The sequence below is a fragment of the Alligator mississippiensis genome, chromosome 5 (genome assembly GCF_030867095.1).
Source record: "Alligator mississippiensis isolate rAllMis1 chromosome 5, rAllMis1, whole genome shotgun sequence".
In the NCBI taxonomy this organism is placed as follows: domain Eukaryota; kingdom Metazoa; phylum Chordata; order Crocodylia; family Alligatoridae; genus Alligator; species Alligator mississippiensis.
Genome location: NC_081828.1, coordinates 208,182,478 through 208,470,835, shown reverse-complemented (window position 1 = coordinate 208,470,835; position 288,358 = coordinate 208,182,478). Strand labels below are relative to the sequence as shown.

Here is a 288,358-nt window from a genome sequence, read left to right as displayed (position 1 = left end):
GCAGATAATATCATACCCACATGAATGAGTGGCAGATGGGCGTACAGCTATCAACTGTGGTGCTTACCTGATGAGGCTGGAAAACACTGTTTTTTACCACTAAGGTCCTGATCTTTAGTTATAGAATCATAGAAATTAGGTTGGAAGGGACCTCAGGAGGTCACATCTAGTCTAATCCCCTGCGCAAAGCAGGACCATCCCCAGCTAAATCATCCCAGCCAACATTTTGTCTAGCCAAGTCTTAAAAACCTCCAAGGATGGAGATTGCACCACCTCTTGGGGTAACCTGTTCCAGTGCTTTACTACCCTCCTAGAAAGTTTTTCCTAATATCTAACCTAAACTTCCCCCCCCCCCCCAGTCAAAGTGTAATTTGAACCCTGGTCCCTAACCTGTTCTTTTGCTACTGTTGGCTGCTCACCTCCTCCCCAAACTATGCTGCCCGGTGCAGTAGTCTGGGAGCTGACCTTGCCTGTGAAGACTAAGATAAAGGCATTGAGCACTTCAGCCTTTTTTGCATCCTCTGTCACTAGGTTGCCTACCTCATTTAGTAAAAGCTCCCGCACTTCCTGATCTTTCTCTCGTTGCAGACACGCTTGTAGAAACCCTTCTTGTTACCTCAACATCCCTTGGTAGCTACAACTCCAATTCTGCTTTGGTCTTCCTGATTTGATCCCTACATTCCCAAGCAATACACCTATTTATGCACATGCCTTACCTTTTTCACAGAAATAGCTCCATTGGCTTTAACTGAGCTACTCGTGTGAACAAAGTTAAGTATGCAAGTGTTTGCACGTCTGTGCTAAATCTCTAAGAGCAAGTGTATGCTAAATCTCTAAGAGTAAGGCATCTTGCCACTTCCTATTTATTTATCTAGACCAGGAGCCCTTATTTCAGGCATGATGCTTCCCAGACCCTTTGTCTACACACTGGTAAGTGGACAACCTTAAAGCCTCATAATCTCCCAAAATGTGATTTAAAGCATTGTTAGCGAAGCACCAATATTTAAAAATAAAAATGCAATGTGCAAGCATAAACTACTGCCCTCCTCCAGCTCTTGGTGTTTTCTAGTAAATGTATTCTTCAGGCTGACAAGTAAGATTCAATGGAGTTTACGAGTCTGATGCATAGCAGTTTGCGCATCCTAGAGTACCTTCCAAATTTGCAAAATAGACCGTCTGTTGTACATGGAAGAGCGGTGTTAAAAAAAAAAAATCTGCTCTGATATGCAAAAATAAGAAAGTAAATATGCACAAGGGTGTTATTACCTGAGAGTAGATCATGTTTATCTCTGGAATTAAAGCTCAGCAGAATGCTAACCTCTGCTTTCATTATTCTCAAGCCATCATGTGTAAAGTTGGGTTGAGCCTTCCTAAGGACATGTCTGTACTCCTCAGTCACATATAACCTTTGCACCCAGTACCATAGCAAGGAGGGGTGAGCGGGGCAACCACTTGAGGCGCCAAAGTGAAGGGGCACCAACAGGGGCGGCCCAGCCGGGGCAGGGTGCAGCACGGAGCCACGATCAGCTCACCTGGAGGGACCCAGGGACGGGGAAAGGGTGGCTTCCACCACTGTATGCACTCCTGGGCAAGCATGGGGGGCATGTGCCCTCCAGATCTGTGCATGGGGCGAGGGTGGGTTGCCCCTGTGGGCTTTGCCCCGGGCACCAAACTTCATGGCTACGGTACTGTTTGCACCCATTTTAAATGGTTTCTGGCCCAGTTCAGCTCTTTCTTCCAAATGGCTTTTGGGATTTTCCCTAAGATTTCTCCATCTCTTGAACTTGTTAGTGGTGGCAGCATAGGAATTTGACAGATATTTTGTGCCTCAATTTCTTGACAGGTCCCTTTCGAATTTTCTAAAGCTGTCAGCTTCCTTTTGGAGGATGATTTACTTTGGTAGAAGAAAGCCCAATATCTTTGTTGTTTTTGTAGAAGAAACAGGTAGTGTGCTATGCCAACCTGATGTCCCATGCCATAGAGTATTAATGGAAGACTACCTGCCACTCTTCTTCACACTTGGGTTTATCCTGTTCCATCGGAGCCATGACTGTCCAGGACTGCATCCTGGGCAGTAGTGGTGCCTCGTATGGGATCAGCGACCAAAGGTTTGCTGCTATTGGATGAAGGGGACTGCCACCTCCTATTTTTGCTGCTGACATATGTTCATCTGGTATTTAAATATTGATTTTTGGCAGCAAAAAAAGGGTGATGACATCTTTCCCTGCAGCAGCAAACCTCAGCCTCCTGGTCCTATGCATTGCACTGCTGCTGCTAGTGTTCCCCTCTCTGCTACGGTGGGAGTTGGGGGAATGGGAATGGGGATAGGAGAGCAAGGCATCCCCTAGCTCCATTCTGGCATCCCTGCCTAGTAGGCAGCACCCAGGGCTTGTGGCCTGCTCTCCCACCCATCATCACACTACTGTATTCCACAAATACTCCCACTAATTTCAGTAGGCTAGATTTGCCTTTCAGAATCCACAGATGCTTGTAGTGAGCTTTTCCCTACGTCTTCTCCATCTCTTGAGTTTATCAGTGATGCAGTATAGCAAATGCGTAGGTCCTGAACCTGTGCGTTGACTGAGTCTGCTCTGGTGAGTAGTTCCTTGCATGAAAAGATTATTAAAATTATTGGGATAGTTTCAGAGTAAGGTACCTCCAATTACGGATTTATCCACACATTTGTGAACACTATTAGTCCAGGTTTCACAACACGGCTCCAAAAGAATGCATTGATTTGCAAGTGATTGCAGTCTGGCTTGTACTTGCATTTGACTATGGTACAGCCTTGAAACGCTGCCTTTTTTGCTATGCCTACAATACACACACTCACCAAGTGAGTGTCTAGAAGGACCTTAAATTGCTGTGTTGTGGTTGATTTTTTTACAAAAAAACCTCTCTGAATTATTAATTGTATCAAGGAGATGTAATTAAATTTGAAAGGTTAAGGCTGCCAGTGCTATGGATTATGATAAATACACAGTAAAAAAAAAAATCTTCCTCAGGGGAGATCTTGCTTATCAGTATAGATAAACTACCCATCTGCCTCTGTATCAGTCTGAGACAAGTCCATCTCGGTGAAATGCAGGTTGTGGTTTAGCGGGTGCTAGTTAAAACCAGCATGGTAAGAATTATGGGCAGGTGGGAACGTCGCTGGACACCAGGGGAAGGATTAAAAATGTGCACATCACATTGGTTTCCCCCTCGCACGTTCCAGCTTTTTGGTTTAAAGAGACTTTTAAGAAATTGCCTATCAGAGTTATGATGGCTCAAAGAAATCTGTCCTCCATATGTGTGTGATTTTGCCAGCAATCATCGTGCCTGTAAGTTTGTTCCCTCAGATTCATTCTGGCATCACCCAAACTAAAAAAATAGTAATAATAGCACGTGTGCATGCGCACACCTCAGCACAAAGGTAGTGGGCTATGGCCAAATATCTGGACAGGTGCAGTGGGTAATGATCAAACTTAGGATCTTCAGTAGCGGAAACTCAGATGCAGCTAGCAGGCGTGGGGGCTGGGCCTGCCATAGAGTCTGTGCCTATCGTGTAGTGGCAAAATGCTCTCAGCACCCTGAGATCATGGAAAGTATTGCACTCTTCTCTTCCTATTGCATTTCTGCTTTGATTGGCATTAAGAATTACTGACTTCTATAGATCACTTACGCAGGATATCAGATGAGATCGGGGTGTCGCGTGTCAGGCCCAGGGAACACATCTGTAGTCCATGCAACGGTCAGATTTTCCAGGACCTAAATGTTTATTAAATACAAATTTCTATCCCACGCGGCTGCCAGGCACCCTCACATTGTGAACTGCTGCAGCAGTGTCTGCCTGAATCTATCGCTAGCCCACAGCAATGAATCGATGAACCCCGCTGTGTCTCCTACTAATCTGCTTGGAGCACCGGCTTTAAAACTCGGTGATGACACTGCAGTGTCGATATTAACCTTATAATCGCTGATTGTTTTACTGGGTGGAATGATGCAAAGGATGGGGACCCGAAGCAACTTGAGTTAGAAATTGGGAATTGGTGCCAGGGAGAAAACAGAGGAAAAAAGAACAGACTCTCGGAGAAGGAGTGGAAAGGGAAACAAAATCACGACCGCCTTATGAGAATCGCAGAAGGGCTTTGAAGAACTACCTCGCTGTTACTACATAAAGGTGCTATTCTCCAACCAATCTCTGTGCAAACCACATAGTGTTTTCAGTGGCTATTTTCTTCTGCATTGCAAGAAGAGTTGTGAATTTATAAACTTGACCCACAGACCATCGTTAAATATAACATTTGATGCTTTCCCCCAGACGCTTCCAGGCCATGTGGTGGTTCTGATCCTAAAAAATGATGATAATCTGTCTGCATTAAAAGCCCAGCTCTGTTTCAGAAGACTACAGATATTTTGGATCCTTCTGCCAGCCCAAACCTTGCCCCCCTTTCTGATCTGCCTCAGTGCTTGCTACCACCACAGCACAAACTGGAGCCTTTTCTCCCCTGGTTGTGTGCATGTCGCTCCTAGATGAGTTCTGCGGGCATGCTGATGGGAGAGCAGACCTCTATTAGGAAAGGTGGCAGCACAGAACAACACAGTGATTAAATGCAAAATTGAAATCATAATGAAAATTGTGGCGCTGAAAAGAAATTTTAATTAAGTAAGCAACTGCAAATCAAACAAATGTATTCATTATTTAATCAAATAGGGAGTACAAAAATCTCTACTAATCAGAAAAGTCTCAGGGAGCAGATAAAGAAACAAATCAAGGAACCAATTTAAAAGCCATAAGAAAATAGTGTGTATCCCCGCTCTAAAAGTGCATTGTCTGGGAAGCAGAGTGTAAGGATTTTTCTGACAAACACCCTATCTCTTATTGTTGTTGGTCTTGTATTGTATCCAAAAAATCATGTGCTGAACTTGTGTGATCCTGTGCCTGGCATTTGCTTTTTAACCACTGATTCACTGAAGGAATCTACTGAAAGTGTTTGTTGTTTTTTCCCCCTATGTCTCTGCTTTCTTGCCCACCATACACCCCCTTTTGGGGTACAAGAAGAATCCAGATCCTGGGGAAGAAATCTGCACAAAGCAAAGACATTTTAGCAGCAGGCAGACTTGTACATTGAGGGGTTTCTGCAAACTGGGACAAAAGAGGGTTTGTGTACATAGTCATCTGCATGCCCTCCAGCCTGCCCTGCCATGGTACTCTCACCTTCTGCCACATGGGACTCATGATGAGGTTCACCCTGACCTTGTGGGTTTTCTATCCCTTTTCCATGGATTGGACTACCTGAAAGGAATTTGAATCTGGTTAAGGTTCCTGGTGACCAATGCAAACAGAAGTAAGGTTACCGAGAGAGAGTGCATTGTCTACCCCTTGTGTAACAGGCTACAGGGGTTCTGGGAGCAACATGGCTGCAAAACACCTCGTTGATTGAAATGGGACTGTTTGCAGCACGGAGCACCTCTCACTATGAGTATGGCTGGTAGATCCAGCTGCACCATTGCAAACTCGCAAATCTGGCTTGATCTTGCATGATGCATATCTGTATTGTCATAGATTCATAGATGTTAGGGTCGGAAGGGACCTCAATAGATCGAGTCCGACCCCCTGCATAGGCAGGAAAGAGTGCTGGGTTCAGATGACCCCAGCGAGATGCCTATGTAACCTCGTCTTGAAGACCCCCAGGGCAGGGGAGAGCACCACCTCCCTTGGGAGCCCGTTCCAGACCCTGGCCACTCGAACTGTGAAGAAGTTCTTCCTAATGTCCAGTCATGTGGACAAGCACAAGGTACAAAATAACGGGTGAGCAGGCACAGCAAAAGATGTGGCTTCATTATTAGTGAGCTCACTGCTGTGAAGCAGCCAAGGTACCATTGCGTAAGGCCTAGGAAGGGATGGAGAACTAAGTACCTCGTGCATGATGAGGCTTTCCCTGAAGCTTGCTCTCTTAAGATGTGTTTCCCACCAACAAGCTATCTCTTCTGCCTGATGCATTTGTGCACGAGGGAACTCATGTGTAAGTAACTCCAGTGACGTTTTGGAGCTGCTTGCAAGGTAAAGTCACAACTCAATACGGGCAAAGATCATGGAGTCTAGCTCTCAGTGTTTCCTTTTAAAACTCTAAGGTATTGCAGAGTAACAAAATGAATCGCAAGCGGCAAGCAAATTACTTTTCTAGCCTTTCTTAGATATGAATTCGTATCTGCTTACAAAACCACAAACTCCAAAGAGAATTGTACATCATATTTTGCAAGCGTAGGCTTGTTTTCAGCTCAGTTGCCCGGGTATGGGTAGAATAAAAAAGTTAAGGAATATTACAAGCAAGTAATTTACTGTACAGACTAAGTACAGCGTGTCTAGAGCCTAATAAAAATCACATATTTAATTAGTAGCTTAATTTAGCATTGTGTGAATAGTGACTCATTGTATTGAGCAAAAGGAGATGGCTAGCCAAATAAGCCTCACACAAGCTGTGCGTGGAAGAGGGAAATGTTTTAGGCAAATAAAAAGGATCACCAGCACAAAACTGCAAAATGGAGATGTGCTGGGTGACGGCATATTTTTTTTAAATGGAAGTCTAAGAAACTCATCTATAGAATAGATAATAATTAATTGTGTCTTTACATGGTAGAGGAAGGACTCTGATTGAGCGTCTTTGGGTCAGGAAACTAGGAATTGGGATTTTTGGATTCTACTGTATTTGCTCACATACATCATGGACCCTTGCCCAAAAAATCAGCCCCCCAAAATTGAGGTCAATCTTTTAAGGAGAAGCTGTTTTCTTTGTTGGGAAGTCAGCCCTCCTGGAGATGCTGCGCATGCCATGCAGCTGCCAAGAGTGCTGCCACTTGTGTCTGCTCAGCAGACTGAAGCTCTAGAGTCGTGTGTTAACCCTCTCACAGCCATAGCTGTTGGCTGACCACTGCAGCTTGCATCCAAAGCAGCATGTGAGCTGCTGGTAGTATCTTGATGAGGCTTTTGATGTGGAAACAATGCTTTGCTTACAGAAACTTATATAAAAAACTACTTACAGTAAGCAAGTACCAGTCTTGCTAGCGCCCATTGTAGGAGTTTGTGGCATGGACTAAGTCCTCCTGGGAATGTAAGGTGTCCAGGAAGTATGGCGGTGCAGAATATAGTTGCCCAAACTGGAAGTTCCTGATGCCATACTTCATGGCCACTGTTTCTATGAGGATTTCCTCTGTCACAGTTGTCCATGACTCTGGAAAACCTTGTTTTCTACAATCTACCTTTCCAAAAGAAGGTGTGTGTTTATTTGAGGGTGCATTGTATGTAAGAAATATGGTATTTCCTGTTCTACCATTGGTCTGCTGTGGGACCTTCAGCAAGTCACTTCTGTGCCAACCTGTACTTCAGGATATTTAAAATACTTATCCACACATACAGCACTACCCCTCAGACAGCAGCAATGCACAGATCCTTCATTTTAAGTCTTTCAACAGATGTCTTATACCGTGACACTGCCTGCTCACCGACAAGGTAGGTCAGAGCGACACCTCCAAGACGAACTGTTTCGGAGGCGTTGGCTTTCATAGGCAGCAACCTACTTTGTCAGATGCTTGTCCAGTTCATTCATAGCATCGAACAAAATAGGTTGTCGCCTACAAAAGCTCACGCCTCTCTAAATCAGTTAGTTTCTAAGGTGCCATCCTGCCCTACTTTTGCCTGGCACCTCCCTGCTATCTATGATCAACCCTATACTGAAGGATCATAGAATCGGGGCTGGATGGGAGCTCAGGAGATCATCTAGTTCCAGCCCCCTGCAGGGCAGGATCTTCCCTGTCTAAACCATCCCAGACAAAGTTTTGTCTAAGCTGCACTTAAAACTTTACATGATGGAGATCATAAAATGTCTGTAGGTAATATATTTCAGTAGTTCAGCACCTCATATTTGAACTGTCCTTCCTAACATCCAACTTAAGCCTCCCTTGTTGCAATGTAAGACAGTTACTACTTGTCCTGTCCTCTGTAGACGTAGGAAACAATTGAATTGCCATCTTCTTTATAGCAACCTTTTTGTGGTCAAAGACTGACAGGGGATTTGGCAACTGTCTTCTCTTTTCTAAACGAAATCATCCTGAATCTTCCAGCCTTTATTCATGTATCGTGCTTTCTTGTCATTTTTGTTGCTCTTCTCTGAACAGTTTCCAATCTCTCCGTGTCTTTCCTGAAATGTGGCGTCCAAAACTAGACCCACTACCCCAAGTGAGGTCTCACAGTCCTGAATACAGTGGAAGAATCAATACATCCTAGCATGCTAATTAGCTTATTTTGCAACAGTATTCAATTGTAGACTTATATTCAGCTTGTGATCGACAATATCTTGTAGGTCTTTTTGTGCCATACTGGAGAACCATAGGCTTCCTTGCTCTAACACCAGCATTGTTGTGAATTCACTATATTGATATTATTGCTCCAAACCAATGATTCTCAAGCAGGACGCCATGGCACTTTGACATCCTTTCAAGGGGTCTGTGGGGTGCTGCACAGTGTTAGCATTGTTAGTTGTGCAAACATGATTCACAAGATGAACCCAGAGTTTGCTCATAGGAAACCATAATGTTAAAAACAGTCTGACCTGTTGTGGTCTTTCTGAGTTTTGCAACAAAAGACTTCTGTAGTCAAAATACAAGTTAAGACAGAGTTGGCATTTTCCGAGGGGTCGTCTTTGGCAGTCCCTTGCAGTCAAGGATCGTTATCTTCCATATTTGTCTTATCTGTGGGTCTGAAGATGGCTGATGAGGCCAATCCAGGATTGATAGAAGCTGCTGGAATTCAGGCACGTGTTTCTGTGCAGGATGGGTGGCTCCAGATCCTTGATTTGGTCCACGATATGTCGCTCCTTCTGTTCCTACTTTTCCATTTCCTGTTGTCATCGTGAGGTTTCAAAGTCCTGAGATCCTTGCAGGAGACTCTTCCACCATCTGGAGCGATCCTGGGTCCCACGAGTTGGGTCAATATTGCATTTTTTCAAGTTGGCCTTGAGGATGTCCTTGAAGCGCCTTCTCTGCCCTCCTTGTGAGACTGTGTCTTGACTGAGCTGGGAGAATAAGATTGCTTCGGAGCCTGGAGTTGGACATCCAAGTGACATGGCTTGTCCAGCAAAATTGATCTCAGATGATCATCCCCTCAATGTTCATGGTGTTTGGTTGCAAGAGGATGCTAACGTTTTCCCACTGGATTCAAAGGATCTTCCACAGGTAATACTGATGGTACTTTCCCAGAGACTTGTGTTTCCTTTACATTGTCCACGTCTCATGCAGAAAGGTGCAGATCAAAGCTCCTTGAAAAACCATGATCTTGGTTTCGGATCTGATGTCACAATCTTCAGACACCCGTTTCCTCAAGTGTCCAAAAGCAGCATTTGGACATTTGAGACGACGTTGGATTCCTTCACTGATGTCAGCCTTCTGCGAAAGAAGGTACAGGAAATACTCAGTGTTCCCCAGAGTCACGTCATGAATCTGAATTTGATGGGGGCTCAAGTTGAAAAAAGGTTGAGAACCACTGCTCTGAACGACACAGGGGTTTCTCTTCGGAAGGACTCAGGGTTTCTTGTGTGCTCTGGTGATAGCATTGAATATGTCATCTCTGAAAGTCCCTCTGTCTTCTCTCTCATTCTAATAACATTAGCAGGAGGTAATGAGGATGATGTGACAGAAAGGAAATGGTAAATTTGATTGTCCTTTGCTAGCAGCCCTAGCATACTCTCAGCAGGTACGTGCACGCACACATCCACAAACTGGCCTGCCCTCAAATGAACTTCAGGAATCCCATTCTTTATTAACTGGCTTGGTTTTGATCCCTGCTGCTTAAGACAGCTATAGGAGCTATATGTAAACAGCATATCAGCTGGAGACGAGTTGAGTTAGACTAATTTTAAGGAAGGTAAGGTCAGTGTGATGGGTGCCTAGCAATACTAACTTGACTATCAGAGCAAATTTTAGGTAAGCAATTTGATGAAGGAGCCTGGAAACCCCTTTTAACAATATTGTTTTCTGAACCGTTTTGACTCATAAGGAAAACCATTGTCATCTTCAGCAAAATCCTCTTCAAAGCCCACGGTTATATTTGGAACTGAAAATTAGAACTGTGCTTTTTAAGGGGAAATCCTGCTCAATACTCATTTCATTATGTTGCTGTCTTTCAGATCCCACATGTCACAGCTGCTAACAAAAGAATAACGTTGGGTAGAGGGATCGATTTGCACTCTGTAATTGTGCAAAGTCATAAATCAGTCTGAGCGCTTAATGAACTGAACTTTCTAAGACCTGTTAAGTGTTCAGAAGGCATTACGCAAGCTCAGAGCATAGGAGAATGACAGGGCTTTGCCACGGTGTTAATTTTGTGCGGTCGAAGAGAGCAAGAGAACAGGACAGGATGAAAAGGTAGAACAGGAAAGAAAACTGGGAGACTTCCAAACAGCGCTTTACTCAAGTGCTGTGGTTTTCCTCATATTACTTTCTTAAGGGCAAGCCTTTGTTCCTTGCTGCACTGGTGTAAATCCAGGGTTAACTGTTGACCTCAGTAGAATTGCTCTGGATTTACTATATAGTGAAACTATATAGAACTGGCTCAGTAATATGCCTGGTTAATAGCCATTTAAGTTATAACAGAATTATAGGTTGTCTCATTCAGTTTAGTTGCTGCATAACTTGTGGGTCATCTTGATTTCAAATGGAGCACTGACAAGACGCATAATAATAAATGAATTGCAAGTCCCTTCTGGGAGCCGTGTTATTGTATTACTTGTAAAGCACCATTGCACGTTCGGAAGCCAAAGCCTAGCAATGAGTGGTGGCCGGCAGGCAGGATGGGAGTTTGAAGGGCAGTGTTGGCTTGTTTGTGCATGTGGAGGGAGTTGGGGGAAGAGAGGAAAGGGAGTTAAAGCAAAGACGAAGAAGAAAAGATGATGGCAACACCAAAGCTGTTGTGAATTCACATATTGATAGACTTTGGAAAAGACATTGAAACAAATAGAAAAAATGTTTTTTGTATGCAGAAAGAGAACAGAAAAAACAGAGGTGGGAATGATATCTAGTGAGGGCTGCAGACCTTAAAGGTAATCTAGTTATTGCCAAACAAATAAATTAATGCTTTGCCTTGATTTTCTATAAGGAAGATGATGGTAGATAGGGCCACAGGCAAGCTGATAATGAAAATGAGGACATGGAAATAAACGTAACCGCAGCGCAAGCAACTCAAAGAGCTTAAGGCGTTTAAATTGAGAGGACTAAATAATCCCCAATCCAGAATGCTGAGAGATCTGGCACATGAAATCACAGGCCTGGCAGCAAGTATGCTTTTAAGAAATTCAGGCAATTTGGTTGATCCAGAGAAGGAGCTGAAGTATCCTAAAGAAACACCCTGAGGAGTGAAGTAATAGAAATTGGATGAAATTCAACAGTAGAAAATGTGAGGGCAAGCACTTCCGGACTAATAACCAGGGTCCTGGTTTTCTCTGTTTTAAAATCACAACTTCTCTGATTTTAAAAATACAAAATCCACCTTTTTTTGCAATTAAAATGAAACTCCACTATATATATATATATATATATATATATATATATATATGTGTGTGTATATGTATATCCGTGTATGTGTGTATATTTTTATCAATTGAACACAAAGGTTTTTTTATATATTTACAATTTTTAAGCAATTTGGAAGCCTGCCAGTGCCTCAATTGCTTAAAAAAATAATTCTAAATACCTATATATTTTGGTGTTTGATTTTGGGTTTTTTATCATGGAAAATCAAAGTTCCCCCTGCCCCCTTTGCTCACCAGGATGTGCGTCACTGTAGCTGCCCCCCTTCCCCCCGCCCCTCTTCATGGTGCTAAGCAGCCCTGATGTGCTGGTGCCCTACCTATGCCATTACCCCTAACCCATAGCACCCCATTCTTCCAGTGCCCCTCACTCCCAGCCCATAGCCTCTAGCCCTGCCGGTGCCCCTCACTCTCCAACCACAGCCCCCTTGGCCCTGCCAATACCTCTCACTCCCAACCCACAGCCCCCACCTCCGGCCCTGCTGGTGCCCCTCACTCCCCACTCACAGCCCTCAACTACATCCAGGATAGGGATGATCCTGTTTCAGGCCGGGGATTGAACTAGGTGATCTCTGGAGATCCCTTCCAGCCCTCCTCCTCTATGATTCTTTGAAGAACATATAGGTATAAATTGGCCATGAATAATTTGAGACTGGAAAGTAGAAGGCATCTGCTCACTAAAGAGTGAGGTTCTGAAGCAACCACCCCACCACCATGAGGAGCAAAAAAATGAAATACCAAAAAACATCTGGATAAGTTTATGAAGGGGACAAAATGTATTGGCACAAGCCAGGACTCTAGCCCAGGAGGTCTCTTCCCATCCCATGTTCCTAATCCTGCTAGTTTCCACTACTGTGAATAAGGAACTAGCTTCATTGACTTCCAAAGAGCAGCTCTATAGTTACACTATTTGCATATTGGCATGTATTGTTTTTCATCTGTGTTTATGCCTTCCTGTGTCACATAATGTCATTTATGGACAAAAGCTGGCACTTGGGTGAGGCTTAGTGCAAGGAGCATTTGACCACTGGACCTGAAGGCACAATCTTGTGTAAAATGCTGTGAAAATAGCAGAGTCACAATATCCTCTCCAGAAGAATGCTTTCAAGCAATTGTGCTTCTCCTGAGTAGTTATATACCTCTTCAATCAAGTAGTCTCAACAACAACAATAGCTGGGTTCATTCAGCAAGGGATCTCTCTTTAAGGAAAAAGCAGCAGCTCAAGCCTTTACCCAAAATTTAGAGTCATTAAATATCACCCCTACTGAGCACCCTTAGCAGTCTATGCATCTCTGCCTGAAAGCGCTGTCTTTATGCAACAAGAGAGATTTCACTACGGGAGAAGGGAATATAGCATCGGCTCGAGAAAGTACAGCAATAGCCAATCTGTCAGAATGAGCAGACAGATGCTTCCCTTGATAACTTTGCCTGGAGTTTGATAGGTAGGTAAATGTCCCTTTACCATGTCATTTGTCCCTTCTGTATCACGAAACTTGACTCATCGCTTGGTGCCAACAAGCAGTGTACTTCCAAATCTCAGGCTGCACTCGGGCAAGCCAGTGCCCTGGGGAAGTGCTATCTGGTCCTATCCAGAGGCTGTACCACATAACCCAGATGTAGCAATTTCAGCTTTATTTAATGGTTGGTTAGAAGGGGCCTCACTGGAGTTGATTGAATTCTCTGTAACTGGACTTCCTCCTATTAAACCATAGATAAGGACAAAGCACTCTGTCCACTTTGGAGCATCTCTCCAGCTGGGATTCTAGATTAATAGTTTAAGCAAATGAAATGAAGCAACTTACCTGTGCCCTTTTTCCCCCTGTTCACCAGTAAATGAGAGCAGGGAGCTTTAGAACATGAAACTGTAATAGCTACATCATAACAGCTCATACCTCGATACCAGTGTAATTATTATGTTGGTCCATCCCTGGAGAGAGCTTTTGCAGTTGAGCGCTGTCTGGAAAAGGGCACGGTAACACATGCTCCTGAAAGTACTACATCACTTCTTGACAGGGATCAGGAGCAGTCAGCATGGATTCACCAAGGGCAAGTCATGCCTGACCAACCTGATTGCCTTCTTTGATAAGATAACTGGCTCTATGGATGAGGGAAAAGCAGTAGATGTGATATATCTTGACTTTAGCAAGGCTTTTGATATGGTCTCCCACAGCATTCTTGCAAGCAAGCTAAGGAAATATGGGTTGGATGAATGGACTGTAAGGTGAATAGAAAACTGGCTGGATTGTCAGGGTCAATGGGTAGTAATCAAGGGCCCGGGGTCTAGTTGGCAGCCAGTATCAAGTGAAGTGCCCCAGGGGTTGGTCCTGGGGCTAGTTTTATTCAATATCTTTATTAACGATCTGGAAGATGGGATGGATTGCACCCTCAGCAAGTTTGCAGATTATACGAAGCTGGGTGGAGTAGTAGCTACACTGGAGGGTAGGGCTAGGATTCAAAGTGACCTGGACAAATTGGAGGATTAGACCAAAAGAAACCTCATGGGATTCAACAAGGACAAGTGCAAAGTTCTGCATTTAGGATGAAATAATCCCATGCACCAGTACAGGCTGGGGGCTGACTGGCTGGGCAGCAGCTCTGCAGAAAAGGACCTGGGGGTGACAGTGGACAATAAGATGGATATGAGTCAGCAGTGTGCCCTTGCTGTCTGCTGCATTAGTCGGAGAATTGCCAGCGCATCATTGGAAGTGATTATGCCACTCTATTCTGCACTGATGAGGCCACAAACTGTGTCCAGGCCCCGTTCCCCCCCCCCCCCACTATAGAAAGGATGTGGATAAGTTGGACAGAGTCCAATGGAAGGCAACAAAAATAGTTGAGAGGCTGGGACACATAACTTCTGAGGGGAGGCTGAAGGAACTGGGCTTATTTAGCTTGGAGAAGACAACTGAGGGGGGCTTAAATAGCAGCCTTCAACTGCCTGAAGGGGAATTCAAAAGAGGATGGAGCTGGACTGTTCTCAGTGGTGACAGATGACAGAACAAGGAGCAAATGGTCTCAAGTTGCAATAAGGGAGGGTTAGGTAGGATATTAGGAAAAAACTTTCTCACTAGGAAAGTGGTGAAGCACTGAAACAGGTGACCCAGAGAGATTGTGGGATCTCCATCCTTGGAGATTTTTAAGGCCTGACTCAACAAAGCTCTGGCTAGATTTATCTAGCTGGAGATGTTCCTGCTTTGGCTGGACTAGGTGGCCTCTTGAAGTCCCTTCCAACCCTAATTTTCTATGATATGTCTAAAAATTCTGCATTGTAATTATTGCATTCAAACACCTGGTAGGGTATCTGACTAAAATTGCAAAAATTCCTTTTGAATTGTCTTTAAACTTAGAGTTCACATGCAACTGCTTTATTCTGAGTTTCTGAAAACTCATCAAAACTTCCTGGTGAAATGAAGCCCTGGCATAGTTCTGATGTTGTCAATGAAACTACAAAAAAGTTGAATTTAAGCACAGGGTGGCTTAAATCAGCCGTATAGAAGAGGCAAAGTCATTCTGTCTTTCCTGTGATATGAAATACAGTTGTTGCCACAGACAAAGGTTGCACCAGCACTGGACTGGTGTACTATATGAGGGGGCTGCAAAGAAAAGTTTTATGGACTTGAAGCTCTGTTGAACCCAAGCCAAATGGAGTTCTTCAGGGTACATGTTAGCACCCTGCTAGGATGTTATCAAATCTGTTTGTAGGGAATGGACTTCAGGTTTGCAATGCTTTTCATGTTGGAATTTACAAGGATGGTGGATAATTACCAGTTTCCTGAGCAGTCGTTCTCAAACTTTTTGATCCAGTGGCCCGTCTCCAGCCCCTGCACAACCTTTCCCCCCTTCTCCCATGTCACAGCCCACCCTTCTAAGCCTCAAGCAAAGACCCACAACCTATAACCTAGAGCGGGGGGAGGGCGCTGGACCCGATGATCTGTGAGGTCCCTTCCAGCCCCTAACAATCTATGAATATGAATCTGTCTCCAGCACCTAGCCCCCATCCCACTTGCTGTCCTATAGCCAGCCTCCCCCCACCCAATCCCATTACCAGCCACACAACCTATTGATCTTGTGGTCCTCTTGCCAGACATGCTGCAGACATATCCAACCTAGTTCTGCACACCCTGATGTAGGACAGAAACAGTGTAGCCACAAAAACACAATGTTGCTCATGTGTGTCTGCTTCTCTGCTTTGCTGCTTCCTGTTCATGCATGTTCAGAGTAGCCCAATGCCGTAAGTGTTGCACACAGTTTTGGCTTCCACATTTTAAAAATAATGTGGAAAAGTTAGAGAGGGTCCGGAGGCAGGCAACAAAAATGAAAAAGGGCTTGGAAAGCGAGTCATATGAGGGAGAGGCTAAAGGAGCTAGGCATGTTCAGCTTAGAAAAAAGGTGCCAGGAAGGGACATGAGAACAGCCTTCAATACTTGAATGCAAGGTGGCCATCATAGAGGACAGCCCAGTTGTCCTCTGTCCTCTATTAATACAAAACCAGATACCTTTAAAGCACTGGGTTTTGTATCGATGGAGGACGAGTAGCAGAAAACCGGAACATCCTCTATGATGGCCATCCTACTTGAAGGGCTGCTGTAAAGAAGAGGGAAAACACCTTTTCTCTGTTGCTACAGGACATGGACCAATGTCTTTAAGTTGCAGCAAAGTAGGTTTAGATTGCATATCAGGAAAAAATTCTTCACTGTTAAAAGAGTGAGGCAGTGGAATAGATTGCCTAGGGAAGTTGTGGACTCTTCATCACTGGAGGTGTTTAAGAGGCTGGATAAGCATTGGTCAAGGATTATTTAGGCATAGCTATGTTCCACTGTGGGTATTTCCAATGTGTCTGGGCTTTGCTGCACATGGGGTTGGGAGGGAATTTCTTCTCTCTACCAGTCTCCTTGCTGCAACTTGTATTAGGGCTTTTTTAAAGTGTTCCTCAGGCATTGAGTGTTGGCTGCAGCCAAGGCTGGGGATTTTGACTGCAATGTGCCAGTGCTCCTGCTGGGAACCTAAAGCCAGAGGTTCCTCACTAGAGGGTCTTGTCCCTCTACTCAGGGTTAGACCAATTGCCTTATTTGGGGTCAGGAAGGAATTCTACCCCATGGTCAGATTGTCATGGACTGTGAAGATTTTTGTCTTCCTCTGTAGCAGGGGCATGACCCTCTTCCTGGGAATTCTTGAGTGTATATTAACATCCTTTACAGAAGCAGGACATTAACCACAGTGGTCCCCCTGCTTTACCTGTGGCAGGTTAGGGTGTTATGTCTGGGTTGTGTTGTATCAGGCTTGATGGTAGTTTTATGAAGAGTTTAGATTATGGGTTTATATAGGATGGTTTGGATAGGGATGGTCCTGCCTCAGGCAGGGGGTTGGACAATGTAGAAGATCTTCTTATGGTCATATATTGCAGTCAATCTGCCAGGACCCGATGGTCCCCCTTTCTGGAACCCGCCTGCCATGCCTTATTGTTAAAAGAAACCAGAAAGGAAGTTGTAAAACTAGGGAAGTAGATCAGCTGGATCTTACTGCAACTTAGCCAGCCCTTTGGCCTCTTCACAGGGCTCCTCCATCCCCATCCCCTGCCCTTTACCACTCCAGATGTTCCGGTTGCAGTCCTCATCAAGAACTTTATTTATGCACTTAGTCTAACTCTCTAGTTCAGTGTCTTTTGCCTGAAGCATCAAGCTTGCCCAACAAAAGGGCATACCCTCTCAAGGCTTCCACAGTCTGGTTAGCCACAAAATTACTTAGTCCCCAGTTTCCCATAGTACCCCAGGTTCATCATAGGCAGATAGTTCACGAACAAACTCGGGGGCAGTTAGTCTCTCAGGGTATCAGCCAGCACCATCAGTCATTTATCATAATCCATCTTGCTTCATCAGCTCCTTCTTGGTAGAGAATCCCCTTGTTGCAGGGTTGACCCTTATCCATTCCCCTCTGCTTTCTTCCCTCCGTCAGGTGATTCTCCCAGAGCGCCCTCACTCACTGCTAAGATCCTTGTTGGACTGCAAGGGACACTCCCACATCAAGTCTCACATCAGGTAAGACTGTTATCTGTACTCTCCCTCATCACCAGCTCAGTCAGGTCAGGTAAACGCTACACCTCCGTGCGGTTGCAGGAGACTTCCCTTCTCCGGGGGCAGCCCAAGCCTGTCTGACCCAAGCTGCTTTTTCTCCCCCCTGCAGCTGGTGCCGATAATTAGTGTTCTGGGCCTCCAGCCCCACCCTGGTAATTATCTTATCACACGGAGATTTCCCGCTCCGTGGCAGCTGCTTGCCTTTTTGTAGTTCATGGCAGGGCCTAACTGGTGCCCTATCACAGACAAGATGACCTCTGGAGGCCCCTTCCAGCCCTACTTCTTTGACTCTGGTTCAGAGCAGAACACTGCACCACAGGAATATTCAGAGGCACTGACTGCTTCCCATGACCTCCCCATATTTACCTTTGTAGCCCACCCAGGGCTGCCCATATCAACTGCCTGCTGGCTGAGACCCACTACTTGAAGCATGTGTAAATAAAGACTGAATTTCTGAAAAGCTGCTCAGAAACTAGCATTAGGTTTCTAACGTGTTCATCCAAGGGCCAGCTTCTCTGATTCAGGCATTGAGAGAGGCAGAGTCTTTTCCAGCTTAGCAGTTGTGCCTCTCATCACAGAAGAGGAGGCTCTTTATTGCTTTGGCAATACATATTCAGACGGGCTAGCCAACACTCACCAGGGAACAGCAGAGAGCCAGAGAGTCACAGGAAGCAGTGTTGCTGATAAACTGGTGGGGGTCAGTGAGCATATTGATTTCAGACATACAGATTACTGGAGAAGAAATGACTCAAAGGCTGTAAGTGCACTGTTACATGCTATTAGCTGGTGTCATTTCCCAGAACTCAGACTCACTTGTATGCAGTAGTTTCCTCTTACTAATCCTCAAGGAGTATTACAACAGTCTGGGCTTGTTTGTGGGGGGGAAGAGTGGAGGAGAGAAAAGAAAATCTATTATCTAGAGAAAAGGCAAGACGGTGCCTTATATGCATACATGCCGGGGATTTTACATATGCTGATTTTTTTTTTCCCTCCTCTCTCTAGGGCAGAAGGGAACTGGAGCAATGGGCTGCGTATACAGCATGAACAAAGGGATCTGTACTGGACAGGGAAGAGAGAACACACATTGTTCCCCAACAGCCCCATGGAGATTGCCTGGGGACGTAGGTATCTCTCCTCATTGGGGTCTCCGTTTTAAGGGATGCCTGGGGGACACTCGCAATCCAGGAACGCCCAGTAAAGCCACGCTGCCAGGGCGTGCTCCAGATACGGTGAGAAGGAACAGAACCCCTATGTCTCCTCTAAATCCCTGACGAGCTCTGGGGCTAATGAGCTGGGCCTGCACTCATTGGCAGCGGGCAGTGCTCCCATACGGATGTCAGGGAATCGCTCTGGAGGGGACGCTTTCCAACGGTCCTAGCGTAGCAGGAAGGGATCCAGCCTAGACTTTGCTGTTTGGAAATGTACCTGGTGCTCACACAGGAGACACTTTTCATGCTGCCACTATAGTGGTATCCAAAACCACAGGTGATGATAGCCAATAGGGCACAGGCCAGGTGTGCTCCGGGAGTTTCATGTCTCCTCCTGAATAGCATTGATGATTTTGTGGATCCATCAGTATCTGGCCCCAAAACCATCTTTGCCTCCATTCACTTGCCAGGTCCTTTCTGCCTCCGTCGTGGTACTGAAACACACTGGCCTGAATTCTTCGCTGGTGTATCTGCAAAGAGGTCAGTGGAGAAACATCAGGGATGAACTTGACTCTCTGTTTTGTAAGACCGTTGTGTGTGTAAACAGTGCCCTCTGCCTTCTAGAGATGGAAACTTCTTGGTTTTGGACTCCTTCCTCTAAAGCAAGATGATTGACTCTGCTTTGCAGCTCAGGGGTTATATTACAGGACCACCTGAGGGTCCTAGCTGCGACAGGAGCCCCACAGCACCAGGTTCTCTTGTTGCCATTGCCAACCCTCATTTTGAATGTTAATTTTTGGCTCTTGGTTTCTAAGGTTATTGAGTCTTTTGGGGTTCACCTTTTCATGCTTTTCCCTACAACCATGAATACTAGAAACATCCATCATCATCATCATTGCTGATGTAGTTGTTTTAAAGGAAAGCTGACCCTCTCGTGTGTGTCACCGGGCTCTAGAAGTGAGGACCTTAAGCTAAACATCATTTAGCATGAGCATTGATATAAAACTGTGCCTTGTGATATCTAGCAACTCTGCTTTCCAAAAGCCTGGTGAGAAATAGTCCCAGTCCAGAGATCTTATGCTCTGAATAGGCAGGACGAAACAATGGGGGAGCAGAGAAGTAGGAGCAAAGCGATGCAAAATTTACTTCTTGGATGTGGCAGTGACAGGACCAGTGCGAGTTGGTGATGTTGCATCCTATTATTGTTAGGGCAGTCCCATCCCGAGCGTCTGTCTCGGGCATCATGCTGTTTTGGTCAAATGAATGCTTTTGTCCTGTTTTCAGAAACTTTCATTCAGAAGCCTCCAGCCAAGGAGTGTGATAGGGGATTGTCAATCCTCAGGCATCCTGCAGTATGCTCCCACTCCATATCCCACCTCTTGCTCCGTCATGCTTAGGAAATATTGGAAATATTTAAATTTGTGAGAAATATGATCACCTTAAGTATCGGGGCCTGCTCACTCAACCAGGAGGAGTTGCTCTTCTTCAGGCAGAGTTGGGTCCTCCTTACCATATGGGAAGAGCCCTGCTGACCTCAGTAGGACAATACCTGGGCCAGCTGAGCAGTATTAAGTCCAGCATGGTGAGCAGATGCTGGACTGCCAAGCCTATGGACTGAAGTGATTCTCTTAAAGGATGTCAGTCATTTAAGAGATGGAGTAATTTCTGGTGATCCCATAGTGGAAGATTTACAAAGGTACAGAGTGCAGGTATTGACTTTTAACAGCCTCATTTATGCCTTAGAAAATCACCTTTGCCTTTATCTGGGGAGGTCCATGCATGGTTGCCACATTGCAATATATGGCTCAGAAAGAGTAAGTGAAGAGGGGAGGCAGTGATACAAATAATAGAAAAAATGTGCGAGTCCAAACCTTCCTGAGTATAGTAACCTGGGCAGGATTTTTTCTATGTAGCAGCTACCCCATATTTGATTTCAGGGACTTCCTGTTGCCTGGCAATTCAACAGGAAGTGTCTCATCCATACTACTTGGAAGCTTCTACTGTGGTCTCAGGCATGTGGAGGAAAAACATTTCAGAAATGCCATTCAAATAGTAATGCAATTCAAAAGTTTTGTCCTCTCCATAAAGCTCCAGTCTGAGTTTAGAAAGAAGGTTCAGGTCAGCTCTCATTTTTATCAAACTAGTTTGCCTCTGTACACCAAAGAACAGAATTTTAAAACCAAATCCATTTTCCTTAGGGTTAGAAATGGTGATAATAATTAATCCCCAAATATGGCCTGTAGCACCTTTCAAATGCTGTTGTTCGATGAGGAAAAATCTTCAAATGGAGACGAGGGGGAGGAGAAACAGCATTTGTTCTGCCCAGAAGTAAAAAAAGGATAACATGACATAACCATTGCTTTTGCGAAAACAAAGATAATTTAGAGCATTCTTGTGCAGCAGTAACTGGAGTGGAAATCACAGCCAGCGCAGAATTTAGTACCTTGATATTTCTGTTGATCAAATGTTGTCGCCAGCTAGAAAGTACCAAGCAAAAAACTGATTTGAAGCATTTTTGCAGCTTTAAATATCAAAACTACTGCTTCACATTTAACTCTATGCACAGCAGATATGGGAAAGGGATAGGAAATAAGATGGCATATCTCACTTAAACTCCCAAAAACCATAGAAAATAGCTAGAGTTCTACTTTAAGAGGGTTGTTGCTAATAAAGAAGAAATCTCATAGAAATAGAAAAAGTACGCATTACGGTTTGGATTAGTAGGGTAGACTCAAGACTTTCAAAGTGTATAGGGTTTTCTGAGTTGATGTTTGGTTCAGAGACATAACCCAGGCCTGGGCTTAAAGTTTGAATCAACGTCCAACCTTGAGCCTAACCAAAATCTGAAGAAGGATATTTGAAGATAGATACAGTTTCAAGTCAGGAACCTCTTCTTAGAACTTATTAAAATTAAACCACTCCGGGGACTGACAAAAACTGGCTGCCTGTGGAGGTGGTCTGTTAATCCTGCTCCACTTTGACTGTAGTTGGTATATTTGGGGCAGCATTTTGAGACAAGGACAGTCATCTGTATAGGTTTCTCGCTGCGCACGGAATGAAAATAGAGCTGAGAAGAATGTTTCTAAAGGAAATCACAACTGTATGACATTTAAATCTCGATCCACGAAGTTAAGTAAGAAGAATCTTGAGATCTGCAAATCTTTCATACAAGCTTATGGAAGCCGTCTGGATGGAAACGGAAGGAATGGAGGCCTGTTGCATTATTCCCAGCACGTGTTATGTGAAACAGTGACAGATTGTGTCTAATGAGACCCCTAGCAAAGAAGAAGTATGTCCCAGCCTTGCTGGAGGAACAGCATGGGTTGCAGAAAGGAAGAGTTTGGAAAGGAAAGCCAGGCTGGGTGATGTAGGTGACTAAGAATGTGAATTGCAATTGGAGCAGTTCTGTAACAGCTGCTCTGATATAGCAGCAAGGAAGGCTGGTTGTTGGGTGTTTTCAGTCAAAACTGTTTTTCCACAGAAAGTAGGGGTTTTGACTGAACAACGTTTTCATTCAGATGTCTGCTTCCCCTGGAAATCCTTGCTTGCATGGGAAAATGATACCATCTTTTTCATTTCAGCTGAAAAAATCACAAAGATTCATTTGGAAATATCATTATAACGCCTCATGGGAGCTATTATTTTGGGTGCCTGGTAAACCTTGGCAGAAGTACATCTTCCCTGATGCCACATGATTGCTGAGCCATAGGGGAGATCATAGTATACTTTGGTCAGAATTATGTTGTCTTTGGCTGCTGCTTTTTTTCTTTGTTTTTTTTTTTTTTTTGCCAAAAGAGTTAAAGTTTTTGTCCAAGCCAAGAAAATTTCATGCCAGCCAACATAACAAATGAGCTGAGTTAACTAAGAATGAAGTCTTCTCATATTATTGCCCAGCATCCAATACATGGAAAAAACATGGGTCCAGTTTCATAGATTCATAGATGTTAGGGTCAGAAGGGACATCGAGTTCGACCCCCTGCCCTGGGCAGCAAAGAGCGCTGGGGTCAGATGGCCCCAGCTAGGTGCTTGTCCAGTCTCCTCTTAAAGATCCCAAGGTAGGGGAGAGCACCACCTCACTTGGACGCCCATTCCAGATTCTGGCAGTCCTTACTGTGAAGAAGCATTTTCTAATGTCCAACCTAAATCTGCTCTACATCAATTTGTGGCCATTGTTCCTAGTTACTCCAGGGGTGCCCTAGTAAATAGAGCATCTCCTATTCCCTGCTGCCTTCCCCTGATGAATTTATAGGCAGCCACAAGATCACCTCTCAGTTTTCTCTTGCGAATGCTGAAGAGACCTAGGTCCCTCAGTCTCTCCTCATAGGCCCTTGCCTGCAGGCTTCTGACCATACGATTGGCCCTCCTCTGAACCCTCTCAAGTTTCTCTGCATCCCTCTTGAAGTGCAGCACCCAAAACTGGACACAGTACTCCAACTACAGCCTGACCAGTGTCACATAGAGGGGAAGCATCACCTCCCAGGACCTGTTCATCATGCATCTGTTAATGCATGATAAAGTGCGGTTAGCCTTGCTGATCACTTCATCACACTGACAACTCATGTTCATCTTGGAGTCAGCTATGACTCAAAAATCCCTTTCCGCTGCTGTGTTGCTGAGAAGGTCATCCCGCAGCCTGTAAGCGTGTTCGTGGGTCTTTTTGCCCAAGTGCAGCACTTTGCACTTGTCTTTGTTGAGCTGCATCCTATTTCATTCTGCCCGTTTTTCCAACCTGTCCAGATCCGCCTGGATCTGTTCCCTACCCTCTGATGTGTTAACTTTGCCCCATAATTTGGTATCATCTGTGAACTTGGACAGGGTGCTCTCCACTCCCTCATCCAGGTCACTGATGAAGACACTGAATAGCACCAGTCCAAGGACCGAGCCTGGCAGGACCCCACTGCCCACATCTTTCCAGGTTGATATTGACCCATCCACCACCACACTCTGGGTGCGATCCCTAAGCCAATTTGCCACCCACCTGACCATGTCATCATTTACATCATAGCCTGTCAGTTTATTTATAAGAACACAATACAATACCATATCAAAGGCCTTCTTAAAGTCTATGTAGATGACATATACCTTGACCCCTGTGTTTAAGCATTTTGTGACCTGGTCAAAAAAGAAACAAGATTAGTCAGGCAGGATCTACCTGCAATGGACCCATGCTGATTTCCTTTCAGCATTGTTTCCCCTGCTGGGCTCCCACAAATGTGATCCTGAATGATTTTTTCCAGAGTTTTCCCAAGGATAGAGGTGAGACTAACTGGCCTATAGTTTCCCGGTTCCTCCCTCCTCCCAGTCTTGAAAATAGGGGCCACATTAACCCTTTTCCAGTCCTCTGGGACCTGACCGGAGCACCATGAGTGCTCAAACAGCCGTGCCAGTGGCTCTGCTGTGACACCAGCCAATTCCTTCAGCACCCTTGGATGAAGTTCATCCAGGCCCACTGATCTGAACACATTCAGCCCTTCCAAGTGCCCCTTCACTAAGTCTGTGCTAACAGTTGGTGGGCTGGTGTCCCTCCTTGTCTGTCTATGATCAAATTGGGAGATTTGTCTTGGTCTGTGTCTAGGAATACAGATGCGAAGAGCTCAGCTTTGTCCCCCCCTCTCTGTCACCATGCCCTAGTTTTTCCTGGAGGGGTCCTATGTTACCCTGTACCTTCCTTTTGCTCCCTATATATCCGAAGAAGGACTTTTTGTTGTCCTTAATTTTTGTCACCAGCCTAAGTTCTAATCCTGCTTTGGCCTTCCTGATTCCCTGCAAGTGCTAGCCAGAGAGGTATATTCCTCCTTGGTAGCTACCCCCTGTTTCCACAGCCTGTATACCTCTTTCTTTGCCCTTAGGCTTTCCTGGACTTCCCTGTTCAGCCAAGAGGGCTTCTTGGCCCCTCTGCCCCCTTTTATTCACAATGGGATTGTCTCCTTCTGCACCCATAGGATCGCTCCCTTGAGGAACAACCACCCTTCCTAGACCCCCATTTCACCAATGCTCTTGAGTTTTATTGCCTCACTAACTAATCTCCTGCCTCAGTAACTAATCTCCTGTTCTGATAGACTCTTAGCAGATTTTAGCTTCCAGATTAAACTGGATAAAAATGGTCTGTTTCAGGTTGTGTCTGGATGACTGTATTACTTCACTGCCTAGGAGCCCAGGTCAAGGAGTATGATTACGGACCTACTTAAACTTGCAATTTTGTGGAAACCGCAACATTGAGCATTGTTTGCAAGTTCAAAATAACCCAACCCCTTACTAAAAAATAATAATGCTGGCTCCCCAGGGGAAGCCAGCAATCCTCGAGGCTGCTGCAGCCCAGTCTTGCAGCAGGGCCCCACCCCTCATCCCCAATCAGCTGCAAGGGGTGGGGCCACACAACGGACAGCCATCTCAGCCTATCAGCAGCAAGGGTCAGGCTCACCATAAAAAGGCATAACCAGCTCCATGTACTGCTAGTAGCCCGCAAAAAATATTTTGCTTGCCACACCTTAGGTAGATCCCCACGTATGACTACATAGTGCTACATGCTGTACTCTTGTGGAGTAAAAATATACCACCTTTAATTGCTTGTGAGTATAGGGCAAGAGATAACAACTAGATACAGGGTGCAGAAAGAAACAATGAGGCAATATTGGTGAGCCTTCTAGGCAGTGATTTTGGCACATAGGCTACCAAACTCTTGCCAAGTTTTGCAGGCATCGTGGCAAAGGAAAGTATTAAGGAGAGTTTGGAAGGCAGATGAAGATGTCACTTTGTGAATGTTCAAAGAGAGTTCCTCTCCGTGCCAAAGACAGCATCGGAAAGAGCATAAAGGTGCTTGTATCGAAAACGTAACAAGTGGATAATGGTGGCTGGTGTGATGGGCCAATCTGAGGCTGATGCTACTGAATAAGAGATGCTAGATAGGATGGGGATAGGCCACAAAGAGCACTAGAGACAGGCAGCTCACATCTGATACCAGAGTTAAGGAACAGCCAGTGAGATAAAAAGAGAAGGGTGGTCCAAATAACAGACTGAAAAAAATGATGTCTGAAGCAGTATTCTACGTGGATATTGGTACAACAAGATTGCATTTGTCAAGGTCAGAGAAACAGATGCTACAGGCACTCATGATGACAGCGTGGATGAGGTTTTCAGCTCTGTGGACAGACACAAAGGACTGCATCCTAGAAATGTCATGTAGAAAACCTGCAAGACTTGGACCTAACCTGAATTGGAGACCCAGAGAGAGATCAGAGCTGAAGACGATGCTTGGGTTATGGGCCTGAGTAACTGGAGGAACAATTAATATTGTCCATAACATGTGAGAAAGGAGCTAGTGGCTCAAAATGCAAATAAGACATCTGAGCCCATGCAACTGAAGTAAAAAGCTTGTCTAAATCCCTGAGAATTTTTACAGCTGAGCTTTAATCAGACTGTCCTAGTTACTTTTAATCATGCAGCATCCACCAGATTCGTATTTGGCCTCTTTTTTTTTCCTACCAAGTTACCTATAGTAATAATAGCAACTCTAGCTCAGCTAGGACAAGAACTGTTATAGTTATAAAGATGCTTGGAGCAGAGGTTCACATGGATTATAGACACACAGAGAAAACGTCCCACTGACAACTGCAACTGTGACACCGATGGGTGATGAGGAAAGATGCCATTCAACATAGCCGCGTCATTCACATGGTGTTCTTGATGGCCATTTCACAAGGCAACGTTGGTGTCAGCTTTTCCGCTTGCACAACAGGAGTAAAGTGTTTCTATAGTACTTCAAAAGGACCTGTTAAAGTAGTGTTACAGCAGTCACCAAACAAGCCACTAAACTCTATCTTTAGGGATAAGATAAAACATCAAAGTGATTGATTCCTGGCTCTTTATGTCATAGCTGAGCAACTGGAGTATATGAATCTCCCCATCCCACCTTTCAGCCAAGTGTGAGCGTGAGCGTGTGTGGGGGGATGGATTGCCAAACTCTCAATGCCCTTTTTTAGTCAACTTTTTGTCCTAAATATTTGGAGAAGCCAGAGGGGTGGTTTTTTTAAATTATTTACCTTTGAAACAAAAAAGAATAGATGCCCACAAAAAAAGTCTTGGTGCCCTGACAATTAGACTGACAATGGTAAATGGTGATACGTACATAAAATAAAGTCTATTAAACAGCTCTTTTACTATCTGCCAGTGACATCCCCTCAGCCCTTCCCTAAAATCCTCTTGAATAAATAAATGTCTTATAGAAACTTGTGTTTTTTTTACCACAAGGCCTGTCTCCCATCTAGTGTGAAAATGCCAAAAAACCAGGACTGAATGCAACTCTGCCCTGCTATATTTTGCATCAGCGAGCAGATTGCTGGTGATTGTCTACTTGAGGAGCTGTTGCCAAGTTATTTTCCCCTCCCCGTTCGCTTTCTCCATTGCCTAATATGTATCGCATCATATGCTCCTCACCAGGACTGTGAGGAACAGTATGTCACATTGTGAACTCATAGAAAATAAGAGCATCTCTTATCAGAGCCCAGCCTACTGTGGAGAAGGTGCTGGCTGACAGGAGATATGAGCAGGCTTGCCTGAGAGACTTCAGAAAGCTATTTGCTGACTATTGGTAGGTGCTCGGTTGGGGGCTTCCTCCTCTCCAGTTGGATGATTCAAGTACTAGTTTTTTTTGAATAACTTTCTGACCCTATGTGATATTTTTAAGCAGCCAGAAAAAATAAAAAAGTATTGCTTCCTAAGGCCACATGTACCGTATCCTAAGCCAGACTCTGAGCCTGGCGTAAACCAGCCACCCTTCACTTACTTCTGTGGAGCTGTATTGATTTCTACAGCTTGAGGACCTCACTTTCCATGCTGAGACAGGACTCCACGAAAATCCTTCTGATTTTTGTCAGCTACATGGAGGACGAAGATCGCAGTTTTAAAAGGCAATCTTGAAGTTTGGACATCTCCAGTTCTAGATGCCAAACTAGACAACTAGAATGCCACTCAAATCAAAAGCCATTTAGTAAAAAAGGGGGCCCTAATGAAACCCCCTAGGTCAGTGGTCACCAACCAGTGGATCTTGATCCACCGGTAGATCTTGGAGCCTCTTGGAGTCGATCCGAGGTTGGGGTGGGGAGCTGAGTGCCCGCGTGCATGCACGCGTGTGCCCCAGCCCAGCAGGTCAGTTCGTGGGGGAGGGCAGGGGGTGGATCGAGGCCCCCATGGTGGGGGACAGTGCCACAGAGGCAAGAGCAGGGGTAAGTTGAGTGGGGCCCCGGCTGAGTGGGACTTGCCTACTGGGGAGGCGCACCCCCAAATAATTTTTTCTCCCTCTGCCTCAATCTGCACCCCCTCCTTTCCCACCCCACAGACTTACCTGTTGGGTGAGAGGAGAGGCCCAAGGGCAGGGGTCGCAGTGGTGCGTGGTAGATCTTGGGTTGCTTTTAAATGCCAAAAGTGATCTCCTACTTAAAAAGGTTGGAGACCACTGCTCTAGGTAATGTTCAAAGCAGCAGGTCTAGGAAGTTGCCAGTACACAAAAATAAACCTCTTGGTTTTTGGTGATTTCAACTGTGTTACCAGTAGAGTGGTGGATGGTTTACTAGCCATGAAGCAAAGGCATGTGCTGCATTACTTGCTAAGATCAATTCTCCATTAGCTACTGCTGGACAAAATGCATGACACAAAAGAAGAGATAGATTACTGAGTGTAATGGGCTGACACAGAAAGGGAAATGTGCAGGTCAGTTATGTAGTGGAATTATTTTCCAACGCAGGGTTCAGGAAGCAACATTAGAGATGTTGCAAAGCAGCCTGGATGAGGTACTGATGGGTTTAGTGCAGAGGATGATCTTCCATTAGAGAAGGGGAGTAGCTTAGCTGGACTCGGAAGGTCATTTCCAACCTGACCTCCTTCCCTCGCGTCACAAAGGCCAACTAAAAACGAGGGCACAATTTTGTGCTTGAATTTGAATATGAATGACGGAAAGCTGTAAACAGAGCGTGGAGGAAAAACATGATGCGAGGAATGTTGATTCTTGTCTGCCTATTTAGGGTGAGTAGTAACGATGGTGAATGCTGGATGATTAAAAGGAACAGAACAGACAGGGTGGTATTTGCCTCTCATTCGTGGGGATGATGGATGTTTGTTCCACCTGAGTTGGGAATCTCAATGCAATTACAAGGAGGCTGCTGAAAATTACCAAGATGGCTGGTGGTCATTATCAGTTGCAGCAGAGAAGCCAGGACTCTTATTTAAAGGTGGTCCTATTATAGCAGGGTTGCTTTACATTGGCCAGTAGTCCCCTTCCATACCTTTTTTTACAGCAAAACAGAAAGACTTCAGCTCTTAGTGTTGCCATTCAGATAATTTTTCACCAACACAAAATTCTCTGTAATGAAAAATTAAAACACAACAAATGCTGACATGACGGAGAAGACGGCCTTATAGTTAAGAAGATAGCCTGAGCCATGGGAGATCTCGGGTCAGTTCTCAGCTCAGCCCCAGACTCCTTATGTTGCTCTGAATAAACTGCTTAATTTTGAGTGGTCCAATTCCCCAGCTGTAACAAGAAAATAATAACTATACCCTATAGCCTGGTGGCTAGAGCATCCCTCTGTGAACTGGGCTATGTGAGGGAAAATCCCTTCGGGAAGAGAAGGAATTTGAACGTAGGTCTCTCATCTGTCTGGGCTGTATACTGCATGCTGGGCTACTGAGGTAAGGGAAGAACAGCATTGCCATCTCCTTTGGCATCTTTTGAGGGAAAGGACTGACCCTCACATGGGTTTCAAAGAGAGGACTTGGGCACCTAAGTCCAGGTAAGGGATCCTGGCCATGAATCCTGGCAGAAGGAGGCTGTCTGAATGCTCCCTGCTCAGTGTCCTGCCATCTGCAAATCTCTTTCTCAGGCATCCAACTCATCCACTGGAAAAGAAGATTCCAGGGGAGACTTTATAGCAGTCTTTAAAAGCCTAAAAGGAGATTATAAAAAGGCTGAAAATAGCCTTTTCTCTCTGGCTGTAGGGTAGAGGACTAGAAGCAACAGCATCAAACTGCTGCAGAGGACATCTAGGTTCAAGATCAAGAAGAACTTTCTGACTATGGCAGTGGCCAAGCATTGGCGCAGGTGACTGGGAGAAGCTGTGAAATCTCCATCCGTGGAGGTTTTCAACTATAGGTTGAACAGACACTTGACTAGGATGGTGTAGGCAAGGGATGATCTTACCTTGAGCAGGAGGCTAACCTAAATGAACTTGTGGACCCTTCCAACCCTATGTTCCTATCCTCCTATAAACTCTCCCCTGGCTTTGCATAGGGGCCAAACTCAAGGTTGTGACAAAGTGCCTGAAGTGCTCAGCACTGTAATTCCTAATTCAGTCCCAACAAACCCAACACCAAGTGCTTAGCTAACCATCAGAACATAAGGAAACCCAATCAGCCCCTCTTAATATGAAGGACTATTTTCCACAATTGTTTAGATTCTCTGGTAAAGAAGAGAGACCATCACAGGAGAGATCCCAAGAAGAATGGTATTCTCATGGCGAAATGCACACATGTGACCAACTTGTTACCAGGCTTGTACCCTTCTTCCAGGAAGTCTTAGTGCTCACTGAGTGATCTGGCACACGGTCAGAGGAGGAGGACATTTGTATGAAGTATGAAGATGCTCGTGCTCTATTTGACACCTGCCATTTTGATTTAAGGAGAGACTTGCATTACTGGTACATCCATGGCACATCTAATGTCTCCAATAAACTGTAGCTTGTAACCCAGTTAATTTCATTTACAATAAATCAGTGTAGGCGTCTATTCCCTGGAGATTTTTGCACTTTATTTTGTCTTACCACAAAGTGGTCAGAAAAGCCCCCTGGTTGCTAAGCAACTAGTGGGATTAGAGCTACATCATTCACTCTCGTATTCAGGAAAACAGGCTTAAAATTTAGAATATAGATTGCTGGCAGTCTTTTTTTTTTTTTTAAAGGTTGTTTTGACATGCAAAATATTCAGCTCTCCTGGAACTGGATTATAATGATCACAGTTGTGGTTCTCAGACCAATGTTTGGATTTGTCAGATAAACTAGCCCTCGTTTCTTTCTTGTGGACTCCTGAGCTAGTAATCGCACCTGAAACATGGACCCGTGTTGTAACACTTCACCATCTCGCTATTCAATTCTGTCACTATTTCAGTCTCTCCGTAATTCACACATAGAAACAGAAGTGCATGGAACTTAAATAAAAAGCTATGTAAATTGCATTGGGTTGAAATATTCAAATGCTAAAGAGCTGTTTAGAGCCAGATTAGCAGGAAACCCTACCACCCATAATTGTAGCCAGATTTTCCAAAGAGCTCTCATGTGACTACCCAAATAAAGGTTCAGGTTTCCAGAAAACCCAATATGTGCATCACTCAGCAAAAGATTGGAGTACTCCACAAAACACAGCCCCAAAAGAGGCAGAGGAAAAGGTAACAGTGGCCTCTTTTATCAACCGTCTCCTCCTCCAAGTGCTCCTTTTGCAGCCACATTTGGAAAGAAAAAGACTGACTCCTATTCAAGTTTTTGAAAAAAAGGACCTCAGTGACAAGACTCCAGGACAGGGGCTCAGAGCTGGGAATCCTAAGTGGAGGGTACCTCCATTGCCTCCCACAGGAAAGCACCCACCTCAGCCTAGAGCAGTGGAAATTAACTTTTTTGGTTGGCGTGCCACAAATCAGCCCCACATCCTCCCCAAGTGCCCTTCCCCTTCCCCTGCCCTTTCTGCCACTCTTCCCTCTAATCTCTACCCTGTGCTCCCTGCTTTCAGCTCCTTCATCTCAGGCCCTTGTACAACTCCTTGGTCATGATTACTGGGGTTCTTGTTGCTCCTTCTCACATAACTTGCAGAGTGCTTATCTCATAATGAGCATCCAAGAAGCTCTTGAATAGCTTGTACATGACAGAACTGTCAATGAAACCCAATTTCTTCACTGCATCCTTTGATTGGACAACTCCAGTGTGCAGTGGGATGAGGCAGCACCATAACCACCATGGCCAAGTCCAGTCTGGCGGACAATGCTCACCTGGTGAAAGCCAGCACGTATAGTCCCAGGTGCCAGGTGCAGCTACACTGCCCCAGTCCCAGTTTACTGCTATATCAGAGGAGTGCATCAGGAGCTCGGTGAACAACTGTTCACTACAGGAAGACCAGGACCAATGGATACAAACTCCTGGAAGGCCGCTTCAGGCTTAATACCAGGAAAAACTCCTTCACAGTCACAGTGTCCAGACTGTGGAATAAACTCCCTCCAGAGGTAGTGCAGTCACCTACCCTGGAGGTTTTCAAGAGGAGACTAGACAGTCACCTAACCCTAGTTGTCTTCCTGCCTGGAGTGTGGGGGGCTGGACCCGATGATCTGTAAGGTGCCTCCCAGCCCCTCACAATCTATGAGTCTATGATTTTCCAGCCTGTCAAGACAACATCATTGCAGCATTTTTTAGCAGCTGACAAGCCCTTGGCATCTGTGGATAGAACTATCAAGGTGGTCCTGAGGAGGACCTGTGATATCCTGAATTGGATGCACGTTGTTTCTAGTGCTTTCTGCTGTTGTTTGGAAGCATTATAATCGGTGGTAAAAGATATTTAGCAGGTTTTGCAAAAGGACAAAACCCACCACTAGAAGGCTTCTTTTGTAATTGCTTCTTTTCAGCTGACTCTCTGGTAGTTTTCCTCATGCATATGCTGTGGTTGTCTCTATGATGTTTTATGGCTGTGAGGCATGGACACTTAATAAGACCTTAGAGAAGAGAATTGAGGCATTTGAAATGCACTGGTTTAGGAAACAGTTACATATGTCATATGCTGAGCACCAGACCAATGAGTCTGTCAAGGAGCAAATTGTTCAAGAAATAGGAACCTATGAACCGTTGTTGGATGTTGTATGACAAAGGAAGCTGCAATGGTTTGAACACATCACAAGAAGGCTCAACTCCCTTGCCAACACCATCACGTAGGGAGCTGTGGAGGGAAAGAGAAGGAGGTAGACCCAAGAAGAGCTGGGGAACCAGTATCAAGGACTGGATGGGGCTTCAACTATCAGTGCACAAAGCTAACCAAGCAGAGGCCAGAGTGGAGAAGGGTTGTTTCAGCAGCTCAGGTGCCCCAATAGTCATAGCACTTCTGGGACTGACTTGACTTGATATGCAAAAGATTCCCTAGTCTTGGCTTGGGGCACCTTTTCTATTCCAGGGATGACAGAGAACATTGGTTATGCTGAACTGTGCAATTATTTAATTGTGATGTGTAAGATGGAGCCAATAGAAATGTGTCTACTTGTGTATTGTCTCCACAGTGACATCTTGACCATCCTTCAAGAATGGCAGTTCTGGGGACAGGATAAGAAGTAAGAGGCTCATACCGAACAAGGGAAGTTTAGGCCAGATGTCAGAAAATTTTTCTTTAACTATGAGGGTGGTTAAGTACTGGAGCATATTATCTAGAGAGGTTGTAGCATCTCTCACTGGAAGTGTTTAAGTAAAAGTTAGACAGGCATTTGTCTGGGTTGATTGACAGGTAGAGCCTTACCTTGAGAGGGGGGTTTGGATTAGATAACTCCTGAAGTTCTGCCCACCCTTTCTCTCTCCCTTGTCTCGTTGATCACACCAACAGACTTCATTTGAATGCGGTCAAAATCAGGACAAAATATGCCACTGTCCTGTAGGTTGACAACAATCCCCTCTTCCTGTATACCCAGTGACCGTTGTCATATCTTGCTGCCCTAACCTAGAATTGAATTTACCTTGATTGGCACAATTGTTCGAGCTTAGTATTGCGTGGCTGTGTGATGGATCCTGGTCTCTTTCTGGTAGCCCATTCCCTACATGGTATACCTTTGCCCACCCCTGTGCCACCACCTCCACATACCGCTGCACTGTGCACAGTGAGAAAGTCGGTGTGTTGGATTTTTAAGGACCTGCCTACACGGGAATCTTGCCTAGCCCAATTGTAATTGGTAAAATTATACCACTGTAGTTCCTAAGGTAGATGCTTTCCTACAGAGAAAGAGTGCCCTTTTCCGATATTGCTTCAACACAACACAACATAATCTCTGCTTTTTAATTGGATCAACTCTTCATAGGGCAAAGAAAGAGGTGATTCTTTCCTTGAGAACCCTCCCTACCCTCACCCCGTCAGAGAGTGGAGTGAGAGGAAGAGACAAAGACCAGGCTCCAATGCACCTATTAATTATCAAAATGGACTTAGGCACTTAAGTATGACCCCATTCCACCTCATTCAAGTCCTAACAGTCCATTAATGCCTCTATGTTTCTAACACACCAGCATCTTATCCTTAAGACTGAAACATAAATAAGCAGCAAAGAGGAGGAGGATCCACCACCTACTGCATTCACTGGTTTTAGGTACTCAAACAGGGTAGACCAGAATTGCACTTAAGTGCTTCAGTCCACTTACTCCCTAATACATGAACTGGACTCTGGCACCAAATCTTCTCTGCAGCTTCTTTCAGCATCTGCTTCTGGGCCGTCCACCTGACTGCCTCATCCCCTATCACCTGGATAACAACTAGGCATGAGTGCCTGAGCTCCAGGAGACCCCTGTATAACGTGGCCTGAGCAATGGAAAGCCAGCTGCATAGCAAAGTCACATTTTTGACTTCTGAGAGTAAACTAGAAAAGCAATGATGACTCTGTGATCTCCAAGGTGAGTGGAGGAGAAAGGAGGTCTTGCATCTTTCTGCCAGATTGCTCAGGTAGGGCATTATTTTCCAAGCCCGAGGAGCAATCTGCTTGTGGCGGTTCACAAGTCGGCTTTCAAAGGTATCGCAGCTGTCTGCTATAAACACAGCTTCCAGGACATGCATCCCTGCTTCAACCCGACTAAACAAGCAGGCATTTTAACAGTCAGACCTTTGACTCAAATACCTCCTTTTGCCTCTGAAAGTGCGGTGACAATTAATGCTGAATGCTCAGGATCTCTAAGCACACCTCCATGGGCCATCATTTTCCAATCAGAGTTAAAATGCATTAAGGATAGCAACATCAAGCTATACTTCCCTTGCACTCCCCACCACCCCCATAACCTCTTTGACTTGCCAGCCAATAAAAGGAAAATAAAAAGTCTGGCATTTGACTCTAGGGTGAGCTTTTTGGGGGGCATGTATTAGTTGCTTTTCACTGAGCAAGACAAACCGTCAGTCTACATTCCCTTCTGGTATACTTGTCTAATTTGCTGCACATAATAACCTTGCCAGGCTCCCAATCTTTTCTAAACAGTGTATACACTTTAGCAGTCCATTCTCTCAGCCCTCCAGAGTAAAGAGCTATTAGAAAGAACATGATTTCCTCTAACTTTAACAAGGCTGTCTAGTACTTGGAAAGCCTCTGTTCACAATTCATCGTAGCAGATGGAGGAGATGGCGTCGGTGGGGAGGAGGGGAATCCTAGTCTGAAAAAATTCAAAAGGCAGCACCGGCACAGGTGATGGAATTCGATTAGAAACTCCCAAGGCTTAAATTAAACAGAATTATTTATTGCATCCTTGGGCCAGTACCTGGTTATTGAACCCCACCATCAGGCTCACGGCCTCCACTTCACCCCTTCCTCATGCTTCTCCTTTCTGATTGGGTGTTTGAAAGTCCAGTGAAGTATTTTAACTAAAAAAAATCAAAAACCCATCCACTATAATAACAGCAACAGCTACAATAAATCCTGATTACATTTGCAATATTTTCTGCCTTGACCATGAGTTACTAGGCAACCAAGGCTTTATTGCATCCCAGGAGGAAAAGCTGACCTGCCCACCAATCATAATCCCACGTGGGTAATTGTAAGCAGAGAGAAGTTACTTCCATTGACCTTTTCATGTCCCCCTGTGGCCCATGCAATGTGTGCAAGCCAGTTAAGCCTTGATCTGTGTTAAGTAAGTAGGAATCTCAGCGGACCGGTCTGCCAGTGGTCCTACTGCCTGGGAAATGCAGGATGATGCATACTGGACATACCACTTCCGTTGCATCCCTGGTCTCGTCTGCCACAGGAGCCTACGGCACCATCCCATGAGTGAAGAATTCCTTCCTGCCATGTGAAGACCACGGATGCTGAGCGAGCTACACTTCAGGGGCCTGGGCCTTCCTGAAACACAGGGGGAAAGCCAGTCCAGCAGGGCGTATTAAGAGCGGTGGGAAGAAATCCACTTTCACTTCTTTTGCTGATCCAAAAGGATTAGGAATACTATCCAGCAGCCTGTTTCTCATTCAGATGTGATGCACATATATATTTTGTCTAGACAGGCCCAAGTCTGAGCTCTCGGATCCCCAGTTCCAACTGACTTGAAAGGTCGGGGATAGCTAAGAGAGGTGCCTTGATCTCTGCAGCACGGGTGTAACATGCAGGAGCGGGCCTCTGTTTCCTAGCTCTGCACCCACAGGCTGGGTTAGGGTCCGAAGTCAGAGATGGTCCAAAATCATGAGTCTGGGCTCCCAGATCATGAAACATGCTTGCTTTCTGTCTGCACTGCGGGCTGGCTTCTGCGGGCCGTTAGGGCCGCCCTCCCAACAGAAGCAGCGACTGCCCTGGAGGTTATCTCCAGGCTCACCAGACCCTCCCCACTGCGGACACCGCAGGTGATGCCTTCCCACCACTGCCCATCATCCCAGCGGTGCCCAGCAAGATGGCTGAGCAGCCCAACACGCTGCTTAGGCTCCCTGTGCCCCCAAGCAGCAGTACGGGATGCCCTTTTGGCACACTGCCCCGGCAAAGGCCTCTACGTGTGGATGGTGCACACCCGGCATGCCCAGGTGCTGACCGGCTGCCCTGACACTGTGTGGCAGCGGTGCCTGGCTTGGGCCGGGACTCCAGCATGGCGCACGTACAAGATGCCCACCGCCAAGAAGACCGGCGACCTCCAATGGCGACTAGCGCACAGCATCCTGGCCACTTGCACCTTTGTGTGCCATCTGGACCCAGTAGCCTCAGCAGCCTGCCCCTTCTGCCTGGGGGTGCTGGACAAGGACATTTTCTACACTTTCCTCAACTGCCCCCGGCTGCAGCCGCTCTTTGCCACCCTGGGAGCGCTGCTTCGGACAGTGGACCAGGACTTCTCTGAGGACATCTACATCCACTCCTTCCCGTACCGGGCGGCCGAGCGGGCTGCAGTCAGCCTAGCTAACTTCCTGCTGGGTCAGGCCAAGATGGCCACCCTGAAGAGCCGATGAAACCGGCTCACCAGGACCGGGATGGTCGATGCCCTGCAGCTCTTCTGCCTGCTGGTGCGGGCCCGCCTCTAGCTTGAGTTCAAGCACACGGTCCTCTGGCGGACAGTGCCCACCTTTGAGGAACACTGATCCCTCGAGGGGGCACTGTGCCGAGTCAAGGTGGGATGCCTGCTCCTTGCCCTGTGACACCACCAGCTGCTCAAGGTGCAGAGACATGTCCAGCGGGCCGAGACCTCAAACTTTGTCCATGCGGGCCGACCCCTGATGCCCTGAGGCCCCATTGGGTGTCTGGAACTGTATATATGTAAATACTCCTTTTGTTCATTGTGGTTTTTTGTGTTTTTGTCAAGAGTGTACGGGCAGGCCTTGCAGGCCATGAGCCCAGGCCTTGTCCGTTTGGCCCAGATCTTCAGGCCAACCTGTACATACTCTCTACTGGCCCCGATTTGTCACCCTCCCTGGAATAAATGCCTCTTAAAAGTCAAGCAAGGTTCCTTGGGTGAATCTGATATCTTTTATTAGACCAACCCAAATAGTTGGAGAATAGTTATTAAGCAAGCTTTCGGGTTCAAAAACCCTTCGTCAGGCTAAGGAAGTTTCAGCAGCTGGTGTGTGCTCTGCCTGGATGGAATGAAAAGTAAAGAAGCCAGCGGCTGGGCTGGGCTGGGGAGTCAGATGTCAGGCAGGTTATAATGTGACAGAAATCCAATGTCTATATTTAGTCCATGATTTTTAGTATCCAGGAGGTTGATGAAGTGGAGTTCATAGGCTCGTCTCTAGGAAGTGTTGGGTAAGTTTCCCTTGAGGATCAGGACTGAGAGATGGGAGAGAGAGTGGTTTTCTTGTGAGAAATGTGCCCCCACCGGTAATTGGGTGTTTCTGTCTTTGATAGATTTCCGGTGTGTGTTCGTTCTGGTGCGCAGTTGTTGTCTGGTCTCTCCTACATATCTTCCATCAGGACATTTGGTGCACTGGACGAGATATATTCCATTTCTGGAGGTGCAGCTGTAAGATCCTGGGATGCTGATGGATCTGCTGTGGGGTGTAGTAATAGTGGGGGTGGTGGAGATGTGTTGGCAGGTTTTGCATTTCTTGCCCTGGCACGGTCTGGATCCTTTTGGTGTGTTCTGGGGTTGAGGAAGTTTGCTTCTGGTGATGAGGTTGGCGAGGTTTGGTGCTTGTTTGAAGGCTAGGATGGGTGGCTCTGGGAAGATCTTTTTAAGAATAGGGTCTCTGTCTGGTATGGGTTGCAATTGTTTGAGGATTTTCCGTACAGGTTCAAGGGAGGGGTGATAGGTCATAACCAGTGGTGTGCGATTTGTGGGTTATTTTCTTCTGTACTGCAGCAGTTCTTCACGTGGTATCCAGGTGGCTCTTTCAAACGTGCGATCTACCTCTCTGGAGGAGTGTCCTTGCTGGGTGAAAGCCTTTTTAAGATTGGTGAGGTGGCGATCCTGGGTGTTCTCTTCAGTATAGATGCGGTGGTATCTGAGGGCTTGGCTGTATATCACAGCTTTTTTGGTGTGTTTAGGGTGATTGCTGGTTCGGTGCAGATATGTATGTTGGTCTGTGGGTTTCTTGTATAACGTGGTCTGTATTTTATCATTCTGGATACTGATCCTTGTGTCTAAAAGGAGATGCTGGTGCTGGAGTATTCTAAAGAAAGTCGGATGGAGGGATGGCGATTGTTGAATTTCTGGTAGGACTCAATCAGAGATTGCAGGTTTTCAGTCCAAATGATGAAGATGTCATCGATATATCTTAAGTATAGCAAGGGTTTGATGGTGCAGTTCTTGAGGAAGTCTTCCTCCACGTGGCTCATAAAAAGGTTGGCATACTGTGGGGCCATTTTAGTGCCCATGGCTGTTTCCATCATCTGGAAGAAGTGTTGATTATTAAAAGTGAAATTGTTGTGTGTGAGGATGAAGCGTATAAGGTCAGTAATATCTTTGGGTCTGTATTCTGAGTTGTGATCTTGTTCCTGTAGATATGTAAGGCAGGCTTGGATGCCATCCTGGTGTGGGATGTTGGTATATAGGCTGGTAACGTCCATGGTGGCTAGGATGGTGTTGCTGGGAAGGTGTTCTATGTTTTTAAGTTTCCATAGAAAGTCTGTAGTGTCTTGGACAAAACTTGCTCTGTGGGTGACAAGCGGTTTTAGGATGGATTCAACGAAACCTGATATTTCCTCAGTTACGGTCCCATGGTTATAATCTGCCTGACAACTGACTCCCCAGCCCAGCCCCTGGCTTCTTTACTTTTCACCCCATCCAGGAAGCGCACACACCAACTGCTGACACTTCCTTAGCCTGACGAAGGGTTTTTGAACCCGAAAGCTTGCTTAATAACTATTCTCCAACTATTTGGGTTGGTCTAATAAAAGGTATCAGATTCACCCAAGGAACCTTGTCTGCCTATGTCCTTAGACCAACACGGCTACAACCTCCACCCCTCTTAAAAGTCAAAAGTCTTTCTATCTTTCTTTCTTTTTTTTTGTTTTGTTTTGTTTTGGTTTTTTGTTTTTGTCAAAACCAATAACTATAGGCTCCTTGCGTTCTAGTTTTTGAGTCTTCCTGCCGGAGCCAGGTCGAAGTGTCAAGCTTGCCTCTATATGTGTGAGGACCAGAAAGAGTCCTTATGGAACGAACGCTGAGATTCTCTTTCTGCGTCCAGTAAAGCATCAGTGTGGTGAAACTTGTGGCGAAACCTCAGGAGCTGGCCGAACACTAATGATCTGAACGCGATCTGTAATAGGGATGCTAGACCGTCCGATAGTTTGGTTCAGCCTGATCATTTTCTCTTCTTTCTGGGTATTTCTAACTAACCCAAGGTAGCTGTAATATATTACTGGGACATAATGAGGCTGAGAAACATTGTATTTTGTTCATCCCGAGGCGGCTTCCTGCTTCCTTGCTAATGAACATTACTCTTATTTCAATTTTAGTTCCAATAATTTGAGATCCATTTCTCCTGTCCTTGCTGACATGGAGTAGCACTTTGGCCTACAGGGATTGCCAGTGATGTTAATAGTGTTACCTGCAAAGTAACAGATACCCCACTGAGTTAGGGTGGTAGAATTGGTCCCTTTGTAGTTTATATTTGCCATAAGTATTGAGTGAATAGCAAAGGATTCAGGTTTTTTTTCTGTGTTTATTGTCAGTTTAGCCAAATTCATTTAATCTGGATGTCTCTTTCTCTTTAGTTTAGTCTCTGGGAAGTGTCAGGGTTTCCTTCTTTCACTCGGGCCAGAAATATTGCAAAGGAAAGTCCCATTTTTGCTTCCACAGGAAAATAGGAAGCATAGAGGAAGAAAGACATTGTAAATGGGTGCTAGACAGTCATGCTGAACCTCTGAAGAGGTTCAGATCAGCGTTTAGGGAAAATGTATAATTTATTTGATAAGAGTTGGATTGCTGGTTCTTAATTTAAAGTAATGGTGGAGCTACTCATACTCGGTATCAGTCAGGAATAGGGTAAAAATTAGAAATAAAAGAACCTCTTCAGTTCTTAAAATGTACAGCTTTTGCATCCCATTAAATATTTCCTTCTGTGCATAACCCATTACAGCTAATATTTTTTAAACGTATGTCTTACTTTTTTGGAAGCCTGTGATACTGGCAATTGCATTTACAGGACACCAACCTTTGCAGTTATCTAGTGGTAATATAGAAAGTTTGGATGAGCATTGCAATTTCCAATTGCATGACCAACAAAAAAATCTTGTTTGAAAGTTTTGTATTCACCCTGCTTCTAAGACTAAGAGGAAAATGAAATATAAAATAAAACCCAGCCAAAATGTAGCAACCTGGAACTTTCCATTTGCCAAAGGCCAAACAGAACCTCATAGGTTTAGAGGTTACTTCTAAAGATAGCGCTCCTGATTTCTGAGTGGACTCTGTGTTTGGCGAAACAATTTCTCCGCCTTTTGCATTAAATCATAATCAGAAAATAAAGGGCATTTCAAATGTCACTCAGTGCATTGCTCTGACATGACCGTGTTTTGTTGAGAATCTCATCTATAGTAATATTTCTCTCAAGTGTTATACAGAACTTTTGCCATTCTCTCTGGAGCGTTTGCCCACACAGTCTTCCTTCTGACATGTCCTAACTTGTGAAAGTTTAACTTTGTCACTGTAAAGTTGCCCTTCAAGGTAGTTGCTTGCGTATAATAAATATAGAACTTGATGCTCCTCTGCTTTGCACCTTGTCTAGGCATTTACATTGGTGCAAAGTGAGTGTAAAATACTTCAGTTCAGATATATCAATAACTCACACTCACTTTGAGCACACAAAGTGCAAGGCTGCAAAATATCAAGGTCAATCAATATTAATAATGACCCCTCCATGTTGGACTGTCCCATCCTTTGCTTCTTAATTCTGTGACCATATCCTAAGATTTAATGAGTTTCAAACAACATTAAATTATTCTACTTACTTCCTATTTTCAGGATGATCTATTTTTGCAGAGCCTGTGGTGGTATTTTATTTTATGATATGAGTTAGTTACTGTGTGACCATAAAGAATTGTTGATTCCCAGTGCTATTGATTTTTTTAAAAGCCTCCTTCTCCTGCTCTTTTTAAGTTTGTCTCTCAGCATATTCTGCTTCTGAAAGTAGAAACTGGGACGAGACCATACATGGGAAATCCAGGATAGAAATGTCGCCAAATTTTCCAAGTGCCTAGGAGCCATAATGTGTCCAACTCCCATTGGCTTTCACTGTGAGTTGGGGGCATAATCGCCCTTTATGCTTTTGAAAATTTCCACTGTAAATAGACATTGAGGATCCTTTTTAAAAAAAATGCTAAATTCTTACCATTTCCATTAAAGGTGCTGAGAGCTGTGAGAGCTCAGCAACTTCTGCAGACCAAGCCATAGGACTTGCGCTAGCATCTTGGATGACAAAAATTCCCTTTGGCTTCGAAGGCATGGAGTCAGGGTCCTTAATCAGCAGACCTGCCCCCCTCAGCACTGAAGGCACAGACAGGAGCTTTCCCTCCCCTCGAGACAAATTCTGCGAGTCAGACTTGGAAAAATAGGCAGCTCGTTTTTCTTTCGAGACACCTCCGTTCTGCATTTTTTTCCCTGAAAAATCCTCTCCAAGTCTGAAGAAGGACACATGCATTAGCCCCGATTTTTGACCTGGCTGGAATCGTCTCTGTATTCTCATGTTGTCAAATTAACATTAGCATCAGTTTAATTTTTGCATGAGTCATCATTAAATGATTCAATCTCTATTTGAACAGCCTTCAGACAGAGCTGACCTTTCCTTTAAAGCTTGGGCACAGGTAGGAGCTTTGATAAAAGGAAACAAGAGCTATTCAAATGCAGACACAAGGGTCAAATGGCTTAGGTTTTTCAGCATGTAGCTCACAAAGAAAGGGGATTGCCACTACACAGAGATCACTTGAGATGTGCTTTCCGCGGGGTGCCTTGTCGTCTTCAATCAGTCTCAAAAAGGGCAACGTACGCAGAAATGTGGCAGGAAGACAACTGGGAGGCAGGGGAGATATGCACCTCTATGGACAAACTAAATAAGATCTGTATGTAGAACACAAGGTTTCATGAACCCAAGTTCACTTCATCAGATGCTTCCCGGGTGGCAGGAAAAGAACATGCATGTAAGATCTAGTGACAGAGACTGAAATTTATCCCCACACAGAGAGGGTCATCACAAGGCCTTTAGTCTAAAATGAGACTTGCTCAAAAGGAGCATAAGCTGTTTGCCATTTGATTTCTCCGTTAACGGAGCCCATGGAGGTTAAGTGTCAGTTAAGGCACATGTTTTTGGGTGGGAGGCGGAAATTGTATACAGCACGTTGATTTTTTGCACAAACTCAAAAGATGTCTCGACCATGGTTTCAAAGCAGCCTCTCTCAACTTTCACAGCTAAAAGTGTTTTATCCAGAATCCTCTCTGCACATGCAAACTGGCATTTGTATGGGGAATGGACTAACCGGGGCCAGTATGCTTGAAAATGAAGCATCTACCAGCTTAGCTAGAGCCACAAATAAGCGGTGAGATTTTCATGGGTTTGGCACACCCACAGTTCAGGTGCCTCTGGTGAGTTATGGTGCCTACCTTTGGCAATTCAAGTTTAAATATCTTGGCCTCAACGCGCAATCACTATATTTGCTGAATGCACAGAGCTGTCATAAGCTGGTCAGTGATTCATTAATAGGCACGAATCCTAAATTCTTAAATGCACCCAAAGCAAAGTGTCCCATCTGAAAGAGTTGTAGAGACAGATGCCTGGTTAAGCCCCAAAGTGTCCCATAACGCTCCTCATTTTCCTTATCTGTCCTGTCTCCTCCACATATGACAGGGCAACAAAGATGTCATACTGAGCACCTGCAATGAGCCCAGAACAAGGCCATAGACCCCTCCAGTTGCACTGGGTCAGGGCAATCTGGCCTGAGGCTGCAGGAAACAGTCTCCACCAAATGTAGCCCTTCAAGGCAAGTCCCAGACAGCACTGGGTGTCTGGACAAAGACTCCTCAGCTTACTTCTGACCCTCCACAGTTTCTTGACTCCAGTCCTGACTCCTGGCTTCCTATGACTCCACCTTTGACTCCTGGCTTCCTGTGAACCCAGTTCCTGGACTTCACCTATTATGTGACTTTCCCCAACTACCCAGGCCCTGGTCCCTAACAGCAAGCGTCTTTTTCTTCCACAGCTAGAACCCCATTAATGAGGTCTCCCCAGATCTTGCTTATGGGGATGGCATAGGGGGCCTGAAGTACATCTTCACCTGTACCACCCAGCTTTTGCTTCTGCTTAAACAATAACTAGCTTGAGCCCACCTTAGTCAGCTGACACGTGTTGGGCATCTTTCTGAAAGTGGAGTATGGGTGCCCACCCCTCAGGCCACACTCACACCCAACCCATTTGCCTCACTTTTTAGTGCTGGATGCTCCAGCTGCCCCTTTTGAAAATATCCACATGTCTATCTCCTGGATCAGACCAAAATGTGTGTGCATCATCAAGGTTTGGGCCTATGCCAGTTTGATAGACAACAAGCCACATCTGTATGCAGTCATCCAGTTCACCGGTGCTACTATGGAAATGATTACACAAAGAGAGGCACAGGTCTGTTTGAAGTCCAGACCCTAAAAAAGTGCCGCTCATCTGAAGGCAGCACAGTGGCTCTGTCCCACTCCCACCCTGCCCCACGAGCGGCGGGAGGGCATAGCACCCACTCCCAGCGCTGCTGCCACCTGCCTGGAGCACAGCCCAGTTCAGTCCTGGCCCTACCCACCCTGTGCACTAGAGTTCATAAAAGAGTCCCATAAGGGGCTTAGCATAGGGAGATGTAAGCAAAAATACACCCAAAGATTGGGCCTAAATGTTTTGAGCCAATGGATCATCTTTTGTACATCCAGGTTACTGTGGATCATATCATATAAAACTTTTTCAAGACAGCTTTGAACGCATGACATGAGTGCTAGAACCACACTGCTTATCTGTGTTTAGCTTGCATATTAACACAGCAGAGCCTGAAACCTTGGGATGTCAAGGCAGCAACCATCTAAGGGAACTTGAACCTCATGGCTGAGCACCAGAGAGCTTTTTTTGCTTGACTCGAGCGATCTAAAACAACCTGAAAGTGGACAAAAGTGAGAATTAGGCAGTAGAAACCTGGCTGAAAGCCCTTCTCGCTCCTCAGCTGTCCCTATAAAATGTTAAAGAGCATTGGAATTGAAAAACAGCCCCGATTTTTGATCTGGCTGGAATTGTCTCTGTAGTCTCATGTTGCGTGCTGTTGAATGCACAGGTAAATAAGGTGGAACCAGCAAATCAGCTCCTAATCGCTTCCAGTGCGAGTGATGTGGAGATGTGGTTTTGAGCTTTCTGGTATCTGTCAACGCTTTGGAGTCTGTCTCTCTGATTTGCAAACTGTTCTGTTTTCATTAGTCTGCCATGACTTTTAATGGCAGCCTGGCTGGTCTTGCTTCTTCCTGTATGTCACTTCCACTGTACAGTTTCCTGCCCTTCACTTGGGTATATATCATTTTCAGAAATGTAAGTGTCGCCAAACACTTCTGGAACTGAAGTTTAGTGCCTCCTTTTCTCTGTCACCTACTTAAAATGTATATGCAATAGATGAGTTCAATGCACTTAACGTAAGTGTCTCATCAGGGACTTGCAAAGGTAATTATTCAGCCATTCACCTTAATTTCAGAAACGTGACATAAAGAAGTGTTTCCTTGTTCTGGTCTCCAGAGACTGGTTTCCTCAATGATTGTTCTTTTTTTTTTTTTTTTTGCCCTTACAACTTGAAATCAGTTTTCACCAAGAACATCTCTGATGAGCTCTGTTACAACAGCCCTCCAACCCCACCCACTGGCTTCTTCGATGCTCTCTGTCACAGGCCACTTCTCATAATACAATAAAAACAGTATGGTAGAGTTTTATGCATCATTCATGCATCTGCCAACGGGGACTTTTCTAGATCAGTTGTGTTCCCACACGTTAAACATTCAGGAACAAAATAGTCTGTGAACTAATAGAACTGTGGCGGCTTGTAAAATCTCAATTGCTGAATATATAGATATAAATCTAAGTGTGGGTGTGGGTGTGTGTGTAGAAACCAGCTTCTTCAGATGATTTCCAAATTGAATTTTGACCCTCAGGTAAACTAAATATGAAAAGGGAAGTTAGTCTTGTATTCTCAGTCTCTGAGATAGTTTGTATAGACATCACAAAAAAACAGGTCCACCTTACTGCTTGCATATTTTTGGACCACCACAGCTACAACCACACTCCAGCCCTGTTACAAATGTATAGAGGCTGAAAGCAACCGGATTTTAACTCAATATTAATTAAATTTTAGATTTCTAAGTGTACGCTATTTTCCATTTCGAGTTGATAAATACTTTTAAGAAAACTGTCAAACAGCTTGAAGTAATTTTTATCATTCCCAAAAGTTTTTGAAACAGAATATTTTTTTCTTTGATTTCAAAATGTTAGACACAAACGTTTACAGAAAAATGTGAGCTTCTGGTGTGGTCTCGTAATTATTCCTTTTTTCATGTTTCATTTTTTTGGACAAGATGGGGAACAAAGAAGGAAAACCCACCCTCACAATCAGTATGGAAAAGTGAAAAAAGAACCAGTGCTGTACCTTTAAGTTAATGACCAGCTGCTTAATTGCTTAGGCACTGTTCTGCTCAGCAGTAAAATGCTTACTGCCTTGGTGGCTCTGTCCTGTAGAAATGTCAGCCCCGAGCCAGGCACCAGCAGGCCCCACACGGTTCACCTTAGCTGTCAGGAATGAAATGTCAGAGAGGTCAGGGAGTGGGAAGAGGCTTAGGCAGATGCTGATTGGGGTGGGAGGGAAGGGAGGAGGAGGGGGTACAGTGGTGCAGCTTGATTTGATTTCAAACTTTAAAGCCAACCGTCTGGGAGATCTTTATTCAGCTAGTGCTAAGAGCGTCAATTGACTTCATGGCTCATTATCATCTCCCTAATTCCTGTTAATGTCTCTCCACTTTTCAGGTGTGAGTGACCCGCTCTCCTTTTTAATGATCTTGACGTTTTACTATTCAAAATATCTTTTCTTCTGCAATGCTGCTGTCTATTATTAGCCATTTCTGGTAATAGCTCTCTTCTACTTTACAGCCCTGCACACTGTATTTAGCTCTAGCCAAAAACTTAACTTACATGTGGCAAATTAACTCAGGTGTAGAAATGACTGATGGTGAAGTATTGGAGGCACTGTCAAGATCAGGGGTGGGCAAAATATGGCCCGTGGGCCAGATCTGGCCTGCAGAGGGATTTTGTCCAGCCCACAGTGGGTGCCTCGGTCCTACCTGGCCCAGGCGCAGGGGGCAGCCCAAATCAGGGCACATGCGGCCAGTCCCACCACCCCCGGTGTGCAGCAGGGCTGGGACAGCATGGTGGCCAGACTTCATTTCCCAGCAGCCCCAGCAATGGTGGCTCCTTCTGGCTGTTGCAGCTGCCAGATCCGGCCCCACTGCCCAGGCATCCCAGACCATCTGCTCCACACGCAGTGCCAGGAGCAGGACCCACACAGGCAGGGCATGCAGCCAGGTGGCTGGGATGGGGTCATGGGCGGGCGTGGAGCAGTGTTGAGGAGCGAGATGGGTGGGTAGGGCCATGAAGACCACAGGATCTTGGGGCAGTGACAGCATGGGGCAAGGGCCGGGGTAGAGCCATGATCTACTTCCCATTTCCACATCCCACATAGGGAGTTTTGGTGAGCTGTTGTGCTGGGGAGAGGGCAAGTACTGACCCAGCCCACAATAACTCAGCAAAACTCCCTATGTGGCCCACAGGCCCAAATAATTGCTCACTCCTGGTCAAGATGCTCAAGAAAATGCTAGATTTTGCTTTATGAATCTGAATAAGAGACATACATTTAACTATAATGACTACAGGATTAATAATGCAACATCCTTTAACTATTTTTTGCTTTGTTGTGCTTTTTTTAAAAAAAAAAAATCTTTATATATTCTTTAGGAAATAAATTTGCAGGAAAGGAAACATGAGTCCACAATTTTGAATAAATGGTTCAACTGGTTCAGTCCAACCACTTGGGGCCCACTCCCTCATGGTGTGATTTTGCAATAGTCACGTGTGGCTAAACCCTCATCTCGATTACAAGAGTATTAGGAGGCACCCAAAAGCCCTTGGATGAAGGGTGGATACACTTGTATCACAAATATAGTTCCTATGGGGTCCTCAAGTGCACTGGGGACTGAGGGAAATGCAGGGCAGTATTTATTTCATTTATAGCCTGAGGTTTAAATGACAATATTTGCCACCTATTCAGACAACAGTTATTAAAATAGATGGGATGGTGACTCTTCTATTTAACTCAGGATTTATCTGTGATTCAGGCCTTTCTCTCCATTTGGTGACCAAAGGCCCAATCAAAGCTCAGTTAAGTCAGGGGACAGCCTCCTGTTGACTTGCATGGTTTTTAAATCAGTCCACTGAAGAAGAACATGGTTTCCTTGTTTCACTGCTCTGTGGAATGTGCTGTTGATGTGAAGTCAGGTTGACCTATGATGAAAAGGTCTGAGTTCTTGTGAATTTTAAACCAGATCACAACAGGAGCAACACAGCCATTTACACACGTAGTCCAGCCATCTGCTCCTTGGCTAGTAAGTGGCCAGAGAGAGCAGAGCCCGACAGGCCCAGCTTGAGGGGAGGAAGGGAGGAAGGCACAATTTATCCTGCATGCTTCACAGGTATTTGTGCCTGAGTAGAACGTGCAGATGGCTCATGCTGAAAAGACAAAAGCTAAAGAAATTGCCTTACTCAGATACTCCTCCTCCTGGGTTTCCATTTGTCCTGGGAAGTTGGTATCATCACTGTTCAGTGTGTTATTAATAGTGGTACGTGGATGAGCTGTCCATTGCTAAACAGTTCTGGATCAATTAGTTGGCAGGGAGACATGCTCTGTAGCCCATCTAATTGCATCTTTAAAAAATTATGTTACTAAGTCCTGTAATGCCCTACTTAAAAGTAATACCATTGTTCTGAAAAGCTGTTAATGGCGCTGTACCAGGTTCTGAAACAACACAGCTGTTAAAAACTCATCCGGGAGAAAAACAGTGATGTTAGGTAATGGAAGGAAAAGTGATGTATTTCCTTTGCCAGTCCTCCGTGTCTGCTGCGCTAATTGTTTAATGCACCAAAATGGTCAAGTATGTGTTGATTTTCTTTGTGCTTTGAAGGTAGAGGCAGTACGACTAAGGGAGATGATCGGGGTCATGTTCTCTGCTGGCATGACTTGGCACAGCCCTGCTGAAGTCAGTGGAGCTCTGTCCATTTGCTCCCAGAGAACGCTCTTTCTAAAGCTTCCAAAGACATAAATGCCCACGTCATATCAGGTTTCACCTCTTAGTAGATTGTATTTGATCGAACTCTTATATAAAATCGTATCACTGAAAAAGTGAAAGGAGGAGGCTTTGTCCTTTCCAGCATCACATGCAGGTTGGATGAGTGCTGTGGTGATCAGTAAAGTTCTTGTCCTAGAATTGCTAGGTAGTGCCAGGATTATCACAGAAATGTAGGTCTGGGAGGGACCTCAAGAGACCAGCTCATCCAGCCCCCTGTACTAAGGCATGATCAATCATAGAAAGGCCATTACTGGCAGGTATTTGTCTAATCCAGGATGTCAAATGTATGGCCCGCAGGCCAAATCCAGCCTATAGAATATGTTGTCTGGCTTTCGTGGCTCCTAGAAGATCTGGGAATTTGGGGGTAGGGTGAGTGGGAGCAGGGATCACCACCAAAATCCAGGGTGGAGCCCGGTTAGGAACGTTTGTTGGCAGCTGGGGACTGTCACTGCTGCCACCACATCCAGATCTGACCTGCAAGGAGCCCTGTGGCCCAGATCTGGCCCGGGGGCCAGGTGGGTTCGACATCCCTGGTGTAACCCAGGGGTGGCCAGCCTGGAGCATGAGTGCCACAAGTGGCATGGGCAGCCTCGGTGTGTGGCACCTGACCGATCAAGGAGGGGGACAGCAAGACAGCAGCAGCTGGGGCAGGGAGCAAAAAGTAGAACAGGAGATCAGGCAGGAGCATATGGCAGGAAGCAAAAAGTAGAAAAGAAGATGGGGCAAGGAGCACAATGTCGGGAACACAAAGCAGAGCAAGAGGGAGATGAAGGAGATCATAGTGGTACTTGCTGACGTGGGGGGCTAATTGGGAGCATACCTGCCAGAAAGGTTGTCCCAACTGGTCTAACCCATTTTTAGAAATCGGCAGTGAAGGAGGCTCCACAACCTACCTACAGAGTCCCCTCCAGTATTCCACCGCCCTCGCAATGAGACGCTTTGACCTAACAGCTAACCTAAATCTTGCCTGCAATTTAAGACAACATCTTGTCTTATCCCCAGAGATCAGGTTGAACAATAAAACCCCCATCCTCCTAGAATAGAAATGTGATTTCAAGCACATTTCTCTAAATGGTGGAACTTAGGCTCGGGCTTCTGCCTAGAGCAGTAATCTTCCCCTGGTTATTCACAGCACACAATAGGGCTGTGATTGCTACATCCATATTCTACTCATCATTTTCTTCAGCCACACCTCTGCCCTGCTTAATAAGCCGTTATTGAATTTGACAGCAATCAGGGGCAGATGCACAGACATGCTACTGGTCATGTGTGCTCTGCTCCATGGTAATCTGATCACGACGAGGTAATTAAAGCTTACCCCTCACTAGCATGTCAGGCTTCATGCTTTTCTTTTGTAACTGTCATAAACTAGATGCTCTCCCCCTCGCCCCCCTGCTTTGGACACAACACCATGAAATGGGCAGTGCAAGCAGTGCCAAAAAGCTGTGAAATGAGGGAGAAAGAAATGAATCCAGGGGCCAGAGGGAAAGAAAAAGAGGCACAAAAAATATGAAAGGGAAACAAAAGGGGGAACAAGCAAACAACTTGGGGGCGGAGGAAGGATGAGATATGCAACTGTAACAAATGACTTGCAAACAGTCTGGGAAGCAAAGGGCTGGAAGTGTGCTGGCTTGCACCTTGTGCTTTCATGGAGCATCTGAGAAATTAGGGCTAGAAATAGAGATTGTAAAATGACACAGCTCAGCTGTGCCAGGATGTGCCCTGGCACAGCTGATCCTCTTCACTGGGTAAAGCACACATTGCCTCTTGTCCCATGCATTGACCTAGGAGGACTACAGGTGATGTGTTCCCCACTTCCAGACACACGCCCCGACAATCTCCAGGGCACATCTCTATAAGTGGGGAAAGCCAGGCAGGCATGCCCAAGGCTTGAGGGGCCCAATCCTGCCTGGGAAGCCCTGTGGCACACAGGACCAAGCACTTGAGCCCTGTGGCAATTCCCTGACATAAAGCAAGCTGACATCTGTTACAAATAAAACAAGGTAAATTATTGCTGGTTTTATTGCAACTACAAATTTGGGCATTTGTGACGTGACAACAAATATGGACATCTGTTTGTTTTCACACTCTGCTGCCATCAATATTTTTGCAGTGGCACAAAGGTGACAAAAAGTGAAGTCTGTTTCCACTTGACATTGTTGCCTATGAAACCTCACGCCTCTGTAAGCCAGTGAGTCTCTAAGGCGTCCGACACATTGAAGTGAAGGCACAATGGGATCTGATGTGGGATCCCAACAGTTGTATTTCCTGCCATGGGACATGTGCAGGGCACTTGGGGGCATCATGGCTAATTAAATGAAATTAGCACTAGTGAGCTATGTGGAAACCTAGGACTTGTCCATGGGCACTTCAGCACTCCCAGTTTCTCTATATATGAAGTGAGAAAACCAGTTACCAGGGCTGTGCAAAGCTTTGGGTGGTGATTCGATTCGGAAGAGATTTGGCCTGATTCAGTGGCCGAATCTCTGAATCCAAATCGAATCAGGGGACCAATTAAAAGGTCCAAAATGATTCAAAGCTCTATGAATCTTCGGAAAAGATTCGGAGAGCTTTGATGATTCGGGCAGTCCCTGGTGGCTGCAGTAGGGAGTTGCAGCTGGACTCGGAGCTGGTAAGTACTAGGGGAGGGGGTGGGGGAAGGGGACCATGGGGGGGCCCCTGCCAGCCCCCATCCCCTGCCTGCTTCCCCAGCCTCCCCAACCCCTGCCCGCTCCCCCTGCCTCCCCAGGGCTGCCCCACCTGTCCCAGCTCTCGGCATTTTAAAATAAAACACCGGTGCTGCTGGGCAGGGAGGCAATCCCTGCTGCCCCCCACTGCCCCATGCTGCATGGGAGGGCTCTGCACAATCCCCATGACCCCCCACCTCACTCCCCCAGCCCCCCCATGGGTGCCCCACCTGGGCCAGCTCTGGCCATTTAAGAAAAAAAACACAAGACAAGCCCTGGGACTCACCGCTCCTGCAGTGGCCTTGGGGCTTTGGAGGGCTCATGCAGAGCCCCCCACATGGTGCAGGGCAGCGGGGATCGCCCCCCACTGACAGGAACGGCAAGTCCAGGGTTTTTTCATTTTTGAGGGGGTTTTCTTAAAGAGTCAGAACCACAGCGGGCGGGACAGACATGCAGGGGTGGGGCAGGGGGCTCATGTAGAAACCCCCATGCAGTGTGGGGCAGTGGGGGGCAGCAAGGATCGCCCCCCACCCAGCAGCACCCACTGAATCAGGGCTTTTTTTTAAACAAGTGCCAGGAGCTGGGGCGTGCGGGGCAACCATTGCTGGGCTGGGAGGATGGGCCTGGCTGATTCAGAGATTAGGAGATTCGGCAGAATCAATTCAGGTCAGTGATTCGAATCACTGAATCGAATCGCTGTCGGCCGAATCCAAAGTGAATACTTGCCGCTTCACACAGGCCAGTTACCTATGTAGGAGGCTTGCCTTTTGGAGCTTGGGTTGAGTCCCAGGCTGGAAATCTTGCTGTTTTGATTGGTGGAGCTCATCCACCAATCAGGAGGCAGCAAGAGGAGATAAGTCACACCCCTCCCTCCGGACCTGATTGTATCCAATCCCCCCGCCCAGACCTGATTGAAGACTGCAACTCTCAGGTCCAGAAGACTTCAGGGGTGGAGCCCTGGTGCGTATAAAAGGAGCTGCATGCCCAGCACGGGGGGCAGACGCGTTGGGGACAGAGAAGAGAGAAGAGCAGGGCTTAGAAGAGCTGAGGAGAGCTGCTCAGCGGGGCAAAGCAGTAGCCCAGAAGCACCCCTGAAGATTACCATCAGAGGGGAATGGCAGATGGCTCCAGCGGCTAGGTTCTTGGTGTGCAACACGGCGTCCAGACCCTGGGAGCTGCATGAGGCAGCTCAGATTTGCAACCTCTGGTGTGCGGCCGGAGACACGGTGCACAGGCCGGTGCGTGGAGTAGGACCTTTGGAGCGCTTGGGCGGCTCAGGTCCTCAACCCCCAGAACGAGGCTGGGAGCTCAGTGCAGGAGGCGCTGCACAGAGTGTCCAGGAGCGGACCAAGCCTGGTGCTGCACAAAGCAGCCCAGGCCTCCAACCCATAGCAAAAGGTTGGGTCCAGAGAGCCAGACAGTGATGGGCTACTGAGTCAGCAGACAGGGCCGAGCCAGAGGCCCCAGAAGCCCTGCATAGCAGAGCCCTGTTCCAGGGGGCAGCGATCCCTCTCCCCCCCCCAACACCCACTGCAGGTGAGAGAGCAGCCTGGCGCAGAGGACAAGGGCCACCCTCCAGGCCTGGGAGCCGTGAGTTGCAGGGAAAAGAGGATTCCCAACAGGGGAGGGGAGTCTGTCCCCCACCCGGTTAGTTAAGGGCTCCTGAAAGGGGAGATCCCACTGGGAGGGCCCCCCTAAGGTTACTAGCTTCTTTGTAGGGCTTGGGAAAAGCCCAAAGGCATTGGAGTTCCCCTCGGGATTGAGTTTATCTTTGCGGTTCTTGCACCATAAGTGGTGTGATGGCATGAAGTATATTTTGTGAACTCTCATGTTGTAAATTAGTAGATGAGTAGAGTCCTAGGGCTCTGCTTGGACCCCCTGTTGCTATTATTGCACCTGTTGTTTATTTGGATTTACCTGTGACTTACCTGTATCTGGAGCACTGGTATAAGGTTTTATGGCATTTACCCAGAGGGTATTGTTTATGTTATTTGTCTAGATATCTTGTAAATATATATATATTGTACCTAAGTTTATATCCCTGTTTCTTTCCCTTGTGATAAGTTAATGTAAATAAATGTCTATATAGTGAAGTCCCCTGAATGCCCTGGCCTGGTTTCATAGTTTCATAGCTGGCAGGGTTGGAAGGGACCTGAGCAGATCATCAAGTCCGACCCCCTGCCATGGCAGGAAAAGGTACTGGAGTCAAATGACTCCAGCTAGGTAATCGTCCAGCCTGGTAGGAGCCAGCACCACTTCGCTTGGAAGATGGTTCCAGATCCTAGCCGCCCTGGCTGTGAAGTAATGCCTCCTGATGTCTAGTCTGAACCTACCCTCTGCCAGCTTGTGACTGTTATTTCTTGTCACTCCTGGTAGTGCTCGGGGGAACAGGGACTCCCCCAATGCCTGCTGGTCCCTCCTGACTAGTTTGTAAACAGCCACCAGATCCCCCCTCAGCCTTCTCTTGTGGAGGCTGAACAGGTTCAGGTCCCGTAGCCTCTCCTTGTAGGGCCTGCCCTGCTGCCCCCAACCATGCTGGTGGCCTCCTCTGGACCCTCTCCATGCTGTCCACATCCCTCCTGAAGTGCGGCGCCCAGAACTGGATGCAGTACTCCAACTGCAGCCTGACCAGTGTCGCATAGAGGGGGAGGATCACCTCCTTGGACCTGCTTGAGATGCATCTGTGGATGCATGACAAGGTATGGTTGGCCTTCCTGACCACGTCCCCACACTGCCGGCCCATGTTCATTTTGGCATCAATGAGTCCAAGATCCTTTTCTGCCCCTGCACTGACAAGAAGGGAGTTCCCCAGCCTGTAGGTATGCTGCTGGTTCTTCCTCCCCAGGTGCAGCACCTTGCACTTGTCAGTGTTGAAACCCATCCTGTTCTCATCTGCCCACCCCTGTAACCTGTCCAGGTCCAATTGCAGCCTATTCCTCCCTTCTAGCGTGCTCACTTCCCCCCACATCTTAGTGTCGTCAGCGAATGTGAACAGAGTGCTTTTTACACCCCCGTCCAAGTCGCTGATGAAGACGTTGAACAGCACGGGTCCAAGGACCGAGTCCTGTGGGACCCCACTGCCCACATCCCTCCAGGTCGAAAATGACCCATCCACCACCACTCTCTGGGTGCGGGTCTCCAGCCAGTTAGTGACCCATTTGACTGTGTAGGTATCGATGCCACAGTCTCCTAGTTTTTTAATGAGAATGGGGTGAGAGACAGTGTCGAAGGCCTTCCTGAAGTCCAGAAAGACCACATCCACTGCTACCCCTGCGTCTAAGGCTTTTGTGACCTGGTCATAGAAGGCCACCAGGTTGGTCTGACAGGACCTGCCTCGAATGAACCCATGTTGGTTGCCCCTAAACATAACCTCCCCTGCTGGCCCCTCGTGGACATGTACCAGGATAATTCTCTCAAAAAGCTTACCCCAGGATCGAGGTAAGACTAACTGGCCTATAGTTTCCTGGGTCCTCCTTCCTCCCTTTTTTGAAAATGGGGACCACACTGGCCCTTTTCCAGTCCTCTGGCACCACACCAGAGCACCACGAGTGCTCGTAAAGCCATGCCAGGGGTCCCGCAATGACCTCTGCTAATTCCCTCAGCACTCTGGGGTGGAGGGCGTCAGGACCAAACGATTTAAATACGTCCAGCCCCTCCAGAAGTTCCCTGACTAGATCCTCACTGACCCTAGGCCTGGGTGCACCTCCCCTGGGGCCTGAGGGGGTCCCAGTGGGGTGTGGGGGGGTTGACCCAGTCCCTGCTCAGAAAAATGGAGGCAAAGAAATTGTTAAATAGGTTAACCTTGTCATCTGGTGTGACAACCAGATTTCCTAGCGTGTCCTGCAGAGGCCCCACATTACCTGGTGCCTTCTTTTTACCCCCTATGTATTTAAAAAAGGACTTCTCGTTGTCCTTGATCTGGGTCGCTAGTCCCAGTCCCATCTCCGCCTTGGCCTTCCTGACCGCCCCCCTGCACGGATGGAGGTTCTACAGGGACGGAGGGAAACTGAGCGCTCTGCAGTTCTCCCCCCACAGCACACCTGCCAGCTAACAACCCCCTTCAATTGGAGAAGGGGAGTATATACCCAAGTTGCCTGGGCTACACCTACTTGATAGGACCCGCTGTGTGGAGAAAAGGGGTCACGGCTCAGCCCCAATCCATGATTGCAGAATCCCATATCAGATCCCACTGTGCAACATGGCTGGTGCAGGGGGAGCTGGATCCCGGGCTCCCCCCACACCAGCAAGTAGCAAGCTTGGCAGCCAGCTGGGGAAGCTCGTGCTCCTGTGACTGGAAGCCCCTTGAACTGAGCAGGGGTCCCAGGCAGGGGAGGGCATCATGCACTCCTGGCAGCTGGAACCTCCACTCAGCTGAGAGGGGTGCCAGCTGCTGCACCGCACAGTGCACCCCTGGCTGGGAGCGCTCCAGAGGCTGGGCAATGGCCACAGGCTCAATTAAAGGCCTGAGAGGAACCAGCCACAAAGTAATAACACACATTTTGTGTAGTAACATTGTGATTTATTGCTCATTTTATCACGTCTTTAATTGAATGAATGTGTGGCCAGGTCACGAAGAGTTAATCACACCTGAAGCATGTGGTGGACTTACCGATACAGCCCGGCATGCCCCGGCTTGGAAAATTTTCATTGTGATTGGTGGAGCATGTCCACCAATCAGGTGATGCTGGGAAGGGACTTGCTCTGCCCCTGCCCAAGGGGTGGTGGGGATGGTGGGGGAGGGAGAGGGGGACCCCAGACCTGGTTGTGTCCTGCTCTTTGCAGGTCCAACAACACGCTGGGGAGAAGCCTCCAGAGTGAATAAAAGGAGTTGCGTGGGAGCTGCACGAGGCGGCTTGGGTCTGCAACCCCTGGCGTGAGGCCAGGGACCCAGTGCACAGGCTCATACGTGGAGCCCCAGACCCTGGGAGCTGCACAAGGTAGCTCGGGTCTGCAAACCTGGGCATGTGGCTGGAAACCTGGAGCCGGCAGTACAGTGCAGTCCAGTGGGACCCTGGCCCTGGGAGCCGCTCGAGGTGGCTCGGCTCCACCCTTTCCTGGCACGTGGCCAGGACTCCTGCGCAGCTGGTCCCAGGCAGGGGCCCAGGTCTCGGAGCCACAGAAGGCAGCCAGAGCCCCCAACCGTGAGCAGAAGGCAGAGCCCTTGGTGCACGTGATGGTGCACGGGGCCCCCTGCCCAAGGAGAGCCCGTGGCCGGGAGGTCCCACATGTAAGAAGCGCCTCGGTCGAGGGGCGAGGACCACCCATTCAGGCCCACGGAGTCATCAGTTGTTGGGGAAGGGATTCCCACAGGGGAGCAGTGCTACCCCGGCAGTGAAGCAGTTGGTCCTCGGGGAAGCTTGAGCTGAAAGGAGCTCCCAGGATCTGGAGTCACCTTAGGGAGTCCCTGGGGCCCACCGCAGGCGTGGGGAGCACCAAGGGTTTCTCCTCCTCCTGCAGGCCGGAGCGCAGCCCATGCCCCCAGGGTCAGTCTGGGCCGTGGGTAATTATAGAATTGAGGTTAACCTGTTATTGAAGTGCCTTATATTTTATAAGAGATCGCCTTATATATTGTGAACATTTCTATCTATGCATATTGATAGTTCAACAGAGTGTTAAGTATCAATTTGCAAAGGGACTCTGCTGGGACTCCTTCCCTGATGGTTATATACACTTACCTATATTTACCTGTGTATATTTGTGTTTTGACTGTTGTTTAATTGAATTTATATGTGCTCACCTGTACTTAACTGTTGTTTGCCTATTTTAAATCAACTGATTATCAACACACTGCTTGGGGCTACTTGAAGGGGTGTAATCTTTCAGCCTTTATCTGCAGGACCATAGTAGTATATGATATTTGTATATCTATGCTTATCAACATCAATTCCCTTCAATTTTGTATATATTAATAAAACTGCATATAGTCAAGTATCACTTGTCCTGGCCTGACTCTATAGAGAGCAGAGGGCTCTGGCCTGCATATTGCAGATCCCTCTCACAGCCCTCCTGCCTGGCACCCAGCCCTTCTCCCTGGGGAGGGGAGCATGTTACTTGTGTGCACCCGGGTTACAAGTGTAACATGGGTCAGGGGCCAAAGGCGCTGCCCTGCCCTGCCTTCTGCCCATCAAGCAAAAGTGATCAGACTAATCACGTAGCATGATACGTTCCCTGTGTCCTGCTATGAAGGACAATGCGAGGAGCAAGGCAGCGGTGTTTGTGGAAGCAATTCAGCAGGCAGTGTGGAATAACTAATGTGTTAAGGGAAATGTTAATGTGCTCACAAAGAATTGGGGAGTAAGTTATGTAACAGAACTTTTCCTCCTGGGTGCTAAATGAAAGGCTGATACTCTGTGAAGCACCGTGCTAATCCAGATGCCAAATGCGACAAGCCCCATGGCTATGAAGGGAGACATTAGATATTGCCAGAACAACAGCAATAGAGGCCGAGTCACCTGGGCTCCAACTGGTTCCCCAGGCTCAAAACGCTGTACCTCCAACTCCAGTCATGGGGGGATTGTGTAGCGACAGGACTAAACGTCTTTCTAAGTGCTCCTGAGAAGGAGATTACAGACAGAGCCGGAGATGGTTTTTGTTGCCTTTCTCGGACGCCTGGACTCTCCTCATTCCTACTCTCCTTTATGTTGTTTTAATTCTCTCTGTTTTTCATCCTCACGAAGGACAGTGGGAGGACTGAGCAGAAAGCAGCCATAGGGAGTATGCCAGACAAAGTGAGTTTTCGAGATGGTCCATTTAACATACATCTTTGTACGCGAATCAATGCAAAACCAAGTAGCATCTATATCTTATGTTCAAAATCAGTGGAAAGAAAATCACCAAAGGAGAATGATATGGCACTGGACCCGCAGGCAAATGATCACGCGGTGGAAGTACAGAGAGGAGCTTTGCACGTCACAGATGACAGAGCGAGTGAGCTGTTGCTTTCTTTTGACTAAAGGCACAGGTGCGCACAGTGTTTGTTGCAGGAGGAATTGCTATTATGAGAAAACACCACGGGGAAAGAAAAATACCTTTTGGAAGTAAGCAAATGCGTTTCATGGACTCATTTACTCTAAGGATGGACAGAGTTATTCCTGCCCTGTCCCAGTCAGCGGGGCAGTATTAGTACCAAATCCATACTAGTTTTAAATATCAAATTTCAATTCTTGCTACAATTATCAGGAGCTTTTATCTGTTGAATGTGCGGGGGAGGATGTTTTTGTTCCTGTCTATGACTGTTTTTGTAGGCGATGTCCAAAACACAGGGCAAATATTTGAAACGAAAAACTCTAATCATAGGGAGGCGATTATCTCTGATTGCTCAGTTGTGCGTGGCTCCTGGGTACAAGGAAGAAGTGGGTTTATGAAAGAAAGATGGTCTTGTGATTAGGGGAGCAGCTGGGACTTCCGAGCACCGGGTTTAAGGCCTCGCCATGCCGTAGGGGTCCTACGAGTGCACCTTTGGAAAGCCGATTCAGGACACGTCACGATCCCATTTGGCGCCTTAGCACACCATTCATATTCTTTAAAACTTTTGCCTACTCTGGAGGCATCTTAGGCTCCATCAGTAAAGCCCCTTTTAGTCACCTAAATTTCTGCCACTGGGCATGCACGGAAATGTCTATGCCTTCATAGCAATGAGCAGCTTGTCATCGATGTCACACCTCGGCCACAGCAGGATCCACAAACAAGGTGTCCTGCCTGTCTTGCCTGCAGGAGCTGATCCACTGGGCGCTCTCGGAGGATGCTCTTGGGTTGGGCCTTGGCACCAAATGCAAGAGAAAGTGGGGCTCTTCTTCTTCCCTCCGCCAGTCCCCAGGCTTGAATCGTGTGGTTAGGGCACTTAGCTGGGTGTTGGACACCTGGGGTCCAAATCCCTCCTGTACCTGAATGGACTGGCACCCACATTATCACTCACCTCCCTGGAGAGGGGCCCAAACACCAGGCTATTGGCAATGCTGGGGTGAGCAGTCTGAATCTGCCCTGATGATGCTTTTCTACTTCTACCTGGCTTAATCAGGTACAGTTTGTGTTAACAAATCCTTGGACAAAATATTAAAACATTTCTCAGATCAGGAGCACCTATTTTCAGGTGCTTTTTAAAACTCTGCTAGGGTAGTCATACTTGTGTGTGCAGCCCCCCCCCCCCCCAATATCCTATAGGTGGAAGCTAGCAGGGGGTTTCCTGAGGGGTGCAAGATGTGGATCGGCATCTTGTCCAGGTGAGGAAGGAAATGAATGTCATTTGTCTCTCCCATTCCCTGGGGAACTGCTCTCCCACTGGGCTAATATATCAAAGGCATATAACTCCTACCATCACCACCTCCTCTTGTGGATGTGTGTAAAACAAAGTGATGGCTACAGTTGCATTTTGTAGGGAGCCTACACCTAGTTTCTGGATCCTTATCAGGCTTAGCAAGTGGAAAAAAGAGCCAAGGCACTTGGTCTTGTCAAGAAGAGGGCAGTCCCAAGCACATATAAGAGAACACTGTTAAGTGCCCAAGGAACATTAGATGAATAAAAGGAGACATCTGTTGGTCTAATAAAAGAGATCAGATTTACCCTTGTCTGCCTAGGAGGCATCTGTGGCATTTAGGTGGCTCCAGGCTGGTGGACTAGCTGAGTGGAGGTGCTCAGCACCTAGCAGGTGTCTAAAGTCCAAGTCCTGTCGAGCCCTTTTTGTCTATGGAGCCGGATTCAATAAGGTTGATATGCACTTTAGTCACCTTGGAAGCAGCATTCACATGTTTTATAGACGGCGCCATTCAGGATAGCCCTGGTACGATTGTTTTTTTTACATTTGTGCCTGTGCTGAGCAATGCCTTTTAATAATGACACTGCAGCGTTACTAGGCTCTGATAGCCTTGACCACCACACCTGCTCATAACAGCCATCATTCTTCCAAAGACACGCATGGGCACCTATATAGTATGCTTGTGGCATCTTGATATGAGCTAACTGGGGATTTGAATGCCCGAGTCACTTGATTGGCCTGTTTTCCTATCTAAGATTGCCTGTGTGGCCTTTCTCTGTCTTTACCCTGGTGAGTGCCCTGTTTAACATGTTCCCATTGGTTCCTTTGCACTACGCCGTTCGACAGATGTGTCTATGAATAGGCATGTGGATTGTGTTGTGCCTACCAGCGATATATTGTGTTTCATACTTTGCTTCTCTAAGGGTGCCATCGGCTGAGTTCCTGTGAAGCGGTGGTAAAGTCATGGACCACCTCATGTCACTTGTGCTGTGGGACACCTGCCCTTCTCCTAAAGAGCTAATGTGGAGCCAGGTGACCCAGCCCAGCAACGGTGGTGGCCCGCCTCCCAGCCCGCTCTGCCATTATCCCCAGTCTCTCCATAGAAGCCAGGATGAACCGGACACAGTTTGAAAACCACTGCTATAAAAGCAATTCCAGCTTGGTAAACTAAGAGAATCTGTTATCTTCCCTCTGGGTAGGACTCCTGGTGAAAAGACATGTTTGGCTTACAAATCGGGTTGTATTTTTTCCCTTTATGCATTATTCCTTGTATTATGTGAACAGGAAGATGCTTCCTTGCCCTCATGTTGGAAGGGAACCAGGCTGTAGAAATGATGCACGCTCCCTGTCTCCCTTTTTGTGTGTGCAAATATTCCCTAATTCTCCAGCATTTAATTATGATGCAGGATGGTTCAGGAAAAGGCTGGTTGCATTTCTGAAAACATCCAGGGAAGAGGGCTGCACAAAACAGTCGCTTCTGAAGAATAGTTGCAGGGCAACAGTCCAGTCAAATGTGATATTTAAGTTAGTGCATGTATCCTTGTGCTATATCGACCACTCCAGTGAGTGATCTAGGGCTGTAGAGTTAGCAGTGGGCAGGCAGCTCCATGAATGGTGGTCAAGGTTGAATCCTGTAGGAGACTTTGAACAGAGCAGGGATACTTTAGACAGAGCTGGAATAAAAAGAATTGCAGAGCTGGTAGGACCAATGCACTGAAAATATGTCATGCCTATTAATAGTCTATGCACTCTGGACAGTCTTTGATTTATATATGTGTGTATACAAATGCATACAGAAAACTAACATGCTTAGGGTATAAATTCCATGTGGCCCTTTTTATTTCAACGTAGAACGAAGGAATCTTTAAGAGGAAAAATGCAATTAGCAAAATCCATGACAGTCCTGTGAATGAGTAAAATGCACCGAGAGAGGAGCTAAGAGAAAAATGCTTTTAACCATCCTCAGAGAAAAGAGAGCTCCTGACTAAGCCCCAGCTCTGTTTTTAGCAATGGCAGCAAGCAAACAATTCATAAAAGTAAATGGGGACAGCAGGCTTATGCCCAATTCCACAAGGAGCAAATTTATGGAGATTTATGGCAATGCATCCCCACCGATCAGCAAGGCCCAAGTCTGGGCTGCAAGGACCTGCATAAATCCTGCCTCACTCCATAGGTGGGGCAAGGTGCAGGCACCCCTATGCCTTGCACACTTCCTATTAGCTGGTTATGTGCCCCCTGCACAGTGCCCTGGCAGCTGTAAACCCACACCAAAATGCACAGGGGTGTCTCCAGTCAAGGTGTGGAAGCCCCGATGCATAACTCATCTTGTTTTAATTAGCCTGTGCACACATGCTTACATTTTAGACGCAGCAATGCAGTGACTAGAAGCCTTGACGAGTCAGGGGTCTTTAGACAGGTAGGGCTGAATTCATAGAAGGATTTAGGCACTTTGCCGTTCAGTTGGACCCCATTGCTAGGCACACAGCTTATGGAAAGAGGGAGTACTTGATCAAGCATGAGGTCCACAAAGGTCAGCGGGCCTCAGCCAGCCATTAGGAAATGCCGCAGAGAGGGCCGTATCTTAACTCAAAGCCCTCTCTAGGTCTCTAGTGCCTTACTCTGTGCAGCAGAGAGCTGCCTCTCCCCACTTGGCATCCATTGTCCTGAGCCCTGTCCTGCCGGCAGGCTCCCCCAGCCTTTCTTTCCACAATCAAGCAAGCATCAGGCCTTTACTTCAGTGTTGCCAGAAGAGGTGGCACCTCACCCCAGCTTTCTATCCACAACAGATGCATTTGCTTGTATTCAACAGGCCTGGATTCGAACCTTCATCACCCCCTCCCTGTGTCCTAGTGAAGCTCTCCCCTTTGGCTGGTGTAAATGCATGTTCATTGCTCCAGTTGGAGAGAGAAAGGCCGACTGCGGGTGACTCTCTAGACATTAAGGCGCTCCCGTGGCAGACGAGAGGCATGGGACCCAGTCCCTGCCCCCGTGACTAGTTAGCTATGTTATCCAGTGACTGTTTCATAGAAAAGAAATAACCCGTCTTTCAAGCGAGGACTGGAACTAGGACTTTTCTTACTGGTCCTAACCAGTAAGCCACAGTCATGTTCTGTCTCTATTTTTTTCCACCCTCTTTGGCCCAGCGGCTCGCTCTTTCTCCTATTACAACAGCTTCAGCAAGAGTAACTGAGACCCCTCCCCACAGCCAGGACCCTGTGGCCTGGGGACCCATGGGCAGATAGAAAATGGGGTTTGCACTCCGGCAGTGGATGAATTGTCATTCAGATCTCCCACATCATGGGTGAGGGCTGTAACCACCACTTCCTCCTCCGGTGGCTTTCCTCCAGGTGTGCTCGGGGGATGCCTTGGAGAGCGGGCCTGCAGGTGACCTAGGAGAGGGAAAGCCGAGCTGGGCTCTAGGCAGCAAGCTTCTCGGTTCCCTCGAGACCGAGGAGTTTCTGAGCATGACCTGAAGCAGCCCCTTAGGTGCCTGGGGAACCCAGGCAGCCCCGGTGGCTGGGCATCTGCAGAGACGGATTTGGATGACTGCTGTTTAGCACATAGGTGCCTAAAATGGTTGTTTGGCAAGGCCTAGATTTCCTAGGTCCTTTCCCAGACCTAGCGCTGAAAGACATAATGGGCTTTGGATTAGGCCTGTTCTGCACTCACGTTGGGCAGACCCGAATGACTCCACAAAGGCCGGGGCAGCAGGGGACCTGGCCCCAGGACGGCAGCACAGCCGCTGCACGATTGTTCCCTTTCCTCTAACTGGAGGGGGAAACGGCAGCACTGGCTCCCCAATTACCCAGTGCCCTTTGCATCGTGTTGTTCAGGCTCTGAGCATTCCTGCGGGTGGTTTCCTGCCAGCCGTACCTTTCAGAAAACATCCCACCTAATCCCTTCTTTGTTAACGGTTCCACTAATAGGGCTAAACTATTGTGCCGCTTGGTGTAGCCCGGCTCAAATCATAATCAGCGAGAAGCAAAGTGTGCTTTGCCCGAGATGCTTCAGCTGCGGCATGCAGGAGGCTTGCAAATGTGATTAAAGAAGGAAATGTGTAAGCGTCCTCCTTTTTAGCCCTGCTTTATTGCTGTTGAACACCAAACCCATGTCTCCAGATAATCATTTTGTGAATTTGTTTCCACGCTGTAACGTAATAAGCATATGTTTTAGAGCTTAGTTTGAATCGGAGCCACAGAACAACAAAGGTAGCTGATTGGAGCTTTGGTATGATACTTTAAACACTATACACCTATGTATATGTATATATAGTGTTTAAAGTCTCATTCATATATATATATATATATATATATATATATATATATATAGCTATATAGATATATATCTATATATATAAGCAAGTCCTGGGGAGAGGGCACTGCTATCCTATTTTGTTTCTACCTGAGGAGCTCATCTGGAGTTGTTACCAGCTGTAGCTACAGGTTCCTGGCCGGCAAAGCTGCGCTCCACTATATGAGACATGACAGCATAGTTTCTTTCCTTCCTTGGGGGCAAGACCCGGTGTGGGACATCCCATGAAAACAAGAAGCCTGATCCTAGCAGACCCTCTCCCATGCAAGTAGATGTGCATACAGACACACACGTGTGTATCTGGTGCCAAGTGCAGCTGCATGCGAGGAAGAGTGGAGCCCATCATTTCAATTAGCAAGGCTGATGGTTGTACCAACAGACTGGGCTGTTTCAAAATGCCTTGATGGAGTCTTTAGCAAGCTCTCAAATGTGACTCTTTCTTCTCTGCTTATTCCCAGTTCCCACAAATAGTTAATAGAAGAGGGAATTGAACCCTCATCTCTCACATCCTGGGTAAATGCTCTCAGTAACCAGTGAGCTAGGACAAAAAAATGGGGCCGCCATTATACCCTCCTGTTTGTGAGAAAAAGTGGGCACGGTCATCTGTCTCACTCCATAAGAAAGTACCTGGCTAGCAGCCCAGCTAGGGATGGGTACCCTCCAGAAGCTCAGCAAGAGAAGGTGAGGGTTAAGATGCACCCCTGTCCTTGGCGTTCCCCACTGGCTGGTGTTCAGCATGCTGCTTTCTGTGGATCCTGCGTTTGCCCATGCATTGTACCAGGAGCCTCTGGGTCTAACTTGGAGCCATGAATTGCACGAGGCAGCTGGCACCTCCATGCCCCTTTGAGTCTGGGCCCTTGGCCATAGCCATCACAGTTGCTCAGAATTTGTGAAGCCAAGCAGAGCACCGTCTCAGCAAATACCATGAATAAACGTGGGCCTAGCATCCCACGTGACCTGGTGCAGACGAGACACTACTTTTCCTTGGGTCTATTCTGTAGGCTGCAGGATTTGGCTGCCAGTGGCTCACTGGAGAACCCAAGCTGGCTTCAATCAGCCCCTTTTTTTAGTGATCCCAATCCAAATTCCTTATATACATTGGGACTTGCAGAGAATCCAGACCCTGGGAGGAGAGACTTATTTCATGTCATTCATCTGAGTCCCCCTTTCTGTCACTCGAGGGCCGGTACAATAAATGCATTCCCAAACCTTACTAGCTGACCACTCTTCTCCTGCCGTGGGCTCCGGCTGGTTTCGTCCCAGGTCTCACCAGCCCCCTTATTCCTCTCCTTCCTCCTTGCTAGTTCTTCCTTTTCCATTCCCAGTCCTTTGTATTCCTGCTTTCACAGCCCAGCGCTTATCTCCCCTCCAGCGGAGCCCCTCCGTCTATGTTAGTAGCTGAGCTGGCTGCAGGCTGCCTTCTCAGCCTGTCCCCACAGCTGGGCCAGCCTCTAGCTGCTTTTGCCTTTTCCAGCTGTACAAAACAATGGGGTAAAGTACCCCAGAGACCATGTTCGTGCCTAGGCCTTGATGGAGAAGGCTACACAGAAGGGGAAAGAGGGGCCTCCTTTCATGCACTCGGTATCCTTGAGTTGCTGGGGCACCCGGTGCACTCTCGACCCAAGGCATCCTGCCGGCACTTGGCGTGGGGTGCTGATAAGTATTGTAACAGCTGCCACAGAGAACCTGGCCAGGGGGGTGATCCTGCAGTGGGTGGCATACTCTCAGGGCTCAGTGAGAGTAAGACAAGTACAGCTGAGCCTATGTGGGCCCTGGACAGCCTTTCCACTGCATCCAGCAACTCCCTCTGAGCTCGGGGACCCTTACCTGCCAGCGCTGAGTGCCTCAGGGACCCTCCCACAACATTTGTCCTCCCTCCGGACAACACAGCACTCCCACCTCCCCTGTGCCAGGCTGATGTTTAGCTGCTGTTAGATTTCCATTTAAGATTTGATAATGTCCAGCTGTACTCGAGGGGGGGGAAAAATTGTTGTCTCAAAAAAAACCCCCAAAAAAGTAATTTCCTGTGAAGCACTGGCTGAAAATCATTTTCTGAACGGCTGCACAATTTTAATCAGAGGTTCATACCGTATCCAATCAAGGGAGGCTTTGTGTTGGGGAGGGGGGATGCCGCAAGGGGGGAGTTTCTCGTGTGGCATTCCCAAAGGGCCCGTAAATCCAAGCTCTGCTTCAGGACGGCAGGATGTCTTGGGCTTCACATTCTGCCCAAACCTAATTTGCACTGGAATTACACGGGCATTACTAATGTATACAGCAACTCAAATTGATTAGCTGGCTATTAGTAAGAGCAATGTGCTCACTTGGTAACCGCAGTTTCCTTTGGAGCAGGCGTGCAAAGAAGGGGCTAGACCAAAGGGAGACTTGCCTCATTTGAAAGAAGCTCATGGTAATAGAGGGCCACGTGCTGAGCAGGCGAGACAAAGGGACGCTCAAGAGGAGCTGCCAGAACCTGGGTGCCCTCGTGCACGAGCCCAAATGGTCCGTAGCTCCCCTGGTGCCAACGGTTGACTGGAAAGGCCCAAATCTGCTCTTGTTGAAAGTTTTGCTGCCAACAGCAGTGACAGCAGGATTGGACCCAGAATCATATTAATGCCTTCCTTACCATAAGGAGACAAGGTTCTTTGGGTGAATCTGATATCTTTTATTAGACCAACTTAAATACTTGGAAAACAATTATTAAGCAAGCTCATTGCCATGTTTGGCTTTTCTTTATAGAAAGAAAGTAGTCACTGATGACTTTTATGAGGGAGCTTGTCCAGTCAGGGTATGTGCTGGGTATAGTTAGGGCAGTCCTATTAGATCAGGCCCTCACACAACCTGGGCAAGAACCTGCTTAATTTCTGGCTCCCCATCAACCTTAAATTGGAGCTGGGCACTATGTGGTCCAGCCTTGCCCAGAACCAGAACTGCTCGTGTGTGCAAATGGGGCGGCAGGTCCCAGTGAGTTGAGATGGTTGCAGAGCTGGTGAAGTGTCTGCTGCCTGGGTCTACCAGGAGCGCTGCCTCACAGGCTTGGACTTGGGCACCTGGATCTTTTCTGACTCTAGCCCTTGGCTCCTCGGTTGGCCCACATGGTGCTTTTGAAAAAAGTGGGAACCGTGGGAATCAGCCCCAGTTCCACCAAACAGTGGCGGGACACCAGGCCACAGCAGCTGTGCACCCTGCAGGAGAAGCCAGGGAAAGTTGTGTGCCTAAGACATCTCAGCACCTCTTCCAGCCAGGGTGAGCAAATCCCACCTTTCCAGGCCTGTACTCCAGGCCTTCAACGGGTGTTTAAGCATGGATGAGGGAAGACAGACCAGGACCTCAGGGACCCCCGGGAGAACAGGGCAGGGTCCTGCTGTTTGTAGCGTCACATTTCTTCCATGCCAGCGACCCTGCCTGCCCAGCAACTCATGTCTCAGACACCGAGAAGCACAGGTGACTTTGCCTAGGAGAGCCCTGTCACTACATGACAAGGTTACAGCACAAACCAGGTGAGTGGTTGCTGTGCCTTAGGGGCAGCAGACAGCTTTTTTGGTTCCCGTGTGATTTCCCCTCCACTCCCCACAATCTCCAATAAAGCAAAACTAATGTAAAAATCCCCTGCATTCCTTGTAGCTATAGTATGAGGACAAAAAAATCAAGCTGCTCAGTGGATTATGCCTTCAGTCCTCAGCTCACCCGCTGTATGAAAGCCTCCCATAGCTGCGCCTTCTACATTAACAGTAACATCTGGAGCGTGGAGACCCCCAAATTGACACGAGAGAAGAATCTGGACCCCCAATGGCCGGGCTGTCCTCAAAGCTGCTCTGCCAGTCATGCGAGCTAACGGCCCACCCTCAGTGCCACACTACTGTGATTGCACTGCTCCCGGGTCGGGAGCTGGCAGGCCTGGTATGTCTAAGCATAGCCCTTTGGCACTTTGTAGACGTGCCAGGTGCTGCTGGGAAACATACCGCCGGGCTCATAAATCTCCTGGTAGGATCTGGCTGGTATTACACAGTGTTTGCACGCCACTGGCTTCCAGAAACTGCAAGCAGTGCCTACATACCCCACAGATAACAAGCCCTGCCTTGTTCTCCTGGGGTCCCTGAGGTCCTGGCTGTCTGGGAGTCGGTTCTGTCTTCCCTCATCAGTGCTTAAACACCAGTTGAGGGCCTGGAAAGGTGGGATTTGCTCGCCCTGGTTTTAAGAAGTGCTGAGATGTCTTAGGCACTGCTTTGCTGCCTGCTGCATTGCCGGGAGCTGCCAACGGGCTGTGCTGCAGCCCTCCCCAGCCTTACTCCCTCCCCACCATGGGAACATATTCCTCTCTGGTCCATTGCAAACTGGGTTTGCTTTATGCAAAGTCGATTTATACTCCATTCTCCCAGAATGCATGTACCACAGAAATTGAAGGAAACCTATATTATTATCCCTAGGTCCCTTTCAGTTGTGGTGCTAGTCAGTTTGGCGCCACCAAGCCTGTATGTTGGGGACTGTTTGTCCCCAAATGGAGCACTTTGCACTTCTCAGTGTTGAACTTCACCTGGTTCTGAGCTGCCCAACTTGCCAACCTGTCTAGGTCCGCCTGTATCTGCAGCCTATCTTCAAGCGTGACCACGCTCCCCCATAACTTGGTCTCGTCCACGAACTTTGCCAGTGAGCTGTTCATCCCCCACATCCAAACCATTGATAAAGATGTTGAAAAGCACTGGACCAAGCACCGACCCCTGAGGCACACCGCTGGCCACTTCTTGCCAGGACGACACAAATATGTTCAATAGAGCTCTCTGGGTCCTACCCCCACAGCCAGCTTCCTACCCACCTGTAGAGCAGTTAAGCCCGCAAGCCTCCAATTTTCCCGTAAGAACATCATGGGATACCGGATCAAAGTCCTTTTGGAAGTCTAGGTATACAATGTCGACCTCCTCTCTCTTATCCAGGTGGCGAGCTACCTGTTCGTAAAAGGAGTTGAGATAGGTAAATCAAGCTCTGCCCATGACAAGGCCATGCTGGCTGTCACTCAGGATCCTCCCTTCTTTAAGTGTATTGCACATAGACTCCTTGATTAATTTTTCCAGGATTTTCCCTGGGATAGAAGTTAAGCTAATTGGCCTATAGCCCCACACATCCATTTGTTTTCCTCCTGTTCCCTACATACCTAAAGGACTTCTTACTGTCCTTGATTTCTGTTACTAGTTTAAATTCAGTCGCTACCTTAGCTTTTCTAATCTGCTCCCTACAAGTGCAGGCCATTGTTATATAGTCCTCCTTGGGGACTATCTCCAGCTTCCAACTTACATACAACTTGTTTGTATGCCTCTTTCTTCTTTTTCAAGAGGACCATGATATCCCAATTAAGCCAAGACTCCCAGCTTCTCAGAGCACATGCCCCAAACACACACAGCCCACCAAACTAACGTTCAGCAAAACCAAAAGGCACAGGCAGCTGGATCACTTACCTTCCCTGGGCAGGATCGGGTGCCTGGCTTTCCTCCTTCCTCCAGCACCTGCCGGCAAACTGCGTCCCCTGTTCAAAAATGAATCTGCAAGGCACTGCTGGGATTTGAACCCAGGATCTCCTGTTTACTAGACAGGCGCTTTAACCAACTAAGCCACAGCACCTCTGTGAGCTGCTCCTGGAGGGTCCTTCCAGCCCTAGGCAACTGGTAGGGGAGGCCGGAGGGGCAGGGGGTACGTGCCCCATCCCGAGACTGGCTCCCAAAAGTGCTCCAGGCAGAGCGGTGCCCCTGGGCTGCCGCAGCCACGCTACACTGCGCAGGGAAGGGCAGCGGCACCTGCCAAAGGGGTCAGGAGGCACCAGTTGTCAATGCTTCCAGCCCTGCTGCTCTATGATGCTATGGCACTAAAGGTAACCAAAATCAGTCACTGGCTATAGCAGACACACAAACTACCCTGTGGCCCAGCACTGCAGGGAGCCAGGCACCGTTGTGTGGGTGGGGTACACGGTGGCTGGGCATCGAGCATGCGTGGCGTGAGTGGACCTGATGACAGGTAACAGGTTCAGGCCCATACTGAGCAGGATACACTTGCAGAGGGAGGACATTCACCTAAGGCCTCAAAGCTGATCAGGTAGAAGTCAGCAGCCTCACATCCAACCCACAGAACTACAGGATAGGAGAAACGGTGTCGTGAGAACACAGGCCAGGGTAGTGGCCTAGGAGGGCCAGTGGGCTGACACATACAGCACTTCCTATGGTCTCTTCCCCATGCTGGCCTTGTAGCTCAATACAGAGACTGTCTTCTGCCCCTCACTGGCTTGCTGACTGTCCACAACCCACCAGAGAGCGCTCACACCTGCAGAAGATCTTTTAGCCAGCTCTGAACCATGTTGCTTTTTTAGTCTAGGAGAACAGGGGATGGATGAGGAGTTGGGGTTTGCCTTCCTGTGCTCTAACACTACTGTGGGCTAAGCCAGGCTTTTAGCACGCTGTTTTTCCTGCTCAAGTTATGAGCTTAGTTTGCATGTTGCTGTGTTCTTGCATAGTCAGAAACCAAGCTTAAAGCTTATAGCGCCAGCTGCCGCATGCCAGTTGGGCGTATGTTTTCCCAGCCACTACGCTACACCTGTGTGAAACAGGGGACGTGCCACTGAAGACGCTGGATTTACAGCAGTTTCTTGTAGGAAGCTCCCAGTGGGCTCCTCAGAGAGACTTCGCAGGCACAGCTTGCTTCCTAAGAAAGGGAAAAGGTTTCTTTCAAAAAGACTGAGCAGAGATGTCAGTGATTTACAGAGTCACAGTTCAGGGCTGGAAGGGACCTTGAGAGGTCATCACGTCCAGCCCCCACCCCTGCTCTGGGCAGGAAAGACTGCTGGGGCCAAATAACCCCAGCAAGGTGTGTATCAAGGTCGTACAGCAAATCCGTGGCGGAGGAAATATGACTAAGTGCTAAGTGCTTCTGTGTCTCAGCCCAGCGCACCACACAGCATGTCTCCACCACTTCTGGACACTCCCGGGAATGGGGAGGCAGGATATCACTCTTGTGTACCTGTGCCAAGCCTGGAAATAAGGCAGGGATGCTGTTCTGGGTTCAAACCAGCTGCTGCACTGAGACAGAGGTAGGAATCTTAGGTAGACTTCCTCCATACCCATGTCTATATGCCCCCCTCGGGCCATAGTGACAGGGAGCAATCTTAGCTGGATTTCAGCTTTGCAGCTGGAGCACAGCTCTGATTTTACTCTGATAGAGCTGATTTTTCCCCCTCAGTTAAACTCTCTTCCTGCAGAGCATTGCTATCGCAGAGTCCTCACCTGCCAGAACCGGGCAGAACTTTCCCTGGTGATCATTGGAGCTTCCCTGGAGCTACAACCATTTAATACCAGCTGGGGACATGGATTAGTGAACTGATGTGCTTCTTACTCTCACGAAGTACAGACATGTTTTTGCAACCACGTCTGCTATGCGATCCCGGCTGTGCAGGTGTCCAGGGACAGCTTAATGCGACGGCAGGTCTGCGCTGAGCCGACCCGGCTGGCAGCTGGCGATCAGATTCCAGATGTTCGACTCCAGCTGGATGTGGCTGCACAGGCAGTGAAAGGGGCTTCAAGGTGGTGAACAGCCCTGGGAGGGGGGCAACTGGGCCCATTTAACTTGTCCCCTGCACCAGTCATGGAGCCCCAGCTGGCTGCAGTGCTTTGAGAGTTGCTAGCAGAAGTTTGCCTGAGCCTTTACTTCTCCCTGCTTTGGCAATTATTTAGTCTTCACACAGGCCTGTTCCTCCCTGCGACTGGAGAGTTATCTCCAGCCTGCTTCTTAGCTAGCATTTGAAGCATGTCGTTCCAGATCCATTTGCCACTCTCCCCCACAGCCATGGGCCTCTCCAACTAACACAAAGTTGTTTCATTCAGCTTTTTCTCTCACCACCCGCCCCCACTAAGTGATTATTTGGGGACTGTTATGTTACAACCGCTGCTAATTTTACCTCGGCAGGCAGGGAAGCGCCTTGATACAACTGGTTGAAGGGCACGATGGAAATGCCTGCTGGTGCGGCAGTGGTACCCTGCATGGAAAAGCTGGGCTCTGTTTACAGGCAGGTCTGAGTACCTGACTCAGCGCAGCCAAAGCCACTGGATGGTATTTTTAGGCAAAGACTCTGAGCCTTTATTCAGTGTTTTCCTGTGCCTTCCAGCAGGAGCAGATAGTCTGCTAATTGCATGGGCAGATGGCTATTAGGGAACGCATGTACAGGCTCCTCCAAACCTGTATACATGGGGCTGATTAGATAGACCTGAATCAGAGAAAGGAGCATTTCCTCCATCCCTGCTGATTGCTGAGCTGCTTTGCTGCGTGGTGAGAAAAGCTTCTCTTGTGCAACGGCAGAAGACAATTCCAAAATAACAGCAAAATTGCTCCTCATTTCCCCACTGAGTCAGGTCACCTGCAGAGCACTTTGGGGTTATATATAAATTTCTACACAGCTTCACTGCCAGGCAACACGCACCGGGGAAGGCAGAACTGACTCAACGTGGGATGCTATGCCTACTTACATGGGGAAAGGCAGGGCCAGCTCCAGGCAAGGACTCAAGTACATATGTCCAAAATTGTACTCCAGACCCAGGATCTCGAGCAGCATGCTCCAGTCTGCCCGGGCTGGTAAGCGCACAGGATGGGGCTAAAGCAGGCAGCACTGAGCTCAACAAAAAAGCAAAAATGCCACAACCACTTGCATTTAGAAACAGGGCTGGAGGGGGAAGGCGGTGGGGTGCACTGGAGAGGGAAACCAGGCACCTCGCTCAGAGTTTTGGATTCCACCCTGGGGTCCAGGCAGGATTACCATACATCCAGGTTTTCCCAAATACATCCTCCTTTTGGGTCCTCCAATCTCCATTCAGGTGGGTTTTTTCAAATATGAACAAATGCCTGGTCTGCTCAGCATTGCGTTTTGGTTTGCTCAACACTGCCAGGATGCAGCCAGGCAGGGTGGTAAGAGCAGCACCGGCAGCTGGATGCAGGTAAGGCTATGGGGATTGGGGGGTTGAAGGGCCAGGGCTTGGGGACTGTCTGAGGGGTGGGGGTGGCAGGGGATGGGTGTGATGGGGGTGGGCACATGCTGGCACTGGGGGAAGCTGTCCAGGCACTAATGCTGCAACAGGGAAGGGGGGATGAGGGGGGAAGGAGGCACCTGCCCCTCCAATGGGGGAAGGAGGCGGGGGCCTACAGGGGACCTGCGTGGCTGGACCAGTGGCACCAGGGCCAGCGCCCTTGCTTGCAGGGGTGGGGTGGCTGGGAGATGCTGCAGGGCTGGGGGGAGCAGGAGGCTGTGGGTTGGGAGCAAGGAGCATCAGCAGGGCTGGAGGGGCTTTGGCTTGGGAGGGGCACTGGCAGTGCCAGGGGGCTGTGGGCTGGGAGTGGGGCCAGCAGGGATGGGGGGGCTGTGGATTGGGAATGAGGGGCACCAGCATGGCCAGGGGGTATTGTAGATCGAGTGAGGGGCAGCAGCAAGGCTGCTGGGGGCTGTGGCCTGGGAGTGAGGGGCACCAGCCTGGGTGGGGGCAGGGCACCAGCATATCACTGCCCCCATCATCTTTTTTTTCAACTGGAAATATGGTAACCCCAGGTTCAAGCAACTGAAGGCAAGGCGGTAAAACCAACATCTACCTTTGCCCCTTGGCACTGGAGCCAGTCCAACAGGGCGGAAGCAATAGTGTGCTTGTAGCCCCAAGTGAACGCTCAGGCTCGTGCGCTACTGGAAACAGAGCAGCCAACTCCATCGTCCGTGTTCACTGCCCCCCAAACAGCTGAACGCCACAACTGCATCTCCCTTGTCCGCAACAAGAGGGTGGAGGGCAGCACACATGACTCGACTCCAACATTTGGCTGTCACTTGGAGTCTCATAACCTCCGCTCAGCTGCACCTCGCCTCGTAGGCACTGCAAGTCCTCACGGATCAGTGTTTGGCTGGTGAAGTGCTCAAGCTGATGAAGCAGCTGCTGGTGGGCATGTGAAGACCCACCTAAGCCCTGACCTCACTGCAGTACTTGGAGAGCTAACGCCAAGTACGCGGCCCCCCGCCCCCAGTTCTCCTGCTCGTGAGACCCGATTCAGTCATCGTCTTCTCTCATTCCCCCTCTACACATCATTAACGTGGCGGAGCCACACAACCGCTTTATGGATGAAACTTGCCAGGTCCTCACTGTGGGTGCACTGCACACGTGAGGAGGTGGTGAGCAGTCTCTGGTGCATTGCCACGCTCACATATTGCACTGTCCTTTAAGCCATCTTATAGAGTGTGGCATAAAGTGTCCAGCTCCAGAGCAAATCCTGTTTAGTTTAATCCATAAGTGGCAGGGGAGCTTGTACCCGGGTGGACAGGGTGTTGGGTTGCTTATGAAGCACTTAACACACTAACCACCTGGGTACTATTTCAACCTACTTAATTCAGTAGTGTTTCCAGAGCACACTTAATGGCTTGGGCGTTGCACAAAAGGCTTGTCAGGGCTGGCCTGGTGTTCACGTCCCATTGCTGCAGTAGCTCAGGGGCCAGGGCAGTCACCTCTGAGAGGCAAACCAGTTTTTACCTCTCCCGTTTTCTGATTCAGAGCTGCAATTTGAACCCACATATTCTAGTCCCTTAGGTGACAAGTCTAACTGCGAGTAAGTTTGTTTGGTCCGTTCGTGGAGCAGCTTGAACCCCAGTACTTGAGGTGCCCAGTCCTCTGAATGCCCAGCAGCGCTACTCTCCACCTGAGATAGGAGTTGGGTTTTGAGTACCTACTCAAAATCACACAGAGCAGGGAGCCAAAAAACCACCCTCCCAGTGACCACCCTAATCACCTGCATAAGCCGATGAGGAAACAGAGGGTTAGGGCAGCAGGGGAGGAAATCTTTGTCCTTTTTCTGTGAAAAAGGACTGGCCTAGATGGCTACCTCCAGGAGAGGCTGTCTACTCTTCTCAGCATTTGCTACTGGCTAGCTTGGCTCCCTGCTCATCCTGCTAGCTATGCATTTCCTTCTTAGGCACCACTCTCCATGCGTCAGGTACCCAACGAGACGGGGCACCTGAAAGTTAGGTGTGGCAAGTACCTTCTGCAGATCCAGCTCTTCACATCTTCCTGTTCTTTGCTTGCCTTGCCTCTTAAAGATAACGAGCTCTGCAAGGTAGGACCTGCCTGACAGCGTGTTCATGCCTGTACAGGACTCAGCAAAATAGGCCTCCAGGTGGTTCTGTAACAACTGGGATATCCTAATACGCAACCCAACTAATGGCTATACAAACAAATCAAAACCCAGTTTCAAAACATTTGCAAGTCTACAGTATTCATAAGTACAATTTAATGGTATTATAAAATATCTGCATCATTTATAGTGTGTTACATACTCAGCTGGAATTACACCCGTAAAGAAGCTGGACTTGAAGTCGGCTTAGCACAAGATCTAAAAAATGAAGAACCAACCTTGCTGGTAAATCTAATGCAGGTATGTTGCTTCATCCCTGCCATCTCAATGCCCCATCCACAAAAAAAAGTTAGGAAAGTCACTGGCTTGCATTTTGCACTACTGTCTAATACAGTAAATGTAACACTAATTCATAAAAACACGTATAGCAACATTATAAGCAGGAAAGGCAGTTTTAGGACTATGCCGCTTGTAGCCCCAAACATTCAGGCTCCTGAAGTTCATGTGGTCCTGGCTACACAGCAGCCGAGAATGTTGTAGGTTTTGACTGCCCCCAAATGGCCAAACACCAGACCTGCATTTACATTATACACAGAAGATGGTGAGTTGCAGCGTGCAAACACACACACACAGACCCCCCCCCCCCCCCCCTCCCCAACTAAGTAGAAATGCATCTACTTAAAAGGACACAAACCCTGTATATTTAACAGGTGGGATCATAGTGGTGGGAGGCAAGGCTGCTGTATTGCTGGATCCAGATTCACGTCAGTTATTATTAGAAAGTGCACTGCTTAAACCAGTAGAGAATAGCATGTAGTCCTCAGTATTTGAGCCATTGCTTACCAACTCCTATGTTCTGAATCAAATCTCGTACGAATGCTGGAGAACAGCAGAAAAAGAGAGGGGTAGAGATGTCATGATGTCACAATTCTTTTACACAGCTTTAGAGCTCAACATATGCCGACACGCACAGCACGCAGGTCCTAGCATTTGCCAGCAGTGGCTCTTACCACACTTAGGGCTTGTCTACGTTCCTGGAATAAGCAAGGAGCAGATACACACCGTACAACTCCCCACTGCTATAAATATGGTGTAAATTTACCCAAAGAAATAACAAGCATACATCCATGTGTCATATGGTCACGTCTGCAAAACAAAAGGACAGATGAGGGATGAAAACTATACAGAAAATAATACAGCTGAGGCACTAGTGCTTAATGTATGGCATGTTGAAGCAACATGTAGGTAGCTCAGAGAATATCCAGAAGTAATTTGTTTGGGGGGGGGGGAATAGATACCATTTTTTAGTGCTGTATTTTTCTGTTTCTCTTAGAAAGCCTCATTACAGCAAGAGAGGATAAATTAGTTTTGTTATAAAACAGTCTCCAAAATTATTACCTCAAACTGTGAAATCAGCACAGTAAGTGCATCTGATTATAATTGTACCTGGATGTGTTTTTCCTGGGACAAACAATGATTTTTTTTTAACCATTTGCCAAGGGCTTGATGGTTGCACCTGCTACAGTCTTGTAAGGGGAGACAAAGCAGAATGACCACACTTAAATGGAGCTGGAAAAAAAACACAGGCATATACACCACATGGCAAGGCAGTTGGGGTGAAAAATAATGCTAATCAGGCCCTATAGGAATTCAGGAGTGCATATCAGCCTAGAATAGATGCTGAACTAAGGAGCATCTGCTCAAAGATGCCTGCCTCCAAAGGAAAGGGTCATGGCTTTATGCTATTGCTTGCTGCTAAAATGTTACACTAGCAAGAGTTTTAACATAGAGCAGAGTTTCTCAACCGGTGGGTCGCGCCCCAAATGCGGGTTGCAATATTTGAAAGGGTCACGAGCAAGTCCCAGAAAACCATGCAAAAGCATAGGTTTCCCCTTCCAAGCTGGCAGTGTTCCAGCCTGCAAGGGGCTGCTTGGCATGATTGGAGACAATGGGCACGTGTGTCTGTGCATGCAGCCCCACGTGGACAGCATACAGTGAGGTTAGGTCATTGGAGCAGGTCCCACCACGGGATGCAGGTAAGTGTATGAGGAGCGGAGGCCGGAGGTCCAGGGGAACTGTCTTGGGGGGTGGGAGGTGCTGTGCGTGCATGCCGGTGCTGGGAAGTGGCCAGGAACAGGGCTGTGGCAGGGCAGGGGGAGAAGGCACCTGGCTCTTCATCAGGAAAAGGGGGCAGGGGTGGTCCTTTGCAGCTGGGAGTTGTGTGCCTGGACCCATAGTACAGGGCCAGTGCTCATACTCGCTGCTTGGCAGTTGCGACAGGGGTAGTACTCGCTGCTCGCGCTCTGGCCCAAGCAGAATGGGGGTAGCTGGGGGGACGGAGGGGCTGCAGGTCAGGAGTGAGGGACACCAGCAGAGCCAGGGGGATGTGGGTCAGGACAGACCATGGTTCTTTGCAAATAGGTCCTGGTAGGAAAAAAGATTGAGAACCACTGACTTAGAGGACAGAAAAGAGGCCCTGGGCAATGAAAGGACTCCCTGCTGCTATGTAATGTCCTGCCCGTGAGGTAGAATCTAGTTTTAACAGACCAGCGGGAAAGCAGGGGGTTAGTTTACCGGCCTCCTTGTGAAGAGTTACACTATACTCTGTCTCTCATCACTTGATGCACCTGCCTGGGAGGGGTGGATAATAACCAACTGGAATCTGGATCCAGCAAAACAGCAGCCTTGCCTCCCACCACAATGATCACCACCTGTTAGATATACAGGGTGTGTCCTTTTGCAACCAGGCAAACACAAATTGTGACCATCTGTCAAGATGGGGGGAGCCAGCTGCTTCCACCAGCTCCACACTGGGCAGTTGTGAAGTCCTTGGCTACCTGCTGATGGCAAGACCCGTCCCGCCCTGAGAAGCCACCACACTAGTGTGAGTCCATCTCTAGTCCTAGCTCCTTGCCCATGACATTTTGCAGCACACGTCCCAGGAGCCAGCCCCTCTGCTGCCTCTGTTAGCAGGAGCTGCACGATGTGGCTTGCTGTGCTCTAGCGTACTGTGCTTTTTTTCCAAACTGGAGAAGATGAAATATGACATCCTAATCCACTGGCATATTTATCGGGATTTTGCCCTTTGCTTGTGTGACGTGGGCAGTAAGGTTTACAATGACCCTCACTATCTAATAATTCCTTGCTTTTAAGTCTTGGCTCCTATAAATAATGAGGTAGGTAGGTAAATATAAGGTTGTCACGGCAACCTTAACTGCTTTTAAATAAAGCAGTCTGCTTATGAAGAGTTTGACACTGGCTGGTAAAATGCACTATCTACATGAAAGGTACTGTAAGCCAGGTGTTATTATAGCACAAGACTGAGCCTGGTTGGGGTAATATTCCTGAATCAGCTTCTCCCTGCTTTTGGTAGTCGCCTAATGCAATATGACCCAACGTGAGCGTAAAACCCATCTTTGATTAGTCCCTCAGTCTTCTCATCTGTAAACTGGAGGGAGTATTGCTAGGAATTTGTAACCCAAAGACTGTATCATTCCAAATCTAAAAACATGGTCAGTTTTGCTGTTTGCTTTCTTTGCCTTCTTAGTCCAGATACAAGAAGTTCAATTTGCAGAATTAAAAATACTGTAACATAAAAAGTAAAGATTCTATTACTTTTTAAAAATTACTGTCAACAAATAGTCATTCGATTTTAAAAGTTTCCCTGTAGATAAACAGCTCAGATTATGCTCCTCCATGAGGAGCTCCTCTACGAGGAGAGGCTAGAGAAACTGGACCTTTTCAGCCTCCACAAGAGAAGGTTGAGAGGCGACCTTGTGGCTGCCTATAAGTTTGCCTATAAGTTCATCACAGGGGCACAGAAGGGAATTGGTGAGGTTTTATTCACCAAGGCGCTCCCGGGGGTTACAAGAAACAATGGCCACAAGCTAGCAGAGAGCAGATTTAGATTGGACATTAGGAAGAACTTCTTCACAGTTCGAGTGGCCAAGGTCTGGAACGGGCTCCCAAGGGAGGTGGTGCTCTCCCCTACCCTGGGGGTCTTCAAGAGGAGGTTAGATAACCATCTAGCTGGGGTCATCTAGACCCAGCACTCTTTCCTGCCTATGCAGGGGGTCGGACTCGATGATCTATTGAGGTCCCTTCCAACCCTAGCATCTATGAATCTATGAATCAGATGTTGCAGTACTGAACAAGTGTGTTACAGTCACTAAGTGACTACAAACTCAATCAAAATGCATCATTCATGGCCCAAGCTGAATGAAATACAGCAAAACCCAAACATAATGATAGCACCGCAATCATATTTTCTTAAATTTTTTCATTTTTTGTTAACTCGTGTTGCTAACATCACTGCCACAATTTACTGCCTCTGACTTTTTTTTAATCATCTCACAATGCGTGAGAAGAGCACAACTGTAATACCAATACCACTGGATAGCTAGGATGTTAGGATTCCCTAAAACCATTGTGTTGCAAGAAAAAGCCCTTTCCAAAAGGAAACGGAACTATTGTTCTTTGTCAGGAATGCGTAATTCAGTGAAACTCATTTAAAAGTATACGAGCATGTGGAGAAGAGAGCGATTTTAAAATCCCAAATACAACTGCAGGAGGAAAACAAATGAACAGAGGTTAGGTTAGGTATCGGTTACTGGACACTTAAAAAAAACAAAAGAAAACATGCCAATAAAATCCCACACCGTTCTGTATTTCTTTCATCAACCAGCCCCCATAATAATACCATTGCTTCCACCGCATCATTTTCAAAGACATCTACAGGGTGAGTTACATTTAGACATGTTCCAGTTATACTCCCAAGGTGTCCATTGTCTATTTTTATAACGTTCCTAGAAGAGATTCCGTTCAAAACCCAAGTCTGACGTCGGCTTTAGAAAATAGTACAACACCGCCTTTTCTAGAGGTCTCTTAGCATGCTGCGAAAGGGTCATTTTCACTTCTCATAGCAAAAGTACTTTAGCAAGTCATACCTGCATCATATTACAGGAGAATGAATGAACATTATCCCCCAAAATCCATCAATTTTCATTCTCTCGCAATTGTTTTGACAATTTCTTTGAACAGCCAAGGCCCAAAATGCAAAAGGAGTGTGCACGCACAGATGTACAGCTCGGGGAGAACATATTCTCAAACGGTTTTCTGAGACAAACATTCAGCCAGTCTTCCTTTCTCTAGCTTCCCGCGGCTCTTGCTGAGCGAGTTCCTCTTCCTTCTTCTTGTAGACCCTCATTAGATATTCGTCAGGCTCAACTCCCGATTCCCTTAACTCTGACATGGCCTTTTCCAGCCTGTGCAGCGTTCTGGCACTCTGCACTTTTCGGCCAGTAAGGTACAATGTGAACTCCTTAAACCCTATTAGCTTACAGGTGTCCACATCACAGAGATTTTTAACATCCTTAGTTTTGTCTACCTGTGGAAAGAAAACCAGTCCTGACATTTTCTCCAGGTCTTCGATGTTAACTTGGTATTCAGGCAGCTGGTGACTGAAGCTTATGGGGTTGTTGGGCACCACAAAGGCTCCCAGCACAAGGGGCTCCGCTGACGTTTTGCTTCGTCGGGCAAGGATCACCTTGTAGAGGTGTGATGGCACGGCCACGTCATCTTTTCCAATTACCTGCCAACAGAGAAGTTACATTACAGGCATGATCTCATCAGGCAGCACAAAATCTGAAACTAACCCAAACGCTCCTACATCTGCAAGACCACTATCATGTGCGTATTAGGGCTGTGTGAAATTTCACAGGCTGTTTCGTTTTGACACCGTTTCGTTTTGGTTTCGCTGTTTCGAGCTCGAAATGAGTTGAAACAAAGGGCTTTGAAACAGCCTTGAAACAAAATAAGGGCAGTCGAAGCATTTCAAAAGTTTTGAGTTTCAGAGCAGCCCAGCTGAGTTCCCTTCCCCAAGTGCTACAATTGGGCTGGGGAAGGGAACTCAGCCCAGCTCAGCGATGGGGCTCAGTTTCCTTCCTCAGTTCCCTTCCTCAGCTCAATCAGGCTGGGAAAGGACGCTGAGCCCGATAGCACACCCCCGCAGCCCTCCCAGGGTTGCAGCCCCCGATCTGCCTGGCAAATGAGAGAAGCTGGCTGCTACTGCCTAGGACCGGTGGCGTGCTAGTGCAGGTCCCAGGTGGCAGCACCAGACTTCCCTCCCTCATCCGGCAGGTTGATCGGGGGCCCACAGCCCCCACGCCCCTTCTGGGGTTGTGGGCCCCTGATCTGCCTGCTGGATAAGAGAAGCTGTTTCAAGCTTCCTCATTATAGCCTATGGACGAAATGTCGAAAAAGTGTTGAAACAGCATCACTGTTTCGACAAAACGAAATGGAACAGCGGTTTCAAATCAAAATGAAATCCGAAACAAAATGCTGCTCCGTCAAAAGAGAAGTCGAAATGGAGCACTGCTGTTTCGCACAGCCTTAGTGCATATAATAAATATGTCAGCAGCAAGGTCATAAAAGCCATACTGAGCTAGACCAGGCTACCCCTGTATCAACTGCAGAACTTCTCGTTACACAACTGGTTGCCAAGCACAAACAAACTGAAGGTAGAAACCAATATCCTAAGACAGCCCTTTATCCCTGTTAATGACCAGAGAGGTAGTAACACAGCACAGACCACAGTGGAGAAAGATGCACGGATGTTTGGCTTCTGATTGACGATTTCTCCAGAACACTGTATAAGGCCCTCAAACTGTGCCACGGGTTTCTCCATTAAAAAGATAAATGCAAGAAGGTGCCTGACTTGCTGTGTGCCTGCAAGGACAGCAAATATCTAAAGAAGAAGAAGATCTCTATTCTCTTGTTTGCAGATTATTTCCTTTAATTACTGGCCAGGAAGAGTGTCTGCTTTCAAAAGCGACGTGGGAAACACCACAGATCTATTCTGCAGCACTGGCAGGTACACCAGGGCAGCAATCCAGTTCAATCAATCGAACACCAGGCGGCAAAGCAAAAGGAGAAAGGAGCATAACAAGCTTTACATTTCTGCTTCCCAGAGCTACCCTCGGGGCCATATGATGCAGGGGCTCAGCACCTTACAGTATTCAACGTATCAATCCTCACAATGTTCCTGTGGGTATGGAAGTGTTGTAACTGCCCTTTAAATATGGGGAATTGAGGCAAAGAGCAATTAATCAATAGAAGTTAAGCATCAACATATCCTTTGAGGATATCTGAAGTCTAGTTAACTTGTCCCAATCGCACAGAAAGCTGTGAATAAATCCTGGATCTCCCCAAGTCCAAAGCTAAGGCCTCAACCATCAGACCAACACTCCCGCCATGCAGACTTGCAGACTAAACTGATACAAGCCAGTAGTGCAGGCTTTGTCAGATGGCACACCCTTGAATAAATACTTGGTTGGATGGCTGTTTTCAGCAGCAGTGACTACTATAAGCTACATCTTCCTTCCTTGCTAACGAGCATCCAAATCAGTTTTCTAAATGTAATCCCCATTTGTATTGATTCTGGTATGCTGTCAGTCCACTACAATGTGTTTATGATGAAGGCACACACTGTATTTAGAAGCTGTTAACTCAATCAGCGTTTTTATGAGGGGCCTTATGTATAAAGGATGTATATTTTTCATAGTGAAGCGTTCTGAAAGGAAGAATATAGCTACACAGTGAGGTATTTCAATTATGATAAAGCGTCCTTGTTCAGTGTAGCAACTCATTACAACGACTTCTGAACCAGTGTATGATGGGGTCCCTGCTGTGTCATTCAGATCATGCTCTTGGAATTAAATTTAAGTGTTTGGAGCGGATGGTCGGGACTCTAAATTCATGCGAATCATATAACGTGCTCATACACATATATCCCCAGATTGCTGCTCTTAGCTTGGCAAGTGCCCGCCTGGCAGGATATTTCATTTGAAGATGAACTCAATGATTCCATGTCCATGAATATAATTATTCAAATAAATGATGTTAATATGCATATTTTACCAGGACTGCCTAATTCTATGAGATTTACCATCTTTATCTGCCATATGGATAGTACATGTCAGTGAGCAAAAGACAGTTAGGCCTGCAGCTAGATGATGAGTTGTCTTTTTTTATACTGGTGATACTTTTATACTGTTGATACTTTTTTATAAGTATCTTCTTAAGATATTCTTTTTTTTTTTAAACACATCTCTAACCTAAAGCTTAAAAATGGGAATGGAGAGAGAGAGAGATTTTCTGACATGAACTATGCAGATGTCTGGTTTAATGCACAAAATATAGCTGTGAAACACATATGCTAAAGACAGTGGAAATATAGTTTCATTGCTCAACGGCTTTGTTAAACAGCTGCTTTTTTCAAAATCATGTTTTAAAATTCATCTACTTCACTGCTCCAACCGATCCAATTAAGTAGATGCATTTTAAAAACTAATGTGATAGCTACAAGTCCAGTATAAAAGTCCAAAGGTTTGGCTCTTCATACAGACAGTATAATTCAATTATCATCTAATCATCATTTTATATATTTAGATAATATTTAATACCGCTACATAAGATGATGGTGCAAGAAAACCAAGCCTTGTCAATGGTTTCTGAAGTATACAAACTTCAGTGGTGTCCGATTCAGTATTTACCATATTTAGTGGAATGAGATGACAGAAGTCAGGATGACCCCTGCAATAACTAGATTGTGCACATGGAAAACTTATAAATTTGTTAGAAGTTTCCATGTGCAGAATCTAATTATTGGAGGATCGCCTTAATCCATCTCCCTCATTGGTGCAATAGGGAAAACAGTGTTGGAAGGCAGGAGGTAGCAGTGGGAGGCAGTGGTGAAGTGAAGTGGCCTGTCCTGGGCCAGACCTGAGACAGAGTAAGCAGCAGCAGGGGAGGGGGAGCTGGCAGAGGCAGGGAGCAGAGGCAGTGTCAGGACAAGAGGGGGCAGGTAGTGAGGAGCATTTTTTTTTAATGGGGTAGGGTCCCTTGGTATACATCTGGTGCCATTTATTAATCATTTTAAAGCCCAATTAGTCATAATGAAAACAAGCTGCCCTTAAATGAAAGGCTTTTCATTTTGGTGCATTAATCGCGATAACAACTTCCCTGCTGCTGTCTGTGAGAGAAGCTTTGTTTTAGTTTTCTTTCATTCTCACTATCAACGCAATCATAAAAAGCTTACCTCTCTGTGTCCGTACTGATTTCCTAATGGTGCCAGGCTGTCTCGAAATGAAAACACACTGCAATCTATGCCTCTTATCAACAAACAAACCAACCCAATGCAGCTTATACCCCAACCCTTTCCTAAAGAAAGCACTGGCAGTACACTTGGGAGTCAAGAAGACGATACCAAATAAGCAATGCACAACATAAGTACCTTATGCTGAAGCCCCCCATTCTCTTTTCATGAGGATAGATATCTTGATATTAGACAAGTCAGAGCTTTTGAACTTCAGAGCATTTGGCATATGCCATGTTCAGTGTGTGTTAAGCCTGGTTTATCCATCTCAGGGTCAAAGAAAGTAAAAATATAGGAAAACAACACCCCCCCAATCAGTGCATTTTCTGATGGATTAAGACACAACTGCAAAATTAGCAGCATTAAGGGCTTCACGTGTTCATTCCAGATTAAATTTACTTCTGTACCACAGATGACCAGCACGAGGCCTATACACCACTTTAATCGTTTTGAAAGCCTAAGATTTGAAGGTTTTTTATGCTGGTCCTCTACATCGGGGTGAATTTCACCCCCAAAAAGTAACTAAAGTTCAAACACTACTGAGAAGGTTAAAAAGCCTTGCACCCTATGGTTTTCATAGATTTCATAGACATTCGGGATGGAAGGGACCCTGAAGGATCATCCCAAGGGGCAGGAAGTCAGCAGGGATCATAGGATCCCAAAAGATAAGCATCCAAATGTGTCTTGAAGGCGTTCAAAGTGGGTGTTTGAACCGCATCGGGCGACAGTCTATTCCAAACCTTAGAGGCTCGGACAGTGAAGAAGTTCTTCCTTATGTCCAGCCTGAATCGGTCGCAGTGGAGTCTGTGACCGTTCGATCTCATCATCGCTTGGGGCGCTCTGGTGAAGAGATGTTCCCCCAGATCCTAGTGAACACCCCGATAAACTTATAGGTGGCCACCAGATCACCCCTGAGCCTGCGCTTTTCCAGGCTGAAGAGTGCCATGGCTCTCAGCCTCTCATCATAAGGTCTGTTTTCCTGACCTCTGATCATGCATGTGGCTCTCCTCTGCACTCTCTCAAGCTTCTCCACATCCTTTTTGAATTATGGAGCCCAAAACTGGATGCAGTACGCCAGCTGCAGCCTCACCAAGGCCGAGTACAACGGGAGAATGATGCCCTGGGATTTGCTTGAGAAGCATCTATGGATGCAAGCCAGCGTTTTGCTCACTTTACTAGCCACAGCATCACATCGATGGCTCACATTCATCTTGTGGTTAATCATGACCCCCAAGTACCTTCTATCCGTAGTGCTAGCCAGCGTAGCACTGGCGAGCCTATAAGCATGCAGTGGGTTTTTCTTCCCAAGATGGAGAACCTTGCATTTTTCGGTGTTAAAGACCATCAGGTTCTCATCCACCCATTTCCTGAGCCTGTCAAGATCTGCCTGGATCACCCTTCTGTCCTCAGGTGTGGATGCTTTACCCCAGAGTTTGGTGCAGTTGGCAAACTTGGCCAGCCCACTGCTGACACCAATGTCTACATCATTGATGAAGATGTTAAAAAAAATATAGGCCCAAGGACAGAGCCTTGAGGGACCCCACTGGTCACAGAGCACCACGATGATTGACTTCCATCAACCACCACTCCCTGGGTCCTGCCACGGAGCCAATTCCCCAGCCAGAGGATCATGGTGAGGTTGAGGCCTCAGTTAGCCAGTTTTGCCAAGAGGTGATCATGGGATACCAGATTGAAGGCTTCTTTAAAGTCAAAATATACAACATCAATCTCTTCCCCCTTGTCCAGGTGATAGGTCACCTGGTCGTAAAAGGAAATGAGATTGGTAAAACAAGACCTACCTGCAACAAACCCATGCTGGGTATCCCTCAGGATATTGCCGTCAGCTAGTCTGTTAAGGATGGCCTCTTTGATAATCTTTTCCAAGACCTTCCCTAGGATAGAGGTCAGGCTGATGGGCCTGTAGTTTGCCAGATCCACTTTCCTCCCTTTTTTGAACATAGGCACCACACTGGCCTTCTTCCAATCATCAGGCACTTCACCAGAGCACCCAGACTTCTCAAAGATCCATGCCAGGGGCTGAGCTATGATGCTTGCCAGGTGGTCAGAGTTGTCCAAAAGCCCTGCTGCACTACCTAAAACACATTCAAAGTTGTAACCCAGCCCCTCCGGTCTGTAAATACTTTGGTTAGGGGAAGGAGGGAAGGGGAATGCCTGTCTGTCTAAGGTCTCTGGCAGACATTCTTCCCATCAAGCATTTCTAGCAGCGCTTGATGGAAACTGTCATGCCATGGGACCTGCTTCACATTCAAAGGGCAAACCGTTCAGACAGGGAAAAAAAGCACCCTGGAAATTTGCTCTGCCAGTATGGGAAGCCGAAGAGCTGTCAACACCCCTCCTTCCAGCAGAGCAGGGAAGACCTATGCAAATGGTTACGGGAAGGGGGCCAGGAGCAGCCACATTAGCCACAGACACCTTATGACAAGGGTGGGCAAAATGGTAGATCTGGCTGGCAGCTGAACTCCATTTCCCAGCATTCCCAGACCAACCAGAAGCCGTGCGGGCAGGTATGCAGCTGGGCAGAGAGCTGCTTTGGGGCTGGGATCTTGGGGCGGTGACAGTGTGGGCATAGGGCAGAGCCGCAATCTGCTCCCTGCAGGCCCCTGCCCGCAGAACCTGTGCTGGTCACAGCGGCGTGCAGGCAACAGATAGTGGCTCTGCACTGTCCCCAGCCCTGTGCTGTCACCACCCCAAGATCCTGGGGTCTCCCCAGCCCCACCTGCCCAACTCATTCCCAGCCATGCACCCTGCCCGTGCAGGTCTTGACCCCGGTGGTGGGTACAGGGGGTCCGGGCAGCAGGACTGGATCTGACAGTGGCAGCTGAAAAATGGAGTCCACTGAAAGCGTGCCCGATCCAGCTGGTGAGCCAGACTCTGTCCAACCCTTCCGATGAGATGCTTTTATGTGCTTTTCCTCTGTCATTCCCTGTTCCCTTTCCTTCCAAACAAATTCCGTCCCTTCTATGAGATTCCTATTGTGTGCAAGTAAAACACCCTGCTAAGTGTTGGCTGTGATAGGGAAGAGGTGCTACTAGGTCCTTAATGATGAAAGCTTGAAGGCTGGTTGGGAAAAGGGAGGGCAGAGGGGTGTTATAGGGGCATGCAAAGCTTCAGTCGCCGGTTCAATTTGAAGATCTGGCCCAATTCGAAGGCCGAATCACCAAATCCAAATCTAATCAGGAGACCCAAAAAAACCTCCGAATTGATTTGGAAAAGATTCAGATTTGGAAGACACTCTTTCAGAGGAACAGAAACTGAAGGGGAGGGGGGGAGACTGACATCTGTAGCTGGCCAGTGACTGCGATCTTTCCCCGAGTCCCTTCCAATCACAGAGCTCTGGGGGAGGGACGTAAAAACAGCACATAAGCCTCTGTTTGCAGCAGTTCTGTCCCTTTTGTGAGCTGTTTCCTGCCTGAGCACGGGGAAGGCCCCCTCTCACAGGCCACCATCCCTGCTGGTTTCATCCCGCTGCGCCTTAACACACACCCAGTCACACGTCACAAGTTTTGCTCGTCAGCACCTTGAGGTGCAGTTTCCCAGAAACACCTCCACTTATCTCCTTGAAATTTGTCAGGCCTCGTGCCCTCAGAAGGGGCTACCATCCCTGCTGTTTTCATCCAAATCTGGCAAAAAGTGACAAAGTTATAGGTATTTCAGTGATTTCCCCATTATAGTCTACGGCCGAATCTCTCCGAATCAGCGCCAAATCTTCCGAAGCCGATTCAGCCGAATCAATTCGGGACAGTGATTCGAATCTCCAAATCAAATCACTGTCCTCCAAATCATCCGAATCCAATACTTCCCTATCTGCACAGGCCTACAGGGTAAGCCAGGTCCTGCTGAGGCATCTAGGGCAGCAGAGTTCAGCATGAATCATGAATGCAGGAAGAGTGGAGAGGAGGGGGAACAAGAGAGCAGCCCTCCATAGGATGCTGGAAAACCTGGCCAAACTTTATGACCCTATGCATGCCATACCATGCATATGTTCAAACAAGGTAATATCTTTGTGGTTGTATCACCATTTCTGTGGCTCATTATCAGGGATACATTGCTTGAACATGTAACGTCACAATTTATTGTTATTAATACATTAATTGTAAGATAAATGTAACATCTGCCAAGGGCCTGACAGCCATTTTAGCCAATGACTATTCAAATGCAAAAGCACCACCCTCCCCACTTCTAGAGTAGTTACCATCTGAGCCTCCCCTTGGCTTGTTCTCCTGCTGATTTTGCCGGCAAATGGGAGATACAGGTTCAAACCCCTTCTGGCTGAGATCGAGGCCTAGAATCTGGGTCTCTAGCTCTCTGGACAGGAGCCCTAACCACTAGGCTTCTAGGCAAAAAGTTGGAAGAGTCCTCCTCCTCTTCTGTCACTGCCTTTCCAGGATTTATATGGAGTTGTACCTTGCCAGGGAAAGCAGGATCTAAAAATCTACATGAATGGCCAAAAAGCCACTTATCCACCTAAAGGTGGGCTTGGATTTGGGGCCAAAGTGCAGTTCTTGAGATAGCTTGTATACCCATCTCCGTCACCAACTTGGTCTAGACAGGAACATGCAAAGTAATATACTTCTCACCTGCCTCAATATGAAAAAGGTTGCAAAAGAAGATCATGCCCAATTCCATACAGCTGCTCAACACAGGTGCAGAGCTAAACAACTGGGGTACCATGGTTCTACAGCAGGAGCACCTTTTGAAACAGGAGTAAGGTGTGCTTGGCTTTTCCTATTGCCATCTAGTAGATGTTCTTGTGGAACTGAGCAAACCACATTGCTGCACTGATCCTGGCAGTTCGACTTGACACATTTCTCTCATTGCGTTGCTAACAAAAGCAGAGAGCATATGTTTCTTCTGTAACCAAATGTAAAACCATTTACGATTATCCATGCGTACATATTGTCTTTAATTTGTGCTAGTCTGTCCAAAGGCAGAGGATGATCTTTTAATAATCACCACTTGTAACAGCAATCTGTCCTGGCTGGAACACAGCAACAGCTCTTTTAGGGTCTCTCTGACTCACTAAAACAAATCAGGAAACACTGCCTTGCTCTCAGATTCTCTTTGTCCCACATCACATTCAGATGAAAGAACTGAACAGCACGGGAGTTTCTGTATCATCTTTGAAGGTCTGTAGATCTCTGTTCCTATAAAATGTTACTTGAGAAGCTCCTGAGATGCGTTTTCTTTTATCCAGCCTCTCGTGACCAGAAATGATTGTGTGCATCAACCTAAACATGTTCCTCATCTTTTAACCTTAAAAGTAATCCATCTCCCTCACTACTGGGGATGACAATCAAGTTTCAGACTTCATCTCTCTTTCTCTGTGCCCTTCAAATTCGCTAGCAACATTAAAAAGTGTTTGGTGACACAATATGGAGCTCCACATTCTATTCATTTTTGCTCTTGTCCCCAATTCTGTTCAAGTGCTACAACTAATCTTTTGCTGATAAAGTAGTACAACTGAGCTTGTGTTATCCTACACAGCTGCATTATTAGACTTGCTTTCAGTGCAATGGGCTGCTGTTTCTATCATGCTTATTTGGGTAATCTGTCTTATGACCCACCTAATAATGGCAAGACAGTTGCCATGACTATTCTGGTTTTTAAAATGCTTGCAACTTTTGACATTTGTTCATATTAACAGAGAAAGAAATGTGCGGGTTTACAAGTGTGCAAACTTATAAAGAGCTTACAGAAGACCTGAAAAGGGTACAGGAATCAGCAGTGATGCTTCTTAGAGGAAATCACAAAAAGATTGAGCATGCCTGCTCAGATATGAAGGCTGGTCTTGAGGTTAGGTCACTGGCGTCGCTGGCTTGGGATTTGGTAGATCTAGATCGGCGATTCTCAACCATGGTGCTGCAGCAGATGGCTAACTGTATTTATCTTAGGTTTTTTAAGTTGTCTACCATTCTGCTAACTAGCGTGGCCCTTCTTCATACACTGTATCACTTAGTCACTACGTTAAAGAAAATTAAGTTTGTGGCAAAATCATCCCTAAAACTGATAATCATGGGAGAAAGAAAGAAATCTGTTCTTGCACAAGGAGGTTAAGGAAAATGAAAAAGGTATACTAAGTAGCCAAGAGGTCATTGAAGCCAAAGTAAAATCCCTCACACGCTCTTTAAATGATATTTGCTTGCAGTTTTATATACGGCACTCTAATTTTTTGCATCTAATTCAGTTAAAACTGCAAAAAGTGCCCAGTGGATGAAAGAAAAGGAAGCTATTCTTTAAAATTGCAGGAATAGATTTACAAAGAAACTGCAATGTCTGGAGAGTAGCACTATGCCATCTAGTGATTGCAAAATGCAAAACCACTGTAAGCAACATTGGTGAAGGGCACCGGGCTTGTTACAGTGAGCTCCTGCTCCGAGATGGCAATTACCAAGGACTTCAGCAGGACACGGTCTGTAAAAGTCACATTTCGTCAGGGCACCGCTGCCAGCACACATTAAACAGCCCTGCACACTTTCCCTGCTTCAGAGGCAATATTGTCAAGTACATTAAAACAATAACTCCAGAAATTCCCTCTGTACCATAATACCCTCTCCTCCCAATGCACATTTTGGAGTTCTTTCTGCATAATAACTAGAGGCTAGGAGGGAAGCCTGTAATCCCGTATTTCTTAGACCTAAGGATATTTAACTCTTAACTACTCAAGGCTACACTTCCTTCCCTGTCCAGCAATGACTAAACCAAGTACAGTTAAATTTTCTGGTCTGCAAAGCCTTCTTACCCTGAATCTTTACATACATCATCCTTTTTCCTCTAGATAAAGCCTGTGGCCGCTTTAGTCCACTGCCTCAGTAAAGGCACTTAGTTTGCTTGGCTATAACTTCAGGAACAATAATGATGAGTCTTTTACATGTCTTCAGATGACATAATTCCTATCAATATGGCTCCAAGGCTCGATTCTGTACTGCTTTATTACGATTCCTTGATCTTGATGTTTCTGAACAGCGTGTATTGTCCTCCATCTGATCTTATTACCCATTTGCATTCTTGTTGCTATTGGCTTCATTACAGAACATCAATTCTGTTACTATGGCAGTACCTCCTGTGTTTCAGAGAGGGATCCCAGACAGCATCCCAGAGCGCGAGACGTTTGAAGGCAGGTGCTTTTTAGTCTCAAGTATATTCTGCATTTATTGTTTCCGGAGGAGGGGAATGACTGGCAACATACGCAATATTCCACATGACGAATCACATGAAAAGAATGTTTTTGGGTGGCACATTCAAAAAATCAAAATTGAACATACCAATTTAATGCTGTTCAGCTAAAATTTAAATTTAACACCCTATGCATTATCTTAAATTCTTTATGCAATCAGAGACTGCTTTTCCACAGGATCCCAGCCTCATTCAGTGTTAAGCAACCCAAGTGTGATGGTTGTTCCCACTCCTCCTGTAACTCACAGGAGTCTGTATTTTAATAGTATATTATGAAATTGGAAAGTCTTATAGATATGGATACTGCTAAAGGAAAGCAACCACATGACCAGTCATGTAACCTCTGCCTTCCTTTCTGCAATTGCCCATAAATCATAATGCCCATCTACATCAGCTGAGGATTGGTCCCTTAGATCAGGGCTGTCCAACTTCAGCATAGCTGTGGGCTGCACACAGTGCTAGCATGTGGGACCTGAGCCCCCCCCCCCCAGTATTGTGGTCTGTGGAAGCAGTGTGTGGATTTCCCACTCCTCCCCACCATATGGCAGTGGGACAGGTGGCCACTGGGGCCCACGGACCACCAGTTGGACAGCCCTGTGGGATAGAAACAGTCTGTTCCCTATTTGTGCAACACTGGGAACATGTGGGTGTTACACAAATAGTAACAGTAGCAAACTGTTTCCTTCTTTATTGTAGCCTTTTTTTCTTGAAGATAGCGTATATAGTTGTCATACACATCTCATAGTAGAACTTTTGTCTCGTGTTAGGAAAATCTATGAATTCCATTAATTCAACACCTGTAAAGAAATGAAACCAGAAACAAACCTTTCTAGTAATAATTAGAAATATCAATTTAAAGAAAGCTTCAAGCAAGATGTCTGGTCCAAAATATAAACACAATCTAAATGGTATATTCTTTTGACAACTGATGCCGAATAAGATCCAATTACTATTCGGTAGGATTTCAGTGGAAGTAAAGGGTGGAGAACTGAGCTCAATACAACAAAATTACTGAAAAATTCATTTTTAAAACCAAAAATCTGCTGACAAGGGAAAAACCACTAAACCAACATTCATTGGAAAATGGTAATGTATAAAACATGACAATGTCATTTTGATTTGCTCTGGACAAAGATGAATAACCTGCATCTGCCTCTCCAATGACACAGAACAGATCCTTCCTGTTGGCATTCTATTTTACATTTTTATATTATGTGTATATATTCTGCAAATGTATCTCTCAAATACCAAGCATGGTCATCAATCTATCCTTTGCAATAAAAACCTCCACTGGAGACAGATGAACTGACAGAATGTCTCTTGGGATATGGCAGGTTCAGCCAATAGACAGAGCACCATTGGCATACACAGAGTTTAAGGTTAATTCCCTTTCTGGAACTAAGCAGCAAATGGTACCGGAGTCCAAGCAGGAACTGGGAACAATGCCATGACCAATGCTCTGTTTTAACTCTACAGTGATCTAAAAATAACGTTTTGGGACATTTGCAATGAGAAAAACACCCACCTGCACACCCACGCATCTGTATTTCACCACTTGAATAGGCAAAAATAAGGTAACAAAGACTGGAGAGAGTCCTATGTAACAGGCTAATTCAGACATTCATTTTAGTACTTCAGTAGGTTTTCTTGTTTGTTTCACACTTGGTATCTTTATTCTTCTCTAAAACTGGAGGAGCAGCTTGACTATGGTATTCCCATTGGCATGTCCTAAGTATGCATTTTAAGTTGTTACAGCAGTTATGCTATTGTACATCTCTTAAACAGCAACTTCAACAGAGTGACACTTTCCTTGACAACTTCCTCAGGCTAAACAATGAGATTAGGAGCTGGCTGTAGACTATGCAATCTCTCATTTCTAGATCAGAAGTCTGAATCCAGTTTATGTCAGCACCAAAAGATTACTGAAAAGGTACTCTTGATTTTTACTCAGGAGCAGATTCCTAGGATTCTAAAATTTACGGCTGAAATCCTGGCACACAAGGACAGGATTACATGCCAGATATTCATCTTTAATGACTCTGCCCTCCCCCGAGAGATGTTTTGGCAAATTATGTCCCCTGCCTTAGAAATACAAATCAGTACTTACTGGTCTATCAAAAAACCCCAAAAAAACACTTGCATCCCCAAGACTCTCTCCACAAGGGACAAATTCCTAGTGAGAATAGAAGACAATCTTCCACAAAGATGTAATTTTCAAAATGACAGATCAGGGAACATTTCAGTTATTTTCAGGGTGTATTTAGTCTTTAAAAAACGTGACCTAAATAACTATCTGATGTGCAAAAAAGATACATTTTCAGTTTGACATTTTCCACCAGTAGCTGGCAGTAGTAGTTTCTAAATTCATATTTGTATGGTTAGCTGCAAACAAAATATTCCCTATATCTTATTCTGGAAGAGATAATTAATAAAAAAGAGTTCATAAATATGACCCAATGGTAAGATGCAAATATGGAAACCATCATTTTGTTATTTCCTATCCCAGACCCTTGCAATCCTGAACTTCACTTCATAGTTTATATTAGGACTATAACTGATATGACATTCATGAAAGATCAGAGCTGTCATCAAACTCAGGGATGCTGCTATCTTGGCAACAAACTAGAACAAAATGATACAGTAATTAACAGGGCATGGACACACTGTGCCACCCTATTATTCAATCACAGTATGTCAGGTTCAAGTTACTTGGAATAAAGTACAGTCTGGACTTATTTTTATCCACAGACTAGCGAAACTAACATGTTAAAACTGATGATTGAGAGTCAGAGGGTGTTATTTCTTACATACAGTCTTCCTCCTCCATGAACTGGGAGGAAAAGGGCTCTATCCTGCCAAAGACACAAACTGGAAAATAATGGCATAGTGCAGTGGTGCCCAATCTTTTGGCTCCGCAGGTCAGATAAGCAATGCCAGGTCAGTCCGTGGGCCGGATCCTAGTGCACAGGGCTTAGAAATATGGCAGCAAGGGAGCAAGGACAATGTTAACTGCCATCACTCCCTTGCCACCAATTTTCTAGACCTGTGGGGAACCCCATGGACCGATGACATGGCTGGATCTGACCCATGGGCCAGCACTGCTGGATAGTGGAAACAACTGCTAGACTTGAACAATTCTTCTGTTCGCTGAAAAAGCTTCTCCAATACGACCTGGATCCCTGCTGATTGGTTTTAAAATTTTTTAATAGTTCAAAGTAATTTTTTTCAAGGATGACATACCTGTGACAGAGAGCCTGGGGTGCTCCGTCACTGAGAGAAGAGACCAGAGAGAGCCCTGCAGGACAGGAAGGGCACAGCTGGGACTGGGCTGCTATAGACAAGCTAATGACATTAATTAGCAGGCACCCACAACCAACCCAGGAGAGTCATCCGACTGGAAGGGGGCAGGGACCTGGGAGAAATAAGGCACGGCCAGAGCCAGGCTAGGCAGTTGGCCGTGGAGGCCAAGCAGGGAAGAGCTCTCTGGGGGGTGCCTGCAACTGAGAAGAAAACTGAGCGTGCTAGGCTGCAACAGCTCAGGAAACTGAGGGCTAGCAGCTGATTAAGACCCAGGTTTGGGCAGTAGTTTTGTTATAGCTAGAAGGGCATGCATTTGGTTTCAGTTTGGTTTGGTGCCAGGGGGGACCAGGAGGGCCCGGTGCCTAGTGGGGACTAGATGTTTAAAGAAGACCTGGGAGGGGGGACTGCGAGGGATGGCTTGAAGGTCCCAGAGCACGTAGCAGGGTGCAGGCCTTGCACGAGCATACCAGAGGCCCCACATGAGCACACCTAGCACACCCAGATGGGGGATCTCATACAGCCCGCAAGGGGGGATCCCACAGTGCCTGAGAGGGGCGAGACAGGCCTTGAAACAGATAGTCCTGGGGACTGGGGCCAGGGAGCCCAGAGCCCAAGAAGGGCAAGACTGGGACTTAGGGGCCAGAAGGCCCAAAGCAGGTCAAAGACAGGTCCTGGGGCCCAGATACAGAGGGACAGTGAGCCCAGGAAGGCTCAGCAGCCCAAGAGAGGGCATAATAAAGGTGTTGGAAAGCCAGACAAAAAGCTGGGAAACCTGCAGCTCAGTTTGGTCAGTGGACTAGAGTTGGAGGGCCCAGTGAGAGCAAAACGGGCAGAAGCTGAGAAGGCTGAAGCCCGACATGGGAACAGCAGCAAGCTCACTCTAGGTCCCCCAGGCAGCCTCCCTCCTTTCCAAATAATAAGATCAAAGGCCTGGTGGGCGAGTAAAGAAGGTGAGGACTCCTAGAGTGGGAGCTGGGCCAGGAACTGTGTGGCCACCGGGGGGTGTCATGGCTGGGACCCAAACCTGTCACAATACCCAAAACTGAATGATTTTGGCAATTAAAATGAAATTAGCACTAGTGGGCTATGTGGAAACCTAGGACTTGACCATGGGCACTTCAGCACTCCAAGTTTCTCAATTTATGAAATGAGGAAACCAGTTACCTACCTGATGGGACCAGCAGTGTGGAGGAAAGAGCTCAGGGCTCTGCCCCAATCCAGCTGTGGGAGGGAGTGTTGGGGGAGGCTGGCTCCAATCCAGGTGTGCAGTAGGGGGAAAGGGGTGGAGCCCAGCCCTAATCCACTGCTTGAGGTGTGGCAATTTCGCAGGAGGAGAAAGGTGACCATATTAATTGCTACCACTCCCTGCAGCAAATTTGGAGCCCTGTAGGCTGGATGCCATGGCTCCATGGGCCACACCTGGCCTGCAGGCTGGAGGTTGAGCACCATTTGATCTACAGTACTGTGTGCAGTTTTGGGCTCCACATTTTTAAAATGACAAAGTTAGAGAGGATCCAGAGGCAGATGACAAAGAAAATAAAGGGTTTATAAAGCATATCATATGAGGAGAGGCTGAAGGAGCTAGGCACATTCAGCTTGCAGAAAAGGTGCTTAAGAAAGACATGACAGCAGTCTTTAAATACCCAAAGGGCTGCCATAAAGCAGAGGGGAACGCACCACAGAGCAGGACGTGGACCAATGGCTTGAAGCTGCAGCAAAGCAGGCTTAGACTGGATATCAGGAAAAATTTCCTCACGGTTAAGAAAAGCAAGGCGGAGGAATAGACTGGCTAGAGAAGTTATGGACTCTCCATCACTGGAGGTGTTCAAGAAGAGGTTGGACAGCCACTGGTTGGGGGATGATCTAGGCATAGCTGTCTGTGCCCATGTTCTACTCTGGGTACTTCCCATGAATCTGGGCTTTGCTGGTTGCTTCTGAGAGAGGCTTAAAAACACCTTGACACGTGTAACAGAAAGGTGGGGAGGGGGCAATGAATGTTGGATGCAGCCAAAGCTGGGGATTTTAACTGGGGTGTACCAATGCTCCCACTGGAAGCAAAGCCAGAGGTTCCTGATGAGATGGTCTTGCCCCTCCACTCAAGGCCAGACTGATCGCCATATCTGGGGTCAGGAAGACAAGGGGGGAATGCCTCTTTAGTGCAGCACATGGGCCTCTACCAGGGAACTCTTGAGCATATATTAGCAACCTTTCAAAGAAGCAGGACACTTCTTTGAAAGCAGGTGGTTCCCCCCTGCTTTGCCTGTGGCAGGTTAGGGTGTTGTGTCTTCTGTTAGGATTGACAGTAGTTTTATCAAGAGGTTAGAGTATGGATTTTAATAGGATGGTTTGGATACGGATGATCCTACCTCAGGCAGGGGGTTGAACTAGACGATCTCTGGAGGTCTCGTCCTACCTTATTTCTCTATTATTCTATGACGATGAAAACTATTTTATTTATTGTTTGTATTGTGTCAATACTCAGAAGTCCCATGCAGGATTAAAACCCCATCACCAGGGATCCTGGTTTTCTCTAATTTAAAAAAAATCCCTAATTTTTGGTTAAAAAAGTAACCCCAAATCCACATTTTCTATGACTTAAATGAAAGGCCAGTAATATATAGATAGATATAGTGGTGTTTTATTTTAATCATGGAAAAATGTGGATTTGGGGTTACTTTTTTTAAGCTGAAAATTTTAAATCAGAGAAAAACAGGATCCCTGTCCATGACATACAGTAAAAGACAGCCGCTACTCTCCAGAAGTAACAATCAGAGATCAAATCCTACAAACACTTACACAATGTACTGTACTCTGAGCATGCGAGCAGGTTGTAAAGCAAAGTGAAGCCTAACACTCAACCTGAAGGCCTTTCTCTGTTTGTAACATGGAGACCATACACAGCTAATTCTCAAATTTCAGGGAAGATCCTTAGCATCAAGATTTTTGGGAAAAAAAATAAGAGGCAGAAGGACAAAAGATGCTGTGTTAAGAAAGGATTACACTGGCTTCATTCAAAGCCTGCCAAAGTCAACTGGAGTCTTTCAATTGGCTTCAGTATGTTGCAAGAGGGATTTTGGAAAACCAACTGACATTAAAATGAATAGAAACTAGTCACCTAAATCCCCTATATGGCTTTGAAAATGCCACACCATGTTTGCATCATAATGATTATGAAATATGTAAATATTAAAGAACACACACATGAATGATTGAAGAGATATATGTACACCAAACTCTGCTAACTCTCTACTTAGCTGTTATACAAGTGCTAAGTACTGTTTTATTAGAGGCTTATAAAGAGGCATTTAAATGCTCACATTACATGAACAGAATGAATGATTTAATAACAGAACACCACAGTATTTTTTCCAGAGTGTAGCCAGCGCTAATATAGTACCCTCTATTCCAGCAATTTGCCAGTACAAAAGAGTTAAAGTTTATTTGATCAAGCTAGGAGTATAAAGCTTGCTTATGTTCTATTTAAAGGTACTGTTTACAGAACTACTGAATTTAGTGCATAAAAACACAGGTACTTACCTGATAGGTAACTCTCTTCTTTCCATCATCATCTGTTTGAGGCAAGGTCAAAGGTCCTGAAACTATCCAAACATCCTCAAATCTCTTTGTCAATTCCCGACAATACATTTCCATTCTGCAAGATATTCCAGGAGAGCAAACTTCAAAATAAAAAGTTAAACAAGACATGTCTAAAACATGACATGGAGCATGACATGTTCCTAGTTTTTGCAGCATATTTTCAATAATGTGTTCATAAGCTATGCATCAAAAAAAGAGTAAATATATGCCCAATATCCAGTCCCTCTGCCATTTTGTTCCCAATTAATGACTTTACTGACAGCTGGTCCAGCATTCTCCTTGCATACTTGAGAATTTAGCCCTGCTATCATCTTATCACGTTCTCTCAGAATTCAAATTTCTGTTTTTCCTTTATTTAGAAAGGAGTTAGTTATCGAAAGTGACTAAAATAAAGACATTTTCTGAAGGCCTGGGCACACCCTTTTCATTTCCAAAGGTTCTATTGTATTCCTTTCCATTTGGCTCCTCTGTATTTTAAGGGAATAGAGATGCTGTCAGACTTTACCTCCCAAGTCAGTTGGCTTTGTGGATATCTTAAATGATAAATTAGAGAATGTCGCTCCCAGTCTACAGCCTGTTTATTGCCCTTTAATGTCAAAGTACATGAGGACAACTGATTACCAGAAGCACTGACATCAGAAAGGTACAAATGAAAGATGCTATTTTGGATTTAAAAAAACAACATTAAGTGAACCTGTCCAGTAAACAATCTGATAATCATGTGTGCTTTGCCTAAAACGTAACTGTGGCCACACTTCATGTTAACCGTATTGGTCCCAAGAGCTGCTGAAATCAAATAGTGTAGGGACCTCTACTAAAGATGCTGTCATATTTGATTGCAAAGTCACACTTTGGTCATCCTTAAAACAGTCAAGGATTGATGGGATAGATTAGAAAAGAGATGTAAGGTATTCAAAGATTTTGGGGAACCAACAAAAAAGGAGAAAGAAAAAACAGAAGGCAGCAAATAAGATCTAAAGACAGACAGATAAGGGGAAATAGAATAAAGAAGAAATAGTCACTAAGACACCAGAAGAAACAGGGTAAAGAATGGATGAAGATGGGGAGGAGTAGAAGACAACATAAATGAAATGAAAGCAAGACATGTAAGTATTTTACAACCTTAAGTTGTATCATTACAAGATGAATGACAACAGGCACTGAATAAAACACAATACACTCGTTTAGGGGTGGCCAGAGTTACTCACTCTGGGAGCCACATCTGATCCTCAACCAAAGCTCAAGACAAGAGCCGGAGAAGTGGGAGGGTGGGGGCGCTGAGTGGTCACCTCCAACCCGGAGTGGAGGTGACCATCTCCCCCCCCCCCCCCTGCACTTTGGATTTCCCCACAAGGAGCATATCCCGGGGTAAGCGGAGCAGCTGCAGCCTCCACCCCAGCAGCCTGGCACCAGAGCTGGCATTCGGCGAGAGAGGAGGGCGGGCTCAAGACGTGCTCCCTGTAGGGAAAGCCAGAGCACTGGGAAGTGCCAGGCTGCACTGTCCCCCAAAGCCACTGCAGGGAGAAACAGGTAGGGCTTCAGCCAATTTTGGGAGAGCCGCAAGTACCGTGCTGGTGAGCCACATGCTCATAAGCCATGGTTGGGCCACCGTGGCACTAGTTTTACTCCTCTGAAGTGCAGGGGGGGGGGGGGGGGGGGGGGGGGGGGGGGCATGGTACTAGGGAAAAGTGGCAACATTTTTTAAAAATGCTATTCAGTTGCTTCAGTCCTTCAGATTCTAGGTGCCAGGGAAGGAAGTCAAGCTCTCCCCTGTCTTCCTGATTAGACTACTCTGGGAAAAATAAAAAGGTGTCTCAGCTCTAAAATGGCATATGCCTAAGCCTTTGCATCAAGAAACTGTTATGCTCAAATGCCTGAGGCATTAAAACAATAGAAAAATCTCTTTAAAATGTTATAGCACATTATTTATCTATAAAATAGTATAACCTTACTCGATGCCTCATATTCTTTTATATGTATTCCTGTAAAAGCAGAGAGCAGTCTGTGGATGAATGATGATGCCTTTTTATACTACATTTTTAGTGCAATATTGTGTATAATGTAGTTCTCCTTCCCTTGAGTAAGCCTTGTAAAAGCCAACCCTTGTTCCTTCTAACCTAGTAAGCACACAATCAGAGTTGGTTTTAGTTAATTATTTTTCCATCTCAGAAGAGAAAAGAAACAATATGCAGAGGGTTAAAACAGATCTTCCAGACACTTCACCTCAAAGCTGTTATCTTGGCAGCTTTCACAAGTGATGAGCACTACGTGGATGCAAGAACTGCCAGATACATCCAAGCCCTGAAGTGTTGGTGATTCACAAGGCTGCACTATGTCCTTGAGGTCAAACATGACCCAGTGCCCAAAAACTGTCACTGGCATGCTGCTCCTGGAACTATCTTTAGCGTGAGAAATTAAACCAAGAGCTGAACAACTTGGAAAGCTGCCATGGGTCTTTTCTTAAGAACAGGGTGATTAACCTGGAGGGCCTGGCTAAGCTCAATGAGGGTAAGTAATTTTGTTTACCCAACCTAAATTTTCCCTATGATTTCTGCTGGATAAAGAATTGAAATGGCTACATATTCATTTTGTCATGGTTATGGAATAACTGCTCTTCAACTAAGGGCAAGCTGCAGTGATTCCTGCATATGTCCTATAAAGTGCCTTTTCACGCCAAAAGGGATCTTTTGGGGTGAAAAGAGATATATAAATATAGTTATTTGTTACCCCCTTGATTAACCTTTCATTCTTAGTTAATTCAACAGTGATCTCTTACCTGTTCCAAAATCCAGCATTATTCTCGTAATTCTGAGGCACAATGTTGGAGAGATAAAATGTTTCAGCCATAGCTTGCTTTATAAAGAGAAAAAAATCTTGTTATTAAAATGTTAAATTCTTCCAAACGTTTAAGAAGGTTACGAGTCAGTACCTAGATCTAGATCAAAACTTGTCTAATGTAATTATATAAAGAGCAAGTCAAGCCAGCCCCCTAAAACACATTTCCAAATATTTTAGAAGCAAGTAGAGGTGTAAAATTTGGACATAAACTTTGCAGCTTGAGTCTATCCACAGTTCTACAGAAACATTTCATGCCAGATAGTGGCACAGAATGAATGTGTTAACAGAGTATTACATTTGCAATTAGGTTAGGAATAGGTGAACAGTTTTTTTCTGAAGGAGAAGGAAATTTTTCCTAGGCATTTTACTTCCTACGCTGGCTGCAGAGTTTGCACCATGTTTTTGCTTTCCCATACCAGAAGAGGTTAGAATAAAAATGTAACACTATCATTTTAAAAATATATAGGATAGAGATGGTGGAGTGATTACCAAGACCTCAGTTCTGCAAAAATGTATATAGCTGCTTAAAAAGTCACAGATAAACAGGAATATAACCCCTTCTGTGGTTGTGGCCCAGGTAGTTTCAGCCATGATGAATTCTTGGCTTCCTTCTACCCCTAGATAACTTCAAGTACATATGAAAAACTGAAAGGAAAAATCTCAAGTACTTAGCCTGACCCTTAATAATTTTAAATGCTCTCTCAGATTTCCCCGTGTTTATAGAACGTAAAGAATTGGTTGTAATGTTTAAGACAATGCCTGCTACAGGCACTAGTCGTGCAACCTGCGACCTACTCCAGATACAGTATCTAACCTACTTTCAGTTCTGGACCTCATTTTACAGGCTATTATACACACTGAAACAACCAGAATAACATGGACAATTATCTATAAAGGATTCTTCTACTAGAAGTAAAATGACTAGTGCATTAATTCCCCACATAACAGTTCCATCACTACGCTATTCCAGAGCATGCTATATTTCAGGACAAAAATACAGATTCAGGCTGCTACTTAAATAACAATTAACCTGTACCAGGCAAATTTCACACTGGGACCAGATAAGTCCAAAGCTGTTTTCTTAGTCAGCCAGGGGTTTATTGTCAGGAGCATCAAATATACAGTCTGCAGGCAGGATCTGGCCTGCAGAATCCCATAATCTGGCACCTGCTGTGGGAGTCCTACTCCACACAGCGTCTGGGTGTGCACCGTCCACAGCGCCTGCTCGGACCAGGCCCTACACTGCACCATCCACTCGGGCCGGCATCTCAGACCAACCCAGGTGGCTGCTGCCTGTGCTCGATCAGGCAGATGGGCCAGATGAGTTTGACACAGGTGGTTCACATGCCCAACATTTTGGGACACCTCACAAATTTCTGTATCAAGTAAGTAAAGACACTTCATTGACTTTGAAAGAACTATGGCAAAGGCAAGGCAGTCATTCATTCATTTAATACTAATGATCAAAAAGGAAACAGATCTTAAGCAATCTAATCAATACCCCTGCCAATCGATCCTACTGCCCTTTGTAGCATATTTGCTTTATCTAAATCAAGTGTTAAATGTCTCAATACCTGTTGACAGGAAGATAGCGTGCTACTTGCCCTCGCTCACTTATAAACTGAGCTCTGCAAGACAGCGCTGAGGTTTGACTGGTAAGTGTTACCACTGTAATTTTACAGACACGGAAGCAGAGTCCCAGGGCATTAGAACTTCTAACTCTCTAGTTCAAGTCCCAAGCTAAAGCAGGGAGACCATAACTCCCTCTTCTTAAAGAAGTAAACAATGTAATGAATCTGAAGACCACCTTCTTCCCCCTTTTATTGACAGACACAAACTAAGAAAAATTCCTACCGTTGAAAATTTGTTATCTCCTGCTGGTGCCATATGTCCTCGTGACCATCCACTCCCTAAGTAGTCTTCATTGACAGCACTAAACATTAGAGGGATATTAGGATCTGGTTTGAATTTACAGTGCTGTCGGTCTGCAGAACCTAAGGAACAACATACTAAGTGGTTAGGTGATCAGCGAATTATCAGCATTATCAGACAAAAAGAGCTGGTCCCCACCAGGTATCCCCAAGATGCTCGTGTTTCAGGATTTCATGTATCTATCTAGTCTGAAGACTTTTCACTCTATATAAAAAATAATGGTTGCACTTAAAGCTGTGCTCCAGCCCTGAACTTATTCCTACTGCACAGGAGAAATTCTAAGATATATTGTTTAACAAAAACTGCTAAGCTTAGAGGAAAGACAGACAAATGTGACAGCCATTTTTCCTCAGCTGGAGTAAATCACCAAATATCTACTATGTGAACAAAGCCACAAAGATCTACACCAGCTGAAGACCCATTTCCATCCTGCAAGGATTCTGGCTTTTCCAAGTCGACATAAGAAATGTGATGACAGTACTTAAGCAAGTTTATAGTTAGTAAAAGAAATACTGAGAGTGGATGCAATTTGTCCTGGATGAACAGAGCAACAAGGCCATAACTTCTAAAATTCACCTAAAACAAAATTTCAGAACAATGATGTCAATTCCAAATTTTCAAGGTTCAGATATTCAGAGACGTTAGATTCATAGATGTTAGGGTCAGAAGGGACCTCATAGATGTTAGGGTCGGAAGGGACCTCAATAGATCATCGAGGTTAGTGCATTTGTCGCTGCTCCAGTAAATGCCAGTACAAGCTAAACTACTCTTGTTAAGAAAGAGACGAAAGCATATCAATGGTTTTAAAGTTAAAATTTTACCATGTCCAGTGGACAGTCCCAAACATACTTGCAAACTATGCCGTTGAATATTTCAGGTATTTTACCACACGATAAAAAAAACCAAACAAACAGATTAACTTCAAATTAAACTTTTTGAAGGGTTTGTCCAAGATACAGGGGGATTTCTACTGAATTGTTAGTTGTAGTGTTAAACGGGCATTTTCTCATCTTTTAGGGAGACAGATGCTATAAGAGCATTAAGCTAAAAAATGAGAACAAAGTACTTCAATTCATCCTGATGCAACAAAGCACGTCATTGGGTATTTAAGTTGCATTTCAACATGAACTGAAGTGCTTTGTTGAATTTTGGCCAAAGCAAACAACAGCATATTCAAAACATTTTAAACTTGATGTTCTATATTGACTATAGAAGATAGACGAAGGGCTCTTTCCTGTATCTATCAGCATTAATCACTAGAACTTTATCACCCTAAACCTCAACACTTATAAGACAGACGTGTCATTTGTTGCTTAAGCTTGAAGAACGGACTACACATTCTTGTATCCTCTATGCTTTGGTAATAACAATAAGTTGTGCTGTAATTTCAGTTGTATACATTTCTATTTTCATATTTAGATTAGCTTCTTTCCACTGTTCTTTGGAAACAAGTTTTCAAACAATTAAAAAAAAAAAATGAATGTCTACAGCACAATATTTCTAGAAATAAGAAAACTAAATGGTCTTTTCAGTTTTAACACCCCAAAGTATGCAGTTTGGATCATGTCTTGATCAAAATACCTATCCCATAAAGCACACCTACAAGTATAAGGATGTTTAACTTCAAAAGCCCAGTTAGTTTTGTTCTGATCATTTAGACAACATTATAAGGCGCTGGCTAGCTACAGGCACCGGGCAGCAATCCTAAGTCACTGCTTTCATTTAGGCTTGAAGGCAACGGGAATACTTACATTGATTATAACCATTTACAGGATTTGCCTTTAGTTTTGTAAAATAATCTCTTAGTCGCAGCCTTCATATATTTAGAGATACTGCCTATAGAAAACATTTCACAATTATGAAATTATTCATTTGCACTCTAGAGATCGGTGTAAATTCAACAAAAGTAATTTGTGACGGCTGTATATTGCCTGAATTTCATTCAGTGAAGGTCGTGAAGTCCATTTGCTTACTTTTTTAAGCACAGGCAGCTGTGGCGTGACATTCACACGCGTGGTAACAGAGCAGCGAGGTTAAGTCGCCAAACCGGCTACAACAAGCACTGCCTGGGCTCCACCTTCCCCTCGAGCGCACACGTCGGGCTGCGCGCTCCTGTTTCTGCGCCGGCGCCCATCGCCCCACGGAGCGACGGCCACGTCCGGCTCTGCCCTAGGAAGCGCTCGAGCCTTTCCCTCCAGTGAAGTGAAGCGAGGGGAGGATCCAGGCCTTCATTTCCCTGCACCTTTTGGGGGGTTTTTTTGACCCTTTGCCTCATGCATTTCACACCGCAGCACGCCCGCCCCTACCTAGGGTTTTCTGCTGGGACACGTGCTCCACCACCCATCTGGGGATCCGCTTGGCCTGGTCGTAAGACAGCGCGTGGTTCAGGTACGTCCGGCTCTCGGCTCCGGCGTCCGGCAGCCCGAACTCCTCCAGCACCGGCGGCGCCGCCCGCCCTGGGGGGGGAAGCACGGGCCGCGTCAGGGGGGATGGGATGAGACACCGCCCACCGCCCACCCGGCTCCGCGCCAGGTCAGCGCGGGGCCGACACCAACACCCCCTCCCCCACATCCGTCCTTCCCTGGCCGTGCGGAGGGCTCCCGCGGCCTGGCTCTTACCCGGCTCCGGCTCCGGCTCCGGCTCGTGGCGGTGTCGGAGCTGCAGCGCGGCCAGGCCTGAGGCGGTGGCGGCGGCGCCCAGCACGGTCCCGCACACCAGCCCGCGGAGGAAGCGGCGGGAGCCCCGTACCGCCGCCATGCGCTTGCCCCCGCGCCACAGCCGCCCCGCCCCGCCCCACCGGGGGAGGGGCGCGGCAGGCCCCGCCCCTTCCGCTACGCGCGGCCAGTTCCTGAACCTCCCCAGCCCCACCCCCGCGAGACTCCGCCCCTTCCCTATGCGCGGCGCGTTCCTGAACCTCCCCGGCCCCGCCCCCGCGAGACTCCGCCCCTTCCCTACGCGCGGCGCGTTCCTGAACCTCCCCGGCCCCGCCCCCGCGAGACTCCGCCCCTTCCCTATGTGCGGCGCGCCCCCGAACCTCCCCAGCCCCGCCCCCGCGAGACTCCGCCCCTTCCGCTACGCGCGGCGTGGCGCGTTCCAGAGCCTCCTCGGGCCACGTGCGGGATCGTTCCCGCCCGTTGGAGGTGGCTCGGGTGCAGCTGGAAAAGTGCTAAGCAGGACTTACACCACCCGTACAACGTGCGCTCAATACATCTACTGGAGACGAACAAAATCACGGAGTCAATACAGAAATGCAGGAAATAACGATACATATATAGATAGCAATTAATTTAAAAATATATGTTAGGCTAATAAAAAGTATTATTTTGGACCTGAGAGTTCTAGATTTTTGTATTTCTTGTTGCCTCAGACTGACGCGGCTACCACAATCACCTGTGGACTCAACAAAGACACTGGAGTTATGACACGTTACACCTGCCTGACCTCGGATGCACCGTGTACCTGCCGGAGTCGACCTTTTAGGGGTGCAGTTGGTAGCCGTGTTGGTCTTAGACAAAAAGAAACGCAAGCCTCTTGAACGCTTGGTTCAGAGATGATCGCTATTATTAGACCAACTAAGAAATCACACAAAAAAAATCTTTTTCTTCAATTTTCCTGTGATTTCTTAGTTGGGCTAATGAAAGGTATCGTCTCTGAACCAAGTGTTATAGGAGTTTGCGGATCTGACCTTTGACACTTCTTTTCCTGCCCTCGCCTCCTTTTCTACCCTTTGTCTTCCTAATTTCCAGCTATTTACTGTTCCACAGCCGGTCTCTTTTCTACCCTGGAAAACTACTACAGTAGAGTCTCTCTTACTTACCTTTGACTCCCCCCCACCTTGTTTTTCCTCCTCCCTTCCCTTTCCTACCTTTTGTTTTCCTAATTTCCACCTATCTACGTCCTCACTGACATCCCCTCACACTTCTAGCATCTTTCATTCCTTGGAGTCTCCGAACAGCAGAGACTTCCTATGCCTGAAGAAGGGTGATCGCACCCAGAAGTTTTTCCCCCAACTACTCAGTTGGTCTAATGAAAGGCATCACATCTACCCAAAGCAAATTACCGGACCTAAAATCAATTAGTATCAGAGAACAAACCCACATCTCTCTCCATCACAAACATGCTGTTTAATGTGCATGGAGGGGTTCAGCTCTGAATGGTTACAGTGAAGCCCTGGGACTGCCATGCCCTGCCCTCACCAGTGTGAGGAGGGGCTCGCCCCTCAGAACAGGCTCCCTTGCCTTTTTGCTCGGGCAAGCAGGCTCTGACCCGTGTCTTTACCTGTGACAGGTTTGGGTGCAAGGTCTGCATCGTGTCTGACCTGACAGCAGTCCAATGTAGAGGTTAGATTATGGTTTCAGCATCCACACCCTGCCCCTGTGTGCCTCAGGCTAGCTAATTTAGTTTAAGATGTACGCAAAAACAAATGCAACTTCATTGGAATGAGTTCAAAAGGCTGCAAGGCTGTGAAATAGGAGCCTCTTTACCAGGGGCAGCTAACAGACAGCAGAATTACAGAACGTCTGGTAGCTTGATTGGGGGAACATCAAGGCCATTAAAAAGGAGAGAGAGTCGTTAGCACCTGTGGTAGATTCCCCTGGTTCCTGGCTGCAGGGGCTGCCTGGCACAATTGCAGGCACATGGGACCGGGAGCATGGCCACCTCCCCTTGAGAGGTTTGTTCCACTTTGGAGGCTCCAGGCCACAGTCCAGAGACTGCGTGCCATCAGGGATGGTGAGCAGGAGACAGACTCCTACTGCTAGGCCCTTCACCCCCTGGAGGCCAGGGGTAGACCAAAGTCACCTTCCAGGACAAGGGAGGACTCAAGGATCTCCCACACTGCCCAGCCTGGGGGTTAGACCAAGGTAGTCAGTGGCCCCAAGGCCCACTGCACCAGGGTCCCCTCCCCTCTGGGGCTTTGCAACAGGTATGAACCTTGTGCAGGCCCAGTACAGCCTGCAGAGCTGCCAGCTCCTGCAGGCAAGGGAGGACCACTCAAGCTACCATCCCAGCTTTCCCTAAGGCCACACATAGAGTGGTTGTTGTGGGAAACTCCTTCCTGAGGGGGACTGAGGGTGCAATCTGCTGCCCCAACCCCTTAGCCCGGGAGGTCTGCTACTTCCCAGGAGCCCACATCCAGGACATAACTGAGAGGATCCCAAAGGTCATCCAGCCCACCGACCACTACCCTATGCTCCTTATCCATGTGGGCACAAATGACACGGCTTGGAACAATCCCAGCCAGGTCTACAGGAAGGCTACAGGGTTTTGGGAGTGGGACTTAAGGGGTTGGGGCACAGGTGGTGTTTTCTTCAATCCTCCTGGTTTCGGGTTATGGGCTTAGGAGGGAGAAAAAGATCAAGGTAGTCAACCAAAGACTACGGTGCTGGTGTCATCGTGAAGGCTTCAGCTTCCACGATCACAGTCTGCTCTTTGGTGAGAGAGGCAGTGGTCTGCTGGGGAGACAGCCTCCACCTCTCTCCGCTGGGGAGGAGGCTCTTCTCAGCCAGACTGGCTGACCTGCTCGACCGGGCTTTGAGCTAAGCCTGCTGGAGGATGAGGGGGGACTACCACCACAGCAAACCACTGGGCAACTTTTGCAAATCCAGCAAGCTAAGGCACTCAAGGGAACCTACCCCTACCCCAGCCCCGAAACAATGTGTAGGGAAGACTAGGGCCTCCAATGGGACACTTACGTGCCTGTACACCAATGCCAGGAGCTTGGGGAACAAACAGGAGGAACTGGTCCTCCTGCTAAACAAGAATAACTATGATCTCATAGGGATAACGGAGACCTGGTGGGACTCCGGCTATGACTGGGCCACAGGTATAGATGGCTATACCTTGTACAGGAGAGATTGTGTAGACAAAAGGGGCGGGGGTGTAGCACTCTATGTCACGGAAAGCTACACGTCCCTGCAAGCCGACATTGGCATCCAGGGTGGATGACTAGAGACCCTCTGGGTTAAAATCTGTGGTGAACGTGGCACAGGGGACACAATAGTAGGAGTCTACTACAGACCTAACCAGGATCAAGAGCTCGACCAGGAATTCACCAAGGAACTGGCTGAGGCTGTATGCTCCCGGTGCATGGTTGTCACGGGAGACTTCAACTACCCAGACATCTCCTGGGAAGAGCACTCGACCAAATCTGAACGGTTGCAAAGCTTCCTCATGTGCGCGGACGAGCTCTACCTGACTCAAGAAGTCTATGGACCGACAAGAGGCGAAGCGCTGCTCAACCTGGTCTGGCACAGGGGGATGATCTAATCAGCAACCTAACGATCGAAAAGAAGCCGGGAGACTGTGACCATGAGCTGAACACTTTCACCATCCACCGTAAAGCTGGCAAGTCAGTCAGCAACACATAAGTCCTTGACTTCAGGAAAGCTAACTCTGGAGACAAGGCTAGATGAACACCTTGCTGGGGTCATTTGACCCCAGTACTTTTTCCTGCCATGGCAGGGGGTCGGACTTGATGATCTGCTCAGGTCCCGTCCGACCCTACAAACTATGAAACTATCCTCTCAGCTATGTCCTGGATATGGGCTCCTGGGAAGCAGCAGACCTCCTGGGCTAAGGGGTCGGGGCAGCAGATTGCAACCTCGGTCCCCCTCAGGAGGGAGTTTCCCACAACGACCACTCTACGTGTGGCCTTAGGGAAAGCTGGGATGGTAGCTTGAGTGGTCCTCCCCTGCCTGCAGGAGCTGGCAGCTCTGCAGGCTCTACTGGGGCTGCAAGAGGTTCATACCTGTTGCAAAGCCCCAGAGGGGAGGGGACCCTGTTGCAGCGGGCCTTGAGGCCGTTGACTACCTTGGTCTAACCCCCAGGTTGGACAGTGTGGGAGATCCTCGAGTTGGCAAGGCCCTAAGCGACCATGACTCGAAGAGGAGGGGAGTTCAGGGTGAGTGATTGTTCCTCAAGGGAGCGATCCTAGAAGCACAAGCAATGTCGATCCCATCTCAGAGGAAAGGCAGCAAAAGGGCACAGAAGCCCCCTTGGCTCTGCAGGGAACTTGTAGACCTCCTGCGTCTTAAAAGAAAGACCTGTAAAGGATGGAAGACTAGATCCACCTCAAAGGAGGAGTATTCTGCACTGATCTGGACCTGTAGGGAGCGAACCAGGAAAGCCAAGGCTGCGACTGAACTCCAACTGGCTACATGTATCAAAGACAATAAAAAGTCCTTTTTTAGATAAGTGAGGAGTTGGAGGAAAAGCAAGGGTAACATTGGACCCCTGCTAAACTAAATGGGACAACTGACAACCAACGTCCAGGAAAAAGCCAACCTGCTTAATGGGTATTTGGCATCGGTTTTTCACCAAAATGCTATGCTAATAGATTTAAGAATGCAAATACTTCAGGCATACATTGCAAAGAAAAACATGGTTGTTGTGGTTGCACCAAAGAAAGAGAAGCTTAATATTTGTAATTTATTGTTTATTTTCATATACAAAAAGATAAACTTGAAATAATTCTTTCTAGGGTTTTTTTTCCTCCTATCAGTTGGGGTGCAGCTGCTTCACACTGAGCAAATACTACATTCATACTGGTTTATTCGGGCACCCAGTGCAAAGCTGAAGCAGCAAAACCCCAACTTGGCAGATCTAGTTTCAAACTTGAGACTCATTTCTAAAATACCACAGTAAAAAGGAACAAAGATCCACTGCAAATTTATGAACTATGATACAATGTTCTTTCCAAAATGTCTTCATTTCATAACCGCAATACAATGGATGTCTGCTTTAGGCCATTTTATATATGTATATATATATTTTTATATATATATATAATATATATAAAAAATCAGCACACTCTTCAATCCAAAAGGGGTTACAGCAACGAGCTTATCTCTTCTGTATACTCTTTTTCTTTAACAGGATACTTTAGTATAATTTTTGTTAACTCAGTAGTACAAGCTATTTCTGTTCTACATTTTTATAGCTACAAGAGTGAAATATAACCTACAACATTTACATTTCACATATCTTGGTATACAAACAGTACTTATTGAATTTGAGCCAAGGACCAAAAGTCTTTAAAAATTATTTCACCATCTGATAGAGCTTCCTGTAATTTACACTCAGTTTACTTTTGCCATCTTCTAAATCATTTACTTAATCTCATCATCTGAGTTATTACATCATTCACACTGGAAATCCTGGAGAAACAGGTTACTGCAAACTCTTATGTATACTCATATATATATACAAGTTAAGTAACACAGCGTAATAAGACTTAGCTATCCATCCTAAAACTGATATGCACATATTTCACTAAGCTAGACAAGTCTTAGGATTTTTTATTTTATTTCTTTAAATAAAGCACAAATTTAGAAGTAGCTGGTAAAACTGACAATATGATGGTTTTAAATGACACATGGTTAGGGTGAGATTTCTTTCTGCTGGTGCCAAAACATTTTCTTGTGAGTTTTGTACTATGCTGTGTTGTTTAACTGTATGCGTCTAATGTTACATGCAGAAAGCTCTTTCCACAAGAATTGACAAATTGTACTGAAGTCCACTTCACAGTATAAAATTCGTCAAACTTAAGGACAAATGTGAAAAATATTAACAGGTGAAAGATTAGGCCTTCAACTCTATCATGACAATCATGCAGAATTCATTAAGCAGATATTCTGAACAGGATGGCAGTGGCATTGTGCGGATTTTGGGTGTAGACTTGGGATCAAGAAGCATGTTAGTTTGCAGTAACCACCTTCTTTATTTGGGGCCCATTAAACATCTCTTTTTGCATCAATACATGATTCCATGGAAAAGCCATTGGCATGGAAAATATCGCCTTCTGAGAAATTTTAATACTTTTGTATATGATTTATTAAAGATTCCCTGTGACCATCAATAGCCACATAAACATTTGACAAACTAACACAGGTCCTAAAAAAAGGAGCAACTGATCTTCCTTCCTTCCGATTAGTTCATCTTTGGATAGAAAGGTTACCATTTCACATACATAAAATGTGAACTATATTGGTGCATCAGGTACCTAGCTAAAATTATAAACCGTTTAATACACAGCTCTCAAAAAGACATGGCTGGTGAGAACAGGACTATAGATTTTTCCTTCTGGAGAGACTGGTAGGCTTACAGTTCTCTCAATCAAATGCTGTTATGAAATAATCCATTAGGGTTGAAGTTCTTCATAAGACAACCCACAGGAGAAGGGGGTGGGGGAAGTAAGATCCATTTAAATTATAAAGATCTGCCAATATGCCCCCTGCTATCCAGAGAACGTTGTTTTCATCATTACACTCCATGCACAACTCCGTAAAATATCTCAATCCTGATCCCCCTAGCTATCTTCTTATATGGGCAAATGTGCGGCCAAGAAATGCTACTAACAGCTACTCAACCGGGATTTTAAAATGACTATGATGGTCACTGGGTAAAACTTTAATTTTTTAGAATGGGAGAGAAAATTGAACAAGTCATGGCCAATGCTTTCCTTTTCACAAAAAAAACAATTTTTTACAGTAATTTTCCCAGAAGGCATGGTGGTTCATTATGGTTTAACCATACCAACCTTAGCCGAATGGTCTACAGTTTTTAGCAACTGGAATTGTCCCCCCTGCCCTCTGCTTCGAAAGGGGGCAAAAATGCAGGAACAGCATTTTAATCATATAATGTGTGCCAATAAAATACTGAAAATACTAGAAAGAGAACAAAGAAAGCACTTTTCGGATAACAGCCTCTTGAATCACATCCAGCACAATGCCATTATAGAGCTTTCCAGAAGCCCTTCTGGTTTTAATGTTGGAAAACAAAAAGGTTTGCTTTTTTCCTTCAGTCCTTGGGGATCATTTGCCATTTATATATATATATTATATATATATATATATATATATATAATATAAAAACACCCATATGTAGCAGGGTTCCTGTTTGCGTATGTTACAATATTGTAGTATCAAGGAGAATCCAGATAGCAACACTGTTTAATGTGAGGTTTGAGGTAATTGGTTCTTGAAATACCTGGATCACAGAATGCATCCAGAAACAACAGCTGGGCAATGAAAAGTGTTTTCTCAGACAGAAAAAACAAGTAAAAATATAGCTTACAGCAGTTGCTTTTACATGGAAAAATAAAGGCACAACAGAATAGTGTTACATTTCGGATGGACATAACAGAAGTATGATTTTTTTCCTCTGGCAGTGTACAAGTAGAAAGGATTACTGCTTACTTCATAAGCTATAACTTTAGTTAGAGAGAGAGAAAGAACTTTGCCGTAAACCAGAAGTTTTAGAGAACAGAAGTTGAATGTAAAGAAGAGGACAGGTTCACCAGGGACATTCAGAAAGTGCATCAGGAACACGCGCATCTCCTGGCTCCGCTCATGGAAATAGCAAGCCTGCCGCTGGCTTTAATGGGGACCAAAATTTCACCTGGAAAGACTGATGTGGAAGAATGATTTCTAACTACATAAGGCAGAACCGCCTTAAGCTTTCTAAGCCCTGATTTCAAAAGGGACGTGGTCAAGTCCACTGAATGCCACAGAACTGCATTCATCTCAATGGAAACACTTTCTTGTTTGGTCTCAAGCTGTTTCCTGCAGAGTTTGCAACTCTGGCATTGTGGCATCAGGGTAGTGTATAAGAACCAGTCTCACTTTCCAGTTTTCTTTACCATCTAGTCCAATTACACTGCCCAACTTGACTTAGAAGAAAAAAAGAAGGAACAGCAGATCTACATTTTTTAAATTCTTGCAGAAACACCTAGGAGTAACAGTTTAGGAAGCTTTCTTTTCTGAAGACGATTATTAATATGGCAGTGTCCCACACGTTTATCAGGGGCCGGACCGCCCCTAACCTGCTGGCAGTGAAATCTGACTTCAGAAATGCAGAAACCCTGGAAAAGTCTGACTTGTGTAGGCTGTCAGTACGTTTAAGAGGGAAGGGACTTCTACGAATTTGTTTTATCAATATTTACTGGCAACAGCTCCTTACAGATCACATCGTCCAGGAAGCAGAAGCATTTATAGTAAATGAATGTGGCAAACAGTTAGATCAGCCCAAGTATTTGGTCTTTTTAAATTCTTAACACTGACTTCACAACCTACTACAGCACCAGAGCAAACACAAACCCATACCGCTTACCACCTGGTGTTTTACATGGATACGTGAAAAAAAATCTTCCTGGTTAAATCTGAAGATGGCCATACAAAAGCAACAAGCATCTTTTGCAGAAAGGATGAGACGCGATATAACCAATTTTAACAATATAAATAGTGCAGTCCCCAAAACATGTCCAAGTACTTCCAAACCTGCTGCTTAAATTGGTTTCATACTTGACTTTTCTATCTGCTAAATTCTGATGTACTGCAGTTAGATTCAACATTATATATAATCTATATTTTTGCTGTGTTTACACAGACCTCTCTCCCTTTTCCCTGCAGAAACATATTAGACTTTACAAAAATAATCTGTGGTATAAAAGAATTTTCACACAATGTAGAATTTGATTGTATATGCAACTAAAAATATATATTTTCCCCAAAGTAAAAAAGGTCAAACCATCCTTATTTTTCCCTATTATTATATAGCCTACTTTTTATTTACAATGCCACCAAACAATATTTTGTATGCAAAAGTGTTAGACTGGGGATGCTTCTTGCTTAACCACCTCAACTGGAGTACTACTTGAACAAGAACTACAACATTATGGTCACAGTGCTATCAAGCAGTAGCGTCTTCTGCAATTTGAGTCTCTTACTTTCCTAACAAGAATATCTTTTATCCAGAAAACAGGGTATGTTACAGTCTGCCTACGAGCCAGTGCTATAGGAATTAAACTGGTGTTTCTCAGTTTACATGCTGTGGGCTAAGAAATCAATGCATTTTTGCATCTGAGTGGGCTTCCAAGATCCCATCCTACTCCTACTGATGTGAATGACTTCAGTAGAAACAAGGTGGAGTCCACAGTACCAGGGAAAAAGGAGTTTTCTTGCTAATTACAGAATTAGGACAATGACGTTTCCTGCGTCTTGCCTCTAACACCTGTACACACCCCAGAGGTGTAGCATTTCCGCAGGTGTAATTTTTACCTACCATGTTTTATCCTGTAACAGAATTGCACTTTGAAAGCATGAGAAAGATGGGTAATAAGAGCACCAAGACATTCTGGCTCATACTTTGAAGTGACTCTGTATTCATGAAGGCCCCTCATTAAAGAAAAGCCGTGTTCAGTTTGGGGCTGTGTTCACATTCTTGTGCTTAAAACAATACTGCAACCTAGAGGATGTGAAGATGTGAACAAGTCAGTCTTTGTGTGTCCTGATCAATAATATAAAGGAAGCATCACAGGTTAACCAAACCAAATGATTAGAGGAATTCAAGTGTGGGGCGATGCCCTCGACTACAGAAAGTGCTTAAACTTGTGTATGCATTCATAACAAGAACTAGGGGCCCCGTCTTACACTCACATATTCTGACCTCAGTAGACACAGAAAGGTGGATTATGTTGAAAGTAACTATTGTGACAATATAATTCATAACAGTTTTACTATTAACTATTGCAAGACTTGAGTTTCCTTCAAATTTGTAGGGTAGGAGTTTGTAATGATTTTTTTCAAGGGCATGACAAAATGGCAGGAGGAATTAGTGACTGGTTATATCTCAAATGGATTTTAGTTTAATTTTTATTTAAAGTTAAAATGAAGTAGTATATTATTCATACCTCGACTGACAATCAATAGTGTAATCCTTTACAAGAGTGTATAACTTCAGGAATGAATGGATTCTGCCTGTATCATTACAGCAATCAACGATTTCTCACAGCATGTGCTACTAGGTTATTATAAGCTAGATTGTGATGCCTTCATTCACATCAAAAAGTACCTTACTCCAGAAGTTTTATTGTTGGGTTTTTTTTTACTGGACTTTAACATTAGGAAAAGAATTGCAAAACATCCCTACTATTCAATCCATGGCTGGCTGCTTAGCTTTCTGGCAACTGAACTCTAAAAATATTAACCGTGGCTCACTTGACTGCCTTGTAAAACATGGCTTATCTTTTGAGAATAAAATGCACAAAAGACTGTCAATAGTCTCTGTTAAGGAATTAAAATAATTAAAAAATCACTTCTGGGGTATACCGCTCCTAAGTTCACAGAACTTAGACTTCTAGGGTGCTTACAGATGTGGGGGGGGGGTCCCCAAAAAACAGCATTTTACTTTCAGCTCAGTGCTCCCCCATGCCAAGTGCAGCACATACCCAGAAAAGGAACTGTCCAGGGTCTGTACAGCTCATGTACTTCAGCGGGGCTTTTTGGTGCTTTTATCTAATAGCTGATTGGATCAGCTATTAAATAAAAGAGCCAAACCCCACCGCTGAAGTGCATAAGCTATACAGGTGCCAGGAAGCTGGGTCAAACTGATGTGATTACTCTTCCAGTAAAGTGTTGTTTTGTTTTGTTTTGTCTTTCCCCACCTGTCAGCAGCCCTGAAGAGTACCAAAACCTCTCCGCCATACTGGTGGCAAAAAAAGAAAGAACGAACAATTTACTTCCTTTACCAGGTTGTTGGAGATTATTTGATGATCCAGACCTATTTAAAACCTTTAATCAGCATGAATAAATTAACTGATGCTTATCCAAGACTAATTTACAGCCTTTCCTTCTAAAATGCACATATATTTAAAACGAGAGCACTACACTCATTTCCAAAGCCGCTGCTCTGATATTATCATGGGATTAGCGAGTCCATAGCTCTGTCACAAACAGACATTTTCTGTTCTTGGAGAAGTTCCCATCTTGGAAGAGTAGGGAAGGAGCGTTGTTGCACACATGACAGCGCAGGAAATATGCAAGGAACAAGGTTTTTGGAGGATAACTTTTACTGGCCCAACTATATCACTGGGAGAGATATGACAAGCTTTTGGCCATAAGTGCCCTTTTGCATCTTAAAGTGTGAGCTCGTACTTAACTTACCCATGAAAATGAACAAATTTAATCCATACATCCTACACAGGTCTACCGAATGTGGCACGCTACGTCCCAGGCCCATGCGGGTGGAAGGAAACAGCCACTCTGTTGGATGCAGGACAGGACCACCCAAAGCACTTGTGGGAGAACACTTTTCAAGGACGATCTCTCTGTCCTGACTTCACGGTCCGTACATTCAAGAGAAATCTACCTTCCTTTTTCATGTCCTTGTGACAAGGTATTTAGCAGAATTTGCAGATTCGTTGGAATCAGACAGGGCTGCACCACTCCTGAAAGTTAAGCACCGCTCCTGGGAACAAACACTCGCAGCTTTACTGGACGCTAAAGACCATGGACTAAACATACACTACCGTTTCCCGCCTCGTTAGAATTGAACTGCTGTTTCTGTTAACCTCTCTGCACTCCACAGATAATAAAGACCCTATTTCCCTTCTGAATGGGCTTTTCTTTTACATAATTAGCTTATCTCTTCAGCTGCACATCTCTTTTTGCAGCTCCTTGCGATAACATCTTTGCTCCAGGTTTACAACCTCTTTCCACTCTTTTTTCTTTTACACATGGAGTTAAAACACAGGCCACTTTTATCTAGTTTTTAGCTTAGGCTAGACCTGCTTCCTTCCCAACCTTGAGGAAGGGCACCTTGTGCTGGAAAGCTTGTCTAACATCTCTCCCAACTATGCAATTGGTTCAATGAAAGATATCACCAAAAAAAACCCCTTGCTTCTCATATTTCCTGGCCCATCGTGGCCACAATACCACTCCAACCCAAATCCTGATACCTTCTTGACAACTAAAATAAAGGGTAAAATCTTGGCTCTGAGGTCGAGGAAACTTCTACTATTATCATTGCCATTTAGGTTATTTCCGATTAATATTAAACTATAAATTATAAATGGAGTGACCCACTTTTGGATTCTGCAAGAGCAGAATATTTAAAGAGCATATTTTATGTAGGCTTCTATCTTTGCCTACATACATGGCAATCACTAGTACTTTACAATTAATACCTGGTTGAACCAATCTGATTTAAAAGAGTGTTGGATGAAAACTGTTGCTTATGAAAACTACAGCTGTGAATACAGCTTATTGCTAAATTGGGAAATGCCTTTACAGTACTGAACGACATTTAAGCGAATGTAATAAAATGGACAATTCCAATGACAGAATGCAGACATTAAATTATCTGCTTGGTCTTTAGAAAATTAGGCAGCTGAGACCATCAGGGATCATCTACATGAAAACGTTGTACCAATTTAACAAACACATATTTAACACGCTTAGCTGAACTGGTGCATGTCTGTAAGTAGCCAAGAGATAGATGTGCACACCCACCCGCCCCACAGTTGCCCTTAACATTTCTAACTGGACACGCATGCACTTCAGAAACTTCCTCTAACCAACTCTAGACATAATTTAGTAAAATGATCTGTAAGGAACTGTTAAGCCAGGGAAAATGCCAGTACATCTCAATCCGCATGTGATCGAAGTTTGTATGTCCTTACAGTTCCCTGCAGTAAAAGAAGCTACATGTGGTAAGAGGTTTTGCTTATGCTGTCTCGAGGAGAAGGTTGAAGACACCGTCTAATAGGCTATTAAAATCATATGGCACTTTCAATAAATACTTTAAAGCTTCTTAACGAAATCATGTTTGGAAAAAGCAACTGCTGTAACAAGCCCGTTTTAGCTTTTACACATTAATGCTGAAGGAAAAAAAATCCAAAACAGCACACAGATCAGAATAGTTAAAAGACAGTACAGCTTTTTTCTTTCTGTAACAATCTGAACCGACTCCCCTATACAGAGATCCCCCCCCAAAAAAACTAGTTTATTCAGTCTTTGCGCTAAACTCCCACCCCCCAAAGCTTAAATCACTTTTCCAAAGCATCAAACGTGTGTGTGTGTGTGTATATATATATATATATATATATATATATATATATATATATATATCTCAGTGCACAAATGTACTCAAAGGACAAAAGACAGACACTGATCCTGCAAACATAGGCATATGCTTCACTTGCAGCATGTAAATAGTGCTGTTGACATCAATGAAGCTATTTGCATGCCTATCATTCAGCGTAAGTGTGTTTGTAGCATCACTGCCAAAGTTGTTACCCCCTCTTCCCCTAACAGGGGCATGAAGTGTGCCAGAATGGTATGATTTTGCTTCTGTTTTTGTTAACATGTTCTGTACAGGATCACATTAAGAATCAGAAACTGCCACACACATGCACAAGCAAATACACTTACATGTGTGTATGTATTTATATGCACATATACATTCATTAACTTGAAAGAATAGTTTAAGACTTTATTTAAATAGACAAGTTAAGGCAATTATCTCTCTCCAAGAAAAAGGACTTTGTCCTTTTGTGGACTCTAGTGTGGTGGGGGTTTTTTTTAAAGCTACACTTTTGAGAAATAATATTCAGCGTTATACTTTATTCTTCCAATTGGTAATTTTGTTTGCTGAAAAATGACACCTACACTAACATTCCCTGTTGACAATCTGTGCGCGACAAAATGCCCAATCTGTTTCTCTAATACCAATTTGTATATTTTAACAGGGTAATTAGTTTAGGATTGTATTTTGGCATCAATGCAAACAAAAGTTTAAAAGTCCTGGCAATCAAATCAGGATAACTTTGTCAGTCTAGCAAGACACTGATGTTCATATTGATTTCATAGGCTGAGAAAAAGTAAAACACGTAATAAAAAGATGTACTGTCCTTTCACTAAAACAGACCGAACAAAATAACACAGAATGGAAACAGTCTTCACAAACAAGAGTGAATAATGCCCAGGTACCTTATATAGGCAGTTATTCTACAACTGTATACAGTTATTTACAATGGTGCTTTATAAAACAAAACCAAAAAAAAAAAAAATGGTAACACTTCCTAAAAGATTTTGGAACTTTTTTTCTTTTTTTTCTTTTTTTAAAACTCCCTTGTCATAAAAGCCAACTTACATTAAAATATACTTACTACAAGACAACACAACTAACAAAATATATAATAAAACTCATACAAGTAGAAAATTCTGAGGTATTTCTGGTTTGAGGTGGTCTGTGGTCGTGAAGTTTAATTTTTTTTTTCAGTTTAAACCTCGAAAGCCGCGTAACGTGTGTGTGTGTGTATTTTGTTGTTTGTTTTTTTTCTTCTTCTCAAACATTGCATGTTTTGCAAATTAAAAAAATATTTAAATGTTGAATCAGCAGCATTAGGAACATTCACTGACTAGAGCAAGTTTATGGCATAATAGAGTAACGGTATTTTAAAATATGCACCACTTTAAGACAAAAAGAGTTTAGTCACAGAGTAAGGAGAAAGCAGCATCAAAGAAACCAGTTTAAAAGATGCTATGATAAACACCACTGCTGCTCGGTCCACTCCTTGTGATCTATAACTGTACAATTCATATACTTCTTGGGTGCTACAGCAGTTGTCTGTCATTGGCCCAGGTCATGTGTTTCTCCCTCCAGAAATTCATTTTTTTTTTCTTTTATCCATCTACACTAGTAGCTGGGGCTAAGCAGTCATCCAACCCTGAGGCCTTTTTCCCTGAACTGCTACAGTATTTAAAGCAAGATGCAAATGCTTTCAAATCTTCCAGTACATACTTCACATGGCATTTCTGAGAACATACTTAGTTCCCTCTTAGTTATGCTGCTTAAAAGCACTTTCCTCCCCTTATTACCTGGGGTTTAGAAAATAAAACACAAGCGTGGTCTTTGTCATTGTTGTTGTTCTTTTAAGACCCAAGCCTGAGATAGTGGAGGAAGAAAGAACTAGTGCCTTGCTTATGCCATTGGCTCTTTAACCCAACTTTCTCCATGCACTGCAGTGAATAATACTCTGCCTCAAAAATGTCCTTCCCCTCGTTAACTGGTTACCTGAGAAGTAGCTCCATAGCAAATGATGTTTCTCCAAATGCTGCAAAGTCCAACGTTGCTCTCCCCCAACCCCTATTCTAGACTCCCCCCTTCAACTCTACCATCAAAGAGTTAACATTCGCTTTCCGGTTTCTTTTTTTTCCTCCCATGTTACAATGACACCCGTTAGATCCGTAAAAGACACATCTGCTGTTTTTTTTTTTGAAGCTCACTGTCTTAAAAAAAAAAAAAAAAAGAAAAAAGAAAAGAAAGGGGTGGGGGAAATAAAACAGGGGAAAATATCCTTTTGAGGAAGGTGTAATCTTATGTAACAGTCTTAAGTTTTCTCCAAAGTTTGCAGCATTGTGTTTTCTAAGATGGTAGGTGGTTTTCCTTTACGTCACAGATGCTCTGTGTAGAAGACAGACCAATAAAGAGAAACCCAGAAAACTGAATTAAAAACAAAACTGAAGCGAGTTTGTTGAGGTTCTGAGGTACCTGCACCTTTTCTGCATTCATTAGTCGGCGCCTGAATGCTTGCTGAGATGTCCATTTTTTTTTTAATACAGTAGAGCAATGTGCTGGTAAAAATGATCCGATCCAAAAAAATAATAATAATAACAATAATAATAATAAAAAGTCAAGATAAAATAGCAGCTGCATTCATGTGTTTGTTGGGTTTTTGTTTTGTTTTTTTTTTCACTTTTGTTTTTTCTTTAAATTCACTGAGTCTGGAAAAAAAAAGCGAACCAGGACTTAGATACTAGACTCTTTGGGCGGCAAGTCCACATTTGTGACGGACGTCACGATGGAAACGAGGCAGTCCGAGGTAGTGCCGTTTACCGATTTGCGGATCTGAGAAATACGCTCTTCGACACAGCCTGCTGAGAGTCGGGCCTCTGCATCGTGGTCCCAGCATTCTTCAATTGTCACGCACAGCTGCGCCAAACCCTGCAGAGAAGTTGGGAGACACAAGCACGCTTAGCAGACAGGTTCTCTTTGAAACGGTCTTGATACTGGAGCAGGGAGGCGCCTCCATATAGGTGTGCCTGTGTTGCACGTCTGCAAAGCACGGAAGGGAGAAGTCCAGTAGGGCTTCCCCCCCTTCTCTTGCATGTGCTGCCTTGACCTGGGGCGTGACAGCGAGAAAAATGAGAAAAGTGGCATGCCTATCATGCTGCCATGTTCTGAGTCATGGTGCAGTGTATCAGCATGGGGGGGGACCCCTATGGGAGCTCCCCACTCTTCACTTGAATCCCCCTATGGAGCGACTCTCCAGCATCCAGTCTGCAAACACAGAAGGAAGAAATCCTGCAGGACTTCCCCCCTCCGTGCTTTGTAGGGAGATTCCCCTGAGCCCTATCACACGGGTGCATCTGCAAGCGGGAAGCCTCAAGCTGGAGCAGAGCACCCAGGGCCCTTTTTCCCCAGGACCAGGCCCCTGAAGCCCTGGGAGGGGCAGGGGACAGACCCTGGAGGGTGGCAGCACTGGCAACACCTGTTAGAAATTCTTGTAGCAGCTCAGGTCTGCCATGACACATTATGGCACAGCTAGTTATGCTCCAAAGCAGACACCTGTTTTCAACCTAGGTTTCAAGGCTTTGAGGTAGAAAAGTCAAGTACTGTGATACTGAGAATAAAATCATGAGATTCAGTAGTACTGCTACCAACACCATAACTTCATCATATTCCTAATGAAATGCATCTTCATTTGTGTATTCATCCTACAGAGCTACTGTGCTAAACACCCCACCATCAATACTGCTAACCTCCAATTATTTGAACCCAAGTTACCAAGAACTCTGAATAAGCGAGATTTAGCCACATATTCCAAGAACAAATGTCCCCAATTTTTGGAAAATTACATACCACTAAATCTGCCTAAGACTGACACAGCTAGTCTTCTGATGATGGAATCAGAAGGCAGGCAGCCTTTCAAATATTTGAAGACTGCTATCGTGATGTCCTTTTCCACAATAGCTTCATTTTCTCCAAACTAAACACAGACACCTCCTTCTTTCCTCATACAGCTTGCTTTCCACCCTCATCATTTGTTGTTCACCTTAGGACCCTTCCCAGTTTATCATCATCCTTCTTACAATTAATGCCCAAGGCTCAACATATTGCTTCAACTGAGACTTCACCATCATGAAAATGGTTGGTCCTATCAACTCTTATGTTCAGGCATGTAAACGTTCGGGTAATGCAACCCAAAATGGCACGTGCCCTTTTTACAACAGTATCACAGAGTTGACTCATGTTGAATGTGTGAACTACTATAAGCCCCAGATCCTTCTCAGCAGTGCTACAGCCTGACTACTGCCCTCCTCTCCTCCATTCTTTATTTGTACACCTGCTTTCTTCCTTAGGGGCACATCTACATCAGATGGTACGTCATCATAGCAGTGAGCTATGTCGCGTAGCTCATTGCTACAGTAACGTAGCATTGGCGGGCATGAACTGTGACGCTGACACTACTGCACAGTAGCTCATTGCTACTACACAGTAGCATGGGAAAAAACCCATGTGGCTTAAGCAAGTACTTAAGAACTGCAGAGTCTGGCACACATGTAGATGTGCCCTACGTGTAGCATCTTACATTGATCCTAGCTGAATTTCATTTTGCCCTCTTCAGCCCAGTTCTCCAATTTACCAAGGCCCCTTTGAATTTTAATCCTACCCTCCAAAGTGTTTGCAACCCCTCCCAGTTTTTTATTGTCTGCAAATTTCATCAGTACACTCTCATTTAGTTCAAATTTGGTTTTAAATACATAGCTTCTTACCGGAGCACAGATCTACCGCGCTTCCTTTGTATCAACAATTAGTTATATCAGGGATAATAGCCTTGCCTTTGATAAATGCATGCTGCATCTTTATCCCGTTCTCCCTTCGTTTCTATATCTAATTAATCTTTCCCTCAAAATTTGTTCTGAAGCCTTGTCTGCTATTCAGATCAGACGTGCATGTCTATAGTAGACTGGATCAATTTCCCTCCTTGCTTAAAAATAGCTACTGCATTTACTATGCTCTCGCCATACTAAACAAGGTCTCATAAACAAATGCAAGAGGCAAGGATGGCTTAGGGTGGTATCTTACTGGCCCAACTGCATAGCTGGGACACAGTTAGACAAGCTTTTGAATGCAAAACATTCTTGCATTGTAGGGAAAGCCTTGCCTCTTGTATAATTTCTGGACCATCCTGGCTACGACATAACTAATGACAGCAAAGAGTCGCACAATATTTGCATGCGTTCCATTTCTAATTATGGCAACAGAAGGTGAAACAGCCGATCACAATCAAAGTAAAAGAGTAGCTAAACTGCCCAAGAGAAAGGACACTGCAAGTGTCCTTGTACTCAACCCTGTGCTGCTGGCTTCAAAGGGAGACGGCCAAGGGAGTTGGGGCCTGATTTTTAGAACTGCTCAGGACTGGTTGATCCCGCAGAGGGTGGGCGCTCTTTGGAAAATCAGTCCCATCAGAAGTTCATCTGCAGTTTAGTTTATGCCTCAAGACAACAATGTTCTGCCAAACTGTGAAAGAGAATTTCCCTATTTTAATTGGTTTGAATTTAACAGTTGATACTCAACCGCCCTAATTCTAAGTACCAGGAAAAACATTTGAAACCATTAACAGCAAGGGACGTACAGGGTGTTTCAGCCAGTGATCTTTGAAAACAGGGCGCATCTTCTTGTGAACCACCACTTCTTGCAGGTCCTCAAGGGATGGGTGCTGACCAATCTCTTCTTCAAAAGGCAGCATATATTCATCCACTGGACCTGAGGTTGCATGGAGAGAACTGTATTAGTAAAGAGAAGGACTCCGGAAAGCCTCTTCACTTTGTGATGTGCAATTCCACAGCAACAAGAAGAACATGCACCTGCAAAGCAAAGCATAAACAGTGAACATGCTTCATGTGTCCTTCTAGAGAGACGTGACTTATGCTCCTCTACAATAAGGTTTGCTGTCACCTGTTTCAGTCCCTGAATTTCATACCAAGGGTCTGCTATGAGTCCTAACTTTTCCACAATAGTCCAAATGTCCTTTTCCTACTAGAAATCAGAGGGGTTTTGTTTGTTTAAATGACGCCAATTAACCCTTATTCATCAAATCCTGAATTTATTCTTCTGGCAGAAAATATTTAAACTGCTAGACATTTTGCGTTGGGTACTAACTTCTATGGTCGAGTACCCATGAAATATTTTTCATTGGTTCTTTCATGACCTCACCTGTTTATAGGCTTAAGTCAATACAGCCATCATTTAGCTGGCTGGTTTTGATTACTGCACCAGGGTAGTTGTTCTAAGCACTTTCCAATAAAAGCTTAGACATTCATACTTAGTATGTAGCTGCCATCCAGTTATGCTGTTACCCTTGTTGGAAGGAGGACATCTTCACAGGAAGGCACATCTTGCAATGAATAGCAAATTCTTGCAATTCTTTTTTCAGGGTTTTGATGGACATTTACACTAATAACCCAAGACAGAATGCAGGAATACATTAAGGCTAAATATGGCTAAGATTAACCCATAACGTTGAGCCATGAATTAGGGCCTCACAATTTGGGAGCTGCTTTGGAGCCCAGCATCTGGAGAAACTTCTCTGGGTCAAGTCCACTTTTAACATGTAGGCAACCACAACATGAAAAATACCTGTGTACCATTCCCAGGTTAACAGTGTAAAAGGACAGATAGAGCATGCTACTGACTATTCCTACTTGCAAGTGCAGGAGGAGAACGCTGCCAAGCATGGATCTACAATGATCTGGACCACGTGAAAATTGTTGAAAGATGCAACACAGGTTCCAGACTACACCTAAAACTGCGGTTTATTGAAACATCGCTTGGTGTTGTGACATTCTTGCTTGTACTCCGACACATGACAGCCCAATTAAAATGATCGGGTTGCTTTAGGGTTCTCAGATAAGACTCATTGTTTCTCAGCATCAAATGATGACTTTCAAGCAGGACTGTTCAAACTAACATAAAAACAAGAACAGGGTTATTTTATCTGAACAAGAACTGTCGGACCTCAAGAACGCATTGTTAAAATATTCTGAAGAACAGTTCAAATATTTTGTTTTTCCTGCTGATGTGGTACTAGGACTGAAACAAGCCTGGACTTTCTGGTCAAAGTACGATCCAGCTCAACAGATATAAGAACAATGCTAATAAAAATGTAATAGGGTATTTTTTTCTTGGTTGAGAACAGCTTTAATCAACAGTGTCCTGGATTTCAGCAAACACACAAAAACCCAAATTGCGGGTCAAAATGTACCTGGAAATGCACAGGAAGCCAGTCTACAGATAAACTCACTAAATCTGAATAGACTAATAAAGGGAGAGAAGAGCCTTTAAGGAAAGGCCAATTAAGGGGGTCATTTCAGTAAGCCTGAAGGTGTCGCAAGATATATTGCTTATTGGGTATCAATTATTTCCACATAAAACATTGACACTTGACAAGCTGCAATATTTGCGGGGCGGGGGGGTCTCTCCAACTGCCAGCCTTGTACATTCAACCTGGATTTGTGAGCTGAGCAGGGTTATTGCTGGCATGTATACCTCCAGCAATTACAGGTCCTGCTACCCCACAATATGCATGTGCATCCCACTGTCTTTAACCTGCAGTCCAAAGCTTTGTTGCTGCAGGGTGAATCGTTACAATTCAGGTCAACTTCCCATTGCTGTAGAGGTTCTGCCATCCACAAGACTAAACACATTTGGCACAGGAGACATGATGCTAGGTGTATGCAACCAGTGTGCTGAGCAAGAAAACTCTGTTTATACAAAGTCCCTTCAGAGGTGGAACTGCTCTATGTTCAATGCAGCTCCCGCTCAAGTCAAAGGAAGCCTTCCTGTTGACTTCAATGAGTGTTGTACAAGGCCTCTTTCACCCCCATGGTACCACTCTCCTCCTGCTGCCCTTCCCATGTCCTGGACAATAAGTTCCATTTAAAGTATATGATCAAACACCCCAGTTACAATGGGGTTTCTAAATGCTACTGTAATACAAATCAGCAATAATATTGAGTAACAAGCACCTTGAGGACTGGACTGTCCATTCCATTGCCTGATTCAATCCCAAAAGTTCAGAGTTGCAAGTCAGTCTTGGAGCTGACAGAAACAAAATGATTGCTTCTGCATCTCCGTGACTTCTGACAACATCAGGCAATCTCCTACACACAGCAACCCTGTCATTCAAGACCAACTGCGCTAATAGCACCTGGTGCATCTTTGGCAGCATGTGGGATAGATACCACAGTTTCAAGCGCTGTTTTGACAAGGGAACATTAAGGAAAAGCCCAGGGATACCAGGGCAGCAAACTCTAGTGGCTAACCACCAGAGAATCAAGGCTTCAGAAAGGAGCTACCGAAGGCAGCAACAGGGGCAATGTAATCAACCTGAGCCAGTTTTGAGATGGAACCTCATATTTTTATGCACAGGATTAAAGGCCTTAGTTTCTGTGATAGCAGGGGGCAATCTTTGGTTCCTAAAGGCTTTGATTTTACTTTTTTTTTTAATTGAAGTGTTTAGGGTTTCGTTCTTGCAATTTGGACAGCATCATCATAAATTGTACAGGGGCTAGGTCTGGCATGAGGACAGCTATGTCAGCCCCAGCACGTCTTTCTTCTGAGACCTAAGCAAGCTCCGAACTTAAGTGAAAGCTAGTAGGTTCTGACAAAACATGAGACCCCCTTTCACTGGCAACAGATGCATGCTGCACGGAGCATATTTAATGCTCTGAAAGAAGCCCCACTGTCAACTGTTCTCTCCTTCCCCCACCCTCCATAGTGGACTCCCAACCATTTTGCAATAATTGGCATATTAGTAACATACTTGGACACAAACACTGCGAAATCCAGGGGGAATAATGGTCTATTTTCAAAAACAGATTCGCTGCTTAATAAGAACATGCCATCACTCGAAATACATTATTTTTTGCCTTGAAATCTGCTTCTCTTTCCCATTCTATGCCATTATTCTATGCATATAAAATGTCACTTAACAGACCTGATAAAAACTATTTAAGAATGCAGTGGAATAGAAACTTAGATATCCAGAACCCAGGTAGAAACCAGCAATTTACAATATTCAAGCATCGGCAACTGATCTTAGGCTTAATTTTATACAACAGAAGATCATCTTTTGTCTGCACCGGGCTCCCTCTAAACTTAAGAACTTAAATGTGGGGTCAGTAGATTCACGTTGGAAATGTGATGCATTGTAGGCAATGCTTGGTCACATGTTTTGGTCATGTCTTACTATTAGCTTTTTTTGGAAAATAAATCGTAATGAGAGTTACCATGGTTTGGAACAGAGCATTGATACCTTTGGCAAACATGCATTTTCTTGGGTCTGTCCCTAAGGAATTCAAACTGAACCCTTCCTTCCGAGTTAGCATTCTTACAGCAGGCCTTGTTAGTACTATACAGGCTTATAATGCTGCCCTGGAAAAGTAAGACATCTTCAAAAGTTAAAATCAGGCACAACGAGATGGCACAGCATCTATGGAGAGAGTCACGTTTAACAAGTTTAACTGCTTTGAAAAATTTAGTACAATTTGGAAAAAAATGCTTGGAGTGTTTGGATAGCTAGAGTGTTGCTCATTGCACACTTCTTTTCTATCCCACTCTTTTCCTCCTTTCTTGCTTCCTTTTACTGCTGACTGCTCATCACTGACATGTACAGTTGTTATAAGTTTTTTCTCATTTTTGTATTGTATTAAAAAAGAAATCAATGAAAAAGAGCATGTCATTAACTCCACAAAGCCATCATTATTCTCCGGACGAAATGGCTCTACTGTAGCAGAGTTATCCACAGAGATGAGGGGAACTTTACACTTACCATCGACTGCTTTGCACCTGGAGACTAGCTCCCACAATACTAGTCCCATTGCATACATGTCTATTCTCAGGAAGGCATCTCGCTGGAAGTTGATTGCCCCCTCTAGCACCTCAGGAGCCATGTACCTCCTTGTTCCCACCTATGCAGAGAGAGAAAACAGAATGAAGTGAAATTTTGTCTTGGCCAAATCAAGGAGATAGGTGGGTTTGTATGAACTGCAGCAGCTCTGCCAACTACAAGGCTACTTCTGCTAAGCTGGCTTCAAACAAAAGCTCTTTCTGGCACTATTCCTCATGGAAACCATTTCCCTCATGCAAAACAGTTGTAAAGCACACATCCCTTACTGCATGTGCATGCATATGATACTCATTTAGATCATTACTATTCACTGAACTAAATGCAATGAGATAAGACAACCATGGCTGAAATTGTTTCTCCAGCCATCCTGGCACATACCCGCACATAAAGACATTTCTGGAGAGACTTGAAACATCCTAAGCTCTAGTTAGGCCCTGTTATTTGATTGCATCTGATGGCTCAAGTCTACAAAAGAATGGAAGACTGGTGAATTAGAAATGGTTTAACAGGGCTGGATAAAACACTCTTAACCATGTGCTGAAGAGAGGCAAACTATAACCCTGGGAAAACAGTTCTAACCATACATAAAAGAGCTGCAAACCCACATGGTGGGTGTGTGCAGTGGACCACTCCCAAAAAGCAGTGGCACTGGTGGGAAAAGAATAGAGTAAATCAGAGAATCACCCAATTCAGTGCTGGAATTCAGTCTTTCTTGGGAAGTCTGTGACAAACTACTCATCTTAGCAGTGTCTGATTGTGGGGCAAATACTGAATAGAAGGTGCAGAAGGAGTAGCCTACAAATCCAGAGAAGGGTAACAAAAATGGTCAAAGCTGTGGCTCGATTTGCACTGGCATTGGTAACTGCTACAACTCCCTTCTGGGACAAAGACAAAAGTAGTAGAAAGGATTTGTATAGCACATTCAAAAATATTAAGGTTATAAAAAGTAAAATTATTGGTTCTTCCTTTATACCCACTGGGTAACATGAGAACCAGGGAGTCATTCGTTGAAATTTAAAAGGCATCAAATTTATAACCAATAAAACTGTAGTAATTTTTTATATGCTGCATGTAGTCCGCTTACAAGATTTATTGCTGCAAAAGGTCAGGCAGGCAGCTACAATGGCTGAATTTTAAAAAATAATTGAATAATTTTGCAACTATTAATATTTGATGCCAACACAATAAAGATTGATCAAATCTCACATTTCGTGGTATAAGCCGATTATCTCCTGGGGTCAAGATGGACTCCACCTCCTCACTATGCGGCACTGCACAACTGATGATGAATACTAGTGGAAAGGCAAACTAGATGCTTTCTTCTGCAACAGCAGATAAAAGCTACTAGTGGAGCCATATTACCTTAAAAACAGCAGGTAGAAAGCATCTCACAGTACAGGAAATTTAAGATCTTGTGCCACTATCAAGAATGCTAGTGCACCTTTTGTTTCTTCCAACCAGTAATTTAAATGGAATTAAATTTGAAACGCATGCATGTGGTAGTGATGACACAAATGTCAAACTGGGTCTAGACCTTGCTCCACATTCACCCCAACTTCTGCTCTTTGGACAAAGGCTTCCAATAAAGCTCATTTAAAACCAGTGATTAAAGAGAGATTTAGTGTCTATATCCTTGCAAATTAGTCAGGATCAAGTACTCCTGCAATCTCCTGTCCCCTAGTAACCATCCCCTTTCTCCTGCATTTATGGAAACGCTACCCACACACATCAGAAAATGTGGCCAAGATGTGGGAAGCCCAACAATTCTTTAAAGAAAAGATAATCATTACCTGCCCGTGGGTATCCCCTGGGGGTTTTCCAGGTTCAAACCGTACGGCCAGTCCAAAGTCAGCTAGAACTGCTGTTAAGTCATTCTTCAGCAACACATTTTTGCTCTTGAAGTCCCTGTAGACAGGCAGAAAGCGTGTGTGGGTGGGTTTCAGGTGGCACAAATCCATCACTTTTAAATATACCAGGTTAAAACTGGATTGATTTAACTGCCGAGCGCAAGACGAGCTCCCTTATCCGGCATGGGCAAAATATACTCAAGACACGTTTTTTAGCTTGGGATCCGATTTGATCTATGAAAGAAATCAACAAGCTGAAGCCAAGTTTACTGGCGTATTTAACATAACTCTTTCCCTTTCACCATACCTTCCCTTTTCAGCACTTTTAGAGAATACTCCCATCTCCCAGGCCCCCAAAACACAGCCAGACGAACATGCTGTATTGGGAGTGGCATCACAACCCCTCCTGCAAACACCAAGCTGAAGAGTTTCATGCGCTGCACAGGACGGGGCCCGGGTCACAGATTCTGGGCCTTGTACTGAAAGTGAGTTCACACTTCTTTAAACAGGATGGGCAGCTGTGTGCCTGCAGTAGTGCCACTTTGTGTCCTTGGTCCTCCAGTCAAAGGCTTCCTTCTTTTCCCCCCTTCGCTCACTCCTTTTTTCCCCCCAATTCACTCCTTTTTCCCCCCAATATAGAAAGCTTGGGTCTGGGGTACCCAACCTGCTCCTAAGTGGACAGTCACACTGGGTTTATCACAGCTTAAGGAACCAGAAGTGGGGGGGGGGAGCAGCAGAACGAAAAAAAAAACAGGGAAGGAAGGATTATTTTAGAAAAGAATCAAAGGAGGATGAGGAAAACAAGGAGATGGCAGGGGCTGAACTGAAGGGATCACAATAACAGAAACCAATACAGCCCCGCACACCACATATAAGGACATATTCTCTCCTCCTCCTCGCCCCACCCCCCAGCAAAGCGCATAAAGACAGGTCCCTTGCCCAAAGTGAGGGCTGTTAAAGCTCTGTATAAAAGTTGTATTTCATACAAATATGAGAAGCAATAGCCAGTATTTCACACCAGTGGCAGCACTCCCTGGCCCCTCGTCCCTTAGAGGGGTTTGAAAAAGGGGGAAGAGTGCAGGCAGGTGCAACAAAAGGCTGTATTATAAAGTGGCAATGCAGCGATCACTCCAGACCACTCCTTTCTCCTTTGGTAGATACTGGGCTTTAAAACACAAGTGACTCAGCAAATCTGACTGCAGCTTTTCCTCGAAAAAGTACCTACAAATCCACTTTTCCCAAATTCCCAGTTGCTTGCATGTTATAAGCAACCAGTTCTTACTCCCAGCTCACATACTTGCTGTATTCCTGATTCCTGGGAATATGTAGTCTGAGCTAGCTGGCTTTAAGTTGGCAAGCCCAAATACTGCCCGCAGCCCCATGGGACTTGGAACAGGCTGCTGAATCTGCCCTGGAAACTGGGTAAATAAATACTCATCTAAATGGATAGGGTCATGCTTGGGCATATTTTGCAGTTTGTACTGAGCTTCCTGCTGCTGGAGCTACACTGCTGGGCATACCCAAAGTTAGCCAGTGCAGAGGTAGCTTGGGCATTCCTACCCCTGCTGCAGACACAGCGATACCCTTGCTTACGGGCTTATTTTAAAGTCAAGGTAAGGATGAAGCAGTCAAAGATTTTTGAATGAAATGCTGCACAATCCATAAGATACAGCTTCAAAGGGAATTTGGACTCCTGTCAAGGATTAGTGGTCAAGACACCTAGGAGAGCCAATCTCTCTCTGGTCCGGGAGCTAAAAAGTTAAAACAGAATAGATCACCAAGACAAAAATCTATTGAATCCTGTAGCCAGGGTGAGCTGAGTTCAGTTGGTATCAGCTAACTTCCAAAGAGGCCTGATTTAGTAGGCCTGGGCTACTGCCCTAACTAAGACATAACCCAAAACATTGCTCCACATCGTCCCTGGAATCACTCCAGTTCATGCAAGTGCTTTCTATGTTGTTATCTGAAAAGGGATGTTTGCGACTATAATTAAATTACAGACCTTGGACAGCAGATGGCAATGCCCTGTAAGCTCAGCCTTATAATTTCCCTATCATCAATTCATTCAGCAACCCTGTTCGTTGCAGGGCCTACACAACACAATGAACAAGGGCAGACAACTATCCTACACTAAAGTGACTTGTCAAAATGCTTTGGGAAGAGAGGAAGTGCTAAGACAAACACGGGAGGTGCCACACCTCCCAGTGTCACCTGGCAAGGGCCACATGTACAGCAAGGCTGGGTCACCCAACCTCCCACCTGGAGAAAGGAAACGCTCTGCCTTCCTACAACAATGTGCAAAGCTGGATGCTAAACAGTTCAGGAGGGGAAGTGGCTTATTCCACTGTACTGGTGTGAAGCTGGTGGAGCTGTCACAGCTCCTGAATACTGTGTGAATACATATAGTGGGGGTCTTCACCCACTCACTAGCGGGACTTCTGGAGCAGGACCCCAAAAGCCAGACACCTTAAGCTCCTAGCATCAGTACTCACCTCATCAGTAAGCTTAAGCAGACCCTCCCCCAGTAGGTCAACGGCATGCAATAGAGGTAGCAAGTAATGCAGAGACTTTGCAGAAGGGTTTATAAAAACAATCACTCTACTTCAGACAGCAAAAAGGATATAAAAAGCAAAGTAAAACACATGCCCTGCACCCCTATTGCCCTTTCCTCACAGCTCTCAAATAATTGCACTGAATTCACTCCTCTACCCCTAGAGTATGCAACCCTCTCCTGGTTTCAGAAAGAGAAAAACACACCTCTCCGCCAGGTGACACCTGGTCAGCCTCAAACCTTCCTGTCAGGCAATCAGGTGCCTGGTGGACTGGTTCTTCTGGACTCATTGACTTCAGGAGCCTCCACCAGAGTTTCTGCATGCTCTGCTGCTAGCCCAGGGTCACCAGGCTCAGAATACCAGCTCAAGATGGAGATATGATGAGAAGAGATGGCACGGACCAGCCCCATGATCAAAATGAAGTTTGCAATTGGACACAGACATGGAGAAGAGTTCCTGATGCCGAATATGAATGCCCAAGTTGTACATATATCCCTAAATTATCAGTGCTGCAAGGAGTTGCCATCATAGCACACACCGCTCAAATGGAAAGAGTGCTTCAGTCCAGCGCTTTCTTAGTTCCCTTCTTGTTGAACCACAACCTTATTCAGGAGGAGATACAGTTTATGACAGATATGCACTAAACCGTGATACACATACTCTACCTTGTTAAAGCAAAAATAATTATCTGCATTTACAACCATATGCATGTCTACATATATTAGACCCAAAGGAGCGTATCACATTCTCCTTGTGCACGTACAGGGAAGCCAAACTAACAAGCTGTGAAGAACATCAATGAACGATAACCCGATCCACCCCCAACACCGCCTATCAGCTGTCTCCCATTTAAATTTGAACTGTCCGTTTGATCATTAGCAGGCAACAGTACGAGAGGGAAAGAAAAAAACCCGTCTTACACAGTGCTGTTCACATCCACATATATCCCAGGAACCACTGGCAATCAAGAAATGATAAAGATTTTAAAACTTGATTTTACTGCCTGCTCCTATCAAATTAAATGCAAGTTTAAAATAAATCAGCACCAGACAATTGTGATCCAAGAGCTCAAACAGCCGCAATAAAACAGCAGTCAGCTCATAAATGCCTGTAAACTTGCCTTCTCCTTTCCCTGCTGAGTCCCATTGCCGCTTCCCACTCTGATGTGATACGCCACTATACTCTATGCTAAAATGCTAAGAGGAATGCAGCCAAAGACCCAAAAAGCCTAAACACTGCCCCCAAGGGCTCAGCTAAGTGGCATTTCTAAGAACACAGCTCAGCTGTGCAGTATTTGTATACGATGCTATGGTACTATTTACACAAATGCCATTCAGCTGACACCTAACTTAGAGGCTGGTCCCATGATGTAGCAGTATTCCCACAAATATAAAAATAGTGAGTGCTTAATGACAGAAACACCTCTGTTCAGGGAACTTGGGGAAGGTGTGGAGAGATGAACACTTAGGGCACTTCAAATTATAGCACTTTGCAGCTGATAAAATGGACAGATGAGTTACAGTGTACGTGAAAGCTAAGCCACTGCAACTTTAAACCTGTCAGGTTTAAAGTAAAGTAAAGTACAGTGGTTTGGCTCCACTATACTAGCGCAAAAGGAGACAGCCCAGTTCATTTATTGGTTCAAGATGCAAGATTCAAAGCAGTAAGCCTCACTCCTCCCCTTTCAAAATGGTTTAGCAAAGTGTCTGACCACAACTAAAAATTATGCAATTTAGAACAGTACCTAGTGGACTTTTGCAAAACAGTGGCTGAACCCTGAAGGGGCATCACTTTAAAACTACCTGACAGTCAGTAAAAAGTCAGTAAATAGCCCTATGGCACAGGGCTATTCTATGGCACTGCCACTGGGCTGTCCCACAACCGAACAGCCATTAACTCAACTGGACACACAATACTTATTTTCTTGCTCCCTACCTCCACCAAGTCTAAATTGTTAGGTGACCTCAGTGATCTGCAGTCCAAATACGGTCTGTGCTCAAAGACTGTGCCCAAAGTTTAATGTAATTCACAATGGAGTTCAAAGACTCCCACTGAGCAGCAGAATGTCCTAGAAGGGGTAACCAAGAGAGAGTGATGCTCGAATTTATTTGGGGCATAACACAAACAAAACTATCCATACCAACGTGTCAGGTATCCAGGTTGTAGCCGTATTGGCCTACAGGACAAAAGCAATCTGGACTCGTGGTAGAGGTGGTAGACCAAGTCTTTAAAGAATTTTTTTTGCAAAAATCTACCTGGTATAATAAAAGATACCACCTCTACCACAAGTCCTGATTGATTCCATATCAATGCAACACTTTAAAGAAAGTACAAGAGTAAGACATTGTCTACTTAGACTTCAAGAAGGCCTTCGATACGGCATCCCACCCCATACTAATGGACAAGTTAAGAGGCTGTGACTTGGATGACTACAGAGTCCGGTGGGTGGCAAACTGGCTAGAGGGTCGAACCCAGAGAGTGGCAGTGGATGGGTTGGTATCAACCTGGAAGGACGTGGACAGTGGGGTCCCACAGGGCTCAGTCCTAGGACCAATACTCTTCAATGTCTTCATCACTGACTTGGACGAGGGAGTGAAGTGTACTCTGTTCAAGTTTGCGGATGATACAAAACTGTGGGGGAGAAGTGGACACGCCGGAGGGCAAGGGACAACTACAGGCAGACCTGGGCAGGTTGGACAAATGGGCAGAAAACAACAGAATGCAGGTCAACAAGGAGAAATGCAAAGTGCTGTACCTAGGGAAGAAAAATGTCCAGCATACCTACAGCCTAGGGAATGACCTGCTGGGTGGCACAGAAGTGAAAAGGGATCTTGGAGTCCTAGTGGACTCCAAGATGAACGCGAGTCGTCAGTGTGACAAAGTCATCAGAAAAGCTAATGGCTCTTTATCGTGCATCAGCAGATGCATTACAAACAGAGCCAAGGAGGTGATACTTCCCCTCTATCGGGCGCTGGTCAGACCGCAGTTGGAGTACTGCGTGCAGTTCTGGGCGCTGCACTTCAAGAGGGATGCGGATAACCTGGAGAGGGTCCAGAGAAGGGCCACATGTATGGTTAAGGGCTTGCAGGTCAAGCCCTACAAGGAGAGACTAGAGAACCTGGACCTCTTCAGCCTCCGCAAGAGAAGGTTGAGAGGCGACCTTGTGGCTGCCTACAAGTTCATCATGGGGGCACAGAAGGGAATTGGTGAGGCTCTACTCACCAAGGCGCCCCTGGGGGGCCACAAGACATAATGGCCATAAGCTAGCAGAGAGCAGATTTACACTGGACATTAGGAAGAACTTCTTCACAGTTAGAGCGGCCAAAATCTGAAACGGGCTCCCAAGGGAGGTGGTGCTCTCCCCTACCCTGGGGGTCTTCAAGAGGAGGTTAGATGAGTATCTAGCTGGGGTCATCTAGACCCAGCACTCTTTCCTGCCTATGCAGGGGGTTGGACTCGATGATCTATTGAGGTCCCTTCCGACCCTAACATCTATGAATCTATAAAACACAGGGTAGCAGATTAGGAAATGCCAGTACTTTGCATTTAAGGCAGAGTAGATTTGCACCTTATAGACTAACTAAATTGATTTTGCATTTAAGTCGCCAATTTATACACCAATGCTGTTAAATTTCCGCTAGGGGGCACTTTAGCACTGACAAGCCATCATCATGACAAATGCAACCTTAATCCCCCTTTGTGCCAGGGCCACTGGTGGGCTGGAGTTAAGGAGTTAGTTGAAGCCTTTTCCAGCAATGGCTCCCTCAAACTTAACTGAAAACTCACGCATCTTAACAGAGCACTGTCCTGTGTTAATCAAAAATATCCCTGAACTTTAATACACACTCAGCCATTGATTTTATTTTTAAAAAGAGGGGAATCCACCTTCTCCCTGAAATCCTGTTTGACAAATATCTGGTAAATTCACACACTTGGGCTGAGGATTTTCCACCTTTTATCATTTACAAGATGCATTGTGACACTAATTACCATGGTCCACAGCTTCAGGACTTTTGTGTGGATGTCCCCTGTCCCCACCCCTAGGAATGTCGCACATAAATCACTGCATTTATTCCACATGGGTAAGTGTCAGGGATGCTGATCCCCCCCTCACCTCCCCGCAACCACCCCCCAGCAGTGCAAATGCAGCTGCGAGCTCTTTCAGAAGTTCCCTGAATTCTACCGGGGGTTTTCTTGGAGGAGCTTCACTGAACATAAAACACTTTTTATGACAGACACTTAAGCTGTTCACACATAAAAACACCCCCACTGAGTCCGGTACAGGCTGCTGCAGCTGGACTGCATTTTTTCACTCAAGCCCATGTCAAGTGCAGTGGGCTGGTGGTGCATGGCCAAGGACTGCCCCACATCCTGACCAGCTTAAAATTCATGCTGAAATTCTTCTCTCTTCTTCCATACCCATAGGAAGAGAATTAATAGCCTCCACAGCTTTACTTTAGAAACAATGCAAAACCACCAAGACATGCAAGAAAGATAATGCAATTATCCCTGTGGTGATATCGACAATAGGCCTCACCTTCCTGTGCTCGTGCTCACCTACACCAGGAGGTTTCACAGATTTCATAGACATTAGGGCTGGAAGGGACCTCGGAAGATCATCGAGTCCAGCCCCCTGCCCCAGGGGCTGGAAGTCAGCAGGGGTCATAGGATCCCAGCAAGATAAAAAGTCCCTGAAAGGTTCGAACTCACTTCCTGCCCTGGGCTAGATTTGGACTGCGGGGATGCTTGCAGGCCAGATCCAGTTCAGAGCATGGGGTGGCTCCAGTGGCAACAGCAGCAGCAGTTCCAGGTTCAGCTCCCACCGTGTATTGTATGCTCCATGATGGAGCTGGAATTGCTGCTGCCAACACATTTCAAGCCAGGGATGCAGCTCCAGCACAAAACGCACAGCAGCAGCACTGGCTCCAGCGTGGAGCACAGATCACGCAGCTCCAGCTTCAGCTCTGGTACGGGACATGTGGTGGCAGCACAGAGCATGCAGGGCCAGCTCCAGCTCTGGCATGGGCACACGGTGGCACTGGCACAGAGCACAAAGCACACAGGCTGAGACCAGGGGCTGAGGAGCTGGAGCTGCGGTGGTAGTGACTGGCAAAGTAACCAGAGGGCAACCAGAGCTGCGTCAGCCTTTGCTTGCCCTCCTGCCACCAACTGCAATGTTCACCAGGGCCCAAGGGCCTCAGATTCTGCCACTGGCCACTGACCCCTGGTCATCCCGTCCCTGTCCCACTGCCAACTTCTGGTAGCCAGCTGGTAGCCTGGTGGGCAGGATACAGCAGCTCCACAAGCCCATAGGCTCCATGTTTGACACCCCTTACCTATGCCATGCTTAAAACTGGCAGGTCTTCGGCACAAGCTCCCTTGCAAGCTTAGCAAAGTTCCTGACAGACTCTGAGTGCTTTAAAAGCAACCATAGATACGAAGAGCAACCATTTTTGTTTTCGCCAGGCCTTTCCTTCCTCCCATAATGGCTTCAGTGGACTGGATGCTACTTGTCCAGCTACCCCTTTCCTATCACTTCAGCAAGGCAATCCCAGCATTTGGCAGCCTTTCGGGATAAATGACACCATAAAAAACAAGACCTGCTCTATTTAACAAAACAACCTCGAGGAAGTCACAGACCTTTGAACTAAGCCACGAGCACCTAAAACAGAACCAAAGACCCTTTAATGGCACCAGAAAGATTAGCTGAAGAACTACGTGCAAGAGGCAGTACCTGTGTGCAATGGCGGGTTTGTGTCCTTCCCCTTTACACCAAGGGACATCTTCATGTAGGTATGACAGTCCACGGGCCATTGTTTCTGCAACGTGGCAGAGTTCATTCCAGCTGATAATATTCCCCTTCAGGTAATCTGTCAAAGAGCCCTGAGAAATAGGACATCATACAGTCTTAGAACTTAATTACAGATCCTGATAAGTGACAGATGTGCCAACTCATCAGTTTAGAGAGAGGTTTTAATGAGAGCTTGAGAAATCTGAACCTTGATTTGACAGAGAAGCTCACTTGCAAATATATATATATTTAAGCTCTACATAAAAAAAAAAAAAAAAAAAAAGTGAGGCGGTCCCAATTCCCCATCAGTTTGGAGATCGAGGGTCTGAAATAAAAACACTTCATGGCTTCAAAAATGAGTTCCACTACCTTGAGCAAGCCTCAGGAAAAACTGAAGCAGCTACATACTCTGAAGAAGGGAGAAGCCTGAAGTGAGAAAAGCTCATCTATCATATCAGATGGCTGTGGAAATGATTGACTCAGTAGACCTTGGATTAAAAACAGGGACAACATTGCTGACTCAACCCTGGATTTGCGCGTGTTTGTTTTATTTCAAATGTTCGTCATATTTGATAACTAAAGCAATCCATGAAACAGAGATAGGCTCTGTATTTACTTGACGCTCATGGCCTATCTGCAAGAGCAGAGTGAGAACTGGGACAGTCTGCAATTGGCATCTCCAGGACGTACTCTCTTGTGTTGGCCTGCACAAGTGTGCAAGGCTAGTGCTGTATACGGGAGTGAGTAGTGCCCTTCTCTCCCTCTTGTCCTCTCCTATGGGACCACCTCTGTTTCTGAACCTTGCAGCTCTTCTTTAAACCCAGCTGGGGGGAAGGGAGGAGAGACTTTGGAACAGCTACAAGGAGGGATCCGAAATTCCAAATGAATACTTCCACGCCAGTTCATAAGAGCTCCCTATTAGGCCTCACTCCCTTTAGCTTTAAATGGATAGGCCAAGAAGTGTTACCTTGTCATGGAAAGCTGTGATCAGCCAGAGCTCTGTCTCCAGGTTTGTCCCCCGCTTCTCGGCTGCAATGAACTGCAACAGGTTTTCATGTTTCATGCCAGGGGTACTGAAGATCTCCCTCTCGCTCTGCCAAGATTGCTTATCCTACAGCGGAGAGGAACATGCCATCAGCAACTGCTCATAAATTATATTTGCCTTTTCAAAGAAGCAGCTGCTACAATGGAGTGCTCTTCTGACATTCCTCTGAAAGTCAGTCTCAGGTGTGTGTATATGGGACCAGGGATGCTTTTAAAATGAGGCATCTTCCAAAGCCAGGGAAGAATAAGAAATGCTTGTTCTCAGCCCCTTTCCCAAACTGCCCCCAGACACTGTTAAAGCTCATAATGAAATGAAGGAAGGTAAAGACACAGAAATCAGTATAAGAATTCAGCCTGTACAGATACCATCCATCATTATACTGCAGTTCAGTTTTTAAAATTACACAATCTAATCTAGATTACACAAGGTAGCTACTAGTTATCTATAGCAGGCCAGGAAAGAGGACACAGCTCTCCCTTGCATAAGGCCAGGCTGACAAACCAAAGGAAGAGGAGGATGAATGAGGACGGTGCTGAGGGAGGAACCCTAAGAGTTTTCTCTTCAACGGGATCTTTCTGTTACATTGATTGCTCCCATTTTAACACTGTTAAGACTGTTTCAAGGTTTGTTTTCACCTCCCAGACCAATCTCAAGAGTGTGATTAGCCTTCACTCTATTAGGATGGTGTCTTTGTGAGCCGCCAATCACTTTGTAGGTCTGGGTTTACATTGACGATATACCCAGGTAACACTCTGCCTCCTCCCCTGGGGTCTAGCACTCATCTCGCTGCATTTTCTCAGTCCTCGGACACTTGGAACAAAGTTAGACTGCCCCGGAGATTTCAAAATGCTATCGTTTGCCCAGCCGGCAACAAACACTGCAACAAGCACCCGCTGCTGAGATAAACAAGGTGAACAGAGGCCCATGGACGTTGTTCTCTGGCAAAGAGACCAAGCAAGCATTTATCGCCATTTAAAAACATCTCTGGGACCGCTAATGAAAATCTCTATGTTTGTGAGCCAGCCATTCTGTGAAGCGACAATCGAATGCAACGCCCTCTCTCACCTGTATGGGGAAGATTTTCACTGCTACATAGTCATTCATGAGCTGTGCCTTCCAGACACAGCCGAAGCGTCCCCTAGCTTTGATCTCCAATAATTGCAAAGGCTTAAGGCCAACCAGCGGAGAAGGGGGTGGCGGGCCAGGATCCTGGAAAGACAAAACAGGGATGAAACTATGTATTATAAACTGAGACCAACAGCAAAACAAGGGAAAGAAATCCCTGATACTTCCACCTGAGGAGAGCCGTTTCAATACGCTGCTCAAAGCATGCAGCGAGTCAAAGGCAGAGCAATGTGAGATTCACCAACTGCTTTGCAGAATTTCTGCATGAAACAGTTTGCTCTGCAGTGGCATTTTCCACTCTCAAGCGTGGCTTCATAGGAAATGTTAAACTGCTGTGTTTGTAAAATTTGGGCAAACAACTGAATCTCCCTCATGAAAAAGTCATTTTCAGCTGCAAAACATTTGTGTCCTTAAGTATATCTCTAGTCTCGGATGGGAGTCTTTTTTCTTTTGTTTTGGTTGAAATTGGAAAAAAGCACACCAAAAATGACACCTAAAATTTCACAGCTGTATTTGGTAGCTGTGTTGGTCTGAGACAAAAAGAAATGCAAAACTCCAGAACTCTTGGTTCAGAGATGATACCTTTTATTAGACAAACTAAGAAAATTGCAAAAAAAAATATTTTTTTTTACCTACAACTTCAAACAGCTTTGCACTTCATTCTGAACATTTCATGCAGTTCTGGCAAATGGTAGAAATCAGGTATGATGCATTAGTGCAAAACGAGTACCTGTTTATCCTTAAGCATTTGTGAGAGACACAAAACACAGCACAGCATATCTAGATATAAGAACCAGTCATTTCACCCGCATAAAAATGATAGATTCTGACAGCATGGCCTACAATGGACATTTTCCTCTACCACAGCATGAGTGTGACAAACAAGTCATGCTGTCTAAGGATAATCAAGCTAAAGCAGAGAATTTAAATACTTAAACCAGTGGCGCCCAACCTTTTTGTCCAGAGGGATAGATGGGCAGCGCCCAGTCCATCCACAAGCCAGATGTGGCCAGTAGCCCTGATCTGACACCCAGGCCAGGCATGCTGGGGTCCAATCTGGCTGTGCAGATGAGACCAAGGGGCAATGCTGCCCTGATTCAGCCGCACAGGGGGAAGGGAGCACGGCCCAGACCCAACCCAGCCTGGAAAGCCACTGCTCCCCTGCTGCCAAATTTTCTTACCCGTAGGGAGCCCTACAGACCAGATGCAATGACTCCATGGGCCACGTTTGGCCTGCGGGCTGGAGGTTGAGCACCCCTGACTTAGACCAAATAGTTTCTGTACATTTCTAATAACTTTGTTAACTCAGAGATGTCAAGTTTTCCATGAAAGCTCAATTCTTCCCCCTTTCTGTAGAAGCAGGAAGCTTCTCACCCACCTCATTAATGTCGACATGCCCGTATGGGGGCTTGCGGTGACGGTACATCCAGAAAGCCAAGAGGATGGCCATGGATAGGACAGCAATTGGAAGCAGAGAGTAAACCAGGATGTTGAGCAGGGAGGGAGTTGGCGGCGGTGGCTCATATATAACTGTAAGAGACAAGGAGAAGCGGTCAGAGAAATGGGATTTTTATATTTTCAGTGGTGTAAGTGACAGCAGTTCCAGAGAAATATGCTCTTCCCCGCCATTCCTTACTGAACAACCTTTCTGCCGTGGATGTCATGTTCTTACGACATCCAGCTCTTATTAATTCCCAGCTGGTAATGCTCCAAAGCACCAACTAAGAATAGAGAACTTCTTCTCCTAAATACAGAGGATACAAACAACCTAGGCCTGAATGTGACTTTATCAAAAGATTGCAAGGAGTGTGGTAGGGAATTGACTTACAAGTGTTTGAGCTCACTTGCCATAAACCTCAAAAGGAGATAACATGGCAAGACTCTCCCACACTTTTCTGACAAGAGAAAGGCATCCAGCAACAGCAACGAGATATTAGCCTAAACTAAAGGACTGTACAAGCCATAAATCAAATGCACCATTCCCATGTTCCAAATGGGATCAGCTAAATTGATGCACAAACAATGGGAAACACTGAAGACAGCCATGTTGCTAGGCTGGAAACAGGGAAAGGGGTGGGAGGGGGGAGTAAGAGAAACAAAAAACAACAATGCTTGCCAAATTAAACAAGAAAAGTTAGTAGGGAAAGACTTTTTTTCAATTCTGAGGTTGCTCAGTGTACACTGACAACAAGAGATAATAAACACATTGACCATTAAAAGCCTCATGGAAAAGATCTGGAAAACTTCATAACAATCAGAAAAAACAGAATTCTATACAGGTTTGTGAAGAATGTTTTAAAAGTCAATAGCAAATATAAGATACCAGCTATAGATTTCCTTAAGCCATTCTATCAGAAGGATATATATCTACTATTAAAATGTTACTGGGCTGTTTAAAAGAAAATAGAATTTAAAAGAACTATCACTCCAGCAAACTCCAGCTATTATCTGTCCCATTTAGCAAAGCCACAAAGGATGAAAAACATCACATTTGCCAGTATAATCACCTGAGCTACTAAAATATACTGCAAGTTAGTTAAGTTGGACAGTTAACTAGATCTTCTATGTTATTTGGATGCCTAGCTCCCACTGAAAACAGTGTAGTGCTAGATACTTCTTGAGGATCTGGTTTTTAGCCTACATTGCACGAGTTCAGACATTCACTTGCCACTTCAGACATTCACTTTCCACTAAGAGTTGCTGCTTTTCCAGTAGAAAACACGAGTGTATAGACATTCATGATTTTTCTCCCAGAAGAAAAATAGCTGCTCTGGGAGAAAAATAACCTGGGGATAACTAGGGTTAAATCACTCCCAGAAGAGTTTCTAGGAGACATTGTGCTTCTAGGAGAGACAAGCCGACCCTGAGCAACCTGGGCCAGTCAACCAGGGCTGATCTGTGGGCATAGGGGCCCCCTGGTTGCGCAGCATCAGCGCTGCAAGCTCTCTGCTCTTCATGGGCTCAGTATCTGAATGTTTGTCCAGGGGTCTCTGGGTAAGTTTGTTGGGTTTTTTAAACCAGGAAAAAAACCTCAAGAGACTTCTGCCAGATCATCTGAACATACATATAAAGTTTTAATTATTTTCCTTTTACAAGAGGGTTATTCTGTTTTAATTTTTAACAATCCAGTCTAAGCCTGCACTATAAAAAGGATATTTTTCTTTAATAAGAGATATACAAGGTTTCTGTACAATGATCTCTGCTCAAAAGATGACAACAGCATCTTTAAAAAAAAAAAAAAATGCTATGTCAAAAAAATTTAGCTGACAAACTTTCAAAACTTTGTAACCCAAAGCATCCTTCATATTCAATCAGATTTCTTGCTTGTCAAGTACCCAACAATTCAAGGTCGTGGCACAGCTAAGTCAAGGATTATCGAACGGATTTTTTTTTTCTTCCTCCAAAATGAGTCACTTACCTTCTGGACCAGTTACTTCAGGTAAGTGAGTAAATTTCTCATTGCAATAGTTCCCCTCACAGCAGCAGAAAAACACTTGAGGGTTTTCTTCTGTAGCTACACATTCTTGCCTGCATCAGGAAACAGAGAGTAGAGGAACAAAGGAAAGAGAAAAATAAACTATCAGCAAACTGTCTTACATTGTCCTTGGAAGCAAGTGTATAGCTTCTGTGATTTCTCTTTACCATTTACTTTCTCTCTGTTGCATTCTGCAACTCTATAGTCTCTTCAGTGACAGAGAAACTTTTAAAAAGAGAATAATCAAATACAAAACTTTGCTACAGGATTTTAGTTTGTAATCATTGTACCCAAATATACAAAAGGGTATGTTAAACCCAGTAAGAGTGCACACTCCAGTTCTTGGCAGACAGCAAGTACACCCTTATCCTTTCTCTAGCTATATTTTTAAGGACACGATTATACTATTTTTTCTGCAGGACCTCTACCTCATTCAATTTACTGAATAGATGGTGCTCAAGGAATGAATCAGGCTCTTGGATTCTGAACGAGGTTGAGGACCTCAACCTCATTTGTTCCATAAATTAGAAGATGCTGAAAGAAGTAAGATATTCCTGCTGGTAAGAAATAAATGATGCATAGGAGAACTAAGTTTGAGTGTATCCCATATTCTGCCATAGAGCTCCTATATGATGGTGAACTCCAACTTAAATAAAAAAGTTGGCAAGTGAACACTAATCACATGCCCCTCGTTTTCTGGGGCTTCAACTTTAGATATTTGGAGGCTGAAATACAGAAGAAGTGAGCACTCTGAACTACAAATGCAGGTATTACACGCTGTGGGTTCTCAGTTCTCTCCTGCTGCCAGCAAAGCCGTGTGATGTTGAGGAATGAGCACGGGTTAGGAGCCAGGAGATCACAAGCAATATTTCTGCTCTGCCACTGATCTACTTCATGACCTCAGGCAGTCTTCTCGCTCCCATTGCAGAGCTGGGAAAGCAATGCTCTCCTCTTGCAAATAAGATACATTTATCAATATTTGCAAGACGCTCAGAAACTAGAATGGTGAGACCCTTAAAAAGGCCACAAAGAAATAACCACTTCCCTATTTACTGCAGGCCATAAAAGATGTGCAATAAATAAAGCAATGAATGAGTAGCATAAAAACAGCTAACAGCAGCCTCCTTCCCTGAGCATGCTAACGGACATTCATTCAAACATCAGCCTAGCCATCCAGCTGTGCTGTTCTCTTCAGCACTTTGCATATCTTCAGGAGAATCCCATGCAGGTCTGAAAAACACTTCATTAGCCTTCCACATCTCTTCTTTTCTGCCAGACCAGTGTGGCAGACGTGTAGTGCTCTGTTAAACACCTCCCTCAACCACCACAAGCACTTGCTTTTCTTACCAGGTATTATTATTATCCTCGCCAGAATCTTCCCAAGCACTCTGTAATTAAAGCTGCAAGGGTTGTCCTCTGTGCAAAACAGTATCAGACTATTTCCTGAGGTCCAGTTAAATTATATGCATAACTTCCTTCCTTCAAACACTTTGAGGAAACAGCAAAAAAATCACACACATCTGACATTATTGCTCACTCGTGAATCCATGACAAGTCTCCTTTAGTGAGGCATCACTGACACAGAACTGTAAGTAATGCTGAAAAAGGCCCTTTTAATCTAAATGCATGGCACTACTTTTCAGTAGTTTATTTCTTTCTGAAAAAAGTAACCTTAGAGCTGAAATTTCTTATACAAAGTCTCATCCAGAATTTTTTTTTTTTTTTGGTTCAAAGAAAAAGAGAAATCAGGCATCCGAGTTTGCCAAGTGAGGAAAGATGTTTCCTTTAGTTGAGCAGTATTTCCAGATGCCATTTTTTTAACTCCAATAACTCAAACCACTTGGATTTAAAGGCATTAGTGTTGTATTCTTCAAGGGCAAATGCATGCTTTGCTAAGCCTGTTGGTTAAGAAATCAAGTTAATGACTGAAAACAGCCTCTTCCACTTCTGCGATTCATTATTTTCCTTGCCTTGTTTTGGTGCATGCCCAGGGCAGCTCACCAGGCACACCACCTTGGATACCACTATGCCTTATACTTAACAAATGTTAAAAATAATGTGGGGGAGGAATAACACCTTTTCCTCCAGCTGTGAGTGTGCATGTTGAAGAGGTGTGAATTTCAATTGAAGTCATGTAAATTTCTAAACTCCATACAGCTGATTTGTCGACTATACCCTTTTAACAGCCTTAATGGACATGCCATGCTACTGCATATTTGTTGTGCGATCATGTAATGAAGCCAACTTCAAGACATAAGTACAAGGGTTCAGGTACTCAGTGTTTGAACACAGTAAAGAAAGTGTAAGACTTAAGATTTGTAAGATAAAGAACAGATAGAATTACTCCAAGAACTGCAAGTCTACATCTTCTGAGCTTGGCATCATTGAAACATCAAGCCACCTTCTGCAACAAGGTACAATGTGGTATATAATGCTGAATGCTGTCTACTTTAAAGTGACAGAATAATTATCTGCTGCCCTTTTTGCAGGTAGCAATACACCTGCAGCCCAACACAATGGTGCCTGGGAGCTTGGCATTCTACTTAAGCATAATGAACTTAAAAAGGCAAGAAAGACCAGGATAGTATCAATGAAGCCACCCATGGTTCATAGGTGCACTTCTTCCATTCTGTTAATGTTTTATTGTCTTTCCAAGGACAGAACTATAAAAAGCATGAGATGACATCATGGAGGACCTCATCAAGACCAAAACTGAACATGAGCCATGTTTAATTAAACCCAGTCCAGGTAATTAAAACTACAGGCCTTGTAACATGGAAGAATGTTGTTCTTGGCCTGGTGGTGTTTGTTTGTTGGCATGTTACTCGTTTGGCCCACGAAACTAGATGGGGTGGTTGCACCTTCCCAATCTTGAGCTATTACTTTAACCTCAAGTGATGAAACTTAAGGTGCAACCCCAAAACGGGTTGTGACCACTCTCATCCCTTTCTTTGGGCAATGAGAAGGGGTGAGCCAGTCTGACATTTTCATCCCCTCTAACATAGCATGGTATAGAGATGTTCAAAGGTTCAAAGAGACACTGTGTTAACAGCATGGGGGCATTGCATTACAGCATGCCATTATCAAAGTGCTGCAGCATTTGGGAGTAGATATTAGAAGAGACAGTCTGTTTATATTAAATACTTCTGTTTAAATGCAGGAAAACTGTAGTGAAACATTTCAGTTCTTATGAGGATCAGCATTAAAAATGACTAAGGGGCATGCAAGGATTGATTTATTTTGAAGGAATAAAACCTATAGTGTCTGTATGTATATAGCGTTTGACTCGACCTACTAAGGGGAATGGTGTACTGGGAAAGTAACCTTCGTACAGATAGTTAAGGGAAGAGGAGGAATTATTGAGAATATAGACTTGGGTGCATAGTATGTTGAAGGAATGGAGCAGAAGATGGGGTAATTCTACTATCTCACATTACATTTAGGGTAATTCCATCTCACGTTACATTTAGGTTTTTTAAGACAAAACTCAGATTTTGGGCCCAGAGATAATGAAACACCGTCCCTACAGATGGTGAAACCAAGAAAAACTTTGCATGTGGCTATTGTTTTACTTCAGGTCATGGACACATGAATGGATCTTAGAGCTGGAAAGGACGTGACCAGGTCAACCAGTCCACCCCCTTATCAGGGAAGAATCATCCCCGACTAATCCATCCCAGCCAAGAGTCTGTCTAACCTACTCTTGAAAATGTCCAAGGATGGAGCTTGCACAATTTTTCTACATTGCCTGTTGCAGTGATTGACCACCCTCCTAGCCAAAAAGTTCCTTTTAATTTCCAACCTAAATTTCCCCTGCTGCAGCTTGAGGCTATTGCTCCTAGTCCTGTCACCTACAGCCACAGATAAAAACCCATCTTCGTCCGCTTGATAATTGCCCTTCAGGTATTTGAAGGCTGTTATCAAATCCTGCCCCCCCCCCCCCCCCCCCACTTTCTCTTTTCCAGACTAAATAATCTGGTTCTTTCAGCCTTTCCTCATAAGTCTTGCCTTCCAGGCCCCTAATCATTTCTGTTGCTCTGCACTAGGCTCTTTCCAGTTCGTTCACATCCATTTTGAAATGTCGAGCCAAAAACTGGACACAGGACTCCAGGCGAAGCCTCACCAGTGCTGAACGGATTGCAAGAATTACTGCTGGATGGTCTTACACTAGAGCAACCAAAAATTTAAGTGAACCCTGTTCAGGTACTTCTGACCTTTGTAAAATCAGCCACAGGGGCTCATTAGGCCTCAGGAGGAAAAATACGACAAACGAGCAGTTTATTGAACTGAATTGTGCCTGGGGTAGGGTTAGAATGAAGTTCAAGTCTTTCCAAAAGGCTCAAACCACCTTTCCTGATAGGGAACCTGAGCCAAGTAGCCTCCAAGCTATGGAAAGAGCCATGTGAGCCTGCATTTCCTCTGTAACTTCAGCATTCACTTCTCTATGAACACTCCCCTCCACCTCCCTTTGCATACTTTCAAATGTGTGGCTTCCTCATTTGTGTGTAGTTGCCCCAGCACTCCAGTTTCTGCATGTAGCTTAGCCTCTCCATCCGCTTGTCCACAGCCTTAACAAGCAGCGTAACACCACAGGTAAGGAGACAAGACTACGTTTTCCCAAGACCTGTACTGCAACCAGAGCCTTCTACCACCAATATTTTCATAGCCCATTTGCCCCTCAGCCCAGACTCTCTTAAATGATGTCTTGCCCACCCAACAGCCACCCCAGTTGGTAGGGTCAAAGGACAGAAAAAAAAAAATCTGCCAATAACACAGGAACATCTCAATGTCTAACGCCCCCGGAGAGCTGTGTTTTTCTAGACAGCTTCACATGAGTCCAAGTTTTCCTCAGCAGAGCCAAGTGCTCTTGGAAGAACATACTGCTTTCTGCTCGATGGTACAGGACAAATTTTTCAGAGCCTGCCAGGACTACTGAAACTTTATCAGGAAAAAAAAGACCTAAACATGCCTTTTATGACTTCTGTACTAAAAGCAAAAGGGAGTTTCATGTGAATTTTGATAGATGCCAAATTACAAGAGTAATTAAAGGAGATCAATGAGGCCCAGTTGAATTGCACTGGTTACGTTCTGTCCACTGCAACGTGAAAAGCTTCTCACGTGGCCCTTCTCCATCTTGGCTATTACCTGTCATAGCAGTTGAAGTCATCTAACCAACAACCCTTCTTCACCAACTCAATGGAGCCCGAATTGTTCCTCCAGGAAGCGTAGCAATGAAGGCGCTTGTCCTTTTCCCCTTCACAGCGCTCCACGCCACTCTGATTAGTCTTCTCCAGCTCCCAGTTGGCATTGTAGTAGATACACTCTCTGGTTTCTGCCTCTCCATGTCCTGGCCCTGGAACGAGATTCAAATCCAAAATGCGATCAAAACCAAACCAACCGTAAATACCCGAGTAGATATTTCTACATGGTTGCCTGAAGAGCTTCAGTTAGTGGCAAGTTATTTGGGGTATGTGTGTACTGGTTCTCACATGATACACCTCGCCGTAACGCCTGAGCAGCTCTTCTAATGAAATGCACCTTCAACCCTTTCTGGAGGCAAGGCAACATTATTCTCATTTCTTTATGGGGAACTGAAGCACAGAGGTGCAAAGCCACCTTGGAAGCCTGCTGGTACGCCAACAACTAAACAGAGATCTCACATCACAGTTCAGTGCCTTAACCACAAGACTGCCCCAAAAGGAAATGTAAGGGTCCACTGACCAACGGGGCCCTGTCGAGCTCCGTGAGGAAGCCCTAGGTTCAACAGAGAAACACAGAAGACATGACTTACAATGCGTGAGATTTAAGCCATGGTGTAATAAATGAATATGCATTTCCACACGCTTAAACATGTTGAGGGCTAAAATGGTGCTCATAGCTCCTTGCTGGGTCTCTGCACGGGCATGAACCTCACCCAAGGAGATTTGCCCCCTTATTAACTTGACTAATGACGATAATAAAGACCTGCACAGTAACCATGGCAAGTTAAATAAGCTGCCAGGAACCACTGCAACCTGCTTTGCATCAAAGTAGCAGAGATTCAAAATGAAGAGTTTCTGGCAAAAATAGCTGCACTGCCCCAAAACACCCTTACAAGGGAACTGGGGTGGAGAGAAGTTGCATATTAGATGGTGCATACCTCAAAGTGCTCAGCAATCTGACTCTTACTAGAGAAGTATCCTGTACTGGCACATTTAAAGGACCAGCATCACGAAGGGGGAGGAGAAGTTAAATGCCAGAACGCAGATCAAGTCTATACAGAAACCCCGGAAATGTTACCACTGAGCCACAAATAGCAGGTCACTTCTAAACTCCAGCTGAGATGAACTATGAATACAACAAAAATGACAGTTCAGGTTTTCAAAACAGCGTTTTTCTCTTAAGCTGCAGTTAGGCCATCTTGGGTCATCTTAACTAAAATCAGGTCAAGCCTGGTTATTTTGATGGGTTACTTCCCAGAAAAATCTAGGTATCGCAGTACGAGGCACTGCCGTTTCAGGAACACACACAGAATTGATACCCCCGGTCAGCAGAAAGGAGTATTTTGTTACTAGAACTGCCAACTGGTTGGCACAATGCAAAACTGAGCTCCTGGTGACTGAAAATGCTGCTATACATTCTGCCTACTTTAAAACTAGTCTAAACGCTAAAGATGCTATTGGGGTTAAGGCACTTTGCCCACATTGCCATAGTACATGTGCATCTCATCATCCATGTATCTGAATTTATGGTGCCAACTCCCTAGAGAGATAAAGAATTATTATTCCTATTTTGCAGATGATGAACTGAGACACAGAGAAACTAAAAGACTTGCCCTTGGTCAAAAAAGAAGTCTGTGACTGCAGGGACCTGAACCAGGTTTCCCTAGTCCCACTGAGTACCCTCATCACACTGGGCCAGTCTTTTTTCTTTCTTCTTCAGTTTCCTCTCCTAGCCATTGCAGGGCAGTTGGATTCACCTTCGTTTCAATGGGCGGGCATCCATTTGTCAAGCATCTGGAGGTGGGTCAGCATTCAAGATGCTATCAAAGCACTGTCTACGCCTCTAACTGACCCTGTGCTGAACAAGGTTTAACTGCAAGGACGTGGCAGGACAAACTACATTTTCAGAAAGGTGCTGAATGCTTGTCCTGGTCTGCACTCTTACTTGTTGCCTGCTATGGGCAATTTTCTAGATATAGAAGACGTGCATCAGCCCAAAAAGAACTCTACATTTTAAGAGGAGTTCAATTCTCTGGCATCCCTTGCTCAGGAAGAATGCTTAACCTGTATCGCAGGAGAGGATTTAAAGGGAGAGGCAGGGTGAAGAGAAAAAAGAGCCGGAAAGCCCAGCCTTGAAACTGAAAATTATATTCAACACACATCCAGGAGCTCCATTTTAATACCACCTGCAGGTTTTATCAGCACTTGCAAATCTCCATCCAAGTTGTCCTCTGACAAGTTGCTTACTATAATAAAACAACCCACAAATAACCCCAGACACTGGAGCCATGTCAGTATTGCTCCTCCTCGTCAATGCTTTGCTGTTGGCCTGTTGATACTTGCATGATAATTTGTTATAGCAAATTAAGTATTTCTGTTAAATGCTTAGTTGGAAAAAAAAAAAAATCAGCAGGTATTGTCTTGTGTTCAGGGAATGACAGAGATGCCTTTTTTCCCCAGCAATAAATGAGCATCTTAGCCTTACTGTAACGCATAGTATGGCTTGCGTTATCCGCTGTCTTAGGCAGCGTATTCAACACCCCCTTCTGGTCTTCTCCAGAAAGTAGGAATCCTCTAAAAACTTGTACTTCTACAGATCAAAGGAATCAACAATTCTGCATCATCTTACTCAGCCCAGAACCAAAACAGGATATACCTTAACTTTACAGTAAATTTTCACAGCCATGGGGACCAACCTTTTTTGGTCCCACAGTCCCACATGCCACTCCTGGAAATCAGCTTGGCCTAGGGCAGTTAGGGCCAATGCTTTTGGCAGGCATGCTGCAAAATAGTCACCCCCCCCCCCCCCCCGTGCCACTCCAATCCCCTTGTCACAGAGCACTGAGGTGCCCTGTGCCTGAAGAGGGGGAACCTGCTAGGGAAGGAGCCCTAGCAGTGACTAAGGAGCACAGCTGTGGGTTGCCGGGGCAACCAGGGAAGGTCAGCTGACCAGAAGGGGCAGGGCCTGGCCCTTATAAAGCCCAGGAGCTGAGGCCAGAGGCAGTTCCCTGCCAGCAGCCAGAAAGGCAGGAGCTCCCAAAGCAAAGAGGCGAGAAGCAGCCTGACTGCAGGTACAGCTTCAGCTGAGTAAAGGGTGGCAGCTCTAAGATGTCCGAGCAACGGTGTTATAGCCTAGAGGCTTGTGTTTTGCTTTGTTGTTGTTATAACCAGTGGTTTGGGTGAGGCTATTAGGGGTTGGAGGCGGCCTCATAGGGACCCACAGTGGTGTGGGGGCCCCAACGCCAGTAAGGGCGTGGCATACGGGGTGCACAGACCCCAGCCCCAGAGCAGGGCGTTCGAGAAGCCCCAGTGTGGGCATGGCGAGCCCTAGAGAGGGGCACTTTTGAGAAGCCCTAGCGCGGGCATGGCGAGCCCCAGAGAGGGGGCAGCATCATTAGGGAGCCCAAGTGTGGGTACGGCGAGCCCGAGAGAGGGGGCAGCATTCATTAGAGAGCCCAAGTTTGGGCAAAGCAAGCCCCAGAGAGGGGGCAGCATCATTAGGGAGCCCAAGTGTGGGCACAGTGAGCCCCAGGGAGGGGGCAGCATCATTAGGAAGCCCAAGTGCGAGCACGAAGAAGGAAGGCCCAGGGAGAATAGGAAGGGGCCGAATAGGGACAGAACTGAGACAACAGTGATTCTATCGGCAAGGTGTGGACTGCGGTGTAGGGGAGGAAACAGAGCTGCAGATAGCACCCCCTAGCAGCGGGGCAGTATAAGGGCAGCCTCCTGCTGATTAATACCAGTTGATCAATTAATTAAGAACAAGGCGTGGCAAGCAAGTAGGCTGGCTGTTGCCCCAGGAACAGGTGTGAGGGCCACATTAAGGTCAGCCTAGAATGGGCACCTGTCACACCCCTTCCTTTGCCCAATATGCCGCTCTCCTTCCTGGGCTCCCTACCTGAACTACTGCTCTGCTATCTGCTACTGTGCCGCACACAGGATCTGCCCATGTCACTTGTGACACCTGCCACAGGGCAGCCACCCCCAGCCTAGAGAACCACATGCAAGGGCAGAAACCCCAAATCCTAATCGTAGCTCAGACAACTCCTCCCATAGCGTTGGACAACGCGATTAAACCTGGGGGCCGTAACAGAACTCTTCAGGGTGCCATAAGACTTAATGTTCATGCAATGCTTTCAAGACAACATATTAAGTGCTGAAGTAGCCATTATAACCGTATTAGATCTGGGACCAGAAAGCAGCAGACGCTTGAGCAGAAGAAATCATGCACCCTGCCCCAGGAGCCCCACTCCTCAGACAAATGTCTTTTCTGGAGCAAGTTTAAAATTCAAAACATGACTTTGCCTTCAAACAGCAAATTTAAGCCTGCCAAATGGCAAAACAGGCCTCAAAGCCTCTGCCGTCTTACCTGCACCACAGGTTTCAGCAGATTGGAAAAAAAGACAGTTTTTTGTTTTCTCCAAACAGCCTTGAAGAGCAGCTGTCTTACAAAGACACTTCAAAAAGTTGCACTCATAGCAACAAGCTCTTAGATCAGCTCAACAAGCATTCAGTTCTGCCGACCTTCTCCATCTGCAAGGAGCCCTTTTCTTTGTCCCCAAGACAGTCTCAGCGGGAAGACGCACAGGTCTGGGGATGGCATGGGTGTGCCTGAGTTTGCAGCACATCAAGGGAAGCTCACACATTATTCTGTGAAGTCGCTGGAGCTGTTTGCAACAAAACACGGGGAGGTTTGCATTCCCCTTATTAAAATAACTGTTTAGTCAGAGTCAGGGGAGCCTACTTAAAAAGACTGACTGTGTCCCTTGAAGGTAGAGAGCAGCCTAGATACCGTTCCCAGTTCTGGCACGTGCTTCCTGAAAGACAAGGGGCAAGTCATTTTGCCTCTCCTCATCTCACCCTCTCCCTTTGTGGAACAAGGATAAATATTTGCCTTCTCCATGGGTGCCACAAGACTACAGTCCCTTTATAGCACCTGACAAGGTAAGCTGCTGCTTAAGAAAGTTTAAGAAACTGTATGCATCTCTGAGTTAGCCTATGAGGTGCAAATCTACCCTGCCTTCTGCCTAACTTCACACTAATACAGCTAGTTATCTCTCCCAGACTTAACGTTTGGCAGGAACTTGGAAACCCCAGTAGAGAAAGCTGCTAAAAGAGCATGGTATTCCAGAAATACTCAACTCAGGAAGGACAAGGGAAAAGTCCTGCACTTAGGACGGAGCAATCCCATGCACTGGTACAGGCTCGGGGCTGATGGGCTAAGCAGCAGCTCTGCAGAAAAGGACCTGGGGGTGACCGTGGACAATAAGCTCAATATGAGCCAGCAGTGTGCCCTTGTTGCCAAGAAGGCAAATGGCATACTGGGCTGCACTGGTAGGAGCATGGCCAACAGATGGAGGGCAGTGATTCTTCCCCTCTATTCAGCACTAGTGAGGCGACATCTGGAGGACTGCGTTCAGTTTTGAGCCCCCACTACAGAAAGGATGTGGACAAATTGGAGAGAGTCCAGCAGAGGGCAACAAAAATGGTTCAGGAGCTGGAGGACATGACTGATGAGGGGAGGCTGAGGGGGCTGGGGTTATTTAGTCTGGAGAAGAGAAGACTGAGGGGGGATTTAATAGCAGCCTTCAACTACCTGCAGGGAGGTTCAAAAGAGGATGGAGCTGGACTGTGCTCAGCGGTGACAGATGACAGAACAAGGAGCAATGGGCTCAAGTTGCAGCACGGGAAGTTTAGGTTAAATATTAGGCAAAAACTCTCTCACGAGGAGGGTACTAAAACACTGAACAGGGAACCCAGAGAGGTGGTACAATTTCCATCCTTGGAGGTTTTTAAGACCTGGCTCAACAAAGCCTTGGCTGGGATGATCTAGTTGGGTAAGGTCCTGCTTTGAGCAGGGGCTGGACTAGATGTGACCTCCTGAGGTCCCTTCCAACCCTAATCTGTGATCCTATGAACTCAACCATCACTTTGCTTTCCATCGGAGAGGTGGTTAGCTGTATTAGTCTGAAGTTACGCACAAGGCAGGGCAGGGTGGCAACTTGTAAGCCTGACTTATTCACAGGCATGGGTTACAGCCTACTCATGACTGAGTTAGCTGAAGGTGTCACCCTGCCCTTCCTTTACTCTTTCTTGAAGCTGCAATAAAAACTGAAGGAATTCAGTACCAAACCAGGTGTAGACAGGAAAATACTTAGCTCTTCCAATGCATGTCAGTGTGAACACAAAACCCCTCTCCATCCCTAACTCTGCCCTCCAAAGGAGGGATTAACCAGGCTCAAACTCTAAACGTGGGATGTAAACAGGAAAGCTCCTAATCCCTGTTCTCTTTTAACCATGGCCTAGAAACAGAAACACCAGTCACCTGAAGACCCAGAGTTAAAGCACTTAGGCACCTGTAAGTATGTGCCAAAGCCCCTTTCACTTCAATGAGATTTATCGCACGTGTAACTTTAGGCATGCTTAAGTGTTTTGCTGGATTAGGTCCTCGTTTACTGTGCTACCCAGCCCCCATATAACCCCAGTCTCTCACCGAGCCAGAAAACAAGATAGAAGTAGCCATGCTATGTCAGGCCCTCCAGGACATATCACAATGTGTAGGCAAGCAGCTCAGACCATAAATTTGATTTTAAACCACAGATCTCTGCAATACATCCTGCACATGCTCATTTTATGCACAAGAGGTGCTTAAACGCAGGCTAAACTTCATAAACTGTTGCCTCCAGACTGCGGCTCTTAGAGAGACCTCAGCTTATAAGGGTTCTCTCGAGTTCAAGCAAGCATTAGACATAACCAGCGACGTATCCCGATCAGAGCAGTGTAGCAGACCAGGTAACTCGAATCACCCAGCAGAAGGGTCAGCGTGTGCCAGCGCATGAGGATAACAGATTCCCAGGGCAGCGGTTTGTAGGATGCAGCTGGGGAGCTTAGGGGAAACAACCTCAAATAAATGCCGAGGACTTGCGGTTTGTTATTTAAGGAGCAGCCAAACCCCTATTTGAGAACAAAGATTTAAAAACAATGAAGCTTGCAGAAGTCTACTTCTAAAATTACTGGGCATCACTCCATGACTGAAGTGATTTGGGAAATGAGACCTCTTCAAACTAAAGCTATCCAAACAAACGGGGGGAAAGAAGCTTGCCTACCACCTAAGATCAAACCCAGAGGGCCCTAAAAACTCATGGACATTCAGGGAGGCAGGACATCCAAACTGGAAACTTAGTGGTACTGACTCAAAATCAGACCCTCATGGGGAAACTTCAGTCCTAACCCACTTGGAGCCATTTTTTATTCCAAACTGCATCTTGATTGAATGGCAGAAAGCAGGGCAGGGTGGCACCTCAGAGACCAACTGGTTCAGGGTGGCATATGCTTTCGTAGGCATCAGCCTGTTAGTCTTGAAACATGAAACTCTGCCCTGCCTTCTGCTTGACTTCAGACTACCAAGACTAATGATCTCTCTGCTCATGGGCTTGCGTGAGGTGCACAGCCCCTAACCAAGCGGTGCATGAAGACAGAAGTTGGTTGAACTTCAGTGCTATTTTGAAAGACCTCTCCCTTCCTCAGAGCTCACTACCCCATCTCCTCTTGAACGGTCTTCAGCTCAAAACCAGGATATTGAGGATGCCATGGGACTAAACTGCAAGCCCTCTAATTTGCAGTGGCAGATACATCGCTGAAGTTGTGGCAGTCCCCAGTAACTCCCAATTACAGCCAATATGCAATACCATAGCCCAGGGTCTAGACTGGTGGCCAGGGTCTTTTACCTGGGTCTAGACTGGTAGATAGGTGAAGAGTATTCTCCTCAGGATGACTGACTGTTAAAACCCTTGACTCTATTTTTCCCCTCCCCTTTTTGTAAATACAGTGAGAAGTTGTACCTAAGAAACATTTTTTAAAAGCATATTTTGATGCTGCATAAATGGGAAGTTGACCAAAACTTTGCTCCGGATTTCAAAACTGCGAGGCTTTGGGCATGCAACAGGGAACAAAACTTATTTGAAAACCAGTGGATTAAGTTCCAATATGGCTCTCTAGCTATTTCAGAGTCTAAGGTAACAAATATCAAATGCACCCTCTAATTTGGAGGGTTATTGCACGTGTGCACATTTTTGCATCTCTAAGTATGAATGTCGGGCTCTTTGCATCTTATCAGATATCTACCACAGTTGAGGAAGCCATCAAGGAAAAGAGATGAGATACCACAGAAACAAAGAGGGGCCAGAAAAATGTTTGCAGAAGTGGTTTGGCTTGAGAAATACCTTAAATCATAGCAAAGGTCAGCTGTAAAAATGGCCTTTCTGTATTTGTCCAGAAAACCAAGAGTTGTCTTAAAGAAAGCCAATTTTCAAAGTTGCATGCTGCCCATCTCATGCCAAAGGTGTGGTACAACAACAACAGATTTAAATTAAAAATCATGAACAGAGCAGCCTTTGATCTCTAAAGGGCCTTGGATGAACCCACATTCAGAAAGTGCTTCAGCATGGCTTATTCCCTTGGTAGAGTGACTTCATTTTCATTTCACCTAAATAAAATGCAGAAATATGCGTTTAAGCAAAGCATCAACCCAGTGATGACATTTTAGGTCAAACACTTAATGGCATGCGTGTGGATTGAAGGAATCCCACGCTTTTTCCAAACATGTTGAAATGGCCTTTGAATGACACATGCTCCAAAAATATGCATTCACATTTGCACAGAACAAAACCCAATTTCAGCTCGCTGGCTTGAGCCTGAGAGCTTCCCTTGGCTGGTAGATGATCAAGCAGATCGCATAGCTCCAATAACAAATCAAGCAGGAGAAGACTGGCAACCTGGCTAGTTTGGCAACCAGGGGCCGTCTCAGAGTTTTTGTATTTGTTAAGCCACAAACAAGAGCATTTCTGTAAAACTGGAGTTTATTATAGCACAGGGAACACCAGCAACGCAGTGAGGCACAAAAGGAAGATTAGTTTGAGGTCTGTTTTCTGTCAATAGACTCGGCATATCCCAAGATGAAAGCACTGAAGTTTTTTAGTCAATCAATGGCTGTTAATATATTATCTCAACATATATTGCCATGGTAACCCACAATGATGCCATTGACAACCGGTCTCAAAAGGACAAGAGGCTTTAAGTCATTTTCTTTTAAAATTAAAAAAGGAACTTAATATTAAGAAATACATCCTCTCTGCTCACCTGGGACGATAACCAAGGGCCTCTGTATTCGCACCATGACTCAGGCTTCACAACTTCACATACATCTGCATAGTGATACCTTCCCCCTATTTTTTTTTTCTTGAGCCCAAGTCAATTAAAGATAACAAGGAAATTATTCAAAAGAATTAGATCTTTATTACGTTCCTTCCCCCAAATTGCTAGTAAAATGCGTTCCTTAAAATATAGGGAAAATGTTTTAAGAGACGTTATTGCCAACTTGGGGAAAGGATGCAATAAAGATTTTAATTCTTCTGCATAATTTCCCTGTTATTTTAAATGGAATAGGGTTTGTTCCTTTCATAAAATAAGTCTAGGAAGATTATTTAAAAAAAAAAAAAAAAAGCCCAATCTGGGAAGGACTATATATGCCAATGGACCAGGTAGGTATTTCTTGTTCATAGTGAAATGCAAGCATTATTTGGTTTACTGAAATACTGCACATGCACAAAAAATGCCAGGGAGGCTAATCACTCAGGAAAGGGTTTAGCAAATCATTTCTTTGTCTAGGCCAGTGATTGGCAGTCTTTAAAGGCTCTGGGCTAGACTGACCCAGTTTAAGTCAGAGCGGGCAGACAGGGCTAGGACCCAGCAACAGCAGGAAGGGGAAAGCGCTTGCCACTTAACATTGCTGAAGCCCCATGTCTGCAGGCCAGATCCAAGGGCTCGGTGAGCAGGATCCAGCCTGCGGGCCCCACACACGTTGCTGATCTCTGGTCTAGGCAAAATCTGCTCCAAGCAAGTTTAGCTAGGTTACTGGCACCAATACCATGCACCAGTATGAAACCGGTGCCAGAAGTCCATCAGTTTCTGGTACCAGTGAGCTTTCCACTTGAACGTGCCGAGCCAGTTTTGTATTTCAGTCGCTCATTAGAAACTTCTAGTTTTGCATAACACTGCTTGCAGGATAAATCCAAAATGTAATCAGCATTTTATTTGCACATAGCTGGCTGTACACGTGACATCTCCCCTCAAAGAACACTGTCGTTCTTTAATAAAGCCACCAAGAGAGATCGATTAAAACCATTTAATGCCTTGTTGCTTCTACAGTTCATGTTTAAATGCACTCTGGGTCACAAATGAGACCATTTGGACAGTGAGAGCTCAAACTGGATTAGTAGTCACACACACGCAGACACCAAAAAAAAAAGGACCTAAAAATTACACATATACTTATGCATATACTCCATGCTGCATCTAAAGGGGGAAAACAGTCTGAAAGGTTAGCAAATGATACATCCTAACAAGACACAAACACACAGCACTCCCCTGCATACCCTGCGGTGAGGGAGGAATGCATTGGGCATGCTATATAAAGACTGCTGGTTTCCTACACAAGTTACTGATGTGTTATCTCCCAGTTTATTAACATCCTGTATGCTCTCTCAGACCTTTGCCACAAGTTTGAGAGGCAACTGCCAACCCTTCCTCCACTAACCCAGCTCATTAGGAGGCATATCTTGTCAGCTTCTTTGCACCATTAAACCAAAAAATTGCCTTGCTCCACAAATGATTCCTGCCGAGGACTTTTTTTTTCCTAGCCTGCCAGCTATCAAACAAGCTTATTTTATAGATAGCAAGTGATCGTGCAGCCCTGCTAAATTAAAAAACCAAAAAGCGGGGAGGGGGAATATTTACTTAAATCTGAAATGCCTGTTTATATAACAGTACCAGCGAGAAGACTGCGTTGAAGGAGTATCTAGGAGCCCAGAGGCATGCGCCGCTGCAACATCGGGCTATGCCAAGTGTCCAAACACAGATGGTTCCTGCCCCAAAGCGCTTACAATGGTAGCGAAAGAAAACCTGCCACTTAATTGTTTCCTCTCCTTCTTTGTGAGGTCCCATAAGGCCGCAAAGGAAAAACAAGCAAAGCAGTGTGCACATCCTTTATTGAAGGCTGAACTTCATCAAATCCGCCAGGCTCTGCCTGGGGAAGAAATCTGCAACAAAGGAAACGGGATAGGCAGCAACTACTGGAACAGCGTACCAGGTTAAACGGGCATGAAAACCCATCTGTGCTCTTCCCGGCCATTCGACCTTCCTCCCCATAAGTCTTCCCATGCCACCGCTGTTCCCAGCAGTAAGAACAGCTGGAAGACAGTTTTAGACTGGACATAAGGAAAAACTTCTTTACTGTCCAAGTTTCTAGAGTCTGGAATAGACTCCCCCCAAAAGTGGTGCAAGCACCTACTTGGATGCTCATCTTGCTGGGGTGATTTGACCCCAGCTGAGTTCATGCCCCTGGGCAGGGGGCTGGACCTGATGATCTTGCGAGGTCCCTTCCAGCCCTAACGTCTGTGAAATCTGAATGCCTTCACAGAGACCTCCTCTTTCCTAACTCTCAAACAGAGACTAGTCTCATGTATTTAACATGCCGTGTGTGTCTGTGACACAAGGTAGAAATAATCCATCCCTGGTGAACCACCCAAGCCAGAAAGCTTCAGTTTCCAAACAGCAGCACCTCGCTACACAAGCCACGAACGGTCCTCTGAGATTTATCAGCAGGGACATTTCAAATATGTTTTAAAATGTGCTGAGTCTACTACGATTGGGCCCCAAGTGCTTTTCTATTGATTCTGCTTGACATTTCCAAATACCACAATTCCAAATTTAATTCACTGGTAATTGGAAAAAAAACTGTAATGCATGTAAATGGACAAGAAGATGTTGAAGTCCAAAAGGTCAGACATCAGAAAAGTGTGCCCCCAAGAACTAAATTATGTTTGTTTGTCTCCTTGTCACCCTCTTCCACTTGAATAATCAACGCTTAAGAGTTTGGCAGTTTTCTTGGCAGGCTGGAACAAGAAAAGGAAACAAATGGTACAATGTCTCTCAGCTGCCAGGGTAGATCATATAAAACAGTTTTAAAGTCGGCTGTACATCCAAATCCAAAACACACTGGAAAGGGTCCGAGTCTTTCTCCCCTCCCCGCCCCAAGAAGCGGATGGCAAGACCGCCATCAAGGAGCTCCCTGGCTCTGCTGGCAGGTTATCTGGGTGAGCAGGAAACACGGGAAGAGCTGTGCTGATCTATGCCGGGTAACCAAAGAGATTCTCTCTGCTTAGGAGATGATTTCCCCAAGTCTTTTCCTACTACTCTTGCAGTTGGTCAAGTTTCCTTACAGAAAAGGGAAGAAGAAATTTAGTTAGGCCCCTCTCTTCCAGTGCCAAAGCTCAAACCTTGGGTCAAGTCTCAAGATGAAGACCATTTCCGCAGTCTCATTCTAGGGGGCTCACTTTGGTCCACCCAGAAAATCAAACTGGCGGCAGCAGCTGCTCAGGAAAAGCAAACAACTGCCGCAAGCAAAGAGGCTGCAGATGAAAAAATGAAGATGTGTGCTTTTCTCAAGTAGATTCTGCTTCTGTGGAGCATGGGACTTTGCATTTAGGGTCTCCCATTTCCGAACCACATAGGGTGAAGCTTATTGCGGGTGTTGGCAGTGTCCTTCACCACTTCAGCCCTGCGCTGCAGAGAGCTGCCCACTGAGGGGCTATGCAGGATGAGGAAAGCAGAGCTTGCCTCCCCGCAGCACCTACGCCGGCCAGGGAGAGCACGCAGGATCCGACCTAGCCACCTGCTCCAGGGGCCCAGAGGGATTCCAGCCACTATGGCCCTGCAGAAACTGCACCCGGGTTTGTTTGACACTTGCCTGTTTAGGATTTAGCCTCTCCACATTCCCCCTTCTTCCTTGCACCACATCCTTGTCAAGCTCATGTTTACAAAGTTCATGGTCTGAAAAGTCTTCACAGCTTTTGGGGGGGCTGTCCCTCCCCAGCTTCTGGACAAGCCCCAAGCAGCTTCAGCACATCCCCTCTGTTTGAAGAAGTTCCTAACACCATCTGGCATCTGCAGGATTTCCGTCAAACTCCTATTTTTCCAAAAACCTGGTTCTTCTCCAGCTAAACTAGACGGATTTCCCCATCATCATATACTTTTCAGTACCTGAAAGCATCACCAAATGTGGCCAGTTCTTCTCTGCCCTAAGCAGGAAAGCCAATATGGTTTTGACCCAACTGGGTTCAGACATGCAGCTCACTCTCTCTTTGCATTGGTTTTATTCTTATCTTCCTTCCTTGTGCTCCCTGCATTTAGAACCAGAGACTGCAAGCAATCTCGCTCAGTGCCTCTCTCCAAAAGGCAGCAAGCCATACCACGGGGTGAATTCTGGCTTTCACCACAGTTTCCCTGATGCCTTGAACAGCCACAAAAGGCAACCTTTGTGGGCTCCATGCCATTGACGCTTAGTGGGCTAATTAAAACATTTAAATAAAACCCTCCCAATACTGGAGGCAAAATTTCCTTCATTGCCGCAAGTGTTAAGCAGGAGAATTTGGGAGGTTTGGCTATCAATCAGACTTTCAGCAACGTTTTCATCAAGTGGCTGACCACCAGCGCCCTAGCCCCTCTGAATCTTAGTTCAACAGAGGATATTTCAGGGATCACACTATGAAATAAAAGCTCCAGGAGACTGAAAGCCTTTCTGAAGTTTATTATTGTTTTTAGATGGATAAAAAGCAAATGTGCATTATTTCCTCCATAACAAATGTCTCAGTACTGTCCACTGAAGGACCTCCGAAAGCATCAATTGATTCAGACGACATCTGTTCCACTGTCTTTGAAGGACTGTAGTTTTGCTACAAAGACACAAGAAAACAAGCATCTTTCCCAGCATTTGCTGGCATTTCAAGAGTTAATCAGCTCCAGTCAAAGAAAGCAGAGGCTGAACTCATGTGAAAGAAGAGAAGAGAAAGGCAGGAAGAAAAGCAACTCTCTAACCTTTGCAATCACACAGTGGCCTTAAGCCCTCCAAAAGGAAGTCAAGACATTCCTGAAATTCTTCAGAGGATGAGAAGCAAATTATCAGTCAAATAAGAAGTCAATTTTTCCCGTCTTCATGTTCCTAACGGTAAATCCCCTACGAGCAATTCTGAAAGCCCCTTCTACAATGGAGTTTTTTCCCCAAGTGGCAACTGCACTTTTAGAGCCTGTCTCGTGTTTACAGAAATGTACCTTTCTCCTTTGGGTCTACTGAAGGGAAAAAGACTACAATCAAATGACCTAAGGAAGGAATGTAGCACAATCCAATACCATCATGCAACTTCCAGCGATTGTTTCTACTACAATAATGAAAGGCATGGAAAAACGCTGAATAACTGCAATGATTCTCTGAAGACATTTCTAAAAGAAGGCTGAAAAGCTATTATGCAAAGAGTGGGGAAAAAAAATGAAATCTCCATATTAGCTTTCACCTTGATTTCATGCACCAGCCAGCAGCTGTGTATGGATTCCACTTTGAAATCTAAATGTGTTGGAGCGGAAATACAATCCCAGGGAATTAAAATTCCACCTGCCCTAGTGTCTGAAACCCACTGAACTATACAGAGGCCTCGGGAGGGGACTGTAATACCTGAAAGCTTGCCCATGTCCATCCCATGCCTGCAGTTGGTCCAATAAAAGATGTCACCCACAAGAATTAACTCCTCTCCCTGACTTGATATAAAGCTCTGTAGCTGCAGATGGGCATAAAACAGGCCAGAACAAGCACAGCATACCACACCACACACTTTTTTGCCCTACATTCCCATTCAAAAACTTTCCTGACATCATAAGCCTCACCTGGAGAAATCAGAAACATCCCACTGCAGCAATTCAACTTTCCATATTTAAACACCGATCGCTTCTCACGGCAACTGGGCTCCAAGATTTCATAAACAACTACACGAAGTTATATTACAAGGAAAGAACAGAAAGTCACCTGAGAACACTGTACTGTATCTGACAAACCACAGGGCATCAGGTTGAAGGTTCTTTGGAAAGTCAATTTGATGCCACTATCCACTTACGCAGAAAGGCGCATATCATTAGAGCTTTGTTATGGAGAATCCACAGACTTGACGACAGGGAACGTGCAATTATCACAGGTCTTTAAAAATTGCATCGGACCGCCTCTAGTGCCTATGAATCCAACTGTTCCATTTTCCTTACGGGATGGTATTTTGACAACCCTTGCAAGGGATTTACGGTCGAAAATGCACAAGAATGCAAAAAATGGAAAACCCACATCTTGCTTCATTGAAGAAATGGGTGACCGAATAATACGTTTAATTACAAAACTGTGTAGGCCACCCATCTAAGCCCCGTGTAATATTCATCATCATGTGTCGCCTGGTGGGTAAAGCACTGGAGTGGGACCCTGAGAAGTTGGGTTCTAGTCCTACTTTTGCCACAGATCTGCTGTGTGCCCTGGGGCAAGTCATCGCTTCCCCCATGCCTTGGGCTTTAGATCCTCTGAGGAAGGAAGGAAGGAAGCTAGGCATTCTTTATTATTATTTTATACTTTATTTCCCAATTCTAAACTTCCCACAGGTACTTACGACCTTTGGGTTCACCCTCTTTAGGCCCAACAAAGCACTTAAAATGTGCAACTTTAAGTCTGCAAGAGGCAAGAATTCTTGCGGGCGATATCTTTTATTGGACCAACTCCATGGCTGGGATAACTAAGGCTGGAACATGAAAAGATTTTCTAATCCCCCCCACTAAATGGATTTAAAATACCCACTTAAGGGAGAGGCTGTATAAGCCTCTCTTGTCAAATAAGCCCCCTTCCTTCCCCCATATCATTTGCAATATTTTCTTGCAAGACAGAAGTTAGAGAGTTTTTATCCTTTGCAATGCTTCCTCCTTCCACACACCAAAATGATTTCTTCTCTTTCCAAGCTCCATCAGCAAGACATGGCTGCCTTTCGTTTATATGCTGCTCGAAGAGGACATGCCTGCCTGGGAACCGGACACCAAACTACAGTGGCGAGTCTTTCTTCGATTGCTTACTGGTCTCCAGCTCCGCAGCACCACGCACAAAAAGGCAGCGTGTGCTTGTGAAGTGCAATAAGGGATGTTAAGAAAAGCAGTGCGTACAGTTGGCATCAACACAAATGGAAGCTTTTCATAATTAAAGAAAGCCTTTCTGGGACGTGCTGGTGTAAGTGAAAAGAGTTCCTTTTTTACTCTGAAGGGCCTGTAACTGCAGCACATTGAGCAATAACACCACTAAGCTAACTCCTAGGTCGGGTGCATTTCAGCCAGTTTTCATGAACTTTGGTTATGTGCTGCAGTTACTCAAGGACAAAACAACAACAACAACAAAAAAAACTTTTGATAACTTTTCAGAGAGCCAAATTGCCCATCTGCTTCCAGTGCTGGCTAACTGCACAAACAGGTTCATCCTATCAAGCGTATGCAAGATGATACCTCAAAATCCCATGCCCTGAAGAGTAGGGCTGCAAAGAGGGCTTGATAAACTGACTTTCAATTATTAGGCTTTTTTTTGGTGGGGGGGAAGGATGTGATAGGAGGGAAGCTATATAACAAATACATCCATATTCAATATTCATCCTCCTCATCCTCTAGAGCAGTATTCAGTTGCTTTAGAAGAGAATCCTGGCAAATATCACCAGCTGATCCGGCCATCCAGGGCGACTCCCAAGCATTAAGAGAAGGCTGTTTTCTGAATCAGGGAAGATGAATGGAGAATGATGCTTGATGCTTATTAAACATACGCTACGTTCCTCTGAAATGTCAGTCTTCTCAGGATCATCCCAAGAGTGACTGTCTTCTCCTACTGACTGTCCCAGAGGATTTAAACCGAAATAGTAACAATTTAATTGAAAAATCTGCTTTATTGCAGTATTGGACCACACTTTTGGATCCCAAAGTCTCAAGGTCATGTACATGTGCATGGAAGCACGCAGCTATGTCCATGCAAGATCTCTGCCATGATTTCTGTTCCTCTTCCAAACATTTCTAGAATAAAATATTAGCACCCAAAAATATATATATTTTTTACTATAAATCCAATATACCCATCACTTGCATCCTGTGCAGCAATTACTTCAGAACCAATGATTATTTTTATGCATGAGTGGGAGGTAATATTTTACGAAAGAACTTATTTTGCAAGACTGAAACAAATGATCTCTCCCCGGCACATACCAATGTGTTTCGAATCAAACATTTTATTTAAAAAAAAAATTATTATTTTTTTTTACATCACAGCATTCACGTAGTTGCAGATAAAAGCTAAGGCAATGTTGTACCCATTCTCTTTGGACTTGGTTTTTATCTGATCTATCAAGTTCAGCTACTTAGCTTGACCATTAGTGTCGAAATTTATGGGGCCAGTTGACTTGAGCGACTGTCTCTTGCCCCAATGCATCAACTGAGACGATTTGGAATTGACATTTACAGAGATAATGATGAGGAAGCAACTTCTCTTTTACCGCCGTAATGTCCCTGTGCCTCCTCTCCAGCACATACTACAGCTCATCTGCAGCCTCTTTGCAGTCAACCTTCCTAGTCTGAGGGTGATTTTGTGCAAGTTTTCACATGCTCAGAAATGTACTGGCAGCGCTGCCAATTTTAAGAACATTTTAATATTTTATTGAGCACAATGGTCCTTACCATATAAAGAAGAGTGCCCTGTAGTAATAATTCATTAACAAACAAATCACAAGTGACCTTTACACTAAAGTGGAAAAAGCTGGCAATGGCAATGCAGCTGATGTAAGAAAACAAAGGCCAAGATTTTCATCAGTAAGTAATGGTTATGGATGCCCAATCTGAGATCCCTTAAAAGGGGCCCAGGTTTTAAAAGTGCTGAGTACCTACTGTCTGGGCACCTTTAGGTCAGGTACAGACATTACACTTTTACTGGTATAAGCAATCAGAAACCATTCTGTATCCGTAACAGAGCAGTAGTTTGGTGCACAGACTGGTTTAAAAATGGAAGAACCTGGTCTACGATTTGCCCCCCACCCCCAAAGGGTGCACAGAAAACTCTGCAATTTGAATCGACTCCGCCTCGGGCTTTTTGAATGTCCATACCTAGCCGTAAGTGTTTCAAACGAGGCAGCAGCAAGTCCACATCATTGTGCTCTGCCTCCCCCCAGCATCCTATAACCACGGCACCCATGTCCACCGCATGTGAAAGGATCAAAGCTTTGTTACTGCCAAAAAAGGTGAATTTTTACAAGGGGCTGCATTACCTATCCTCTATCCCCACTGTAAAATCTGACACGGCCCAGTAGTTCTGCGGGAGTTAGAACGACTGAACCACGAATACGGAGAAACTGCTCACCCTAACTGGTTTCCTTATGGCAAAAGCTACAGGTGCCTAGTCTCTGCTAGCATTTTCCAATGGAATAGCTACTATTAGTTACTCCAGTATAAAATGTCTATCTTTTGTGTTTTTGCTGTGAAAACGGGTAACTCCATTTCCTTGGGGGTAAGTTCTGTCTTATTCATAGTAGAAATAAGCCTTTTGCTTAATGCTGGACTTGAATCATGAGGGTCAATGCAAGACAGAAGGATGTATGTATGCATCATGGGACTGGAAGACACCTACCTATGCAGACAGAGTCAAATAACGCTTTGAGAACAAGAATGCTCCAAGTCAAGGTACCAATCGGCAGGATAATTTGTGCAATAAATAAGATATGGAAAAATCAATTTGCACTGAATACAATTACAACATGGGGGGGGGGGGGGGCAATAAATAAATAAATGCCTCTGAAATGGCACATAACATTTTGTTAGGATTGCTGACTCAAGCCCCGGATCGGGCTGCTTAACTGGTGGCTGGAAAACAACCCCAACTATGTTTATTCTTTAGACAAAGTCCAGTTAAAATGCATCCAGGCTTGAACAATCTGGGTAACAATGACCTCAAAACCCCATATAACAATATTGCATTACATGCTTTAGGAACGCGGCCAACGATCTCCAGCATACTGTCAAACGGGACTTCACTAGATACTTCCCAGCCAGCTCAGGCTGATTTAAACAGCAGACACACCACACATATCATATTTTGTCTTAATACTAGTAAGTCACATAATAGTTTTCCTCCCTATTTATACCCAGTACCTCCCAGAGACTGCAAATTTTTCATTTCCATCCTTCCCTGTATTTGGAGCTGGTCAACAGATGCGGGCCTCGCTGTGCCAGGCCCTGTACAAACACGTGACAGTCCCCATCCCAGAGGCCACAGTCTAAGCAGTGAAGGGAAAGGATGTCTGAAACCAAAGCAATGCATTTTGCTGTAAAGCTCAGCACAGCAGATCACTGGCAAGACTGGGACCAAAACCCACAAAATTTTAATTTAATTTCATCTACATGCCAAGTGTTTTGCAAAAGAAAAGACTAATCATCTCCCGTTCCACCAACTGGCAAACTGAGGCAGAGAAGAGTAACATGACTTGCTCAAGGTTATATAGCAGGTCAGCAGCAAAGGCAAAAACAAAAACAAAAAAAAAACAGGGTCCCCTCCATCCAGTAGTCTGAGACTCTGCCCGCTAGGTCATGCCACCACCCTCTTACAAACTTTACAATATACTAGATGGGTTTTGCTCACTTCCTGAATAATTTCCACTAAGGAAAAAGGAAGGGCTTGATATGGCTGTAAGAGCCAGGTATTCTTATTTAGGATTTGTAAGCTTCTCAATGCAGCACAATACATTTTAGGCAAATGGTTTTTGCAATTTTTTTTTCCCCTTTGCGCTGCAGAATCAAGGTTGCAAACAGATCTCTGACATAAGATACTATCTTTAACTCTGCTAGTTCAGACACATCGCTTACTGGAGCCAGCCTCGATTATGTTCTCCACGGCCCTAATCCCTCACCACTTCAAACCTATGATAGTAGACAAGGGCTGGGGCTAGACACTGATGATCAACCAGGCAGAGTGCCTCCTAGCATAATTAACCCTTTCTGTCCCGAGGAAAATCTGGATGGCCAGAATAACTTCATGCTCCTATTAAGGGAGTCTGGCAGCTAAGCAGCAATCTCTTAAATCGCACAAAAACGTGCCCAAATCCTCAATGCAGGGGCTGCTCACCTCCTTGCTTTCCGTAAACAGAAAAATGCAGACACTGCGAGTCTTCCACCCATTTTAAAAACAGCTTAAAATAGAGTGACGTTCGGAGTCTCTTGATCAAATTCTCAAGCAAGCAGCAAAACCCTTGCCAGGTTTCTAAGCTTTCAGCAGCTCACTTTTCACTTCAACTGCATGTGTGTTTATTCCTACTTAATCACCTGCAGACTGCATCCCTCCCACACACAGTCAGCTTGAATCCTCGCAACAAGTCATCGTTTGCAAATACTTGGCAATGCCACCAGTGAAAGCACAGACCCTGCGTTCCTCTTTCTTTTTTTTTTATTTTTCGGTATAGATATCCACGGAAGAGCGCAGAACACGGCAGTGAGTCATGCACCCGAGAAAATATAAAATTGGCTGTATGCATGCCTGCGAAGGGCACTCTGCAGCTCTTCCTATAATTAGTCCTTCAAATGCTAGAGGGGAAAGAAACAAATTCAAAGAGGTTCCACTTTGCAATTATTCACATATTTTCAAATCAAATGGTTGTCTGTCAGAGAGCAACATGTTACTGCCCTAGGATATCAAAATGCAAACTGAAAAGTCTCTTCAGGAGCAGAATCTGTTTTCATTACATTATATGACCTAATTCATTTTAAGATTATATATAATTAGTTTCTATCTCTATTTCCCAACCCTACGCATATGCATACACACTAGTCTACCTTCTCTCCTGAGCAATTTCAAAACATGCCAATTGGCTTTTTTTCTTTTTCTTTTTTTTAAAGACAGGAGTTTCTTAGCATTCAACCAACAAAGGCAGCTCTTTGTGGTTAGAATTTCGTCTCCCTCCTCCCTTTCAATCGCCAAATCTTCCCATGCACAATACTGCCAGCTTCATGCATTCGATAATAATGACATTAAAAAGACAAATGTGGGGTTCTTCTGATTTGTCTTCTGGTTTTGGAGCCTTTAGGTCGCATTTCCATCATGGTTTTGTCCACAGCCACAAGGACCAGAAACAAAAGCCATGATTCTCGCACCATCTCGATTCCAGCAGCTGAAGCTTGAAGAAACCCAAAGAAAGAACAAGGGTCTTTGTAAAACCGAGACCTGGCAGCCCTGTGCTTGCCATGTGTTTAGACAGTGATTAGATACCGACTGTCAATGCTTCTGGATGAGAGCTCACAAGAGGCCATCCAAGAGAGAGATGAATGTCCTCCCACAAGGATGTCACACTCAAACTAGGTTCTCTTGGACCACCCTGGTTCAATTCATCTGATGGATTGTGCCCCTTTATTTTTTTACAGAATAAAGAAAACTAATGGAAATGCTCACTGCTTTAATGGCTCAGCTGTCTGGAGACCCTGCACGTAGCCATTCAGGCACCTATGGCAGGGATCACTCCAAGCTGCAACAAGGCCAACACAGGAGTGTCATTTCCTTGCTGGCGTGAGCAGCATCTTTCCACGGTCTCTGGTCAGTTCAGTGTGCTCCACCTCCTGGGAAGACTTGAGACAAGTTTATCATGGCAAGCACGCAAGGAGGGTCTTGTATCAGGTCCGTCTTCAGCGCACCTCTGTTGACCAGCTCCGAAGACAGAAAAGGATGGAAATGAAAAATTTGAAGTTTGATTCAGCTATGCATTCTGCTCCAGCTTCCCGATGAAATTTTACTCAGAGAAGCCAGTCATCCAAGTATGACATGTTCCCTCTAGAGGGGAAAGATGCTATAATTATCAATCACTTTAGCAAAGGTAGAGATGAGGGGAGCAGGAAGAAAGGCAAGAGTTTTACTAGACGGGAAATAGCCTGACAATGAATCTGAGGATTACTTGGTGGAACTGAGCAATGAGGTCGTGGACATACGTGTCCTCAAGGTTAAAGCAAAGAAGCCCTCTTTGTCTATGGTCCACACAAAACGTTGGCGTTTGGCGAGCTGATTCAGCCATTTCAAACTCAGAACTGGGTTAAAACTGCAACTCCCACAAAAACATGACACTCCCGGATTACGAGAATCTCTCATTAAAACTCAAGCCTGGCAAGCAAATGGACTTGCCCAAGATTAAATAGGAAGACTGGCACAGATCTGAGAAATGAAGTCAGGTCTCATGTGCCTAAACCACAAGACTATCCATCCATCTTCACATACCCAAACTAGGTACATGCCAAGATGAAACAGTATCCGGCTCCTGGGAGAGGTGAACTCCAAGAGTTAATGGACTACAAAGTAAAAGGCCTCTCTGCTCTCTCAACATTAGTTAGAAAATGTATTTGATACCAGGTGGAAGGAAATTCTCCGTTATGTCCAAATGGTACCACATTTTTGTCCACATGTTGTACCTTACAATCTGGTCACCGTGAACAAGAATTCCTTGCTATACAAGATCAGAAAGGCCCCTCTACATCGACTCCCTCAAAGACAAAACTGCTTGAGAACTAAGAATCACCCCTCCAACCAATAAGATTTGGAAGATGCCTCGTTTTCTTTTAGTTTGGTTATATATAAAGTTTGCATTTTGATATCCTATGTACATAAAAGTGAACCAAGCTATATCTATATCAGTCTATATACATACATACACACGTAACGTACGTGTGTGTGTGTGTGTGTGTGTGTGTGTGTGTGTGTGTGTGTGTGTAAAAAAAATGAGGCATCTTACAAATCTTATTGGCTGGAGGAGTGATTCTTAGTGCTACTAGATAAATGAATAATGTTTTTTGTGAAAGCTGTTAGAGTCCCCCTCCACACATGCAAATCCTAAAACAAGGGTTTAAACTCCTATAGCAATAGAAGGATAACCCATGACGGAGGTACTGCTTACTCTGTATATGAATGTCTGCTTGGCTATGGTTCAATCATTTTCAGAAAACATAAGCCAACCTGAAACGGGCCCCCTCTCAGGCTGGAAGAATAACACCTATCCATGAAGCAATGTAACTGGTAAAACTTGCCTGAGTTGATACACTCCAAACGCATCCATCTTTGATTAAAGGTTTGTATAGATGCACAATTACCTTTAAAAGTTGCATTAAATATTGCATTAACACATGTCACTTCATTTTACAAAGGATACATCATCTGGTAAGTGGCTGGGGGGGGGTGATTTTTTGTTTTGTTTTTTAAACAGCACCATCCCAAATCGCTTAGGATGGCCACTTTCACTGACTAACCAAAGAGGCCGGAGATTTTCTGAACATGCTGGTAAACCGTAGTAAGAATTGTATCTTCAAGCCCCACCACGATCTCCAGTGCTTCTATCTTGGTAAAACCAGGCTCCTGAAGTGATCTAAACTCATAGGCTCTACAGCAGCACAGACTTTGCAAGGGGCCTGGTCTTAGCTGGTTCTCACCACCTCCTATGCTAATTCTTAGGTGCATGGGCCAAGCAAGAGGTCCTTGGCCACAGTTGAGTATGTACGTGCCCAGTCCAGCTGCTCCTGCATTACCACCACACCTTCCGGACAACTCAAACCTTCTGCTAGGGGAGCAAAACTAAAACAACCTACGTCTCTCAAAGATGGGGAGTCTTTTTGTAGAACCAAAGTCAAGATTTTGATTCAACTACAATTTTCAAGGAGTCGCTACACAAAAATAGCCAAATCAAAGCTTTGTGCCAGGTCTGATAAGTAAAAGATAGTGGCCACTAACATTTAGGCTACTCGTAGACATTCTTGATAGTGACAGTGTTAGTGTTGACAGTCCCAGTGCTTCTGGGTGGCTTTCACAGCTTTAACAAATGTATTTCTTAACACAGAAATGCAAACGTACACAAGCTGTCCTGAGATAAAACTGAAGTGAAGACCGTGAAGTGTTTTAGCTTTACTGAAATAAAACAAGATGAGGTCAAAGTTTGGGGAACAGTGCTGGACTCCTCTTGAATAGAGCGAAGAACATGAGGACGGGAGGGCTGCCCGGCATCTGGATGTGTAAGTAGCTGTGGCTCTAAAGCATCACAATACTGGCTCGACTGTGCTCAGAGGCAAAGGGATCAGCACTGGGGGGTGGACAGGAGGGTAGTGTTTATTTCTAAAAAGAGAAAGATGTATGTAATCTCTCTTCACTGAAGGCGTCCATTAAAAATAAAAGTGGTCTTCTAGGCCGTGTGTCAACAGAAAGGAGCTGCAAGCTTTAATTTGCCTTCCATGGAAGGGCAGCATCATACAGCCTCCCCCCACATCCACCACCACGTGAATACACACTCACACCACAGGCAAGGTTCTTTGGGTAGATGTGGGATCTTTTATTAGGCCAACTAAATAGTTGGAAAAAACGTTCTTTGCAAGCTTTCGGGCCCAATCACCCTGCATCAGGCATAGGGGGACTCTGCTGGTGTTATATGTACCTTGGAGAACACATAACATCAGCAGCCTCCCAATGCCTGACGAAGGAGGTCTGTGCCCAAAAGCTTCCAAAGAACTTGTTTCCAATGATTTAGTTGGTCTAATAAAAAAATGCCACCTCTACCCAAAGAACTCTGCCTGCCTAATTATCCTTAGACCCACACGATTACAACCAACAACCCTCTCTACACCACATGCTCCTACCCAGAGCAGTGCCTGTCCTGCTAATGTAATCCTTCAGCCCTGCCTAGCAACTGCAGCACGCGGTGTCCCCACGCTGAGATCAGTGCCAGCCAGCCGGCTTTGTCCGCTAGCACAATGCAAGCAATGTATACAAGGAGGCCTGGCACACAAGCCTTTGGTAACCTAACCTAAAGGCTGGAAATCTCCCACAAATACCAGGGTGCCGTGCTGTTACCACATGAGCCTTGCACTGTTACCCCAAAAGCTGCACTAACAGCACTGTAGAGGAAACTTGCTGATAAAGTGCATCAAGATCCTTACAAACCCAATGAGAGCTTGAGGGAGCCCCATCCCTCTTACGGAGGGATCCTTGCAACCAAAGGTTTAAAAATTCCTGCAGTGACTGCTTGTATCTACTATGGATTGTTCTTTACCCACTGAATTCCCAGAACAACTTCTTGAATGTATCTGTCACTATTCACTAGCCAGCATGTCTCTCAGTAGAAGCTGCCATGGCAGTGATACTTCCTGCAGAAGTAACTGAATACAAAATACAATACAGATGCGTGGGGGAAAAATTCCCCCGATACAAATGCATGGGGCGGGGAAAGGATTTGTAAAAGATTAAACATATACAGAGGTAACTTTACGGTATTTAAGTCACTAACTACAAATGCAAGTACACAAATGACAAATCTGATGGTTAATCTTTCCAAATTCAAGGACTTGTAGCTACTGGCTTTCTGAAATGAGAACTGCTAGAACTTCCCAGCACAAATCTCTTATAAACAATGGCACTTCATTTTCCATCCTACTGCTAGCTTTTTCCAAGCTTCTTGCTCTCAGCTGGGAACTAAATTTGTTATCAGCCCACCTTCTTCTGTTCATTATAAAGAATTTTCCATGCCAGGAAAGCACCTTTTTCATCTCAGACCCTGCCTAGCCCTTCTGGATGACTTGCTATGAGTATGCAAAAGGCAATCGGGAATCAAAGTAGAGATGATATCTTTTATTAGACCAACAAGATTTTTGCACAAAAAAAAAAAAAAAATATTTTATATATATATATTAGTATGCAAGTGCTACTTCTGCTACCCAACATTTTATTGCCAAGACTTGTAAGATCCTACCAAGTCTTTTCCAAATTCTTGCTCTATGACCCTTTCTGGAGGCAGCTGCTATAATGCCCAATCATGACTGAAGAAGGTATTCATCAAATGCCAGTCAGAAAGCAGTTAATTACTGAATCAGTCCTCTTGGTTTATTTCCCTAGGAAGCCACAGCAGCAGTGCTTGGGTTGAATCCACTTCTGTTCCCAAGTCATCACCCAGTTGAGTGATCTGGCTTCGAAGATGCACTGTAACAGTCGTTCACTTCTACCAATTCTAAGTGCCTCATTGTAATGGCTGAGAGGCTCTAAAATTTAAAAACCTAAGTTGAAGAAGAGAATATAACGGTCTTAAAAAATCTTGAGAAACTAGCACATACTAAATATCTCTTTGCAGAGAGGCATTAAAGGTAAGATTACAATTAACGCACATATCACTGTCACTGTGAAATACAGAGTTCATGGTCAACATTTCCAAAAGCTCTCCAAGCTGGCCTCTTCTTGCTGCCATTAAAATCAAAAAAGGGGTTGACTACGACTTAATGGGAGTGGAGAGCAGCGGAAAGCACCTCTGAAAATCCCACTGCACGTACTGTCCGCTCTCACAGAAGGGGAAGACTAGAACATACAGCTGCAATGAGAAATGCAAGGAAAACGTCCATTCTCTAACCAGTGCAACATGCAGAAGAGCTTCGTTACACCCACCGCCGGAGACAAGAACTGAAAACCTGGGCACCCTTAATACAGGTTTGGTGAAACGTCTTCAAACGTCATTCTTTGTGAGAAGTCTTTTGCAGTTGGGCCTGCCAACCAGGATGAATATGCACTGGCCCTCTGTTCCTAATCTTCAAACCTTCATTCCCGACTCCAGCTTTTGCCCCTGTATTTTGGCTACTATACAACTTCCGTATTGCTACTCTTGGAAGAATGCAGCTTGCCATCTTCCTCTTAATGGCAGAGGGGCTCAGGCAGCGACTCTCCACTTAACCACCAATGTGGAGACTAGGTTTCACCCCCACAACCAGGTTTCTTTAGCCATTTCCATAGGCACTGTTACAACTTACACTCCCAGGGTGCAGGGCAGCGGTGGGCAAAATGACAGATCTGGCTCACAGCGGACTCCATTTCCCAGCAGCCCCTGCCTGGATCGCTGCAACCAGTTTCTATGGAAACCCCAGGAGGAGCAAGGTAGACTGGGCAGGGCCAGGGTTTCTATGGCGACTGGCCCAAGCAGCGCTGGCAAGATCCAGGGCAGGGCAGGGAGCTGCTCCAGGGCTGGGATTTTGCAGTGGTGACAGCGTGGTCCAGAGCATGTTCCAGTCATTACAGAATGGACATTTTCCTTGCATTTCTCATTGCAGGCCCATGGGATGGACTTTGCCTGCCCCGGTGTAGAGTAACTGCAGCAGACAGCCTTTTTTGAGGCATTGTAGCCATCAAATGAAGGTATGAAGACACTTGATAGACATCTGTCTTGGCTGTGATTCTTGAGGGCTCTTCCAATCCTATGATCCTGGACCAATGCTCTGAGTGTTATCTTGCTCCTTACATGACATCCCACTTCAAGCTCCAATAAGTGAGGCGTGATCTTAGAGGCCTTAAGTGGACTCATTACTGCACCAGCAGACAAACTAATTACCACCAGACACAAGTGGGGGCAGGGGCTTTACTGAGCTTCAGCTGCTCTGCTGCAGCATGCTCTTCTTGCCTTGCAGCAAGTGAAAGCTAAACCCCAAGACCTCGGACTACAGTGAAAGAGGGGCAAGTTACAGAAGCTTCACATTCCACTTATGTAGGCCAAGAGCATGCAGGTGGGTATTTACAATAAAAGTCCTAATCCCAAAGAAATCTGTTCATATACCCAGTCGAATGCACTCCAAAGATAAAGGTAAGCCTGAAGACCCCCCCCAAAAACCCAAGATCTTGGCTGTGTGCAGGAGTCTCTGGGCCAGGTTCTTTGGCCCGTGCTGCACAGCAGCTCAGACCAAAAGGACTCACAGGTGTCCCCACTGGCCTTAAAAATATATGAAATCCAAGAAGCACCCGGGCTTCAGCTGGTTGACTAACATTGTCATTTGACTCTGGTTGCCTTGAATGACCCATCTATTGCTGCGTATCAAATAGTTTTTCCAGGCGCACAAATTATACAACGGGAGTTCAGCATAAATTCAGCTCGAGATAGCATCTCTCTGCTTGTGTGCGACCAGGAGAGGGAGTAGGCTTTACTAGTTGCAGTTATCTCTGTTTTCAAAATGTAGTGATCAGAGACAAAGTGAGATACTCATCCTGCCCTCTGAAATGAAACATTTTCTAGAGTAAAGCATATGGCTCAGGTACAAGCTTGCTTCACTTAATCATGAAGCGTTTCTCCCAGCTGGCCTTGTAAAATGTCATAGTTAATCCAGCCTCATCACTCCTCTCTGAGAGTGGACATTTTCTGATAATGAATCGGGTACAAACTTGTGATTTCATCCAGAAAAGGCTGAGTTATGAGGGGTGCCATGTCAAAGGCAGCTTCGGCAGGGAAGAATGATTTCCTCAAGGTGCATTACCCATGGTCAGAAGCAGTTTTTAAAAAACGGCTTTACATTTTACCACCCAAATTTCTGAGAGCTGTTGAATAGCTGCTGTAAATGTGTGGAATGCATAAAAAACTATCGCCCAGTGCCCCTGGACTGGATTTCCCTAGGACTGCTTTCCCCCTATCTTGCTTTCAAAGGACATGGTTGCTCTCCCGGGCAGGGTGGAAAATCTGGAGTGAAAAGACAACCCGTTGCACTCCAACCACTCCAGAGGAAAGAAACCACGTTGCAAATGTTGTGCGTGTTTCTGAGGAATCAAGACGGGCACATTAGCACAGACTGCACCTTGACAACTACAAGACGACTGGCACGCAGAAAGGACTTTCTCAGGATCGCCCTACTGCTGAGGTCTAACCCACCTCCCCAAGGAGTCCTCAATCAATGGGAAGAATTTTAAGTGTCTGGCACATGTTACTGGCACCTCTGTGCCTGAACACATTTCCCTCTTCCCCTACAGGCATCAAGCTTAGAAAAGGAAGGAACTGGAAGTACCCTCCTTCTTCAAGAAGCTACAAAAGAAATCCTTTTATTAACCTTGGTACCAAACTCAGACCATTCCTTAGGGATGGGGCCCCTCAGTGCAACAATGAACTAACTGATTCAGACCTTTGTCCTTGGGTCTCTTCTGCAGGTGGGAGAGAGAGGGGAATGTTTTGAGAGTTAAAATGTTGCTTCTTATCATTCCTCGGTCTCATGCACTATCCTAGAGCCAGCTTCTTCTGTGTACTGGAGTAGGGGGAGATTTGGATCACTTTGCCAAGGAGATGAGCCTTGATTCTGCATGCTGCTAACTGTGCCTGTAAGTCCTGGGATAAGGCATCTAGACAACAAACTCTGTGGGAAGAACTGTTGACCCCTAACAGTAGCTGGAGATTGAGATGGAGATGTAACTTTGCTGACTTTACTGGTGGTGTGCTGCAAAAATGTATATTCTCAGACTGGTAAGGTACTGCGACAGCAGCCATATGAGATGGATGGATGGCTAGTTAACAGGAGCCACTTTAAGTACCACAGCACAACCAGGGGAACATCATCAACAGAAAGAAAGGAAGCCAATTCAGGGAACACATGCAGAAGAGAAAGGAAAGGGTAAGAGCAGACAAATGGAGCCAAGGAAGAGGATGATGAAAAGGAGATAATTCAAGGAGATTTTTTAAAACCAGGACAAGCTATCTCCCTCCCATGGCAGGTAACGACAGATACGTAAATTGTCCAACCAACCAATAGCTTTGGCTATTAAAAAGATACTACCAGATTCAGAATGGGAAAGAGGTATGGTCTGTGAGGCAAGCGTCCATGAGACATTGTCTATGCTAAGATAGGGTCCGCACAGTCAAACTCCTGCATCCAGCATAACAAAAGCACTGTGATCTCAAAAGCAAATTGCCCCTCAAAAGCAAAAGGGCAACGGGATCCTGGTAGACTGTTATCCGAGTCCTAATGAGATGCTCCATACCTCTGCTCCAATCCCATGTTCCTCTCTGCCTCTTGCCTTAAATACATTTTTTAAAATAGTATAACCAAGTACCAGTAACCATTCTCCATTCCATTTATAACACTGGCACATTTAGATTGAAAGCTCCCTGCAAACTGAGAGCCATTAGCAGTCTGGTATATAAAGCACTGCGCTAAGGACACTCTTCTGTACATTATGAAACAGAGATAAATCATTAACATACACTTCCTTAAAGAGGAACTCCCTTCCCTTCTGCATTTATCATATTTTTTGCTGAAACTAAATCCCAATGGCCATGTACTATTACAGGCAATATTTCACATTCCCCAATCAATGATCAGAGGCAGCATTATATCACCCCTCATCTTTACTAAACTAACACTGGGACTGCCGTTAACTTTGCTTTTAGTATTGAAAGGACTATCTATTGCGAGGCTCCTACAATCAGACTCACAAATGCAGTTTAAAGGTGCAGCAATACACATCAAAGACCCTACGGAGAGTTCCTCTATACTGTACTACTATTTTTTTTTTTTTTTTTTTTTGAGACCGGTAACATCAATATAAAGTGTCAACTGTTACCAGAAGTGCCCGGTTCTACCCTTACAAGATAGTCCAATCTTTTAATCAATTTTGACTAAACTCTAACACCGGGGGGGGGGGGAATTAATGCAAAGGCAGCTCATATCCATAATAGGGGAGGAATAAGCTGGGAGAGAAACAGTGCATCTGCTCCTAGCATCCTCAGTGTATTCTTCAAACAATGGAAAGAAAAGCCTGCCTCTAGAAGTAGTGACCCTTGCTCCATTCAAGCAGTGCCCTCTGCTCAATTCATGAAAGCTTGCCTTTCCTTTTCAAGTGAAAAGGCCAAAGAATACTTGGGAAACAAAAAGATCACTTAAAGAAAAAAAAAATCATTTTAAACGGCAGGAGGCTACACCACCAAAACCCACAGAACTGCACTGAAGAGGAGATTTAAACCAAACTAACGTGCTGGAGAGTTGGGCTTCCAAGGAAACAGAGGAAATATCATTTTTAATAAATCTCACCCCCCACCCCGGTCATCAATAGAGAGAGATTTACAACCCTAGCATGCTAAAGCACACACTGATACAGTGACAAACCCCCTTTTCTCCTTCAATGTGCTAATACAGTTGATCCTTTCCCCAACGCTTTGTTCTTCGGAGGTTTCTGCAATGAGTTCATGTCTTTCCCCAGCAGAAAACCTCTTTTATGTGGAAATAAACACTCTGAATACATTCACGGCCCCCTCAGCAACGCATCTCAATTGGGATTTGCGGTGCTGGGGAATAATGGGACAGAGATGTGAAAGAAGAAGAAGAAAAGATGGTAATTTTTTACAATGAAAAGCAAAACCGAGTTGAAAACTGTCCACAGCAGAATAACCCAGAGCTCAGAGCACCTTGCATGATCGAGTCCTTGTTCAGGCTCTAGGGTAATGCAAACAACCTACCTGCAACACCCACACTATTAAAATGGCTGAGAAGGACATCGAATTTAAGGCTCTCTTTCTACTGGAGTGCTGACAGCCATGAAATATAAATATATAAGAAGAACGAACAGTGGAAATGCCAGGCTGAAATACCTTTCATAAGTAAAATACCTGAAAAGTAGAAGGTTACGCCTGCAGCTGGAAATCTCATACATCACCGGGGTGTATGCAAATCATTCTAGCATGCAAAGTGATAGACTGATTAAGGGCACGCAGACTTTGAGGAGACATGCAAACTCACCGTGTCAACTGTCAGTGCTGTATATTCAGCACCCTCTTCAGAGGGACGGGCTAGGCATTATGTATCCCCATGAATGAAACTAAAAACCAAAGCCAGTGCTGCTCCTCCTGTACAACACATGGATATTGGGGAGCAAAATGTTACATGGTCAAGTAGTTGTAAACATCTTCTACCCTGCAGCCAGGTAGCAATGAAGCTCATCTGAACCTCGATCTTCTGAAGGTCTCTGCTTTTTGCAGGATACTGTCACAAAACAGTGACTTTGTCCTACTAATGCTGAGGCTGACTATACTTGCCCTGTGCCATTTTCTTCCAGTTCCTAAACACTGGCAAGTCCAAAACCCCACCTCCCCCCAAACCAGCACTCAAGGTCCAATCCACCACATCACAATGGCTCCGAGTAGACTTGACCCATGGGATCAGGCCTATAAACATTCAAAATGGACTTTATAAAAAAAAACAACAACAACTTTCTTGCCAAAACCATCTAGGTTAATTAAATACCTAACCTACTCTCTACACAGCCCAGACACAGCTGTCAACTTGTGCCAGAGGTTAAGAGGTTAAGGAAAGAATTTGTTTAGCAGTATTTTTAGCTGAACAAGTGTTATGTTTATTCCTGAATAAAAAAAAAACCTCCCAAAAGCCAAGCAAGATACTTTGGGTAGATATGCTATCTTTTATTAGACCAACTGAGTAGTTGGAAAAAAGTTCTTAGCAAGCTTTCGAGTGCAGTCACCCTTCTTCAGGGCTGTGAATGCCCTCTATAAACTTACAGGTTGAAATATTACTTCTTCAATGAAAAATAGGAGAGATCTCAGCAGAAACCTATGTAGAGACTTCCCAATGTCCTCTCATGAGAAGACATGGTTCTCCCGCATACCCAAAAAAGGCTTCAGCGTCCTCCCCTACTATCCCTATATTAGTGTAACTGAGGACCTGGAGGCCTTTATACATGCTCTAATGCTATTTGAGCATTCTTATTTGACAACTACTATTTGACAACTATATATTTATATAATAAATATAGTGAGACATCATATAAATAGTTATAACATATAAAATATATGATATATACAATTAATATGTAAGTAAATATAATAGTAAATATAATTATTTGACAACTATTTGAGTTGCTCTAATAAAAGATATCAGACTGACCCAAAGAACCTTGTCTGCCCATGTCCTTAGACCAAGACGGCTACAACCTCCACCCCTGCTCTAATGCTCAGTGATCTTGTTCTAGCTCCCTTATTCTATCGTCTGTGGGACCACTGGGGGCCCCCACAACTCAGATAAGGACCCCATCCATCGCCTTGGGTAACTGGACCAGTACAGGAAGACAGCAAACACTACCACAAGAGGTTTACATAACTATGCTAAGACTCTTCCAGCACATGTGGCTGTGACTGCCCCCAGGACACAGAGCCTGGAAATGGTGTTTTTTGTTGTTGTTGTTTTTTGGGGGGGGGGGGGAAGTGGAGGAGGAGGAAGGTTTTTGATTTTTTGTTTGTTTACTAATGTCCGGAGGCTGTAGGAGGTACAATAGTCCCTGTGCACATGTACACACCAGCCACACACTGGGTCATTTTTACTCCCACTGCTCAGCTTGGTCTGCTTCACCCATGGCTCTTCACCTACTGTATTACCTCCCATACTAAGATGGACCACAGGACAGATGGAAAGTAGTGCTGGTAGCTTTTAACAGGGCCAGACTATTAACCTAATTTTATCAACCCCCAGCCCCCCCGTTCCTCTGACAGCCTTTCTCCCCAAAAACATGTCTGCCAGACCTTCGTATCCAGATGGCACAAAGGAAATTACTGGAAAGCAATAAGAGAAGTGCTTGTGGTGAAGGCTTTGTTCTCCATAGAAAGCAACAATGGACTCTGAAGGATAAACACAGGGCTCCCTACGTATGTGCACATGATGTGTGCTAGCAAAGAGCCAAGGACGCTGAATCTAGCAACATTCATATATATAGGAAGGTGTACACACACACACACACACACACACACACACAGAGTGTACCTGAAATACAAAGTGCAAGAAGTCCACAGACAACTTGGAGGAGGTTTTGCATCATGGATTTCTGCAGATTTTAGCTTTGAAAAAGACTGCCATTAGGGTGTTTAAGATAACGTCTTTAACACAAGTGGCTACAGAGCCTCTACTGCTGCTTAAAACTTGTCAGTAAACACCGACCCAAAAGCAGCCTGAAAAGCAGTCCAGCTGCCTTCATGATTCCAGGACGAAATGGATATTGGGATTCCCCCTAGGGCAAAATTAGACTCCTACCCTCGACAAAACCCTCTTCCACCAGCGCCCGAGCAGCCTATGACACAGGAATGGGACACAGACCTTCTGTTACCCTTTGAGAGCCTTAAAGCCAGCACTCTCCCCTAAGTGCTGATGTGCACGTGCCGGCCTTTCCTAAAGCCCATTTAGAGCTTTGATGTCACCGGGGCTTTTAAGGACACAACTTCAGATCACCTGGGCTCATCTCACTCAGAATTATTAGAGTGCATTTGAACTAAGTGATGATAAGTGGGGCCCAGACTACAAATGCAACAGTACTTGAGCTCAAGTCCCACATCACCCACTTAACAGGTGCAATTCATTTTTCAACTAGTGCCATTTCTTCTGCTTTAAGTTCATGTGAGTAGCCTCTGGCAAGAAATGCTTCATTAAGAAAGCTTATCAAAGTGGATTCAGAGTCCTTGGCTCTGGGAGCTAACACACACACACACCCCCCTCTCTCCTTGCAGGCCTTTTTGGCTGTGAAGCCAAGTCCCTGCTCAACTGACTTGAAGCCAACTCCCCGAAAGCCAAAGTGAACTGGCACCTCTCTCCCTACGTGCTCTGTCCTGTCAAAGTGCCGGAGAACTTGAGCGTTTCTGTTGGCAGATCCCACCAGCATTTTCTTGTCCTTTCCAAGCGCAGCAGAGATGACAAACTGACACAGACTCGGATTAAAGGGCAATCGGCACTGCACCGATGGTTCGCTCTAATTTTCACCTCTGGTAGCTAAAGGTGAAAGACCAAAACTCAATTTATGCAAGTTAAAGTTCTGTATACTTAAGCAATAAGGGATGAAGAGGCCAAGATTATCACAAGATAATCACTCCCGCGGTTCATTCCCAAGTGCTGCCAGCTGCTTCCAGCCCCTACGCTCTGCATGCTGCTCCTCTAAGAACGAATGTGTCTTGCAAACCTTTGATTTATTCCTTAACTGTGCTAAGCGTTAAAATAATAAGAAAACCCCCTCATCCTATAAACAATCCCACACGTGCTCCCCAAAGTACACAAAGTAAAAACGTAAACAGCAAAAAACCCCTTCGTGACTATGGAAACCTCACAGACAAAAAGTTGTCTGAATTAAATTTAAAGCAGAGAAAGCCAGATGCATAAACCGATTTGCAAGTGCTTATACATTTGCTATTCAGTGAAAGAAGTGGGGGAGGGAGGAAACCCTGAGGAAGATCCAACAGGTTAAATTCCTGACAGTATGAGGGGTTTGGGGGTTTTTTGGTCAATTCAAAATAGTCCTGATGCAACTGTCTAATCTAATAACTTAGAAGAATTGTTTGCATCACCATAATCAGTAAGTATAACTGATTATACTGCCCAGAGCAGGGGGTCGGACTCGATGATCTATTCTAATAGGTCCCTTCTGGCCCTAGAAATCTATTAAATCTATGAACTAAACATTCAAATAAATCCAACATTTTGCTGGAAAGGAAATTAATGAATCATTGTACATTGGAGCAAAATTATGATTTGAAAACGTAAACCTCTGTAGCAGCATCCTAGGACCCTTTAGCCAGGTCCTACAGCCAAGAAAAATCTTGGTCTAGCAGAAAAGCATTCTTGGACTTGTAGTCCAGAAGGACCAAAAAGAGTTATAATGCTGGAAACAAGGAGGAAGTATAAAAGAGGTCCTGTTCCCCCACAATGTTGAGACTCACCAGGCCTGTCGTAGATCTCTGCAGAGAGCAAGCTGGTGACATTGCCTGGGCCCAACCTCAGGAAGAGCCTGGGCTGCAACCAAAGGTACCTTGGGCTTAGAGCACACCAACCGACTGAAAGAAAAAGTCTAGGCAAGACAGCTCATTTATTGCTGGCACATTCAAGGGTTTAGTCTGGACAGCTTTCTGGGGGAAGGTGGTGACCCTTGGCACTGAAAGAGCTTGCAGAGGATGCTTGTAGGTAAGTGTCTAATTCCTTTTCGGGAGTCCTTCACATGGATGAAATCTCCTTTTTGCTCAGTTCTCACTGCCACCGAGGGATCATAACTCTAACGGACGGTCTCACACCAGAGCAACCAAAGATTTTGTTAAACTCTGTTCCGTACCTCATCATATCCACTTTCAGCATGGCCCCGAGACCCACCCAGCCTCCTATCCAGTGGGTACCAGGAGCTACCTGCTGTAAAGATAGCCGGAGCATGGTGCAGACCACATCCCCTCCTTCACCTGCCGAGGGTAAAGAAACCATGGAGCCCTGCCCGGAGGGACTTCAGTGGCTTGTAACAGGGATATCTTTACCTCTTTCTTTACAGTGAAGCACACGCCCAAGTATACACTTAAGCATGGTTACACACATACTTTTATTTTCTTTTTTTTTTTAAACGTACATTTAGAAAATTGCAAGCGTCTCTGTGCAAGTAAAATATAATAAAGGGAAAAGACGCCATTTCTATGTATTGGCTGCTGTAGACTGAACTGCCCTTTGCAGTAAGCAGCACTTTGCAGGTCAGTTCTCTGGTGGCCAGCACGCTAGGAGCCTCGTGGCGATTGTGCACACGTGGAATTGCTGAGATCCCAAGTACCTTCCTATACCATGCTGCAGTTGCTGCCTTTTTTTTTTTTTTAAATGGTAGTTTGAGTTCATCTCTAGCTCTAATGGATTTTGTGCATTTGTGGGGATAAATTGAAAAGTTCCACTTGAAAGTAGCTCGCTGACAGCCTCTCCACTGTTGCGATGGGGGTGTGAGTGAGAGAGAAATGGTAGAATCTGAATGCATATTGTTGAGTGTCAAGTCTCTTTCAACTGGCAAACTGCTGGCCAGCAATAGTCGATTTTCTTTTAAAGCTAAACAGTATCTAAATAATCTGGCTGAATTTCTTTGTCCTGTGCTCCTGCAAGGGAAAGGGAAATACTGTGCAAATGATGAATTTGTCTCCTCCCTCCCCATTTTTCCTCCCGGTCAGAAAGCTGGTATTAGCTACACTTGGAATAAGAATGCATTTACAAAAACCTCAACTCTTTGGGAGGTGATATCTTTTATTAGACCAACTAGATAGTTGCAAAAAAAATTCTTTATTTGCAAGCTTTTGGGCACACACGCCCTTCCTCAGGCATCGGAGAGTGTACAAACCTGCTTATCTTTGTGCACGCAACAGCAGTAACGCAGGGTGTCTCTACTCATGGGAACGGCTGTCCGACACCTCCCCAGAAAATTTCAATGAGCAATTTGCCTTTCCATTTCTTTTCAGGGTCCGAGGTGTGCACCCTCCCCCTAAGGGTAGAAAGATCTTTTTTTTGAACACATGCTTCAGTGGAGTTCTGACCAGGGATGGAGTGAAGCGTGCACTCATCTTGTCTGCTTTTCGGAAGAGGAGGCTCATATCCTATCTGCCCTTGAAGAGTCTCTCTCTAAACCAGTGATTCTTCACCAGGGCACTGCAGCACCCTAGAGTGCCAGATCCTTTTAAGGGTGCTGCACAATTTTAGCAACATTAGGCGTGCAAACACATACATGATTCACAAGATAAACCCAGAGATCTGAAATGGGAAACCAGTGTCCAAAACATTCTGCCCCGTTTTGGACTTTCCGAGTTCTCTGCAACAGAAGATTTGCTCTGTTATTTTTTCCATACTAAAAAAATGGAGTGAAAGCTCAGCTGACAGTTTCTGAGGGGTGCCTTGAGTCTGAAAAAGTTGAGAAGCACTGCTCTAAGCAGTTAGGTGCTTTGTGGATCTGTCTCTTGGCACTTTTCCTACCATCTGATCCTCTGCTGGGGGCATGCAGACTGATCTGCGTGAGCATGTCTGAGCTCACATGAACACTTTTGAGTCTGGCCCCTTCATCTTTGCTTACGGCCTGATATGGATACCCTTCCTTGTGTGCTTAAGCGGCCCTTTGCTCTCTGTAAAGCCAGTGAGACTAATTGGGTAAGGTCCGCTTATGGATTATGTTGCAGGAATGACCAAAATTTGAAACATCAATTTGAGATGAGAGCACATTGTCATGCTATGGTAACATAAAATAGAGTCTACTGGACTCTCTAAGTTACACTTGCTCAGTGATAGGGAAGTCCTGGCATACTTTAAAAGGGGAGGTGAAGGGGAAAGTTCATAGCGAAGTGAATGCTGAAGTTACAGAGGACACACAGGCTCTCATAGCTCTCTCCATAGCTTTCAGGTTATTTGACTCACATTCCTTATCAGGAAAGGTGATTTTAGCCTTCTCGACAGACTTGAACTATATCCTAACTCTACCCCAGACAAAATTCAGTTCAATAAAATGCTCCTTTATCATGTTGTTTCTCACAAGGCTGATTAGTCCCAGTGGCTGGTGTACAAAGATCAGAGGTAACTGAACAGCTGTAACTAAATTTTTGGTTGCTCTGGTCTGAGACCATCCATTAGGGTTATGACCCCTCAGTGGCAGTGAGAACTGAGCAAAAAGGAGATTTCATCCATGTGAAGGTCTCCCGAAAAGGAACTTACCTATAAGCACCCTCTGCAAGCTCCTTCAGTGCCAAGGGTCACCACCTTCCTCCAGAAAGCTCTCCAGACTAAACCCATGGATGTGCCAGCAACAAATAAACTGTTCTGCCTAGACTTTTTCTTTCAGTCCCTTGGTGTGCTCTAAGGCACCCACCACCCTCACCTGGGATCAAACCCAGGCCCTTCCTGCCCTTAGAAAGTCACACTGCCAAGCGAGCTGTACAGCTCACTATGGGACCTACTGTAGGTCTTCTATAATTTGCATTATACCCTCATTAGGGATCCAGGTTCAGCAACTGAAGGGTCTGTTAGTGTCCAGTAGGGGTGTGCAAAGTGGGCCCTATTCTATTTGGATTCAGCCCAAAACAGGGACAGCAATTCAGTTTGTTGGTTTGGATCACCGTCCCTGATTCAATTCGGTTGAATCTGAATCTGAAGATTTGATGCTGATTTGGAGAGTCAGCAATTTGGACACAGACACAAATTTAAATGATTTTTCTACGTACCTCAAGGTACCAGCACAGCTTGGGAACGCTGCAATGCTGGGGCAGATTGAGCATCCCCAAAGGAGCACGGGGGACTCTCCATGTGCTCGGCGGCAAACTCGGAAGCGTACCAGAAGTACTTACGGTCCACTTCCAGGTCTGCAGGGCAGCGCGCTGGAGCCCACCCCCCCAATGCCCCTCTGGCTCAGCAAATCAGCCGCGGGGGACCCTGGGTGACCCTCAGACCCAGGAGACACTAGCTGCTTAACTGAGAGGGCATGGGGGCAGCCCCCAGCAGACCAGTAGCAGACTGGAAGTGCTTCTGGTCCACTTCTGGGTCTGCTGCTGAGCGTGCTGGGGAGCCCCCCACGCTCCTGTGGGACGCTCCATCCGCCCCAGCACAACAGCATTCATGAGCCACCTGGTACCTTGAGGTATGTAGAAAAAACATTTAAAGCTGCGTCTGCGTCCGCCGAATCGATTTGGAGGGTTCCGATTCAATTCGGAGAGATTCAAGGGTTCTCTGATTCGATTTGGATTCGGCGATTCAGCCGCCAAATTGAATCAGGGACCAAAGCTTTGCGCAGCCCTAGTGTCCAGCTACTGATTTAGGCCTTAAAAAGTAGGGGATCACCTTTGGTATTTAAAAGCATCCCAAGATCTACCATGCACTGCTGCCACCCCCTCTCCATGCAGCAGTTAAGTCTGTGGGGAGGGGCAGATTGAGGCAGAGGGATAAAAAATTATTTGGGGACGAGCCTCCCCAGTAGGTAAGTCCCACCCAAGGGCCCCAACTCAACTTACCCTGCTCCTGCCTCTGTGGCACTGTCCCTTACTGTGGGGGCCTCGATCTAGCCCCTGCCCTCCCCCACAGACTGACCTGCTGGGCTGGGGCACACGCGTGAATGCACGCAGGCACTCAGCCCCCCACCCCAGCCTCAGATTGACTCCAAGAGGCTCCAAAATCTATCACAAAAAATCTGAGACCCACTGGTTGGTGACCACTGCTGTAAAACATTAAATGCAAGGAGCCACGTGGAGCTAAATCTTTGCATCACTGGCCAGATCTTTGCATCACTAGACTTTGCTCCACCATTATTTTTCATGGGCTGCAGGCACAATTGTGCGGGGGATTGGAAGGTCCCATGGAAGTTGGAACAAAAAGGGGTAGAGCCCCCAGAGTGTCAGGGAGACTCCAATGAGAGTCCCCCGCTCTCTGAGGGCACTCTCACCGAGAGTGGTAAATGCCTCGCTAGTAAGAGACAGCTGAGGCTGCCTTAGCAGTGAAGCTGGAGCTGAGCCTGAACGGGCCTTTTGATTTCCTGGGGCATTATTGGGGGGGGTTTAATAGTTAAAGGGACATACTCCAATCCTTCTCTGTTCCAGCAAAGTGTTTAAACCCTACAGGAAGGGAGTTTACTTAATGAGAGGCTAACTAAGCTGGAAATGCAACTATGCGCTTTATTGGAATTTAAGGTAAAACAGAGATAAAGGAAGATTTTAAATCAAAATTTCAGTTTAACTGAAGTGATCTTTTTTTCTGCCATACTAAAGTTCTGTTTTATTCTTATTCAGGAAACCCAGAGGTTTTGACCTAACTATCAATGTAACTTAACCTCGTCCCCAGAAGAGTGAATGATCCCCCCAAACTAGGTGAAGATATGCGTGGCTCACATGGAGGGAGAGGGGTTTATAATGTGGCTTGAAGACATCCATGAAATAAAAAAAAGATACACTGTACAGAAATAGCTGGTTCTAGTATAAATGCCCCACCTTGCTGAAGGAAGAAGCTTCTCCAAGCTACAGCATTATATGTTGGAAGCATCTTCTCAGCTGTTTTTTTTTTAATCATATACCCCAATCATATGGTACTGGTGAACCCAGCTGACCATGGCCAGTTGCCATTGCAAACCTCAAGTCTACTTCCTACCCAACAGGAGGTTTAGTGCTCATCATTTGGAAACGAGACCCTTAAATTAATTTTCAAGTGCAGTCACCTAAATCTTTCTTACTCCTAACAAGCAAATACAACTTTCTCCCTAATATCAATATAACCCTTCCAGAGCCATTTTTTAAAACTATACAAAATCCCTTCATTAATTCACATTTTAGAAATGTTTAACACAAATATTTCTGGCATGCCAGTAGAAAAGAACCTGAGCTCAAGTCCCTCTCAGCCCTGCCTTCTATTGATACAGTTCCCGATTCTTTCTGTGCTTCCCTTTCCACCACCCTCGACTCTTTAGACCCTCCTGATACTGGGTCCTTCCTCCCCAAATCAGCCTTGGCTCGCCCCACTCCATAGGCCGCTGCTCAAGAGCCGGCGAGCTGCCTGAATTGCCCATTACAGGTGTATAATCTCTTTCAGTTCTGCCGTCTTTGGACCTGCACAGCTCTGTTCCACATTAAATCTAGACAACTTTTTATCCTAAAGACTCGCTCTTCAAATGCTTCCCTTCTCTTGCCCACTCCTTTTTGCCTGCATAGGACCAGCTTCTGCCTTTCTTACAATTCTCCCCTTTTTTTCATCACAGATGCAGATGCTTTTCTCTGAAACCCGTTCTCTGGTTCCAGTGACCCTGTCCCATCTATCAACCTTCCTTTCATCTTTTCACTCTTCTCCTAAACCTCTTCCTCTCCTTTGGCTCTTCCTTCCAAGAACATAAGCATGCTTTATTTGGCCTCCATCCTAAAGACTCACCACTGACCCCACCCCCTGCCACCTCTTCCCTTTTTCGTCTCAAATCTCACTGAAAATGGTGCTTATGATCATTATCTGGAGTTCTCTCTCCTCCAATTGCATCTTCTCCAATCTGACTTCCACTTGCTATTCCACTGAAACCACTCTTGACAAAGTCTTCAACAACACCATCTTAACCAAAACTCAGAACTAGCTCTCCTTCGTCATCCTCCTTTACCTATATCAGCCATCCTCAACACAGATGACCAGGCTCTTCTTGAAATCTGGCCTTCTTTGGCTTCCATAATGGCCTTCTAATTGCTAATCTCCTTGAATTTCTTCAGAGGATCCTCCTGCCATTCTCCAGCCAACTTTCCATAGGCAATCTTATCCGCAAACACACATTCAACAACTACCTACATACCAGTCACTCAGATCTACCTCTCCACTCCAGACCCATCTCCTCAGTGTCCCAATTAAAACCTCTCCTTGCGTGTCCCTGTGGATAACTAGCCATCAGCTTAAACTAAACATGGTCAAAACAGCGCTCTTAATCTCTTCCATTTATCCCCAAAACCTTCTCCACAAACTCCTTTCTCAGTTGCTGTTGACACCATCACTTCCTGTCACTCAAACCTATAGCCTGAAATCCTCTAAAATTCGGGCTTCATCTAGGTCCTCCCACATAGGGTATGTTTAAGTCTTGCAGATTCTTTCTGCATAACTTCCCTCAAATACGGCCTTTCCTATCCAACTGCACAGATAAAGAGTCGGTTTTATCTCCCACCTCCAGCTGGCTCAGGAGGTCAGCTTCCATTGCCAACTTGTTAAAGTTTCAAACCAGCTCTCTCCCAAGCTACCTCCCATACCTGGGAGGGCCTCCACAAACCCATTTCATCATTTTTCAAATCCTTCTTTTACACTCCTCTTGCCAGGTCAAAAAAACAACTTTAACAACAATTTGGCTACTTGCAGACTGAGCCCAATGCCTATATCGGGTCGATCAATAAATACTTTAATTTCCTTATACTCCCTTGTTGGGCCATCAGTGTCCAACTGTTGTCTCTTATCGCTACTTTGATTATGAGCCTTTTGAGGAAGAGACGGTCATCACGCGTGCACACACGTGTGTCTGTGTGTGTATAGTGCCTAGCACAGTGAGGTCCTAGTTGATGACCTTGCTTCCTACAAGAGATCAAAACCATGACACCAGCTCAAAAACTATTGCTGATCATTACATGCCTTTCTTTTATATTTAAAAGGCACTAAGAAATTTTACTCACCCCACTTAATTTACCGCTCTTAAATTGATCATGCTTTTCGTGTGCTATTTAACAGAAATCGAATATGAAATATCCTGCCATTGCCCTCACTTTTTCCTTTCACCATAACTAACCTCAAAGACTCTAAACTGTCACCAGGCCAAATGAATTAAATAAAATACTATGCTTGATTACCAATTAATATCAGTTTCACTGCTTGACCCACAATATGTACCATTATATAATAACACGGCTCACTTTTATTAGGACATGATTAATACCTCGGGATTATGTATTTTGGTCAGTCTCCATGATAAAAGAGTTTGAGATCTCTTCAGAACCAGGAACAACTCTACCCTCCTTGGAGAAGTGGAAACTGTGACGGTTATCTCAATCAGCTCCTACCTGTCCCTACTGCCCGAGCGTTCGACTAGCTCAACGAGAAGCTCTTCGAATTAGCACCACAGCATCAACTGCAGCTTCATAAGCCAGCGGTAAAGCATCGAGCATATCATATGTTTGGTGACTCAGAGACCACAGCTGCAACGGGGTATTAATGGAGCCAGCAACCTGAACAAGGCATTCAGAGGCCTCTCCCATTTGCGGCAACTTATTTATTTACTCATTTGAAGTATCCTGTTTCACAAAAAACATTTCAAAATTATTTAAAATTAAACATGTGCCTGTAATCATCTCAATTTTTTTTGCGGACATTTCAAATTTGTCGTGTACTATTCAAAATAGGCTACTGGCATTTTTCAGGAAATAAAATTTCAATACCTGTTTTTTAAACAACTCAAAAACACAGATTTTTTCCTACAAAAAGTGAAAAAGAAAATGGCAAATGCTGACAATTCTTCCCCCTACCCATATCCTCCCCAAACATACAAAATTTAATTTTGCAAAGTAAAACACAAAAAATTTAAAGCATCTAGAATAATGCAGAAAATAATCTAGAATAATTTTAAACAGCTCTAATCTCTATTAAACAATCTAGATTAAATAATATGGGGTATATTATGGCTGGTTATGCACAGATGGGGGACAAAAGGCTAGAAGTTTCAAGCAGCCGAATTTTCCTTCATTCCCCAGTTATAATCAGAGAAGAAAGAGGGCAAACACTGTGTCAGATTAGCAATCATGTGCAGGATAATGCTGATTAAATCCCTTTTACAGAAACTGGGGGAGAATGATAACCATGAAAATATACAGAGATTTACAAAGTCTTATTCTGAAGGTTATTTTTTAATTTAATGGCAAATTTATACAACAACTAATGAAATACTCTGTCCCTCTAAAAAGAGGGAAACATAAGGTACTGAATGTGTTAATGGCCTGCAAAGTTTATCTTTGAAATCCATCTGTAACTCATAGCAGTGCAAAAGCAATTGCTCAAACCCCATAAACTTAGTGTTTTAGGTTTTAAAAGCACTTTAAATCCCTTCCACGGCTCTGAAAATCTCAAACAAGGTCTTTATTGTGTAGTTATTTTGCACTACTGGACCAGAACTTAATGCACAAATATACACTTGTTTCTGTCATAAAGGACTTTAATCACCAAAATACAGGCTCATAAATCAAAATGGGATGCCTCCTGCTCTCTTAAAAGGATGTCATGACACAGCATCGACTGAACAAGCGACTGGGAAAAGTGCCACCTTCGGGTTGATCTTTAGAGGAAATCCGTATTGCTTATGCTCTAGTCCGAGAGCAGGAAGGAAGACCTTAAACTGGGAATACTCCGACATGGATGGAGAATTCCCACTGCTCTCAGGACAGCCTTGGAGGCCTGAAGGCTTCATCTGGATGCCTAGATCTGCCACGGTAATAGCTACACCCTGTTCACCCAGAGGTGCGTGTGCGTATGCACGTGCGCATGAGAATTCGCCCTTGGCAATCTGGGAATTTCCTGGACACCTCCAAAAGTGGCTTTCTCCAGGGACACCCCAGGGGAAGAGCAAGGAGGACAGAATCAATGGCATTGTTTCAACACCACTTCCTCCAACAAAGAGAATTGTTTTCCCTTGACTTCTATCATACCTGCCATGGAAAATACAGGCAGAGATGACAATTCTGCTTTCTGACCACCCGCATAAATATTCAGATAGCTCATCCGCACCTAAAACTGAGCATCTCCCATTCACTGCTACCCAGTAACCACTGGGCACCCATTTAAACCACGTCACAAACTCAGAAGCCATGTGGACAAAACTCTATAATACGTGGGGGGGCAAAAAAACAGCCAAGGAAGAGCAGGCATTTGTTCCCCTTCCCTCCCTACCTAAGGAACAGCTGCTCTACACTTGCTGTTAAACAAAGGGTTACATGCAGCCAGACACAGCACGTCAGGGAAGAAAGGAAGAGGTCAGAGCGCAAATTAAGGGTTAGCAAATTCGGGACCAGGCTTACAACTAGGCAGGCTCCAGGTAACTGGGGTAAGAAAAAGAACCAGAGCCTGAGGTGCCTCTGGATTAGCTCCTGTCTGCTGGGGGAAGGGAGCAGCGTCTGCTGGGGGAAGGGACACGCTGCTCCCCCACCACCAGCCTGCAACCTAAGAGGGTCCAGCCTGAACTTGCACTAGTCACGGAGGCCCCAGGCAGTGGCTTTTCCTCTGCTTCTGCTTGCGGGCAGCTCTGGACTAATTGTCTCCAACAAGTTAATGGTTGTGCTACTGCAGCTGTGCAACGCTGTTAATTCTCCCCCTAAGCTAAAACTCCTCAAAACTCCAAAGGCTCAGCTTGGCCTCTGACCCCCAGCGCCTTATGGTGGAAAGCAGGCAGCTGGTCCAGCTTAGCTGGTTCAAGAAAGGTTAAGCAAAAACACAGAAAAGTCTGTTTCTGTGATATTTTGAAAAGAGCCTCTCTTGCCCGTAAGCTGCTCCATACAGGCCGCCAATCCCCGGAACTCCCCCACACGCAGAGCATTAAATGGTTACAGACGGTCTTCCCTCGAAAGCCGCATCTGATCCTTTAATCATCAGAAAGGCAAATACAAGGCTCTGTTCTGTCCCACAATCAAACAATCCTGGACAATGACCCGCACATTCCTGGACAGTGACCCGCACATCACGACGAGGGACATGCTCAGCTGGGATGGGCTTCACCTGTCCCCCAAAGGTAAGCGTGTGTTTTCTACTAGGTTGGCGGATCTCCTCCAGCGGGCTTTAAACTAGGCTCGTCGGGGGGAGGGGAGTACGAGGGCAGGGGAAGCTGTGGACCACCAAACCATGTGGCACCCACAAGGACAGCCCAGCCTGAAGAAGGAGGACATTGGGAACCTGAAAGCCATGGGGAGGCCAGCACTACAGAACAGGTAAGAAACAAGAAGGTAAGAATCAAAGGGCCCCTTGGGACTCAGAGCAGGGGGGCAGCAAAGGCACCAGTCGCAGGGCTCAAGTGCCTATATACTAATGCTAGGAGTATGGGGAACAAGCAGGATGAACTAGCACTCCTGCTTGCACTAAACACCTATGACTTAGTGGGGCTAACAGAGACCTGGTGGGATTCATCCCACAACTGGGCGGTACATATTGAGGGTTATAGACTGTACAGAAAGGACAGGTCGGGGAAGAAAGGGGGGGGGGGGGTTGCGCTCTATGTCAGTGAGCAATATACATCAACCCTCATCAAGACAGAATCCGAGGTTGAGGAAGTAGAAGGATTGTGGGTTAGGCTACATGGGGGGCAAGGAGAAAGGGATTTGGTGGTAGGGGTCTGCTACAGACCCCCACACCAAGGGGCAGAAATAGATGCGGGGCTCCTGAGGCAACTCTCGGAGACCATAAAAGCTAAAGAGGCGGTAGTCATGGGGGACCTAAACTACCCGGACATCTGCTGGGAGACGCAGACAGCAAGGTCCCATCGCTCACGCAGGTTTCTAACCTGTGTACAGACCTCCACCTGACACAGGAGGTGCATGGTCCCACTAGGGGGAATGCCATACTGGACCTGGTATTGGCAACAGGAGATGACATGATAGGGGACCTCCAGGTCGGTAGCCATTTGGGAGACAGTGATCACCTAATAACAGAATTCAACATAAGACGGCGAGTGGGTAAGGTAACTAGTAGGGTGAAAGTGCTAGACTTTAGGAAAGCTGATCTCAATGCACTCAGGCGATTAGTCAAGGAAGCACTGCAGAGTAGGAGTTTTGAAGGGATGGGAGCCCAAGAAGGGTGGCTGTGCCTTAAGGAAACAATCCTTCGGGCACAAAGCAAGACGATCCCCGAGCGAGGCAAAAAAGGGAAAGGGGCCAGGAGGCTTCCATGGCTGACCAGAGAAATCCAGGGCAGCCTAAGGGCCAAAAGGGGAGCACATAAAAAGTGGAAACAGGGTGAGATCACTAAAGATGAATATACCTCCTCTGCTTGTGCTTGTAGGGAGGCAGTTAGACGGGCCAAAGCTACCATGGAGCTGAGGATGGCAACCCAAGTAAAAGACAACAAGAAATTGTTTTTTAGATACATTGGGAGTAAAAGGAAGGCCCAGGGAGGAATAGGACCCCTGCTAAATGGGCAGAAACAATTGGTGACAGACAGGGGGGACAAGGCTGAACTCCTCAACGAGTTCTTTGCCTCAATGTTCCTAAATGAGGGGCGCGACAAGTCTCTCGCTGGGGTTGTAGAGAGGCAGCAGCAAGGCACCAGACTTCCATGCGTAGACCCTGAGATGGTGCAGAGTCACTTGGAAGAACTGGATGCCTTTAAGTCGGCAGGCCCGGATGGGCTCCATCCGAGGGTACTGAAGGCACTGGCCGACATCATTGCAGAGCCACTGGCGGGAATATTCGAACGCTCATGGCGCACGGGCCAAGTCCCAGAGAATTGGAAAAGGGCTAACGTGGTCCCCATTTTCAAGAATGGGAGGAAGGAGGACCCGGGCAACTATAGGCCGGTCAGTCTCACCTCCATCCTTGGTAAAGTCTTTGAAAAAATTATCAAGGCTCACATTTCTGAGAGCCGGCAGGGCAAATTATGCTGAGGGGAAACCAGCACGGGTTTGTGGCGGGCAGATCGTGCCTGACCAATCTAGTCTACTTCTACGACCAGGTTACGAAACGCCTGGACACAGGAGGAGGGGTGGATGTCGTATACTTAGACTTCAGGAAGGCCTTCGATACGGTATCCCACCCCATACTGGTGAACAAGCTAAGAGGCTGTGATGTGGATGACTGCACAGTCCGGTGGGTGGAGAATTGGCTAGAGGGTCGCACCCAGAGAGTCGTGGAGGATGGGTCGGTCTCGACCTGGAAGGGTGTGGGCAGTGGGGTCCCGCAGGGCTCGGTCCTTGGACCGATACTCTTTAATGTCTTCATCAGTGACTTGGATGAGGGAGTCAAATGTACTCTGTCCAAGTTTGCAGATGACACAAAGCTATGGGGAGAAGTGGACACGCCGGAGGGCAGGGAACAGCTGCAGGCAGACCTGGATAGGTTGCACAAGTGGGCAGAAAACAACAGGATGCAGTTCAACAAGGAGAAATGCAAAGTGCTGCACCTAGGGAGGAAAAATGTCCAGCACACCTACAGCCTAGGGAATGACTTGCTGGGTGGCACAGAGGTGGAAAGGGATCTTGGAGTCCTAGTGGACTCCAAGATGAACATGAGCCGGCAGTGTGACGAAGCCATCAGAAAAGCCAATGGCACTTTATCGTGCATCAGCAGATGCATGACGAATAGGTCCAGGGAGGTGATACTTCCCCTCTATCGGGCGCTGGTCAGACCGCAGTTGGAGTACTGCGTGCAATTCTGGGCGCCACACTTCAAGAAGGATGCGGATAACCTGGAGAGGGTCCAGAGAAGGGCAACTCGTATGGTCAAGGGCCTGCAGACCAAGCCCTGTGAGGAGAGACTAGAGAAACTGGACCTTTTCAGCCTCCACAAGAGAAGGTTGAGAGGCGACCTTGTGGCTGCCTATAAGTTCATCACGGGGGCACAGAAGGGAATTGGTGAGTATTTATTCACCAAGGCGCCCCCGGGGGTCACAAGAAACAATGGCCACAAGCTAGCAGAGAGCAGATTTAGATTGGACATTAGGAAGAACTTCTTCACAGTTCGAGTGGCCAAGGTCTGGAAGGGGCTCCCAAGGGAGGTGGTGCTCTCCCCTACCCTGGGGGTCTTCAAGAGGAGGTTAGATGAGTATCTAGCTGGGGTCATCTAGACCCAGCACTCTTTCCTGCTTATGCAGGGGGTCGGACTCGATGATCTATTGAGGTCCCTTCCGACCCTAACATCTATGAATCTATGAATCTGCACCAAGTGGAGTTTTATTTCAACGCAACTGCCGGGATCTTCCTCCAAAATGCTCTAGGTCGGTGATCCTCAACCAGGGGACCATGAAATCCTTTTAAGGGTGTCACAGGTTGCCATGCAATGCTAGCATTTTTAGGTCTGTGAACATCTATACATGATTCGCAAGATAAACCTAGAGATTTCAAAGAGAAGTCTATAGTATCCCAAACATTTTGCCCTGCTGTAGTCTGAGTTCTCTGCAACAGAAGGATTGCTCTATTTTTTTTCCCCCCCATAGTCAAAAAATGAGCGAAAGCTCACAGCTGGTATTTTCCAAGGGGTGTCTTGAGTCCAACCAGGTTGAGAACCACTGTTCTAGGTACTTGGCTAGCTAGAACCATCAGTCATATGGACATGGCCAAAGATAGGGGGACCCCTTTACTAGCACATTCACCCTTTGCTGCTCTTGGGCAGAGCTGAGAGCCAGCTAGATCAGGGGCGGGCAATTACTTTGGGCAGAGGGCCGCTTACTGAGTTTTGGCAAGCCATCGAGGGCCACATGACAGGCAGCCCAGGGCAGAGAAATATTCATTTTCTAAATTTTTAGGGGCCCCACAGGCCGGATAGAAAGGCCTGGTGCGCTGCATCCAGCCCCCAGGCTGTATTTTGCCCACCCCTGAGCTAGATCCTCTCAGTGGCACTGTCACCACTTGGCTATATTTTACCACTTGGGGAAAGACAGGATGAAAGTGGTCAACAGAGAAAAATTAGAGACCAACCATTCCCCAAGGCATGCCTATAGCAGGAAAACTCACAGGAACATGAAACCACCTGTGTTTTATTTTATATGGCTGATCAAGCCATGTTTTCCCAGTACTGTGCTGCAGTCCTCTTAATATTTTTTTGTCCATTTAACACAATTTAGACTGTGTGCTCACATTAAACAATGGGGGACACATATCTAAAGCCAAGGGTGCAGGAAAGTGGAGCTGACACACAACATCCTGCCTTACACCCACACTCAGGCACCCACACTATTCCAAGGCACAGTTACCCCTTAAAGTGAGAAGTGACTGGACACCCAGGCCAGTGACACCAGTATGCCAGTCCTGTGTGGCCAACTTCATCCCAAGGCAGACATCGGTACAGTGCAAATGGGCCCCCTGCAATTAGGGACTCTGAATGTGTGCAGCTACCTTCATCAGCGTCTGCTCTTACCGCAGTTATGTTTAAATGGGAGCAAAATATATGATAAATTACTCTAGCAACTATATGACATACCCACAGCTTAAGTGTGCGGCTAGAACGAGGGAAGCATATTTACCCATCTCTCAGACCAAGCGAAAGACTCTCCCTTTCTCCAAGCCATGCATTTTTCCACCAGGCTTTCATGCTGATCTTTATTCGGTCCAGCCTGCTGGTATCTTGTACTGTTTTCTCATAAGCAGCAATTTACACCTGTGCCTCTTGACGATCTCTCAGATTGCAGTGAAAAAACAAAGGTCTTGTTTTTTTAAGTTGTGCTATTTGTTAACACTGCCTCTGTTACAAAGCCGTATCTATTAGAGGAAAAGGCAAACAGTTAATCTGGTGAGATCTAGTGCCAACCTACACCAGGGCACAGTGATTTAACCTCGATTGCCATAGCAATGTGCTTGCATCATTTTTCTAGAAGCATACATCTTGCCTCTCCTGCCTACATATTTCATTTGGATCCCAGTGGCAACTCGGTTTGAGGTGCCCTGCACACTCTGCTTTATGGCTTTCAAAAATGTAAACCTATACATTTGTTGCTTGCAAGGAAGTTTCAAATAGAGCAAAATTTCATTATGGTAATGCCTGCAATTTTGTATCTCCAAATCATTACAGGCAGCCATGCACTCAGCATGTTTTATCCTTGAAAAAAGCCTATAAAGTGGCATAATACAGGCTCTTCTAAATTCCTTCTCGAGACATCATAACATACATATAGTAAAGATTTTATGCTACTTTCTGTCTAAAAGCTACAGGACTCATAATGAAAAGCATTCAGAGATTTGCTGAAGCAGCATGAAAAATATTTGCACAATGTGCATGTCAACCTAAACTTTTCCTTTGAAAACCTACGGAAATAATTTTCTGTATGCAGATGCACCTTTGTCACCATTCCAGAACACTCAAAAGCCTGATCCAAAATGAAAAGAGGCCAGACAAAATGGGAAGCATCGTCCCCGCTTAACAGATTAGGAACTGATGCACGCAAAGGCCAAGGATACGTCTACAGGGCACAGAACAGCGCCATGGAGAGATGCAGCAAGCGAGCTATGAACACGCCAGTCTGCATATCAGAATGTACATGATGAAAGGCAATGCTGAGAAGGACTTCTCAACCCAGGGGCAGGCCACATATCGTATCGTATAATAGGCACCTACATGAGATGCCCAGAGTCACACAGGAAGTCTGTACAGAAGAAGATACCTAAACCCCCATCTCTTAAATCCTAGCCACAGGACCACCCTCCCTTAGTTAATGGAAAGACTCCCCAAGTTGGACATCAAGAATGCCATGGCCTTTGTGGAGAGCAGAGAATAACATTACTTCCTTGTCCTCCTTCTGCACTGCTCTGGGAGTGCTATTAAACAGCATCTTCCCAAAGACTTGTATTTTCTTACATCTATTGCTTCAATAAAAAAAGCCTGATTCCCATCAGTCTCATTTGAGTCAGAGCAGCTAAAAATGCTTGTGCGCTGAGGAATGTAAACCTCTCGTGCAACAGCAAATCGTACCGCGCTGCAGCTGCAGAACAGCAAGGTGCACGCAGCCTGGTGTGTCACAACAGACCAGGAACTTATATAGTTCCCTTGGCCAACGATTAGCACCGGCTATTTAAGGAGCAAAGATCAGTTATTTTGATTCTAGCCAGTGTTTCATTTTAATTGGAAAAATACAAGATGCAATCAAGCCCACTGTGCGAAATGCAGGGAGGCACAGTGTAATTAGCCAAATTGGAGTTTAGCCACATCGCCGGGATTAACACCCCGTATGGCTCCTGTGAATCATGCCTCGAGACCTTTCATTTCAAGGAGCAAGCGTGCAACTCCACGCAAAGCAAAACGTAGTAACAGAGCCTACAGCAGTTTTGCTGTTTGTTTCTGATGACAGCAACTGCCACCGCTAAGAAATGAAAGACAGCAGATAAGGTTTTAGAGAGCAAGTTCCCTACCATCAATCTCTGGTATGTCACAAATGGGCAAATGTAGTTAAGAGGGGGTGTGAAAGAAGGTAAAGTTAGCAAGGACCTGAGTGCTATGCTTGGCCCAGCCTGCTTAAGACATTTGCTCTGTGCTGAATGGCTTATCTTGCCTAACAGGCTCCAAAACAAAGGGCCAAAGAAAGTTTTGGCTGCAGGATCCTGTTCATCGCCCAGCACAGAAACGTTTACACCGGAGCGAATCTTTCACCAAATTCCCAAGGAGGTGCTTTCCTGTCTTCTTAACATCATGGGAGAGCTGATGCTGCTTGAATCCTCCCCACCCCCACACCACAATGCAAGCTCAAGCGACTCCAATACAGGTCACATGAACGTAAGGGGAGAAGTGCGGGCTGGTGACTGAGCTGCAACAAGTTAAGAGGATTAGAGGCTTCAAATTAACTCCTTTACTACCTTACAGAGGACTGCAAACATTTGCAAGAGCATTATGTGCATGTGCATGTAAGCGAGATCACGTGTCTCACCAGCATAATGAGCCATAAGCAATTCTACAGTTCCATATAATTTACAAGACCTGCACCGGGCAGCTTTCCGAGGTGCTCTGAGGTCCGTTACCTGGTTTGCGCGGGAGGGTTTCATCGAAAGCCGTGCGTATTTCTGACCACGTACATTTATTTCGGTTTCATGATTTCCAATTCACGCATTCCAAGAGAGCCAGGAGAAAGATGCCGAAACCGCATGTGATGGAGTCCATCTGCAGGGTCACTTCTCTTAAGGTCACTTGTAATAATGGATATGCACGCTCAGCAGGGAGCCAGGAGGCCTAGGCTCTATTCCTGGATCTGTGACACCACACAAACCACCTCCCAGTCTGCCTGTTACACAAAGACCATCTCTCTAGCTCGGTATTTCTATTCAGGGAGAGCTCCATACATTTCTTTAACACAAAGTAACCAGCAACTGTGTATAGGGTTTTAACTTGCTCCTCCAAGCTCAAACCGGAGACCACCAAATAAGCTGCTGCAGGAACATCTGAGGAACAGTTCAAAACAGAAGGGATTTTGAATCCATCAAACCCTGGCATTTATTTGACGCCTCTCTTTAGCACTGTAGACTTATTTCGTTTGAATCAACTTCTTACAGTGCCTGCAGTGCTAGAACTACTTGGGGGGGGGGAAGCTAGTTGAGATCATCCAAGACCCTGTCCCCTAGCACAGGAGTGCCCCGTGAAGAGCAGTGGGAGGACAGTGACTGGGAACATCTTAGGGGCCCTATACAAGTGCAGCAAAGTTGCTCCAGTGTGTTGCAATTACAGCACATCCGAGCGGACTCAATTAATTGAGTCTGCTGGAACATGGTAATTACCGTACTCCAGCAAACTCCAGCATCTCAAGCATCAGCATCCCTACATTGAAAAATGGCAGCAGGGGCACTTTAAGTAAAGCTCGTTTTACTAAAGCTTTAGTTAAATCACCCTGCCACCATTTTTCAGTGCGGGGATGCTGATGCATGAAACCCCAATAGAGCAGCTCTCAAAGCCACTCTAATTAAAGTCCCCCCCCACCACCACACACACACACTCCCGGAGCATGTGTATAAATGCCACTACTTACAGACAGGTCTCCCAGGAGCATGGGGCACTGCACAGCTATTAACTATACCCGATTAACTATATCTATTTTACCCTTGCAAGCTGTTCTTCTCCAGGTCTTGTCATGCAGCCACAAGCTCTGGCATAAAGGGGCTGGGCACAGTGGCTACTCTCTCTCTCCAGCTTGAAGCACTTTAATTTATTTTGTGACACTGTCCAGGAACTGTAGCGAGGACCTCAACAATACCCAGAATGAAAAAGATACTCACTGCACCACCACGCTTCCAATGTAGCTATGAACACCCTTGCCTGGGTGAGAGAAGGGGTCTCTGAACAGACAACTGCCCTACACTAGCTCACCCCCCCACATAAGGCAACCACAACTTGGCCCTAGCTGGAAGGAATAATACAAAGAGCACAGCAGTCCTTTTAAATACTTCAATGTGCAGTGTTCCTGTTCCCATTCCACCCTTTTAACATTTGCAAGCACCTTGGTCAGGCTGGCATCTGATGTCTGACCTCAGTTAATAAATAACCCTGAGAACAAATTATCTTTTTAAAAAAAGCAGAGGAAAAGTCATTGGTGGCTTCTTAGCTTCACAGACCAACATTCTTATACTTGAGCTGTAACCTCAAACAAGAAGGGGCCTCACCCAGCATGCCAGGGCTTATGACCTTCTCCCAGGTTTAAACAAGGCTTCTGCTGACCTCTATGACACCAGCCCCGCCAAAGGAATTTCCATTCTGTCAGCATGAAGTCCTACTCCACCCCTACCAGATTTTGCCTTCCTTGAAAAGAGCTTTTTCACAATTTAGATAAAGCTTAATTCTGCATAAGCAATCCTCCATTTTGGTGAATTTCCATTTCCCTAAAGTTAAGATAAAAGCAGAATCAACCCCACAAAAATGCAAATGTATTCACATTCTCTCCAGCATGTGCGCACACACACACAAAAAATCATAATGCCAAAGGCTAATATAAACTTGCTGTATCCAGGGATTTAAAACAAAACAAGAAAAAAAAAAACACCTATAAAAATAAGGATCAGCATTTCAAAAACTGACAGGTGCTGTCCCCACAAAGGTATCAACATAAATCAAATGGGTGAAAATAAAGCCACAGCAAAAATCACGTTAAAAACTAAGCCAAAGATTGGGCAATTTCTGCTAAACATTTGATAGAAAGAAACGTGCAACTTATGGGTTTGCAATTACCCCAACAAATTCGCTAGCAATTATGGTGTGTGGAGAGGTATTTACTATATTTACTTGAATACAAGACAAGGTCTCCTCTCTCCTCCTCTACCCCCTAATTGGCATGGGGGCAAAAGCCCCTCATCTTATAGTCACATACAAGGAAATCTCACCAAATACAGTATCATTAAGTTACTGCCAAAAGCAGCACGTGCTCAGCAACGGAAACCAATTATGAAGCTGATTAAATGCAACCAACACTGAGCACGACTATAAAACACATAGCCCACATGGGGAAAATACAATGATGGCAACCCCTTTTTTTGGGGCCCTTAAAAAAAAAAAAAAATACCGGGTGGGCAGGGGGTGTGGGTACCGGGGAGTCCCCACACCCCCTGCCCACCTGAACTCCATGTTTAATTTCGAGGTTATTGTTTTCAAATTTGCTCCTCACTTCCACGTGCTCAGGGAGAACAAGGACTAACAGTAAGGGGAGGGGGAAGGAGTTACCAGGGGAAAGATTTATGGGGGGAAGCAGAAAGCAAAGGGCTACCTGATCCCCCAGATTTGTTTTCCTTGCTATAGCAGTGGGAAAGGGACAAATCCAAGGCAAACCTCTAATAATCAGATTCTATACCTGGAAAATTATAAAAATGTTATAAACTTTCCATCTATAGAAAGACAAGGTTCTTTGGGTGAATCTGATATCTTTTATTAGACCAACTTAAATAGCTGGAGAACAATTTTTAAGCAAGCTTTCAGGTTCAAAAACCCTTCATCAGGCTAAGGAAGTTTCAGCAGTGGACATGTGCTCAACCTACACCCCCATCTATAGAAACTAATTATTGGAGGATGGTCTTCTATTTGAGTAAATATGGTAATCAAACACAGACAGGATTTAAATTAATTTGTGCTACATTATCTATATGGTATAAGGAGTAGGTCTGTGCGAAGCAGCTAGTATTCATTTCGGATTCAGCCAATTCAGGGGACAGTGATTCGATTCAGTGAGTCGAATCAGTGTCCTGAATCGATTCGGCCAAATCTGATTCGGAGATTTGGCCACCACTGAATCGGCCAAATCTCCGAATCAAACAGGCCCCACCCCCTACCCATTCTCCCAGCCTCGTCAATGGCTGCTCTGGCCGGCCCCAGTGTCCCGGCGCTTTAAAAAAGCCCCGCACTCACCGGCTCCTGCCTGGCGGGGGGTGGGGAGGATGCCCACTGCCCTGAGCTGCGTGGGGGGGGGCTCTATACAAGCCCCCAGAAGCCCCGACAGCCACTAAAGCAGCCAGTGAGTACAGGGCTTTTTTTTAAGAGCTGGGATGCTGGGGTGGGCCAGCCATTGATGGGGCTGGGAGAGTGGGTAGAGGTCGGAAGCACTCGGGAGGGGCTAGGGGAGCAGGCAACGGATGGGGCCTGGCAGGGGTCCCCCTATGGATCCCTCCCCCCTCCTCCAGCCCCCCTCCCTCCCCACTTACTAGCACAGAGTCTGGGTCCAGCTCCCTGCGGCAGCAAGTGGGGACTGCCTGAATCTCCAAAGCTCTCCAAATCTTTTCTTAATCAATTCAGAGAGCTTCGAATCAATTTGGACCTGTTTACTGGTCTCCCGATTCAATTCAGATTCGGCGATTCAGCTGCTGAATTGGGCTGAATCTTCCAAATCAAATCAGCACCCAAACCTTGCGCAGCCCTAATAAGGAGCATGACTCTTCCAAAATATTTAAGGTAAGAGCCATCATGTCATATGGGTTTTTCTGAATATCATACCGCATTTCAGCAAATTCAGGAAGCTAAAGATATTTTATAAGTTACATCAACTTCCAAGTCATAGTACACGACATCTTAGCATGCCATAAAATTTTAACTGTATTAATCCGCCACATAAGCAATCATCAACTCATTACCATCTTTATTAAAAGCTAATCCCACGTTCATCAGCAACTCAGCTGATCCCCAATGTTCTTAAATGCTTATTTTGCTTTTCCGTGCTGCTCTCAAATTGTTAAGGAACCCTACCTGGTTAAGTGGTTAATTGTCCTTCTTGCTGAGCACCTGCTTTTATAGCACAAAGGTTCTTGCCTAAGTTAATAAACTGATTACAGCTGGGGAGGGAAGGGCAGGGGAGGAAAAACACACTTAAGATTTCCCCAGTATTTCTCTTTTGTACCTATTTGCATTCCCCTTGAGCTCATTGAAACATGCAACTTTTAGCACCAAAATGCTAAGGTTAAGCCTTTGTCCAAAGCAAGTTATTTTGAAACTGAGCCAAGAAGGTTTGGCCATTTCTGAATACAAAGAGATTATTTAAAAAATGACAACAAAAAAAGGACATGCTTGGCCTATCATATGCTGACACATCTCTAGACAGATGAAACAGCTGAAGAAAGAAGCGTATGAACTGGCAAGAAAAGCTTGTGCTTGTTGAAGGAGGCATCCTCCGAGTGTTGTCCTAAAAACTGGTCTGAATCAACAGTAACAATGGTTATTTGATTTTACACAGACCTGGTGCAACCAGCCTGAACTCCTACGCTTTTTGTTCTGTTTTTTTTTTTCTTAAATAAACTTTCAAAGGAAGGCAGAACGTCACACCCTCACCCGCACCCTGAAGGACTGAGGCCCACATACACTTTGACTGTTAGCTCCTTATGGCAGAGATCCCCCCGCTCAGTCTGTGATCATACAGCGCTACTCACAATGGGGCTCTTCACCAGGGCACCCACGGGCTCTCGTAATACATACTGGGTCTGGGGATCCTGAAGCAGGTTTTCCAGTGCGTGGGCTTCCCATCCGAGTGAAAGGAGATGCTGAGGGAGAGAACAACCTAAGGTTTCATCTAGCATTCAAGCCTCCTGGCTCCCAGCCTAGTGTGCCCTGTCCATACGGGGGCAAGGGTCAGCCTCATCACACCTTCTCCATCCTTACCCTCCAGTGAAAAAAATCACAACTGGTTAAAAAGTCAGATATTTAAAAAGGATATAGGGCACTTCCACATGAGCGTGTACATGTGCTTTGCAGTGCTTTTGAGGCACTACGAAATGTACCCCGCACATGTGATTTGGTTCTCCGATTGCATATTTGCAGTGTGGAGCCAAATTTAGATACCAAGAGGTCCTGGTAACAACAACAAATAAAATGCACTGAAAAAAAAACCTAGGGTATTGCACGTGGCACCACTCAAAAACAGAGCCTGGCCAGCCAGAGCCATGCTCCAGCTGTCGGCCAGGCTCTGCTGCAGCCCCGGGAAGCCCCAAGGACCCCAGATCAGGATGCTGGGGCTGGCCCCAGCCTCCCCCTGCACCACCCAGGGCAATTTGCCCCACACCGGAGCAAACGTGCAGGGGTATTCCCTGGTGTCCCCGGGGAAACGTACACGCGCGCTTGTCTGGATGCGCCCGTTGTGTTCACACCCTGACCCCACAACACGATCCAGCAAATTGCTGTGCAGAACTGCAGGGAAACACTGCACCCGCTGCCCTCGGAGCGATTCACAGCGCTCCTGTAATCAGGCAGTCATTCATAAAATAAAGCCAAACAAAAGACACATACACCTCTAACCGGAGAAAGACCATCTTACTCACTGCTCTTCTTCCCACGCTACCTCAAAACACTCCTTCCCACGCTACCTCATCTGCTGAAGCAATCCACTGCTTGGCAGCCTTCCAGCTGGAAACCAAAAGGGGCTTTTCCTTTCCTGCTGCTCACCCTCATTCAGGCACTTCTTGCTGGTACACAACGCTATTTATAGCTGCTGGCGAGAAACCAGGCACAACTCAACCGCAGAACCGCAGCTTCGAAAAATAAAATAAAAAATGAAAAATAAAAGGAACTCCGGTAATTTTGTTTTTGTTACTGCCTCGCAGGGGATGGCGTGTCACATGCAAATGAGAGTCCAGAGAGACGGAAACTGGAGAAGTGAGGTTTGTGCTTTTTTTCCTTGAAGTTCAAAATAACCAAGCCAAAAAGCCACTATAAGAAAGCCTGACCTTTACGTCTGTTTACACTGTACGCGTTACCGGCCGGGGAAGCCTTTCTGTACGCAGAGTTTTAAAAGCAATGACAGCAGGGGTTCGGAAGGAGAAAGAAAAATGCAGGAAAATAGCGTAATGAAATGCTAGAAAAACTGTCGCTTTTGTCAGTGCCTCTAAAATTGTTCACATTCAGGTAGCAAAAAATAAATAAATAAATAAATATACACAACCCGCTTTCCTGGGAATTAATTTGGTGTAAATAAAAATTAAAAAGGATAGGAGAAGGAGGGGAGACTTATTCCACTGTGGGGGCAGGTATCTCATCCATTTTTATTTTTAAAAAAGGAAAATAATATTAAATCATTAAAAGGCAGGTTTGACCAGGAAAAACACAATAGGGTTTCTAATCTATGGAGACAAACACACGAATCACAAAATGCACCAACCACTAAGCCAAAACCTCAACCTCAACGCACTGTTCAACGTCATCCTTCCCCAGAATTCACCGGACTCTTCCATGCTGTATTTGTTAAGTGTCAATGAAGGAAAGTAAAAAATAATACGTGCTTGGCTCCTGATAAGTTATCTTCCCTAGGAAATGGGTGTTTAACCATAATTAAGGCAGTGCTGACCATGACTCGCTGGTCTGTGCGGAGAAAGACACAGTATTCAGCACTTTGGGCACTTGCACACGAGGCGAGTCAACTCGATTAAATCGAGCCTGCTGGAGCACATAATTGATGCGCCCGGTGCTGAGTCGGGTACAGGTATACAAGCAGCGCAGCATGCACTGGCACTGAGAAAAAGGCAGGTGGTGCGCTTTGAACTAAGACACATTCATTGTGCTTTAATTCAAAGTGCACCACCACCATTTTCTCAGCGCTGACGCGTGCTGCGTCCTGCTCCCAACACACTTTTAATTATCACAGATCACTAATTAAAAAGTGCCCAGCGCTGCGTTGGGAACACATGGAAAGACACCCTACATCAGTAAGTATTGGGTTCCAGACTAGTAAACACAATTTGCTCTAAACTAACCAATCTACCTGGTCACGTCCCCTAACCTCTACTTCCAATAATCAATTTAACCAAGAGCCCATCTCCCAAACAAGGCCCAATATTATGCAGGTGCCAACTCACCTTTAGTTCTCATTACCCAAAAGAAGCCCTGGGAGCAAAGAACTACCTCTTGTAGCAGTGAGCACAAGACCCAGGGTTATTATGTTCACAAGCCTGAGTCTGAAAAGATGGACACAGAAGAGGTGGTGTAGTGGGAAGGCACACAAAATGTAAGGTAGATGCATCACTGGTTGGATCATATTCAACGAGCGGTCATCAATGGCTCAACGTCTAGTCCTAAAAGCAAGGTAATTTCATTCCTAATTATTACCACCGTTTGTTTCATTCAGGTGTATAGAAGCAGCAGGGGCTTGAAGCTGACTGGGAGCAAAAGAGGATCCCAGCTACAACACAACCTTTGTCCCCTTGGGGAGGGCAAATGAAACCCTTAAGTTGCACAACAGACTTTTTTACTTTTATAGTGTACAACTTTTTCCAATTCGGTATATAACATTTCATAGTAGTCTGAAGCAGTATTCTATACAGCTTCGGGGAGCAGTTGGATAGACGAGTGAAATAAAGTCCTACGCACAAAAAAATCCAATTTTTAAGGGCAACTAATGCAATTAGGCAGTTGTCATGAATTACAGAACTGAAATGGAAACTGTGTTATATCTAGCTCTCAATTTAAAAATCAGACTGCTTCTACAATCTCAAGCTTGCACAACAGCAAACTGGAACCATTTTTCTTCCTCCTCCCCTCCTTTATTCCCCCTCAAATGAAAGCCCTTTGATTTCAATGAGACAGGTGTTTCAGATACAGCTTGAGAACTAATTAAATCATATCTGCAGCTTAAAAACTAATTAATCCTGTATTCTCTATTATAATAGATAATTACAGTGCACAATAAGAAATGACTTGTCAGGCTTCCTGCACAAATGTTCACACTTATTTTTAAAAAGGCAGAGGAAGATGAATATACAATCCCACCTAAGTCTACTCGTGTCAACAGAAATGGCCACATCCCTAGAAGCTTTCTTGAGATACCAGCTGCAACCAGAGTAGGAGTAAATATTCATGCAGCCCAGTATGGGGAGAGAAAACCATAGATTCTTTTTACATATACTTTATATATAGATATATAGATGTATCAGGGCTATTCCCCAAGATCCATAATCAAGGGGATATTGTAGAGCCCAAAAGAACCCGTAGGCATGGGAAAAAAAAAAAAAAAATGGGTAAGTTAATCCATTTTAGGAAAAAGTGAAAAGGTAAGGGCTGAACTCCGTTTTAACAAGGCTCATTTTGTATAAAAATTTATTTTTTATACTACTTTTCTGATTGCTTTTGCCTTTTATGGTGCTCCTCAAATGACAAACTTACTGCAGAGACCTGACCAACCTTGGGGGGGGGGGAAGCTTCCCCTCTCACTAGCAACCTTTTCTCAATTTACAGTTACAGATTAGGTGGAGAAATGGAAAAGACATTTCTAATCCGATTCTAATCTCCCCTGGGCTCCCCACCCATTACTCCAGGTAAACATTGCTGCCATTTCTGTTGTAATCCTGTGCAAGGATCATGCAAACACTATGATTTAAGATGACCCGAGAAGGGAAACGCACACATACAACCCCTGGTCATTACAGAGGCGCGGACCACATGCTCTGGAGAATTTTACTGAATGCCAGCAACATTGTTGCTCTTTCTTTCATATTTCTTTTTACTATGGTAAATGTAGGGGAAGATGCTCTCATAACTCCACCTGCACCAGAACAAACTCATTTGCCCCCACAGAAGTCAGAGAGGCGCTGAGCATAACAGCGAGGCATCCTCTCTCAAACAAACGGCCTAGGGATGTGCTCCAGACATCCCAACACCATGAAGAGTGGACCCCTGCTATGAGAAAAAACAGGTGCTTGCCACCACTTGCCGCACTGCCAAACTCCAGACTATGGGAAGCCCACGAACTGCATGACAGGGCTCTGCAAGGCTGAATCAGGCCCGTGGGATGGATCCTGATCACCCCAGACCTAAGCTATTCGGCTGTCCTCCTGCTTCTATCTTCCCCAAATTCTCCTCCATCATTAACCTCTCCACTCCAAGATTTGAAAGAAGTCCCACCGCTTTGCTTTATTATGAAATGCAAAACTCCAGAACTCTTGGTTGAGAGATGATACCTTTTAATAGACCAAGTAAGAAACTTGAAAAAAAAATCTTTTTTTTCAACCTTTCGCGCACCTATCCCCTTCCTCAGGGTCAGGGAAAATGAAAGATGGTAAAAAGTCACCATAGGTAGGAAATAAACTTCATTTTTGCACAGAGGAAGCTGAAGGTGGAAGTCTCTTCCTTTGGGTCCAAGAGAGTCTTTGCAAGTTGCTCGGCCACGTGCAGATAAGGCAGGATCTCTTTGCTTTATTATTGCATTTTAAGAAATAATAGATCACATGTGCTGCTCTGGTTTTGCAGCTTATGGTGGGGGGAAATTGTTTGACTGCTTTTTGTCTTTAAGTGAAGTTCGCTGAGACAGCCCTGATGGACGGCATGTTGCATCCGACCGCTGGAAGCAGCTGTCGTTTAAAGAAACCACCAGCTACGCTGCAGCCATTCATATTAGGGTCTCTAGATGCGAGTGTCCCTCCCTCTGAATGGTAAACTGGCACCACGCTCTCAGATTTCCCACCCTGACTCCCTGCAGCATTGATTGGCATGTGCAAAGCTTACCTTACCTCTTTCACATTTCAGCTACAGGGGAATCAGGTTGCACAGACATGGAATTCTCCAGTTCTTTTTTCAGGCAGGCAGGATGGGGAAGGCAACAGGGAAGTGGTCATTGCCATGTAAAAAAATACACCGGGATCATTTTCACTTAAAAATAGTCCATCGTTCAAGAACCTTTCCAGAAACGTGTAAATCGGAGAGAGCACAAGAGACAGCAGGGAGAATAACACAATGCACTAGCACCTTCAGTGCAGACAACATGGCCTGTTAACAAAATGCCCTAGGGACAACCACCAAGAAGATATTTTGGGCCCCACATCCCGTGTGAGCCTCAACAATTCGGGATTAGTTCTCTCTTGCACCAGCAGAGGGATTAAGAGTTTGAGAAACCATCTCCTGGACATGCATCACCCCTTCCTTAGCCTTGGCACTGGAGAGGGAAAGGTAAATCATGGCCTAGTTTTTCCCCTTCCCCATGCTGACAATTCAGGTGTTGCAAATCATAAACAGCAGCTCCTGACTGCATCGAAACTCAGCAGAAAGTATTCCCTGCAGCAAATGCATCTGAGCGCACTCACAGCACATTATTACTCCTCCTCCTCCACCCCCTTTAAAACGCAGCATGACTTGCTCTGCAAAAATGCATCTCTGAGAAAGCAAAAGGTCAGTAATGCAATCGCCGTTTTGCAACTGGGCAATCAGTGGCAAAGAGAAAAAGCCTGACAAGAGGCCAGGGGGGCTGGGGTGGGGAAACAGGTTTTAAATCAACACAATTAATTGCTTTTGTATTTGGTTCTGTATTAGATTAGTACATTCCAAGGCAATTAAGTACCTTTGACAAGAGAAAGCCCTTTGGCAAAGCTTACCCTATTCCTCACAAAAATGAGGGGGAAGGGGTTGCCATTATTCTGTATTGGCTTTCAATAAAGTCATAGTTTATTAAGACCACATTGCCTACGTTTATGCAACAGGTTACTTCCTCTGTCGGTATAAATCCACTTTTCTGGGTTACCTAAAATTACCACCCTCTTCCCCGCACCCCAAAAAAAAAGGAGAATGCGTATGAATAGTGCTGATGGACATTACGTTCTGCCTCTGTTAATTTTTACCTGCAATATTTGTTTTATCCAAGTTAATACTGATACATGTTAATCTTCTAATAACCACGTTTCATGAAATTCAAGAGGGGCTGCCATACATCTTCAAACCTTAAATTGTTATGGGCTAGGTAGACTGACCTTTCATATATTCCTCTCTCTCATAATCCTTAACTCTTCTCCATTGGTGGTTTATCTTCATCCCATTATCAACATATACTATTCTTCGTTAGCAACAGAATTCACATCCTCCAAGATTTGAGGTCCAGAAGCCACTAAAATTTAGATTCCAGGAAGGATTCAGAAGATAAAGAGGCTATTCTCCGGTTTTGAGGTACCTATCAAAGGATAATTCTGTCTGACTATATTTTGGCACAGATAAATCTCCAACAGAAATCTAAATCTAGTCTCGATCCAAATATTGATTTCTTTCGTGCCAGTTACACCGGGCTTATCTACCGGTGTTCGTCACTGGTCTTACTTAAGGTTAATTTCTAAAGTTGTATAATAAATATTTGGCCATTCCCTTGCTTCTGCAATCTAACATAACAGCTCCTCAAACTGCCAGCCAGTTTGTTTCTCTTATTCCCATTCAAAATATTTTTAGATCCCAATGTAATATATTCAAAACATAATTAAAGCAAACATATCTTGAGATGCTTCTTATAATTGAACTCTACTACCTTATAATGTCTGGAGACATAATTAGCCTTGAAAAATCTTGGCTAACATTAGCACCACAGTTTTTGGGTGCCAGCTTAGGACACCTGAAATATAAAATGCCTAACTTTCACAGACTGCGAAGCACAGCCGCTCAAGTCTGGAGAAGCCAGGTCAAAGCTGGTGCAGGCGCCGCAGGGAGCCAGCAGAGAAGCCCAGACTGAGGCCCACAGGCGAGCCAAGAAGCAGTGTGCTTCAACCTCCATCTAACAAGTGGACCGGTAGCCACTGTGGGAAAGCTTCCCGCTTGCACATTGGCCTCTTCTACCACACCACTGCCAAGCACCGTTGAATGACTGACTTTGTCGCGTTTCCTTTCGTCTCAAGACGTTGGTTGGCCATAGAAGCACTCGCCATCCTCTGAAGATCAGCCCTATTTATGTGCATCAAACTTGGCCACCTGCTGGGCTAGGGACAGAAATTGCACATCAGCTGGTATAAGTGATTGGAAACCAGTTCAAATCTGTAACCAACAGAAGGTCAATGCACGTAAACTGCTTTCAAAATAGCCCAAACTGGTTCAAGATAGACCTGGATGGCTGTAGTATCAGACTTCACCGATTTAGGTTAAATCGGTTTACTGAACTTCTGTCTCAAATCCCCTCCAGATGCAACTTAACTCATAGTCCCCCAGCATCTCAGGATGCTTTGCACATCCCCCACAACTCCCCCGGCCCTTGCAGAGTGGGTGGGTTAGCCTTGGCTCAAGCTGTCTGCTCTCGCTGAGCAGGGAGGCATGCTCTAGTGCCCCTCCACTTCTGGCCTGGGCCATTGCAGGCATATATGGCTACATTTCCAGAATCAAAAGTGAATGTCTGTTCGCTTGCTTATTTGTTCAATCTATGCATCTACCTGTGAAGATTAGATCAATTCAGGCTTGGGCTTTTTGACTGTCTAAACTTAGCCCTAAAGTCTCAAGTAATTTGTTTTAAGTACCGGTCAGTATGCTTTTCCAGTTGCTTGCTCTTATGATTTGTAGTTTCTCCTTGCCAGGAGCAGCAGCACTTTCTTCAAGAAGATTTTAAAGTGGTTTCAGACAACTTTACAGGACAAAAAAAAAAATGGCATGCCATCTGTGTACCAATCTGATATTGTGTATTACCTACCTAGAGCAATTTAAGAACTGAAATCTATTTGACAACTAATTAGCCTAATCACTTGTAGGAATGGAGGAAAGGAAGTATGCTTTAACATGTTTCATCTTTATTCTCTATTGTTTTGTTTATGATGATCACTCAAGCATTTTTCCCCTCGCGTTTTCTGTTCTTCCATACGGCAAACATTGTTTTGGGTTTTTTCCACTGGGATCTGTCCTGATAGTTAAGACTTGGTCCTTGGTGCAAAGAATTTATAATCCAAGGCCCAGGTACTGCTTTGTGTGAAACAGCAGCTCATGACAGCAAGCTGCATGCCACATCCGAAAATGTCTAAGCAGGTCAAATTCAGCCTTAGAAGTGCCTTGCAGCACTCATTCAATGCGAGTAGAAATATTAAGATTTATATAACTGCTGGGAATGCACAGCAAAAGTAGTTGGAGGAGATTTTTAATATGGATAGCATATAGGATAGCTGCACAGAGAGAGAAAAATGATTTATCAGGTGTACGTGGGTGATGGGAAAGGAAGGAAAATGATGTGCCATCTCCAGAGAAGCAGCTCTGCTCATACAAATAGGCATTTTAAACATTTCCTCTGGAAATCTGCATTTAAAAAAATATTTATCTACAGATTTGTCAAGTGAACCTAGATATCAAATGTAGAAACCTAACAAGAAGCCCAGGCACACAATGTGATACCAACCTTCAAGAACCATTCCTTGAAATACAGTCACCCTAGGCAAAAGCCTAGGAAAGCAGAGCAGCTTAAAGCCAAGCGGTGAAAGGTAGATGAATTCTCAGTGTTGAATAACCACATCTGTGTAGCACTTTGGGTGGGCTAATTAGCATAGCTGAATGTCATTTAGCTCATCTCCCTGTTAAGCAGCTTGCATGGATGTAGCTACACTGCTTCTAGTTCAGGCCACAGGCTGCCCAACGCAGCAGGCGCTGCTGGGGGGGTACTGCACTGGAGCACAGTGAGTTTACAATGCAGGTTGGCCTCAGAAAGCCACCTAACCTCCCTGTGGCCACACCTAGAAAGGCAGCAGGGTGGATATGCATGCACTTTTATCAACTAACTAACTAAGATTTGCGTATAACGTACGTACACAAACCTATCTGATGAAAGAGTATAAATAGTGAAACTCAAAGTTTATTCTAGGGCAAGTTCTAGAGCTAGAAAAGGGCGATGGTTCTGGACTATGTGCGGCAGTGGAATGGATGGCAGAAACCTGGGAAGCTTTGAATGGGAAGAGCCAGATAATTGCTCGAGAGAGGGGGGGAAAAGGCCCCAGAAAGATCGGCTTGTAATACGAAAGCATTAGGTTAACTCGCCGCTCAGAGAACAAGTCCTCAGAATATTAAGGGTTGAATTTCCCAACTTGTATCAATTTTGCTAAATCTTTGAATTGTTCTAAATGGCATGGCTCCCTCATTTCAGTTTGTATCTTTTCCCAGTGCACAACTGCCTGATCTGTGAAGCCCTTGCCCCCGCTCCTCTCCCTTTGCTTCTCTTCCCCCTCGCTTGTGTCATGTTGATTTTTAGACCTTGTCTAGACTTCGATTTAAAGGTGCGACAAGCCGGCTAACCTGATCTAATTAACGCCTTCCCAAACTCAAGTCGAGACAAGAATAATTTCACTTTAGACACAAGCTAAGCTGCACTAGTTAAACATGCCGCCACCCAGGAAAAGCAATGCAAGGAGACAAGGAAATCTGCTAACTTTCATTCTGCGGTGGAATAGATCGCTTTCAATCCGCCATGTTGACCTACCACTGCTGCCGGGGGAAGAAAGGGAGACCTTAGAGTCAATGCAGGCTCCTGTGGCTCTGTGTAAACTCCGCTTAAAAATTTATTTCAAGGAACTTAATCTATTGACAAGGCAACTGTGAAAACTTGAGGCCATTTGAAATTTAAATAGTGTTTCCACCCCTTTCTAAATGCCAGCAGCAGGGTGGGCCACACAGCCATTGTTTCTAAAAATGCTTTCACTAGAAGACATCTCCCCCAACAGAATGCCTCCAGACACAACTGTGTGCTCCTCAAAAGCAGGCAGCACAACTGACTGGGACTCCATTTTGATGCAAATTCATATTATTCTGTGGTGGAACAGCAGGTGTTCAGCCATGCCTTTAGAAAATCAAGACCCAGCTTTTTTACATCCCTGCTCCCCCCTTTTCCCCCTTCTAGTTTTACCATTTTCATACCATGCACCTACTCAAGATGTCTGGTGGGCCATGCCCAGATCAGGACTAGGCAAGAGCACGACATTGTGCTCTGCCGCTGTGCAAGTATGAATTTGCTGTTGCATAAACCTAGCGCTACAGACAAATAATCACGCTAGAGGTGACAGAGTTTTGCTGACGTGCCGACTGCCAATTGCAAGGCTTCTCTTCTCTTTCACTCGGAAGAACCGAGGCTGGTGTGCGACAGAGTAGTGTTATTAAAGTGGAAGGGAGGACCTTACAATTGATTTCAGCTGAATTAGGAAGCTGGAGTAATAAGGATTTAACAGTGACCAGATTGCATAAGTAATCTATTAAAGCCTTCAAAAAGAGACGGAAAGAGAGAAAAGCGCGAGTGTGAGCAAGCGTGCGCGCTCTGACCTACTAGTTTGTGACCATCCCCCCCCCCCCCCAAAAAAGTCACCATTCAATAATATTTCAAGGTCATGCATACTCTACATAGACTATGAAGACAAATAGCTAACCGGCAGAGGGAGCACAAGCTAACCCTAGGACTGCCAACTGATGGTGCTATCAAACAAAGGGAAACCAAAAAACCTGCCACTAGATGCAAAACCCTCTTGTCTGTATTGCAGTAATGCCCAGAGCCCCAACCATGATGGAGCGCCCATTCTCCTCTGCAGAGAGCTCAACTATTCATACGCGTTGAGCCTGGAGCTTTCAAAGAAACCACTGAATTTCACTGGGTTCACTCCCCAAGGCTTCTCCGAGAGTCAACGTTCAGTATTTCCCAGATTTACTATCTGAACAAATTTCAGGGGTCCTATTCGTAGCCTTTCCCCAGTGACAATTCCCTGTAGGAGGTAGTGATCTTAAAGATAGAGAGCAGAGGAAAATGGCTTTCCAGATCAGTTGGAGGAGAACATCTGCAAACAGCCACGGGAGAAGCGGACCATGGCACCTGGCACAGCAGGGTGAGAACTGATAACTACAACGCAGATAGGGAGAGTTGTTAAGAGCTGCCAGAGATGAGGAAAAGAAGTGTAAAATGTGCTGCACTCGGAAAGGAGGAGTTGGCAGTATTACCGAAAGGAAATGGAGGTAGCAGGCATGAGATTTCATAGGGTTAACACAATGGGCAATCAAAATGGCCTTGGCAGCTGCAGTTTCAATGGACCAGGGAAGGGAATGTGCGCGTCAGGGAGGTCAGAGAGGAAGGGTTGCAGCAGCCAAGATGGGAGAGGAAAGCTGGTATGAAAGTTCATAGAAGCACTGGTCCCATTACAGCATTAAAACTGTCACCAGTAAGAAACAGAGGGAGGAGCTGGAGCAGAAACCCTTGTTCGCCAAGTAGTTTTCCCTTAGTTGTGTCCATTTCAAAATGCTACTTTGGACCTGAAAGTGCACAGCCAAAGCAAATGGTATCAGGATTTAACTGTTATCCTAAAATAAGTGTTACTTAATGTTTCAAAATCTCTTTAGCAATAACAAGAGTTAGAGGGAAAATGAATAAGCCAAATTTTACATACCTAAGCCCTTTAAATCAAAGCTAGTCAAAGATATCATGCAACTAGTACATCATCCTAACTATTCTAGCTGACCCACTGGTGCCTGGTACATACATGGCCTTCTGATTTAACCATAATGCAAGAAATAAAGGCACCCAAATTATCAACAACCTAAAAAACTCTTCCAGTGAATATGCCACAGTTTCTGTTGTTAGCGATGATCATTTTCCCTATATAACCACATCTATGGGATCTAATTAAGGATTTGTTGTACTAGACGCTGTACAAAACTAAAGTAAAAGGATTGCCTTGCCCTATTGGCATCTATTTATCAACCTTGTAACAACTGGGTGAAACAACTGGGAGTAGTCGATTGAAGATAAAGATAAGAATAAAACAACAAACCACGAGCTCTGCCCCCGCCTGAGTAATTAAATATATATATATATATATATATATGCTGAAGAGACCATATACAAAGAGACCTTTCAGATTCTTAAAAAAGGCCGTGTCCTGCCTGGTTTGGCCTAGGCATTCAGAGAGCAGAAAGCCAAACGCATAAGCTTTTTCACACACATGAATTACTGCACTTGCAATCATGGCCCTGAGCCCCTGCCTCAGTAGTAACAGGGAAGTGACTGGTCAAACATTGTTATCCAATGATGTAACCAAAAACCCTTCTTCCTTTTTTCTCTTTGCCAAATCTCACAGTCACACAACTTTCAATTGATGTTTTTTTAAATATGACTTGTTACCATAGAATTGCAATACTTAACTCTTCCATAGTCCTCTAATCTTTAAGTATGTTATCGAATCTGGAAGAGCACATGTCTCTGAAATAATTAGGTACTGTCAAAGTTAGCAAATTGGAAACACTTCCAATGCAACATACACAGTGAAAATAAAATGATATTCTATATATAAAATGTTCTAAATTAAGCCTCCGCAGACTACCGCTGGGTGTCACTAAGACCTAGTCGACCAGTGATACAGCTTCCCTTGTGGTCAAAATACTTCAAGGGTGCATCCAGACGAGCGCGCATGTGCGGTATGTGGTGCCGCAGACCTGTCTGCAGACTGCACATGCTGCATGTGCAGGCATTTCCCGCGCTGCGAATTTGCAGCACAGGGAGGTTGGGGGGGGGGGGGGGGGGTGATACTGGGAGATCCCGGTGTCAAAAAACCTGCACCCAAGAAAAGCAGAGCGGCCCACGTCGCCCAAAACTGGAGCCTGGACAGTAAGGGCCACGCTCCAGCTGTTGGCCAGGCTCCGTGCTGCAGCCCACGGAGGCCCCCAGGAGCCCAGGTAAGGCTGCTGGGGCCAGCACAGTTACTGGCCCCCAGCCTCCCCTACCCCACCTGGGGCAACGTGCCACACAGGGATTCCCCAGAGACAAGTAGCAGCAGCACTCATTGTACCACGGCTCTTTGTCCCCAGGGAAACACAGTTTCCCACTGGTGGAGAAGTGCCCCAAGAGGGCAAACTAGGAGACAAAGGCATGCTGAAAAACAAACCAAGATTCACACAAAATAAATCTAAAAACATGGAGATGCGATGTGCATCATTCCTGGGCTGAAAGGCTTGAGTAGCACACCCAAAAGCAATTTTAAAAGAAACATTCATGACATTTGCCATCTACAGACTCTAATCTGTTAAACACAGAAGCACCCTGAATCAAGTTCAAATTCAAAGCATCATTCTAAAATTTGCTTTAAAAAAAAATCACATCAGTAGCTGCAAAAACAATATCCAAAGTGAACTATCACACATGCTAATCTGCCCAAAATGAATCCTGGTCACAGTTCAGTTGTTCACACGTCAGCCACATTTACAGTTAAAAGACAATGACTGAAAAGTTTGACAACTACACAGAAAATTAACGTTGACGATATTCCTGACAACAGACTGTCTCCTGTTTTATCACCTGCAGGAGTCTGAACCTTTATTCTTCAATTGCTGATGCTCATATGGAAAGTATGTCATGCATTTGGAGTTTACGATCAACTAGAAGACAACCGTCACAGCTGAGATACTCACTAGGTCTTGGAACAAAAAAAGCCCTAGACCCCTGTACACACAGAGACAGTGCGTGTGCATTGCACACTACAATATACATGAAGCAATCTTCTCAATGGTGCTCACATCATTAAGGAGCAGAATAGATATTTAATATCCCTCAAGTGTTCACTTGTCCTTTACAAGCAAATTCAGGGATGTTAAATGTGTATTTTGAAAGCTACCACTGTATCATCGCTATCGGCTAACAAAACTGAGAAGTGAGCTACCAGAGTAACTTATAAGGAAACTTGGTGACCACTGGCCAGAAACAAATTTGCTCTTATTTTACTATTTGATAGGAAGGGATACAAGACCTAATTCTGCATCCCCTCTGCAGCATCAGCAGTCATTTATACAAGTATAAAAAGTGAGTGCAAAATGCTGGCACCTGAGGGTGGGACCATTTTATATGGTGGAGCACTAGTGACTGCACAGAGTAAAATGATCCTGATTTAATGGTGAAAATTATTAGAAAACTGAAGGACAAATATGAGCAAATTTCTTATTGCTATGTCTAAGACCATTACAAGTTTCACGCACGTGCACAAATTGAATAGTGCACAGTTATTTAAAAGCAATAGCTCTAGCCACTCCACTAGGAGAGCGGGGGAAGGGGAGAAACCACTACCATTTGGGTGCTAAATAAAAGGTAAATCACAAATTTGTCAAACTCTAGAAAGCTTAAAAAGTTTAGCTCCAGAACTGGCACCTGATTAAGCAGCATGATTTTCAAAAGAGCTGAAGACTTTGACATAAGCTTTTTAAAAGGTAATCTTCACCTAGTAAAAAATATGGTTTTCTTCTGTCTCAAATCACTTATGTTTTAATATGTGGCCCTGTTAAAAAGGCCAGCTTGCCATTTTTAGACTAACCAATAACATGAAGAAAGTCATTTCATCTAGCAGCTAGCTTTTAATTTTGGTACTGAAAAGAGGCATGCGTCTGTCAGAAACGGAGCAAAGGTGGGAGTCAGATCTTTGATTTGCGTAGAACGAGGGGTTTCAATGTTTTTTTAAGGAGTTTACCCCTTTCTGGGTACACTTCTGGTGGAGTGAAGGAGGGAGTGGCAGCTGTCGGACATGGAGAGGGGAGGGGGGGGACACATCAGAAGTATCCAGCTTTCCTTGCACCCATCTAAAATTTGAAATGAAGTGGCTCAGTATGAAAGGCTGAAAGAATTGGAATATTTAGTCCAGAGAAGGGAAGACTAAGGAGAAATTTGATAAAAGGCCTTCAAATATAGAAAAGGTTGTTACAAACAGGACAGCAATGCATTCTCCACTAGAGACGGAACAAGAAGGAATGGGTATACTCTACACAACGAGGGGATTTAGGGTAGATATTAGGACAAACTATCCAACTCTGAGGGCAGTTAGGCATCAGAACAGATTAGGTAAGGAGACACTGGGTACATCTACACTTGCACTTCAATGCACAGTAGCCTATTCTACTGAGCATGAAAGCAGCACATAAAAAACCGTGCTAATACGCTAACGTGCAGTAGAATAGGCTACTGCATATTGAGCATCACTGAAAAAGCATGTGCTTGTGTTAATGCACGTTATGGCAGCCTAATGTGTATTAACTTAGTATCTCATACTGGAGGTACTAAATGTAATGTGCTTTAGGAAAAGTGCATTAATGCACATGTAGATGTACCCTGTAGCATCTCCATCACTGGGAGTGCCTAAGTACAGGTTAGATGAACTTTTTGATGGATAGTTGAGCCAGAGTTCGACTAAGTGACCTTTCTAGGTCCCTTCCAGCCCTATTTTTCTATGATTCTAATAGAAAATGAACCCGATGGACACTAGCGCCTTAATGCCTGGAGTCCAAATAGCCAAGGACGCTGCAAAAGATGCCAAACAGATCCCAAGAGTGATGGCAGCAGAACAAAACCCACAGAACCGCGTTTACATGCGTCTCCATTTAAGAAAAGTCCCTCACTTTAAATTCAGCTTAACGATAACTATTGTGTATCTGAATGCACCTGAAGAACCCAATATCCTTTCTAAATCTAAAGGTCTGAAGAACCCACCTGGCAATGCTGAGGCAGACATCACTTGCATTGTTACCTGATGTAGGACGGGGCATTTCAGAATTACAGGAAGACTTGCTCCCTTTGGGTCAGACACTCCTGCCTCCTATTTGCATTGTTATAAATTAGGTCTAGAAGAAAGCAGAATGACAACCAGTATGAAGGGTGGGAGAGAAGGCAGTGACAAAGGCTCTAGAAATGCTGTCTCCACACTATTTTCTGGATACTTCCACATGTAAAGGGTAAATATTCATCAAGAATTCACCCAAGGAACCTTGTCTGCCTCAAGAGAACACCACACTTTTACTGGCCTTTCCTACTTGAACATAGAGGGCATTGGCACAGCTGTGGACTATGGGCTTTCCAATTTCTTTTAAAATTTGTTTCTCCACTAAAAAGAAGCACTTTTCCCCCTTAACAATTGAAATGGAAATCCTATTCAGGGTTTTGATAAGCAATGCTGAGCTAGCCAGATGAAACTATATAGTTGCAAACTCAGTGCAGTCAGATACAGGACTCTAATACAAGATCCTGTCATAGTAATGGGCATGGGAATATATTCTAAACTTTACTTAAACAGTTACTAGGCCCCAACATTATTGCTTGCGGAGAAGAAAGACATCCCTAAAACTTGTCAATCATTTACAAAGGTTTTGAGCTGCTCTTTGGACAAAAGTTATATGCAAGGTCAAATCTGGTTTTCCGTATTCATGAAGACTTCCACTGACATGAATGGGCATTTTGCCCAAGTAAAACCAGCTGTATTATACTCCAGTGCTAACATACCATATGACTATCTTGTGTTTTATACCTCGTACATTTTACCTGATGGTATTCCCTGTGCTAACTAAGGATATTAATTGTGCCTGTCCTACATACAAAGGTAAGGAGCTAGTAAGAGTAATCTCCAAATATCTTAAAGCAATCTCTAAACCAAGCCAAGCCCACCACTAGCGTGTGTATCATGAAACCAGCTCAGGCATGCAGTCAGGTGTCCTTTAAACAGTCCCATGTAGTTGTAATTTTCATGCTTGGTTGGGTTGGGTTTTTTGCGTTTGTTTGGTTTTTTTTTAATGAAAAGTGTGGTTTTCTTTTTTTAGATACTAGGATAGGTCCAAATTCTTCAAAGTGAAAGTAGTACATTTATCAGCTTTTTTGTTCTAACAAAGCTCTGAGAAATTGCTTTAAAATTTTAGCGCACCTATCTTTTAGCAGGGTATGACATTTGACCTATTCACATATTTGCAGCCATGTGCAGGCCATACGCTGGGAGCTGCTAATAAAGGTTTCACTTTGATTCCAAGTGCTAACCGGTGTTTTTGGAGCTCAAGATCCTGTGTCCTGCTGCAGTATGTGGTGTTTAACTAGCAACTGGATATCTGTCTGTCCGTGTGTCTGTGGTCACCAGCCTGTCCTACCACCTCTGATATTTGGAGTCAATCAACAAGCCCCATTTTCAAGGTTTTCCCCCCCATTAGAAGGTTTTCAAGACCTTCTTTTCCAAGTCTTGAAAACAGTAACACTCAAATGACTATCTTCCAAAAGACTTCCATTTTCCGAGAACACTTACCTTCAAAGCCAAGAAGAATTTTTCCAACTATCTGAGCTGGTCTAAAAAATACATATCAGATTTACCCAAAGAAACTAGTCTGCCCTATACCCTTAGACCAAAAGGGCTACAACCCATATACCTTCAGAGCTGGGTTTTGGGCAAGCTAAGGATCTGCGGGCATGGCTGTGAAATGGAGCAGCAAAAGAGCAGATGGCTCTGCTGCCAGTGCAGCCTATTCTTTATGTCAGAGGAACCAGACATTTGTCCGTTATAAACACATATTTTCTAACCAACAGGACTAGCCACGTTTAGGATTATCTCCTCCACCAGCTGATGGCAAAGAAGGGGTCTGTCATCTCTTGAGACAATAAGAGCGCTGAACCTCATATCCTCTTAAGAACCTCGGCTACTTTGCTTCTCGCTCCTGGAAGGGCTGAGACCTACATTTAAAATCCTTGTCAGCTGACCACAGCTAAAAGCCCTACTTGCTACTATGCTCCTTCCAGCCAGTTAGCGGGCAGTGAGACAATCCGAGTCCGATTTAACAAATTCCGTTTGACATTCCCTTATGGTCTCTCACTTGCAAGCACTTTGGAAACTTGACATGGTTAAAGCACACAGCACCTTGCCTAATAAGTCTTATTGAACTAGATATAGATAGCAGGGAATTGGAAATGGAACAAAATAAAACCTTCTCTACTTCTAGGTCCAATGTGGAAAGCCCACAAGTAAACTACCCAACACCAGTGTAATGTCTCCAAAATGTACTGATAGTAGGGGCGTGCAAAGCAGGCCCTATTCGATTCAGATTTGGATTCAGCTCGAATCAGGGACAGCGATTTGGTTCATTGATTCGGATCACTGCCCCCGATTCGATTGGGCTGAAACCTTACCTGAAGATTCGATGCTGATTTGGAGAATCAGCGTTTTGGACATTGACACAGCTTTAAAAGTTTTTTCTACGTACCTTGAGGTATCAGCGCAGCTCGTGATCAATGCAATGCTGAGGTGCATGAAGCATCCCACAGGAGTGCAGAGGGCCCCCCCACGTGCTCAGCGGCAAACCTGGAAGTGGACCAGAAATACTTCCAGTCCACTTCCAGGTCTGCCAGGAGCAGACAGGGCCCCCCTGAGCTTGGTGATCAGCCATGGGGGAACCCCAGGTTCCCCCCACACCCAGGAGGCACCGGTCACTGAGCCTGGGGGGCTCAGCAGGGGTCCTCCACATGCTCTCTGGCAGACCCAAAAGTGGACTGGAAGTGCTTCTGGTCCATTTCCAGGTTGGCTGCCGAGCGCGCTGGGGAGCCCCCCATGCTCCTGTGGGATGCTCCATGTGCCCCAGCACTGCAGCACTCACAAGCCCCTGCTACCTAGAGGTATGTAGAAAAAAAACACTGAAACCTGTCTGCCCGTATCGATTCGGAGAGTTCCAATTCAATTCGGAGAGATTAAAGGGCTTTCTGATTTGATTCAGATTCGGAGATTCAGCCACTGAATCGGGCCAAATCGAATCAGGGACCAAAGCTTCGCACAGCCCTGATAGGTTGCATCCAATACCTAGTAGCTGTGTGTCCATATCGCACCACAGGAATCCAGCAATCAATTTGGGAGACAGAGGCAACCTCTGTCCCCTTGCAGTAGTCGCTCTGCATGAGGGCTGGCAGAGTCAGGTGGTGGGCTAAGTAACTTCTGCTACTTGCTATAGATCAGGGGCAGGCAACCCCTGGCATGGCTGCCAGCATGGCACGTGAAGGCATTTTACTTGGCACATGCACCTTGGGATGGACGGCAGGGAAGAGTGGAGGGCTGCACTGCCACAACAAGGATTGGGCCCCTTGCAGCTCCGCTGCCATCCGCTCTTGGCATGCCAACATCTTAAAAACCAAGCTTGTGGGTGTTTTTGGCACTGTCGAAAAAATGTTGCCAACCCCTGCTTTAGATAGAAAACTTTACCTTGCAGAGTACAACCCTAAGGCACTGCTTGCAGGTACTATATTTACTTTGACAAAAACCTTCTCTTCAATTTACCCCTGAAACTGTTCAGGAAATCCCATTCCAAAAAAAATGCACTTACTTGTGCCCCCCTCCCCCACTTTTCTGCAATATTGCTCTCAGCAATCACCACCTCAAGAAGTTCTTGAAATACGTTGCATCTCAAGCTACCGCATGTACGCCAGAGCAGTCTGGAATGCCCCGCGCCTGCCTGGCCGTGCCGAGCTCCTCCAGGGTTTTTCCTTTTTAAAGCAACGCTAGGAATTCGAGCGGTGCTGCCGCTCTGCGTGGGTCAACACTGCCACAAGGAAACTCAGGTGACGCGGGCCTTTAAAATGTCAAGCCCAATCTGCAGCTTCTTCTGAGGATATGAAATGCAAACATAATGTAAACCATAACTTCTTTCACTTTTTTTTTTTTTTCTTCCAGACAGAGATGGAGAGGCAGCAGAACAGCTGCAATAGGGGAGCAGATTTTTTTTTTCTGGTCTAGTTCCCTAACACATTGCGAGCTGCCTCTGCCCACCCTAGCAGGAATGTGCAGACAACAGGATATAAATCTAGCCCTCTGTGCTGCTCCATTCTCTATTTGGGAGAACACCTACCTTAAGCTTTCATCCGTAGGCTGGGTTTGAATGTGTTTTGTTTTTTCTAACTGAACTGAACCGCACTGTACTGTGCAGAGCCTTCTACGTAACGGAGTAAACAGCCCCACAATGCATTCCTTAACACTAGCTGAACCACTAAATAGCTGCTTGTACTTTGACGCTGAAGCAGCTGGGTGTTGGATTACAAACTAAAAGCAAATGCCAAGGCATGGCCGTAATATATGCAAGACATAGTACATCGATGACCTACTACCCAGCATTCACTGCATTTAAACAACTGACGGCAGAAATCAGCTCATCAAATCAATGTGCGCAACCTAAATAACAAAAGATGGTATCGTTTGGGTTCGTAACATGGAAGCATTCTGACGTGAAACGTCTGCACGTGTTAAAAAAGAAAGGAGGTTTCCTGTCCAAAAACCGTTTGTGAAATGCACATTTCTACAAAAAAGGTTTTCTGGCTCTGACAAATCAAAGGGGTGGAAATCCTTGCCACGCTGAAGTCAGTGGCAGAATTCCCATTTGACTTCAGTACAACCAAATATTTCACCCAAAGTTCACGGCAATTGCAGAAACCTTCAACCTCCCTTTTCACTTCCCGAGACAGTTTGCACAGGACAGGACCGCACTTCTCAATCTGCAGCATGCGTGCACCAGTGGTACGCACAGACAGCGGACACGCTACAGACTGGTTTAAAACACAGCACAACTACGCTGACAAAGGTGGCTCGTCAAGCGCTTGTGACAGATGCATACGATGGGCCCTATGTTCAACAGGGGGAAAGATGCAGTTGTCTTCATCCGTCTCCAAATCACAGGCAGCTGTATTTTAATTTGTGGGTTCATCAAATTGACCCTTAGGGCTCTCCTCTCTCACAACTGTCTTGACTAGCTAATGTGACTTGTGCGCCCTTGCTGTCCAGAAAAAGGGATGGACAGGAGCCCAAGCAATAAAGGCCAATTTCCTGTCAGTGGTCTCAGCACACTGTGTAAATGAAGCCTGTGGTAAAAACAGAAACAGAAATTAGAGGAAGTGATGGCCACGCTTCCAAGATTTTCTGAAGCAAGTGTTACTCCCTGATGCCCCATGTGGCAGCTCCGGAAATATGCCGGATGTTTGTGGGGGGAGGCAGGCATGCATGGGACTTTAAGACGACAGAGAAAATAACTCTCTTGCAAGAACACTTAGAAAAGGACCATTTTCTTGACAAGGACAACCAACCATTCTTAGCTAACCTACGTGACAACTTAAACAGACGGAAGAAAGGAAAGTGGAGACAAACAGCTAACAGCCAGGTCAAAATCAAAAGACGACGGTGCTGTACGGTAGGGCTCGGCACCCGCTATTCTGCTATGGACACAACTGAAAAGAATAATATAATACAAGGACGCAGTCACGGGACAGTCTGTCACTGGACCAGAAGTAAAACAGGACGAGCCAAACAACCTGCAGCTCCCTGGCTATGTCTACAGCAGAAGTGCATCACTGATATAGGGATACCGATACCCTAAATCAGCAGTGCTCCAGCAGATCTGTGCTCTGTTGTGCTATAATAACTCCTGCCCCTTGCCCACTGGCAAAATGAACTGTACCCATTTCAGTGGTATGGCTGCATTTACACCACTGACTTCTGCCGATCAGAGTCCACCCCTCTTCCTAGGCCTGACCAGCAGCAGCACTGAAAGGAGGGGAGCGTGAAGTGCAATAGTCATCACCCAAATGGCCGCATATACAACCACAGTCCTTTCATACGGGTTACCACAAATCAATGGAAGAGAAATTTGAAAAAAAAGTGTCTGTTTCTAGTCTGAAGGGAAGACTGAAATGTCTCTCGGTTAAAATAAAAAGTTATTTCGCTCGTGGACTGTAGCAGCAGTCAGTTCCACGTAGGTAGTCTATCCATAGTGGAGTCACACCAGTAGTAAATGTTTGCACTCCCCTGGAAAAGGAGGAGCCATGATGGCACGTCGATCTGTCGCTTACAAGGGAAAGTCGGATGCTGCATAAAGACAAGCTCTCGCGGTACATTAGCTGCGTGGCAACACCGACCTTCGACGGCTGCTCAAAAAAAGTTTGGATTCCTCCTTCTATTCAAACACCCTCCCCCCAGCAAGGCACTGCAGCTGGATTTCTTCAGAAATTTTGGGGAGCTGTTCCTGACCAGTAATGGAGAGGGCTGCAGTTGCACTTTGCTCCCAGACACCGCTGGGAAGATAGAATTGAACAGCTGACTCGGGCTGCAACCGGCCGGGCTGAAGGCGGGAGAGATGACAGTGCGAGCAAGGCAAGAGCGGCGAGGAAACAAATACAAAATTCCTGGCTCCTACGTGTGCCTGACTGAAAGCTCTTTGGATTAAGGGTGAACTGAGCTGGAAGGGGGAGGTGGAAGAGGAAGGACGTGAAGATGCCCAAGGAGTATCACTGAGAAGCAAAGGTTGTGGTGGAGGGAGCCAAAGGAAGCTGGTCCACTGTGCAGCAACCTGCATTTTCCCCACTCAATGCAAGGAGTGCAGGACGGCCGGGGAGGATTTCTGACCACGCACCCACCCACAAGTGTGACACGTCAGAAGACAGTCGTGCAGGTCACAAGGAAGTTACGTCTCCCCGTGCTGGCTCGACAAGTCCCGTCTCACCTGCTGGCACGTGAAAATGCAGCAAAGAAACGTGCGGCTCCAAGCTACGTCCGATTACAAGCGTCTTTCCAAGCTTCCCCCAGAAGGCAAACCTTTCTCATTTCAAGCACACGTGGAAGCACTGCTTCTGCCAGTTACAAACGTGGAGGCGGCAGTGGATTTCCAAGGAACCAGGTGGAGTCCAACAGCCTCACGCAATGGTACTGGAGCTGGTGGGCACGCACACACGCACGCATCCCCCACCCCCGTCCTTTTCCCTTTCACACGCTGCTCTGAATCATCATTATCAATTCTCCTTTCATCTCTTTTGTAGCTGGATCATTCCTTAAACGCCGCTAAATGAAAACGACAGTCAGCACAATGCAAAAAACAACAGAAAGGAAGCCTTTACTATGAGTGAGACAAAGTCCGCCGTACCCCACAAATCCCTTCCCCACCTTCTCCCCTCACCACCAGGTGCCATTTCAGGTCACTTACTGCCCCGTCCTGGCAGAGAAGCCAGCTGTCATGAAAAGCATTTCCATGGCAGGCTTTTGAGGCTTTTCACTGCGACTCTGCTGAGAAAGCTCAACAGTGCTAATTAAAAGAAGCACAGTGCCGTGAGTGTGCAGCATGTAAAAAGTCACTATGGAGAAGTAGCATGGCTTTTTCAGGGCTCAATGACAATGAAATGCCATCTAGTTTTGCCAACAGCTGGTTAAGAACCCACACAATATTTGGAGAAGTATTTCCATTCAAATCTACCTAATTTAAGCTGGAGTAACTAACTCATTTTTGTCAAAGTGGCTGGAGAGCTCTGCAATAGCACAGCTTTTAAAGGCAGAGGAAACAAAGTCTGAGCAATGATTTGAATAATAATAAAATAAGGGCAAGCAGTGACTTTCCTCAATTCAAATCAAAGGCATATAATCAAACCTACTGTGCCTCTATGATGGCAGGAGTGTTCTTTGCAGCCAGAGACGACTCCTTCCTGTGCAATCCCTTCTACAAGCGTCTCTGCAGCCTCCAAGATGGGGTGAGCGTACATCCCGATTTAGCTGGGAAAGTCCCAGATTTCAGAGGTTGGCTGATGAGAATTAAAGTGAGCGTCCCAGAAAAACTGGAGAACAGGGCACAGCCTGGCAGGGAGGCAGAGCAGCATGCCAGCACCACTGCTGCCCACTTGCCAGGTGCACCACACCACCCTGCCCCTGCTTCTGCCTGCAGCAGCGCCACTGCCTGGGGAGGGAAGCGCCCTGGCTTTCCCATTCCCCCATACGGTCACCCTACCTAGAGGATTACTCACGCTGACAGGATCTTAGGATCACAGGCATGGATGCCCTCTGGCATTCAGGAGATAAATACTGCCGCTGCTCTTGGCTGCTCCACCTACAGAGCCTCAAACTCCCATATTTGAAATGCTTGCCCCATGCCCCAGTGGGAGAGGCCTGCTGGGTCATCCTGCAGAAGGGAAGAAAACCTGGTCACAGCCCTATCAGCTCCCCTTGCACTTGTCTGCCATGGGGCCAGCTGTGGGAGCACTCACAATCTGCCCTGTTAAAGAAACCACTTGCTGCACAAATCCCCTGTTGCACCATGCTAGCTCCAGCCAAGGCAGCGCTTGCAACGGGGGCAGGATGTCTCCAGGGTACAACAGATGTCTCCGATGTGTTTCCTCCCCGCCCCCCCAGAGGCATCTGCAGCATTCGGAGCTGTCTCGTCATGCACACACGTTCCTGAAAGTGCCTGACCCTGCTGTAATCACACAGGGGAGGGAAGGACTTGGAGTAACCCTTTGGAGAGCTGCGCCCTTACTAGCAACCTGGCCAGGGGCCGGCAGCACACACGGAGCCAGGCTCCGGAATACAGTACGCTTTAAACAGTCCCCAGCAGGGTACCTTGGAAACAAGTGCCGAGCCAATAAAAACCAGGAATGTTGGAAGGGATGCAACTGTAGACGGTTACACGTACAGAGTGCTGAAAGGCAAAGAGCCCAATGTGAGATCCATGCTTACGTGCATGCACAAGGTTAAGCACCTTGAGACAGCGCAGTGGGATAAAAGCAGGAGGTGGGGGGGGTGGGAAAGAAGAGGGCCCTTCTGTTCCCATCCCCTCCACCCCAACACCAGCCCTGACTTTTCCATCAGATGTACTCATGCATGTGTCTGTGTATGCACACGCACACAAAACAGTAGAAAACGCAGGCACAAAGTTGCTACCAATTCTCAGCAGTCCTGGGTGAGCGGGTTACGGAAGGAAAGGCCCTCACAACTCCCTTAAATGTAGACTGAGGAGGGGAGGTTAAAAAAAACCAAACAAACCACCCAATCTTGCCCATTGTTGGTACCAGGAGAAAAGGATTTTGAGACATCCCCATTCAGGGCTGGCCTGGAATCCCCCTTCAGATCGCTCTCAGTTTTGGAGGAGGGAGTCTGAAAGAAAGGTTGGGGATACAGTAGAGGGGTGTCTTTGCAAAGCAAGCTGTTGCACAGCTGAATGGGCACCCAAAGTCCTTTTCTGTGGGAGAGGATATAAAACCGAGAAAAGGGTGTTTGGAGCAGCCTTCTCACTCTGGAGATGCAGCATGCCTCAGCGTACGTTAATAATTGAAGAGACAAATGTGGGACTTTTAACAACTAAATGCTACCAAATACAGGCATTTAATTGCAAACATCACAGAATTTCCTGCAGCTGTTCAGCTGCATCAAATCCTGATAGTCTGAGTGGAAGGAGAGGAGCATATTCAGGCCCCCAAAGCAGCACGCAATTGTTAGGATTTGTCTTGTGCCAGCAACACGGCTGGCTGCATCCCCAGCCCAGGGATCTTGGGAACCTAACTTAGCACAAGGTCACCAGGAAGCAATCACAATATTCACACAAACCAGCAAAATTAGTTATACAAAGATGGAAATTTACTTTTGAAGTCTATAAACACTGACCTTTAAACGTTGCTTGAAAAAAAAAAAATGATTAAGCGATGGTCCCTAAATATTCAACAGTACATACCATGGACTCATTTCCTATGCACCACGCAGGTGCAAGCTGGTTGATATGGGAGCGTGGTCAGGTCCAGATTTCCTGCTAATGCAGAGATGCCATCTCGACAAAGATTGCCTCTTCTGCAAACAGAGCAATGCAATCTAAATTCCAAGCATTAATCCCAAATATTCTGCCTTCAAACCTTTTGCAAGCCTTAAATCCTCACCGGATTTGAGAAGATGAGTATGCATATACATTTTATTACCCTTTTTCTCAAATGGGTAACTTTAAAGTCTTGTCCTAAAGAGAGGCTGTTCCAGGGCTGATTTTACAGCTCAGGCTTCCCCATCTGCCAGCATCGTTCTAGAGCAACTAAATAATATTTGCCCTCTAGGAAAGGAAAGGAAAGGAAAGGAAAGGAAAGGAAAGGAAAGGAAAGGAAAGGAAAAAAGAGAGAGAGCAAGTGAGCTGTCATAACTAATATGGCCAATCAAAATTCACAAAGATTTGCCCCCATATTCCCATATTTAATTTTAAGTAAAGGAGTGGAAACTAGGGTTCTCCACAGGACTATGCTTCAAATGGGGCATCCTGCATCCAGCTAACACGAGGAACCCATACCAAGGGATAAATCATGATTAATATGCAGTGAGGTCTTCAAAAAAGAAAAACAGAGAACTGGCCAAGCAACTTTTAGAAGAATCTCCTCTTTTGAAATATATAAAGTGTCAGATAATATCAGGTCAGCCCCAAACAGGATCTCTCTCTCTCTCCCTGCTCTGGTCCCCAACCACGTAACATTGCTTACCTTAAAGGACACACAGGACAGATCAACTGAGGTGACTTCTGAAAGGACAACAGTCGCATTACTTCTTTCACAGCTGAAAGGCTTGCACATACACAAACTGACCTTTGTATTTTCTAGAGAAGATCATTTCTTACTTGAAAAAGAAGGTTTCTGTCAGTCATCGCCACCAATCTAGGAGGATAGGTTGTCTGATTTATCTTTTATCAAGCCTGGGATGGAAACGGCAAGAGCATGCAACGTTGGGCTGCCCCACAATCCCTTGGCACAGCAGTCTCTTTGGAGATATTTCCGCTGTGGAAACTCTACGGGAAGAGATTCTAGATTTTACTGACTTCTGGTTTGGGGGTTGCCTCTGGATCAGCACAGAATCATAGAAAATTAGGGTTGGACGGGACCTCAAGAGTTTCACCTAGTCCAGTCTCCGGTTCAAGGCAGGACCATCCCCAACTAGCTCATCCCAGCCAGGTCTTAAATGGATGGAGAGTCCACCACCTCTCTGCGTAACCTGTTCCAGTGTTTTACTACCCTCTTTGGGAGAAAGGTCTTCCTAACATCTGACCTAAACTTCCCTTGCTGCAACTTGAGCTCATCGCTCCTTGTTCTGTTATCTGTCACCACCGAGAACAGTCCATCCTCAGGTGGTATGTAGCATAAGACTACATCAATAAATTAAATATGCTACCAATAAAATGCAGCTGGCGGGACAAGAGCGGAGAAGAATGTACTGCTGGTTTGACAACTCCCCACCCCTCGCAAAATGTTTCCATGCCTTTGGTTTCTATGTAGATTCTTTTATATTAAACCTATCGTTGTAACGTGAGTGCCTTCTTAACAAACTTATTCTCCCAGGACTAACCCAGGACCCAACCTCTCAATTTTATTGGTAGCTGGCATGTAGCTTGGAGAGAAAGACTGTCTTTTCACCCTTAGGTGCATCATTACCTAGCAGTGGTACCACACCCAATCCCACCAAAAAGCATAAGTTTAGCTGCAACATGTCCTAGCTCTACAAATCCAAATTTATAATCCTTACAAACTGGCTGAGTAGAACAGGTGCATGGGGCAGGATTTTTTTTGGAAACACCTCAGTGTTTCCTAAGTACAAGCCCTGCTGACTGTCAGTGGTGCTCACCCCCCTCCGTCACTTCAGCCCTTTTGGGAATCCCACTTTTTATATCAAATTCTGACCTTGGTTACATTCAGGGTAAATCCAGCATTGCATCACTCAGCAACTCAGTGGCAACTGAAAGCTGGAATAATCCAAGTGTCCTTTGGACTATGAACAGGATTTTTGAAAGGGATATACATTCTTTGAAAATGCCTGGCACAGTTTCGTTTAGCAGCCTTTAATGGACTGGTTTTTGTTGTTGTCATTGTTACTTATTTCCAAATTGGCATCTAAATGTCCCAGTCAGTATCTTGGACCTACTATGCTACATGCTGCACATAATTTATGCCAGAAAAAAAAAATTAGGAAGAGAAGACCTTAAGCTCTCGTCTTCTAAAGGGTTAGGACAGGCAGAAAGTCACTTCTGTGCAATATTTCCCTGATGAAAAATTCACATAAAGCAGGCTCTTTCATGTGCTGGCACACTAAGAGCACATAGGATGCTAGCAAGAAGGAAATTCAGAGCCGAGGTTACCGGCATACTAATGCATTCTACAGACCTATGCTATGCAGAGGTCATCATCTTATAACTGTGTACACCTTAAACCAAAACCCAAGGGCTACTCAGATTGCTTGTCTGACTTGACGAACAAAGGTACTGTCTTTGCAACAAGTGAACGCAAAAAAGCAATGCATACAAAAATAATTCAGGCATTGCAGAGGGATGAGAACAGGAGAGAAGTTTTTACAGCGTAATTTGGGCCTAATATGACCAACATTATTTTTCACATGCTATTTGCCAAATGAGAGCTCTATATCCCAGTACTTCAGCAATACCTAACAGTGTATATTACAAAAAAAAAAGCCTGTGTATTTTGAAAGGGAGCAGTAATTTACATATTCCTCTGATATTCCCAAGATATTTAGGATACACTAGGACAAAAACAGCTGTCTTACAATTTTAAAGTAAGACTCTTTAGAAAAGGGAGCTCAAGACTTATAGTTTCTTTGCAACAGATTAACACCAATTTAACAGACCAGAAAAAAAAACAAGAGGAGACTGAGAGAGGACTTAATGGCACCCTTCAACTACCTGAAGGGGGTTCAAAAGAAGATGGAGCTGGACTGTTCTCAGTGGTGGCAGATGACAGAACAAGGAGCAACGGTTTCAATTTGCAGCAAGGGAAGTTTAGGTTAGATATTAGGAAGAAATTTTTCACTAGGAGGGTGGTGAAGCACTGGAACAGGTTACCCAGAGAGGTGGTGAAATCTCCATCCTTGGAGGTTTTCCAAGACCTGGCTAGACAAAGCTTTGATTGGGATGATCTAGTTGAGAAAGGTCCTGCTTTGAGCAGAGGGTTGGACTAGATGTGTCCTTCTGAGGTTCCTTCCAACCCTCATTTTCTTTGATTCTTGGTGAACTGTTTGCGGCCCCATTTGCCAGACATTTAAGGCTGGTGAAGAAACAGAAATCACTGGAAATGGGAAAGAAAGCCACAACTCAGCTGTGAGAAGTGAAGTGTAGGTTATAATGCATTCAATGTAGTGGCTCACCATGACGTGAAAAAGAGTCTGTGTTGAGGGGGACTGAGCGCAATGGACATTACCATGTATATCATTCCAAAAGGCTGCACTAAGTTTTCCCTGTGGTTGGTTCCCATCAGCGTTTTTGGCACCAGGGAAGGGTGTCGGAGCTTGCTCTGATCTCTCCGAGTGATGGCCTAGTATTGCGGTACTTGCAGGACTGGTGCTCGTTCCTTTCTGGGGGAACAATCTGCCCATTTGGGGGAGGAGCAGGGGGAAAAAGTTCCCATCATATCAATGTGTCTGCCCAATGTGGGCCATGTGTCCCATAGCTATGCTCAGTGTTAGCTGCATTTAATCAACTTCATAGTTGGTTTCCATTATTGAGCACACGCTGCTTTTGGCAGCAGTTTAATGACCGACAATGCATGTAATGAGGCTTCCTTGTATGTGAATGTAAGACTAGGGGCTTTTTTTCCCCATGCTGATTAAGGAAGAAACTCATCTTGTATTCGAGTAAATATGGTACTACAGCTACATTCTTTCCAGATACAACACCATAGTGTTGGAAGGAAGAAACCTTTGTTGGAGTAGCTGTATTTTTAATTCTCTCCTGTAACATCTGTAAGTCACAGTTAATGCTCATCTGTCCATGGTGAGCCCTGCCCAGACTTTGCAAAAAACATGACAAGTGACCTCCTAATGTGAGGCCAGTCAGAGGGAACTGAGGTTACGTCTCTGGCAGCCTTGCTGAGAGTTCACCCTAGGTGGTGGGGAAGGCACCAAAGGAACGGTTTTGATTAAACTTCTCTCTGGAGCTCTTTGAAAATAAGCAGGAAGACAAAGAATCACAGGCTCTGTACATGCATCCCCTTCCAACCATCACGCCAGCCAATGATCATCAACCAGGGTGCCACAACACCCTGGCATGCCTTAAGATCCTTTCAAGGGTGCTGTGGGATGCCACACAACATTAACACTGTTCGGTGTGCAAATGTGACTTGAATAGAAATCCATTCCATTAAAAATCATTCTGAGCTGCTGTGAATTTTCAGAGTTCTTTGCAACAAGAGAATTGTTCTGTTATTTTTCTGCAGTCAAGGAACAAATGGAAACTAATAGTTGGCATTTTCTGATGCTATCCTGAAATTAAAAAGACTGAGCACCACTAACAAAGACATACATCTTTTCAAAGATGTCTATGTTAGCCATGGTTTAAAAGGCTCTGAACTAAAAATTAAGTTGGAACTATGTTAAATCCATCCTTGAAGATGAGGATACTTGCTGGGAAGGGAGTTCCTTTACCTTTTCATAACCCTTTCACTCTGATCTCAAGGCCGGCCCTCTGCGAGTTCAACTGTCAAGTGGAGCCAAGTGAAGGTTGCACTCCTATGGCAAGTACAATACACACAAGGGACATAAGCCACAATACAACTTAGTGTCAGAAAGATCCCACAGTTATCCCCCCATGACTTCCAACAGGAAATTGGATGGACAGTGGGCATCTCCAAGACAGGACTGACACAGCTCCATCGTCTAGAGCAAGAGTGATCCAGCAACTTTCTGGACTTCCTGGGAACGCTTAACACACCAAAAGGAAACTAGGTCAGTAAAACCTTGCTAAATACTGGGTGCATCTACATATGCATGTTAATGTGATGCAATGAACTCCAGCGCGTATCATGCCAGAGTATATTGCTCCCAGGTGCTGCATTTACATGTGCACCCAAGACACCAGCACATTGAACTGGGTTGGAGCAGCCTCAGCTGGCAGAGGGCCCAGGGGGTCAGCCTGCCAGCCCAGGGCTGCTCCCCACAGCTCAACAAGGTGCAGAGGGGTTGGCTGGAGCACAAGGGTGCTCCAGTGTGGAGCTAGCTGGCAGGCAGCCCCAACACAATCTCCCTGGTGCTCCAGCCAACCAGGGCAGCATCTATACATGCCCTACTGCAGAGTTTACTAGTTTGCTCAAGCCTGCATGTGTAGACTCAGAGACATTTACTGTGAGGCTAATTAGCCTACTCCACAGTAAACGTATGATGCACTGTTTCTCTTTTGCTCTGACTTACTTGTCTGGAAAACAAAAAGCACTGAACTCTGGAGTTCCCAACAGCTCAATTGCCTTTTCATTTGACTGACTACACTTGCTCTTAGCCAAAAAAAGCCAACACTGCTCAGGGACAGTTACCACATTTCTTGGTTTTGTAGAAAGCCACAGTGGAGCAGGGTTGGCAGTCGTAACCCGACATGTGCAGTATGCAGTAGGTTAAACTATGGGGTTATGACATGACCAAATGAAGCAGACTGTTTTCGTGACACATGCTACAGCAAGAAAACTTTTGCTGGAAGGAAAAACTACAATGACAGATTTTCACACACTAACATCAGCAGCAGATGCATAAACCTACTTCAACATGCGTTTCTGCCTGCCGCCAGTATTATATGCAGCTACATCTGTACTGTGAACTTTATACGATCAGAGACATTTCTTGCAGCGTCAACTGGAAACAATAAGCAATAAGGCGAATCTACACGCATTTGAAGAATATTCTAGCTCTTGCTGCAGGAAAGAAAAAAAAAGTTTGAAAGTCATTTTAAATGAATTCTCAATTTCTATATCAATCTTATGGCTGGGTTTTAATTTGGAGAGGGCAGGAAGACAGAAGCGGATGGGTTGGTAGGAACAAATGGACATGTGCATCCAGAGAGGGGGGGAAGGAAAAGGACCTTCACACTTAACATGAGAATTATCAGACTGGATCAGACCCAGGAAGTATCACCAGCTGGTATCAGACGCATCAGAGAAAGATGCAGATTTCAGAATGGGCAAATGTGGGACAACTTTCCCGAAAGGAAATCTTTCTCCTAACACCCACAAGTATGGGGTTGATTTATACCCTGCCACACAATGGATTATATCCCTGACACAGCCTCTTGTCTTCAACCACACAAACACTGTTACGACTAATGCTTCAGCTTGTTTTAACAGTTGCACAGTTTATAATACCTTTGTGAGAGCTGATTTCAGTAAGTCAGTTAAAACCGCAACATGAGGCCAGGTTCTGCAAAGAGTTTGATACGTCCATAATCCTACACTTTCATTAAAGACGTGCAGCCGGAGGAATTTTACCCCGTTAGAATACAAACATTCAGCGATGGTCTTCCTGGAGTATATGTTAACAAGTGTCAGAGAAAACTAGTGAGAGTTTCTGAAAAGCACATGCATCCATTATACTGAAGATTAGCCAATGCAAGAACCAGCGGGTTCCCGAAAGGAAACCACCACTGATAACAGTCCCCCTGTCATACAAATGCTGGAAAGCCAGACAGCTCCGAACTGTAGGCACGGGCACAAGGAAACCCCTTTCGGCAATTTTTTTTTTTTAAGTGAAACTATGGGCCTCTCACACTACAGACACACCATTGCACAGACTCGCTTGCAAATCAGGCGTGCATGTCACAGGACTTGAATCTGCAGGTCAAATTGCACGCTGCGGTTAATGTAAAGAAGCGCTGACTTCCCTCGGTGCCCCTCGGACTCGGCGCAGAGTCCTGTGGGAACGGTCCATTTCACGATCGATACGTTAAAACCAGCACCGATGGTACGAGTCTGTAGTTTTCCTCGCTAGCCAGGGCTGACGGCTCTTTTGTCAGCACCCTTCTGAATCTCGAGTCAAACTCCTGACAGCTCCCGAGTCAAACGGACTCATTTCCTTCTATCCATGCCATATGAAGGAGGATGCAGTGGTTCAGTTGCACGATTTGGGCAAATGACCTAGGTCCAGACTGCATTAGGTACCCAACTCCCATTACAGCATGTGTCCACGTGCCTCAGTTCTACACCTCTACAAGAACAGCAGCTGCCCTCCATTTCACAGGGCTGTTACAAGGACAAATACGGTGCTCTGAATTCAAAGTAGAGAGGCAGCTTAACTACCCAAGATGGATGCTACTATTCCTTCTCTGGGGGAACTGAACAGTTTTGTTGCTGCAAGACAGCCTAAGGAATAAGGGCCATGGGCAATTCCAGACCAGAACAAACTGATCACTGCTTGACGCACCATTTAAAAAAAATGGGTAGAGTGAGAAATTACAGTCTCCAAATCCAGGGGACTGAAGCGGTGCCAACACCCCATTCGAGGCACAGCTGTAAAAGTTACGATCAGACCACACTGCACAGTAACCGAGAGACCAGTTTCTTCATCCGACTACAAAATACCAGCTTCTAAAAAAACAAAAACACAAAAAACAAAACAAAAAAAAAAACAAAAAAACCCCAGCGATCTAATGCAGGAACTCCAAGCACTGACTAGGTTTTATAATCTGGACATCACCACCAGAAAGGTAGCCCCTGGAATGACTGCAGTCAAACAAAAACCAAAGGCTCAAAATCTAGAATTTTTGGGAAACGGGGGAGTATTGTTCACAGACTACGGTAAAAATACACACACAAACAAAGGCTTCCCCCATTCAGAATTTGTCACAAGTTTAGTTAAAACGCAAACACACAAAACCGCCAAATTCTCATTTTGGCTGCTTTTTTTTTTTTTTTTTTTTTAACAAAACCGAACGCTTTTAAATTAAAACCTGTACGTGAACAGCTTTATTTTCATTTAAAAAAAAAAAAAAAAAATGAACAAAACATTTTAATCAAGTCTTTCCAGAACGTTTTCTTCCCGCTCGGCAGCCTTTACGAAGCGATGGGGGAAGGAGGAGGAGAAAGTAAAAGGACCGGCAGTTTAAAACCTTGTACAGTTCTGACGAAGCGAGGACCCTGGATGTCTGAAACTGAATTTCGCCCTGACTCCTCCTACAGACCTCTCTTCCAAAGGGAAAAAAATCAAGTCATAACAAGAACGGAAAGCACAGGAAGATTGATTAGAATGTTCCACTGCTTTATTAAGGAGTCTAATGATGTCCAAATTATAGCAAAGCTCAATTGTGTAACCAAGGAGCCTAGATTTCATCCTTGATAAGGACATGGATTTCTGTCTCACAGGAGAAGCCTGCAGTTCACTAACAAAGATGACCTTTTACATTATACGCTTCAAGGCCACAATTAGTTAAAGAAATACTGTACTTACTAAGCAACATGAGTTTCTGTAGCCTGGGCTAATTTTTAGCACAATCTTGCCAAGCTCATTACAGTTTTCTACCAAATAATTAAATAAATAAATAAATAAATAAATAAAAAGAAAGGGAAATCTAAAACCAACTATCCTCTAGACCCAAACTGCTCTCAACAATTCAATGCATTTTCTATTAATATAATTTCTCTTTGCATCCCACAATAAAAAACAAAAAATAATTAATCTAACCCACAAGGTTATTCCAATTTCATCTCCACCATAAAGTATTCTGCAAACACCAGATTTTTAAACATTAGACAATTCCACATCATTCAAGCGATGCCTTCAGAGAGATCTGTCACAGGTAAAGAAAAAGAAGGTGACATTCATCAACAGAACAGCTTTTCGTAGACTAAGTTCTACACAGAAAGATTGAAAAGGCTACAATTACTCTGACAATGTTTCTACAGCTCACAGGAATTTGGGGGTTGAAATATATAGTTTCCATTTCCCTCTATGGCCTCTTAAAAAAAAAAAAAAAAAATCAGCTTTTACACCCATATAATTTTTAAACATAAAAGTCTGATTAGCAAAATGTGCTTGAAATCAGGTTTTGGGAAACGCACTGCACGCCCGTGATCGCTCCGCTACTTCCCACTAACTCGTCTCAGATGCAACCGACTAAAATGGAAAAATCAGACCCATCATACTTTGTCAGTGGAAAATGCAATCTGCCCACAACGAGATTATCTCACCCCTCCCAACCCCCTGGCCAAAGGAGGGTAGGTATAGCAGCAAATGAGGGAAGGCAGCTGGATCGAGGACTGTACATCATGCTGACCCCCAAAGCACATCCTAGATTAAGCCTGCATTGGGAAACCTGCTTTCAAGAGTAAGCTCTCCTTGCGCATCCCCACGCTGGTTAGCTTGGATTTGCAGGGGACAGGCTGAACATAGCCTTGGATTTGCAGGGGACAGGCTCCACGCAAGTCAGGCAAGAGAGAAGCTGTAGTGGACCCAGAGCTCAGCTTTCTTATTCGTATCATCTGACTGATAGAAAGCTGCCGTAAGCTGTTTTTACGTGCCACTACACAGTCCCAGAGACCCCAGACATGCACAAAAGCACTAGAGATTGAGGGGTTACGGCATAACTTCATACAGTAATATGCATTGCCTTCCATCGCTTCAAATGCCAAGTGCTTTTCAAGGCAAATTTGCAGCTGAAGGATTAAAACCTGCATTCCAGGTTCTATTGCTTTTAATTCTCTCAATGCTTTTAAAAGACTCCGCCTCCATTTTTAAGAAGTAACCTCTGTGGGCTTTTTTCTACCTTTGCTTAGGGCTTTTCTACTTCAAAGACTTTTGCCAAGGGACAGCTACACCCAAAATCTCTTTTGTAGACAGGACCATGTTATACCAGTGCAACTGCAACTTCTATGGAATCACTTCTATAATCTCAATAACATTTACAGGATCGATAATTCTGGGCCCTGTATTAGCAATAACAAGGGTGGAAATGCACAGCACCCCAGTGAACTGGGAGATTCAAAAACAAATCTATTATTTGTATTACACTAATTGCATCTGGAAGCCAGTAATACTGTACAATAAAGGTATCCAAATACTGGCGAGCCATTCAAATGTTCTGGGGGAAAAAAAAAAGAATTTGCATGTTCTTTAAGGACTGTTTAAAGTCCTTTTTTAAGGACTGAAATGAAGGGAAATATAAAAAAATTGGGAGGTTGTTTCTTTACTTGAACTCTCAGCTAGCAGTTAACTTCACTCGCCACCCTGCCACGTGAATAGACCCACCTAGGAAAAAGCTAGACAAAATTCAGGTGAGAGAGGGGGATGCATTTCTGAGAAATGAGCAAGAACATTTTAAATGAAGAAAGGGAAAATTCCAATATGCTCCTCCATCAAGGCTGCTATGAAATAACTCTTTTGTTTCATTATTACGAGTTGGATGGGCAAACACCATATCCCGACGGACAGAGAGCAGCTGCTACTAGAACAGAAAGACATTCATCTTCCATTCTTGGAACCCTGAAATTCTATCAACAATGCCTGCAAAACGACTCTCATCTCGCTTGGCGTTTTCAACTGGCTTTCATATTCAGAACTATTTTTAGCAAACTTTAGTTTGTCACCCTGCACTTCCAAGTTTTATACTTCAGTTATTTCAAAGTCAGTTATCTTTAAAACAAAAGTTTCAATAAGTCAACAGCAGCATTCTCTTAAGCATACCCAGTATAAATAATGTGTTCAGCCATCCAAATGTATCCTTTCATCAGCAATTCATTGAGGAGTTTGCTCACTGCAATTACACACTTGCACCTTGCCTACCTAGGAGGGTAGCACTCATAGTTAGTTTGGGAGCTCCCAGTTCCCTCCGAAGTGGTTCCTTCACCAAGTATTTACATTACACATACGTAACATGCTTAGGGGTCCTGCAGGAACAGGAAATTATATTACCTGCGGATGAAGATTTGCTGACATTTGTTTAGATTAGCGAGGAAAAAACAGGCCGGGTCCCATTGCCTCAGCTAATTTATACTCAGAATTACTCTACACATGCTAGATGTTTACCCAAAAAAGTTTCCACCAAAAGGTGAATTCAGATTCCTTTACCCAACAAATGTTGTTGATCAGGAAAACGATCCAGCAAAAGTAAGCTCACTTTTTAACTATCCAAGGTTACTCTCCCCCACTTCTTTTCTTTCATTACGTTTTTACAAAGACGGGATTACTGCTTCGCTTTGAAGATAGTAGCAGGCAATTACAGTTTAAAATGAAATGTAAGCTATGGCAAAGTTACCTTATTCCCACCCCAAGTCTGTCATCTGTGCAGATTTCTAATCCTTGCCTTCACTAATGGAAGACACTTCAGGGACTCCACACTAAGAGCCCCGTATCTTCACTCTTGCAGTCATGGTCAAGTTAAAAAAAAAAAAAAGTATGTTATCACCTAAACAAGTTAATAAACAATACTGGTAATGGCCCAAAACAGAGGTTGGCTCGCAGAATGAGCTAAAACCATGAGGGCTCTTTATAGGGCCTGTTTTCATAGCTTTATAAGAAAAAGAGCATTTGATTTCCAAGCATTTTGAGGTACCTGATATACAGGTTCAGCCACAATTGCTGCGACTCTGCATGATGAATTCTAAGCCAAAAGGAATTTACTCCATAAAATAATTGGTGGGGGGGAAGGAGGAGGAGAAATGGTAAAAAGAGTCTCCAGAACGTAATTATTCCTCTTGCCGGCACAAAGCTTTCCAGACCCTAAAACAGTCATTAAAAAGGGACTGATTAAGAAAAGGAATTTTTATTTGAAGTCTAGAAAACTTGACATGAGACAATGAATTTACTAATAAAAATTACTTGCGACTTTAGAACCTGAAGGGCTCCGTTCTCAAATGATTCATGCCAGGAGTCGGCAACCCACAGCCCATGGGCTGGAGCCAGCCTGAAGCGATTTTATGTGACCTGCAAAGCCGGGACACTGGTGGCAATTCAGCAGTGGGGGGACTCAGCAGTGGCATTCAGCGGCGGCGGCAGCAGGATCATAGAAAGGTTGGCAGCAATTTGGCAGGAGTGGCCACATTGCAAGTGGAGGCCCACCTTTGACCCCTGCAGTTAAAAAGTTGCCAGCCCTGATTTATACCACAGAAGCTGCCCAAGACTCCAAACCGTAAAGACGGCGGCAACATGGCACGTGCTATATCTACATCCTGTAAGAGGCAGACCCAGCCTCAAAGTCTAGGCTAGCCCTGAGACCCAAAGGGTAGAAGAAAGAGCAAGGAGATAGAGGTGGATTAAAACAGGGCTCTAAGTCACCGGTGCTCAAGCTTTTGGCCCCACAGACAAGTAAGTGGCATGGCACTGCTCCCCAGCCACCAAATTTCCTGCACTAAGTGAATATTCAGCTGCAGTAGAAAACAGGCAATTGCCTCCACCTCAAAGGCACAGAGCTCCTATGTAAACCTGCAGGACTTAGGTACTACTATCATTCAAATAATAGTCAGGAGGTGAAGACATTTTTCCCAACAGGTTGGTTTAAGAAATTTGCAGCTGCTTGAAGCCATTCAGGTGTCTCGAACATTAGAGTGAGCACTAAAGACTATGGATTTTTTTTGGGGGGGGGGGGGGGGGGGGGGGAGAAGGGGGGTGACAGCTGGTAAGGTAATCAAAAGCACAGAAAAGCCACTTCTATTACGTGACTCCATAAAGTACTGAATTATTACAGCTCCCATGTATGCAGCGTCCATCTCTACTGCCATTGATACGGTCAAGAATCCAGAGCCCCTACCTGCTACAGTGTTGTGAAACTCCTCAGCTGTATCACATTACTGCAGAAAAACACAAAATATACTATCAAATATGTAACAAGCATTACAAGATGCTCCGTCTCCTTCCTTTCCCTGTACCCCAACCTTCAGTAATTAAGGGGTATCAATGTTTGCAAGCCATTGCAATGTCTCCTTTGATCACAACGCGTATTCTAGAAATGGTGTTTATTACCACGCGCTCAAAATTGTTTTTTAATCTCCAATTGCTGACCACTGCCAAACAGATGTGCAAATGATCCAAAATGACAGGAGCACATATTTGGGAACGTGTGTTGTCTCAGCCATGGCTGTGGCTCAAACCGACCCTTTCCTATAAAAACGAGTTGTTGACGTACAGTCTGTGCGCGGGAGAGCCAGGGAGACCGCGCTCCAACTCCGGGGAACCAGTGGGCTACTCAATGACAGGCTTGGGTGTAACTTGATACTACTGCTCTGAAACCCCAAGGACAACTGAATTTCTCAGACTGAACATAAAGGGGTATGAGTGTTTTTAACCCATTAAATATTCTGCCTGCTAATTGGAGGGATTTAAAAGTCTGTTGGGTTTCAATCAGTCGCTCATTACTATGGAGAGGGGAGAAAAAAATAAATGGACTTTAACAGAAACATGTGCACACTTCATGTTCCAATGTAATCCCTGCTAAAACTCAAGTCACTGGGACAAAGCCACCCCTGAAGTTACACCAGGAGTACATTTGGCTGCACAGCCTTGTTTCAAGGCAACTGTAACGTCAGCTTTGATCACAACTATAAAAGTTCTGTGTAAAAATGTATAATATTAGAAGAGTCTCAAACAAACAGGCAATGCAAAACACCTCACTCTTGATTACATAATACCTTAGTTGGCAGCCTCTTCCAATACCAATACCACGGACTCTTTACAACTTTAATAATGTAGCATTTAGATTTCTCTCTCAGAGAAAGGCCTTGACATCATCTTTGCAATGCTTAAATGTCCTAGTTTCAAGGAGGTATCAATAGCGGGCAGAGCTATTGGAGAGAACTGCAGTTGTGCAGACAACTCAACAGAACAATAGAAACTGCCATCAGTGTTCAGAAGTGAGCAGGAGCTCACAAAAAATACAGGAATGGCACTAAAAGGCTTCGCAAAAAAAAAAAAAAAGAGTGCCTGAAGTGCACTCATTTTATGAAATGGTTTTATAACTCACAAAAAAGAGAGGGCTTGATTAAATGCTTTGCTACTTCTGATACACGTTTGCATTCCTTGCTCCCTAAGGAATTCAATTTTGTCTCTGCTGGGGGTAGACTATATGCCCCAAAATATTTCTAAAAAGCCAAATTAGAAAGTGTTTCTGGTGTATTCCAATAAACATATAAAAATGGGCACATCAGAGAAAGAGGGCAGCTGTTTTATCTTAATCATTTGATAAATAAGACATATCTGAATCTATCTTTTCCCTAGTCTCAGCACTCTCAGGATTCCTAAACTCACACATGGGAGCAAGCCCCCAAGTTAGCACTACAGTCATCACAATTAAAAGGCAAACTCCTGACAGTGGTTATAAGAAAGTTATACAAGATACAGGAAAAGAGAGAAAAAAATGAAAGAGAAAATACAAAGCTATCTATCCATTGCACACATGCCACCACTGGGCAGTAACTAGACTAATACTGATATTGGTTTTTATTGGCAGTCTAGAGATTAGACAACCACAGGATTCAGGAGTTCTCCCTGAATCTTGGCCACCAACCTGTGGCTGTGCCAGAGATGACTAGGATGTTGCTAAACCCCGAAGGATCCTACCAACATTGCTGCTACTGACAGCAACACAGACAAAAGTTCAGTTGAACAAAGTCCAGGGTTCAAAATGTATTCCTTGGTTTGCTCCAGTACCCACATGTATTTTTTTTTTAAATTGTAAGGATGAGGTATACAAAACAGGCATCAACTAATTGAAAGGACAAGGACACACCCTTTTTTTTTTTTAGTCCAGATCAAGCTTTGGAAGAAGTAGGCTTGGCAAACATTTATCAAAACATTTGCAAGCATAACAGCAGGCATCTGAAGTCAGATGAAATGGAAACACTGCTGACACTTGGAATAGTTTACAAGGCAGGCCATTTACTTCACTCCTCTACAGAGAAGGAGGAATGTCTCGTGGGTGGGGTGCTAGCCTAGAGCAAAGAAAACTAGGCAAGTGTCACTGAGGAGCCCGGGAGCAAAGAAAACTGCTTTGCCACCGATTGCCTAACAGACCTTTGGCAACTCACTTAGTCCCCCCCCATGCCTCATTCCTGAATTAATAGAAGAGGATGGTAGCACCTCCCTCCCTTATCACATGGGTGCTAAGAAAATAAATCTATGAAAGACAGATGCAAAAATGCTACAGTAATGGGGGTCAAATACGTACAGACATAGCTTAGTATCATTTGAAGTGGGGCAAGAATGACCCTTGCAATAAAGCACTGATATGCTTCTTAGTTCAGCACCTCAATATTTTTCTCTTTAAATATAATTCCTTTCCTAGAAATTAAGTTACAGATGCCTTGGGGGCTGAGCCTGTCTTCTGCCGAGTAGGCTTGACACAACAGGACAAGAGCTGGTACAGCTCTCCATACACTACCTTAGCACAAAATGAGATCCCAACCATGCGAGTGATAGCATGGACAGCTATACCCACACGGAGCCCTACGAACTCAAACGAGGCTCCCCACGGACGCAGCAATCACCTATATGCCACTGGTTGTTGAACTGGAACCTAAATCAATAATCCAGCGAGATGTGCAACTTTTAAAACTGCTGAAACACAAATGAACAGGAAAGGAGAAATCTGCATCTTTGCTAGAGCTGAACTTGGCTACAATGGCTGATTAAAGCAGCACAACACACACTTCGCAAACCTGTTTTCAGAAGTGAGAAACTCCAATTGGAGTCATTCTGGCATAACAAGATGAGACTCCCTGTGACACAGACCATGTTTCCTAGGTCTGAGGAGTAAACATTACCTTTGCCACCCTCACACAGCTCAAACTATTGTTCACAGCAACTACAGAGTATCATCACCGATAACAAAAATCCATATAATCTAAGTACCTTAGTTTAACTTTGCCTCAGTCCCACAACGATGAAGTAAGAAAAATAATAGTCCCTCTGTTGTATATTTAAATCAGTGATACCTTTAGAGTCAAGGCACTCGTGGCTAAGACTCAAGGAACCCCTAGGAAAATGCCAGCTCTAGTTTAAACTCAGTTTTTGACTATGAGAAATAATAACAATTCACCTGTTGCAAAGAACTCAAAGACCATAACAGGTCTGAATGTTTTGGACACTATGGATTCCTAGTTGAAATCTCTGGGGTTATCTTGTGAATCATATTTTCACACCTACTAGTGATTACATTGTGTGGCACCCTGCAGCATCCTCGAAAGGGTCTCAGGGAACCCCAAGGTGCCACCGCATGGTAGCTGGGAATCACCGATTTAGATTCAAGCTCCTTGGAGCAGGGGCTGGTTTACGCTCTAAATGGTACCTAGCAGAATAAGAACAAGGTCTTGGTTGAGGCTTCTATGTATTATCATAATACAAATAATAAAACAAATGGAGCAATACAAGAATGTGTTATGACGTGTCATTTCTAGGTGCAGTGATGTGACAAAAGGTCCTATTAAAACCAAAAAATTAATGTGCTTTCCCCCTCCAAGATCTAAATATTGGCCACAGAATATTGTATGGTGTGTACAATGGCAATTGCTACTCTGAATTTTCAGGTCTCAATAGAAGAAGCACTTCCACGACAGAGAAGATAACACCATGAGAAAAAAAAAGAAAGAAAGAAAAGACATTTAATGTATAAAACTAAACACTATTAAAATCTAAGCCAAAAAAATAAAAAAATCACTAAGTTTGCAGAATGCAACACTTCATCTTTAATTCAGCTTCTTCCCCTTTGACTTCAACAACTCCAAGACAACTTGCAAAGAAGGTTCAGGGAAAAAAAAGTGATGTGTATTATTTAATCTACCTGAGAGTTACAAATGGCTAACCAGCTTCAAATTATTTCAAGTTTAAGTAATAATGGAGAGAAGACAGAAGACAACAGTTGAGCTTTAATCTTTAAGGGGGGGGCAGGGGGAGCCTTTAATGGCAAAAGACATTACCACAAATGCCTCCCTTAAAGACATCCAATTTCACTGATGCAAAAATCTTCACATGAAAGATCAGGCAAAAAGGACTTAAATGGGAGCCCCGGAAAGACTGCCAAGTGCGACGCTGAATTATTCAATTCTGGGGAATTCCATTGGCCAAGCAAGAAAAATCAAGCCCCCCCCTCCCGCTCCTTCCAAAATCAAAGACCCAGGGAGGATAAAAGGAAGGCAGCACTTCTTGAAAAGCAGAGATTATTCTTTGTGGTTCCAGTTTCCCAACTTCCCCACAACACTTACACAGAAAGCAACCCAGCCAGAAGCACTGTAGTAACTCCAAGAAATTACACCCTGCGGCCCACACTGCTTCCTTTAGCTAACCAAGAAACTAATAACTTCTTTTTTTTCATCATTCATTCAGCGGAGTAACAGAAATGCTAACTTTGAAGCAGATCCCAAACAAACACGGCTTCCCAAGGGTTCTGTTTTTAAGAGCAGCTTCTTTGTCAGTCTGTAAATAGTTACACGATCCTTAAAAGCAGCCCTTCTGATCTCCCAGCTGTCCTGATGAAGTCGGCTCTCTTCTTGTCCCCATTCTTGCCTAGAGAGGCAGCTCAGACAGACAAGGCTACTTGTCCTCAATGCTGACCACTTATCTGACAATTCAAATGCTGTACATTTATCCATGTCCGGGCAGTGGGGGAAGCTCGTTTGGAGAATGTGTCAGCTGAGTATCCCCTGAACACAAACCCAACTTCAAGGTGCCCGGACCTTGAGAAATCCAAAGTGGAGGCATCTAAAACCCCCAGTCGCTTGTAAAACGTTTCGGTCAGATTATTAGGTTTAGCTTAAAACAATTTACCAAGCTCTCACTGGAAGATACTGAGCTTTACAAGGCTTGCAAGATATTGCTGCCAGCAGAAAACATTGGGAAATGCTCGGTAGCCAAAGCACTCTGGTTCTAGTCCCTGAACCCCTGCAAAACTTAGTACCAACACCGCAAAGCCGATTAATAGAAGCAACAGCTACATTTCGTACATTTATCAGAAACTAGGCCTTGGAATACACAAGGGCCAGAATTACTGCTTTTGAGTGCAATGCCTTACAAAGATTCAGTGATATTATTATTTTAAAGGTAAGCTGACTTCTTAGGACTATACCCAACATGGGTGGAGCACGCAGCCCCTTTATGGATGGCCCCATCTAAAACCAGTACTTTGTTCCATGTGAGAGGAACTGCAAAAATGCCATTTGGTTCCTATTATAAATAAGATGCTGACAGCGGGCTGAAGATCTTCTCACAGACAGAAGAGCAGCACAAATGAAAGAAGTCAGATTCGCATAGTGGGTCTAAAAGGTATAAATCCCGTCAACCACAACCCAGTCCTTTGAGTTGTCCTGCTGGATTTGAATTGACCACTGAATCACCATGCTGGGCAAGCTGTGCATTTTGTCCAGGCTGGACAGAAAGGGAGACAGAAATAGAAGCAATAACAACAACAAAAAAGAGGTGGGCTTATTTCCTTCTTCTGAAGCATCTATGCAGTGGGAGCAGGGGAGGTATAGGCCTGTTGCATCATCTAAACCACAAAAAAAACGACAGGCATGTCTTTGCTGATGGAGAACAGAGTGGAAAGGAGGGTGGTGACAGCCAAGACTGTGGGTACTGCAAGAGCTCGGCTTTAATTGGCTGTTTCTGTTCAGTTGATGAGATAGTAAGGAAAGTGATAGTGCCTGGATAGGCTGCTCAAAGACACACGAAAATGGCACACATTTCAGTGTATAAATACTTCAGCTGGATGGCAGGGTTTGCCCTAGACTCCTTAATTGTTCTAGGGAACCTGGATTTTTAACTCGGCCTAATAAACACATACTCTCTCCCACCACAGCAAGGAAGACATAATAAGATGCTTTGTTTTCCCCTTAAAAAAACCACAACCTGCATACGATACTGAGAGCTTTCTGTATCACCGCTAAGAATAATGCATTTATACAGCAATAAACCCTTAACACTGTCTCAGTCCTAGCGAGAAGCATCATTATCTAGCATGTGTGCACGCGCGTATATATACACAAGTTGTTATACATACATATTTACACATAAACATATGTATATACATACACACGCACTGTATTTATGTAAGTTGTTATACACACACACACACACCCTGGACACCAGGTTCAAGAGTTTTGTCTTTTTAAAGGCTATTGCCATTAACCTTGGGCCAGGCATTTCATTGTGTTTAATTAGCAAGCTAATGAATCCAGTCCCCTTCTCAAGCAGAAGAGAATAAATACACCATCCTGAAAGAGGAGCCTAGATCCATCTGATGTTCAATTCATTGCTGCCTGGTGGTACTTTATTTTGGTGCAAGTTTAAATACTGTAATGTTTCAACAAAATGTGTTCGCAATGTGTTTTGCAAAACAAACCCTCTTACACCTTCTGCATTCTCTAAATTTCACAGATTACAACACAATTTCTCAACATTTGGGTTGCCGAGATTTTTCAAACAAAAGGCAAAAATTGAACATAATGTTTTCCTCAACAAATATTCGGTATTCCAAAAGTTAGACACATGACGGATATTTAAAAAAAATCCGCAGTCTGTGCTTATTTTATTGCAGTCACCCAAGGTAGTACTGAAAACCATCAACAATGGAGGTTGGGCTGGTTTTAAAAAGCCCCACCGCTTTTGCACGGTCCTAAAATATAACACACACAAGAAATATTTCCTGCAAGGCAGGGGAGCTGTGAATCCTAAGCAACATGTTGCAACTTTTTTTCCTAAACCTCAACGAGAAAAAGGAACACTGCACAGGCAACAGGTTCATGTGGCTAAATACATTCCCAAATATAAGAAATGGGAAAGATAAAATATGAAAAGAGATTTACAACTCTCAAGTTCCAAGTTGATGATCCACAGAGAGCTTTCAAAGCAAACATACACACACACTGTCTGTTTTTGTGTTAATATTGCAAGGGGGGCGGGGGGGAGAGTCCGGGTGATCATATCCTACTAGATTCTCCCTTTTTTTTTTTTTTTTAAATAACCTGATGCACTTGGCAAATTTCAGAGTCAATTTTATTTTATTTTTTTTAAAGAAACTTCCTTTTGCTGTTTGTTTTTATTCTGATATTTCTGTCACTAGAAGCAATGCTAGGAGCAGACACGGCCCCCGTTTGTGAGCCCCACAGTTTAAAAGGAGTCAAAAAGGTCCACAACAAGAACAGGTTCAAAAGAGTATAAATCTCCTCGGTGCACAAAATAGAATTTCCCAGCCGACAGCGATGCTGCGATCGCAGAAATCCCGAAGCCTGATGGCACACGCTGGCACACCATTGTCCCAGCCATCCGGCTGCTTCCTAAATACCTGCTCCTACTCAGCGCTGCCGTCAATGTGCTCGCTCACACCCCCCTTGCAACACAAGGAAACAAAGCTGTACACACAAGTGTCCCATCCGTTCCATAAATGCCCTGGCTGGCTCGATCGCCACCAAATCATCATCTTTTTTGTTTGTCCTTCTGCTTCCTCTCCCCAACACAAGCATCATCAGAACCTTTGGTGCGACTTTCAAACCATTGAGAGAAGGCATTGTTTATGGTACAGGGTGCAGGCGATGGCACCGCACATTCAATGGGCACTGGGAACAAAGAAACGCCAGCGCCAGCCTGGCAGCCTTCAGCGCGCAGCACATTCCAAAACAAACCCGCCCCCGGGTTCCCCCTGCAAGCCCGGGGGATGCTCCTGGGGCCAGGATCCCCTGGGAAACCAGGCAACAAAGGGGGGGGGGGTGTCCCTGCCTGCTGTGTGTGCCCCTGGATTTAAAAATAAATAAATAAATAAAGATTTGAAAGCAGCAGGCTGCATTCCCCACCCTGCACAGAGCCGGGGAAGGGCACAATTGCAGCACCCCTCCTTCCAACCATCTATTGTGAGCCTCTGTGCACACCCCAAAATAAAACCCACCACCACCACCCTGCTTGGAAATGGAGACAAAATAACAAGTGACCGTGCAGCCCTTCCTCTAGCAGAGGGCCAGAGGTGATCAAATCAAGACCAAGCCAGGAAGGGGAGGGGGAGCCTTTTGTGGGGGTTTTTTTGGGGGGGAGCACACATGAAATGAAAGCCCTGTGAAAATTCATCCCCTCCCCTTGCAAAATAGAAATCCCTGGAAGAAAAAGAGGGGGGGGGATGATGTTGTGATGGAGGAGGAGGGGGAGCAAGTGACTTTAAAGTCATTGCATTTTTCCTTCCGAGACCCAGGACGTCAACAGCCATGAGGCTCACGAGCCGTGTTGTTGTGGGCGCTGCAATCCGCCCGGAGGGGGGAGGTCTCTCCCCATGCAGGCACGGAGGGAAGCGCACAACAAAGCGGCCGGGACTCGGCTCCAGCTAAAAAAACCACCTCCTTTCCTCCCCCCGGTGCACAAAGCCAGCACCCAAGGGCTCGTCCCAAACCTTGGCCAGGATCCCTGAGCAGCGTGGCCTTCTCCTCCTGCCCCTGAGCCGCGCCGGTGTTTACATGAACTTCCATCGCGGCAGGCAAGGTCCCTGCCCGCCCCGCGCTCGGGTTTCAAATCACCCGGGGGTGGCGGGGTGTTAAACCAGCCCCCCTGCCCTGCCCTGCCCTGCCCCGTCTCCCCTCCGCGCCCGCACAACTTTCTACCCGCTCCATCAGCCTGGCACAAATCAGAGCAAATGAGTCATCTTATAAAAATAGAAATGGGGGGTGAAATAATAATAATAATAGTAATAATAAAAACCCTATGGGATCATAACATTTCGCGGGACGCACACACACGCCCGGCAGCTGCAGGGGCAGAGCAACCCACCGGCTCCGGAGGCCGGACAATGCAGCCCCGAGCCCGGGAAGTTTCCGAGCCCCGGGCGGGCTTGGCCCCGGCCCCGGCCCCGGCCCCGTCCTTACCTGCGCACAAAGTTCCGCAGAGCAGGGCGAAAGTCACCCAGGGCGCGATCATCCTCCTGGCCCGGCGCCTGCCCGCCGGGGGCCCCCGGGGGAGCCGCGGGCGGCCGGCGGGGGAGCGCGAGCCTCGGCCGCCCAAAAGCAGGAGCAGCATAAAAAAGAAGAAGAAAGGATGCCCCCAAACCCCCAGGATCCTCGAGGCGATGCGATGGGGGGGGACCCCCAAAAAAACCCCACCAAAAAAAAACAAAACAGCTTGAATTCCTGCACCGCTGCCCCGGGGATCCGATGGAGGCGGCTCCGGCTCCGGCTGCTCCCGGCTTTCCAAGAGTTTCTTTTTCTTTTTTTTTTTTTTCTCTTTTTTTTTGTGCCTCGGCTTTTGTGCGTGCGCGCACACGCACACTCACCCGCACACTCACACGCACACGCCTCCCTCCTCCCGCCGGCCCGGGACACACTCGCTGGCTCACACGCGCGCAGCACAATGCGAAGCGGGGGGCGGCGGCAGGAGCGGCGCGGCGCGGCGAGTCCCCTCCACCCCCTACCCCCAACTTTGCAGCGTGGCGGAGCCCGGCAGCCGCGGGGAGGCGGGCGGCGGCCGCAGGGGCCGGGAGCGGCGCGGGGGCCGAGGCATGGCGCGGGGCGAGGGCGTGCAGGGGCCGCGAGCCGCCCCCGCCGCCGCCGCCGCCGCCACACACGCACACGCACACACACACACACACACAAAAAAGCCTGAACGGCGTCCAAAATGGCTTCTTGGAAGAAGGAAAAAAAAAAAAAAAAAAGAAGGGAGAAGCGGGAGCGGAGCCAGCGGGGGAAGCCCGGATGTTTGCTACAAAGGGAGCCGGGGAGGGGCGCGGGGCCGGCTGTGCGCAGGGCCGGGAGGCGCGAGGCCGCAGCTGCCCGCGGCCTGGGCTGGTGCTGAGGGGGCAGAGCCCCCGCTGACGGGGGGAGAGGGTGAGGGGCTGAGCAGCCCCCTGGAGAGAGCTGCAGGGGCAGGGAGGAGGGGGAACCCGCGCCCACCCCAAGCCGGGTGGGGAAGAGGTGGCAAAGGGGGTGCCAGGCCGTGAAGCCGTACACTGGCGAGGGCCGGGTTCAGAAAGGACACCTCGCACAGAGAGTTCGAGGGGCACGGCGGTCCGTCTCCGTCCCCCTCTGTTGCAGCGACCCAGCCCCGTGCCGAAACGCCTCCTGATTTCCGTGCGAGGCGAGAGGCTTCGGAAAATCCAGTCCCTGCCGACTTGTGAACCGCCGTGTTGAGGTGCTGCTTAGGAGCCCCTAATCCTGAACCGGGACCTCGGCGCGTTTGGTGCTGTACGATCCCAGAGCAAAGAGTCCAAATCGTGTAGTGTCACTTCTGTATTTTAGGCTCGTTATACTTTTTTTTTTTAACCGTGAAATAAGACGTTTTAACTTTTGCTAACCGTGTCGTAAGAAGGTTGAGGGTGGAGTAGAGCCGGCAAAGACGGCGGGCAGGAGTTCTGCAGGGAATTGGGAATCGCCTTCATAGCTTTCCTTAGTCTCCTAGAAGTCGCTGTTCTGAACCAGACACAAGGAAGCAAATTGTTCTTGGATCCTTTGGCACTATCCCATGGCACAGCATTAAGCCGCTCCTAAGTTTTGAACCAGAGGAAAGGGAGACGCCAAAGTTCAAGCTTGCCTGAGGTTTTCAGTTTGATAAGCCCACTGAGCGATCTGAGGAGACGGAGTGCTTCATCACGCTCCGAACGCCAACAGGGCTTAGCATGGAGAGCAGCAAAGTGCAGGTCAGCTCATTAATTTATCCAGTGGGGAGTGAAGCTGAAAATATTTATAAATCATTTCTCTTTGCTATGGAAGGAGATAAGAGTAACTATGAATCATTCCTTTAAAAAAATGTGAGCATTTTGTTCCAAAAAGAAATACACCTGTTTTTACTGGATTGCAGAGGCAGTCTTGGAAAGGTTTACAACCTAAACCCCTGAGGCAGTCTTGGAAAGCTTTTCTCCCTGGGGCATAAACGATGCTGCTATTCTCTACATGTACAGCACCTGGCACAACAGTATCCTAGTCTGTAAAGATACTAATTCAACACACGCAATAAGGAGCTTCATATAAACAAGCAATCCTTGTGACTTGATTAGGAAAGCAGAATGCACTTGAGAGTGTAAAGCAGTTGTGTTTTTAAATAAACTTTCAGAAACATTACAGTCAAGGCAGGGCAGTTGGCACGGATGAAATGGAAAGCACCTTTATGAAGCTCATGGAAGCACTGTGCAAGAAGCAAAGACAATGCTCTTGAAAGAAAACACTCCTGCAGAGCAGACAGCACATGCTAAAAATGTTTCTAGGGGACAGAGTTGTTGATGGGGTTACCTGGTAAGGTTTACTACCTGGCCAAATCAGGAAATATAAGGAAGAGAGAGTTAGGAGAAGGCTGCATCTGTCATAGAAAATGAACAAGGGGAGCAGTGGTGGTTTCTAGGCTTGGACTATTAATCTTGGAGATGTAACGTGGTTAATCAGGAGGTAGCAGTGATGGATTTTTATCATTGTAAATAACTCCCTTGAATGAGCCATGGAGATGGGCCACGAATGAGGGAATTGGAGACTTATTTGCAATGCAGCTTCTGAGGAGATGAGACCTGGCCCCCTGTGGGAGCAATACAAAGTAGCGCTCGGTTGCTGGAGGGTTGGAGGGGTGACAACAGATAAGTGGCCTCAAAGCCTACATTGGTTACAAAATCAAGGAGTATGTCCCATTTTTAAAAACTTGAGGGAGACAGAGAAAGAGATGGAGGAATGCATAAACCAGCAAAATATCGTCCAATATTTCATTTCCCTGCCACCCCACCTACAATTAGCTAAAATGAGATGTACCATTTCTACAAAGAAAACAGAGTATACACCATCATATCTAGACAGCACAGTGCTCGGAAGCAACCAGAACATGCCCATAAGTCATGCCAACATGTCCCTGAAAATAACTTATTCTACGAATGCACAGCTTCGCTGTTTAAGTGAGCTTCTAGCTGTTACGGTTGTGAAAAAAAAAAGCTTTAAAAATATGAACTGTATGCAGCAATGAAGCAGTTTGGGACAACAGTTCTGAGAGGTATGAACTTCTGCATGCATCTCCACGATGATGATTTATTGTCAGCATCATGAATTGTTTAACCCCTTACCTCAGAAAGGGGAGGTAGGGTCGCAGATCTACGCAACTTACTCTGAGGGAAATCTGATTTGGATGCCCGTGAAGGGCTGGTATTTTGGAGATGCCACCACATTTTAATTCCCTGGTCGAGGAGTCCAGCTGAGTGGGTTTGGCAGGGCACATTGGCATATTTGAGCCTTGCAGAGGGAGAAACAAGCTCAGGAGTATATGCTATTAGATAGTGAACATCTCCCAGTCTACTAGGAACAGCATCTCCTTACATGGGGTAGCATGTTTGCAGAGGTGCCTTGGAAGCATTCTCTTCTTTTCACCTCAATTCAAAACCTGCATTCACAAAAAGGGGTGCAGCTATATCAGGATTCCTGAATGCTTACCAACATGAGCCTACAAGTCCAGGTCCTCTTTAAGCAGCAAATCTCTATGACTGCAAGCCTGCATTTTTAAATGTGTCGGAGCTATTCATGACTAATACACAAGCCGCTCGTACGGGCAGCTCACACAGAGAACCAGTTCTCTTGTATCCAATCTTACAGTCTCGCTGGCAACCACGTTCTTACATACAGCCACTTCAAGCACAATCCCACAGAAACTGGCATAAGCTTGCTCTTTGCATATAAGGATCTCAAACTACATTCATCGGTTAAGCTACACAACCCACTTGTGAGAAAAAAGAGGCCAGGAGGGATTAGGTGAGTCACTTATTGCCACTGAATAAGTTAAAAATAGAACCAGAGGTCCTGAATCCCCATCCACTGCTCCAACCACTCAACACTGCCATGAGTCTCAAACCTCCAGGGTCCCAGGCTCCCCTGCAAGATACAGTTAGCACCAAATATACTCCCTTCTTCACTGCCTTGCACTTTGTGCACTGATCTTACTTTACACAATGACAATGCAATGTGCAAACCAATGGAGATTCAAGCCTCTTTGGCTTCACACTTAGAGAAGTACCCCAAGAGTCAGTGTGTCAGGCAGACACCACAGTACAGCTTTATTACACTGTTTCATATTTGAGCATGTATCATCATACAAAGATAAACTCTTTTCTAAACTTGCAACTTGTTTCCTTAAGAAAATTAACATTCACTCAAGATTGTCACTAACCTCAGCAGCAGGACATTTTTATATTTTCTGCCGTTCTCTGGAGGTTACCAAAGTCCTGATACAAAAGAGGTCTAGGGGTATCGAGTTGATAGTATTGTGCAGTGCTTTAATCAAGACTTTATAGTGAAAGTACCAGCTCATTTTAAACTGTTTTCCCTCTCCTAATCCAATAGTAAAAAACAAGCAAGCGCACAAACAAAACCCCACCTTGCTTACAAATATTTAATTCCCAAAATTAAATCCATCTAGTTGGAGTCTTTTGCCAAGTGGAACCCCACAGATATCAATGGGAATCCCAGATCTCCTCATGCAGTTATAATTGCCAGATTGAGGACTGCATGGTTTGGTTTATTTTTAACTGATTTATTTATCCTAGCAAGAAACACTGAGGTATGTAAACTTTAGTCAGCTGAAACTGTTTTATGCTTTGGGACTACAAATGTTGTAATAATGCTCCATCTTTCTAGCATACACATTGATATAGTAAAGCAGCAAAATACCATCTTTACTCACATACCACAAACACATTTCCCCCAAAAACTAGTCATTGAAAATTACGGTGCGTGTCCTAAGTGGGAAAGGTGATCTGCTCAGAATAGCAGCAGTGGCATTTCTATTCAGGCAGGGCTGAAGGAGTCAATTGACTTCATGGTTCATTATAATCTACTTGATTTCTGTTAATTGCTCTCCATTCAACAGGTGTTAACAATTCTCTCTCCTTCTTAATGGTCTTGATGTTCCATTAATTAAGATAGCCTTTCTTCTCCTGTTTCACAGCCCTGAAGATGGTTTTTAGCGCTTTTCAAAATCCTAGATCTGCTCATGGAGTCCAGTCTTCAGCAGCAGCTACAGTTTCAGCTTTTGCTTAAGCAGCCAAGAGCCACTGACAATCCAGCTGTGAAAGGGTTAAAACTGTAGCTTTTGCCCGAACAGGAAAGGGTAGGTGAGGCAGCTTTCCCTGTGTCTGTGGTCATAACTCTGGAAGAATGTTTTTTTCTTCATTCTGCCTTCCCAAAATAAGGTACATGTCTTTTTTGGGGGGGTGTGGTATGTGGGACAATATGGTCCCAGACCCAGGCATATTAACAGTGAAGACATGACAACAGTATTTTGGTTGTTCATACCCCAAAAAAGTTCCATTGCCATCTCACACCTTCGAACTTAGTTGTAGTCCATGTGAAATTAGGAACTGTCACTTGCTTGGGGAATAAAACAATTTCTACTGGAATAAAAAATGTGTTATGTATGAAGCATGAACCTGCTGAGAAGGAGAGAGTTCTGCTTTAATTGCTTGAACTTGGATTTAAGTTTTAGTTCAGTATAGTTTCATTCCAGGTTGTAAGACTACTCATTTAAAAATCAGAAGGAGCTTCTGACCATCTGAGTCAATATAAAGCAAAACTCCCATTACCTGCAACAGGTTGGTAGTGAGGCCCTCAGACAGCAAACTCTGGCTAGATGCAGCTTGCGCTAAGTTAACCTTCGCAACTGCAGTTCCTGATCAGAAATCATTCTAAAAATGCCCTTCAACTTCTTTGTACCTGGTTCAAAATATATATTGCACAACAATGCAAACTGGATAAAAAGGGGCGAGTGTAATTAACCCCTTCCCATATTATTGAGCCAACATACAAGAAGGTCTGAAAGAGGGAACATTTGAGGTTCTTGTGCACAGCCATAATTTTTAAAAAAAGTTTCATAGTTTCATAGTTTCATAGCTGGTAGGGTCGGAAGGGACCTGAGCAGATCATCAAGTCTGACCCCCTGCCATGGCAGGAAAAAGTACTGGGGTCAAACGACCCCAGCAAGGTGTTCATCCAGCCTCCTCTTAAAGACCCCCAGGGTAGGAGCCGGCACCACTTCACTTGGAAGTTGGTTCCAGATCCTAGCCACCCTGACAGTGAAGTAGCGACTCCTGATATCTAGTCTGAATCTACCCCCTGCCAGCTTGTGACCGTTATTTCTAGTCACTCCTGGTAGTGCTCGGGGGAACAGGGACTCCCCCCAATGCCTGCTGGTCCCCTCTGAGTAGTTTGTAACAGGCCACTAGATCCCCCCTCAGCCTTCTCTTGTGGAGGCTGAACAGGTTCAGGTCCCGTAGCCTCTCCTCGTAGGGCCTGCCCTGCTGTCCCCTGATCATGTGGATGGCCCTCCTCTGGACCCTCTCCATGTTGTCCACATCCCTCCTGAAGTGCGGCGCCCAGAACTGGATGCAGTACTCCAACTGCGGCCTGACCAGTGTCGCATAGAGGGGGAGGATCACCTCCTTGGACCTGCTTGAGGTGCACCTGTAGATGCATGACAAGGTGTGGTTAGCCTTCCTGACCGCATCCCCACACTGACGGCCCATGTTCGTTTTGGCATCAATAATGACTCCAAGATCCTTTTCTGCCTCTGCACTGACTAGAAGGGAGTTCCCCAGCCTGTAGGTATGCTGCTGGTTCTTCCTCCCCAGGTGCAGCACCTTGCACTTGTCAGTGTTGAAACCCATCCTGTTCTCATCTGCCCACCCCTGTAACCTGTCCAGGTCCAATTGCAGCCTATTCCTCCCTTCTAGCGTGCTCACATCCCCCCACATCTTAGTGTCGTCAGCAAATTTGAATAGGGTGCTTTTTACCCCCTCGTCCAAGTCACTGATGAAGATTTTGAGCAGTGCGGGTCCAAGGACCGAGCCCTGGGGGACCCCACTGCCCACATCCCTCCAGATTGAAAATGACCCATCCACCACCACTCTCTGGGTGCAGCCCTCCAGCCAGTTAGTGACCCACTTGACTGTGTAGGTGTCGACGCCGCAGTCCCCTAGTTTTTTAATGAGAATGGGGTGAGAGACAGTGTTGAAGGCCTTCCTGAAGTCCAGAAAGACTACGTCCACTGCTGCCTCTGCGTCTAAGGATTTTGTGACCTGGTCATAGAAGGCCACCAGGTTGGTCTGACAGGTTGGTTGTATGAATACACTTGATAGCTATGCCCAAATTATAAACCAATGGAAAAAGGGGTTTGCCAAAGAACTCTAAACCTGTACATACATGAGGAATTTAAAATGGTAGCAGAAGATGGCTAAATATGTACAGCTAATACTCTACTAATAGGATTTTAAAAACTCTCAGCATTGGCGTCTCCTTGTTCTCATGGAAGTCAAAGGAATTTTAACCTTTGGCTTCAGTTGAGCAAGGACTCAATACCTGTGAAACCCTTACCCAAATTTTCCCCAAATTCAGTGCTATTGCATCTCCATATGCACAACTCCAGTTGATTATCATGGGATTTTTATACTAGAAGCAGCTCTAAACTAGGGCCTGAGCTTGCACATACTTTTGGTTAGGTTTGCTGTTTTCTATTTTGAGTGTGTGTTGACCCACTCACATTACTGTAAAACAACTTTGCCCTTAATTGCTGGACTGCAGTGGGGCCATCAAGTAGCAAGCTCCATAGTACACAGTGGGCGCATCTACACATGCAGTTAATGTGAAACAGTAAACTCTGGAGTTTACTGCTCGGGAGTTTACTGTTCCCAGATGTGCCATTTGAACATGCACCCAGGATCACAGGATGTTCAGCCAGGTCAGAGCAGTCCCAACTAGCAGGGGGCCCCAAGGGTCTAGGGTCTACCTATCAGCCCAGGACTGCTCCACCCAGCTCAAAGTGCTGTGGAGGGGCTGGCTGGGGCATGAGGATGGCTGGGAGCCCCTGCACTGAAGCACCCTCATGCCCCAGCCCACTGGGACAGCATCAACACACATGCTGCTGTGGGGTAAAAAACTCAGCAGCAGAATAGTACTTATTAATGACTTTACTCCAGCCTAATAATGTGTAGACACACCGTGTTTACTACAGAGTTAATTAGTCTACTCTGCAGTAAATGTCTCACGTAGGCGCAACCAGTATTTGCAAGGTTGAGGCCCCCTAATTCATATAAGAAAAATCTTTAGTCACTTCTCTTAGCTTCCAAACTAAAAAGTAAAGAAGTAAAGTTGGAAGGGCCAAGAAAATGTTTAAAGCAAAGCCTTCTAGTCTTCAGACAGAAAACTGCTTAGTTTGTGACAACCCCAGACTTCCTAGGCCTCCTTTTTGTCCTTTACACTGTGTCTTCTCTGAAGAGCCATGCCTGGCCATTGGCCCCTGGCTCTGAGCACCTTGGTCATATTATCCAAGGTGCGAGTGGCTTCACCATAAAGCCATGCCTGAGTTAGTTTGTCCTCACTGGTGCTGCACTCAACCATATACTATACGTCACAGGGCTTCTGGGGGTATATCCCATAGTTCATAGCACTGCAGTAAGCTGACACACTCTATGATTCTTTCCCTGTGAATTATGGAAAAACTTGTCTGTCCTTTTGGACAACTGGGAGAGGCATTGGAAGATTGGAGTGGTTTAGTTTACATCCACATAGCAAAGCACGCAGGTTACCAACACAAGTAAAAATGAAAAGTGGTTCCAGCTCACACCCCTGTCATGCCAACAAGCACCACCAAACTCAGATTGGAGGTCTTTATGTAGGGGCAAGAGAGGAATTAGGAAGAGTCATAACTGCAGTGAAGATGTGTCATTGGTCATCGGTGTATTTCATTAAAGGCTGAATTAAAAAACACAAAGAAACAAAACTAGGATATAATGTCCAATTTCCACCTTACAATTGAGGTCCCAGTCATATATTTTCTTTATTGAGATTCCTTATTTTTAAAACGGAGTAGCCAAACCTCTGATTATGATTTTTGGTGATGAAATTCCAGAGTTTAATTTCCCCTGAATGACTGAGCTGGGATGCAGTCACAGCCCTGAGATGGATTTTGTGTGTGAATTTGTGCCACTGACTGCAGTAGGAGCTCCTCAATGCCTAATGCTTTTGAAAAATAATTTTAAAGAAGGCCAATAATGTAGGTGTCTAAATGCAGACATAAAGTTCACGATCTTAAAACAGCCTCAAAGTCTTTGGATTTTCATTGTTTTTAACCTTTACCTCAAGCCTTCTTTCTCCCCTGCTGTAAAATGGAACTATCACTACTTCCCAACCTGGCAGGATTGCAGTGACAATTAATTAATGCACCATTAAAAGGGTGTTTAGCCTAACAGATAAAATGTTACAAGATCCAATGGTTGGAACTGAAGTCAGCAAAGCTCCAAATAAGAGGTACATGTTTAACAGTCATTAACCATCTGAACAGTTTAGCAAGTGGCATGCTAAGCTCTCTTCCACTTGGGGTCCTTGAATCTGACAGTGTGTCTCTCTGAAGTTAGTCTGTAACTCAGCTACAGTTGTTGGACACAATACTGGAATCTTTTGATGGTATTCTTTATCGTGATGATCATTATACTCTCTTCTGGCCTTAACAGCTTTGAGCTGATTAATTAGTGTCCCAACGAGCACTGTGAGATGCTTAGATGGAAGTCTGGATAGAAATGCAAAATATTAGTAACAGTGGTAGTGGTCCTTTTGCCAGACCGTTGCATTAACACAGGAGTTGTCTACATGCCTGTTATATAAATGAGATGGATGATGAAGGAAGAAAGGATAAAAACAGAGCAGATTTTTTCTTCCCTTAATGATAACCAGTGCATTATGTTGGACTGAGTTTGGGGCCAAGAGTCATAAAGTAGACTGAATTAGTGACTGTCACTGAGCTTTGTTTTGTGCAGCAGCTGGCATAAGGGTGTAAAGACAAAGTAGCTTTATGCCACCTGTGCCTTCCCTATGCCAGGGGCCTGCTTGGACTCAAGTGCAAGTTGGAGCAGCCTCAGGGGCTGCGCTAGCGGGTGCAGCTGCCAGTGCCCCCCCACCCCCTACCCAAGGTTGTGGCAGTAGCTAGGAATAGTCAGGGCCAGGAACACAATAATGCTTCTGCCAGAGACTCCAGCAAGGGTTGACAGGGGTGACAGAAGGCAGGGTCTATCAGGGCCTTTACCTGGTGGTACTCTTTACCTATCAGGGACTCCCCTCCTATCAGGACATTTACCCAGTGGCTGAACTTACCAGGAGTTCAGGGCTGGTAGGTCAGCACTGATTTTGGGTTGTAATGTTTGCTCTGCCTACAGAAGATGCTGCATAGTCTCGGATGTATTGCCCACATCTGCAAAATGGGTTATCAACATTTACCTGCCTCGAATCCCTTAGCTGGTGTTTACATTGCACAGCCCTTGAGAATCTAAGGTTGGTTCTCAAAAGTGCATGTTATGGGCTACAACAGAAGAAAGTCAAAGCCCTGCCACTTTCCTCCCTCCTCAGGGGCCCCTCCGCTGCTACCTCTTGCTGCCTTACACTCTCATTTTTCCTTGAAAAGCTACATCGGGAGCTACTGAATTGTTTGCAGCTTAACCCCATCACTGCCAAAAAATGGAGGGTGGAATAGAGAGTTCCTCTTTGAAATCTGTGTGCTTGTCAAACCCCGGCAATTGGACTTGAAGCAGGGAAAAAAGCCAAACCTTTCCACACCCCACCCTCACCCCAACCAAAGCATTTGGCAGGCATCTTGGCTGCCCTGAGGTTTTCCCTTCTCTAGACATATCTGCAGTCTCCTGAGTCCCCACGTACCTGAGACATGTGAAGAGGGACCAATAAAACACAGCCTGGAGTATGTGAATGGTGTATTTTTAGAGGCTGTCCCACATTACTGCCCTTTGTCCCAGATTGCAGCGTTTAGGACATGAGAAGCATGCCTGCGAATGCCCAATGGAGTAGAGATGCAATGCTTCTTGCACTGCTCTCATAAAGGCTCTCACCAGGAAAACGTCCTTTCTTAGACTACCCAGAAGGCAAAGGGCTCAGAGCCCGTGCGATGCATTCCATTCCCATTAGCAGCAGATAATAAATGTTTGGGACCACGTGTGGGCCCATAGGATAAATGGTGCAAGGCAGGCACATTAAGCCTGTGAATGCTGCGTTATTGCATTACTGTGCACTGATGAGCAATGAGCCTGTATTAGGTAGATTATTCCTACTCGGGTCATTTGCTATTGTGTGGGTGCTAGGATTAGGTGTGCGAGTGTTTTATGCAGAAGTGGCTGCACCGCCAGTCAGAGGAGCACACAGACACATGCTCACAAGCCCTGCCATGCCCCTCTGGCTAATGGCAGAGGGAGGGCTTGTAGAATGGCCTCCTCCTGGATTTTGGAGCAGCCTCATGCTTTACCAGCTGGTAGGTTTCTGGTGAATTTGGTCACATCCTTGTCTATTTACTTAAGTTTCACTGTTAACCCTTTAGTCAGGGTTTGTTCAGGGATGAAAAGGATTCAGTGCTAAAGAACTCGATGTTTCAGAGCTCCGTCCTTCCCTTCCCCCTTATGCCTGACTCCAACTCCGCTATCGATTCACTGACTTCTCTAGCTACAGGCCACCAGCCATGCAGCTACCCCGCTTGTCTCATCACTCCAGTTCCCCAACCTAACTAGTCCTCCTCCAGCTTCCTCAGAAGCTTAGCTACTTATCCCTGCAGCCCCTCTGCTTCTCTCCTGGCCTTTTTCCCCCTGCCACTTTTCACCTGCCACTGATCACTGTTTATTTTAGAGGCAAATAAATACTCAGTGGCCCAATGGCCAGTAAAGGCATTGGTACCTGTCATTGAGTGCTAGGTGCACAGTGCAGCAGCGCAAAGGGACCCAACACTTAATCCACTGTGGTTAAAATAAAACCATTGCAATGATCTGAGTTTCAGATCTCAAAGAAACAACGATAAAGAAGTATACCGTAAACAAGAGAGAGAGTGTACAAGCATTTCAAAATCCACATCACAAGGTGAAACCGAGTCCCAAGACAGGGATGATGGTCAGGTGGCAAAAGCATTGCTCTGGGGTCCGAGATCTGTGCTCTGCTACAGACTTTCTGCAGGACCTTGGACAAGCCACCAAACCCTTCTGCACATTATTACCTCTCCCCCAGCTATAAAATAGAAGCAACTCAGATCCTCAAAGGTATTTAAAGAGTCTAACTCCCAGGTGCCTAATTCCCATTGAAATTATTGGAGTAAGGCACCTAGACACCTTGGAGAATCTGGGTCCATAATACTTTGCTACCTCAGAGGATGCTGAAAGGAAAAATCCATATGTGCTTGGCAAGTGCTCAGAGCCTACCGTGATGATTACAGAAACAAGCTAATAAATAAATATTCCACCAGGTTCAGCAGAAGCCTGTTATTCTAAGCCTGAAAAAGCAAGAACCACTTTGAAAAGGAAATGTCCATGTGTTGAACTTGCCGGGTCAAGTTATTAAGAGGAAACACTTTTAATTGTTTCTCAGTTATGTTTAATGCTCTACAAATACAAAAAAACCCCAAACCAGCCCCTCTCATCACAACCCACTAACAGCGAGCCTGCAAAGAGGAACAAGAGGTATCGCATGAGCACAGAACATGAAAGCATTGCTTTGCCCGACCCTCTTGCTCATGGTTCCCATCTCGTCGAAGGTTTGTTGTGGGGAGAGTTCCAGCTCTGTTGCTTACTCAGCTCCTGTTTTTTTTAGCACCGTTCATTTGTCAAGAAGTCTTAGATCTATTAAGGGAAGACACTCAACCCTATTTTATATACGTAGAAAATAAGGCAAAGAGAAGTGAAATAACTTGAGGTCACAGAACAATTCAGTGTCACAGCAACAAATAAAGCCCAAGTTCCTTACTCCCACATCAAGGTCCTAGCCACAGATCCACACCAAGACCGACCTAATTCAACTTCCAGTGAGCTCTTTTGGATCCTTTGGTTTGACTTCCCTAGGCAAGGTGTCAGATAGCAGGGGAAGTCATTAGGAATACCTAATCAAAAGCAGGCAATATTATCTATAAAATAAGACTTGGTAGGAAGAAAAAAAAAGAAGATTAAAAAAGAATAAGTACCAGGGCAGCTTCCATAATAAGAATGCAACCTTTCTCCCCTGCCTTTAATTTCACGTCTGATCAAAATTAAAAAATAAAGAGATTGCTAATATTAATAGATGAAATGAGTCTGAATTTTATAATAGTGGAGGAAATGAAAGGAGCAAAGTAACACTGTGTTGTTAACAGAGATTTTAATAATGATTCTGCCTGCAGTTGGTGCTGTTATTACATAGAAAGTAATTCATTAATGATGGGAAAAAAAACAATGTTTCTAGCAATGGATTTAGAAGGAAATTTTAATTTCTAATAAGTTAAACTGTCTTCCAGATTGCAGGGCTGCGTACTACCCAGGACCCCAAAGCAAAGGGGAAGGGGCACAACAGAAGTAATAAAGAAGGGCAGTTAATACAAATTTTGGGTAAATAGAGGCACATGTGGTTCTTCAGCGAAGGAGAGTTGATGAGCATGAGAAAGGTAAATGGGAAGCATTATATACTTAAGTCCTTGGAGGAAGGAAGAAGGAAGGAATTGCCCTCATGCAGTTTATCAGCAATTCCATACCCACTGAAGAATAGTGTCATGAAAACAGGGTGATCCCAACCTCTTGCACTAGGACAAAGCTAACATTACCCCTATGCACAGTGCTATACCCAGACTCCTGACGGCCTTGGGCAAACTTTTAGTATCAGGTCCCCCTTCACCAGGATAATGATAACAATAATCAGACTTGTTGCAAAAGTCTTTATCACATCTGTGGTATCAATATCTTTAAATAATTCATTCTCAATTGATAACATTGCCAGTCCTCTTTATCTGCAATATTAAAACTTATTTTTGCAATTGTATTTTTTTTTTATTTTTGGGCCCCCTTTCTGTCCAGGCCCCAGGTGGCTGCCCAGTTCGCCCAAGCCTGTGTCCAGGTCTGCCTATGAAAGTCCTGGGGACTAGTGTACAGAGTTGCTGCCACATCATCTCTTAGGGAAGGGAGGTCCAGTCCCTCATGAAGCAGACAGGGATTTTGACTTCCAGGATGAGCAAGGAATCTGCAGAGGCCAGAGCTTTGTTCAGTGCTTCCTTGCCAGCCTTTCCCACTGGAGCTTGGCCCTCCTGGCCTGCCCACTGGGTATTGTCCCAAACCCTCCTGTCAGGGGGAAAAGAGAGACACAACTTGGAGGGAGACTCCGAGTAAGATTTTGCCAAGTGGGTCAGCAGAGGGTGAGGGGAGAAGCCAATCCTTCCAACCTCACCACCTCTCACCTCTCCCCTTGTTCCCCCAGGGCAGACATTGAAGGTGGCAGAGACTGTGCCACCGAGTTTTAGATCTATCTGTAGCCAGTCCCTACGTGTTTCCAGGGATGGATAAAAGGCATAACTCAACAGTAGGAATTCAGAGATGAAGAGGCAAATATTAAAAGAGTGTGTGGGGGAACAATATGATTCCCCAGGCTCCTTAATGAAAATATAACCTCTACCCCTAATACAGATCTGGAATGAAACAGCACTACTGTGCTGAGATTACAAAACCAAATCAGTACAAGGGAGTGAACATTAAGCATTATTATATGAAAACTCCAAGTGTCCCCATGAAAATTTAGACTATGTCATTAAAAGTACAATGCAGTTTATTTTTATATCACATTCTTCATGCAGGTCAACAACTCTTATTATGTACCCAAAAATGCAAAGCAGACTGCAAACTGTAATTTAAGAGATGAAGACAAAGTGGCTATTGAAAAAACCTATATCTCCCAGTCCTTTAGATCTGGCAACAATCAGGCTTTAATATTTTAACTACTGTAACAGGTCACAGCACTGGAGAAAAGTGCATTAATTACAATGGGAAATCTAAAAAAATCTAATTAAGAAGAAAGAATAAAATCAGTCCTATTGACTGGGGAAAAAATAAAATAAAGCTAGGTAAAGGGAAATGAAGGATGCAAAATTTAAAACATACACACAATTACTAATAATTGAGGTCTGCTCTGGCTAGAAGCAATGCTCTTTTTGCTTCCCTGGAGTCTGGGACAGATGCCACACTGGTTTCAGTGGTCAATGATCTTCTTCAGGTGAATCATTTAAGGCAGTGAAATGGCGCATGTTGGAAGCCCGTGCTAATTAGATGCCATCCAGAAAATTGCATCTAGCCTGAATTTGGGACAAAAATGTCCTTGCTGAGCCCTGTTGGCAGCTCCTAGCCAAGGAGCATAGGTATCTGTGCCAGGGTACCAAAGTAGTGATCTTCTTTGGCTCCATTATTTGTTCCTGAAGAGGTCACAGAGGAAGATGATACATAGCTACTCATCTGCACCCCCAGACTTGTGTATCTCCTGTTTAAAGCCTTTCTGCACTTATCTTCATCTACAACTACAAGGTCTGGCAAGACAGCAGCTATCATCTCATGCACATCCTCATGCTCTTAGTACTGCTGTGTTACTCCACTCAACAGCTGTGCTATCAAGCACAAAGTGCATCCTGGAAGCCACCAGCTGCTAAAGAGACGCAGCAACTGCAGAAGGCACAGGAGCATCTACACTCGCCTGCTACCAGCTTCTGGGTAGTAGCAGTAGCCTTATTCCATTCAGCAGAGGTGGTTTCCTTCTGCAAGCAGAAAGGAGATTTCTGATACCGTAGAGGACCTTTGGGTGCTGGCAAAACTTGTTAGGGTAGATCAGACCAATGCAGGACTCCAGTCACTTCCATGGAGTCACATCCCCTTGCACTAGTGTCTAAACCAGCCTGGTTCCTGTCTGTTTGGTCAGTGCTGTCTTTTGACATTTCCCAGCATCAGGCCAGTATAGGAACTTTTGGTTGAGTCACAGGGCCTTTCAAGGATAGCTGCTTTAGGCTGACACAACAGCTAAGAAGGCTTGGATGTTGTGCCCTCTCCCTCTGGATATTCAGCATGGCAGTTAGCCATGTTACTCTGAAGTCAAGCAGAAGGTACAGCAGGGAGCACCTTAGAGACTAAATGGTTTGTGGAGGCATGAGCTTTCACAAGCAGCAGCTACAACAGCTATCTAACAAAGTAGGTTGTTGTTTATGAACACTCGTGACCAGGGATCCTGGTTTTCTCTGATGAAAAAAAAATCCCCAATTTTTTAATATAAAAAGTAACCCAAAATCCACATTTTTCCATGATTAAAATGAAACACCACTAATATATAGATACATATATAGTGGTGTTTCATTTTAACCATGGAAAAATGTGGATTTTGGGTTACTTTTTTAAATCCAAAAAGTGGGGATTTTTTTTTTAATCAGAGAAAGCTGGGATTCCTGCTCATGACTCTTAGAACCAGTTAGTCTCTAAGGTGCCACCCTGCCCTAAGCTCTGTCATCTCTCTGGATATAAAACTGGACATGATCGTCTATGGTCTATGGTCTTGTCAGTTCCAGGTAGGTTCCTGGGACTGCACAGTCTTCAAAGTGCCCAATTCTGAGTAATTTTCAATGAAGTGGGACCATTGTGGCCACTTAGGCTGACCTCCTGTATAACAACATGAGCCATAAATTCTCATCCAGGGATTCCTACATCATGCCTAGTAACCTGGGAGAAATAAACCCTGCACAGAGGAGGCAGTGAAGATGCCTTGAGGGTCATTCTGCTGCTACTCTGAAGCCTGCTGCAGATAGCTGGACCGTGGACAGTAGCAGAGATAAGAGGTAAAGAAGGGGAGGAGAGTGGGAAGAGAGCAGGGGGAAAGAGAAAAAAAAAGGTCAGAGGGAGACAACAGTGATAAGTTTAGCACTGTTGCAGACTTTGAATTGACCTCCTGGTAGGATATAGCTGCCCCCTCCAAAGCAGAGAGGAATCCTTTGAGAGCCATTAGACCGACTTTAGAAGATGCAGGTCTTTGAACTGCCCCGACGACCATCCTACTATAGCTCAGATCAACTCTGGTTGTTGCTAGTATGGTTCGTGTCCTTCGTGCAGCAGCCTCTTTTGAGATAGTCCGTGTCATCAAGTGAGATACTGAATGTGTCATCAAGAAAGCATATGCTAAAAAAATTGATTCATCTGCAGAAGTTTATGCCATTAAAAAAGATACTAGATGCATGATGAGTGACAGCTTTTACAGTTTTGTGTATGTACACACACATTTTGCCCATTGTTTCAAAAATTCCATCTCCCTTCTGGTATGATCATTCTTGTCTATTTGTAATCTGTGTGTGTTGACGTGCGTGGAATTATTACTATGAAAATGTGCATTCTTGTTAATAGGTATAGTTTGAAATGATTGTTAGCAGAGCATAAGGCCTTATTGATTGAAAGTGACATATGGCAAGGATGTATAATGATTCACTTTGGCTGCTAGTTTGAAATCCTATTCATGGGGGGGGGGGGGGAGAAACACAGCCCTCTCCTTTGCAGTCAGGTTTCATTCTTTCTGCAGTGTATTTTTCAAACCAAACCATTTTACAAGTGATCCATAGAAGAGATTTCCTGCTCTCATGGGTGTGTTCTCAAAGCTCTTTTCAACTCTACAAGGGCAGGTCACACCAACAAAAGCTGAAATTATTACAGGCCTCCCTTCCGTGAAAGGTTGCCCATGTTGTGGCAACTCTCTTTCCTAGAACTCTTTTAAGTGAATTTAGTGTTTATGTAAGGTAGCAGACAGACAGCCCTTGGAAACTCAACTGCGGTGTAGCCACAGGATAGGTACCGCATCAGCAATGAAAGATGAGTTTCCCAACTTCAGGCTTAAATGCTTCCTGATGCTTCTAAAAAAAGGTGCCTGGTTCATTTTTTAAGATGTGGAATCCATGTAGACTTAGACTACAAACTCCTCTGATCTTGTAACAGCCCTGTGGGAACCATTTGGTGGAGTGTTTTACTGATCACAAATGTGGTCTTGCATCTGAAAGACACCACCTCCAGCATGCCCCCAATGTTGAATATGTGTATTCGTTTGGAACTAAATTCTGCTCCTTGGAAAGGGAGGGGGGAAAGAAAAAACATGTTCTTACTTTGTGATAGCTCACATTAGATAAGCAAAACCAGGGCTGGGGCAAATGGCTGTATTTTTAGTATCTAACAATGATTGTTTGAGATCCTAAACTAAGGAAGGAAGACAAGAGAATAAAGATGCTGGACTTCAAAAGAGTATATTTTAACAAACTCAGGGAACTGGTGAGCGGGATCTCCTGGGAAGCAAGCTGAAGGGGAAAATGAGTCCAGGAGGACTGGCTGCATTACAGGAGATTGTATTCAGGGCACAGGAGCAAGCTATCCTCACATGACAGAAGAATGGCAAGTGCAACAAGAGATTGGTCTGGCTCCACAGTGATCTCCTCAATGAGCTGAAACTGAAAAAGGGATCCTACAGAAAGTGGAAACATGCTCATATTACAAGCAAGATCATAAGAGGATCATGTGGGCACACTGGGAGAAAATCAGGAAGACCAAGCTACGGTTTGAGATGCAACTGGAAAATTTTAATGCGGCCCCTACCCTGTTACTAGAAGTAGAAGGGAATCTAGAGGTTCCTGATGCCCCCCTTTTCTTCTCTTTCACCTTTTGCTCCTGGTTTGCCCCTTCCTTATGAGGTGTCCCTTTTCCTGGTTTCCGCTGTCCCTCATGTCAGCCCCCACAAACCTTGTCTCCTGCTCCCATTCTTCTACTTGCACCTTCTTTGTGTCGCTATAGGCAAACCCACAGGCAGAGAAGACTGAAACAAGATGGCCACTGGGTCCAGGGGCAGTCACAGTACACAGCCCTGATGGAGAGATGCAGAGGCTGAACCCCAAGCTGTGAAGAGAGGACTCCAAAGGACAGCTGGCATGAAGGAAACCTGAGGACCCTTGCCGGGAGTAAGCTAAGTACCCTCAGCCTTTTCTGTTTTCCTGTTACTTGGAGCACACCACCAAAGGATGAGGTTAACTCCATGTGGGACATGTCTTTGAGTTGAGACTGGTGCTTGAGTTTGGTGTTTTCATTGTCCCTGGAGGACTGGGTTGTAGCTATAGGGAAGGCAGAGGCCACTGGAAGGGGTAACTGGAGGCACCCCAAACTGGAGATTCAGTTAAGAGGACAAAAGATAAAGACTGGGGTACAGTCTGAGCTTAAGAGGGGCAAAGCCTGCCCAGGATGGTAAGGCAGGAGCATAACAAGAGAGATAAGACCTGTGGCCCTACTTGCATGTTTGGGGGTAGGCCTGGAGCTTGAGGTCACAAAGGCATGGCGAAAGTGGAGTCAGAAACTTGTGGCCTTGAACCATGGGCTCCAAACTAGAAGGATTAACTAGAGTAAAAGTTGGACAAGCCCAGGGGGAGCCACAGACCAGACAAGGGACCACTTAAGCCCCCCTTGCTCTCTGGACAGTCTCCCCTATTTAGTTATTATATCAAGACATGGCAGGAAAAAAAGGGAGAGAGAACAGAGGGCACTAGTAAGAGAAGGCCTGTAAAGGTGGATGTACTGGGCTGGCACCGATGGGTGTCCTACACAAGGGACATAAAAGGCAATAAAAAGGGGTTCTAAAAAGGTAAGTATGTCTAAAGGGATTCTAAAAAGGAGTAACTTGAAGGCCAAGGAAAGTATAGGTCCCTTACTAAATAACAGAAGGCAACCTAGTTATGGATGATGCAAAAAAGGGTACAATATTTAATGCCTTTTCTACTTCAGTCTTTGTGAGTAAATTCAACTATTAGATCACAAGTGCAGTGTTCAGCAAAGTTTGGGAAACAGGCAAACAGCTGAAATTAGTGGGAAAAGAGATAATGGATTACTTGGAGAAGCTAAATGTTTTCAAGTTAGCAGGGCCAGCAGCATACTGGTGTGTACTAACAGGAATATCTCTTGCAAATCAAGTGATTTTTTTGCTCTGTTGAGACCTCACCTGGAGTACTGCGTTCAGTTTTGGGGCCCATACTTCAAAAAGGCTGTGGACAATTTGGAAAGAGTCCAGTGGAGAGTGGCAAATGGTGGTAGGGCTGGGAAGCATGATTTACAAGAAAAGGCTGACAAAAACCAGGATTATTTAGTCTGGAGAAGAGAAGACTGAGGGGGATTTGATCATGGTTTTCATACATCTGAATAGCAGTTGTAAGGAGGATGCAGATAGCCTTTTCTCTTTGGCTGTAGGGAACAGGACTAGGAGCAATGGCCTCAAAGTGCAGCAGGGGAAATGTAGGTTGGAGATTAGAAAGAACTTTTTGACTTTCTGGTCAAGCACTGGACCAGGCTACCAAAGAAGTTATGGACTCCACATCCCCATACATGTTCAAGTGTAGGTTAGATAGACACATGATGTAGTCATTCTAGACTTTCTAGACGTGGTCTTTCTAGACTTTAAGAAGGTCTTTGACACTGTCTCTCACCTCATCCTCATCAATAAATTAAGCGACTGTGGCATTGATGCCTACACAGTTGGATGGATAAAAAATTGGCACCCAGAGAGTAGTGGTGGACGGGTTGTACTCAACCTGGTGAGATGTGAGCAGTGGGGTACCCCAGGGCTCAGTCCTTAGTCCCGCACTGTTTAACATCTTCATCAGTGACTTAGACGAGGGAGTGGAAAGCACACTGTCCAAATTTGCTGATGACACTAAGATGTGGGGCGAGATGGACACACTTGAAGGGAGAGAGAGGCTGAAAATAGATTTAGACAGATTACAAAAGTGGGCAGACAAGAATAGAATGGGGTTCAACGTAGACATAAGCATGGTGCTGCACCTTGGGAGAAGGAATCCACGGCACACATACAGGCTGGGGTGTTCCCTTCTTGAAAGCACAGAGGTGGAAAGGGATCTCGGAGTCATTATTGACTCCAAGATGAACATGAGCCACCAATGCCAGACCGCAGCCAGCAAGGCCAGCCATACCTTGTCATGCATCCAAAGGTGCATCTCAAGCCGGTCCAGAGAGGTGATCCTCCCCCTCTATGCAACTTTGGTCAGACCGCAGTTGGAGTACTGTGTCCAGTTCTGGGCGCTGCACTTCAAAAGGGATGTGGCCAGCCTGAAGAGGGGTCAGAGGAACCACCTGCTTGGTGAGATGGCAGCAGGACAGGCCCTACGAGGAGAGACTGAAGGACCTGAACCTGTTCAGCCTTGGCAAGAGGAGGCTGAGGGGAGACCTGGTGGCTGCCTACAAACTCATCAGGGGAGCTCAACAGCAAATAAGCAGAGCCCTTTTCTCCCCAGCACCACCTGGGGTGACGAGGAACAATAGTCATAAGCTGATGGAGAATAGGTTTAGGTTGGAGATCAGAAGGCAATTTTTTTTACAGTTAGGGTGGCCAAAATCTGGAACCAACTTCCCAGGGAAGTGGTCCTCACCCCTACCTTAGGCAAATTCAAGAGGAGGTTGGATGCTCACCTGTCTGGAGTCTTGTGAACCCAGCATTCATTCCAGCCTGTGGCAGGGGGTCAGGCTAGATGATCTGATCAGGTCTCTCCTGACCCTAGCTACTATGAAACTAGGAAACTATGATTGGAATAGTTTAGTCAGGGATAAGCCTGCTCAAAGCAGTGGGCTTGTACTAGGTGATCTTCTGAGGTCCTTTCCGGTCCTATTTTCCCCTGATCCTATAGTAGTAGCCATGAGTAAATCCCAGTCTTTACTTGGACCTACTACCATATGTGAAAGCTACCAACTGTCCTAAAATCTTTCTTAGGATTTTACCATATCTTAGCTAACCAGGTGAGAGGCCTTTAAGTGAAGAGGTACCCTTTTATGCTCAAGTGCTACCACTAAATTGCCAATGATATTTTAGTCCAGCTTGTGGGCTAGAGCCCTGCAGTGGAAGTGGGATAGCGAGGGGGCCCATAGGAACTGCCACCTTGCAAGTGGGAAGGTGCAGGTTGGAGAAACAGGCTTTGTATACTTATTTAAAGATTTGGTTCCTGGTGCAAGATGGAGCAGGATCTAAAATACTGCAGGTGGGGGAGACAGATAAAATGTAAGCTAAAATGAAGGGTTTCTGTGGGGCAGGTTGGGAAGGGAATTAAAAACATAGCTGCCCCGGGGAAGACTGTAAGTATAGGCTTTCAACAGAGGTGTCCCAATCAGACTGTGAATATCACCAACCCAACACAACTGGTAAAAGAAGTGATCACAGCTTTCAGCAATAAGAGCAAGCATCTGTGGATAACTGTCACAATATTCATGTAAACTGAAAAAGAGCCTGACTAAGGCTCCCCACCCCCTTCCCGCCCCCCAATAGACTAGTAAACTCTTTGTGCATCTCTTCTAAGATAAAACAAGTGATACATTTTTAAAGCATTAAGTAGTCCGTTTGTGTGTTGTCAAAAGACAACTGAGTTACAGTGTTACTCTTCAAGAGGTTCTGGAGGAACATCTGGAGAATTTGCCTGCAATAGATGATACAGGATCCCTTGAAGAATACAACTCTTTTAGGCAAGCAAATAAAATGGAAGGCTTTCATTATATCTGTCATCAGTTTATCTTTTCCCTGACTTCCAGCTGCCATGAGAGTCTTGGAACAATGTCAGCAGAAAAGTACATCTACTTTTATTTGCAGAGCACGGTGATCACAAACAACCTGTGTGCAACCTTATGAGTTTTGCTGCGTCTCTTGTTCAGTGTGAAAAGCCTTCCTTGTTTTCTGTCATTTCCAATGAAATCTCTCATTCACAATGAAAAGTAAAAGATGGCAGTCAGAGACAATTGGCTGCAAGTCTTCCAGCAGATGACTGCTTATTTTTGAGCAATAAAAGCACACGCAAAAAAGTGTAAATATTACCCGTATTTTGAACCCGATCGTGCTGTCACTGAAGTCAGTAGCAAAACCCCCATTCACTTCAGTAGTTTGTAATCCGTCCTACCGAGAGCAAGAGTTTAAGAGCTTGTAAATGAACATGTATTACTATGTATCTTACAAAACTAGCTACTGAATACATATAATAAATCTGTAGCGGATTATACAAGTTACGCTGCACTGAGCTCACATAAACTAAGAACTCATATCAGGAGCACACTTACAAAATGCTTTGCTGGATGGAAACCTCAAGCCTTTCTGAACAGCAGGGGATCTTTAAGGTGTTAGGTATCCAGGTTGTAGCTGATTTGGTCTTTAAGACACTTCAAGGAATCTTTAAGGGATCTTTAAGACACTGCAGCTTTGTAAGGGCAAGTTCAGCTCCACTGAAGACCTTTCCCATAGTTTTACAGAAAATGTCTAAACAGGGGGTCATTTGCACTCAAAGTTAGACGTGAAAAAGCTGAAGTGCACTGATATATGCTTTTTTAAACATGAGAGAGAATTATCTAAACAGAAGAAATCTTAATCATGCCTTTCTAAAGCATTTTCAAAGCATTTAGCCAACATTAATTACACATAATTGACTTTTCTATATACCACGTGCCAAATGCATCTTTCAGTTTACTACCTGGTGTTACCTTCAATAGGATTGTTGAAAGAAAATAGCATCTTTACATCTACACACAGCTCCAGGATCAGGTGCCATGTAAAGAGGTGCTAAACACCCTTAACTCCTATTGTAGTCACAGGGAACTCAGGGCTCTCAGCAGCTCCCAGGATGAGGCCCATGAGGAAGATAGCATTTTTTGACCATGCATAAACTCCACCGCATAGAAATTCAAGACCATCCCATTCCATCCAGGTCTCATACTGTGGCTCTGAGTCATTTCCACAAAGTCTTTTTACCTCTTTGAATTAGTTAATTATTTTAATTAAACAAGTTAGGGTAAAGTTACATGTTACACTTATACTAAGGGCATCTAAAACATGAACGTCCACATGTTAAAGCTCATTAACTTGTGCTAAGTGCCCTCTGAGTGTCTCAAAATTATGACATGTCAGGTGAAGGTTAATGCTGGGCTGTGCTACTTCGTTCCTGTTCAGTCTGCTCCACAGAGATAAAACAACCAATTTTTAGTCCTCCCACCATCCCAGGATGCACTGTTCCCAGCTCCCCTCTCCTACTGGCACCCAAGCTGGGATTGAGCCCAGATGTCCTGGTCCCTAGCCACCCCCCTGCTCACCAGCCCTCTAATGCCAAGACCGAGCAGTGCAGGCAATACATGGTATTAACCTTTAACGTGCGACTGCTCCCAGCACATTCTAACTTCAACACCACCTAACATTTCACAGACTTAGTATGGTCTAAATCTTAACGTGTAGCTTCATCCTTAATTAGCTCAATGTTGGAGTAATTGGTGAAACTGTGTCCTATGTTACACAGGAGGTCAGTCTAGAATAGAGGATCCTCTCTGCCCTTAAATTGCTTAGACCTTCCATCCATTTTAAAGTCACTTTTCACTGCTGCAATGGTTGAAAGTAGGGATCAGCAACATATAATCCATGAGCTGGATGTGGCCCACTGAGCTACTGGATCTGGGCCACTGACCTGGAAGTTTTTGCCTAAGCTTGCACTGTCACCACTTCTCCCAGCAACTTTGCTCCCTGGCTGCATTGGGGGGGGGGGGGGGGGGGGGGGGGGGGGGGGTTGTGCCTGGAACTGGGAAGCTGCAAACTATGCCAATGCTGCCTCTGCTTCTCTCCACTTCCCCTTTCCACCAGTCTCCCAGCTACAGCAAGGGTGTAGCTCCTCATGGGTTGGAAGCTGTGTCCATGCTGCGGCCAGGGAGACAGTGGAGCAGGAAGAGGCAGCAGTGAAAGCACAGCTCAAGCTGCACTGCCCCAAAACAGCTCCTGTCTGTGCCTGTGCTGGGCCCAGGGCTGGGGCTGGGCAGTCAGGAGCTGTTGCAGCTATGCAGCTTCCAGGTGTGCCTGCATTGCACCTAGGAAGTGGGCAGGAGAGGGGAGGGAAGTAACAGTAGCATGGACGCTGTTTGCAGCCCCCCAGACCCAGTGTAGCCCCCCATCAGCTGGAAACCAAGCCTGATGGTGTTAAGGGTGCACTCCCAAATGTCTGCCTTGGCACAGGTGCAGGGAAAGCCCTCTTCTCTCGTCCCAATTACTGCCCTGCCACTAAAACCACCCAGCCCATGTTGGACCAGAGCCAGTTTGTTCTGTCTCACAGCTTATTCAAATGTTGCCAACCACTGATGTAAAAGGGCCTCAGTATTAAAGAGTATCAGGCTTACAAATTTCAGCATTTTTATATCATTTAAAAATAAGCAGAGCTGGGTCTTTAACACTTCAGCCACTCTATATCAAGAGTGAGTTCATTGGCTTCAGTGGACATAGACCCAACTGGGTAAATCACATCCTACTTTTCTATTGATAGTGACAGTGAATTCTGCTCATAGCCATTGTTACAGAAGAACAGCAATGTAATGATGTAGGTTCCCAATTCTGCTCATGTCTTTTTTTTCTGGCAAAGCCACTGTTGCCCAAAGCACCATGTAGCTTAGAAATGCCTATGTTTAAACTACAATAAAATATTCAGTTCTTCATCCATCATGATACAAGGGAGGCCAGAAATGTTTCCTATTATGTGAACTTTCAGAATTTAGCCAAGCAAGATAGGCTTGCTGGTCCTGTACAAGGCAGGGTAGGGACCGCTGGCATTCAGTCTTCCATTCCTCTGGGGTAAGGCAGCAGCAATCCCCATTGACCTGTGTGTGCTGGGAGTGGCCTCCGCCTTTTTTCCTCCCTCCATTCCCGAAGACAACAGTCAATTCAGACTGCTGGGTCCATGAGGGTATCGCCTCCTGAGAGCAGTTCCACCAGAGCCAGTTAGTCTTTTTCTTCTTCTTACAGACCCCACAGAAATCGGTAGATCTTTGCGGTTTCATTCCAGGGGGTATCTGCTGCATAACAGCAAAAAAGGGATGCACACATGGCAGCAGTGCCCTGCCTTAGCAAAGGTTTCTGAATGCAGCTTCTGCTGTTTGAGACCAGTGAAGGTCATCAAACTTGGTGGAGAATCCCTGAAGGAACGCCTCCCAGTTCTGGACCACGGGGTTTTCATGTTCTGCCAGCACGGATGCCCAAATCAGGGCTTCCTCAGCAGGAGGTTTATGATAAGGATCACCTTAGCCTGATCCCTAAAGTAGGTACTGGGCTGGGCTAGAAAGTAAAGGCAGCACTGGATAAGAAACTGCTGGTTCCCATGATCTCTTTCAGGTAGCAGGAGAGGGGCATGGAGCACTGTGGTCTCCCCCTGTAGCCTATGTGCCTCATCAAGCCAGAACCGGCATCCAAGGTAGGGAGGTCTGAGGGCCCCAGCAGGGCACTGAACTCCATACTGGACTCTCTGCTCCAAACTGGGGGTCCAGGCAAACTGTCACGCCAACAAGGGGTGGGCAAAAGGGTCCACTTGGGGAATCAAGATGCAAACTGGGGCAAGGAGGTGCAAGCAGAATCCAAGCCAGGAAGTCAGGAGGGCAGTCAGAGCAGAGTCTAGGAGCAAGCTGAGTCAAGAAACTGGGAAATCAGGAGAGAGCTGAGTCAGAGAGCAAGCTGGGTTGAGAAGCCAGGAGATCCAGCAGAGAGTGACGTCAGAGAGCACAAAGCAGAGGGAACAGCAAAGCTGCTCAAGGCTGTGGCCTGACAGCATCGTCCTCACGTTATTTACCACTGTCATATCCGAGAAGGGTCTTCTGCTATTCCCATGCTGTTCTGTGCACCTCCCAGATGTCTGCCTGTTTCCATGTTCAACTAAGAGTTAAACACCAGTTTTATGTGATGGGTTATAGAGGGGCAGAGCTCCCACCTGGTTTCAACACAGCACAGACACAAAAGGAGAGTGTCTAAAACTCACTTCCTTTCCCAGACTTTTCTTTATTCTTCATTCAAGACAACTAAAAGATGTCAACGCCTCAACTTCCAGTTGAAATGGCTTTGTTTCTAGAATTACTGCTTTTGCAGGCCCTCCTGCCTCATCTTACTTCTTCCCCAGCCACACATTTACTTTAGAGACTGTCTACTGCAGAGATAATAAGACTGAACTGCTATGTTCAGCCTGAGTTGCAAAAACCAGCTCTGCATCTCCAGATGGAACATCAGGCTCTAGGGGACATCACAAAGCCCAAGAGACTGGATTTAAAACATGTTTAATTTTAAGCAAAAGTCCCAGTGAAAAAGTCAAAGGTATTTGTGGTCTTAAGTTACAAAGGTGCTTTAAAAATCCCACCCAATGTCACTTTCCTTTGCCTGAGCGAAGGATTATCGTTTGCAGTCATATTCAGAGTTTCACTTAGCTAATAGCTATTTAAACATTTTTTTTAACTGGGTTCAGCCAGAGTTAAGCTTATGCTTAAATGAATGCTTTGCTGGCTTGGGACTACAATGCTCAGCAGCTTGCAAGACTGAGCTCTTTAAATATTGTTCAGATTTCCCTCTAATCATGGGAGGACAACCCCAAACAGGCCAGGAAAGCTAAATGCAAAGTTGATGAAGATGATCATGGAAGTTTCTGAATGACAAGAGAATTCAAAAGAAATGTCAAGAGTCTGTGGGCTGCCGGCTTTTATGTTGCAAGGAGAAACAAGAAGAAAAGAGGAACAATAAATCAAAGACAACATCTTAGCATGCCGCATCTCTAAGGTTTAACCTCTTGAAGGCCATGTCCCCCAGTGGAGAGAGGGCCACTCTCCTTTGATCAGACCCATTATTTTCTGTCAAACAATGGAAGCGGCAGGGTATGCTCTTCTGTGCGTGTGCCCAAGGGCTGTCTACATATCACTCTGTTTGACACATGCTATGCATTTGTGGGGTTAACATCAAACATAAAATGATTTATCATTTTTAATCAAAAAGGAATTATAATCTAATGAATCCTAATAACATTCTATTTGGAGGTGAGGGCGAAGGGGTGTTGGCTGTAGCCGTGTTGGTCTAAGGACGTAGGCAGACAAGGTTCTTTGGGTAAATCTGTTATCTTTTATTAGACCAACTAAAATAGTTGGAAAAAATCTTCTTTGCAAGCTGTCTGGTACAAAAGGACTAAAGCACTTTTCCTTCCAAGTCTGGGGACACCAGATGAAGTTTGAGTCAAGTCACTTGCAAACGTATAAATTAGTCCCTCGAGATTTTTTGTTTTTAAGGAGAAAAACTACCATACAGCATGGTGCATCTGGTGGTGTCCTTTCTGAAGGGAGTGAGCAGTGGTATTACAAGCCAAGAAGCATATGGATACAAACGCATGGGAAAGAGCATGGTATCAGTATATATAACTCTGCTGCCCCCGTCCTCAGACTAGAAGGGCCAAACTCCTTAGTGTTGCTAGTTACCTATTTCAAGTTAAGCATTTCTTCTCAACCATGACACCAGTGCAAGGCAGTGCTCAGTGCCCCAGTGAACCCTTAACAATACACTGGCAGGGGGCAGGATCCAGCTTGTGGGGCACTATCATGTCTCAAACTTTAAAAAAGGCTGAGTCTACAAAGCAAGAATTAAGAGCAGGACTCTTGCATTTCCTAAGGAAGGGATTTCCCACCCAGACAGATGGGTATTATCCAGGTCAATCTGTAAGTAAACCAGACCAGCCAATTATCAAAGAGGATTTTTGGCCTTCTGTTTCTGAAGAATGATCTTCATCTTCTCTCTAGCCTATACTCTGTGTCTCAGCAAAAGGCTGTCCTAAAAGAACATCCTACTTCCCGGGAGACCTAATTAACATTATAAGACTAATGGAGACCAACTATAAAGAAAAAAAAAGTTCTTTGACTGTATTGCCACCTTATAGCCTCTATTACAAGCTCTTTGTCTGCATTCAGTGCCTAAGACACAAGAAGAGGGATGTGGTAGAAGTCAAGAAGCCAGAGTATTTTGGACCTGACTGTTTTACTTGTCTCTTCTGTTTTTCCTTCCCTATTTATTTCCATCTGTTGTTTTACTTTGACTTGCAAGCTCTTTTGTGCAGGGATGGTCTCTTTATTATATGCATATGTAGAAGGGCACTGGGGTGTGCCTGTTCCTTTAAGAGGGCAAGCAGCATGAGTGGTAGCTTGCAGGTGGTGAAGGGGATGATTGGAGAGTCATCTGACCAGCAGAGGGTGGGGCTGGAGCTATATAAGCCCAAGGCCTCAGCTGGCCAGGCAGTCCAGTCCTGAGAGCCAAGAAGTAAGGAGGTCCTGGCAGCAGAGCACCTGAACAGATAGAGGAAGCAACTCTGAAGACCCGGGAACAAGGGAGGGTACTTGGGGCAGAGAGGGGCTTATTTATATAGGCAGGTGGCCTTGGTTTTATGTTAAACCCAGAGGAGGTCTGGCTGCTTGTCAGGGGTGCAGGTTTGGAGGTTTGTTTGGGTTTTTTTAATTAAAGTTGTCCCAGTGTTCAGCCTTGAGCCCTGCTGAGTTCAGGCTCTAGGACTACTCAGAGTACCAGTAGCCCGAGAGTAGCTGAGAGTGGGGCCTGCCATGAGTATAGTAGCCCGAGAGTAGGATCCACAAGCCTGAGGCTGCAGAGAGGGGCTGGGAATGTGATTAGAGGATCCAGGGACCTAGAGCAGGGCTGAGAGAATGAGAGACCAGAAGGGTCCAACTAGGGTGGCCACTGATGTATCCCCAAAATACAGGACATCCCCTTGGTGGGGGGTGGGCACTCTCAGCCATTCAGTGTTGAGGGGTGGGGCTGCTGGGGCCCTTGGCCAATCAGCAATGAGGAGTGGGGCCACCTCCTTCCTTCCCTGGGTGGGAACCCTGGTCCTCCTGTTTGTGCACCACGCTAGCTCTAGGCATAGCCAACAGAGTCATGAAGACAAGTGATTGACATGTATTTCCATCAATGAAATGAAAAACAGGACTTTTTGCAGTCCAGTCCTCATTGAGAAATTTGACAGGGAACAAAGGGTTAAAAACAGGATGGTCCGGTATAAAAAAGGACCAATAGCCACCCTAAGTCTGATTGCTGGCCTGAGAGTGGGGCTAGGGCCCAGGAGGGACCACAGCCAAAATATCCATGAGAGATAACACCTGCAAGGCATGGGACATGGTGTAGGGAAGGATGGAGCCATGCAATGAGCCCTTAATAAGACTATGGGTGCCCTGGAGGGGCACAGACAGGCCAAGAGGTCCCATTGAGCTTAAGGGCTGAAATAAGATTATTGGGGTCTGATAGAGACCCAGTGGTGACTTAAATGTACTGAGGCTCACGCTAAGGCCTGCGGGCAGCTTCCCTTATTCAACCTCTAGTAAGAACAAGGTGTGGCAGGCATGTAATCAAGGAAGGGCTACATTAGAGACTGAGCTGGGCAGTAGAGATATGGCCACCTAGGGGCGTCACTGCCTCCTCTGTGGCTCAATCCTGTCACAATATGCACAATACCTGGCACAATGGAGCCTCAATGAAACAAATAAGTCTCCAGACATTACAACACTAACAAATTATAATAATTTTTCACTTCTTCCAGTGCCATCAGAGGAGACTTTAAATGACTGGAACCTCATAAGGAAGCTTGATATCAGTTCATACCTCCTTACGTCTAGGACTCAGAGTCTTTCCTTCTAACGATAAGGCTCACTAATGTCCTTCTAACGTTACTGGAACCATTGAGACAAGATTTTTAGGCCAGATGGCCAGAGAGCCCACGGTGCGCATCAGTAAGAATTGCTCCCCACTCTCAGGGAACAATAATGCCAGACAGTTATTTTCTGCAGGAAAGCAGCAGCTGAGGTGACAGTGGAGTAAACGGAAAAGGTACCTCTGGCTGCTGCCTCTTTGTGCATATTATTCTTGATGTTTCTCATTTCTCCTGGGTTCAGTCGCATCTAGTCCAGTTTGACTGACCTCTCATGCAATCCTTTATCATCACCTTCTGGCAGGAAGTCATTCATGATAGATCCTGAATTTTGAACACTGCTCTCTCCTTCATCATGATCCAGTGACCTTCATGGCATGCTACAAAAACATCTCTTTTTCCAGGTATGTTAGGATAGAAGACTACTAGTCATGGTTGGGATGAGTTTATTCTCTCTTGTCCTGATTTTGAGGAAGTTTCTGTGCTTGCTTTTTTGTTCCTAGTAGGATTGCATTCTTAATATAACAAAACACCTGCTCAGTAACTACTGAGCCTTCTCTGGGTTTCTTTTGGGAAACAGCATCTATTCCTGTTTGTGTATTTTTTCCCCGAGGTACAGAAGTACAGATGTTTCCAACAAATCCTTTCTGTTCTCTCTTTCTCTGGACTTTAATATTAAAGATGACAGGTCCAGAACAGTTGGGTTTCACCAACACCATGCTCTAGCAATTCAAGCAACCAAGCACATTACAAATAGAAGCCAGTTCTAGCACAGAGCATGGGAGGACAAATTTAACGAGAGAGGGGAAGCGTCATGAAAAGAGAAATAATCAGCTCACCATCAGCCAAAGGAGCAACCAAACCACACTAAACCAGCAAATAAGGATGTTTTTGGAAATTAGATTTAGATTCACCTAAAACCCTTCTGGAACCGGATTTCCAAACATGTGTCTTGTCCAGCCCTAAAGAAAATAAATCAAATTCCTACAGTCTCAAGAAAAAACCTGACTATGAGCAAAGCCCATTACTATAAACAAGGATATGATAATCCCAGAGATGGAGTTTGATTTCTTTCCAGGCACAGTTGTTTAAACACCCACTTATTAGTAACTTCAATTAATGAAGGCTTCCATTTACTTCAATAGGAAAAAAATGCTATGTATAATTGTTTGCAGGGTCAGGACCTTGGACTATAAGCCATTCACAAAAATTGGCTCTCCCTTTTAATTCTGTATAGCTGGGGTGTCAAAGTCACCCCAGGGCCAGGTCTGGACTGTAATGGCTCCTCCCAGGCCAAACTTGTGGGGCCAGAAGCAACTGTAGTGAGCTGTATTGAGGCAGCAACACGGGGCTGTGTTTGGGCAGCAGCACAGAGCTGCATTCAGGCAGCAGCAGGAGCATCATGGGACCCCATATTATGCAGCAGGCCATGCCCCCCAACACTTAGCTTCCACTGCTTCCACTGACCAAATTCAGCCTGAAGGCCACACGTTCGACAACTCTGCTGTATGGCCTCCAATACAATGGGGCCCAGATCCAGGCCAAGGCTTATGCTATTCAGATAAAATAAACATACAATCAATTAGCAGTTTCCTCCCCTTCCCTTGACCTAGACAGCCTTCCCAACATGCCTGATGCAACAGAATATGACCATAATAGTCAGCCTAGTAAGTACATTTGGTAAGCCCATCATGATGGCCAACACAGTAGGGACCTTAAAAAAAAAGACTTGTAATGGGACTGCAACAGACCTTAATAGGCTTTTATTTTCTGTAAGTCAGGTTGAGATGGGGATCACATCACACACTTATCAGTGCCTTACATATTCAGAGCTTTCAACTTCTGCTGTTCTTATGCATTCTTTAAGCCCAGCCATTCAGAGAAATGTGGTGGGAAGCCTAGGTAGTGTTGAGGCAAAGACCCACAACCCACTGCTATGGGTGACAAAGAGACAGACTTCTTATAGGCATAACTGTGCAAAACTGGAAGTCAACAGCAACAGTCTTGAGTGACTTTTAATGATGCAGTATTAGGTTTATAGTCAGAATTCGTATAAAAATATCCAGTGCAAGAGAATGCACTTCTCTTACTACAGAATAAACCCTGATTTTTTGTAAAAGAAACCTGCAATTTCATAGACCCCTTTTTAGATTGTTTGATTTATCCCCAATTTCATTAATCCCTGATTTCATCAGAGTTTGAAGAGACTGAGGCTTTGGGAAAGCTGATATTTAGAATTGCTAATAAAGAAGCTGTAACAACTGGAGAGCTCCTCTCAGTGCAGGTTTTATAATGCCACAGATACCACGGTATTAACATTCTGTTTGTCCACCTGTTAGAAGAGACGGATCTGAAGAGTCATAACTCTAAAACGGTGGGCGACAACTTAATGAAAAATTGAGCTCTGCATTTAATTTCCTTTTAAGTTTAGTTGAACATTCTGCAAGATCAAAGCGACTTTGTGGTTTGCAAATGATCTGTGATATCAGAGGAACAGATTACAACCCAGGCACAGTTTGGTATTTAAGTAAGCATCCACTTTTAATACAAATGTTTATAAAGTAGGCTAATGAAACTAAAGCACAGGCCTGATTGTCTCTGATACGAGTCTATGTGTAACATAACAATGTGTAACATTAAAAAGCTACCTCAGACTGTGAACTCTGCAGGACAGGGACCCTTTTGTACAATGCCTGTAGCCTGTAGAACAGGCTCTTGTTTACTGAAAACAAATTAAATACCAAAGTACTAAAATGCAGATTTTTTAGCATGCTAGACATCTGCCTTGCATTCATCTGAGAACCAACTTCTATCTTCAGTTATCTCCATGCAACTCCCCTCCAGCCAGGAGAGTTGCTTAGACGCATAGAAACTTATGACTACAACCTGGATACCTGGGTCTGAGTCCAGCTCCCACTATTGCAGGCAACTGACTCTTAACTGCTCATAAAATGTTCAAGCACCATCTTAAAATCAGTTAGGTTTTTTGACTCCCCCCGCCCCCTCCAAATGGGGTATAGTTCTAAAACGTTGCTGCTCTGACA

At 45.3% G+C, this 288,358-nt stretch overlaps 2 protein-coding genes and 1 non-coding gene across 4 annotated transcripts; all 3 read right to left on the bottom strand.

The window, feature by feature from the left end:
• Positions 1–69,606: 69,606 nt before the first annotated feature.
• Positions 69,607–69,680, bottom strand: TRNAT-AGU (transfer RNA threonine (anticodon AGU)). The gene has a single exon. It is a non-coding gene; the product is annotated as a tRNA-Thr (tRNA).
• A 5,648-nt stretch (positions 69,681–75,328) lies between these two features.
• On the bottom strand, positions 75,329–106,003 carry EXOG (exo/endonuclease G). Its single transcript, XM_014608935.3, has 6 exons — positions 105,828–106,003; positions 105,516–105,665; positions 103,132–103,271; positions 101,216–101,292; positions 98,380–98,494; positions 75,329–80,784 (listed from the first exon to the last, which is right to left on the bottom strand). The coding sequence occupies exons 1-6, from the start codon at positions 105,964–105,966 to the stop codon at positions 80,323–80,325; spliced, it is 1,083 nt and encodes a 360-aa protein (XP_014464421.2). The 5' UTR covers positions 105,967–106,003; the 3' UTR covers positions 75,329–80,322.
• A 4,624-nt stretch (positions 106,004–110,627) lies between these two features.
• Positions 110,628–255,608, bottom strand: ACVR2B (activin A receptor type 2B). 2 transcript variants are annotated; one of them, XM_019499185.2, is made up of 11 exons: positions 254,906–255,608; positions 149,943–150,150; positions 144,741–144,850; positions 142,701–142,852; positions 141,263–141,406; positions 140,120–140,263; positions 139,096–139,244; positions 130,753–130,867; positions 128,885–129,023; positions 124,688–124,818; positions 110,628–121,992 (listed from the first exon to the last, which is right to left on the bottom strand). In XM_019499185.2, exons 1-11 carry the CDS (start codon positions 255,054–255,056, stop codon positions 121,798–121,800), a joined length of 1,638 nt encoding a protein of 545 aa, XP_019354730.1. In that variant the 5' UTR covers positions 255,057–255,608; the 3' UTR covers positions 110,628–121,797. The 2 variants fall into 2 exon arrangements, with proteins under 2 accessions (XP_019354730.1, XP_019354737.1); XM_019499192.2 differs by lacking the exon at positions 254,906–255,608 and adding an exon at positions 254,437–254,548.
• Between the last annotated feature and the right edge of the window lie 32,750 nt (positions 255,609–288,358).

Bases quoted from the DNA above. Each gene is read 5' to 3' on its own strand.
- EXOG (XM_014608935.3), bottom strand. From the start codon at position 105,966: ATGGCGGCGGTACGGGGCTCCCGCCGCTTCCTCCGCGGGCTGGTGTGC. The intron at 103,272-105,515 runs GTAGGGGCGGGC...GTTGTTCCTTAG, and splicing joins GTCCCAGCAGAAAACCCTAG to GTTCTGCAGACCGACAGCAC. The intron at 101,293-103,131 runs GTAGGAATTTTT...CTCTTTATAAAG, and splicing joins GAGATAACAAATTTTCAACG to CAAGCTATGGCTGAAACATT.
- ACVR2B (XM_019499185.2), bottom strand. From the start codon at position 255,056: ATGCTGCTCCTGCTTTTGGGCGGCCGAGGCTCGCGCTCCCCCGCCGGC. The intron at 144,851-149,942 runs GTAATAGCCAAG...TTCCTGATGCAG, and splicing joins GACTTCAACTGCTATGACAG to GCAAGAATGTGTAGCTACAG. The intron at 129,024-130,752 runs GTAATGATTATC...CTCTCTGCATAG, and splicing joins CAGGGGATACCCACGGGCAG to GTGGGAACAAGGAGGTACAT.